This window comes from Hylobates moloch, unplaced genomic scaffold, assembly GCF_009828535.3.
Source record: "Hylobates moloch isolate HMO894 unplaced genomic scaffold, HMol_V3 SCAFFOLD_1, whole genome shotgun sequence".
Taxonomy (NCBI): Eukaryota; Metazoa; Chordata; class Mammalia; order Primates; family Hylobatidae; genus Hylobates; species Hylobates moloch.
In genome coordinates this window covers 168,283,822-168,572,179 of record NW_026652276.1, presented here as the reverse complement: position 1 = coordinate 168,572,179, position 288,358 = coordinate 168,283,822, and the positions used below count along the sequence as shown (strand labels likewise).

The 288,358-nt window shown below is 37.9% G+C and overlaps 5 protein-coding genes across 21 annotated transcripts in view; 2 read left to right on the top strand and 3 right to left on the bottom strand.

Annotated features, from left to right (window-relative positions):
* MTERF1 (mitochondrial transcription termination factor 1) overlaps positions 1-23,205 on the bottom strand; it is a 517,939-nt gene extending 494,734 nt beyond the window's left edge. For 5 of the 14 annotated variants that reach the window (XR_009208872.1, XR_009208873.1, XR_009208874.1 and 2 more), the window contains exons 1-3: positions 23,117-23,146; positions 22,535-22,593; positions 19,366-19,466 (exon numbers count right to left, since the gene is read on the bottom strand). Coding sequence is in view for 6 of the 14 variants with exons in the window: in XM_032761108.2 (XP_032616999.1) it covers positions 16,056-17,226; positions 22,535-22,593; positions 23,114-23,146 (1,263 nt within the window). In the remaining 8 variants the exon portion in view is untranslated. Of the gene's footprint in view, positions 1-9,304; positions 17,227-19,365; positions 19,467-22,534; positions 22,594-23,113 lie in introns of those variants that run through there. The other 9 variants (XM_032761114.2, XM_032761115.2, XM_032761116.2 and 6 more) reach the window with 9 other exon arrangements.
* Positions 23,206-65,554: 42,349 nt separating this feature from the next.
* Positions 65,555-235,494, top strand: AKAP9 (A-kinase anchoring protein 9). 3 transcript variants are annotated; one of them, XM_032761105.2, is made up of 51 exons: positions 65,555-65,819; positions 95,737-95,994; positions 102,653-102,697; positions 114,494-114,547; positions 115,215-115,385; positions 116,949-117,104; positions 117,929-118,126; positions 123,124-125,511; positions 134,642-134,855; positions 136,132-136,211; positions 138,010-138,145; positions 138,901-138,986; positions 142,874-142,988; positions 143,450-143,648; positions 148,552-148,648; positions 150,489-150,581; positions 156,480-156,836; positions 158,746-158,970; positions 160,350-160,490; positions 160,970-161,073; positions 161,585-161,680; positions 163,318-163,523; positions 177,194-177,426; positions 185,692-185,854; positions 186,685-186,897; positions 189,653-189,885; positions 190,839-190,958; positions 194,742-194,918; positions 195,588-195,692; positions 201,516-201,668; positions 202,373-202,552; positions 203,731-204,804; positions 207,178-207,318; positions 207,824-208,309; positions 209,302-209,365; positions 209,480-209,601; positions 210,168-210,359; positions 210,904-211,092; positions 213,993-214,137; positions 218,126-218,345; positions 220,049-220,199; positions 221,675-222,343; positions 222,572-222,780; positions 223,096-223,201; positions 224,675-224,857; positions 226,173-226,373; positions 227,902-228,134; positions 230,970-231,055; positions 232,593-232,722; positions 233,793-233,932; positions 235,413-235,494. In XM_032761105.2, the coding sequence occupies exons 1-51, from the start codon at positions 65,772-65,774 to the stop codon at positions 235,448-235,450; spliced, it is 11,823 nt and encodes a 3,940-aa protein (XP_032616996.1). In that variant the 5' UTR covers positions 65,555-65,771; the 3' UTR covers positions 235,451-235,494. The 3 variants fall into 3 exon arrangements, with proteins under 3 accessions (XP_032616996.1, XP_032616997.1, XP_058280836.1); XM_032761106.2 differs by lacking the exon at positions 161,585-161,680; XM_058424853.1 differs by lacking the exons at positions 65,555-65,819; positions 95,737-95,994; positions 102,653-102,697; ... (18 more) ...; positions 163,318-163,523; positions 177,194-177,426 and adding an exon at positions 182,509-182,851.
* Positions 235,495-239,031: 3,537 nt separating this feature from the next.
* On the bottom strand, positions 239,032-260,185 carry LOC116814118 (lanosterol 14-alpha demethylase). Its single transcript, XM_032761103.2, has 10 exons — positions 259,874-260,185; positions 257,444-257,542; positions 254,553-254,729; positions 253,200-253,326; positions 251,943-252,117; positions 249,414-249,533; positions 248,800-248,995; positions 244,199-244,294; positions 242,716-242,884; positions 239,032-239,398 (listed from the first exon to the last, which is right to left on the bottom strand). Exons 1-10 carry the CDS (start codon positions 260,063-260,065, stop codon positions 239,220-239,222), a joined length of 1,530 nt encoding a protein of 509 aa, XP_032616994.1. The 5' UTR covers positions 260,066-260,185; the 3' UTR covers positions 239,032-239,219.
* A 319-nt stretch (positions 260,186-260,504) lies between these two features.
* ANKIB1 (ankyrin repeat and IBR domain containing 1) overlaps positions 260,505-288,358 on the top strand; it is a 270,873-nt gene continuing 243,019 nt past the window's right edge. The window contains exons 1-3 of the mRNA XM_058424746.1: positions 260,505-260,781; positions 265,055-265,239; positions 266,741-266,945. The gene's annotated coding sequence lies outside the window, so the exon portion shown is untranslated. The remainder of the gene's footprint in view (positions 260,782-265,054; positions 265,240-266,740; positions 266,946-288,358) is intronic.
* The window catches only part of LRRD1 (leucine rich repeats and death domain containing 1), a 44,845-nt gene continuing 25,717 nt past the window's right edge, over positions 269,231-288,358 (bottom strand). For both annotated transcript variants that reach the window (XM_032761104.2, XM_058424764.1), the window contains exons 3-6: positions 285,491-285,689; positions 276,927-277,088; positions 272,176-272,293; positions 269,231-269,463 (exon numbers count right to left, since the gene is read on the bottom strand). In XM_032761104.2, the coding sequence (XP_032616995.1) occupies positions 269,277-269,463; positions 272,176-272,293; positions 276,927-277,088; positions 285,491-285,689 (666 nt within the window). In that variant the 3' untranslated portion in view covers positions 269,231-269,276. The remainder of the gene's footprint in view (positions 269,464-272,175; positions 272,294-276,926; positions 277,089-285,490; positions 285,690-288,358) is intronic.

Sequence of the window (288,358 nt, the reverse complement as noted above, 5' to 3'; positions counted from 1 at the left end):
CTCAAACGCAAATGCAACAGGAATAAATATAGACAAATGAGACCTAATTGAACTAAAGAGATTCTGCACAGCAAAAGAAACTATCAACAGAGAAAACAAGTAACCTACAGAATGGGAGAAAATATTCACAAACTATGCATCTGACAAAGGAAAAATACCCATAATCTGTAAGGAGCAAATCAACAAGAAAAAAACAATCCCATTAAAAGGGGGGTTAAAAGGACATGAACAGACACTTCTCAAAGAGGATATATAAGTAACCAATAAATATATGAAAAAAAAGGCTCACCATCACTAATCATCAGAGAAACACAAATTAAAACCACAATCAGATATCATCTCACATCTGTCAGAATGGCAATTATTAAAAAATCAAAAAAAAAAGCAGATATTGGCAAGGACGCACAGAAAAGGGAACGCATACACACCACTGGTGGGAATGTCAATTAGTTCAACTCCTATGAAAACAGTATGGAGATTTCTCAAAGAACTAAAAACAGAACTACCATATTGGAGCTGGAAGCCATTACCCTAACTCTGTGGTCTATCAATTTTGCTTATCCAAAACAAAGAACAAAATTTTTGTTTTCTTGATCCTTTGTATGGTTTTTTTTTGTCTCAATTTCATTTATACACATTTCTGTTAAAGTTAGGAAAAGAATGTCTATTAATAGTATAATTACATTGTTAATGCTATTGTTATAGAAGTATCAGCTGACATAATAATTAGATTAGAAAAAGGAATGGGTAAAAAACTGTAACATAAAATGAACAGTCTTCCTGTATACAAACAGCCAGTTACAAAATATAGTGGGATAAAATACCTTATTTACAATAGCAACAATAAGATAAAAATACCTAGTAATAAATTTAGCAAGAAATATGTCAGAGCTATGTAAAGAAAAGCTTTAAAATGCTACTACTGCAGGTCACACTCACACACACATACACTTGAATAAATGGAAACAATGTGGTACCACAGATAGAGTCCAGAAATAAAACAAATAGGCTGGGCATGGTGGCTCACACCTGTAATCCCAGCACTTTGGGAGGCCGAGGCAGGTGGATCACGAGGTCAGGAGTTCAAGACCAGCCTGGCCAACATGGTGAAACCCCGTCTCTACTAAAAATACAAAAATTAGCCAGGCATAGTGGTGGGCGCCTGTAATCCCAGCTACTCAGGAGGCTGAGGCAGGAGAATCACTTGAACCCGGGAGGTGGAGGTTACAGGGAGCCAAGATCGTGCCACTGCACTCCAGCCTGGGCAACAGTGCAAGACTTTGTCCCAAAAAAAAAAAAAAGAAAAGAAATAAAACAAGTATTTCTCGGTAGACAGAAAAAGATTATTTAATGTTGAGATATATCGCATTTGAATTTTTTCATCATAAAACTACTAGAAGAAAATACAGGTACATTATTTTATAACATTAGAATGGGAAAGTCTTTCCAAACCAGGAAAGAAAAGATAAATAAGTCCAATCATATGCAAATTAAAATATTCTGCATGGCCAAAAAATGCCATTAAACAAGTTAAAATTTAGGTGGAAAAGTTACAGCATTATTACAGTCAATGGGCTAATTTCCTCAAAATATAAAGAGCTCCTGCAAAAAAGACAAATAGCTCAATTAGGGGTAAAATGGGCAATAGGCATAAAAAGACAATTTAGAGATAAAAAAATATATGAGGCTTTAAACATATTTTTTAAATACTCAACCTCATTCACAGTAAATTAAATGCAAATTGAAGTTAGGAGATACTAACTTTACCTATCAGGTTGGCAAGTATCAAAAAATTTAAAATCTGCCATTGGTGAAGGAGAAAAAAGCATCTTCATACATTATTAGTAGATGTACAATTGGTATAGTATCAATGGAAGACAGTTTGGCAGTATATATCAAAACTTCAATGTACATATCTTTTGACCTATTATATTTCTAAGACTATGTCCTATAGATATTTTGTACATGTGAAAAATGATATAAAAATAAATATATTCTTGCAGGGATTATTTTAATAGCAATTTTATAATGTGTTATTTAACAATATATAATAGTAATTTAATAACAGATTAAATGCTCATCAATTAGGCCTAGTTAAATAAATTTTGGTACACTCATACAAGAGTACTATGCAGCCATTAAAAAGAATGAAGCAGCTCCTTGTGTACTGACAAAGAATGATCCCTAAACTATAAAAAAGCAAGTTAAAACAACAGTATATATTTTATGCTACAATGTAGGTTTAACAATACAGGAACATATATGTACATATGTCTTATATAAACACAGACTATTTCTGCGAGGAAAATATATTAATTTATTGTGGGGCCTCTCAGAGATAGTCTATGGAAAGATAAATTAGGTGAGTACAGGAGTGGGGGAGATTTACTTTGCATTCTAAATTTGTTTGTACCTTCAGAACTATATTCCATAAGCAGTAATTTCCTATTTTAACAGTATCAAATGCAGCAGAAAGTGCCTCAAAAAAAGGACTGAAATTTGTCCAATGGAAAGAAAAAATTTATCAATGTTGGTTTCCGTTTCAGCCACATGGCCTTCAAGGTCAGAATACCTCTAAGGAAAAGACTGCCCCTTATTTGTGAAGACACTTTACTGAGCATTTTTGGCTATTTTGGGCTATTGTGGAGATCCTCTAGGCATAATTTAGATGGGAAGTTGTTTAGGCAATGATGATTTTAAATGTTCGAGATCGACTAACAACAGGAATTTTGGCATTGTACTCTGGTGCCTTGAAGAGTGGTGAAAGACAGAAGAAAAGAAAGGAAATCAGATTCTAAGAGTCTAGATGGGCCACATGACAGCAAGCTAAAGCCTATGAAGAGGCAGACAGTGAAAAATTCCCTGTAACAGGGAAATAACTAGGCGACAGCTCACTAGGTGATTGTAATGATCTGACTGATCAGATTTTAGAACCACTGCTTCAAATAGTTCCTGAGCAGACTTTCAGATGTAAAGGACATATGTAAACTGAGCACAAAAATTTCAGGGCTGCTTTATTAATAGAATATAGAAATCTCAGGGCTACCAAGGACCTAAAAAAAAAATTAAAAAGTCTGTCATCTGCATGTGGTTATCAAGCATCAGCATGGTCCTATTGTGCCCAAACTCAAGCAATAGAGAAGCTATATTAACAGATCATGTTGTCCAAAGCTGTGCTTTCCAATACAGTAGTCACTAGCCACATGTGGTTATTTAAATTTTAATTCTAACTAATTTAGGTTTTGGTTTTTTTTTTCATTAAAATTCAGTTCCTCATTAACCACATTTCAAGTACTCAATAACCACATGAGGCTAATGGCTATCTACTGGATAGAACAGAGAGAAATTTTCACCACTGCAGAAAGTTCTGTTGGGCAGTCTAAAACATAGTATTGCCACCAAGCTGTTAATCTAATTTTGCCAATCTTTATTATTAATTTATTGTTAATTATTATTGATAAACCCCTTTAGAATTTAGATTAATAATTAGGATCCAGCAGTGAATAAATGCATTATGCTAACCACTTAGTACATGTAGCATAGATATAAGCCTTATATTCAAAATTCTTATCTTTGGACATCAAAAACATGATCGACATAGGTATCCAAATAAGTACAGCAGATGGGTGCTATACAGCAAACCAAAGAGTGGTTATTCCATATACACTACATGAAACAATTTGAGGGAAGGTTTGAAGATTTAAAAACACACACACACACACACAAAAGCACTATGTTAGAATTGGAGGTGGGGAAAAGCACAAGAAAATAGCTCAAGTTGGGGGTGGAAGCAAGAAAAACAGGTTTCGGTTTAGGGAAACAGAAACAAAAATCATAAAAAGTTTAAGGAAGGTGGTAGATGGGAGGCAGCTGGTGGAGAGCTTGCATTTCATCACAAGGGAACAGTGAAACTTCCATAGAACGCCTATTCATCTTTTCACCACAGTATCACCACAGTTGACCACTGCCTCCTTCCTGAAATACTATCCTCTCCTAGCTTCCACAACTCCATCCATTCCCAGCTTTTTTTTTCCACTCAACCTCCAAATGTTGGAGAACTTAAGGCTGGGTCCTAGACTCTCTTGTCTGTTCCTCCTCTAAAGCATTCTCAAACTTTTAATTATCATTTGTATGCCATTAATCCCAGAAGTTAATAGTTCTACCTCAAATTCTCCTCTAAACTCTACTCATATATCTAAATGGCTTCTTTGACATGTCTACTTGAATGTCCCACCTGCATCTTGTCCAGAAAAGGGATTCTGACAGATACCAGCAAGCATCACTTAGAACACAATAGAGCTAACTCACAGGCAGAAAGTCTGCAGGTTGCACGGGTCTCTTGTCCTCTAGCCATCCTGTGGAGAGGTATGGTTGGCCGGCATGCAACTGGACACACCACTGGTATATCCTCAAACAGAATGACCCTTCCTACTATTGCTGTTGGTCTTCACAGAACTTTGTGAGCAAAGAGAAACTATATTTGGGTCACCTGGTTCTCATAAAAGGTTGCTGCCAGTGCTGGGAACAGCGCTGATGATACCTGAAAATCTTTTTGAGAAGGGTAATGACGTGCAGGCCCTCACACCAAGGGAAAAAAGGCCATCAGTGATGTCTCATTGCCAGACAATCCACAGGAGGTGTCAGGGTCATCCATCATCCTTCTTGTCTCTTCATACATCCCAAGTTTAACATGTCCAAAGCTATATGCTTTATTACCTGTATCCTAAACCCTTTTCCCTCCAATTTATTACATCTCCAAAGGTACTGCCACATACTTCTTGCTTAAGCTGAAAACCAAGGAGTTATCCTTAATTCCTCCCTCTCCCAAATTCCTCACATCCAATCCATCACCAAATTCTATAAGGATGTACGGTCCAATATGGCTGTCATTAGCCATATATGGCAACTGAGCGCTTGAAAGGTGGCTGGCCCAAATTGAGGTGCGCTTTAAGCATAAAATATGCATCAGATTTGAAGATGTAGTACAAAAACAGAATGTCAAAAAGTTCAATAAATTTTATATTGATTATGCGTTTGTAAAAACATTTTTATATACTGGGTTAAATTATTAAGTTAATTTCACCTATTTCCTTTTTACTTTTTTAATGTGGTTACAAGAAAAATTAAAATATACATATGGCTTGTATTCCTGGCTCAAAATAAATCTATTGGACGCTGCTGTTGTCAAGTGTATCTATCAACTTCTTCCCAAATCTACTGTCACCACCCTAATCCAAGTCACCATCATTTCTGGCCTGAACTACTACAATGGCTTCCTTATTGATATACATGTTTCCTCACTTGTCCCATTCCAAATGATTCTTCTCACAAGTTACTGGACTCTGTTTTAAATGCAAATTCCATTATATTTTCCTATTTGCTTAACAAGTCTCAATGATTTTCTCATTGTCCTTAAAATCCAATCTTCCTTTCATGGACTTTGATGCCCTACATGTAATATAATATGATTCCAGTCCCCCACATCCCCACTCATCTTTATGACTTCATCTAAATTCTGCTTTGCCCCACCACTTACTATTCTCCAGAAGCACTGGGCATTCTTCCATTTCTAAGACATACCACACTTATACCCAGTAGGGCCTTCACACTAACCATTTCCTATGTCTGTAATGCTCTGCCTCACTCATTGGCCATCTCCTTCTTATCCTTCAAGTCTCAGCTTACATTTTAGCTTGCTAAGAGGCCATTCCTGATTGGCCAGTCTGTTTCCGCCCTTCATTCTCCAATGCAGAACTGTTTCCTTGTAACACTTTTCTCAATTTATAGTTACTTATTTGTATATTTAGCTGATAATTGCTCTATCCTCCGCTAAACTGTAAGCTCCATGATAGGAGGGACCAGGTCTGCTCAGCCTAGCAATATAGACCCAGTGTTGGTCAGAAAATTATTTTAGGGGCACTGTATAGAATATTTAGGAGTAGGGGCTGGGCGCAATGGCTCACACCTGTAATCCCAACACTTTGGGAGGCCAAGGCAGGTGGATCACCTGAGGTCAGGAGTTCAAGACCAGCCTGGCCAACATGGTGAAACCCCATCTCTACTAAAAATACAAAGGTTAGCTGGGTGTGGTGGCAAGCACCTGTAGTCCCAGCTACTTGGAAGGCTGAGGCAGGAGAATCACTTGAACCTGGGAGGCAGAAGTTGCAGTGAGCCAATATCACACCACTGTACTCCAGCCTGGGCAATAAAGCAAGACTCCGTCTCAAAAAAAAAAAAAGGAATATTTAGGAGTAGGAATTAGAAGTGAAAAGGTTAGAGGCAAAAGAAAAGAACCCAAGAAGAGCAATTAAAGTCCATTCTGATGATCTAGCAATCCCACTACTGGCTGTTTCCAAAGGAAATGAAATCAGTATATCAAAAAGAAGATGTCAGTATGTCTTCACTCTTGTGCTCATGCAGCATTATTTACAATAGCCAAGATATGGACTCAATCTAAGTGTCCATCAACAGCTGAACAGATAAAAAAAAAATGTGGTATATATACACAAGCAACTATATTCAGCCTTAAAAAGAAGGAAATTCTGTCATTTGCAACCACATGGATGAACCTGGAGGACACTATATTAAGTGAAATAAGCCAGGCATTGAAAGACAAATATATTAACTCACTTACATGTGGAATCTAAAAAATACAAACTCACAGAAGCAGAGAGTAGAATCGGGGAGGGATTGGGCAAATGTTGGCCAAAGGATACAAAATTTCAATTAGACAGAAGGAATAAGTCCAAGAGATCCACTGTACAACATGGTGACTCTAGTTAATAATAATGTGTTATATACTTGAAAATTGCTGACCAGGCATAGCGGCTCATGCCTGTAATCCCAGCACCTTGGGAGGCCAAAGCAGGCAGATCACTGGAGCCCAGAAGTTCAAGATCAGCCTGGGCAACATGGCGAAACCCTGTCTCTACAAAAAACTACAAAGAATTAGCTGGGCGTGGTGGCGCATACTTGTAGTCCCAGCTACTCGGGAGGCTGAGGTGGGAGGATCACCTGAGACAGGAAGGTCAAGCCTGCAGTGAGCTGTGATCACACCACTGCACTCCAGCTAGGCAACAGAATAAGATCCTGTCTCAAAAAAAAAAAAAAAAAACGAATGAAAGAAAAATAAAATTGCTAAGAAAGTAGATTTTAAGTGCTCTCACCACAAAAAAAGATAAGTATGTGAGACAAGGCATATTTTAGAAGCTTGATTTGGCCATTCCACAATGTATACATACATCAAAACATGTTGTACACCATAAAAAAATATAATTTTTGTCACTTAAAATAGTTATACCATGGAATACTATGCAGCCATAAAAAGGAACGAGATCATGTCCTTTGCAGGGACATAGATGCAGCTGGAAGCCATTATCCTCAGCGAACTGACACAGGAACAGAAAATCAAACACCACATGTTCTCACTTATAAGTGAGAGCTGAACAATGGGAACACATGGACACAGGGAGTGGAACAACACACACTGGAGCGTGCTGCGGCAGGGGTCGGGGAAGGAAGAGCATCAGGACAAATAGCTAATGCATGTGGGGCTTAATACCTAGGTGATGGGTTGATAGGCACACATTTGCCTATGTAACAAACCTGCACATCCTATCAGTGTTTGATAACCTTTCCAGGAAGTTCCATTATGCTACATAGAAAGAAAATGGGATTCTCTGGACAAGCTCTGAGCTCTTATTAATTCTATGTGGTAACCTCCTGAGCCCAAAGAGTCCTCCTGGAATGCCAGTCTTTCTCCTATAGGTCTCAAATGGCACATCCCTTAACCACGGTGGACCAGGCTTGCCAAGTCTCCAATTTACGTAAAGACCAGTCATAAATGATATGTGATGTGGAAGAATGCTGATCATATATTTATAAAAACAGGTTTAAAATAGTTATTACATAAGAATCCAGTGTCAAGCACAATAGTGCATAGTCAGTGCTCAACAAACATGTGTTCAATAATTTAATTAATTTTAGTCAGAAAATGGGTATTTATTTTCTACACAAAACATACATGCATGGGGGGAAAAAAACCTAGAAAGTTATATTAAATAATGTTAACAAGTACTATCTCAGGGGTATCGGAATTATAAGTACTTTTTGTGTGTGCACTCTTCTGTGTTTTCCAATGTTGGGTAATTATATGACTATTTTGCAATCAGGAAAAAAATACTATTTTTATAAACAAACCAACAAACTATCAAAGCTACTACTGAGCTCTTCCATGCTCCCAACAGCATCAATGTTGGCAGTAACTCAGAATGTGGTCTTTATATAAATAGCAGTTTGATTGGGAAAGGAGGAGAGGGTGTACTTAGGTTCTCTGAAGGTCCTAGTTGACCAAGCCATTGCCAAGGTGTCACCCTTGGTCACTGACTCTAGGGAAGAAAATAAAGGAGCACAAGGCAAAACTTACCTAAAGAAGTACTAACTTCACCCTGGGGGACAGGGAGAGGAAGAGAATTTCTCTATCTGATGACAAATCTGTTCCAGAATCTGTTATCAAATCTTCAGATGTCAGGTAGAATTTGAACCAGAATTCAACTTGATTAGGGCATGAGGCAGACGATAAAGACATAACATCATTTAACTGCAGAGATTTCAACCTCTTTTGTAGCCACCATAACATCTAGGGCATGCTTTGTACATATGGTGCTTTATACCGCATTTTACTTTTTTCGAATTCTACCATTTTCCCTCACATATCAATCCTCAGATATAGAACTGTTTACCAAATCATAGTTAAGTGGGCAAGGTCATTAAAGCAGCTATTAGATGCCATGGGAGACCCAAGAGCACATGCATTTGTTTGCAACTTTTTCTAAATGATGGAGAGATCAAGGACAGTTTATAATGTGCATATAACATTTAGTCTCGCAACAGAATCTGATTCTCTCACTTCAGATGTCACAATTAGGATCTCTATTTAAAAAAACTCCTAAACCCCCAAAAAGATGAAAATTTAAGATCAGTTGCTATCATGTGGAGAACATACCACTTTGTTGGGTTTTGTGTACAAATACACAACAAATACCACCACAGAAGTTGAAAGGTGAAAATTAGATAAGAATAGAAGATTTGGCAGTAGTAACTGAATAAGTATAAAGACATTGCTATATATTTTTAAGCATTAACATTGTGTAACAAACAAGAAGAGAGTGTTAAACTTAGATGAAAATGAAAAAAGCACCCTAATGTAATTTCAGAACTAAGACAATGAAAAATGAAAAAGTGGTACTTGAAAAAGAAAGAGACAGAGAGAGGGAGAGAAAGGAAGGAAGGAAGGAAGGAAGGAAGGAAGGAAGGAAGGAAGGAAGGAAGGAAGGAAGGAAGGAAGGAAGGAAGGAAGGAAGGAAGGAAGGAAAAAGAATAACCATTAAAAGAAAACAGTTTCAGACATTAACAGGGAAATATATATATGCAAAAGTATCTGTTTATTTTCTTACAGCTTAAGGCTGACAGAACCTACAGAAAAAATGGCACAGTGCCAACCTCTTTCGGCATTTAAAGGACGCTTTATTCAGTCTGGATTATCAGCCAGATTTAGAGCTAATTGGCTTTAGAAAACTGTACAGCAAAACCTCTATCTACAGTTCCCCCTACAGTTCATGAAGTTCTACACACAAGTAAACACACATGAAGACCTAATTTTAATCTTTTTAATCAGTTATATATAATTTATATATTTAATTGTTTTTATCATACACTAAGTTAAATTTTAATTCTGTGAATAATTTATCACATTCAGCTAAAACAGTAAGCTATAGCCAGCTGTAATGTACTTATATGAATTGCAAACATAAAGCTTCATTCAGGAGAAAGGCTTCTGAAGTAGCTGTGCAGGTCAGAGAGAGAAATTCAAACATACACAGAGGGATAATGCTGACCTAACTGCACTAATTTTGTCATAGATACTTTAGTTGATATTTAGGGTATAACATGACAATCAGTTCTCCGTAACTGCAGGAAAGCAAAAAAAAAAAAAGGATTGCCTCTAACTTGGGTGGTTGCAGTCTACTTTCCGGAGGCTATATGTAGCTGTGTGAGAGCATAAATCCAATCCATTAACTAATTAAATAAACCAGTGCTCAACAGGGCATGGGATTTCATAAGAGCCTTTGTTTTCTTGTGACAAAAAGGTCAAAATCTACTTTTTTTTTTTCTTTAAGAGATAGTGGCTTCCTATGTTGCCCAGGCTGGACTCAAACTCCTGGGCTCAAGGAATCCTCTCATCTCAGCCTCCTGAGTAGCTAGGAATACAGGCACGAGCCACCATGCCTAGCTGGAAGTTAGACTGTATCTGCATTCCTGGAATAGTAAAAGCAAAGCACGGGTCAGCTGCTTTTGGTAAATTCTAGCCCATAGCTCCCAGTCAAGTTCCAGGAAGCCCCCTATAAAAAAGATTCTGATATTAGTACCAGTGTTTAATTCATGTCATGGCCTGACTTAAGTATAGGTCGTTAAGTGTAAGGCCAAGGCAGGGGCTTGAGTGGTTTGGAGCTCATGACTGTTCCACTTGGAATTTATCCTGGTGTATGAATACGAATCTATCAATATTTTTTTTCAGGTGGCTTCCCAGGTCTCCCAACACTTTTACGGAAAAGATACTGTTTAATTATTTATATCAATATAGAAACATAAAGTCAAATATATTTGTTTAGTAGAGTTGAAGAGAGCCTAGAAACACACTCAAGAGACATGGAAACTCAGCATCAGATGAAGATGGCATTTCAAATCAGAGTTGAATGGATTTTTCAGCTTTGCTGAGGTATAACTGAAGTGTACTAAACTGCACATATTTAAAACATATAATTTGATACATTTTGACTCACAAAACCATCACCACAATCAAGATGATGAATATATACATCACTCCCAAAAGTTCCCCTGTAGTCTTTTGCAGTCCTTTCTTCATGGCCTTCTTCATCCACCCACCCCATCTCAGTAACCAGTGATCGGCTTTCTGTCACCACAAATTAGTGAGTACTGTCTAGAATTTTATGTAAATTGAATAATAAAGATTTTACTCTTTAGCTTCTTTCATTCAGCATATTTTGAGATTTGCTCATGTAATTGCATGTATCAATATTTCATTATTTTGTATTAGTGAGTAATATTCCACTGTCTGAATATATCACAATGCACTTTTCCATTCCATGTTGTTCCAATGACCATTGGGTTACTTCCAGTTTTTGGTTACTCCAAGTAAAGCTGTTTGAACAAGTACAATTATTTGAACAGACATAAAGCATGGCAATGTTAATTTCAATGTAGAATTCAAACCAAAATGTATTAACTACAATAAGAGAGAGCTTTATATTGCTGTCAGCCAAAAAGATACAGGTCAAAAGCTTTCATATAAGCCTTTACAACAACTTTCCATTGTTGTAAAAGATCTATCCTGAACAAAACACCAGGCCCACATAATTTCAAAGTTCTGCCAAACTTTAAAGAAATGATCATTTCCACAGTTTTCAAACAGTTCCAAAACATAGGGAAAAAATAGTAAGCTTCCAAATTATCTTGAGGCTAGCACAGCCCTGATCCAAAAACCTGACAAAGTGGCAATCTCCCTCCCCTATTAAAAAAAAATCAATGCACCAAAACTTTCATAATAAAAGGTAGGATCTGTAGACCAATCTCCCTTATGAATACTAATGAAAATCTAAGTAAAATATTAGTAAATTGAATAGGGCATAGGTTTTCAGTCAAAACAAAAAGTGATATGCAGAAATCCACTGTCATTTATTAAAGGATTGAGATTATTTTTAAAGGATTTTTTTTCAAAAACCATCTTTCATCCCTGATTTAAATAAATAAACCTCTTCGTGAACTAAGAATAAAAAGATATCTCTTCAACCTCATGATAAATAGGTTAGCTGAGACTTTGTTTCTTTGTATTGTTCAAAGACTTTTACAATGATTATTACCACAGAATAAATTCATTTCCACGGTAAACTTTTAAAAGAAAGAAAATTATGGTGGACAGAATTTGAAGGTACCTTGACAGCTGGTAAAAGTGGCACTGGGATATTCAAAATGGAAATGAAAGAATTAGCATATCATCATACTAAAATTGTTCATAATTAACAAATTCATGTACAAAAGTTCATTAATCTTCAGACAATATTTCTATTAAGGACAAATAAATCCCAAATACTGATCAGAAAAATAGTGAAACTGAGACAGAAAATGAAATTCCATCAGTGTATCTTCTGTTTTTTCTCAAAATCTAATAACAATACAATCCTGCTATTCTACCTCGCTTGTGCCAAACTTTTCCTGAACTGTATAACAATGGACTATTACCAAAGTTTGTGACTAGGGTTCTGCATTCTCTACTGGATCTCCACAAGATGGTAGCAAGTAAGGAGGCATTACAGACTAACAAGGAGCCAGTAGTCAGGGTTTTGTTTTTTTATAGGAAAGCTATATTGTTGGATCTTTAGCCATTGACCATGTACCTACCCAGCCTTAGAAATTATTTAAGGGGAGAAATTACTAGTTTAATAACCCAATAAACCCATCTATAAATATTCACTTTTAAAATTCCTTCCTGCTAAGTTCATCTGGAAGAAACTCATTTTTTTTCTTTTTAATCTGTGATATTATCCAAATTCTTGCAGTTATTTGAAAGTGCTCAAATTTATGGCAATAATTTAGAATGGTTTCCATTAAAAAATGAAGTTTTACAGATCCATCTGACACCTGGAGAATGGCAAAATGCAGCACTCTTAATATTTATATTTTCTAGACCAAAATTTTAAGTTATAAAATATACCAACGATTAAAAAATGGTAGTATGCATTAACAATACGGAATACTGAAATAACCTAGGTAGGATTTTCAAAAAATTGCTAATGTACTAAAATTTACTCACTCTGACCAATGGTGACAAATTATGGTTTATCCAAAGAACAGAATTTCATGCAGCCATTAAAAAATCATGTTATAGGTGAATACTTGATTCTGTAATTAGTTACTAAAGAATACTTAGTATGTTCAGGATCTATCACACTAAAAAAATTATAAAATAGTTTGTTTCAAATATATATGCCACTCATCTACTCATATTACATGCATGTATGGATGTTTCTACCAACAAAAACAATAGGAAGAGTCACCAAAATGTTAATGACCTCTGAGAGATAAGATTATAGTTATTTTCTTTTGGGGGGTTTACTTTCTATCTTTTCCCATCATAAACATGGATTTTTTTCACTCATGACAAAATATTACTGAAGATTTCTATAATTTATTTTTTGAGACAGGGTCTCATCCTTGCCCATGCTGGAGTTCAGTGGCACACTGCAATCTCAAACTTCTGAGCTCAAGTGATCCTTCCACCTCAGCCTCTGAATAGCTAGGACTAGAGGTGCGCACCACTATGGCCGGCCTTTTTTTTTTTTTCTAGTAGCAATGATGTCTTGCTAGTATTACCCAGGCTGGTCTTGAACTCCTGGGCTCAAGCAATCCTCCCACCTCAGCCTCCCAAATTGCTGGGATTACAGGCGTGAGCTGGGATTACACACCTGGCCAATATTTCTATAATTCTATTTTTAAAAAAAAGAATTGACTCTCCCTTGATCAGACTCAAAACTTAAAGTACGACATGTTAATTGTGCCTGACAGGCATTATCTGTTTGTTTCTCCAAAGTTTTCCTTCCCCCATCCCCTACTGCCCAGTGATCAAGTGCTGTACTGTATTTCAGTGCAACCCACATTCTCTCTGGCCATTTGCAACTATCGTTGCTATACCATTTCTCATCAGCCCAGCTACAATCCTATGATCTGCTGATGTCAATAAACTATTATCTCTTCTACCCACCTCCTTCAAGTCCCTTATGAGCTTGTTAGATTCCAAAGCAATACCTCAGAAAACACTCGCATACAATTCAGAAGACTTAAGAAATCAATACTTTAAGCCATAACAGTAAAATGTATTCCCAATAATACTACTGTACCCATACAATGGAATGTTACTTGCCAATAAAAATGAAATACTAATATGTGCTACATGGATGAACCTTGAAAATATGCTAAGTGAAAGAAGCCAGTCACAAAAGACCATACTGTATGATTCCATTTATATGAAATGCTCAGAATAAACAAATTTATAGACACAGAAAACATTCATTTTTGCTTAGGGCTGGGGGAACAAATGGAGGGAAATAATGGGGATTCACTAACAGGTACGAGGTTTCTGTTAGGATTGCAAACATATTCTAAAATTAGATTGTGGTGATGGTTGCTGCTATGGTTTGACTATCCATCCCCTCCAAAACTCATGTTGAAATTTAATCCCCAATGTGGCAGTATTGAGGTGGGGCCTTTAAGAGATGACTGGATCATAAGGGCTATGTCATCAGAAATTGATTAATCTATTAATGGATTAATGAATAGGTTATCACGGGAGTGGACTGGTGGCTTTATAAGTGGAAAAGAGACCTAAGTACATTCGCACTCGCCATGTGATACACTGTGCCGCCTCAGGACTCTGTTCAGTCCCCACCAGCAAGAAGGCTCTCACCAGATGTGGCCCCTCAACCTAGGACTTCTCAGCTTCCATAACTTTAAGAAATTCATCTTCTTTATAAATTTTCCAATAAATTATAAATGTATTATAAGCAATGGAAAATAAAGTTGCACAACTCTCTCTATATATATATAAATTGAACTGTGTCAGACTTTAAATAGGTAAATTGAATATGTGAATTATGTATAAAGCTGCTTTTTAAAATACTATCTTTTTATTATAGCTATCACTGATTGCATCATTACTATGTGCAAGAAACCTTAGAGGTGCATTTTCATTTGATTCCTACCAACTCTGGAAGGTCAATTTCTAGTGTTACAGATGAGAAAGACAGGTTCAGTAAATTTAAAACATTAACCCAAGTTACTCAGGAATGGTGCCCAGATACACCACTCTAAAGCTCTTGCTTTCTACATTATGCCATGCTTGCCATCAAATAGTTAACCAAAGATAATTATAATAAGAGTATTGTTGAATATATAAATGGCCTTAGAAAAGCAGACATACTGTTTTTATCAATAGTAGGAATAAGGTTTTTTGAGGCATCACTGATAGCAAATGAGGTTTAAAAGGTTGAGCACCATTATGTTATTTAATTCAAAAACCACATCTAGAAAACAAATGCCTCTGGAAAATAATTAAAATTAAGGTCATATAATTTGTCTCATGTCTTTCAGTTTATGTCAGAGCTAGACTGTATCTTGAAAATACCGACATTATCTGATTTGTCATTTTTAAGTCAATGCCTCTGAAAATTACTCTTTAATATTAGCTGAAATGCCAACAAAATGCACAGAAATGATTACCATTTCCTTAAACTATATTAGGCAAACATATTCCTTTATTTAGATTTTATTATTCACATTTAGTTTTTTATGCACACATTTAAGACTTTATAAACACTAACATTAGCGATTCCAGAAGGGTAGGTAGATTTTTTAAATATAATTACTCTTATAAAAGGAAGAAATACAGACTTAATACTAAAGGACTGTATTTTGTGACTTCACCTATAATGCAACTAATCATCTACTTAGTTGCTATGTTAATCTATTTGCTTCTTCAGCAAATTATCACTGACTCAGTGGTTTAAAACAACACAAATTTACTATCTTATGGTTCTGTGGATCAGAAGTTTGACATTGATCTCAATGGGCTAAAAAGGTGCCAGCAAGGCTGCATTCCTTTCTGGGGACTCTAAGGGAGAATCTGTTTCCTTGCCTTTTCCATTTTTTTTTACAGGCCCCTTCAATCCTTGGCTCAAGGTGTCTTCCTCCTTCAAAGCCACCTTTTAACTTCCTTCAAAAGTAGTCATCTTTCTTATACAGGATCACTCTGACCTCTTTTGCCTCCCTCTTCAACTTTTAAAGACCCCTACGATTATATTAGGCCCTCCCAAGTAATTCAGGATAATCTCCCCATCTCAAGGCCCTTAATCACTTCTGCAAATTTCTTTTGCAATGTGGCATAACATATTCACAGTTCCTAAGAATTAAAAACATTGGCATCCTTAGGCCAATCTGCTTAACTTTTTCAATTTAGCTTCATATCTTTTTTTACTCCAAGATAGAAGAGTGATGTTTAAAGTACTCAAGTTACAGCCAGCATTTACCAATTCTTTGGTTCGACTTTTTAAAGTACTTATGCTTGAATCCAAAACCCGAGGATTTTCAATTATTTGTGAAATGCTAATGTTTTCTTCCATGAGGCAGTCTATTTTATCATTAAACTTTTTCTCTGCCAAGAAGATCACATCTGGATAGCTTAAGACAAACTTCTGTACCTCTTCTTCAGTACATCCAAGAGAAAACAGCTTCTCTTTGATGTTTGCATAGCTTCTTCTGGCATAGTCATTGGAAAGGTCTAGGATTTCAGCTCCTGGACCACATATCAGAACGAGCAGTTCCTCACTGTTCAAATTGAAAGTTGACTGTAAGAATTCAATGTTAGCTTTCACCCGCTTGGTGCTCTGAATTAAGATAAAAGGGTTTTTAAAAATTATCTTCCTGACAAAATCTGTGGGATCATTGTGACCCAATGACAAACCGGCTGCCTGCAAAAATTCAACCATCTGTTTATTCAGATCAAGACTATTGGAGAAGGTACGAGGGGCATTGGTCAACAATCGACAAAGGCATTTACGGGTCAATCCAACTGAGTAGAGGAACTTTATATTATTCTCTAAGTTTAGGTTGTTACTGGACCGAAAAAAGGATTCAGGAGAACGTTCCAAAATATTTACAATTTCAAGATCTGATGTCACAATCTTTCTCCACAGATCCCACCGTTCTGAAAGATTCTCGGGAGTACGTGTTATTGCCCGTGGATATCTTGATATGATGCTAGCAATCACTTCTTTGCTAGCTCCTTTGGAAAGAAGGAACATCTTCAGGTCCTGCTCATTGGTAGTCATCCTATGAAAAACTCCAGGCTGTCGTTTCCTTGCCATGTCAATATCTACTCCCATAGTAAGTAAGTTGTTCAGTAGGTCCTCATTTTTCAAAGGCTCACTGTCTGCATTATGAAACTTCACACCAAAAAGCCTAAATGAAACTGATTTGAAGATGATTTCTGCTGAAAATCGGGTCATCCAACATCTTGAACCAAAGAGAAAGTTATTTCTCATATGCCAGAGGTTTCCTGATGCCATTATGGTTAGGTAGTTCAAACCTTTTGAAATGCTGTGTAAAACAACACATAAAATATTACACAAATGCATGTGTTAAACAACTAAATGACCATATTATGATCCTATGAGCATCATGGTCATTTCTATGAGAATATACCTTCAGCTCCAGCTCTCCAAAACTGTGTCATTAAATAAATAGTAAAACTACAATTTATATTTGTCTTAGCCTTTGAAAAATTCTTTCTACATGTTTTATAATATAAACAAAATGATTGTACTGTAAGACATACATAATCGATAAACAAATGTACATGTATCACTGTCTCTCCCTAGCTCACTGCTTCTGTTACCTGTAAGCACAGGGCTGCTTCCATTGTTAACATAAAGAAAAGCAGGATGGGGCACCATTAGTGCCCCAGAATTGTTCTTGCTTTTTTCTTGCTCTTTTTGTTTACCCTTGCCTGCCTTGGCTATCTAAAATCAGTTGACCCTCTCCATCTCTGCTTTGTCCTCCTGATTTCCAAACTTTTTTTTTTTGACACAGGGTCTCACTCTGTCCTCCAGGCTTGGAGTGCAGCAGCACAATCATGGCTCGTTGCAGCCTCACCTCCCTGGGCTCAGGTGATGCTTCCACCTCAGCCTCCCGAGTAGTTGGGACCACAGGAATGCCCCACACGCCCAGCTAATTTTTCATTTTTATTTTTTGTAGAGACAGCATTTCACTATGTCACCCAGACTGGTCTCAAACTGCTGGGCTCAAGTGATCTGCCTGCCTTGGCCTCCCAAAGTGCTGGGATTACAGGTGTGAGCCACCATGCCAGGCGTGGCTTATTTCTTATAATGACACTTTCACTTCTGCCTTATATTTCAATTTTCCAGGTCTTTGACCTTGCCCTGCCCATAGATACTAGATTTCTTTGCCTCTGGCCTCCTGGTTTTCAAACTGTAAATCTAGCCCTGAAAACCAACACCTCAGATTAATTTCCATCTTGAACATCTTTTTCTAAATTCCTGCTACCCTTTATATCCATGCTACCATTAAAGCCTTAATTTTTCTTAGCTTATATAGACCTCTAGTCAACAGCTCTTGATTACAATCTCCATCTCATTTGGTTTACCCTACCATTCCCTACGTTGTAACCCAATAATTCCAAACCAATTTTCATCTTCAAAATGATCTAGTTGTGATATTAAATCCACATGGCCCGCCACATGTGAAACTGTGCTGAAAGATGGCATGTAAACATTAAAACGCTACTTTTACCATTCTCCCCTTCTCCATCACCATATTACGCAAGACTAATTCTGGGCTGTTTGCATCTGTTGCACCACACTTTCAACTTGCAGCTTCTAGCATGTGACTAAAACCTCAATAACTCATTTTCCTGATCATTTAGAAATGGGGCTCAAAACATACAAACTTATTTATAATCATAATCATAGGTCCCTACTAAAATGAGCATCTCCATTTATTAGAAATATTTTATGAGGAAAGCAACAGAAAAAGTGTTCTGTTATTCAACCTTGAGGAAAGCAACAGAAAAAGCGTTCTGTTATTCAACCTATCTAATGATTTGTTTCTAAGCTACTTGTGCCTGAGTCATATAACAGTACATATATATTTTTTAAACTGTACTTTTGCCTTTTTAGAATATATAGCTGTAACAAGTTCGTGCTTGATTTCTAATTACTTACAATGGGCTCTTACTTAGAAAAGGCATTTCTTTTTTCTCCTTCTCCTAATTAAGCATAAAACAGAAAATAGAGATAGATGATTCCAACCCACTATTAACCTCTTTGGGCTAAAGATACTGCTTTCAAGATCAATTTCAAAGAAAGCCTCTTTGTGTCTGTCCTTTCAATTACTCCAATTTTTAACTAGAACTTGATTATGCCTACAGGCAGGGAACATTCCTGTGGCTCACATAATCTACAGATTCTCACAGAATTGGGAAAAGATTCCAAAACTATAGAATCAAGTAATGTTCAAAGCCAAATGCAAGGCACTCACAACATAAACATCAAACAACAAAAGCACATTTCAGATTGATCCATATTCTACTGAGCTCACTATTCTTCACTTCTCCATAATACCACATACTACTCTGTAATTACATACTTTTCCAAAAATGCATGAATTTAGAAACTTTAAAATATAATTATCCTTCTAACTGAAGAAGGAAGGCTCTACCTTGCATAGTTCAACAGCCTGTTCTCTCTTCCAGATGCTCGAGTGACCTCTACTGGAACAAAGGGGCAGAATGCATCAGCTGGAAATCAGACCAGTATTTTCTAGAGAGGTCCAAGACAATACAATGGGATGGAGGAAGAAAACAGTAAAACCACGATTTATATTTGTCTTAGCCTTTGAAAAATTCTTTCTACATATGTTTTATAATATAAACAATCTGATTGTACTGTAAGACATATCTAATGAATAAACAAATGTACATATATTATAGGCATATTTTTATTGACAATGTATACAATCAAAAAAGTGTGAAGACTACTACTCTAGACAGTGCACTTTCTTGAGACGATTAGCATCATGGTAAACAGGCTGAACAAGCCACAGAATGTTCAACAGAAATTCCATTAATAACAAACTAAAAATAAGTGAAAATGTATGCCAAAATTCCTAACAAAAAGTAACAAATCTATAAACGCTTCTTCTAAATCTGTCACAAGTAAATTTCATGTCTTGTGTATAACTCATCCTCCATGGAATTATCTTCCACACAAACTAACATGCCCCAAACTTGAGTATCTTTCCCAGTCCCCAAATTTGCCCTCTTCTGACTAAAGATAGCATTATCACAATCACTATCCTAAGAGTCATTTGTGATAAAAATCTAAAAGTAAGCTTTGCTTTCTTCCTCTTCCTCAACTCCAGTCATCAAATCATGTAGACTCAACTCCTTTGGCATCTCTCTGATATCCAACCTCGCTACTCTTTGTAATTCTCATTCTGTTACAAGTCTTCATTCTCTTTTACCCAGCCTGTAACAGCCACCTGATGTGCTTCTCTGACATCCATCACTCAAAACTGCCACCATATTGATATCTGTACAATGATGTGATTATGTCCCTCATTCTCTGATTAAAGACCGTCTGTAGCTCTCCCCGAAAAAACAAAATCTTCAAAGTGGTCTTTTTCTAGCTACCTTTTCAGTTAGTTCTAATTACCTTACCATCTACTTCTAACTACCTTTCCAGCTATCTCTTCTATTCTACCACCTCAATACCTAGCACTATCACCTCTCAAACCTCTGATCCCAAACATCCTTGCCCATTCCTGTCTCCCTGTCTTTGCTTAAGTTGCTCTTTCTTTTAGAAAGGCCCATCCTCCTGATGCCTATCCATAGGACAAGGTCCCATTCAAATATAATCTTCCCTCAAATCCTTAACTTACCTTAAAATACTAACCACTGAAATCAACCATTTGTTTTATGATAATTTATTACTAAGGAATCTAAAACTAAGCTTTCTACTTATAGAAAACAAGAGCTGAAATGGACTTAAAACTGGCAACTGAAATTTGGTCTTGATTACAATACTAAAATGCATAAATTTACTCTAAAAATGACGTGTAGTCTCAGCTAAATCTAGAAATGTGGTCTTGATGACAATACTAAAATGCAATAAATTTACTCTAAAAATGACATGTGTGGTCTCAGCTAAACCTAGAAACAGTAATTAATAATACTGACTGTTAATGAACATATGAGGAAACAGAGGAAATTCTCAAATATTGTTAATGGACCAGAATTTGGCACCAGCTGCCATAATTTTAAATGTTCATAGCCTTTAACTCAGCATTTCCACTTCTTGGAGATTATCCAAAGGGGAAAAAAAGGGCCAGGGGCAGTGGCTCACACCTATAATCCCAGCATTTTGGAAAGCCAAGGTGGGAGGATTGCTTAAACCCAGGAGTTTGAGACCAGCCTGGACAACAAAGTGAGACCTTTATTCTACAAAAAATCAAAACATTAGCCAACTGTAACAGCACACACCTATAGTCCCAGCTGCTCAGGAGGCTGAGGCAGGAGGACTGCTTGAGCCCAGGAGATCGAGGCTGCAGTGAGCCATAATCTAGCCACTGCACCCCAGCCTGGATGACAGAGTGAGCCCATCTCAAGAAGAAAAAAAGACAAGAATATGTGTTTGTTATGAAAAAGGATGACCAGGCCAAGCACAGTGGCTTCACCCCTATAATCTCACCACTTTGGGAGGCCAGGAGTTTGAGATCAGCCTGGCCAACATGACGAAACCCATCTCTACTAAAAATACTAAAATTAGGCATGGTGATACATGCCTCTAATCTCAGCTACTCAGGTGGCTAAGGCACAATAACTGCTTAAACCCGGCAGGCGGAGGTTGTAATGAGCTGAGATTGCACCACTGCACTCCAGTCTGGGTGATAGAGCAAGACTCTGTCTCATAAAAAAAAGAAAAGAAAAGAAAAAGAAAGAAAAAGGATAACCATCATAACATTATTTGCTATAACAAAGAAGAAGAAACCCAAATGGCCACCAATAGAATAATTAATAAATTGTGGTACATCTATGCAATATACTATAAAGGTGTCAAAAATAAAGGCCGATCTACTGCAATCAAAAGATGTCAGATATTCTACATGACAAACTGCCTAACAGTATGGATAATGCCATGTATATTAAAGGCGGGGAGGGGGATGTTAATATATACAGAGGGGGGAAGTGGAATGACAGTTATTCCCGAAAGATTATTAGAGGCTTCTTCTGAAGTATTACTTCTGAAATACTGGGACTTTAATGAACATGTGTTACTTTGCAGTCAGACGAAAAAATTTAAACCAGTAAAACTGGCCTTTGGTGTGAAAAACAATGGAAAATACAAATCATCTTTATCTATTTTTCGGTTTCTAGCACCAAAGAAGTCACACTTCAAAATTCTCCATGATGCTTTCTTTACTCTTAGCAACGGATCTCCACTCAAAATACTCATAATATATCTAGTAGGGTAAATGAACATCTAAATAGCCTAATACAAGAAAGTTAGCAACCTTCCTCATGTACAAATTTCAAAAATGGTACCTATTCAAAAATTGACTTTGATCTATTTCTCAAATAGACTTTTTAATTAACCAAAACCATTATCCAAAGGGCTAATGTTCAAACTTAACAAACACACTGAAAATCTCTATGCTTGTAGTATGAGCGGTCTGAAAAAAGATTTACGTTCGCCTCTGCCCCACAACTGGCCTGTTAAAAAGGCTGTTAATGGAAATAACTAATCACTGGCCCTAAAATACCACATTCCAGCTGGTCTTCTTTTGATACAGCAAGCTAAGTTTGGAGATCTTTACATGCATTTCTCACCTTGTTTGTCTTAAGGAAAGGCTCTGCATCCCTCCAGAAAGGCTGGAGAACAGCTGTCTCTAGAAATGACACACACACAAAAAAAAAGGCAAAATATTTCAGGCCTTCCTAATACAAAGTAAGAGTTCTATCCCAGCTAACGTTCTCGTTGCATTATGTTCTCGTGAGACGCATTACTTCTTGCAAACAACATTTCTCAGACATACAGAAAACGGCAAGTACATGCCTACATATGATGGGAAAAGGTAGCAGAATCACGAATATGTTTTGTACCAAAGCTAAGTGCTTCATATACATTGTCACGCTTTACTCCCCACAACAATTTAAAAGGTAGGCATAAGCCTTAAAATTACAAAATCTGAAACAGCGCCGAGCTCCCATACTAGCCTGCCTTCGCTAGCTGAAGCATTAGGGTTCGAACCCAGGTGGGTCTTTCTTAACTCAAAACCAAGGTAATTCCACACCGAAGGCTCTTTCCATCCCTCTTCCTCCTCCAAGGACAACTCTGCAAGGGGCTGCACTGTACAGCAGTCACCTACACCCACTTCTTAACAAAAAGAAAGGAAAGCACAGGCTCACCACCTTCCCAATCTCACCCTGAACTGCACCCATCCGCTGTAGATGGCTTTTACTTCCGCCCCTGGGGTCCGGAGCGGCTAGGAGGAGCGGAAGTGGAAAAGACTAACTTCCGGCCTCGGGTCGCGCGCAGAGGTGACGTCGTTGGTCCTGCGCCCCCTCGTGGCGGTACTTCAGCCCTTCGTAGCCGGACGCTAGGGGCCTGGCAGGGGGCAGCAAGAGACCGCGGTGAGCGCGGGGTATTGAACGCCCAAGACGGGTTTTGGAGGGCGGGGTGGGGCCTGGGACTCCCAGTCGCCTGGGCAGATGTCCGTGGGGAACTGTAAGGCATCCTATAGGGATCCTACAGGGGGCATCCACTGCCGGCCGACGACACGTAGTGGGAAAGTAGCTATTATTTACATGCATGTTGCAGTTTTTGATAATGCGGTTGCTGCTCCTAATGTGACTAACGCGATGCCGATGAACATCTCGGCGTTTTTTGGTGCAGGAAAAGCGGGTGTAGACTCTGTCTGTTTAGTCCCAGATTCTCTTCCTTTCATGAACTACCGTGGAAATCCTGGAGTGTCACTGGCTGGTCTGAATTCAGCATCCGCCTTCAGGCTGGGAATCAATTCTAGTATACTTCGATTTACTTACTTGCAGCTCGAATTCAAATATGGTTCTTTTGACATTGTGACAGGTTTGCGCTATTTAAAGAATGGAGGCAACCGAAACCTCATCTCCACAGTGGATGCGTTTTTCGCTCCCTCCTGAGGCGTTGCCTTAAGCCACGCGGTCCTGTCAGCCTCACCTGCCTAGTGATGGTGACAGTGGAGAAGATAAAGCTTCAATTCAAGGCACTTCTCCTGTGACCATCAAAAGAAAGATAATATCTACATTAATGAATTAATTGTATCTGTCGAGTTATCCTCAGGAGACGATGGTGATTTGGTCCTTAAAAAAACACAGGATCAACAGGGTTGACCCTGAATTCTACAAAGAGGAAAAATTTCAGGCATTACTAACTCCTCCATTTACGAGCCTAATGATATAATTTTCTGGCCGGGTGCGATGGCTCATGCCTGTAATCCCAGCACTTTGGGAGGCCAAGGCGGGAGGATGGCCTGAGGCCAGGAGTTCGAGACCAGCCTGGCCAACATGGTGAGACCCCATCTCTACAAAAAGTACAAAAATTAGCCAGGCGTGGTCACAGGTGTCTGTAGTCCCAGCTACTCGGGAGGCTAAGGTGGGAGAATCACCTGAGCCTGGGAGGTTGAGGCTGCAGTGAGCCGTGATTGTGCCACTACACTCTAGCCTGGGTGACACAGTGAGACCCTGTCTCGAAAAAGAAAAAGAATTTTCTTTATCCCTTTTTTTTTTTTTTTTTTTTAGACGGAGTCTCACTCTGTTGCCAGGCTGGAGTGCAATGGCGCGATCTCGACTCACTACAACCTCTGCCTCCCGGGTTCAAGCGATTCCCCTGCTTCAGCCTCCCGAGTAGCTGGGAGTACAGGGGCGTGCCACCATGCCCGGCAATTATTTTTTTTTTTTTTATTTTAGTAGAGACGGGGTTTCACCATGTTGGCCAGGATGGGTCTCGATCTCCTGACCTCATGATCCACCCACCTCGGCCTCCCAAAGTGTTGGGATTACAGGCGTGAGCTACTGCAGCCGGCCTGTTTATCCCATTTCTGTGCCAATGAACCAATTACGTTTTACCATCACTCTTCCCCTTTGACTACTCCTAGTTGGGTTGTTGTTGTGACTTTGTTTTTAATTAACTCTGTTTTGTTGGGTTAGAAGGATAAAGATTTATCTTTGGGAATTTAAAATACTAATAATCAGTCTATCTATTAAGTGAAACTACTTACTGCAATTCCTTCAGGTAAAAAGTAGTCCCAAAAGGCCGGGCGCGGTGACTCAAGCCTGTAATCCCAGCACTTTGGGAGGCCGAGATGGGCGGATCACGAGGTCAGGAGATTGAGACCATCCTGCCTAACATGGTGAAACCCCGTCTCTACTAAAAATACAAAAAAAAAAAAAAAAAATTAGCCGGGCATGGTAGCGGGCGCCTGTAGTCCCAGCTACTTGGGAGGCTGAGGCAGAAACATGGTGTGAATTCAGGAGGCGGAGCTTGCAGTGAGCCGAGATCGCGCCACTGCACTCCAGCAAAAAAAAAAAAAAAAAAAAAAAATTAGTCCCAAAAAATTGGAGATGGCTTTTAAAATGTGAATTTCTAAAATCTGTATTCCTTCTGCATGGAAGGAGCTCCTATGTCTGAATTAATATTATTATATATTATGTATATACACACACACAAACTGCTTTACAATCGGCATGTAAAATAAAATTTAGAGATTAAATGAAATAAAATAACCTTTGAGATTATTGAGCCCCAGCCCTCTCATTTTACAAATGAGAACACTGAAACCCATAGAGTAGGACTAGCAAGAGAATGCATGTCTTACATTTTCTTTACCAGTAACTCTAAGATTTATACCACATACTTTGTTGTATTGACTTAGCTATCAATAATTATTTCAGACTTACTTAGGTAACATCACCTATGTTGGTTTTTAGTGATATTTTGTCGGTAAAGGCAGATTGGTTCTTTTGAAAATAAGTTCCATATTTCCCATCAGAAATTTTCTGACTACAAATCTATTTTAAATGCATATTATAAAATACTGAAAGTATAACAATAGAAGTGTAATAATGGTTGGGTTAGGATGTTGTATAATTAATTAGGTTTCTTTCTTATTGTATTTCTTCAGTGATTTTTGAAATGTCATTACCTCCAGTAAGAGAAATGACTACTGCTTCATCAACCTTTATGATGTTTTACAATAGGACCTGTATATACTTTGCCTGTATTTCATTTGTTTATTCAATGAACATTTTTTCAGCACCTGCACATTCCAGGTCCTGTTTTCAGGTTAGGGGATATAGTGGAAACCAAGACAAAGGCCCTGCCTTCCTGGATCTTATATGTAGTCGTGGGTCTTACTCTCAGCCTGAATGTCTTCTCCTCTACATGCCTCTTCCAACGCCTTCCCCAGGACCATAGCAGACCCATGTCCCTACCAAGTTGATGTAATTAAGAAAAATAAAGTGGCTGAGTGTAGTGATTCACACCTGTAAACCCAACACGTTGGACTTAGATACTCAGAAGCTGGGCTGAAAGTCAAGTCTGAAGACAGAATCTGTGCTGTATTCAGAAGTGCCTCTGCCTTTTATAATTAAGAATTTTTTGACTGTGCCAAATGTGCCTGTTCCTCTGCCCTGGAAGTGTCCTTCTTGCTTCATGCAAATAGATTTCTGGCAAACCACAGCCACTCAATTGACCATTCATTCATGTTTGAATCTCAGCAAGCCCAATTAAGGTCAAAAATAAAGTGTCCCTTCATTCCTCCCACCCTTACCTTCAGTTAATACAACACCCGCAGACTCCTGGATTCAGTAGACAAATGCCTGCCCCACCCCCACATCAACTTCACAGGCAGAGCTGCTAGCTTCCTATGTGACTTACTTGAGGGCCCTCAGAGGAACATCAGGTCTCTACCCAGGACTCCCTTATTCCATTCTCTTGCCTGCAGCTATTTTGTTTGCATAAAGCATAAAATGTCTCCCAATTGTTCAAGGCTAATTAAAGTAGTAGATAAAGTTACCCAGAGAGTCTCGGGTTAACACTTTGTTGGCAAAAAATAAAAAACATTGCTTAATTTCCCCTCTTTTCACAATTGCTTTTTAACAATTTAAGATTTCTAAAGATTTTACTTCAGGCAACTTTATTTCTCTGAAGTATGCTTAAAGACTTCCTGAGTCAGCTTTCATGCTCCCACACTCATTACCACAAGGGTCTGTGGCAAAGAACTGGATACTTAGCCTAGCAAATTTGCTGATTCCAGACCTGGTATGAGAGCAATTCCCATGGTAGTTGGATCAGCCTGACAGAGTTGGCCAAGAGCAACACAATAATCATTTGAGATCCCATTTAGCCTCGTGAGTTTAAGTACCTTTTGGATTGTTTGATCCTACTGTACCAAACCTTCAATTAATTACCATGAAGTGATTATTAGTCATTGGTAGAAAAATTAATCTCAACAGAGAGGAGGGGAACAAACATTCACAAGATGAAATACTATTTTCACTGTCCGAAACTATTTTCCTTTCTATTTAAGGTGTTTCTTGAAATGCCTCCTTTAGAGATTTATTCCTCGGTATAAACTGTGCTGATTTAAAATTGCAAATGTATTTGAAAGGGAAAGCATATTAAGCCAAAGGTCAGCAACCTTTTCCTGTAAAGGACCAAATAGTATTTCAGGCTTTGTGGGTCACGTACTGTCTCTGTTGCAAATTCTTTTTTTTCTTTCCATCTTTCACAACCCATTAAAAGTATGAAAACCATACTTAGCTTGGGGGCTGCTGGGCCACGGGCCATAGTGTGCTAAGACCTGTGTTAAAAACTATAGTGAACTACTCGCATATAACTTAACTTCGTTTGTTGATTACTATATTAAAGACATCCAAAAACTAGGAATTTTAAGAGAAAATACATGGAAAGAAAAATAATATTTGAAAACATTTATGTAATGCTATCTGCCATGCACAATTCTAATCATTTCACCTCTATTAACTAATTTTGTTGTATAACGGAAGTAATATTATCTCCATTTTACAAATGGGGAAACTGAAATAGAGACTATGTGACTTCCCCAAGCTCACGCAGGTAGTAAGGGAGCCAGCATTGCAAGCAGACTCCAGCGTCTATGACTGTATTCACAATGCTATGCTGACACTCAGGGAGACATAATACTTTAATTTACGTTAGAAAATACAAATAAGAAAGGGGCAAAAAAATAATAATTTCACTTATAATTCCATCACCTAGAAATAACCACTATTTATATTTTATTTATATTATTTTGGTTTATATCCTTCCAGAACATATGAAAGAATATTAACCAAAAGAATACAAATAAAATATATAAACTAAGTATTTTAGGTGTTGTGGGTGACATATTGTGTAACTGTAACTGAAGCTAAGTTACAGTTGTATGTGAGTAGCTCATTATAGTTTAATGCAGGTCTTAGCAGACTATGGCCTATATACATATACCTATAGAGTATATCGAATATCTTTATTCAACCCTATGAGGCAGGTATCATAGCTTTGCAGATGAAACTGAGGCTCAGATGAATTAAATGACTGTGTGTCTTAGTCCATTTTTGTGTTGCTATAAAGGATTACCTGAAGCTGAGTAATTTATAAAGAAAAGAGGTTTAATTGGCTCACAGTTCTGCAGGCTATACAGGAAGCATGGCACTGACATCTTCTCAGCTTCTGGTGAGGGCCTCAGGAAGTTTACAATCATGGTGGAAGGCAAAGGGGGAACAAGCGTCTCGCGTGGCAAGAGGGAACAAGCGGGGGCAGGAGGTGCCATACACTTTTAAACAACAGGATCTCACAAGAGCTTACTCACTCTTACAAGGACAGCACCAAGAATATGAGGAATCTGCCCCCATGACCCAAACACTTCCCTCCAGGCCCCACCTCCAACACGGGGGATTACATCTCAACATTGGATTTGGAGGGGACATCCAAACTATATCAAGGCTGTACAAGAAACTTGGTGCCAGCATTTGCTTCTAGGGAGAGCCTCAGGCTGCTTCTACTCACAGTAAAAGGCAAAAGGGCATGCAAAGATCATGTGGCAGGAGAAGAAGTGAAGGATGGGGGATGCCATGCTCTTTTTAACAACCAGCTCTCATGGGAACCAAGAGGGACAACTCACTCATTATAGCACCAAGCCTGTATCCCTCCCATTATGCCCTACCTCCAACATCGAGGATCAAATTTCGACATGAGGTTTGGAGGCTCAAATAGCCAAACAATAGCATTATGTCAGGATCATAAAGCTAATGTTTGTGAAACCAGGATCTGAACCCAAGCTATTGCTTCTAGAACCTGTACTCTTAACCCCATGCTTATACTGCATTTGAGATTATACTTTGTTGTATAAAAAGTCCTTTTCATCTCAAGCTTATAGAGAAGTGACCTTGTTCTTAAAAGTCCTTTACACTTCAAGTCCATAAAGCTCAGGCACATATATTTTCTTCCAGTACTTTCATTATTATTTTTCTTGTTTTTCCTTTAAATCTTTGAATCATCTGGATTTTATTTTGGAATGAGCAATGAAGTAGAAATTTATTTTTGTTTCTTTTCAAAATGGCTAGTCCATTGTCCTAACATCATTTAATGAATAGTACTTTATTTCTCCTTTGCTTTGAAATACTACTTTATCATATACTAAATTATAAAGTAATCTTTTATTATCATTTTTGGATGACTGCATTCCAGTTGTGGAAGATATTACTCAAAGTCTTTTGTGATTATCTAACTTAAGTGTTGATATGAAGAAAGGAAAGTAGGTTTCAGCCTGATTTAAGAATTTTCCTTTCTAGATTATTTTTCTTTTTAAAAAAATTAAAAGGATTTGGTTAACCATATTTTGGTTCAAACTTGCTAGTTGTTATAGAAGTGTGAAAAATGCAAACTGAGCTTGAAGGAATATTGAATATCTTGTCCAACCCCCATTATTTATAGATAAGGAAACTGAGGTCCAAAATGGTAAAAATTATTATTTAACAAATAATGTTGCTAGTTAGTGGCTATTACACAGGATTCTTTCAATTGCAGGTGACAGAAATGCACCTCAAGCTAACTCAACCCAAAAGGGGAAAGAGCACAATTATTTTCTCCTATGGGAAAAAGGCAGAGATGTCCTCAGGCACGACTGAATCCAGGAATTAAATTAGATCCACCGCTCTCTCTGCATCTCATCTCAGCTTCTCTCTGTACGTAGTCCTAATTTTCTCAGGCTCTCCTGTGCAACAAGGTATGTATGGCTACCAGTATCTCTAAGGTTGCAACCTTTTAACTGGAAACATAAAAGAAAGAGAGAAATTCTAACTATTAGTCTTTGAACATCAAATCCAAAATGAATATTCTGATTAGCTTCTTTGAGTCATATGACCATCCCGTTATTTTGGAGGTGGGGTGGAGGTGGCAGGATATAATGTAGTTGACAGTTCCAGAAAAACCATCTGGAGTTGGAGAAAGGAAGTTAAGGGAAATAGGAGCTCACTATTACTAGCATGAAGGAAGGGAGGTTGGACAGACAAAAGCATCTACTGTCCACCAGGGCAGCTGGAGACCCTGAATTGGAGTTGGGGGTCTTTGATCTTTCATTCAATCATCTTTGCATGTCTCTATTTATTCATTCAACACATAGTTACTGAGCAGTCTATGAGGATTGTATTTAGCTGCAAGCAACAGAATCTCCAGTCAGTGATGGCTTGCATAGCAAAAAGTCTAGAGATAGGAGTTAATTGTTCACATTGTTTTCTAACACCATGTAGTCTCACCATTTCTCAAGCACACCCTTGCGCTTCCTTGCCTCTGGTCCTTTGTTTGCTCCTCTTCTCTCATCTCTACTTGTTAGTCACTTAACCCACAGGGCAATATCGTCTCTCCCTGAAGCCTTCCCAAATCCACTTCTTTCCCACTTTTGTATAAATCAGAATAAATATTTCCCACTTCCGTATGTATGTAACACTTTCTTCAATCATAACACTGAATTCATTCTACCATGTGTTAAAATTAATTTGTTGCATACGTATCGATCTCCACAGTTAGAAATTCCTTGAGGACACAGACTTTTATCCATTTTTGTGGAATACAGGTGTCAACATCCTCCATCCTCTGTCTCTGCCAGCTATACATGCTCCCTGCTGGAGCTAGAACCTAGGACCACTTTGAGTTCTGCTAAAGTAAACCACATCACCTATAAACATTAGTGAGCATTAGTGAGTAATATAGACTTCATTGCACGTTTGTCAAGGGGTTACATATCATACCAAACAGAAGCACAACATTGAGATCTCCTGTTAAACTCACTGGCCCACATTTTCTTCTTACTGACTGATTGGTCCTCAGGCCTCCAGACTCCCCATTATTTTGTCCCAATTCAGCTGTGCCCTGACCCCATCTTCACAGTGGCACCCCCAAACCCAGTATGAGGCTCAGCAAAATAAAGTTTCATGTAGGTAACAGGCCTTACCCTTGTTAGTGGATAGTGGGGATTTAAAATAGTAGATAATATTGTATTTAGTAATAGTTAATATTTTTTAAGGATTTATTATGTGTAAAGTACTACTTTCCCTGAAAGGCAGGTTTTATTTCCCTGCAAGGCAGGTTTTATAATTCAGAAAAGGGAGTCACAAAGAGGTTAAATAAATAGCCCCATATCACACAGCTAGGAAATAGGAACCAGAAATTGAACCCAGGCTATCTAAATCCAGAGCTTGGGCCCTAATAACTATACTCTACTAACCTTTATAGTACATAATGCAGTGCCTTCCCTAATAAGGTATCAATATGTTAGTTGGATTAAATTTACTTGCATAAGAGCATCAGAAACACTCTAACCTCTTATAACTCTAATTAACTTCTGTCATTATGTCATTTTATGTCATTCATGAATATCTAAAGCTTTCTGTTTTTACTAGTATTATAATGAATGAATGAATGAACCTACTAATTTGTTGACTCTGGAACTCAGATTCCTCATCTGAAATTTTTTTTTTTTTTGAGACGGAGTCTCGCTCTGTCGCCCAGGCTGGAGTGCAGTGGCGCAATCTCGGCTCACTGCAAGCTCCGCCTCCCAGGTTCAAGCCATTCTCCTGCCTCAGCCTCCTGAGTACCTGGGACTACAGGCGCCCACTACCATGCCCGGCTAATTTTTTTTTTTTTTGTATTTTTAGTAGAGACGGGGTTTCACTGTGTTGGCCAGGATGGTCTCAATCTCCTGGCCTCGTGATCCGCCCGCCTCGGCCTCCCAAAGTGCTGGGATTACAGGCGTGAGCCACCGCGCCCGGCCATCTGAAAATTATTTTATTGGTCATATAATATCCACCATTATATCGTTGGTTATATAATATCCTCCATGTGGGTGCCAGAGAAACCATGAAATATAAGAAGTACCTCCTGCTTTTGACAAGTCTAGTGGAGATATTTACAGTCTGAAAGAAAAAGGTGAACCAAGTGATATCAAAGGCCCCTTCCAGCTCTAAAATTCTAAGATTCTATTTAGTGAGAGATTTCCTCACATTGTACCCAAGTGGTAGATTTTTTATTACAAGAAGATGGCTTATACTTCCTCCCCTCGTAAGTGCACAAATCAATGCTAAAAGAGTAAATTCTGATACATTTTAAATGACTACTGCCCTTGCTAGGCACTTGAAGAAGAGACAAGTACTGCTTGTCATATAACCACTGAGGAGTGAATAATACAGGGCTGCCTCAAAGCAAAATAATGAAGAATAGGAAGCCTTACCTTACTGCACCGCCCCCTGCCAGCCTTCCTCATTGCACTACTAACCAATACGTACTAACCAGTTCCCTCCAGATCCCACTTTACACTAGCCACACCAGCCAAACGTGAAGCGCCCCCTTCTCCAGGACTGCCTGTACAGCTTCCTTCTTCACTTTTACCCATGAGATGGATGCTTGACTCTTTCACCTCTGTATACTTCATATCCTGTGGTTCTCAATCCTAGCTTCTATTAACATCGCCTAGGGAGCTTTGTAAACATACAGAAGCCCAGCTGTTCACCCCCAGGGATTCTGATTTAATGGGTTTTACATGAGGCCCAGATATTGGTCTGATTTTCATTGTTTTTCTTTTTAATTTCCAGCAGATTATTCTAATATATAGCCAGAATTGAGAACTACTGCACCTTTGAAACCAGAGTTGCTTAATTTTTACCTGCTGATTAAGCCCTTACTCTGGATTCTGGGGTCAGTTATGATCTCAGCCAGGGAGTATTCAAGGATTCTTAGGCCAGCAGCTCAGCGGCTCAACCCTCAGAGCTTAATCCCACAGTGGCCTGGACTCCCAGTTGCAGTTAATTACAGGCTGTCGTTGTTCATTGTGACTAAGCCTCTCGCCCAAAGGAACATGAGTGGTAAAAGGAGAAAGAGTTGTTGGGCAGACAAAACGGCAGGTGTTTAATGCCCTCCCACTTATTTCTGCCCCCATCCCCTACTCTCAACATTTTAACAAACTTGTACTGAGTAAATAGTGTCACTTAGTGACAAGCATGCATAGGAAATCATCTGACCAAACATCTCTTCAGCCATGCTTTATGTCAAGCTGCCAGATATTTCTCTTTATTTCACTACATACCTCTTTAGTGATACCTTCATAATCTCTTTCCCACAGATGACTCATCTTTAATCCCCTTCCCTTTCTTCTCCCTCTTTTAACTTGTACCTAGTTAATTCCAGAATCCTCTCCTCTCCTTTGATTCATGTTTACAAATCTCTCCCCCAATGCTGACTGTATTCATGTCTAAGCATAAGACTGGTATAAATGGTATTTTTTTCTTTTTTTTTTTTTGAACCCCATGTACGCTAGAATATCAGTGGTTTATTTAAACCAAAGAAAAAGAAAACTAAATTTTTTAAACGTGGAATTTTGATATGAAAATAAAGAACATCTAGTGTCCATAAAAGTACTACTATTTGATATTTGTTTGGCAATCTTTTTTTTTCCACTATTTTTTCTGCTTTTTTTTTTTTAACAACACTTCATTGGTGTGGGTTATTCTCAGAACATTAGCACCATCTATAACATTGTTTAAATTGGAAATTCTACTCTAAGTACCAAAGTTTTGGAACCCAGCTCATCTGTAAATTGAGGACTGCATGAATATGCCTAACAGCGTGCTGGGCACCACATTAACTAAAAAATCCACTTTGCCAGTGTCAGAGGGAATTGTTTTTAAGGTTTGCCAAAGGAGAGGAATGCATATGAAGGCAGACTTTAATAGCATATGTTTCTGTGGATAAGACTGATGACTGGCTGGGCGCAGTGGCTCATGCCTGTAATCCAAGCACTTTAGGAGGCTGAGGCGGGTGGATCATTTGAGGTCAGGAGTTCAAAACCAGCCTAGCAAATATGGTGAAACCCCATCTCTACTAAAAATGCAAAAATTAGCGGGAGAGTAATGGCACACGCCTGTAATCCCAGCTACTCGGAAGGCTGAGGCAGGAGAATCACTTGAGCCTGGGAGATGGAGGTTGTGATAAGCCAAGATCACACCACTGCACTCCAGTCTGGGCAACAGAATGAGATTCTGTCTCAAAAAAAAAAAGACTGATGACTTCCCAGCCATCAGTGAGGTATAGGGAGTTATTATCTTCTTTGCCCTAGCAGAATCTGCCATATATGATGTTCTTAGTGCCAAGCACTAAGACACAGCACCAGTGAACCCATTAATTACTATGAGAATTTGTCGAAGCAATTCCTATTATCATGCCTGGAACTATTCTCAGAAAGGTGCTTTTAAATTTTAAATATTTGTCTAATTAAAGTAAGTACTCCAAAGTATGTTCATTTTTCCTGACATTAAATATAAACCTAACCTTGATTCTGTTCTCTATTTTGACCAGGCAGTGTGATCCTCTGTGAACATTAGCAGAAGACCAAAAAAAAAAAAAAAATCAAATGTTGAAAGCACATAAACAATTTTTTTCTATTATGCAGTGAAGTGTATGTTCTATATTGCCCTTGAAAATAATGAAATCATGATTTGTGATCTGTATGTATTTTTAGTACATATTCAAATTAGCCATTGTGAATCAAGTATCCTAAAATCATTTAATTAATTGCCTGCATTATTTAAACTGCTACTTAAATTTCTTCCCTAGACATATTATTCCTACAGACTAAATTATTCATCTCACCAAACTTTCTAGACTGACAAAGCCACTTGCTTTCTAGCTAAAATGATATTGTGAAAGTGGGTATCTGCTCAACAAATACTTTTTCTTTTATTAAAAGATAAGGGTAAAGAGCCATCATGTCTAAAAATAGATACTTGGAGCTTAAAATCTGTCAGACCATATGTTGTAGGACTCCAAGATCCAGGAAACAAAGACATTCTTCTCCTGGGGGTATGTATTATTACAATCATTCTGGAAGATTAAGTGCCAGTTCACCTGTATAACTGTCCAGTCATGTAAACATCCTCAGAAGAGAAACAGATATGAATTCCTGGGGATAGTGAAGGAAAAACATTAGTGAATTGGCACTGGACTGATCTGCATGCTTTTGTGCCTGTGTTGTGAGAATCCATATGAGCATGTGATTTTTTTTGTAGTATCCTTAAGATTTATTTTCAGGAAAAAAGTTTTACTTTTCTTGTTTCTCATTGAGTGTCAATGGGATGGCCACAAAATATAGGATTTGAGATAGTCTTTGCCTATAAGCAAGATAGCATTTTACAAAGCATTATAGTGTCTTTGTAATTCTTTTTTCCACATTGAAATTTTAACATTTTTTTCTTCGTTTTTTTGTTCGCTTTTGTTTTTTGAGACAGAATCTTGCTCTGTCACCCAGGCTGGATTGCAGTGACATGATCATATCTCATTGCAACTTCAAATTCCTGAGCTCAAGAGATCCTCCTACCTCAGTCTCCTGAGTAGCTGGGACTACAGATGTACTCCATCATGCCATGATATTCCATCATGGCTACTTTTTAAAATTTTTTGTAGAGACAGGGTCTCACTTTCTTGCCCAGGCTGGTCTCAAACTCCTGGGCTCAAGCAATCCTGCTGCCTCAGCCTACCAAAGTGCTAGGATTACAGATGTGAGCCACTGCCCTAGCCCACTTGTAAAGTTTAAAAACTTATTTTAAAGCTTTGACATAGGTTCTCAAACCTATTGCCATTAATCTTTAAATATGTCTTACATATATAGTGCACATTTTATAATGTTTTACATATTTTATGTGGTGTTCACTTAATCATCTTCAGAAATTTAATTACAATATGCTATTAGATAATCATTCCGAGACTGTGTACATAGTACATTGAAGCGGTGTGGCAGTTACTCAGTTTGGACCACAAACAATTGCAACCTCCAAATGGGATTTTTTTCTACATTAGTAACTGTCAAATCTCCACTTCTCTTTAGATCAGAGAGACCCAACTATATTGGCATATTTACAAAGCCAAACATTTTTTATTTTTTTATTTTTTTTTATTTTATTATTATACTTTAGGTTTTAGGGTACATGTGCACAATGTGCAGGTTTGTTACATATGTATCCACGTGCCATGTTGGTTTGCTGCACCCATTAACTTGTCATTTAGCATTAGGTATATCTCCTAATGCTGTCCCTCCCCCCTCCCCCCACCCCACAACAGTCCCCGGAGTGTGATGTTCCCCTTCCTGTGTCCATGAGTTCTCATTGTTCAATTCCCACCTATGAGTGAGAACATGCGGTGTTTGGTTTTTTGTCCTTGCGATAGTTTACTGAGAATGATGTTTTCCAGTTTCATCCATGTCCCTACAAAGGACATGAACTCATCATTTTTTATGGCTGCATAGTATTCCATGGTGTATATGTGCCACATTTTCTTAATCCAGTCTATCGTTGTTGGACATTTGGGTTGGTTCCAAGTCTTTGCTGTTGTGAATAGTGCCGCAACAAACATACGTGTGCATGTGTCTTTATAGCAGCATGATTTATAGTCCTTTGGGTATATACCCAGTAATGGGATGGCTGGGTCAAATGGTATTTCTAGTTCGAGATCCCTGAGGAATTGCCACACTGACTTCCACAATGGTTGAACTAGTTTACAGTCCCACCAACAGTGTAAAAGTGTTCCTATTTCTCCACATCCTCTCCAGCACCTGTTGTTTCCTGACTTTTGAATGACGGCCATTCTAACTGGTGTGAGATGGTATCTCATTGTGGTTTTGATTTGCATTTCTCTGATGGCCAGTGATGATGAGCATTTTTCCCCGTTATCTCAGCCCAAAATCTCCTTAAGCTGATTAGCAACTTCAGCAAAGTCTCAGTATACAAAATCAATGTACAAAAATCACAAGCATTCTGGTACACCAATCACAGACAAACACAGAGCCAAATCATGAGTGAACTCCCATTCACAATTGCTTCAAAGAGAATAAAATACCTAGGAATCCAACTTACAAGGGATGTGAAGGACCTCTTCAAGGAGAACTACAAACCACTGCTCAATGAAATCAAAGAGGATACAAACAAATGGAAGAACATTCCATGCTCATGGGTTGGAAGAATCAATATCGTGAAAATGGCCATACTGCCCAAGGTAATTTATAGATTCAATGCCATCCCCATCAAGCTACCAATGACTTTCTTCACAGAATTGGAAAAAGCTACTTTAAACTTCATATGGAACCAAAAAAGAGCCCGCATTGCCAAGTCAATCCTAAGCCAAAAGAACAAAGCTGGATGCATCACGCTACCTGACTTCAAACTATACTACAAGGCTACAGTAACCAATACAACATGGTACTGGTACCACAACAGAGACATAGATCAATGGAACAGAACAGAGCCCTCAGAAATAATGCCGCATATCTACAACTATCTGATCTTTGACAGACCTGACAAAAACAAGCAATGGGGAAAGGATTCCCTATTTAATAAATGGTGCTGGGAAAACTGGCTAGCCATATGTAGAAAGCTGAAACTGGATCCCTTCCTTACACCTTATACAAAAATTAATTCAAGATGGATTAAAGACTTACATGTTAGACCTGAAACCATAAAACCCTAGAAGAAAACCTAGGCAATACCATTCAGGACATAGGCGTGAGCAAGGACTTCATGTCTAAAACACCAAAAGCAATGGCAACAAAAGCCAAAATTGACAAATGGGATCCAATTAAACTGAAGATCTTCTGCACAGCAAAAGAAACTACCATCAGAGTGAACAGGCAACCTACAGATTGGTAGAAAATTTTTGCAACCTACTCATCTGACAAAGGGCTAATATCCAGAATCTACAATGAACTCAAACAAATTTACAAGAAAAAAACAAACAACCCCATCAAAAAGTGGGCAAAGGACATGAACAGACACTTCTCAAAAGAAGACATTTATGCAGCCAAACACTTTTTAAATGTTGAGGTTGAGAGGTCCAAGTCTTCTCTAATTACTTGGGAATGATTGTGCAGACTAGTTGTAAAGGTAGAAATGTCTATTCTTTGTCAACTAATAAAAGAACTTAAGTCCTTTTCAAGTGATGGAGAAGGTAGGAGGAAATGAATTTCATTTCAGAGTGTTACTTCTAGGTCATGAGGCCATACTTGTTTTAGTTTTTAAAATTATATGTGTGTGTATATATATTTACATACACATGATACCAAAATACAAAAGCATGTATAATAAAAACTAAGTCTCTCTACCTTTCCTCTACTTTTTCCTCTTTTCCCAAAAAGGGAAAAAGTTACTCATTTTCCCTCTTTGGAAGCAAACACTATACCTGGTTTCTTGAAGATTCTTCCAGTGACAACCTATTCATTTGCCAACATACCTGCATAAATTTTCCCTCTTTTTCTCTTTTTCTTTCCCTCTCCCTCACCCCCGACTCTGTCCTTTCACACACAAGATAGTATATCATATATTTTGCTCTGTTCCTTGATTTTTCACTCTTGGCAATTGTTCCATATCAGTATATATTAAAGTCATTATTCAAGCTAGTAGCTGCATAGTGATCCATTGTATCAATATATTATAATTCATCTAAACAGTCTCTATGATGAGTGTTTAGATGTTTTTTCATCTTTTACTATTGCAAATACTCTGCAACAAATATTTTATTTGCATATAGTTTGGGTTGCACATATGCAAGATTATCTATACAATAAATACCTAAGAGTTGACATTATTAGATCAAAGAGTATGAGCATTTTTAATTTTGACAAATAGAACCAAATTGCCCTCCAAAAAAGTTGTACCAATTTTCATTTCCAACAGTAATGTATGAGAAGGAAGTCATATTTTTGACTCATTTTATATTTGTGTTCAAAAGAAATAAAAGAACGAAATATTCTTTTTACATGTTATAAATGTTAGCAAAATGCAGCATTTGAAAGATAGAAAATATAAAGTAAGAGATAGCAACTTGACTGCACTGTATATAGCAACCACTTCAGTTTGTTGACAAGCAAGAAAATAATCGTCCATATTATAATATGAGAAAGGGTTTTGAATTATAATTTTCAAAACCAGGAAAATTGTTATATCTATTCTATTATTATTAAAAGTAATAGTTATTACCAATAATAATGATAATAATACAGAAAATATTGTATGGGATACACAAAACTTTGACACATAAAACAAGTATACAATTAGACTGTGACTTTTTAAAAATGTGTGCTAAAATAATAGACATCATAATATTACAAGACTCTAAATTAGGCCACAAGTTGATAAATAGATATTCTGGAAGTATATCTTAAAATTTTTTTAGAAAAGAAAACACTTAAAGATTGAAAAACTTCAGTAGAGTATACAAATTTGACCAAGAGGCCAAATACTATGTTACTTCATAATATGAAAAAAGTTTTACAAACTTATAGAAATGGTAAAGAAAAATCTAAGCACATAGTTTTGGAGGTAAGAGTCTTAAGGAATATTAATGTCAAAAAAAAAAAGGATTCCTCTCTTAATAAAATTTCTAAGAGCACCAGGTGACTATTTCACTAAGGAAAATTAAAGTATGCCTTAGCTAAGCTCATATTGTCACTTCTGGATATTTGGGATGTTAACAGATAAAAATGTGTTTTTTATGAAGAATTGACAAAGTAAGATAATAGTGACCTGTTCTATAAAATTTCTGAATGATATGAATTATAATTACAAAATTAAAAACAAATCATCTCCTTTATTAAGAAAATAATTCTCAACCATCTTTTTGTCATTCACAATTCATTTTGTCAGTCAAAATTAAGGCCGAACTAAAACTCAATACCACTGTGTGGATTTTTCTTTTTACCTTACAGGGATTGGACTAGATATTCAGTGGAAAACCTCATTACTGAAACTCTGTTATTAAAAGTGGGTGAATGAATCACTTTTATTTATCCATAATATTTGTACATAGTTATGGGATATGTGTGATATTTTGCTACATGAATAGAATGTGTAATGATCAAGTCAGGATATCGTTTTTATGTGTTAGGAACATTGTAAGTCTCCTCTTCTAGCTATTTGAAATGTGCACTGTGTTCTTGTTAACTATAGTTACCCTACTCTGCTATCAAATATTAAAACTTACTCCTTCTATCTAACTCAGTGTTTGCACTGATAAAAGAAAAACTTCAGCCAAATTAAATTTAAAGGAATTTAATTGAGCTATGAACGATTCGCAAATTGAGCACCCTGCCATGCCAGAGTAGGCTCAGAGACTCCAGCGTAGTCACGTGGTGGGAGAAGATTTATGGACAGAAAAAGGAAAGTAACATACAGAAAACTGAAATGAGGTAAAGAAACAGCTGGATTGGTTACAGATTGGCACTTGCCTTATTTGAACATGGTTCCAACAGTTGGCTACATTTGATTGGCCAAAACTCAGTAATTGGCACAAGTGTAGGCTTCGGTCTGTTTACAGCTCCACTAGTTATAGTTCACGATGTACATAAAAACCCTTAAGCTGAACTTAAAATATGTAAGGAGGTAGCTTTAGGCTAATCTTGATTTAACAGTGCCCCTTAACCAACCTCTCTCATTCCCTCCTTCTGCCAGAACAAGTAGTTTAAAGACAGTCCCACACAGCTAGTTATTAAATTTATTATAAATTATGTCTACAAGATAACAAAGGAAACAATTTGGTCCAATAACTACTGGTCAAGTCAGTTAAACATCATCAGTTAACATAGGTTTGGGCATAGCCTTAGCCTCCTATGCCTGAAGATTAAATGTGAAGTGGTGCATGTGAAGTCATTAAATGTGAAGTCAGCATGGTGACCAGGGCATATTGAGCAGTCGATAAAATCCTTACTATAAAAACAAAAACATAAAACCAGTCAAACCAGTCTTTTGACATCATATAAAAGATAAACTGTCATTTGGCTGAATTTTTCATATTTCACACAAATATTTTTCATGCTATAATCTCAGCCCTAATCTCAGATGACAGAGAAAAAGGTAGCAAAAACTCTACTTTATAGTAGGTCTTTAAAATTAATCTAATTATGTAACTCTGTGGCATGTTTCACCACAACAGATGAGTCAAAAAACATGACTCCTATAACGTAGGATGCATCTCACATGAAAATTAAATAGCACTGTTCTTTAAGAATGAACAAGAAATGCACTGAAATGATTGAACACTTGTGTTTAACACTAATATTAAGTATTCTATCCTTATTGACTCATAATATCATGGTCATTATCATCATCATCATTATCATCGTCATCATTTCTAGCATCAGCATCATATGTGATACCAAAGCATTAAGTAATTTTTAAGCTTAAATGATCGATTCTCCATCCTTTTGTCTTTTCAACACTGATTTTATTTCTGCAGCTACTTGATGTTGGGCGTTTTTAGGTTATTCTGGAATTTTACACACTAGTATCTTCTCTCTGAAGAAGTTAACGTTACATACAATTCGAGAGTACAAAGAGAATTGATTATACATTTCTTCAGATAAACAAGTCTTCTTATATAAATGTAGAAGTCAACCTCTGGAGTTCTGAAATAATACATCTTGAATGTTCTCCAGATGCTGCTACCATGGTGACAGACTAACTGGTAACATTCTGGGGTGCTTTACTGTAATGGCTGGTTCTGTTATTTCTTAAAGCAGAAAAATGGTTTTAAAAAGTAAGACTAAAATGAAATATTTCCCAAGTTGTTACCCCTTTTTTCTGTTTATCTACAATGCTGTCTCAGCAAAACACAAAATCTAGATCAAATTAATATCCCACAGAAATTTCTCATGTGTAATTTCTATAATTTTCTTCCTTCTTATATTAGTCTTCTAAAAGTCATTGAATTCATTAATGAACAGGATATTTAGCTACCCTGACAACTAATATCTGTACAATCAATTAAAAATCATCCATGCTGGTGACTACATTCAGTTGTTAGTATACCCATTAAAAAAACAGGGTGAAGTATTTGTTTTCCAGATTGATTTGTTTTCCAGATTGTTTTGTTTTGTTTTTTTGTTTGTTTTTTGTTTTTGTTTTTGTTTTTTGAGACGGAGTCTCGCTCTGTCACCCAGGCTGGAGTGCAGTAGCACAATCTCAGCTCACCGCAACCTCCACCTCCCGAGTTCAAGCTATTCTCCTGCCTCAGCCTCCCCAGTAGCTGGGATTACAGGCACCCGCCACCACGCCCAACTAATTTTTGTATTTTTAGTAGAGACGGTGTTTCACCATGTCGGCCAAGCTGGTCCTAACCTCAAGTGATCACTCCTGACCTCAAGTGATCCACCCGCGTCAGCCTCACAAAGTGCTGGGATTACAGGTGTGAGTCACCGTGCTCAGCCATGTTTATTATTTATTTATTTATTTATTTATTTTTGAGACGGAGTGTTGCTCTTGTTGCCCAGGCTGGAGTGCAATGGTGGGATCTTGGCTCGCTGCAACCTCCGCCTCCCAGGTTCAAGCAATTCTCCAGCCTCAGCCTCCCCTGTAGCTGGAATTACAGGCACCCACCACCATGCCAGGCTAATTTTTTTTTTTTTTCTGAGACAGAGTCTTGCTGTGTCATCCAGGCTGGAGTGCAGAGGGCCGATCTCAGCTCACTGCAACCTCCATCTGCCAGGTTCAAGTGATTCTCCTGCCTCAGCCTCCCAAAGTGCTGGGATTACAGGCGTATGCCACAGCACCCAGCCTAATTATTTTTGAAGCAAACATTATCAAAGAAAGAAATTAGCCAGACATCTAATTAAATTTCCTTTATACTTTGCAAAAAGATTCTCACATAAGATTACAATGATTAACTTTCTATAAAAATAACTGCAGGTAATGAGTACTTTATATACATTAACTCACTTAAGCCTTATAATAACCCTGAAAATTAGAAATTATTGTCTTTTCTTTACAAATGAGAAAATTACAGGTTAGAAGAATTAAATAACTTGTCTACATTTATATAGTTAGTAGAGGCAGAGCCGGACTTGCAACTAGATCTACTCCAAATACCATGATCACTTATTTGTGAGTGAAAGCAAAGATATTTTGTAGATATTCATCTCCAGAGAAAAGAAAAAAGCCAGAAGAAATTATGTGAAGCTGGGCGCGATGGCTCACGCCTGTAATCCCAGCACTTTGGGAGGCCAAGGTGGGTGGATCACCTGAGGTCAGGAGTTCAAGATCAGCCTGACCAACATGGAGAAACCCCGTCTCTACTGAAAATACAAAATTAGCCGGGCGTGGTGGCGCATGCCTGTAGTCCCAGCTACTTGGGAGACTGAGACCCAACAATCAATGGAACCAGGAGGCAGAGGTTGTGGTGAGCCGAGATCGCGCCATTGCACTCCAGCCTGGGCAACAAAAGCAAAACTCCGTCTCAAAAAAAAAAAAAAAAAAAAAAAAAAAGAAATAGATTTGAATGATGATGGGCAGCACTGAAGTTAGCTTATAGAGAGTGCTGTTATCAATGAGGATAAGATGTGGAAAGGAAGCACTCAGGGAGATACAAAGGTACTGGTAATGCTCCCGTTATTAAATTGGGTGGTGGTTTCACTGGTGCTCATTATGTCACCACACTTTATCCCTTATGTATGGGTTACAGTCTCAGTGCATATTAAAATATTATGTAACAAAAATATTTTTAAAAATTTGTCAGAGAAATGAGTTATTGAGGAATGTTGTGAAGTCTTTGTCTAAGTATCTTAAAAAATAAAAACCAATATTCTTTTCCTCTGAGTACCGCATAATCCATGAGAGGGTTGGATGCTACCAGGCACACACAGAACTCCTGACTGTACGCTTAACTGTCATTACTGTTTCTTTGCTATTTCTGTGTTAGAACTCAAATGACTCCACTGGGTATTAGAGAAAATCTGCCCTTACAATAGGATTAGAACAAAAATCTCAAGAGGATCAGTGCTTCCAGGAAGGTCATTTTGATTCAAGTGGACAACTTGAATTTGGATTATAGCCTTTGAGTAATTCCTATTACGCCAACAGCTACCTTTCCTTGATATTAAGGTACTAGACTGAATTTTTAGAATGGCAAGCCATTGTGACATCACGTTAAAGCACAAACATGGGGCTGGGCACGGTGGCTCACGCCTGTAATCCCAGCACTTTGGGAGGCCGAGGCGGGCGGATCACGAGGTCAGGAGATCGAGACCATCCTGGCTAATACGGTGAAACCTGTCTCTACTAAACAAAATACAAAAAATTAGCTGGGCGTGGTGGCGAGCGCCTTTAGTCCCAGCTACTCGGGAGGCTGAGGCAGGAGAATGGCTTGAACCCGGGAGGCGAAGCTTGCAGTGAGCCTAGATCGCACCACTGCACTCCAGCCTGGGCGACAGAACGAGACTCCGTCTCAAAAAATAAAAATAAAGCGCAAACATGTCCATGTTCTCAAAAATAGTAGTTTCTCTCCGTTAGCTGATGTGTTCTCTCAAAGTGACCCCGATAAGAACTGATTAATTAATGATTTTGTTTTAGTTCTATCATGTTCTCACAGATATCTGATAGGCCAATTGATTTTATTCATTTATTTTTATTGTAAAAGCAGTCACGCCTATGGTCATAAAAAGTCCACCCCAAATCCCACTTTTCAGAGGTAATCATTATCTCTTACCATCCATGTTTAGTTCCTTTATTATTTCCATAACTCTAAGTGACATTTCTCTAATATTATTATTATTTAAGACAGAGTCTTGCTCTGTCGCCCAGTCTGTAGTGCAGTGGCATGATCTGAGGTCACTGCAAACTCCACCTCCCAGGTTCAAGCGATTCTCCTGCCTCAGACTCCTGAGTAGCTGGGATGACAGGCATGCACCACCATAGCCAGCTAATTTTTGTATTTTTAGTAGGGGTGGGGTTTCACCATGTTGGCTAGGCTGGTCTTGAACTCCTGGCCTCAAGTGATCCCCCGCCTCGGCTTCCCAAAGTGCTGAGATTACAGGTGTGAGCCACCACACCCAGCCTATTTCTTGATTTTAGATTAACTTTTACATTTTAAGTTTTATGTTTATCAAAATTCATTTATATAACTTAAGAAGTCAAATAGTACTATTAAACTGATAATGGACAGGAGCCTGTGAGGGTCCTATTCCTCTCAATCTCTCATGCCCAGCCTCCAGATTTAACTTATTTCAACTCTTTTATCTCTTTCTTTAGCTATTTACACTTCCATTTCTAGCTAATATGCATATAGTGCTCTTTTAATTATTCCATGTTAGATAGATATTTATCAATTTCTTATGATGAAAAATTTCGATTGGCTCCTGTACATCATTTCCTCACATTCTTATCTAACCCAACCTTACAATTTTTGGTCAACTCAGCGTTCATTTTACATATGCAAATATTGTTCATAACTAAGCCACAAAGTGTTATTTATGTATTTATTTATTTTAGAGACAGGGTCTTGCTCTGTTGCCCAACCTGGAGTGCAGTGATATGATCATAGCTCACTGCAGCCTCAAACCCATGGAATCAAGGGATCCTCCCACTCAGCCTCCTGCATAGCTAAGAAGAGTACAGGTGCACAACACCAAGCCCTGCTAATTTTTTTTTTTTTTCTAATAAAGACAGGATCTCACTCTGTTGCCCAGGCTGGCCTCAAACTCCTGGCCTCAAGCAATCCTCCTGCCTTGTCCTCTCAGAGTGTTGGGATTATAGGTGTGAGCTACCATGCCAGGCCCATCTATTACTACCTTTTTCACAAAATCTCCAGTAGAACTGCAGAAGTTCTCTCATTAAGAACAAATATATTAGGGGAGCTCTCAGTTCTGGTTCTGTTTTTTTTTTTTCCCCCTTGGAGACATCTTTTTTGGAGTCCAGATCCTCCTGCTCCTGTCTGGACTGGTTGCTCTCTAGACCTTCTGCATAGCAACAGCCTAAAGTTTTCCCTAATTGTCATCTTGGGTTTTCCTTTTGGCTTTCCTCTGTGTTGAAATCCTTGTTTCCTGGAACCTATGTCTTCCTATTTCTTGGTTTTTCTTCCTCATTTTAGTGGATATATATCATCTGAATGCTTCCTAAGTTCATGAGAACAATATGTTTGAAATCTTGCAAATCTGAAAGTGTCTTCAATTTACCTTCATGCCCTATTAAGTTTGACTGGATATATAATCCAGGGATGCTGCAAATCATTTTTCCTTATATTTTTAAGGCCTTGATCTTTTTCTTTCACCTTCCAATGTTGAGAAGCATGGTGCCATTCTGATCCCTGAGTCTGGTTTTTTGTTTCTCTATAGGAGCTTTTATAAAATATTCATTTATTTACAAATATTTATTGAACAGCCATTACTGTGCCAGGGTCTGTTTTAGACGCTGGGGATTACAGCATTGAAAAAAGAAAGGCACACCTACATTCCTACCTTTGTGGAGCTTACATTCTAGTGGGGGAGACACATAATAAATAAGATAAATAAGTAGAACATATAGTATATTAGGTAGTGATAAATACTCAAGAAGAAAAGGAGAATATGTAGTGTCAGGGGTAGAAATTTGGATAACGACCTTTTTTAAAAGAAAACTTTTAAGTAAAGACCTGAAGGTAGTAAGGTGCCAAGCCATGCTTATATCCAGGGATTTCCTTTCTGGGCAGAGAGAACACTAAGTGCACAGGCTGTGAGACAGAAGTGCGACTGGTTTGTTTGAGGAACAAGAAGCACTTGTTTGGGAAGCCATTGTGGCTGGAGCAAAGTGAACAAGATGAAAGGTAGAAGGCAATGAGGTCAGAGCAATAAGATGGGCCGGATCATGTGAGAAAATGGGTTTATACTCTACAAGAGATGAGAGGCTATTAGAGAATTTTTAGCAGAAATGGGACTAATCTGACTTTGGCATCAAGCAAAAGAATCGCCTGAGGGAAGAGGTAAGGGTGAGCACTTAGAACGCTATTGCAGTAATTCAGGTGAGTGGCAATGGTGGCTTGCACCAGAATGATGGTAGTGGAGATGTGAGAAATGGTCAAATTCTGGACATATTCCAAAGGTAGAGCTAACAGTATTTGTTGACTTAATGCATGTAGAAAGTGAGAGAAAGGAGTCGAGCATGAAAAAGTTTTGGCCTGCAAAAAGGAAGAAAGGAGTTGCCCTTGACTAAGGGTAACTAAGGATGGAGAAGCCTATGAGAAGAACAGGTTGGCAGAGGTATCTGTAGCTCAGTTCTGTTCATATTAAATCTGAGATGTCAACTGGAGATATCAGATAGACAGTTTGGGAGAAGTCCAAGCTAAGATATAAAGGTAAGACTTCTCAAAGTATCAATGGTATTTAAAGTCTTGTGATTGGATAAGATCACCCAGAGAGTGTGAGTAGGTACAAAAGTCCAAGGCACTCCAACATTTAGAGGTTGAAAAGATGAAAAGGAATCGGGAAAAAAAAAGACAGAAAAGGAGCAGCCAGAAAATTAAGACAAAAACTAAGTGTAATGAGTCCTGGAAGTCAAGTGAAGAAGTGTCTCAAGGAGGAGAGAGTGATTATCTGTGTCAAAAGCTGTTGATAAATCAAGGAAGAGGAGACCTGAGAGATAGCCATCGATTTAACATCATGGAGGTCATCAGAGACTTTAGGTAGAGCAGTTTTGATGGCATGATGGTGATGAAAACATGATTACAGTGGGTTTAAGAGAGAATGGGTGGATGGGTGGAGAGAAATTGGCAATGGCTAGAGTGTTGCTGAAAAGGGAAACAAAAATGGAGCAGAAACTGGAAACGTGAGTTTAAGAAAAGGCTGGCTTTATACACACACAGAGAGAGAGAGAAGAAAAGAAGAGAATTGCTGGAGCAACCTTGAGTAGGCAAGAGGGGATGAAATCTAATGCAAAAGTAGAGAAACTGGCCTTTGCTAGAAGAGTTCATCAAAAGTAACAGGCAAGAAGGCAGAACATGGGCCCCCGTGATGCAGGTAGAAGGATATTGTGGTGGTGGAAGTTTGTATAAGATCTCTTTTAGTTGTTTCAAAACCTTTCTTAGCAAAAGACAGCAACATTGTTAGCTTAAAGGGAGGAAGCTGGCAGAGTTGGAGTTTGATGAGAGAGGAGATGGTATAAGGTGGTCACTAGAAGCAAGAATGAACCTTGGAAATATGGCATGAGTGAAACAGCATTAGACCAGAATCTCTCATTCTAATTCTTGGGATTAGTGTCATTAATTTAAAATTATTCTAGTCAGTGTGGTTTTTCCGCAGTTTTATTCAGCCGTGGCAGGGAGTACGGACAAAAAGTAAGCTTCGAGTTGGATTTAATCCAAGTTGTGGTTTTCTCAAACAAGGACAAAGAAGGAAAAAAGGCAAGGGAGATGAAGGCACAAGATCTCTTTATACTCAGAGTTCTGTAATTTTTCAGTGATTGCCTTGGTATAGGACATTTTTCATTCATTGTGCTAGATAATCTGTGGGCGCTTTCAAAGTGGAATTTCATTCTCTTTAGTTCTGGAAAATTCTCTTGCATTATTTCTTTCATAATTTATCCCCTCCACCTTCTCTGTTGTCACTTTCTAAAACTTCTACTAGCTAGTCCTCTAATTTTCTTATTATTTCTTATCTATTTCCTTCTCTGCCTTGTTTTGTTTACTTCCTGGGTAATTTCCTAAAGGTTATCTTCCAACTCTTCTATTGATTTTTTTTTTTTTTTTTTTTTTTCACTGCTCTGTTTTATTTTCTAAGAGCTTGTTCTTGGTCATTGAATATTACTTTTTTATAGCCTATTGTTTTTGCCTCAAATGTGCAATCAATATCCTCTCTTTATCTCTAAAGACATACGTTTTATGTACTTAAAAATGTTTTTCTCCACTCTGCACTGTCTCTGTTTTCTCTAAGTTTCGGTTTCAGTTTATTTTGGTGTCTTTTTTTATATTAAAAGTTTCCTTCAAATGTCTGGTGATTCTTTTTTTAAAATCTCTCTCTCTCTCTCTCTCTCTCTCTCTCTCTGTGTGTGTGTGTGTGTGTGTGTGTGTGTGTGTGTGTGTGTGTGTGTCTCTCACAGGGTCTTGCTCTGTCACCCAGGCTAGAGTGCAATTCCATAATCATATCTCACTGCAAATTCCTCTGCCTCCTGAGCTCAAACAAGTCTCCCACCTCAGCCTCCCAAGTAGCTGGGACCACAGGTGCATGCCACCACACCCAGCTAATTTTGTAGAGTTGAGGTTTCACTATGTTTCCCAGGCTGGTCTCAAACTACTGGGCTCAAGCTGTCTTCCTGCCTAGGCCCCCCAAAGTACTGAGATTACAGGCATAAGCCATCACGGCCAGCCTCTCTGGTGGTTCTTGATTATCTGTTTGCTTGTGTGTATATTGGCACTGTTTAATAATAAGTGGGTTTCTCTAAGAGTGATGTGCCAGGACTATTGAGTCAGAGGGCCTCCAAAAAGGACCTTCTCGTCTTGTCTGAGGCTGATCCATTTCCTCAGAGAGGATTTCTGGCAACATCGCATCTGGGAGTATATGTCTAGCCTAAAAAGTTCTGGAAGCCAAGAAGGAAAACAGAGGCAGGGAGGTTTACTGACTCTTATATCAGTTTGACACCCCACCCCTAATCTCAGCTGTACCTGATGTCTCCAAGACCAGAGCCTCTCTAATTCAAAATTTCTAGATACACTCCCAGAAGACTTATGTCTTCTGCCAAAATGATTTTGCTCTTCTGCAGACAATAGGGATTTCAGGTTTATTTTTATCTACTAAATCTTTTACTGGGATCAACTTTCTATCTTCTAAAATTTTTATATCTCTGGCTTGATGTCATCTCCTCTCACATTCCTTTTATCCTTTAAGGTTTATATCTTTTTAAAGGCCAAAGCTTCTATTTATGCTTTTTGGTGAAGCAGATTCCATGCTTTTCCCTGACTCCATAGTAGAGAAGACAATATTTGAGATAATAAAAGTTAGAAGTCCCAAGAAAATGGCCATCTATATTAATCGTAGACTGGCACTGTGGATTTGTGTCCCCCCAAAAGATGTTGAAGTCCTAATACCTAGTACCTGTGAATGTGACCTAACTTAGAAATATGGACTTTACAGACAATCAAGTTAAAATGAGGTCATTAGGGTAAGCCCTAATCCATTATGACTGTGTCCTTATAAAAAGGGGAACTTTAGATACAGAGACAGAGACAGACATGAATGGAAGACAGATTATGTGAAGACACACAGGGAGAATGCCATGTGTCAATAATAGCAGAGACTGAAGTATTGCATCTGTAAGCCAAGGAATGCCAAAGACTGCCAGCAAATCATGAGAAGCTAGGAGAGAGGCATGAAACAAATTCTCACAGCCCTGAGAAGGGACCAACCCTGCTGACACCTTGATCTCACACTTCTACCCTCCTTAACTGTAAGACAATACATTTCTATTGACTAGGCCACTTGGTTTGTGGTTCTTTGTTACAGCAGCCCTAGCTGACTAATTTACTAGATGTTGGGAATGCATGAGCTCAACTCTTCCTACTCTTCTACTTTGCCTTATTTTTCCAGCACAGAGGATAGGAAATGAATGGCAAACGATCTGGGTGAACTACCAAGGCAAGATGGAGCTAGACTGAACAGAGGATACTGAAGTGAGATAATTATAATGAAACAGATTTGTGGCCTCTGAAATTCATTCTGATACCTTTGAACACTGGCTGGCACCAGAGTCCTGGTAAGAATATTAGTCTGATTAGCTGGAGTGTGGAGACACATGCCTGTGGTCCCAGCTGCTCAGGAGGCCGAGGTGGGAGAATCGCTTGAACCTGGGAGGCAGAGGTTGCAGTGAGCTGAGATCGCACTGCTGCACAGCCTGGATGACAGAGCAAGACTCTGTCTCAAAAAAAAAAAAAAAATTAGTCTGTTGTTCTCCTGTTCTTTCTGAATATTTTTCCTACCCACCTCTCTTTTCTGACCCTAGGCGCTCATTCAGTCGATGTCCAAAATTTATCCTTTTCAACCATAGACCTCTCCTCTCATGCTCAAAATTTCAATCTTTTTTCCATCAAATAACTCATCCCCTACTTCTTCAATAACACTACTACTTCCTTGAAGATAGCTGTTTTTATGGGTGGTGATCTGATTTAAAGTGAATGACTGATGGAATTTAAAAGAGAGATAGGTTTGGGCTTCAGGACCTTTCAGTGTTCTTTGCTGATTACCTTTCTTGTTTTTTTCTGAAGTAGTTGTAGCAAAGTGCTGTAGTGACTCAGAGCTTGATTTGAATTCTAGCTCTGTCAGTTATTAACCATGTGGTAAAATAGAAAACATTTCAACACTCTCAGTTTCCATTTCTTTATTTGTAAGAATTATTGGCCAATAAAGTTTTTTTCACAGGGTTTTAGTGAGGATTAAATGAATAATATAAATAAAACCCCTAGACAGTGCCCTGTGCTGTACAAGCATAAAAATGAAAGCTAGCTCTCATACCTAAGCATTTATCTTATGCAGTTTGACCCAGAAGGAGCATGAAATCAGTCCTGCCCTAACAAACTACCCCCCTCCATTCATCACTGCTTTCCATGTCTTTATAAGAAAAATTCCACAGGAAGTCTGTAAAACTAAAGAAAATGACTGAGGCCCATCTCAAACAATTTAGAGGTTTATTTTGCCAATGTTGAGGATATGCCTGGGAAAAAGAGACACAAACCATAATAGGACGTGTGGCCTATATGTTTTCCAAAGAGGATTTGAGGGCTTCAGTATTTAAAGTGGGAAAAATGGGTAAGAGGGGAAAGGGGAAAGAAAATAAAAGAGGGAGGATGTGGTCAAATGCTTGTGAGGCTTTAGTTAGAACTCACTGAATCCACATGTTGCATGTGAAAAGGGGAAAGTAGATGGAAGAGTCCATTATGAATTCCTCTAGTGCTCAGTGAATCTGCATTTTTACATGAGATAATCATAAAGTAGGGGAAGCAGTCAAATATGCATTTGTCTTAGATGAACAGAGGGATAACTTCTAGCCCTGTCTTCATCTCCTGCTTGTGAATATAAGCTGTTATTTACGTTGTCAGGGAGAAATTCAACAGAATTTGGGAATTTTTAGGGAATTGTGAGGGAGGCCTCCTGAGGAGATAGGTGGCCTTCTATTCAATGTCTTTGCAGTGACCAGGCGCGGTGGCTCACACCTGTAATCCCAGCACTTTGGGAGGCCAAGGCGGGTGGATCACAAGGTCAGGAGATCGAAACCATCCTGGCTAACACGGTGAAACCCTGTCTCTACTAAAAAAATACAAAAAACTAGCTGGGCGTGGTGGTGGGCACCTGTAGTCCCAGCTACTCAGGAGGCTGAGGCAGGAGAATGGCGTGAACCTGGGAGGCAGAGCTTGCAGTGAGCCGAGATCGAGCCACTGCACTCCAGCCTGGGCAACAGAGCGAGACTCTGTCTCAAAACAACAACAACAACAACAAAAAATGTCTTTGCAGCTATCTGTTTAGGAGCAAAAAGACAGCCTAACTTTTCTCCTTGGCATAGTGAGTTTGAGGTCCTGAGATTTAATTTTCCTTTCACATGTCATAACTTCAAGAAAGATCATGGGTGGGTCCAGGGCATTGTGGATATTCCTAAACTCCAGTTGGAGTCTTTGTGAGTAGACAGCATCCTGCTTAAGCAATATTCCAATCTTGATGAATGTAGATCTTCCTTACAATCATTTAGTGTCCTGTGTTATAGACATAGATAATATGAGACCCTTTGGGTTATTCTGTATCTCCCCAAGATGTATCTCAGCACTGAATCTTTTGAATAAATACGGGATATCAGTTTCATGTATTTTTCCTTACCTGTGTCTCATAAGGCAGAGAATGTGCATTTAGCTATGTGACTTGCTGAGCAACAAGTATATTAAGATTTTAAAATAAAATGAAGTTCGCTCCCAAGCCATTTTCTTTTCAATAATTCCTTTATGTATTTAATCCCCCTCCTTTTCTTTACATTTTAGAACTATTCAAAAGATTCAAATGCTTCAGTATCTGTGGCCACAACTTCCTTGTTATTTTAACCCACTATCTAGCTTATTTGTTCATGGAGAAGAATCATTACTATATTTTACACTTTGGGAATCATTGAGGAAATAATAGTTTTTCAGTAATCAAGCAACTTACTACATTATAAAGCTTTTTGTTGATCATTACTGTCTAGTTTTGCTGCATTCTTGAATGTTTATATGGTCTAAATAATTGAGGCATGGCCACTAAACATGTATCTACGTAAGATTTTAAGAAGAATTCAATAGAGCAACAATTCTTTACTCCTATCTCTTCCCATTCCCTGACCTGCAGAAAAGGAATGGCAAACTGTAAATGCTAATTCTATTTTTTGAGAATGAAAGAAGGACCTTACTATAATAGTGAAACTTCACGAACTGACCAAGAACTATATTCAGTTAAAATATTTTTGGGGAGTTTTCCTGAAAATTCTTCAGGCAACTGGGTGAGGAGGAGGATAAGGCTAGTCTCTATTTCTATGTCTTTACTAAATGTTTTCTCAAAGCCTCTGAATTTTTTCTTATTTGGAAGAAAGGTTATTTAATCTTTTGAAACCACTTTCTCATGGAATAGTTTTAATTAATGTTTTGGCAATTATGCTATCACTGTCTTTCAAAGAGTAAAAGGATAAAATTGCAAAACTGAAAATATTCTAGTTATCTTTAGAAAGTTTCGATGTAGATATTATACATCATCTTCTGAATTATCTGAGACTCTATAATTATCTTATAAACATTATAACTGATCATTATTCTGAGATCTTTTTTTCCAGATTTATTGAGGTATAATAGACAAATATTATTCTAATATCTTATACAAGGTTTTACCACCATTTAAATACTAAGATGAGGACAGATTATGGAATGTGTTAAGCTACAGAATTGCAGTGTAGTCCACGCAAACTGTGATTATTAGCCACAATATCTTCCTTCAGTTCAAAGTAAGATTGTCTTTTAATTTTTATGAGGAAATCTAGTATGTGACTTACAGTTTATAAGAACACCCCATGAGGTCAGAAATTGTCAAGATTCTTTTCATATATTTGTTAGGAAAAAAAATCCCTCCTTTAAACCCAATAAAATTCTCATGCATTGTCCTGTGGTGACAGGGGGAAAGTAAACATGGCCATGGTAAGGGCACTAATCTTAGCTGTCTGACAGACACAGGATCAAGGTCTGCCTCTACAAAAGTTGCTTAACCTCTCTGAAACTCAGTCTCCTCATACCAAAATGGAAATAATACATTCCTCATAGAGTTGTTAGGATTATGTATAAAAAGTTTAGCACATGACTGATAGATACTTGGAAGGCACTCAATGAGTATTCTCACAATTATTTTTATGGTATGCAATTTGAACTTTTTCAGCATGTATAATTTCTTCTTATTTTAGCAAATACTATTTTATTTTCCTTTAGAGACCAAACTTCCAGAAGCTATATAACATCTTGTTCTTTACTCATATTTGTCCTCTTGTTTACCTTTAGAACCAACACTTAACTTTTATAAGTGTACATTCTAGTTTATCATTACAAATATTTAATCAATAACAAGGTACATTTCCTTAATATGCCTATTTTCTCATGTCGATGCTTCCATGACAAACTATTTTGGGTCATTGTAGAATCCCATTGGGTGAGATGTGAGATGTAACAAATCACATAATATGAAATTATTATATCACTAGTGTCATTCAAAACTCTAAATAAAATGTATTTTTCATTTTCTTGATTAACCCAACTAGGGTAGCTAAAACAAATAGTTTATTTTTCTGACATAATGAGAAATTGAGGTGGACAATTACTGTAGTGGTTCTATGACTTAGCAAAGTTACAGTGAGTATCTCTGCATTTCTCTTGGTCTTTCTGCATAGACACAAATGAAAGTGGCAACTCCAGGAATATTGCCTAGTAAGAAAGGGGGATGGCTGAAGGGTATATGAGCTACCACTCTTCCTTTTTTTAAAATCGTGATATAATTTATATGTAATAAGATTAATATATCTTAAATATACCAATCAATGAATGTCGACAAATGTATATACACTAATGTGGTCATTACACAAATAAACATGTAGAACATTTTAATCACTCCTGAAATTCCCTTGTGCTCCTTTACAGACAGTACCCTTACCTGTTCCAGAAGCAACTATAGTTCTAATTTCTATAAGTAAAGGCGTGTTTTTTGTTGTTGTTGTTGTTTTTTTTTTTTTTTTTTGAGACGGAGTCTTGCTCTGTCGCCCAGGCTGGAGTGCAGTGGCATGATCTCAGCTCACTGCAAGCTCCGCCTCCCAGGTTCACGCCATTCTCCTGCCTCAACCTCCCGAGTAGCTGGGACTACAGGCGCCCGCCACCATGCCCGGCTAATTTTTTCTATTTTTAGTAGAGACGGGTTTTCACCGTGTTAGCTAGGATGGTCTCAATCTCCTGACCTCGTGATCCGCCCACCTCGGCCTCCCAAAGTGCTGGGATTACAGGCGTGAGCCACCGCGCCCAGCCAAAGGCGTGTTTTACCTATTTTTAAATTTCATAACAATTAAATCTTTCAGTATGTATACTTGTCTGGATTTTTTCACTCAACATAATACTTTTGAGATTTTCGTATGTGTATCCATAGCATATTAGTCTGTTTTCACACTGCTATAAAGAAATACCTGAGACTGGGTAATTTATTTAAAAAAGAGGTTTAATTGATTCACAGTTATGCATGGCTAAGGAGGCCTCAGGAAACTTATAATCATGGCCAAAGGCAAAGAATAAGCAAGTACCTTCTTCACTAGATGGTAGGAGAGAGAGTGCATGAAGGAGGAACTACCAAACACTTGTAAAACCATCAGATCCCAGCACTTTGGGAGGTCGAGGTGGACGGATTGCTTATGGCCCGGAGTTTGAGACCAGCCTGGCCAACATGGTGAAACCCCATCTCTATTAAAAATACAGAAATTAGCTAGGCGTGGTGGCACACACTTGTAATCCCAGCTATTCAGGAGGCTGAGGCAGGAGAATCACTTGAAACCTGGAGGTGGGGTTGCAGTGAGCTGAGATCGCCCCACTGTACTCCAGCCAGGACAACAGAGTAAGACTCCATCTCAAAAAAAAAAGAAAAAAAGAAAAGAAAAGAAAAGAAAAAAACCATCAGATCTCATGAGAACTCACTCATTATCATGAGAACAGCATGGGGGAAACCATCCCCATGATCCCATCACCTCCCACCAGGTCCCTCCCTCAACATGTGGGGAATATAGGATTACAATTTGAGATGAGATTTGGGTGGGGACACAGAGTCAAACCATATCAAATAGATTGTGCCTTTTTATTGTATATTCCATTGTCTGTTCCTTTCTTATCAGGATACCAAAAGCTTTCCTAGAAACTTTCCTAGTAAATGTATTCTTGGATCTCTTGAGATGGGTCATATCTGGTCACACAGTCACTCCTTGCTGCAAAGGAGGCTAGGAAAGCATTTGTGTTTCTAGCTCCTATCATGGGAGACTACAAAGGAGAATCAGACTGGGAATGACTTTTGAGTAGCCAAACAACATCCACCAAAATTAATTTCACAGTTTTCAATTATATGATGAAACTTAGGTTTTATTCTTTCTATTAAAAAGTGCTCATTATCTTATTTATATACTACTATTATTATTTGATATATGCATATGTGGTCAGGCACGGTGGCTCACGCCTGTAATCCCAGCACTTTGGGAGGCCGAGGCAGACAGATCACCTGAGGTCAGAAGTTCAAGACCACCTTGGCCAACGTGGTGAAACCCCATCTTTACTAAAAATACAAAATTAGCCTGGCATGGTGGTACATGCCTGTAGTCCCAGCTACTCAGGAGGCTGAGGCAGGAGAATCACTTGAACTTGGGAAGCAAAGGTTGCAGTGAGCTGAGATTGTGCCATTGCACTCCAGCTTGGGCAACAAGAACAAAACTCTGTCTAAAAAACAAAAAGAAAGAAATATGCATATGTATATTTTAAGGTAAATGTAAGTTTAACTTGGAAGAAACCTACTGAAAAGCAGGTTAGACAGAAAAAAACAAGGAAAATTTAAAAATGGGAATTATGAAGCTATTTTCTCCACAATTTAAGAAAACAATCATAAATACAATAAAGAAATTTAAAATAGAAGTATAAAATTATGAAATGTGGCTGGGCACGGTGGCTTACACCTGTAATCCCAGCACTTTGAGAGGCTGGGGGGGGCAGATCACGAGGTCAGGAGATCGAGACCATCCTGGCTAACACAGTGAAACCCTGTCTCTTCTAAAAATACAAAAATTAGCTGGGTGTGGTGGCGCACACCTGTAATCCCAGTGACCCGGGAGACTGAGACAGGAGAATTGCCTGAACCCTGGAGGTGGAGATTGCAGTGAGCCAAGATCGTGCCACTGCACTCCAGCCTGGCAACAGAGCAAGACTCCATCTCAAAATTAATTAATTAATTAAAATAAAATAAAATTACGAAATGTGTAATTGGAATTCTAAACCATCACATTCTATAAGACTACGCTGTCCAGTATGGTAGCCATTAGCCACATGTGTCTATTTAAGTTAAAATTAGATGAAATTAGGCCAGGTGCAGTGGCTCACGCCTGTAATCCCAGCACTTTGGGAGGCCGAGGCAGGCGGATCACAAGGTCAGGAGATCCAGACCATCCTGGCTAACACAGTGAAACCCCGGCTCTAATAAAAATACAAAAAAAATTAGCCGGGCATGGTGGTGGGCGCCTGTAGTCCCAGCTACTCGGGAAGCTGAAGCAGGAGAATGGCATGAACCTGGGAGGCAGAGCTTGCAGTGAGCCGAGATTGTGCCACTGCACTCCAGCCTGGGCGACAGCGTGAGACTCCATCTCAAAAAAAAAAAAAAAAAATTAGATGAAATTGCTGAGTAGAGTGGCTCAAGCCTATAATCTCAGTACTTTGGGAGGTCAAGGAAGGAGGATTGCTTGAGGCCAGGATTTTGAGACCAGCCTGGGCGACATAGCAAGACTGTCTCTACAAAAAAAATATTTTTTAAAAAATTAGCCGGGCATGGTATGTACACCTGTAGTCCTAGCTACTCAGGAGGCTGAGGTGGGAGGATTGCTTAAATTCAGCAGGTTGAGGCTGCAGTGAGCTATGATTGTGCCACTGCACTCCAGCCTGGGTGACAGAGTGAGACCTTGTATCTGAAAAAAAAAAAAAAAAAAAAAAAAAAAAAAACTAGGCTAGAGGTGTGGTAGCTCATGCCTGTAATTCTAACACTTTGGGAAGCCAAAGTGGGAGGATGACTTGAGCTTAGGAATTCAAGACCCGCCTGGGCAACACAGTGAGGCCTCATCTCTACAAAGAAATTTAAAAATTAGCCAGGCTCAGGAGTTTGAGACCAGCTGGGGCCACACAGTTAGACCTTGTTTCTACAAAAAATTTTAAAAGTTAGCCAAGTGTGGTGGTACACACCTGTAGTCTCATCTATTCAAGTGGCTGAGGTGGGAGGATTGCTTAAGCCCAGCAGGTCAAAGCTACATTGAGCCATGATCATGCCACTGTACCCCAGCCTGGGTGACAGAATGAAACTCTGTCTCAGAAAAAAAAGAAAAGGTAAATGAATTAAAAATTTATTTCCTTCATTTGTGCTAGCCAAATTTGAAATGTTCAATGGCCACATGTGACTAGTGACTACCATATTAGTGAGTGCAGATATAGAATATTTCTTTAATCATTGTGGAAAGCTGTATATAATAACACTTGGCTAATAAAGAGAGAGAAAAGAACAAATAAAGATCATTTCCAATCATTAGAATACCATCTTAATTGATTTGGGGAACTATCAAAGAATGCTGAGTAGTTTTACTACAAAAAGATTTAGTATATATTTAAGTGACTATCAAAAAGCAAAAGACGGCGAAAGACGGAACTAAAAGACTATTCATTCTTTCAGTAAATATTTACTGAGCACAGACCATGTGCCAAACTGGGATACAGCAATGAACAAAATAAAAAAAGTCACTGTTTCGGTGGAACTTCTGGTATGAGTTGACAGAGAAACATAAAATAAACAAATGATGTGATAAAAGAAAAACTTCAGCCGAATTAAATTTAAAGGAGTTTAATTGAGCAATGAATGATTCACGAATTGGGCAGCCCCCAGAATTACAGCAGATTCACAGAGACTCCAGTGCAGCCACATGGTGAAAGAAAATTTATAAACACAAAAAAGGGAAATAATGTACAGAAATCAGAAGTGAGGTACAGAATGGCTGGATTGGTTACAAGTTGCCATTTGCCTTATTTGAACACAGTGTGAACACTTAGCAGTGTATGAATGGTTGAAGTACAGCTGCTGGGATTAGCGAAGACTCAGCTATTGTTAAAAGCACACACTCCTAAATTAGGTTTTTAACCTTGTCTACCTATTAAGCTAGGTTGCAGTTTGTCCACAAGCACTCAAATATAGAAGTACGGAGCCCTTCTCAGGCTATATTTAGTTAGCTTTAACAGATGTCAGGTAAGTTTTTTGTGGCAAGTGCCACACAAAATAATAATGATAATAATAATAGAGCTGGAGCTGGGTGCACTTGGAATCCCAGCTACTCTGGAAGTTGAGGAGGGGGGATCACTTGAGCCTGGGAGTTCAAGGCCAACCTGGGCAACATAGTGAGACTCCATCTCTAAATAAATAAATAAACAAATAAATAACACTGGGCAAGGAACAGGAGAGAACATGTTTATAGGGTGTGTAGGAAAGGCGTTCTCTGATAAGATGATAATTACACAGAGGCCAGAAGGGATAAGGAAATGAGCCATTTGGCTATATGGAGAAAGAACATTCCAGGCAGTAGGAATAGCCAAGTGCAAAGAACCTGAAGTAGATCATATGCTTGGCTTTTTGGAGAAAAAGTAAGAAAGTCAGTGTGACTGGGTCAGAGTAGGACTAGAGGATACAGTAAGACTAAACATTTTTAGTAAGACTAAAAATACAAAATATTAGTCAGGTGTGATGGCATGTGCCTGTAGTCTCAGCTACAGATGAGGTCAGAGACCAAATCCAGAAGGCCTTATAAGGATTTTAGGTTTTACTCTGAATGATATGGAATGCCATTAAAAGATGTTTTGTTTTCTTTTGTTTTTTGTTTTGTTTTTGAGACGAAGTCTTGCTCACTCTGTCACCCAGGCTGGACTGCAGCAGCATGATCTTGGCTCACTGCGACCTCTGCTTCTGCTTCCTGGCTTGAAGCAATTCTCCTGCCTCAGCCTCCTGAGTAGCTGGTGCCCGCCACCACACCCAGCTAATTTTTGTATTTTTAGTAGAGACAGGGTTTCGCCATGTTGGCCAGGCTAGTCTTGAACTCCTGACCTCAAATGCTCCACCCATATCAACCTCCTAAAGTGCTGGGATTACAGGTGTAAGCCACCGCACCTGGCCCATTAAAGGGTTTTGAGTGGAGGAATGACATGATGTGACTTACATTTTACAAGGATTAGTCTGGTTACTGTATGAAGAATATATTACAAGGAAGCAAGGATAGAAACAAAGATATCAGTTAGGATCTTGGCAAAATTCAAGGTGAGAGATGATGGTGGCTTGGACCAGGGTAGCATTTGCAGAAGTGAGAACAAGTAACAGGGTTATGGATCTATATGAACGCAATTTACTATTAGACTGACTATGGGTTATAAGAGAAATTGAAGAGACAAGGATGACTCCAAGATTATCGACCTGAGAAACTCCTAAAGTAGGACTACCATTTACTGTGATAGGAAGGACGACTGGAAGAGCAGATTTTGGAGGGAAAACCAAAGGTTGGTTTTAAACATATTTAAATGTGTGTTACTCATTCAAGTAGAGTTGGTAACTAAGTTCATAAATAATCAGATAAACAAATTTGGAGTTCAAGGGAAAGGTCCAAGCTAGAAATACAAGTAGATAGCCTATCAGTGGAATTTTAAGCAATGGCACTATCAGGGAACGTGCCCCCAACAGTCACATAGGTTCTTTTCTATTTTCCCTAAGTGTCGGCCGGGTTGAGAAATAAAGGGACGGAGTATAAAAGAGAGAAATTTTAAAGCTGGGCGTCCGGGGGAGACATCACATATCAGTAGGTTTCGTGATGCCCCCTGAGTCGTAAAACCAGCAAGTTTTTATTCGGGATTTTCAAAAGGGGAGGGAGTGCACAAATAGGGTGTGGGTCACAGAGATCACGTGCTTTACAAGGTAATAGAATATCACAAGGCAAATGGAGGCAGGGCGAGATCACAGGACCACAGGACCAGGGCGAATGTAACCCCAATAGAAGAGACCAATTAGATTTTATTTCCCTTTTCAATTCTGGTCCATTGGACATGACTGCCAGAGGCTCTTTATTGAGAAGGATACTGAAGCAGTGCTTGCACTCATTTGGAAATAATTAATGATTGATTTATAGTGCCTTCTATGGAAGCCTCCAGTGACCTTTACCTTGCTATATCCAATGTTTATTTCTCATTCCTCATTTTACGTGACCTATTAGCAGCAGTTGTCCTGGTTCATCACTCCTTCCTCCTTCACTTTCTTCGCTTGGGTACTGATTCCTTTCACATAGCTAGCCACTGTTCTCAGTCTCATTTGCAGATTCTGCTCACCTTGCCTCCCTCTTAGAGTTGAAGTATTCCGAAACTCAGTCATTGTAACACCTTTCTATCTAAACTTGCTCCTTAAAGCAGCATAGTCCAATAGAAAAATAATGCGAGCCACAAATGCAAGCCATATATGTAATTTGAAACTTTGTAGTAACTTCATTTAAAAAAAGAAACTGGTGAAATTAATATATATCTTCTTAAACCCAATAGGTCCCAAATATAATCATTTAATAATACAAAAATAGTGCAACATTTTGTTATTTTACTTTAATATTAAGTCTTCCAAATCCAAAGTGTTACACTTACAGCACATCTCAATTCAGACTAGCTAATAGCTGTTGTATTGAATAGCATCGCCCTAGATTATCTCATCCAATTCCTTAACTTAAAATACCATCTACATCCTGAATACTGACTACTCTCACATTTTTATTTCTAGCTTGGACCTGTCTCCTGAAGTCCAGACTAACTGATGTCTAAGGGTGACATCAGTTCTTGGATGCCTAATGTGTATGTCTAAATTACCATGTCCAAAACTGAACATTTGGTCCCCAGATTTTCTCTTCTCCATTTTGGTTACTGGCAACTTCATCACTTTAGTTGCTCAAGCCAAAAATGTTGGAGTCAACCTTGACTTTTCTTTTTGTCTCAAACCTCACATCCAATCTACAACTCCTATGATACTATTGGTTCTATGTTCAAAAGATATCCAGAATCTGATTCCGTATCATTTCCTCCACTACAGTACTATGGCCCAAATTCCCATTATCTGGGATTACTGAAATAACATCCAAACTGATCCCCTTTTCTCCTCATAGCAGCCAAATGTCCATGAACAACATAAGCCAAATCATGTCATTTATCTGCTCAAAATTCTCCAATGGCTCCTAATCTTACCCAGAGTAAAAGCTGAAGTCCTTACAATGACCCTTAGAACTCTACAGGATCTGAGGCTGGGCATGGTGGCTCACCTGTAACTCCAGCACTTTGAGAGGCTGAGGCAGGCGGATTGCTTGAACTCAGGAGTTTCAGACCAGCCTGAGCAACATGGTGAAACCCTGTCTCTACCAAAAATACAAAAATAAGCTGGTCGTGGTGGAGTGCGCCTGTGGCCCCACCTACTCAGGAGGCTGAGGTGGGAGGATTGCTTGAGCCCAGGAGGTTGCAGTGAGCCAAGATCGGGCCACTGCATTCAGCCTGGGTGACACAGTGAGGCTCCGTTTAAAAAAGAAAGAAAGAAAAGAAAGAAAGAAGGAAGGAAGGAAGAAGGAAGGAAGGAAAGAAGGAAAGGAAGAAAGAGAAAGAAAGAAAGGAAGGAAGGAAAAAGAAAAAGAAAAAGAAAGAAAGAAAGAAAGAAAGAAAGAAAGAAAGAAAGAAAGAAAGAAAGAAAGAAAGAAAGAAAGAAAGAAAACTCTACAGGATCTGGCCTTTCTTTGGATTTGCTGCACCCTCAACTATCTCCATGGCTCTCTACCCCCCACCCACCACCCCCTTGTTTTTTGGGACAGTGTCACCTGTTGTCTAGGTCCTTACTCTAGAGTGCAGTGGCACAATCTGGGCTCACTGCTTTGGCCTCCCGGGCTCAAGTGATCCTCCCGCCTCAGGCTCTGGAGTAGCTAGGACTACAGGCTCCCGCCACCACACCCAGTATTATTATTATTTTTTTTTGTAAAGACAGGGTTTTGTCATGTTGCCCAGGCTGGTTTCAAACTCCTGAGCTTAAGCGATCCGCCCCCCCTCAGCCTCCCAAAGTGCTGGGATTACAGGCGTGCACCACCCCACCCAGCCTCCTCATCTCTTTCAAGTCTTTGCTGAAATATCTTCCGAAAGAAACACTTGAATAAGTGAATGACATGACATGAATTAATGATTGGTATGACGAGATATGACAGAATAGGTGCCATAAGGAAGAGTCAGAGCACTAGTGCCCAATGCTTGCCCTTCTAATAGAAGTTAACACAAATCTAACTTTCAACATTGATCGAGCACCCATTATGTAAAATAGACATGTATATGATTGGCTGCTATCAGTGAAGGAAACATTGAAATAATCTTGTTGCTTTGGAAGATATTCTTGAACATTCTCAGCACATACAAACAGCTGACTTATTTAGTCACCGAGAAAGCAGTATCCTTTAACAAACAGGAATAGCTTCAGATACCCTGGGGCTTCCCCCTCCTAGGCAATCAGCATCTACACACATAATCCCTCAATCCAGGCAGTATTTAAATCACTGCACTATTAGAACACTTAGTTCTAGTCCTTACTCTTAATTTGATGGGTAACTAAGTAAATCACTTATTGCCTCAATTCTTTTATCCCTATGATAAAATGTCTAATTTTACCTGGTTCCTAATTCAGGTTGAGATAACAGGACAATATGCACTTGGCTGTTAGACGTTGGCAGAATGTATGCATTATGGAGCTTAAGAAAAAAATCTTTTTTAAAGCTAAGATTTCTAAATGAGGGCTATTTAAAACTCATCTTCAGTTTGTGGTAGACTTAAGGTCTTTAGTCTCTCCTTTTTTGTTTTTTAACCTCAATTTTTCACTTAACAACACTTCTACGCTTGAACTCATTTCAGCCTATTTTTTGTTCACAACTGCTAGTTTTTCAGTCCAACCTACCTCAAAGCAACGGAGAAACATGATAAACCTGAGTAATCAACCAGAGACATTAAAATGTGTAGTTAACTCCAGGAATGGATGTGAGCATTGGAGGGTAGGGAGAAGAACACAAAGGATTGAGGGAGCACATGTAGGGGAAACAAGGAAAGATAGTAATGCTAAATTTACAAACACTGCTCAATTCAATCCGAAAAGCGTTTATCGAGTGCAGAGCTCTGTGCTGGTCATTTTAGTAAAGCCAAGATGAGCAAGACTCATGATGAGTCTCTGTCATCAAGGAGCTGGGGGTATGAGCTGAACTAAGACGCACACAAATTATTAAAATATGGTGCAGGGTACTTAAAGGAAGTCCAAGGAGAAATAAAGCTGACATTATTCAGGACGTTCTGATATGTCAGGGCAGTCACATATATTAACAACCCTTCCAAAAATTCCAGGTAGGCTCAGGGAGGATAGATAGGTAACTTGTCATTAAAGCTAGAAAGTTAGTGTAGTCTAGCATTGTCCCTAACCGAGGTTCTAAAGCTCAGGCTCCTTTCAGAACACTACTGTTAAAGGGAAGCCCGAAGGAGTGGGGGGAGGGGACTAAGTTTTGACTGGATGTGTCACGGTTGCCGTGGAGGGAACAGGAGGTCAGAAAAGCCATTTGGAGGCGGCGTGTGCGATGGGACTAGAAGGATGAACCGGAGATTGAGTGGGAACCAGTGGAGGAAAGAGGATGGGACTTTTCAGGCTAAGGAAGTAATAAGAGCAATTAGCTGCTTTCATAATTCCTTTAGTCAAGCAGTTAATGTAGGTAGAAAAAACCTGGCGTCCGCCCCCCGACCACCCCCCACCCCCGGAACTTTTCCGTTGGAGCTTTTAGGTGTTCGCCAATTTCACCATTAGATGTGTTAGTTTTGTAACCTGAAGGAAAAAAAAAAACAAACAAACTCATGTTTTAATAGCACTGGATTCCTCGGACGGAGGCGGGGGGGTCCGGCCAGGAGCCTCTGGCACACTCAGTCTCTCCTACCCCTCAGCTCGGCCACCACCTGGGAGCCGTTGATGTGCGGGAAGGGCGCTCCCTACGGCGGGATCCTCGCCGGTCGGAGGCAGGTCCCAGGCCTGGCAAGGGCTGACCCCTGAGGGCTGGGCCGGGGCGGGACCCCAGGCGCACCTGCCCGCGAGGCGGCTGCGCGGACAGACGTTCCAGCCCCTCCCGCCTCGCCGTGTGTTTACGTGGAGACGAAGATGGCGGCGGCGGCGGCGGTGACGGCGCTTCCCGTGCGGCTGAGGACGATCCGCCAGTGAGCGCGGAGACTGCTTCCACTTCGGGCGGGGGAGCGCCGGCCTGGCTCGGCTCTGTGGGCCGCGGAGCTTGCCGTCCCACCTCCCTCCAAACCGAGCTTTCCTTTCTATCCCCGACCACCCCTCAACCCCCATTTTCCCCTGCCTTCCTTGCAGAGGCCATGGAGGACGAGGAGAGACAGAAGAAGCTGGAGGCCGGCAAAGCCAAGGTAGGAGAGCCCGAGGCAACCGGGCCTGCGGTGGGAGGCGGTGGCTAGCACGGGGTGGGAGGGGGCCTGGGAAGCGGAGTTCGCCGCAGCCCCAGTGCACTGCCCGAGAGGGAGGTGCTGCAGGGTCTCAGGGTCTGCATCTCTCCTCGCCCTCCTCCTTTCCCCTTTTTCCAAATGGGGGACAAAACCTTGTGCTAGCTGATAATACTTCCGTGAGGATTGAATATTGTGGCTCCTTTCTCGTGAATGTCCAAATAAAACTCCCCTTTTACTGTATTGCTGTAAACTGGTGTTTAGTTGCTTCTAAACCTCCGACCTTTCATTTTTTTAAGGAGTTTTCTGGGTGGTGCAGGCATTGTGCTTTCCAGGGTGGGGATTTAGAGCTTTTCTTTATTGGGTTGGGGATTTGTGCGCTGATCATCAGCTTGTCTGCCTTAGGTGGCACGCTGGCACTCTTGGGTGTGTGTGATTGGCCTGTGACAGCTGTCTCAGCAGTGGCTTGTGTGTGCCACAAGTGCCAGCTGTGAACTTGGCTTTAGGGGCGTTTTTAGAAGCGTGTCTTTGTATGTTTGTACTTGAAGGTCTTTGTCATGGCATGCGCTTTTGTGTCGTATGGAATGTTAATGCAGTCTGTGAGTGGAACTTCTGGGGACCGAAAGGTTCCATATGCCAACACCTATAGAATTCCTGCTTTAAATAATTTAGTTGTTATATATCTCTCTGGCGAATTCTGATTGTGCGTGTGTGTATGTGTGTGTACGTGTATGGAAAAGCCTGTAAAGCAAACAATACAATACACAATTATACACAGGCATCGTTCATTGGGCTTCATGAGAAATTTAACATATACAGAATATAAGCTGCGTAGCATATTTCTTTTAAAAATTACATATTTGAGCATATATTTTGTCTGGGCTCAAAAGCCCCCTTCCTCCCGTCAATGAAATCTTCTTTTATAGATTATATTCTTTTTAGAGAAAATTGTTAGCAATCATACTTGGACAAAAAATTGTATTACAGGTAACCGTTTTTCCTCTCTTCCTTTCTCTTCTCCGCACATAAACAAAGGAAACCAGGTTAGTGATTTATTATCAATGAAGGGCCATACCGCAGAGATGCAGTGATAGAAGCTCAATACAAGTTTGTTAAATGAATATGTATGTAAAAACTAGCTTCATATTTCTAAAATATAGTTGACTTTCCTATAAGCTCCCTCTATTTAAGATCAAGGTTTAAATGCTTGTATATAGCCAGGTAAATTTTTACTTTCGAATCTATAAATGGTGGGAAAGGGCAATCAGGGTATCTTTAGAAGCCCAAAGCTTACACTTGTGCAATATGAGGGGCTGAGCAAGCTCTATACATCTAAGGAAGTAGTGGAGGTGAAGTGTGTGCCCCTCCAGAAGCATTGAAGATCTGATTAGATGTCTTATTTGTCTGTTACCTCACTATTTTTATTGCCTGCCCCCAGAAATATCTTTCCTAAATATATGTGAAGCAGTCCTACAAAACATGGTTTACTTTGGACATACACATTTCATAATAGAGGATTTAATTTAAATTGCTTGCAGTTGTAGTTGATTTGGCAAAATACAATTCTAGTTTCTTTGTGTGTTTCTTTGTCTTTCAAAATTCTACGTATGGGGTAAAAACCTGTTTAAGGTGAATTTTTGTTGTAAAAGAGTATCTTCTTTTAGAATTTAGCCCTTTTTCCAGTAAGATATAAATATATGAGACTGGTAAGGCAAGGTATGTTTGCTGCAACATTAGCTATACAATATAAAAATGCTGACATTGGGAGCCTGGGGTGAGAGGATCGCTTGACACCAGGAGTTCAAGACCAACCTGGGCAACATAGTGAGATTATACAAAAAATTTAAAAAAAAATAGCAGAGCGTGGTGGTGTGTGCCTGTATGTAGTCCTAGCTACTCGGGAGTCTGAGGTGGGAGGATCACTTGAGCCCAGGAGTTCGAGGCTGCAGTGAGCTATCATCATGTCACTGCACTCCACCCTGGGCAACAGAATGAGATCCTGTTTCAAAAAACAAACAAACAAAAACCCTGAAAATAACTTTTAAAGACAACATGAAGAGAATCGTTTTCTAAGTTATATAAATATAATGGAATATTTTAAAGCCATTACGATTATGAAAACTGATAGGAATATGAAAAATAGTGTGAAAAGGGCATTATCAAAAATAGTATATACATTATTTCATTTGTATAAACGTGTGCTTTCAGATTAGAACTGAAAAACTCTGGATTATAATGTCATTCAGCAAACCTATATTGAACCCCTATTTTATACCTAGAGGTGGTGACAGTGTCTTCTCTCAAGTTGCTCACTGTTTAGTGGGAGAGACAGACTCTGGGTGATAAGTACAAAGAGAGATGAGCTGCAGTAGGATTTGGGGGATATTTTTCCACATATTGTTAAAGTGTTTTAAATGCTACTATCTCATTTTATAGAATCACTAAGAAAGCTCTTACTATTGATATTAATGCATCATAATATAATGCCTTTCAAATAGTAGTTATTCATACATATTTGCTTAACGAATGAGCACAATGATTAATGAGTCATTAATAAGTGTTACTTTGCTAGTATGGTTGTAATTTAATAACAATAATCTAGAATTCTCTTAATGTGAAATCCATATTGCTGGCATCAGAAACAACTTTAAATGATCATTTTCCAAAGTTTATCTGAGACTTCATTATCCAAGTGTCTCATTTGTTCCCTGGACTGAAGTATTGTATTTGATAATCTAGTTTCACAAACCACAACTTACAAATCTTTTTGGGGGTAATTTGTTGGTAAACAGTTCCATTGAAAAATTCCCTTTCTGTATCTAAACCTTATAAATGATCACTTTTTAAATAGTTTGTCATGTATGCAGTATAATGTATAGTATACTGTATAAAATGTTTTATACTACCCCAAATCTGTAATAATGGGTTAATAAATTATGGTATGTAAAATAATTCTACAAAGGCTTTTGAGTGCGGAAAATGCCCACAAATAATGCCAGGTTAAAAAGAAAAAAGTTACCAGGAAAAGGTATATGTACATATTTAAATATGAAGACACCTGAAAAAAAGCACCAAGATGTAAATCGTGGCTATCTCTGGGTGGTGGCTTACAGGCAATTTTAATTTTCTTTATACTTTTAGTATTTTCCAAATTCTTGATACAATATATCTCTTTTATGACCAGAAAAGAATGTTCAAATGCCTTTTTTTTCTTTTTTTTTTTTTTTTTTTTTGAGACAGCCTGTCTCCCAGGCTAGAGTGCAGTGGCAGGATCTTGGCTCACTGCAGCCTCCACCTCCCAGGTTCAAGTGATTCTCCTGCCTCAGCCTCCCAAGTAGCTGGGATTACAGGCCCATGCCACCACGCCTGGCTAATTTTTATATTTTTAGTAGAGATGGGGTTTCACCATGTTGGCCAGGCTGGTCTCGAACTCCTGCCCTCAAGTGATATGCCCGCCTCGACCTCCCAAAGTGCTGGGATTACAGGCATGAGCCGCTGCACTCAGCCTCAAATGCCATTTTTAAAAAAATATAAAGGCTTATCAAATACAGTATATTAAACACGTATTATAGTGTATGACCATTATCCAGAACAGGAAAATGAGGCACAGAATAATTAGGTTTCCTATTTTAGCATAGGCCTGGAATTGTAATTGTTATTTCAGTGCAGAGTGTATTATATAGTTGGGATTATATTGTTAGACATTTTATAGATCTCCTGTTTTTGTTGTTCTTATTCTTTCCTTTGCTGTTAGTTCTTATTGCTATGGGCATGCTCTTACTCCTCATCTGCCTCTTTTCCTAATTTGCTGTTTTAGGTTTGCTACAACTAAGGAACCCAGAACTGAGGTTGATAGAATACTATGTAAAAAGAAAAAAAAAACAACAACAAAGACCTTAGGTGGGGTGTGATGGCTCACACCTGTAATCCCAACACTTTGGGAGGCTGAGGTGGGAGGATCGCTTAAGCCCAGAGGTTCTAGATCAGCCTGGGCAATGTAGTGAAACCCCATCTCTAAAAAGAAAAAAGTATAAAAAACAAAACCAGTGGAGCGCAGTGGCTCACACCTGTAATCCGAGCACTTTAGGAGGCTGAGGTGGGTGGATCATCTGAGGTCAGGAGTTTGAGACCAGCCTGGCCAACGTGGTAAAACCCCGTCTCTACTAAAAAATACTGAAAAATTAGTCAGGCCTGGTGGCAGGTACTAATCCCAGCTACTGGGGAGGTGGAGGCAGGAAAATCACTTGAACCTAGGAGGTGGAGATTGCAGTGAACCGACGTTGTGCCACTGCACTCCAGCCTGGGTGACAGAGCAAGACTCTGTCTCAAAAAACAAAACAAAACAAAAACACAGGCCAGTGGAGCCTCCCCAGTGGGCTTTAGGGCAATTTAGTTTTTCTGCTGCTTGTTGGTTGTTTTGGTTTACTGTTGGGTCCTCAGCTATTTCCTCAGTATTGATGTTGCAAGAAGCATGACCCTGGGAGATGTAAGACATTACTGCATTATGTATTAAGTAAATATTTTCAGAGCTGGGCTAACTCCCTCTACAGTGTTTTGACGGGGATGGCACTACATAGGTTGTCCTTGTGTTGAACCAAACTATTTTAACTCCACTTTAAATGACTTCATTTTTTTCCAAGTATAATTATTCATGTCACTTTAAGGAAGTATTGTAATTTAAGTGAACAGAATTAAATAGAGGACAGTTGTATATTTAATATAAAATTATTACTCTTGTAAATTTGCAGTAGGTATACTTTTTAAAGTTATTAAGTATTTTATATAATGGGCATTATTTGCTGAATAATTGTAAAAAACTATTGCCTGTTATATTCAGTAATTTGTAATTACATGACTTTTGTTTAACAAGCATTTTCAGTGTGAAGAGTAGTTCCAATTATGTACAAAAAAAAAGATTGGTGCTCCATGCAAGCTGTATATTGATTATTGATAGCAGGACTTTTCAGTTACTGTTTCCACTGTGATAGCCAAAGCTAGTTGTGCTGTAAAACTGTTCTTTGCATGTTTCAGATACGTTGTTCCACAGCTAAGAAAGTGTTTTCCCTTCCTGTTTTAAGCATTCTAGTTTTTCATACTTACATGTGGCAGAGCTTACTTAGCATTCAGAGTAGATTCAGCAGTTTGAAACCTTCATCAACATTTATTGCAGCAATGGTGCACTGCCTGTGACTTAAAACTAATTCATGACCTTCAGGCTTTTTTTTTTTTTTTTTGAGACGAGGTCTTGCTCTGTTGTCCAGGCTGGAGTGGCAGCCTGCCTCGACCTCCTGAGCTCAAGTGATCCTCCTGCCTCAACCTCCTGAGCACCTGGGACTACAGATGTGCACCACCACACCTGGCTAATTGTTAAAATTTTTTTGTAGAGATGGGATTTCACCATGTTGCCCAGGCTGGTCTTGAACTCCTGGGCTCAAGTGATCCTCCTGCCTTAACCTCCCAAAGTGCCGGGATTATAGGGGTGACCCACTGCACCCAGCTTAGGCTTTGTCGGAATGAAGCAAAACATGGTGTTTAGAGAGAGAATGTGGAGGAAGGAATGTGATGCCCTGTCAGTGAAACTGAAAGTTGAATGATAGCTCATGGAAAGAGGAAGTGAAAAAGATAGGATACATTCAAGTGATTGAAATATGACAAGAATGGAACAAAAATTTTTTCAAACAGAAACATCTCTTATTTTATAAATAAAAAGGTTCTTAGTAAAAGCTAAACTATTACTACAAAGTATATATTATAGGCTACTGAATATTGAAATGTAAGTGAATTTCCTCTAATATAGCTAGAAAAGGTTATAGTAAATTGTTAATAAGGGACATTATATTCATTTCTTAGTAAGATTCCACTAAAATTCAGATTAGTCACTTTGTAATTGTTTAACATCCATTTAAAAACTTTAATTTGGAAAAGCTACGGAATTTTTCAAAACTTATTTATAAAAGTGGTTTGGTGTCTGGTGAAACTTATTTATAAAAGTGGTTTGGTGTCGTGTGTGTGTGTGTGTGTGTGTGTGTGTGTGTGTGCTGGAGAGAGGGAGAAAGAGAATTTATAATGCTATCTGGCCTGGTAGAAATGGCACTAGGACTTTGGAGACATTTATTTGTTCATTTGTTCAACCAACATTTTTGAACGCCTACCACGGCAGCTATGAACTTTTACTTAGCAAGCATTTTTTTTTTTCCTCGAGACGGAGTCTTGCTCTGCCACCCAGGCTGGAGTGCAATGGCGCGATCTCGGCTCACTGCAACCTCTGCCTCCCAGGTGCTAGCTGTTCTTCTGCCTCAGCCTCCCCAGTAGCTGGGACTACAGGCACCTGCCACCACACCCAGCTAGTTTTTGTATTTTTAGTAGAGACAGGGTTTCACCATATTGGCCAGGCTGGTCTCAAACTCCTGACCTTGTGATCCGTCCACCTTGGCCTCCCAAAGTGCTGGGATTACAGGTGTGAGCAACCGCACCTGGCCGTAAACATTTATTTAAATGATCACAAATTCTGTGCCTTATTGTCTGTTGGAATAATCTTATGATGTGTATCTCAACAGGTGTTTTGAAGGATAAATGAAATAATGGTTGGGAGCTTTTTGAGTTCTCTAGGTGCTAAATATAAAGAAGCTAGAATTATTTTTTTAATTGAGGTGAAACTCATAAGAAAAATTAACCATCTTAAAGTGAACAGTTCAGTGGCTTAACACAGTGTTATGCAACTACCACTTCTATCTACTTCCCAAACATTTTTTCATCTCAAAATATAACCCTGTGCTCATTAAGCAGATATTCTTCATTGCTTCTTCCCTCTAGCCACTAACAATCACCAACGCACTCTCTGGATTTACCAGTTCTAGATATTTCATATAAATGGAATCATATGTGACCCTTTGTGTCTGGCTTCTTTCACTTAGTATGTTTTCAAGGTTCATCCATTTTGCTGCATATATCAGTACTTCATTCCTTTTTATGGCTGAATAATATTCCATTGTATGTATATACCATAATTTGTCCATTGATAGGCATTTGGGTTGTTTCTATCTTTTGGCTATTGTGAATAATGCTGCTATGAACATTTGTATGGATGTATTTGAGTACCTGTTTTCATGTCTCTTGGGTATATACCTAGTAGTAGAACTGAGCAAGGTCATATGGTACTTATATTTCAACTTTTTGAGGAACTGCCAAACTGTTTCATAGTGACTGTACCATTTTACCTTCCCATCAGCAACATATAGGACATTCCAATTTTCCCATAACCTCATTAACACTTGCGTTTTCTGGTTTTTTGTTTGTTTTGTTTTTTGTTTTTTTTATACTCATCTTTGTGGGTATTAAGTGATTTCTAATTGTGGTTTTGGTTTGTACTTTCCTAATGAATAATGATGTTGAGTATCATCTTTTAATGAGCTTTTTGGCCACTTGTAGATTTTTTTTTTTTTTTTTTTTGAGACAGAGTTTTGCTCTTGTCACCCAGGCTTGAGTGCAATGGTGCAACCTCAGCTCACTGCAACCTCCACCTCCTGGGTTCAAGTGATTCTCCTGCCTCAGCCTCCCCAGTAGCTGGGATTACAGGCACCCACCACCACGCCCGATTAATTTTTTTGTATTTTTAGCAGAGATGGGGTTTCATCATGTTGGCCAGGCTGGTCTTGAACTCCTCACCTCAGGTGATCTGCCCACCTCAGCTTCCCAAAGTGCTGGGATTACAGACCTGAGCCACTGCGCCCAGCCCATTTGTAGATCTTCTTTAGAGAAATGTCTATTAATATCCCTTGCCCATTTTTTAATTGGGTTGTTACCAACTTCTTTTATCTCATATTAATTATGTATATATAAAACATATATATATCCTTTTTGTATAAGTGGAGAGAGAGAGAGAGCGTGTGCACTCAAGCGCCAGAGAGGAATGGGTAGAAATACATATCCCCAGTGGGATTATCTTCCATATATATTTTTTTAGGCTTTTTGGGCTTTGCCAAAATTTAAATTGTTGCTTGCTTTGAGTAATAGGTTCTTGGTGAGTTGATAAGAGCATGATGCTGAAGTTTGATTTCTTTGTTGGCCAGTGAGTCATTCCATTCCATGACCAGCTGTTTTACAAGTGCATGCAGTTGGTTAAAGGGGCATCTGTTGGATTTTTGGCTTGATCATTGCCAGTCCATTTACACTGTGAGAAAAAAGTAACTTAGTGTTCAAAAATGAAAAGACCTGTCATTTTAGTATGTGAACATGGCGGGTCTGTAGCTACTTCAGTATGAGATGTCTTTGTTGTCATATTGACACCCCTTTTACTTTTTGTCTTAGTCATCACCAAAATGTAACTTACAACACTTAGTGCCCTTCTAGGTACACTGCATAAAGTTTTGGTTGATTCGTGCATGGGTTTAACAGTATTCAAAAGTGTTCAATATTCAGAGTATTCAAAAATTTAACATTATTTCAGGAGTAGTTTTGCTTAGGTTCCTTGTTTAAATTTATGGATTCTTTTGTAGTATGTAAAATTCCTTTTTCCTCCTTGTTCATTAACAATGTAGTGTTTGTTTTCAGTTACCATCAGAGTTAAGATTCTTATTGTGGTTTACTATTATCTGAGATTTTTGTGTGGTCTGAAAGTTTCTCTGTAAAAATCTCAGGCTTTTTCCCCCTTTTAAGAAATAATTTCTTAAAGCCCCCAAGATTATTGTTTTGATGATTCAGAACTATAATCAACTTTACTATACAAAGTCCTAATCTGTAAAGATTGATTTCATAGGTTCTCTGATTTATAGATCTCTGAAAAACTAATAGGATATAAAATCTAGATTCTCTCTCCTATTAGTACTGAACACACTACAAAATTCCTTGTTGTTTACTAGGATTGCTCATTGTGGGCTCTGTGATTAGGCTGTATTTATTCCTCGAGGGTCTCACTTTTTTTCTTTTTTTTTTTGAGACAGAGTCTTGCTCTGTCACCCAGGCTGGAGTGCGGTGGCGCGATATCGGCTCACTGCAAGCTCTGCCTCCCGGGTTCATGCCATTCTCCTGCCTCAGCCTCCCCAGCAGCTGGGACCACAGGTGTACGCTGCCACGCCTGGCTAATTTTTTTGTATTTTTAGTAGAGACGGGGTTTCACTGTGTTAGCCAGTATGGTCTCAGTCTCCTGACCTCGTGATCCGCCCGCCTCGGCCTCCCAAAGTGCTGGGATTACAGGCGTGAGCCACCGCATCCGGGCTAGGGTCTCACTTTTATTCAAGTTAGTATTGCCTTATTGTTTCCCCAGAGAAGATAGTGACAGGGATCAATTATAACTAAAATAGTAGTTCTCCATGTGTATCATAGATCAAATTTTGTGTGTGAAGGAGACCTTGTGGGGATTGCAGTGGGCATGGGGCAGAGATCTCAGTTAATTCTTATGCCATTTATATCCTCTACTCCATTTCTTGAGAGCCAAATAAATTAGTAGATCTTCTAAATGGCAAGGTATTAGAAAATATGTTAAAACTGCATTAGGAAATATCTACTAGGAGTTTATATATGAAATAATGAGTTTTGGCTGAAAGTTACAGAAACTCTTCTATTCATATACAACTTAAAAATACTGGAAATACTTTTGGTGTGAAATTTTTTATATTTGCCAAAATAATATTTAATTTTAATTTGTATAAATTCCTTTCACAATGAAAATTCATATCTGAGCATTTCTAATGACTCAACAAGAGAACTCTCACTTTTCCACTTTAAACAACCATTAGTAATTTTTATAATAAAGTTTGAGAAAAAGAAAAGATAATTTGAGGGTTTTTTTTAGTTGAGAAGAATATGTAATTTTTTAATAAATTCAAAGGGTGAAATAAGGTAGGCAATTTTAATAGGCCTCAGGATTTTAATTGTATGGCAGGAGAGTCTGTCTACTTTTTTTCTAGGATTTGTACTTAAATTTTTTTAATGTTCTAAGCTTTCTCTTCTTTCTCTATCTCACTCTCTTTCTATCTTCTTTTTTTTTCCTTTTTTTTCTTTTCTTTAATTTTTAAGACAGGATCTCATTCTGTTGCCCCGGCTGGAGTGTGGTGGCATGATCACGGCTCATTGCAACCTCGACCTCCTGAATTCAATTGATCCTCTCACTTCAGCCTCCCAAGTTGCTGGGGCTACGGGGGCTCACCACCATGCCTGGCTAATTTTTAAATTTTTTGTAGAGACAGGTTTTTGCCATGTTGCCCAGGCTGGTCTTGAACTCCTGGGCTTAAGCGGTTCTCCCACCTTGGCCTCCCAGTGTGCTGGGATTATAGGTGTGAGCCACCACGCCCAGCCAGTTTTCTCTTTTCTGTCTCATGTATCATCATATTTTCTAGACTCAGTAGTTTAGTTCGTACCTATTAATATATTCAGAAAGCATCTTGATTGAAAGATCCTTTGAATTATTCTGTGATTATTTTCCTTTATTCTATATACTCATAACCACATCCTACTTTTTAAATTAAAAATTTGTCTCACACGCTTGCAGTGAGCCAAGATCATACCACTGCACTCCAGCCTGGGCAACAGAGTGAGACTCCGTCTCAAAAAATAAAAATAAAAATAAAAAAATTTGTCTCCCACTTAACCTTTTTCTTTCTATTCTAATATTGCAGTCCAATAAAATCAGGCCCACATCCCCTCATCTATCTAGTTCCCTTGCCTCTATTCATCTCTGGTTCATCCTATATATTGTCACTGGGTTCATCTTAAAACACCCTTTTCATTTTGTTAATCCTCTACTCCATTCTTTTCAGTCTTTCAGATCAAATCCTAGATAACTTAATATTTACTTGAGCCTCTACTTTATGCAAGTCAGTGGGAATTCAGAGATAGTCACAAGCTTGCCTCTGATATTTGCACATTCGAGTAGAGTAGAAAGTCAATCACGATATAGTAAGTATTCAGAGTGAACTACAGGGAGCTATTTATTTACTCATTCAGTAAATATGATTGAGCACTTACTACTTGCTAGGCACTTTGCTAAGATGATAGGATATGAAAGACATGGACTCTGCCGAGCATAAGCATTGTTTAGTTAGTAGGCAGACACATAAAGAGATAATTATAAATACACAATGGGTAATATAATTCTGAGTCCATGAAAAACACAGAAGAGGGATATCTGATTCTATCTTGGCAGTTAGGGAAGGCTTTCTGGATGGATAAACACTGAATTAAGCCTTAAAGAATGGGGAGGAACTGCCCAGGTGAGAAGGGAGTGGAAGGTGAGTAGAAGCTTCCAGAAGAATGAGACAAAATGGAAAAAGCACAGAGATGTGGAATCGTTTGACTTGTTTTGGGGAAGGTGTTGTATTACCTACCTTGTTTGGTATTATTGGAGTATAAAGCTATTAGCAAGATGTGGCAAGAAATGAGACTACAGGCTAGGGCTCCATCTTGAAAATCCTTGAATCTATGTTAAGGAGATTGAATTATATCCTGTAGATTGTGGGGATCTATTATTGAGGGGTATTTTTGTGTTTTATATATTTTTTAGAGGCAGAGTCTCACTCTTTCACCCAGACTGGAGTGCAGTGGCGTGATCATAGATCATTGCAGACTTGAACTCCCAGGCTCAAGCAATCCTCCTGCCTCAGCCTCCTGACTGAGGACTACATGAGCCACCCCACCTGGCTTATTGATGAGTGTTTAAGCTGGGGAATAGTGGTTAGCTAGATTTGCATTTTAGATAGATGTATTTGACAGCTGTGTAGAGGATAGGTTCAGGAGGATAAAACCATTTACGAGGCTGTTGAAAGGACAAATGACAGACAGTGAGGCAGGAACAGAGGGGATACATCAGTAAATATTTAGAAGGTAAAATCAGCAGAACTTGGTGACTGGCTGGATCTGAAAGGTAAAGGATAGTGAGCATGAAGAGAAGGTTTCTGTTACTACTAAGAAAAATGTGGTCAAGGTTTCGGTTGTTGACCTAGGCAAGATTGTGAAATCAGTTTTGTACATTTTTTATTAGAAGTTCCTTATTAGACATCTAAATTGAATTTTTCAAAGATTTTGAATTGATAATTTTAGTGGTTACGAGGCTGGACTGGACCAGACCGTCTAGGCTCAAATCCTGACTGCCATTTCCTAGTTTTTTGACATCAGGAATTTACGTAACCTCTCTTTTCCTCTGTTCCTCCTCTGGAAAATGAGAACAATAGTAGTACCTGCCTTGGTACTTGGGGTAGTTGTGAGGATTCACTAATAAGTCTAAAACATTGAGAACACTGTCAGTCTATAAGAAGTGTTCAAGAAGTGCCAGTCATTATCATCAATTGTCATTCTGGAGCATAGAGGATTAAGCTATATAGCAGAAAATGGGATTGGAGAACTAGGGATCAGATAATGAGGAGCCACATATGACATTTAAAATGGTGTGGATGTTATCCTAACAGTAGTGGAAAACTGTTAAAGAATGTGTGTTTGTCATTGTTAACTTCTAATGTTACTTCTTTACCCGCTGCGCGCGCGCGCGCGCACACACACACACACACACACACACACACACACACACATCTCAACATAGGTATGCTGCCACCAGGTGGCAGTTATATGTTATTGCTGTACAAATGAAGTAAAAACCATTATGTGTTTCTTTTTTAATATAAAATATTTACTTGATTAAAATAGCCAAGTGTAAGCAGTCTAATTCTAGTAGGGCTCTTTTGTTCCAAAACAGAACAAAACTAGTTAAGTGAAGGAGAGAAAAGAGAGGGTTATTGTAAAGATGTGGAGATTTCAGAGGAAGGTCAGTGTATAGCTGGGCCTCGTGGAAACTGAAAAGCCATTGGAAACTGGTGCCATTCTCTCCATCATTTTTTTCTCTCACTTTCACAATGTGTTATATTCCTCTGTTTGTAGATCAGCTTCCTTGTCTACATATCAGTTTGCACATGACCAAAATTATGGGATGAGTCTCCAAATCTATTCTATCCAATGGAATTGTTTCCTACTAAATATACCCTTATTTATTTATTTTGAGACAGGGTCTCACTCTGTCACTTAGGCTGGGGTGCAGTGGCATGATCATTACTCACTGCAGCCTCAACCTCCTGGGTTCAAGTAATCCTCCCACCTCAGCCTCCAAGTAACTGGGACTACAGGTACACACCACCATGCCCAATTATTTTTTATAGCGGCAGGGTCTCACTATGTTGCATGGGTTGGTCCTGGACTCAAGTGATCCTCCCACCTCAGCCTCCTGAAGTGCTGGGGTTATGGGCGCAAGCCACTGTGCCCAGCCCCGGTAAATATACTTTAAAAAGAAAGAAGGGGAAAATAAAAATTATATAAATCATAGAAACACATCTACTCGTACAGTAATCATCTAGCCTAGAGGCTCCCAAATTTTGCTGTATATAGGAAACACCTGGGAAGCTTTACAATTTTTTTGATGCCTACATTACATCCCATACCAAAATCAGAAAATCTGGGGTGTCAGGCCTCACTATTTTTTGTAAAGATCCCCAGTGAGCAATAAACTTTAGGACCCACTAACATAGCCACTTCACTTGATTCTACAGTACTGTGATTATGTATCACGACCTCTTCTAAGCCAGCTACTTTACTTGGTGTGGAACTGAAGGAATAGGGATGATTCAATGCCAGAAGGAAAATTGACTGTGTTGAATACAAAGAGAAGTGTTTTATAGTCTGTAACATGTTTCGTAGGTTGATTATGTAAATTGTACTTTATAGATGATTTTTTTTTTTTTTTGAGACGGAGTCTTGCTCTGTCGCCCAGGCTGGAGTGCAGTGGCGCTATCTCGGCTCACTGCAAGCTCCGCCTCCCAGGTTCACGCCATTCTCCTGCCTCAGCCTCTCCGAGTAGCTGGGACTACAGGCGCCCGCCACCACGCCCGGCTAATTTTTTGATGATTTCAGGAGTATCTGTAGATTGATATGATTATTACATGACGCGCTCATTTTAGAATCCTTTATATAAGATGAATCTCCTCGTGTTATCTTTCTGGATAGCTTCTTACCTTCTTGTTCCCTCATTCTAAGAGAAGAATCTAACTGATTGACCTTTCTTTCCTTATCAAACTTAGGGTGGGAGGAGAGGCAGGGGTGTCATGGATGGGAGAAACTATGACCACTGACCAGTTCCCTCAGAAAGAAGTTCTACATACTTTAAAAATACTTAAATGTTTCTTCTAAAAAAGAATATATGTAAAATGTATGTATAAAGACTGATGATAAAAAGAACACCTCTGTACCTATCACGCTGCTGAAGAAGCATACACATACGAATATATCTGAAACCTTTCCTCATCTAATCCCAACCCCTCACCACTTGAGGTACCTATAGTTCTAAATTTATTTCCTTGCTTTTCTATACCACATATATATACACATACAACATACTAGTTTTCCTGTGCTTGAACTTAATGGTATCATATGAAGTCATCAGTGATTTGCCTTTTGTTCAGTATCATGTAGAGCATGTTCACATCTGCATAGTATTCCATTATAGGAATTTACATCAGTATCCATTGTGAGGTCAGTAAGTATTTGGGTTGTTTCCAGTTTTTGCTATTATAAATACTGCCACTGAGTGGCGCGATCTCGGCTCTCTGCAACCTCTGCCTCCCGGGTTCAAGTGATTCTCCTGCCTCAGCCTCCCGAGTGGCTGGGATTGCAGGCACCTGCCAGCATGCCCGGCTAATTTTTGTATTTTTGGTAGAAACGGGGTTTCACTGTGTTGGCCAGGCTGGTCTCGAACTCCTGACCTCAGATGATCTGCCCACCTCAGCCTCCCAAAGTCCTGGGATTGCAGGTGTGAGCCACTGCACCCAACCGCCTTGAATTTATTTCTAAGTTTACTTTTTATTTTCAAAAAATTATTATGTATTTCCTCATTTTCCATAAGAAAATTTTAGTAATGTTTCCTCATCAATAAACACAAAAAAGAGTCTTCACTATGCTATTTTCACTATCAACTTTAATTCAGTAATAAGCAAATCTTTGTTAAAAGTAGAGATGGAGGCCGGGCGCAGTGGCTCATGCCTGTGGTCCCGGCACTTTGGGAGGCCGAGGCAGGTGGATCATGAGGTCAGGAGATCGAGACCATCCTGGCTAGCACGGTGAAACCCCGTCTCTACTAAAAATGCAAAACGTTAGCCGGGTGTGGTGGTGGGCGCCTGTGGTCCCGGCTGCTCGAGAGGCTTGAGGCAGGAGAATGGCATGGACCCAGGGGGCGGAGCTTGCAGTGGGCCGAAATTGCACCACTGCACTCCAGCCTGGGCAACAGAGTGAGACTCCGTCTCAAAAAAAAAAAAAAAGTAGAGATGGGATTTCTAGCCTCCTAAATTAATTTAGCCTCCCAAATGCCAAACAATCTAACATAAAATTTACCTTGAATAAGATATATGATATTGATTCTGAGCTGCTTTTTTTTTTCTATGCATAAGTAAAACGTTAACTTAAATCTTACTCTATATATGCAGCTTTGTTCTTTTTTACCCAAGTTTATGTTGAGAGCATTTTTGCTCATTAAGATTTTTTTTGAAAACATTATTATTATTATTATTTGAGACAGGGTCTCATTCTGTCACCCAGGCTGGAATGTATTATTATTATTATTATTATTATTATTATTATTATTATTTGAGACAGGATCTCACTCTGTCACCCAGGCTGGAATGCAGTGGCATGATCTTGGCTCACTCCATTCTCCACCTCTCAGGCTCAAGTGACCCTTCCACCTCAGCCTGCCAAGTAGCTAGGACCACAGGCCTGCACCACCATGCCCGGCTAATTTTTATATTTTTTGTAGAGATGAGGTTTCACTATGTTGCCCAGGTTGGTCTCGAATTCCTGGGCTTAAGCAGTATGCCCGCCTCAGCCTCTCAAAGTGCTAGGATTACAGGCATGAGCCACCACACTGACTTGAAAACATTATTTTTGACAGCTACATGTTATTACATTGCATAGTTGTGCAATAGTGTAACCATGGACCTGATATATCACCTTGGTTTTTAAAATAATTTTAATTTTATTATTACTACTATTTTTGAGATAGGGTCTCACTCTGTTGCCCAGGCTGGAGTGGAGTGCAGTGATGTGATCCTAGCTCACTGCAGCCTCGCTCCTGGGCTCAAGCAGTCAGTCCTTCCACCTCAGCCTTTCAAGTAGCTGGGACCACAGGTGTGGGCCACCACTCCTTTCTAATTTAAAAAAAAAAATACCTTTTTAAGAGATGGAACTTGTTACGCTGTTCTGGCTGGCCTCAAACTCCTGGCCTCAAGTGATCTTCCCACTTTAGCTTCCCAAAGCACATATTCTTTTTGAAACATTATTTTCCAACAAATAAACATTGTGTCTACTATGTGGCAGGCAGTGAAATTGTGTTAAAATATGCAACATTAAGATGGTTCCTTAAGCTGAAAAATTTGTTTTCTTTTTAGACATGATGGTGGTCCAAAACCTTTATTTAAAAAAAAATTAAATGAGATTATAGGCTATAAGTAGAACTGGACTGGTCGCTCAATACTGTAAAGTCCTGTGGTCTTTTCCATTCCTGATTCCCTCAGGCCTGTTTGGCACTGTTATTTTCCAACAGTTTGTATCTTTGTGATATTTAATAATATTTTAGAGCATCCTTAAAATGTTGCCTTTGTCCTCTTTACTTTCAGTTGCCTTACTTCAGCTTCATTTACAAATGGTCTTTGGGACAATTGTTATAATCTTTTTATTTCCCTTGTTAGGCTACTGGAGTTTTGTTGTAGTTGTTTGTATTAGCATTCTTATCATTCATTAAGGAATACTAAAAACATTTAAAGGCAGCATTGACAAGTATATATAGTCATCATAATTAGAATTAATTGGTATTTCTTAACTTTTCTACAGCAAAAACAAAAAACAGCTCTATTTACCGCTATTTTTGAATACTGGAGAAACTAGGTAACACATTTAAGTAATATTTTGTACCATTCTCTCGAGTATATTTGTTTCATAATGACAGATGAATGAAAAGCAAGATGAGAATGCATGGAAAGCAAATGGTATAATGGAAAGTTGGATTTTGAGTCAGATACTGTTGTTCCATTTTATTTTGCTGCTTACTGCTTATGATCTTCGGCAGATAACCCATATTCATCTTTAAATCTTGATTTCCACATTCTTTCAACATTTCCTGACTTCTCCCCACACAACCCCATTTAAATTAAATCTTTTCTGTGTGAGGCTCTCCTAGTACCTTTTTCTTCAAAGCACTTTTTATCACTTGAGATGATATATTTCTGTGTTTATCTATATTTAATTTGTTTTTCCCACCTGTATTACAATTCATGAGAGTAGGGTTTATATCTCTTTTATTCCTCACTACATGTCTTACTTTAGCACAAAGTTGCATGCATGATGGGCAGTCAATAAATATCTGTTGAATAAATAAACTACTTACTACCTGACATATGCCAGGTTATTCTCTTCACAGGTAAAACTCTACAACCACATGTCTTTTGGAAAGCCTTCTATGAAGAAATTAGGACAAGGGAGGTTCCCATACCACCTCCTTAAATATATATAGGACTGTTGAGTTTGTGAAATTGTGTATTAACTTTTATCTCATTTATTTCTCACAACTTGATGAAATGAGAGACTGTTACTAAATAATAGTAGACTAAAGGGTCCTACTGTTAAGATCATATATTTTGACACATGTCTAGCACAGTGCCTGGCACATAATGAACAATGAACACTCAAGAAACTGAAGAGATTCCAAATAGTTGATTTTTTTGAATTAACGTTATAAAAACTTGTTTTTTTTTTTTTGTTTGAGTTGGAGTCTCACTCTGTTGCCCAGGCTGGAGTGCAGTGGTGCCATCTCGGCTCACTGTGACCTCCGCTTCCCAGGTTCAAGGGATTTTACTGCCTCAGCCTCCCGAGTAGCTGGGATTACAGGCGCCTACCACCACACCCGGCTAATTTTTGTATTTTAGTAGGGATGGGGTTTCACCACATTGGTCAGGCTGGTCTCCATCTCCTGACCTCAGGCTATCCGCCCGCCTCAGCCTCCCGAACTGCAGGGATTACAGGTGTGAGCCACCGTGCCTGGCCAAAACTTGGTATATTTTTTACAGCATTTTGAAATGCATTGTTTTATTCAGAATGATCGTCTGTTAAGTTAAAAATAGTGTGTTTGGCTGGGCACGGTGGCTCACACCTGTAATCCCAGCCCTTTGGGAGGCCTAGGCGGGTGGATCATGAGGTCAGGAGATTGAGACCATCCTAGCTAACATGGTGAAACTCCATCTCTACTAAAAATACAAAAAATTAGCCAGGCGTGGTGGCGGGCGCCTGTAGTCCCAGCTACTCCGGAGGCTGAGGCAGGAGAATGGTGTGAACCGGGGAGGCAGAGCTTGCAGTGAGCCGAGATCGCGCCACTGCACTCCAGCCTGGGCAACAGAGTGAGACTCTGTCTCAAAAAAAAAAAAAAAAAAAAAAAAAAATCTTGAGTTTAAGGAATAAGTTATTTGTATTAAGTCATTTATTCATTGTCTGGTCAGGATAAGACATTTGCTTGAGATCTGAACCAGTTTTGAAAGGCAATTATATATGGACATAATATCTTTCCAGTAAATCCTGCAACTATTTCTGTGACTACATATGTTAACATTTTTATAATTGGCTTCCAAATAACAAACACAGATGGCTGTAGTCTGAATTTTCACCATGTTTTAGAATAAATGTTTTCTCAGAAATTTAAAGTGCATCATTTCAGTATAAGATGATTACCTAATTGAGTAGAATTTTTTCCTTATCTGCTAGCTTGCCATTTTTCAGATTGAAGGTAAATAGCTTAAATATCTATTAATATAAGAAATTGGATGTATATTATCTTGTTCCCTCTCTCACATTTTTACCAAACAGAACTCTTGCTAAAAAGTTATTGTAGATATTATTTTCCTGAGAATTTAAATTTTGTTTTGCTTTTTGTCTTTTGGTGGAGGAGGGAGATTATAATTTTTGGTGTTTTAATTCATTTAATAAGTAACTAGAAATTTGTTAATTTTGAAACCATGAGTTTTTAATGTAGTAGAATTAAATATGCCCGTTAGACTGTTTTGGTTCTCAAGTCCTATGAAGTGGTGCTTGAAATCATTGCTTGGTGGTGACTTTTCTGTAAAAGATAAATTATCTTTTTTTACTCTGAATATTATTTTAGGCTTTGTATATATAGCAGAGAACAAAAGAAAAGCCCTTAACCCTCATTGAACTTACCTTCTGGTTAATCTGAAAAATAATATGACTTCATATAATCAGTAACATAGGTGTAAAACAATGCCATGGTAATTTAATGTCCTTAAAAGTAATTCATTCTAAGCACCATAATAGAAAAATTCCTATTTTTATTCCATATCTATCTATTATCTTTTCAATTTGGGTTCATTTAGTAGTGAATATTATTGTCTCAGATTTTTAATCAAACTTTTTATGATGCAGAGTTTTAGTTTTTCTTATTATGTGTTTGCACATCTGAATAAATATTAAATATAAATTATGTATACCCTAATTACAGTTGGAATCTCAAACCAAATTTTCATCTTTTCCCTGATATATTTTGCTGTCTAAATGTATTTTCTAATGCAGACAATGCGGAATTTTAAGTTTCTGAAGTTGAGCATAAATATCAAGAATGCTATTAATTTCTTTTGGTTTTGCATCCTCTCTGAGGGATCTTTTCTTTTTAAACAATGCACCTAGAATTCTGATTCCATTTACAGATAATATATTTAGCAGTATTCCAGTTGGTTTATTTTTAAGAATGAATTTGCTATCCTCCAAAGTAGTTTGAGTGCATTCCAGTTGCTTAATGTACAAATAGAGGCAACTGGTCTTGCACCTGTTCCTCAAGGAGACATGAGGTGGAATAACTGTGTAGTTGCTGAATAACTGGGAAAAAATTTAAATATAATCTATTTTTATATCCTACTAGGCTAGTGATTACCTATTTCTGATTTATAAATTAGATGTCTTTATTAAGTAAATAGTACATATACTTTCCTTCATCCACAGCAGACAAAATAAGTATAAAATATGTTGTGTGTTATTCTGTAGATAACATATTTGTCACACACACACACACACACACACACATATATGTATATTTTTTTTGAGACGGTGTCTTGCTCTGTCGCCCAGGCTAGAGTGCAGTGGCACGATCTCGGCTCACTGCAAGCCCCGCCTCCCGGATTCACGCCATTCTGCTACCTCAGCCTCCTGAGTAGCTGGGACTACAGGTGCCCGCCACCATGCCCGGCTAATTTTTTTCTATTTTTAGTAGAGACGGGGTTTCACCGTGTTAGGCAGGATGGTCTTGAACTCCTGACCTTGTGATCCGCCTGCCTCAGCCTCCCAAAGTGCTGAGATTACAGGCGTGAGCCACCGCGCCTGGCCATTTGTCACATATTTTGATAGTAATATGAGCATCATTAAAAATTGCTTTATTTTTATGATAAATTTTCTGATCATTGTTGTAATTGGTCTAATTAATAGTTATATTAATATTAGTAGTATATTTCCTTTTTTTAAAGCACAAAAAAGCTTACATCTTTTCTTATTCTTTGGTTTCTCTCCTCTCAGAATGACCAAAGAGCTCAAATTCAATTTAGGAATAGGTGGCTAATAGTTGCTTCTTAGAAAAATTAGAAAATCTATTGCACAGCAAAAGGAAATTTCACATCAGCAAAAGGAAAAATACCTGTAATCTCAAGTCCAGAGACACACCAAAGTTATCGGTTATATTCTTCCAGAGTTTCTTTATGCCTACAATACAATATTATTAAAATTCAAGCTAGATATAATTGTTGAAGGATGTGAGTTCGAGTCCTGCCTTCTCTGTTAAAAGAGGTGTACATATTTTTTCATAAAAATAGGTTATACAGCAGTAATATACCTACTACTGTGTCATGAACATCTTTGTTAGCAATAATGTTTTACATAAATATTTTAATATGGCGTCATCATAGCTAACCTAATGTTGCCTAAAGCATGTAATACATACTTCTGATGTTAGGTGGTGATATTTTAGGTCTATCCTGATCCAGTATTAAAAACATTGGATAAATGGGTACAATGTACACTATTTGGGTAATGCCTACCCTAAAAACCCAGACTTCACCACTATGTAATATATCGATGTAACAAAACTGGATTTGTACCCCCTAAATCTAAACATTAGATAGTATTGTAAGAAAGTTATTATGTTTGCCAGTTTTCTTTTAGTTCATCTGCTTGTGATAGCCAAGAGTCTGTTTGATACTCGTATATCTTTAACACCCTTTTAACACTTGCCTATTTCTCTCATACCCTTCAACAAAATCTAACAAATTTTAATAATTTTTCATTGTATTTATTTTTGTTTACTTTTCTAAAAAAGAAATGACAGTGATACTGACTTTTAATTTGTGCCAGGGATAGAAAGTCTCCTTTTAAAATAAATTTACTTTAAAATTTATATTGATATGTAATGTATATGTTTTGGGAATACATGTGATAATTTAATGCACTCACATAGTTTGTAAAGATCAAATCAGTGTAATTGGGATGTCCGTTACCTTTAAGTAGTGAAATATTCAAATATTTTTTAGAAATATTCAAATTATTTTATTCTAGCTATTTTGAAATATTTAGTAGTTTTTTGTAAACTATAGTCACCCTACCAATCTATCAAACACTAGGTTTTATTTCTTCTGTTAAACTGTTCTTTGTACCCATTGTCAGCTCCTCTTCATCTTCTCCACCCTCCTACTCTTCCCAGTCTCTGGTAACCACCAATGTACTCACTATTTTCATCTACTTTTTCAGCTCCCATATATGAATGAGAACATGTGATATTTGTCTTTCTGTGCTTAGCTTATTTCACTTAACATAATGCCCTCCAGTTGTGTCCATGATGCTGCAGATGACAATTTGTTCTTTTTTATGGCTGAATAATATTCCATTGTGTACATACCACATTTTCTTTATCCGTTTATCAATTGATGGGCACTTAAGCTAATTGGATATTTAAGCTATTGTAAATAGTACTACAAAAAAAATGGGAATGCAGATATCTCCTTTATATATTGATTTCTTTTCTTTTGAATATATACCCAGTAGGGGAATTGCTGGATCCTGTGGTAGTTCTATTTTTAGCATTTTAGAAATCCTCCATACAGTTTTCCATAGTGGCTGTGCTGATTTACATTTCTATTAACAGTATACAAGGGTTCTTCTCTCTCCACATCCTCCCTAGCATCTGTTATTCCCTGTATTTTTGATAAAAGTCAGTTTAACTTCAGTGAGATAATATATCATGGTGGTTTTGATTTGCAATTCTCTGATGATTAGTAACATTGAGCATTGTTTCATATACTTGTGGACCATTTGTATGTATTCTTTTGAGAAATGTCTGTTCAGATATTTTGCCCATGTTTTAATCAGATTATTTGCTCTTTTGCTGTCCAGCTGTTTGAACCTCTTATATATTCTGGTTGTTGTTAACTCCCTGTCAGATGAATAAGTTTGTAGCTATTTTCTCCCATTTTGTGGGTTGTCTCTTCACTTTATTGATTGTTTCCTTTGCTGTACAGAAACTTTTTAGCTTTAAAAACATTTTTTAAATATTTATTTTGTGTAGAGATAGATCTATGTCTCACTATGTTATCCAGGCCAGTCTCAAACTTTCAGGCTCAAGTGATCCTCCTGCCTCGGCCTCCCATGGTGCTGTGCTTACAGGTGTGAGCCACCACACTCTTCTGAAACGTTTTAGCCTGGTTCCATTTGTCTGTTTTTGCTTCGGTTGTCTCTGCTTTTGAGATCTTAGACCAAAAAAACTTTCCCCAGACCAATGTCCTAGAGTATTTCTCTACTGTTTTCTTTTCGTAGTTTCAGGTCTTAGATTTTTTTATCCATTTTGATATGTTTTTTTTTTTTGTATATGGTAAGAGATACTTATGTAGTTTCATTCTTCTACATATGGTTATCCAGTTTTCCCAGCATCATTTATTGAAGAGATTGTCCTTTTCTCAGAATATATGGTCTATTCTGGAGAATGTTCCATGTGCTGAGGAAAAGAATGTGTATTCTTCAGCAGTTGGATGAAATATTTTGTAAATATCAATTTAGCCTATTTAGTGTGTAGTTTAACTCTGATGTTTATTTTCTCTGTGGATGTTGTGTACTCTTGGCACCTTTGTAGAAAATGGGTTGACTGTAAATGTGTGAATTTATATCTGGGTTCTCTGTTTCGTTCCATTGGTCTGTGTGTCTGTTTTTATGCCAAGACCATGCTGATTTGTTTGTATGGCTTTGTAGTATATTTTGAAGTCAGGTAGTGTGATGTTTCCAGCTTTGTTCTTTTTGCTTTGGCTGTTTGTTATCTTTTGTGGTTCTGTCAAAATTTTAAGATTGTTTTTTCTATTTCTGTGAATAATGGCATTGGTATTTCAATAGGGATTGTATTGAATCTGTAAATTGCTTTGGGTAGTATCATTTTTACAATATTCTTCTAATCCACAAACATGGATTTCTTTCCATTTTTAATGTCCTGTTCCATTTCTTTCATCACTCTTTTATAGTTTTCCTTGTATAGATTTTTCACTTCTTTAGTTAAATTGATTTCTGGGTATTTTATATTCTTTGTAGCTATAGTAAATGTGATTACTTTCTTGATTTCTTTTTCAGATTGTTTGCTGTTGGTATATATAATTGCTACTGATTTTTGTATGTTGATTGTGTATCCTGCTATTTTACTGAATTTTTTTTATCAGTTCTAACAGTTTTTGGTGGAGTCTTTAGGTTTTTCTAAGTATAAGATCATATTGTATGCACATAAGGCTAAATTGACCTTTTCCTGTCCAATTTGGTTATCTTTTATTTTTTTTCTCTTGCTTAGCTGCTGTGGCCAGGACTTCCAATATTATGTTGCATGAAAGTGGACCTCCTTGTCTTGTTCCAGACTGAGAGGAAAGGCTTTTAATTTTTTGCTATTCAGTGTGATATTAGCTGTGGGTTTGCCATATATGGCCTTTATTATTTTGAGGTATGCTTCTTCTGTATCCAGTTTGTTGAGGGTTTCTATCCTAAAGGGATGTTGAATTTTATTAAACGTTTTTTCAGCATTAATTGAAATGGTCATAGGGTTTTGTTCTTGATTCTTTCAATGTGATGTATCATATTTATTGAGTTGCACATGTTTAACTATCCTTGTGTCTTTGGGATGAATCCCGCTTCATCATGGTGAATGATCTTTTTAATGTGTTGTTGAATTCAGTTTGCTACTATTTTGTTGAGGATTTTTGCATCTATGTTCATCAGTGATATTGGCCTGTAGTTTTCTTTTTTTGTTGTCCTTGTCTGGTTTTGGTATCAGGGTAATGTTGGTTTCATAGAATGAGTTTGGAAGTACTCCTTTCTCTTCAGTTTTTTGAAGACTTTGAGTAGAATTGTTATTCTTTCTTTAAATGTTTGGTAGAATTCAGAAGTGAAGCCATCAAGTCCTGGGCTTTGCTTTGATGGGGGACTTTTTGTGTCTGTGTGTGATTGGGTCTCATTCTGTTGCCTAGGCTGGAGTGCAGTGGTGTGTTCATAGGTCACTGCAACCTCTGCCTCCTGGGCTCAAGCCGTCTTCCCATGTCAGCCTCCCTAGTAGCTGGGACCACAGGCATGTGCCACTATGCCTGGCTAATTTTTTGTATTTTGGTAGAGATGAGATTTTGCCATGTTGCCCAGGCTGATCTCAAACTCCTGAGCTTAAGCTCAAGCAATCCGCTTGCTTCAGTCTCTGAAAGTGCTGAGATTACAGGTGTGAGCCACCACTCCCAGCTTGATGAGAGACTTTTTATTAAGGCTTTGATTTCATTATTGGTTTGTTGAGGTTTTCTATTTCTTCATGGTTTAATTTTGGTAGGTTCTATGTGTCCAGGAATTTATTTATCTTTTTCTTCTAGGTTTTTGAATTTGTTAGCATATAGTTGTTCATAATAGTCTGTAATGATTTTTATATTTCTGTGGTCTCAGTTTTTATATCTTCTTTTTCATTTCTGATTTTATTTGACCTTTCTCCTTTTATGAAACTTAGTATAGCTAAAGGTTTGTTGATTTTGTTTATGTTTTCAGAAAAGCAACTTTTTGTTTCATTGACTTCTGTATTGACTGTTTTGGCCTCAATTTCATTTGTATCTGCTCTGATTTTTGTTATTTCTTTTCTTCTACTAATTTTGGGTTTGGTTTGTCCTTGGTTTTCTAGTTCCTTGCAGTGCATTGTTTGGTTGTTGATTTGAAGTCTTTCTCATATTGTTTTATTGGTATAAACTTCCCTCTCAGTACTGCTTTTGCTTTATCACATAGATTTTGGTATGTTGTATTTCCATTTTCGTTTCTTTCAAGAAATTTAAAATTTTCTCTTTTAATTTCATCGTTGACCCATTTGTCCTGCAGGATTATGTGGGTTTTTTGTTTGTTTTGTTTTTTGAGACAGGGCCTTTCTCTGTTGCCCAGGCTGGAGTGCAGTGGTGTGAACATGGTTCATTGTAGCCTCGACCTCCTGGGCTCAAGCGATCCTCCTGCCCCAGCCTCTCAAGTAGCTGGGACCACAGGCGTGGGACACCATGCCTAGCCAATGTTTTGAATTTTTGTAGGTTTGAGACCAACCTGGGCAACAAAGTGAAATCTTGTTGCCCAGGTTGGTTTTGAACTCCTGGGCTCAAGCAATCACCCCACCTCAGCCACTCAAAGTGCTGGGATTACAGACATGAGCCACCATGCCCAGCAGGAGCATGCTTAATTATTATTTTTTTGTGTTTTCTGAGGTTCTTCTTGTGACTGATTTTTAGTTTTATTCCATTATGGTCAGAAACGATACTTGATATGATTTCTGCCTTTTGAATTTGTTGAGACTTGTTTTATGACCTAATATATGGTCTATTCTGGAGAATGTTCCATATACTGATGAAAAGAATACTCTTCAGGAGTTGGGTGAAATGTGCTGTAAATGTCAGTTTGGCCTATTTGGCGTAGTGTGTAGTTTAATTCTGATGTTTTCTTTAATTTTCTCTTTGGATGATCTGTCCAATACTGGGATTGGGGTATTTAAGTTCCCTATATTACTGTATTGCAGTCTATCTCTCCCTTTAGATCTGCTAATACTTGCTTTTTATACTTGGGACTCCGTTTGCTAAATTGACACCTTTATCATTATATAATGACCTTCTTTGTCTCTTTTTATAGTCTTGACTGGTAGCCTGTTTTATCTGATATAAGTATAGCTACTCCTGTTCTTTTTTGGTGTCCAGTTGCATGGAATATCCTTTTCCACCCCTTTACTTCCAGTCTGTGCGTGTTCTTAATAGGCGAAGTGGGTTTTTTGTGGTTAGCTTATGGTTGGGTCTTACTTCTGTATTCATTCAGCCACTCGCGCCATTTTAATTGAAGAACTGAGTGTATTTACATTCAGTATTATTAAGTGAGGAATTACTAGCGCTATTTTGTTGCTTGTTTTCTGGTTGTTTTGTAATTCCTCTCTTCTTCCTTTCTTACTGTCTTTCTTTGAAGTTAAGTGATTTTTTTTCTGGTATTATGTTTGAATTTGTTGATTTTTTATTTGTAGTGAATATATTATAGTTTTTGGCATTGTTACCATGAGACTTAAAAAGACATAGGTTCAAGCAGTTATTTTAATGAGATGACAACTTACTTTAGATCACAAAGAAAAGAATGGAAACAAAAGAAAAAAAAAACCCTCTATACTCTAACTCCATTCCCTCCACATTTTGACTATTTTGTCTCAATTTACATGTTTTTATATTGCCTATTTCTTAATAGAATGCTGTAGCTATTGTTTTTGGTAGGTTTGTCTTTTGGACTTCATCCTAGAGTTATGAGTGGGCACTACACCACAATTACAGTATTAGAGTATTGTGGGTTTGTCCACGTACTTAATTTTACTAGTGGGTTGTATACCTTTACATGTTTTGTTTTTTCACATTAGTGTTTTTTTCTTTCAGGTTGAAGAACTCTCTTTAGCTTTTCTTGTCAGACAGGTCTGTGTTAGTGAATTCTCTCAGCTTTTGTTTGTCTGTGAAAGACTTTATTCCTCTTCTTTGTATTTGAAGGATAGCTTTGCTAGATACAGTATCCTTGGGTGGCTGTTTTTTTCCTTCAGCACTTTGAACATGTTATCCCACATCCTCCTATATGGTTTCTTCCTCCTGTATGACCTGTATGGTATCTGTTGAGAAGTCTGTTGCCGGACGAATTGTAGCTCTTTTATACATTGTTTGCTTCTTTTCTTTTGCCACTCTTAGGATCCTCTCTTTGTCCTTGACCATTGAGAGTTTGATTATTACATGTTTTGGAGTAATCTTTTTTGGGTCAAATCTGCTTTGTTCTCTAACGTTCCTATACCTGGATATTTTATCTCTTTCTCAAGTTTTAGAAAGTTTTTATTATTTCTTGAATAAGATTTCTACCCCCTTGCATTATAGTTAGGCATTATATTATGTAGTGCTGAAAAACAGGCAGTGACATGGTACAAAAAAAAAGATACAAAAACAATACATAAATTGCAGAGAATCTCTAAGTGAACACATTCAGTAAAAAAACAAGCCAGACAGTGAAGACTAGAACTCCCTTTTGAACACTGATAATTCTTAGATTTGATCTTTCGAGGTAATTTTCTGTATCTTGTAGGTGATCTTTGTTCCTTTTCATTCTTTCTGTTTCTCCTCTGTGTATTTTTAAATAGCCTGTCTTTGAGCTCACTGATTTTTTTTTCTGTTTGATCCATTCTCCTGTTGAGAGCCTCTAATGATTCTTTCTGTTCAGCAAATCTTTCTCAGTTCCAAAATTTCTGTTTGATTTATAAAAAAATTTTAATCTTTGTAAAATTTTTCTAATAAATTTCTGAATTGTTTTTCTGTGTAATGGAGATCACTGTTTCCTTTAAACTGCTATTTTGAATTCTTGTTCAGAGTTCACATATTTCTGTCTTGTTAGAGTCATTCACTGGTTCTTTGCTTTGTCCATTTGACTAAGTCAAGGTTTCCCACTTGCTGTTGTTTCTTGTGGATATACGTCTATATTTTTAAAGTGAAGATTTTGTTATTTATTCTAGTCTTCTCTGTCTGGCTTGTTTTAGCTTTTACTGAATGTGTTTGCTTAGAGAGGCTTTCATGTTTTGCCTTTTTTTTTTTTTTTTTGCACTATGTCACTGCCTCTGTTTCAGTACTACATAATATAATGTATATGATGTCTTTAGCCCCAGTTTGCCTCGGTTCTAGTAGACAATCAGTGTTATCCATCCTTGATGGGTAGGGTCCCAAAGGCCCATAGTCTGGCTAGGGGCTCATGCCCAGAGGACCTGTGGCATGAACCTCTTACAGTGTGATGCTGCTGAACAGCCAGTCTGATTTGGCGTCTCCTTTGGCCAAGTTACAAAGCAGGGTTTTTCAGGGCTAGGAATGGTAGTCTCGCCTTCCCACTTGGTCTCTGGCTGTTAGGAATATTTCTCCCTTCAGATATTCCCAGTACTTCCCATGGGTTGAGCCAGGGACAGATCTCCTGTCAAGGAGCCCAAGTTGATGGGGAAGCTGGTTGTCCACCTTGATCTCACTTTTTCCAGTGTAGAAACCATGAGTCAGGGGAATATTTTCCATGTTTGGTGATGGGCAGATTAGGAGAATGGGAATCATGAAAATCAAAGTCTAATTCTTTTAACTTCTGCTCAGAGTTTTTTTCACTTCTCTGTGGTCTTGAATACTGTTTCTTCCTCATATTTGAGTTCTGGGATATTGCCAATAATAATCTAGGCTGTGTGTATTTGCTTTTGGTTTTCTGTGAGGGGAAGTGAAGGCAGCTTCCTTCTATGCCACCATTTTGGAGCTATTAGGTTGGTGCAAAAGCAATTGCAGTTTTTGTACCAACCTAATGGAAGCCTCTGTTCTTAAAATAAATTTAAATAAGAAAACTACATTGGTTAAAACATGTTAAGTAAATGATACATAAAGGTGGCTCTAAGATAGGACAAAAATCCTGATGATGATATGTAAATGATTAAGGGCTGGAAAGCACTGCTGTTTGATATTTATTTCCAGTTTTTTTCCCATTATAAATAAGGCTGCAGTGACCACTTTATATAGCTAAATCTTTTTGCATGAACTAAATCTTTTTAGTATATAGTGATAGAAGACACAGAAATTCCAGAAAGCAAATTCATTTAGTGCTCTGTGTGTGCATGTTTATATGTGTGTGTTTTCATATAATCTAAAATCCAGAGCTTGGCCAGCACCCTGGCTCACGTCTGTAATCCCAGTATTTTGGGGAGGCTGAGGCAGGCAGATTGCTTGAGCCTAGGAGTTGAAGACCAGCCTGGGCAACATGACAAAAACCTGTCTGTACAAAAAAAATACAAGAATTAAATTAGCCAGGTGGGATGACATGTTCCTGTAGTCCCAGCTACTTGGGGGCTGAGGTGGGAGGATCCGTGGAGCCCAGAAAGTTGAGGTGAGCTGTGATGGTTCTACTGCCTTCCAGCCTGGATGACAGAGTAAGACCCTGTCTCAAAAAATAAAATAAAATCTTGGTGAGATTATATTCTCACTAAGCAGTGAATGACAGTGCCTGATTTCCCTTATTCTGCCTAATTCTGGGCTAATTTTCTTTTATTTACACGTGACATTTTCAGTTCTTACCCCTCAATATTTCAGTAGGTTTATTCAGAAATGTTTCTTTGCACTCCAATAGTTACATTAAAGACTGTAATAATTGTTCTTTATTTTATCATTTTTATTTAGTGATAGTTTGATCTTTAAAAGAGAGACTCCCAAAGCTGCTTTTTTCTTGGTGGCAATAAAGAAAAATTATCTTTGACAATAACGGTAATTTTCTTTTTTCTTAGCTTGCCCAGTTTCGACAAAGAAAAGCTCAATCGGATGGGCAGAATCCTCCCAAGAAGCAGAAAAAAAAGAGAAAAACGTCAAGCAGTAAACATGATGTGTCAGCACACCATGATTTGAATATTGATCAATCACAGTGTGATGAAATGTACATAAATAGTTCTCAGAGAGTAGAATCAACTGTGACTCCTGAATCTACAATAATGAGAACTCTACATAGTGGAGAAATAAGCAGTCGTGAGCAGGTCTTCTCTGTGGAAGTAAGTATTCTCCCAGATTTTTAATCATTATGGTTCTCAATGGAAAGTAGTTGTAATAACAACAGTCATTAGCAACTATGTGCAATTTGATCATGATTTTTATGTTCTCTTGAAAGTTTTAGTAGTATGGTGACTAAACAGTCATAACTGAAAGATTTGATCACCTCAGAGAGGGAGTTTTGTGAGTTTAATTTAATATATGTTGAACAACTGCAGTACACCAAAGATTGAGCACCAGAGTTACAAAGATGGATATGACTATCTCTGCCCTTTAGGAAAATTATTCTAGTGGAGAAGGCAGACTTAAAGATATGCAGTGTGCTATGATTAGACCTTTGCTAGTATGGGAGATAGATGTCCAACTTCATTTTTTTTTGTTTGTGGCTATCCAGTTGTACCAATACCATTTGTTGAAAAGACTATTCTTTTCCCAATGAACTGTCAATGAATATAAAGGTGAGGGTTTATATTTATTCCCTCAATTATGTTCTGTAGATCTGTATGTTTAGCCTTTGCTACTATGCCCCCAAGTCTTGATTAATGTAGCTTTATAACAAGTTTTGAAATCAGTAAGTGTGAGTCTTCCAACTTTCTTCTTTTTGGGGATTGTTTTGGCTGTTGCCTTGCATTTCCGTATCAATTTTAGGGTCAGGTTTTTCTGTTTCTGCATTAAAAACACCAAGGATTTTGACAGGGATTGCATTGAATCTGTAGACGAATTTGGGGAGTTTTGTCATCTTAACAATATTAAGTTTTCAACCTATGAACACAGGATTTTTTATTTAGGTTTTTAATTTTTTTAATGTTATCTTGTTTTCAGTGTAAATGTCTTACATTTGTTTTGTTAAATATACTCTCAGGCATTTTATTTTTATTTTTATTTTTATTTATTTACTTTTTGAGATGGGTTCTCACTCTGTCACCCAGATTGGAGTGCAGTGGCACGATCTTGGCTCACTGCAACCTCTGACAGCCAGGCCCAAGCCATCCTCCCACCCCAGCCTCCTGAGTAGCTGGGACCACAGGTGCATGCTACCACACCTGGCTAATGTTTTGTATTTTTGGTAGAGATGGGATTTTGCCATGTTGCCCAGGCTGGTCTCAAACTCCTGAGCTCAGGAGATCCACCCACCTTGGCCTCCCAAAGTCCTGGGATTACAGGCATGAGCCACCGTGCTTGGCCTTGTTTTTGTTATTTTATTTTATTTTATTTTTTTGTAGAAATGTGGTCTCACTTTGTGTCCAGGCTGGTCTCGAATTCCGAGACTTAAGCGATCCTCCTGCTCTGGCTCCCAAAGTGCTTATGCCTGTAAAGTTTTATTTACAGCCATGAACCACTATGCCTGGCCACCAAGCATTTTATTGCTATTTTATTTCTAAGAATTTTACTGCTATTCTAAATATAATTGTATTCTTAACTTTATTTTCTGATTATTCATTATCCATGTATACAAATACAACTAAATTTGTATATTGATCTTGTATCCTGTACCCTTGCAGAACTAACTCGTCTGTAAGTTCCAATAGGTTTTTTGTCTTGTTTTGTTTTGTTGAATTCCTTCAATTTTCCCTGTATGCAAGACCATATTATCTGCAACTAAACTAGAAATGTTCAACTTCTTCCTTTCCAATGTCGATGTTCTTTTCTCTTTTTTCTAATTGCCATAGCTGGAAGATATAGGACAATGTTGAAAAGAAGTGGTGAAAGCAGACGTCCTTGTATTATTTCTCCTCATAAGGGGAAAGCATTCAGGTTTTTTTTTAACCACTGAGTTTTATATTAGCTGGTTTTTTTTGTTTTGTTTTGTTTTTGTAGCTATCCTTTATCAAATTGAGGTTCCCTTTTATTCCTGGTTCATTAAGTGTTTTCATTATGAAGAAATGTTGAGGCTTTTTTGTTTTGTTTTTATTTTTTATTTTATTGGTGTTTTTTTTTTTTTTTTTTTGAGACAAAGTCTCGCTTTGTCACCCAAGCTGGAGTGCAGTGGGGTGATCTCAGCTCACTGCAGTCTCCACCTCCCAGGTTCAAGTGATTCTCCTGCCTCAGCCTCCTGAGTAGTTGGGATTGTGAGCCATCACGCCCAACTAATTTTTGTATTTTTAGTAGAGATGGGGTTTCACCATGTTGGCCAGGGTGGTCTCGAACTCCTGACCCCAAGTGATATGTCCACCTCAGCCTCCCAAAGTGCTGGGACTACAGGCATTAGCCACCATGCCCATCCATTTATTTTATTGTTTTTTTGAGACAGGATCTCACTCTGTTGTCCAGGCTGGCATGCAGTGGTGCAATTATGGCTCACTGCAGCCTCAACCTCCCAGGCTTCAGTGATCCTCCCACCTCAGCCCGACAAGTAGCTGGGACTACAGGCCCATGCCACCACACCTAGCTAATTTGTGTATTTTTTTGTAGAGATGGAGTTTTGCTATGTTGCCCAGGCTGGTCTTGAACTCCTGGATTCAACTGATCTGCCTGCCTCAGCCTCCCAAAGTGCTAGGATTACAGGCATGAGCCACTCACTGCTCCCAACCTGAGTGTTGAGTTTTGTTAAATGCTTTTTTTGTGTCTATTTGCAATGACTTTAATACAAAAACCAATACTAGGGACAAAAGATGTTACAGCACACATATTATATAAATTCAGCCTTTTAAAATATTTTGGGTATTTAAATGGTCTAACATATAGTCATCTTTCTATTTTTCAGAGTGGATAATTGCAATTGATCTATCTTGAAGTTTGCTGATTCTCTCTTCTTCCTACTTAGATCTACTACTGAGTCCTTCCAGTGGCTTTTCATTTATTTTCCTTTTCAATTCCAGAATTTTTATTTGATTATTTTATAATTTCTTTGTTTTATTGATATTCTTCATTTGGTGAGATGTTGTTCTTACAATTTAAATTTTGTTTTGTTTTGTTTTTAAATTTTATTTCCTTTAGTTATTTGACTGTATTTAAAATAGCTGAGTCAAAATCTTTGTTGGCCAGGCGTGGTGGCTCATACCTGTAATCCCAGCACTTTGGGAGGTGGAGGCAAGGGGATTACTTGAGCTGAAGAGTTCGAGACCAGCCTGGGCAACAAAGGGAGATTCTGTCTTTACAAAAAGTAAAAAAAATTAGCCGGGCCTGGTTGTGCACACCTGTGGTCCCAGCTACTCCAGAGGCTAAGGTGGGAGAATCGCTTGAGCCCAAGAGGTGGAGACTGCAGCAAGCTGTGATCACACCAGTGCACTCTAGCCTGGGTGAGAGAGTGAGCTTCTGTCTCAAAATACAAGACAAGGGCCGAGCACGGTGGCTGACGCCTGTAATCCTAGCACTTTGGGAGGCCAAGGCAGGCGGATCACGAGGTCAGGAGGTCAAGACCATCCTGGCTAACATGGTGAAACCCTGTCTCTACTAAAAATACAAAAAATTAGCCAGGCGTGGTGGCGGGCACCTGTAGTCCCAGCTACTCGGGAGGCTGAGGCAGGAGAATGGCATGAACCCAGGAGGCAGAGCTTCCAGTGAGCCGAGAGCACGTCACTGCACTCCTGCCTGGGCAACAGAGCGCTACTCCAGCCCACCGAGAAGAAAACAAAAAAGACAAGACAAAACCAAAAATAACTTTGTCTATTGAGTACAATATCTGTGTTCCTCAGGGGCAGTTTCTATTGACCATTGTTTTTCTTGTGCATAGGCTATCGTTTCTTTTTTTTGTATGTCTTGTAATTTTTGTTTTATTAAAACTGGAATTTAAAAAATAATGCAGTGTGGCAACTCTACTGCTTGATTTGGCACAAAGGTGTATTACCTATTTTTTTTTTTTTTTTTTTTTTTTTTTTTTTTTTTTTTTTTTGAGACGGAGTCTTGCTCTGTCGCCCAGGCTGGAGTGCAGTGGCGCGATCTCGGCTCACTGCAAGCTCCGCCTCCCGGGTTCACGCCATTCTCCTGCCTCAGCCTCTCCGAGTAGCTGAGACTACAGGCGCCCGCCACCACGCCCGGCTAATTTTTTGTATTTTTAGTAGAGACGGGGTTTCACCGTGGTCTCGATCTCCTGACCTCATGATCCGCCCGCCTCAGCCTCCCAAAGTGCTGGGATTACAAGCGTGAGCCACCGCGCCCGGCCTGTATTACCTATTTTTTAATATAACAAACCAGTATTTGGATTCTCTATTCCATAGTTTTAGCATTTTGAATGCAACAACTGTCTTATTCACCATTTAATTCTCAGTACTACTGTTTCTAGTACACAATATGCACTTAATGAATATGAGGGATTGTGTCATGAAAGTATTTCAGATTTAAAAGATAATCTTGGCTGTGTGCAGTGGCTCATGCCTGTAATCCCAGCATTTTGGGAGGCTGAGGTGGGCAGATCGCTAGAGGTTAGGAGTTCAAGACCAGCCTGGCCAACATGGTGAAACCTTGTCTCTACTAAAAATACAAAAATTAACTGGGCATGTTGGTGCGTGCCTGTAATCCTAGCTACTCGGGAGGCTGAGGCAGGAGAATTGCTTGAACCTGGGAGGCGGAGGTTACAGTGAGCCAAGATGATGCCGCTGCACTCCAGCCTGGGCAACAGAGTGAGACTCTGTCTCAAGAAAGAAAGAGAGAATCTTATGAGTTAGGAACCACTGTTAATAGCGTTTTAGATTAAAGGCAAGCTTATTTTTGTTCTTGGCCTCAGTTACTACTTCATGGAGAAGGTAGTTTTAGAACTTAGACTTGAATGTTGAATAGAATTTCCATAGGTGTAGATGAGAAAGGAGACAGTGACAGTTAATATTTGTTGAATGAAAGGGTGAAACTCTCTGGGTCTCACCTTTCTAACCATTAAAATGAGATTCTTAGGTTAGATGACAGGGTCAACAGTGAAAATAGTACTTTTGGGGTCAGAAAATTTGGATTTGTTCCTTGACTCTTTCTACTACTACTTTTAAGGAAGCTTGAAAAAGCTGCTCACTTCATACCCAAATCCAGGGATGTGATAGTAAAACAAGAATGACTTTAAAAGTGCTTTTGTAAACTGTAAAGGTGTTATAACAACAAAAGTGGTTATTTTTTCTTTAGTTATTACTTTTTTTAGCACCAAGATGATATGATTTTTCTTTCAGAGAAATTGAGCTTTTCTTTTTTATTGATTTATTTTAATTATTATTATTATTTTTTAAAGACAGGGTCTCACTCTGTCACCCAGACCAGAGTGCAATGGCACGATCTTGGTTCACCACAAGCTCTCCCTCCCAGGCTCAAGCAGTTCTCCTGCCTCAGCCTCTCAGGTAGCTGGGATTACAGGCATGCACTACTACCGCCTGGCTAGTTTTTGTATTTTTTTTTTTTTTTTTTTTTTTTTTAGTAAAGATGAGATGTCACCATTTTGGCTAGGCTGGTCTCGAACTCCTGACCTTAAATGATCCACCCGCCTCAGCCTCCCAAAGTGCTGCGATTACAGGCATGACCCACCACACCTGGCCGAACTTTTCTAACAGTAGCATTTTAGGACTTTGTTTCATTTTAAAGAGGTACGGTAGTTCCTCCTTATTTGTGGAGAGTTGTATTATTCCATTTTCATGCTGCTGATACAGACATACCGGAGACTAGGTCATTTATAAAGAAAAAGAGCTTTAATGGACTCACAGTTCCATGTGGCTGGGGAGGCCTCACAATCATGGTAGAAGGCAAAAGGCACGTCTTACAGGGCAGCAGACGTGAGAGAAATGAGAGCCAAGGGAAAAGGGAAACGCCTTATAAAACCATCAGATCTCGTGAGACTTACTACCACAAGAACAGTATGGGTAAACTGCTCTCATGATTCAGTTATCTCCCACCAGGTCTCTCCCAAAACACATGGGAATTATGGGAGCTACAATTCAAGATGAGATTTGGATGGGGGAACTCAGCCAAACCATATCAAGAGTATAGTCCAATACCCCCAGTGGAGACCTGAAACCACAGATAGTACTGAACTCTGTATATACTGTGTTTTTTCCTATACTCATATACTTATGATAAAGTTTAATTGATAAATTAGGCACAGTGCTCTTGTGCTTTGGGGCCATTACTTGAACACAAGCACTGCAATACTGCATACTGCCATACTGTATGCCAGTGCATCTGATAATGGAGGTGGCTATCAAGTAACTGTTGGGCAGGTAGCATATACTGCGTGGATATCGTATACAAAGGAACAATTCATGTCCTGGATGGGACAGAGTAAGATTTCATCATGCCACTTAGAACAGTGCACAATTTAAAACTTATGAATTGTTTATTTTTGGAATTTTCCATTTTAATATTTTCTAACCACAGTTAACCATGGGTAACTGAAATTATAGGAAGCAATACTGTGGATAAAGAGGGTGCTACTGTATGAGGATTGGAGGAATGGTGTCTTACTTTGTGCTTTTGGCTTACAAATGATATGTATATAGGACACTGTATGAAAGTACCTCTTGATACTTCTATATTTAGAAAATGCCTACTGGTACATTTTAGTTGCATTATTTTGCCATTGTTATTTATAATTAAATGAAAATTTCAAAGATTTGAATAATTTTTACTAGTTTTTTAGTGGTATTTTATGTGACTTTTCTATCATATGTTACCAATAGTAATGGTTTAGTAAAGTATGATATTTAGCACAAAAAAAGTCATAATTATATTTGGTTTTTATTGTTGTTTTAGCTGGAAAGTGAAATTTCAACCACAGCAGATGACTACAGTTCAGAGGTAAGACTAAATTATATTGATTTCTAATATCATAAATGTATATTTTATATTATTGAAATCATTGTTGCTACTTGATTTCTTGTCACTCATGCTTCTATTATATTTTTATAAATATAATGTTAAGTGACCAGAACCTGAGGATTATGTATTACTGACTTTTTTTTTTTTTTTCTCAGATTATTAGCTAAGGTCTTAAGTCTGGTTAAATAGCTTGGTCTCTGTTTTAGTTTCTGGAAAGTATTTGATATTGGGTTTCTTAGACATGTGACAGTTACAAGGCATCCATATTTAGCACAGTAAAAATATCAAAATTTTTTTGAGACTTTGAATAGGATATTTCATTTTGAGTAATACTTTTTTATAAATGCTTGAATTCTAGTTAATCATATGAACTTGTTTATTGAAATTAATGTTTCAATAGTAGTTTAGGTGATAAAGGTAACGGCCACTTTGGGAAGTACCTTCTTTGTGTGTTGGTAAAAGTATATGTCATTTTGTTATCTTTTTCTTATTCTTTTAGATGTGATTGTCATTTCTTTACTCCAGAATTTGAGGAGACTATAAACTATTCTGTACTCTGAATGGTTTAGCAACTCAGTGTATTCAGTAAGTCTCAATTTATTGTAGGTTTCTAATAGGAAAAAAAAAAACTCCACGTTCTTAAATGAACATATTACTGTTTTAGATTGCTAATAGCAATAAAAACTGCTACTTTAGAAGTTAATGTGCTTAAAAGTTGGAACATACTTACTAGTAATCTGGCCAGGAAAATAATTAGCCAACATTAAATAAACACATTGGTGCCTGATTTAGGCTAAAGTTGCCTCTATGGGAAGTATCTTGATTTAAAATCACTGCTTACAATTCAGAGTCTGCTTTTGTGACTTTAAATTTGGGGCACATACAGTTAGCCCTCCATATTCCTGGGTTCTGCATTTGAGGATATGACCAACCACAGATAGAAAATATTCAGAAAAAAATTAAAAATAACAGTACAACAATAAAAAATATATAACATTTAAAAATATAGTATAACAACTAAGTACATAGTAATCTTAGAGATGATTTAAAGTATGTGGGCAGATGTCCACAGGTTTTATACAAATACTATGCCATTAAGGGTCTTAGGCACCTGCGATTTTAGTGTCCTTAGGGGAGGTCCTAAAGCTAATTCACTTGAAGACACCAAGGGATTATTGCATTTGAAAACTTTTTTTTTTCTCTATAATGCTCTAATTTTTGTACCTTGTATTTCTTTTTTTTTTTTTTTTTTTTCCCAAGATGGGGTCTCACTCTGTCGCCCAGGCTGGAGTGCAGTGGTGCGATGTTGGCTCACTGAAACCTCTGCCTCCTGGGTCTAAGCAATTCTCTGCCTCAGCCTCCCAAGCTGGGACTACAGGCATGCACCACCATGCCCGGCTAATTTTTGTATTTTTAGTAGAGACGGGGTTTCACCATCTTGGCCAGGCTGGTCTTGAACTCCTGACCTCGTGATCTACCCACCTCTGCCTCCCGAAGCGCTGGGATTACAGGTGTAAGCCACCGTACCTGGCTATAACTTGTATTTCTTGACCGAAAGTCATAGATGCTTTGGTGCTTAAACTGACTATATCTTTGGGGGCACCCCAGAGTTCCACAAAGTGCATTTTTCTCTTTACACTAAAGTGAATATTTTTTAATATGCTAGTGGCTGTAGGTCAGACCCTCCCATAGATGCCCATGAAATTTGGTTACAATTTGTATAGCTGTTTTCTCACATTGAGATAATAGAGCAAATTTTAATTTAATTTTTTTATCATTCTAAGTATTATTTTACGTATGTATGTATGTATGTATGTATGTATTATACTTTAAGTTCTAGGGTACCTGTGCACAACGTGCAGGTTTATTACATAGGTATACATATGCCATGCTGGTTTGCCACACCCATCAACTTGTCATTTACGTTAGGTATATCTCCTAATGCTATCCCTCCTGCAGCCCCCCACCCCTCGACAGGCCCCCATGTGTGATGTTCCCTGCCCTGTGTCCAAGTCTTCTCAATGTTCAGTTCCCACCTATGAGTGAGAACATGCAGTGTTTGGTTTTCTGTCATTGTGATAGTTTGCTCAGAATGATGGTTTCCAGCTTCATCCATGTCCCTGCAAAGGACATGAACTCATCCTTTTTTATGGCTGCATAGTATTCCATGGTATGTATGTGCCACATTTTCTTAATCCAGTCTATCATTGATGGACATTTAGGTTGGTTCCAAGTCTTTGCTGTTGTGAATAGTGCCGCAATAAACATACGTGTGCATGTCTTTATAGTAGCATGATTTATAATCCTTTGGGTATATACCCAGTAATGGGATCGCTGGGTCAGATGGTATTTCTAGTTCTAGATCCTTGAGGAATTGCCACACTGTCTTCCACAATGGTTGAACTAATTTACACTCACACCAACAGTGTAAAAGCATTCCTATTTCTCCACATCCTCTCCAGCATCTGTTGTTTCCTGACTTTTTAATGATTGCCATTCTAACTGGTATGAGCTGGTATCTCATTGTGGTTTTGATTTGCATTTCTCTGATGACCAGTGTTGATCATTTTTTCATGTGTCTTTTGGCTGCATAAATGTCTTCTTTTGAGAAGTGTCTGTTCATGTCCTTTGCCTGTTTTCTGATGGGGTTGTTTGCTTATTATTATTATTATACTTTAAGTTCTAGGGTACGTGTGCACAACACGCAGGTTTGTTACATAGGTATACATGTGCCATGTTGGTTTGCTGCACCCATTAACTCGTCATTTCATTTGGTATATCTCCTAATGATATCCCTCCTCCTGCCTGCCACCCCACAACAGGCCCCTGTGTGTGATGTTCCTCGCCCTGTATCCAAGTGTTCTCATTGTTCAATTCCCACCTGTGAGTGAGAACATGTGGTGTTTGGTTTTCTATCCTTGTGATAGTTTGCTCAGAATGATGGTTTCCAGCTTCATCCATGTCCCTGCAAAGGACATGAACTCATCCTTTTTTATGGCTACATAGTATTACATGGTGTATATGTGCCACATTTTCTTAATCCAGTCTGTCATTGATGGACATTTAGATTGGTTCCAAGTTTTTGCTATTGTGAGTAGGGCCGCAATAAACATACGTGTACATGTGTCTTTATAGTAGCATGATTTATAATCCTTTGGGTATATACCCAGTAATGGGATCACTGGGTCAAATGGTATTTCTAGTTCTAGATCCTTGAGGAATTGCTACTAAAATGTCTACTAAAAATAACAAAAATTATCTGAACATGGTGGCGCATGTATTTTTGTTAGAGATGGGGTTTCACCAACTGTCTTCCACAATGGTTGAACTAGTTTACACTCCCACCAACAGTGTAAAAGCATTCTTATTTCTCTACATCCTCTCCAGCATCTGTTATTTCCCTGACTTTTTAATGATCGCCATTCTAACTGGTGTGAGATGGTATCTCATTGTGGTTTTGATTTGCATTTCTGCAATGACCAGGGATGATGAGCATTTTTTCATGTGTCTATTGGCTGCATGAATGTCTTCTTTTGAGAAGTGTCTGTTCATATCATTTGCCCACTTTTTGTTGGGGTTGTTTTTTTCTTGTAAATTTGTTTAAGTTCTTTATAGATTCTGGATATTAGCCCTTTGTCAGATAAGTAGATTGCAAAAATTTTCTCCCATTCTGTAGGTTGCCTGTTCACTCTGATGGTAGTTTCTTTTGCTGTGCAGAAGCTCTTTAGTTTAATTACATCCCATTTGTCTATTTTGGCTTTTGTTGCTATTGGTTTTGGTGTTTTAGTCATGAAGTCCTTGCCCATGCCTGACCTAAATGTTATTGCCTAGGTTTTCTTCTAGGGTTTTTATAGTTTTATGTCTAACATTTAAGTCTTCAATCCATCTTGAATTAATTTTTGTGTAAGGTGTAAGGAAGGGGTCCAGTTTCAGCTTTCTACATATGGCTAGCCAGTTTTCCCAGCACCATGTATTAAATGGGGAAGCCTTTCGCCATTTCTTGTTTTTGTCAGGTTTGTCAAAGATCAAATGGTTGGAGATGTATAGTGTCATTTCTGAGGCCTGTGTTCTGTTCCATTGGTCTATATCTGTTTTGGTACCAGTACCATGCTGTTTTTGTTACAGTAGCATTGTAATATAGTTTGAAGTCAGGTAGTGTGATGCCCCCAGCTTTGTTCCTTTTGCTTAGGATTGTCTTGGCAATGTGGGCTCTTTTTTGGTTCCATATGAACTTTAAAGTCGTTTTTTCCAATTCTGTGAAGAACGTCATTGGTAGCTTGATGGGGATGGCATTCGATCTGTAAATTACCTTGGGCAGTATGGCCATTTTCACAATATTGATTCTTCCTATCCATGAGCATGGAATGCTTTTCCATTTGTTTGTGTCCTTTTTTATTTCATTGAGCAGTGGTTTGTAGTTCTCCTTGAAGAGGTCCTTCACATTCCTTGTAAGTTGGATTCCTAGATGTTTTATTCTCTTTGTAGCAATTGTGAATGGGAATTCACTCATAATTTGGCTCTCTGTTTGTTAATAGTGTATAGGAATGCTTGTGATTTTTGCACATTGATTTTGTATCCTGAGACTTTGCTGAAGTTGCTTATCAGCTTAAGGAGATTTTGGGCTGAGACGACGGGGTTTTCTAAATATACAACCATGTCATCTGCAAACAGGGACAATTTGACTTCCTCTTTTCCTAATTGAATACCCTTTATTTCTTTCTCTTTCCTGATTGCCCTGGCCAGAACTTCCAAGACTATGTTGAATAGGAGTGGTGACAGAGGGCATCCTTGTCTTGTGCCAGTTTTCAAAGGGAATGCTTCCAGTTTTTGCCCATTCAGTATGATATTGGCTGTGGGTTTGTCATAAATAGCTCTTATTATTTTGAGATACCTCCCATCAATACCTAGTTTATTGAGAGTTTTTAGCATGAAAGGCCATTGAATTTTGTCAAAGGCCTTTTCTGCATCTGTTAAGATAATCCTGTGGTTTTTGTCTTTGGTTCTGTTTATGTGATGGATTATGTTTATTGATTTGTATATGTTGAACCAGCCTTGCATCCCAGTGATGAAGCCAACTTGATCACGGTGGATAAGCTTTTTGATGTGCTGCTGTATTTGGTTTGCCAGTATTTTATTGAGGATTTTTGCATCAGTGTTCATCAGGGATATTGGTCTAAAATTCTTTTTTGTTGTGTCTCTGCCAGGCTTTGGTATCAGGATGATGCTGGCCTCATAAAATAAGTTAGGGAGGATTCCCCCCTCCTTTTTTTTTGTGGCGGAGTCTCGTTCGCCCAGGCTGGAGTGCAGTGGCGTGATCTCAGCTCACTGCAACCCTTGCCTGCTGGGTTCACACAATTCTCCTGCCTCAGCCTGCTGAGTACCTGGGACTACAGGTGCGTGCCACCATGCCTGGCTAATTTTTTGTATTTTTATTAGAGATGGGGTTTCACCATGCTGTTCAAGCTGGTCTCGGACTCCTGACCTCTTGATCTCCCTGCCTCGGCCTCCCAAAGTGCTGGGATTGTAGGCATGAGCCACCTCGCCCAGCTGATTCCCCCTTTTTCTAGTAATTGGAATAGTTTCAGGAGGAATGATACCAGGTCCTCTTCGTACCTCTGGTAGAATTTGGCTTTGAATCTGTCTGGTCCTGGACTGTTTTTGGTTGGTAGACTATTAATTATTGCCTCAATTTCAGAGCCTGTTATTGGTCTATTAAGAGATTCTTCCTGGTTTAGTCTGTGGAGGGTATATGTGTCCAGGAATTCATCCATTTCTTCTAGATGAAAGAAATGGGACCTGCTGAGCCAGGCACAGGAGAGAATCTCCTGGTCTGCCAGTTTCTAAGACCATTGGAAAAGCGCAGTATTGGGCGGGAGTGTCCTGTTTTTCCAGGTACAGTCTGTCACAGCTTCTCTTGGCTAGGAAAGGTAAATCCTCCAACCCCTTACCCTTCCTGGGTGAGGCAACGCCCCACCCTGCTTCGGCTCGCCCTCCGTGGGCTGCACTCACTGTCCAACCAGTCCCAATGAGATGAACCAGGTACCTCAGTTGGAAATGCAGAAATCACCCGTCTTCTGTGTTAATCACGCTGGGAGCTGCAGACCGGAGCTGTTCCTATCGGCCTTCTTGGAACAGATCCTCACAAATTTTAATTTTAAATATTGATTTGAAAAGCTAAAGAGGTCAAAAGATGGTGATTTTCAGGTTTTCTGTAGGAAAATGTGAATTAATAATATGAGAAATTCTTGTTATAATAAGACAGTCTTCAGTTAAATTTTTTAAATTAAAAAACTGGTGGAGATTATCAGGTTCCAAAAAATGTATTGAACCTATTTATCTGAGATGCCTAGTAAATATATGTTTTAAGGTAAGGTACAAATAGTATTTAAATATAAGTACTACTGATAAAACTTAGAACAGTATTTATCATACTTGTTGACCATAGCTCGTGGTGAGAAATATATTTCACATACATGTTTGTAATTTCATATATATATACATATATAGTTACATATACTTATAGTTATATACATGAATAATTATATATGAATAAATATATACATATGCTTACTTTTTTTCAAACAAGTTTTTGGAAAGATACTTATTCTTACAGTATGACATATCTTATGGTGATACTGTTCCTTGTTAATGTTGGTCAAAAAAACTAAACTGATGAGCTATCTTACCGTGTGGAATAAATAGTGACTTAGAAGATTACATTGAAAAAAGATAATTATGAGCTAGGCACATTCATGATAATTATGAGGTGGCTCATTCATGCCTGTAATCCCAGCACTTTGGGAGGCCAAAGTGGGTGGATCACCTAAGGTTAGGAGTTCGAGACCAGTTTGAACAACATGGTGAAACCCCATGTCTACTAAAAATAACAAAAATTATCTGAACATGGTGGCATATGCCTGTAATCCCAGCTACTTGGGAGGCTGAGGCTGGAAAATTGTTTGAATCCAGGAGGTGGAGGTTACAGTGAGCCAAGATAGTGCCATTGCACTCCAGCCTGGGCAACAAGGGTGAAATTCCATCTCAAAAAAAAAAAAAAAAGAAGAAAAAAGATAATTATGAAATAATTTTTGACAGATTTGACCTGGTTTGAATTATAACCCTAGTAATATTTTATGTGTTATGTATGGATTCACAATGGATTATACTTTGAGAAATTTATAGATTCACTATGTCTAGAGAAAACATAGAAATAAAGTTGATATTTGGTGAAATGTTTGATATGTGTCATCAAAATTGCTAAGATGGATACTAGTTGGATCTGTGATGCTCTAGGCTAGTTTCGAGGCTTGAATTCCTCCATTTAATGATATCAGACTGGCTTGACTGAACTAGAATTACAGGAGACTTCTAAGCCATATCCACCTATTCAGGAGGCAGAAGAATCATCAGTGGACCAAATTTATAACCCGAGAAATAAACTCATACTGTAATAGTTTTTATATTAGAACTTTTATGGAATTATCTGTCAATAACACACCTAAAAAATGAGATTTATTGGCTGGGCATAGTAGCTCACACCTGTGATCTCTGCACTTTGGGAGGCCAAGGTGGGAAGATCACTAGAGCCCAGGAGTTCGAGACCAGCCTTGGCTACATAGGGAGACGTTCATCTCTACAAATTAAAATAATAAAATAAAATTAGCAAGGCACAGTGGCAGGCACATGTAGTCCCAGCTACTTGGGAGACTGAGGTTACATTTTTCAGTGTAATCTTCTAAGTCACTGTTTATTCCACACGGTAAGATAGCTCATCAATTTAGTTTTTTTGACCAACATTAACAAGAAACAGTATCATCACAAGATATGTCATACTGTAAGAATTAAGTATCTTTCCAAAACCTTGAGCCCAGGAGTATGATCACACCACTGGCACTCCAGCCTCGGTGACAGAGCAAGACCCCATCTCCAAAAAAAAAAAAAAAAAAAAAATTAGCCAGGCGATAGTGTGTGCCTGTACTTCTAGCTGCTTGAGGCTGAAGTAGGAGGATCCCATGCACCCAGGAGTTTGAGTTTGCAGTGACCTAATGATCACACCACTGCACTCCAGCCTGTGTGACAGTGAGACCTTGTCTCAAAAAGAGAAAGAGAGAGATTTCTGGACAGCATGTAACATTATAACTTCACTGCAGTGCCATATTTGCAAAGTTTAATAATCTTGGCAGATCTAAATTGTATTTGAGTATTCTAAAATTTTGAAATCAAGTAGTTTTAATCATAGATCACATAATTATCTCGTATTTTGCCTACATATGACTATCATTTTTCTGGTAAATAGGGCAATAAGATGTAAGAAAAGAGCAGGGGGACTTTGGAGCCAGAAAGTCCTGTTTACATACTTCATCACCTTTGAGCTGTATGAACCTGGGCACATCACTTAAACTCTGAAATACAGTTTGTTTTTTTATTATTATTGTACTTTAAGTTCTAGGGTACATGTGCACAACGTTCAGGTTTGTTACATAGGTATACATGGGCCATGTTGGTTTGTTGCACCCATCAACTAGTCATTTACATTAGATGAAATACAGTTTTTTAAACTATAAAATGGAGGACGATAATATCCACCTATTTGCATACCTCACAAAGTAGTTCACAAAATAACATTGAGAATGTTTAATACGTGTTTGGCATACATTAGACGTTCAGCAAAGCGTGGTTTTTTAAATTGCTCATCACTAGAAATACACTTTTCTTTACACTATGTTTATACGAAAAGAGTGATGAAGATTCCCTTAATAAATTGTTATCAGAAGGATTTCAGGTTCTGATAATATTTGATTAGAACTTACTTCGTAAATTGTGTTTATTTAGGTATATTGTGGGTTTAATGTTCTTGACTTCTGTGACTAGTACACTCGTTGGGTTGGAAAATGGGTTCCATCTTAGAATTAGTCAAATAATTTTATTCCAAGATCTGTTTTGTAGAAATATGTATCCTGTTATGTACACTAGAGAAATCAGACTAAATGAAAAATACTCTTCTTACAAATTAAATTATATGCAATCATCTTCAATCATTAATGAAGGGACGTTTCATGTCCAGAATACCATATTTACATGAATTGTTTTTGATACCCTTTGAGCAGGGTTATTTGGAGCAAGTTGGGAATACAGGCAATATAGTCAAGACAAGTAGATAAATATACTTTGCCATGTATAGAAAGATGAAATGATAGTAATAGGGTATTCACTCTTACTATAGATTTCATCTGATTATTGAATACTTTTTAACCAAGTGCTTGTATGGTTTATGACATTTATTTTAACCTCGTTAAGTACTTGACTGCAACTCCAGAAGTCATTTAGGCACATTGAACTCTTACAATTTTCATGAACTTTTATGAGCCATCAGATTTTTATTTTTTATGAAAATATTCAATATTAATGTTTTTAATTTATATATTTCCAAATTAAGTACAAGAGTAAGATATTAATCATAAATAAGGATGAGTTGTTCTTTTATGTTTCATCAACCTAATGTTCACCACAAGGATGACTTTTTATGTGAAGGCCATTTTATAGTCACACAGTGAAAGTTACCTTTCCTGTGATTCTTTCTGAATAGCAATGTTGTTATGATGTGATGCCTCTATAAAACATTTTAAAATTTAAAATGTACCTCACTTGTACTTTCCCAGATCTTTAAGTTATCTGTACAGATAGAGTAAATTTTTCTGTGAATGCGGGAAGAATATATTAACACAGTCTGTAGGTTAAATAACTTCAACAAATGCCACAATAAAAAAGGACATTGAGAGAAGTTGAGCTTTTTTCAGTTGAAGGAGTCTGTTAATCTAATCTTCATGTTTCAAGTCATTTATTTACTTTCATATGAAGGTTTACTTAGTGTTAGAAGACTAATGTTAGAAGAGGAGATAAATACTCTACCCTTTAGGTATCAATAAAATAATTACCTAAATTTAAAAATAGAATAATTTATTGTTAACTATTAATGATCCTGATATTCCGTTAAGTGTTCCTATTCCAACTTTGGAATATAGTGTGTTTTAGTTTAGTTCTGGTGAATAATCTTTTATAACCAATTTGATGTTAAACTTTTCAAATTTATTAATATTGATAAGTTTTACATTTATTATAACATGTTTTGAAAAACAGTCATGTATTAATGGTATTTTAAGAATTCAATACATATGAGTTCAAGTATAATATTTGCTTATCTGAATTAGAGAAAAATTAAACACAGTGGCTAAATAAAGTACTAGATGAAACTATAAACATAATTATTACAAACTGGTAACTGATAACTGATTCATGTAATACTGACAATTATTACAAACCGATAACTGATTCATGTAATACTGACATAATCTCTCCTTAAAGGAATATTCATTGCTTTATATCATATGTGAAGAAGCAGTAGTCCCTCCATCCCTGTTTTTACTTTCTGTAGTCAACCATTATCTGAAAATATTAAATGGAAAATTCCAGAAATAAACAATTCATAAGTTTTAAATTGTGCCTTGTTCTGGGTAGCATGGTGAAATCTTGCTCCATCCCATTCATCCCATCCAAGATGTGGATCATCCCTTTGAACATACAGTGGATCTACACCATATACTCTGTCCATCTCATATTCATTTAGTAGCTGTCTACCTTATCAGATAAAAAAACATAGTGTATATAGGGTTCAATACTATTTATGATTTCAAGCATCCGCTGGGAGTCTTGGAACATATCCCCTGTGGATTAAGGAAGACTACTGTATTCATAAACATCCATTTCGTTACACTGATGGGCTACATTAAAATATTTTAGAGGACACATCAGAATGCTACATTTCAGGATCAAGGAAAGCTAATTGCAATTCAGAAGTATTTAATTTGAAAGTTACTGCAAATGACTTGATATTAATAATCTTTTAATTAAAATTTCTTTAGAGACATGGTTCTCAGTATGTTGCCCACAGTGGAGAGTGGTGGCAATTAATAGGTGTGCCAGTAGTGCACTATATCCTCAAACTCCTGGGCTCAAGCAGTCCTCCTTCCTTAGCCTCCCTTGTAGCTAGGAACCAGCCAAATGGGAAGATCTCTTTTTTTTTTTTTTTTTTTTTTTTTGAGACGGAGTCTTGCTCTGTCACCCAGGCTGGAGTGCAGTGGCTCGATCTCGGCTCACTGCAAGTTCTGCCTCCTGGGTTCACGCCATTCTCCTGCCTCAGCCTCCCGAGTAGCTGGGACTACAGGCACCCGCCACCACACCCAGCTAATTTTTTGTATTTTTAGTAGAGATGAGGTTTCACCGTGTTAGCCAGGATGGTCTCGATCTCCTGACTTCGTGATCTGCCCGCCTCGGCCTCCCAAAGTGCTGGGATTACAGGTGTGAGCCACTGCGCCCGGCCTAAATTTTTTTACTTGAAAATGAATAGGGCTTAATAAAAAAATAATTATTTGAACTATTTTAAGGAAGCCTTTCATAGAAGAGGTTTTATGGAGGTTTATACTTCTGAAGAGCAAACAGAAACTACACTTAGAACTTTAATTCACTTAAGTGAAAATGTGTATATGTAGTTCAGTGTCTTTTGCATTGTAAGCACTCAGATGTTTGAGGAATGAATGGCATTTGAAATGGTCATTATGTCTCTTAGATATTTTAAATTAATCTCTGTATCTGTTTTTGCAATGATGCACTTTCCTTAGGAATAAAAGACGTACACATGAATACAGTTAACAGAAATATTGTTAGCTAAATAAAATTATGTCTAAGATCATAATATATCAGGAAATTGTTTTTATACAGGTAAATGGTTGCAGTTTTGTGATGAGAACAGGAAAGCCTACAAATTTATTAAGGGTACAGTATTTAAAACTACTCGTGATACTAATGTTGGATACTATTTAAAATCATCTGGCTTACTAACAAAACTTGTTCCTGCATGTACTTCTTTCTGTGTGTGATTTCAAATTAATTTTAATGTTTACTAAAACAAAGTTATCTACCATTTATTATAAAACTCAATTGTAGGCCGGGCGTGGACTTACGTCTGTAATCCCAGCACTTTGGGAGGCCGAGGCAGGTGGATCACCTGAGATTAGGAGTTTGAGACCAGCCTGACCAACAAGGTGAAACCCCGTCTCTACTCTAAGTACAAAAATTAGCCAGGCGTGGTAGCAGCCGCCTGTAGTCCCAGCTACTTGGGAGGCTGAGACAAGAGAATTGCTTGAATCCGGGAGGCGGAGGTTGCAGTGAGCTGAGATTGCGCCACTGCACTCTAACCTGGGTGACAGAGCAAGACTCTGTTAAAAAAAAAAAAAAAACCTCAATTATAACAGAATTTGCAGGTAGCCTGTTTATGTTCTTGAGGTAAATATCATGTTAACAAAGTAGGTTGCCATACCGTAATCTTCCAGGTGGTGAGTGATGTTTTAAAGTGGACCTTGCTATGGATTTCAGTTTCTGAATCTCTCTCCCTAAGGAATATTGCTAATACTGAATTCTTTAAAATCTTGGATTGATTTAGGAAGAAGAATTTGGTGTTGATGATTCTTATTCTGAACAAGGAGCACAGTACAGTCCGACTCACCTAGAGATGATGGAAAGTGAGTTGGCTGGGAAGCAGCATGAGATTGAAGAGCTAAACAGAGAGCTGGAAGAAATGAGGGTTACCTATGGGACTGAAGGACTGCAGCAGGTATGTTTATTTTCTGTGGCTTTTGATTTGCTACTCACAAAAACAAAAACAGGAAATGTGAATAATAGTAGTCTTTAAAGGTGGGGTTTTTACATTTTTTTTTTTAACTTTTTTCTTTTCTTTTCTTCTTCTTCTTCCCCCCCCCGCCCCATACAGGGTCTTGCTCTGTTACCCAGGCTGGAGTGTAGTGGTGCAATCTCGGCCCACTGCATCCTCTGCCTCCCGGGCTCAAGCGATCCTCCCACCTCAGCCATCTGAGTAACTGGGACTACAGGCATGCACTACCACACTCAGCTAATTTTTTATAGAGACGGGGTGTCACCTCACATTCCTGGACTCTCCTTGGCCTCCCAAAGTGCTAGGATTACAGGCACGAGCTACCGTGCCTGGCCTAAAGAAGGGGGTTTTCAAATGGTAACTTAGTGGGACACAGTGGCATGCACCTGTAGTTCTAGTTATTCAGGAGGCTGAAGTGGGAGGATCACTTGAGCCCACAAGTTCAAGTTCAGCCTGGGCAACAGTGAGAGTCCCTGTCTCTTAAAAAAATCAAACAGAAAAGTAAATGGTAACAATATCACTCATAATTTTTGTCCTTATACATTGCATAAACAACCCTGTTTAAAAGTAGGATTTCATTCACAGGGTTAATATAACACAGACTCTTATTTAACTTTATGATAGCTAGCCTGAAATCACTTTAGTAAGACAGATGTTTTTGTAATCAGCCTGAGAGAAAATTATGGTGCAAACCACATCAAAATATTATAACAAGTCCATTAGGAATGTCGGCAAGTTGGGCATGGTGGCTCATGCTGGTAATCCCAGCACTTCAAGAGGCTGAGGCAAGAGGATAGCTTGAGTCTGGGAGTTTAAGACTGGCCTGGTCAAATAGCAAGACCCCGCTTCTACAAAAAATTTAAAAATTAGCCAGGCATAGTGGTGTGTGCCTGTAGTCCTAGTTACTTGGGAGGCTGAGACAGGAAGATCACTGCAGCCCAGGAGATTGAGGCTGTAGTGAGCCAAAATCACACCACTGCACTCTAGCCTGTGCAACAGAGCAAGACCCTGTCTCAAAAAAAGAACAGAAAAACAATGTTAGTGGGTCCTTGTAAGTAACCTCTTGTGGTTAGACTAACATCTGTTGTTAGACTGCCATAACTGTCTATGGCAGTCAGTTATGAAAACAAGGTGAAATAGGACATTGATGAGGATGACAAAATACATTTCAGTTTCATCCTCTTCAGAAACAAGTTAGGATTAAACATGTCTAGGGTGGTGTTGCCTGGGAACAGATTAGGGGCACCCCTAAATATAAAGGCACTTGTCCTTCTATAAGTAAATATATGGATAAGCCAGATCAATTTTTTCCTTAGTTCAGATAAATTTTTTGAAGTTAATTTGGAAGCACCAATTTCTGTAAGTTAATAGTTTTCAAATGTGGAAAATACTGATTACAAAGTGTAAGAATTCTACCAATGTGTTTTGAATTCTTATTTTGAAAAAGTTACCTGTAATAATAGTCAATTAAAAAAAATAAATCTAGCACTTACTATTTTCTTTTAGTTACAAGAATTTGAAGCTGCCATTAAACAAAGAGATGGCATTATAACCCAGCTCACTGCTAATTTACAACAAGCAAGAAGAGAAAAGGATGAGACAATGAGAGAATTTTTAGAGTTGACAGAACAGAGTCAAAAATTACAGATTCAATTTCAGCAAGTAAGTATTACTAATGCAACAAAATTCATTAGTTTTTTAGTAATGAATTTTAAAAATTCACTTTCAAGAACAAATCTAAATTTGTTAAAAGCCATTTCTTATTATATCATGTATGAAAAATAAGTGAATATGTGTTGCTATGTTAACCAGGAATTTAATTCATACTTCTTAAGTGGTTCTCTACTAATATTTTCTTTTTATTTACTCCCTGTCTCTATTTTGAAATCTTACAAATTGTATAAGGTTGATTGAGGGTATTTCTGCAGAAATTAACCTGTAGTCACATCCTACCTTTGCCAATTCTGGTATGGTTTATTTTAGTTAGGTTCTAAATGATAACACGACTAAATATATTCCATTTTCCTTGAAGTAGAGCCACAGGAATCTAACTGCATTAATCAGAATTTCTGATGGCAAGTAGCAAAACAATTTGAAATAGTTTAAGCAAAAGGGAGGTATTTAGTGTAAGGATTCAAGCTGTTTCCAGAACCCAAGGGCAGAAATACAACCAGGCCTCTGAAAGGGATTGGAACTACAAACTGGAAAGCCGTAGGGAATTCGGGAAGTACTGTCTTTGAGGTCCCACTTTTCTTCATATATCTGCCTCAGTCTTAGGAGATCTAGGTTCTCTGCTGTATCATGGAAAAGATAAGTTTATTGGCTCAGCTTGGGTATACCTATCTAGTCAGCCAAGGTAACATGTTTGCTAGGGTCTCAAGCCTGCAAAGTTCCCAGAGAGCTATTGCAGGGACACCCCAAAGGTGTCTATTCCCTAATACAGTCACTTCAGGATTTAACGTTTTGAGGTTTCTTTCTGTTTTCAGTTACAGGCTAGTGAAACTCTGAGAAACAGCACTCATAGTAGCACAGCTGCAGACTTACTACAAGCCAAACAACAGATCCTCACTCATCAACAGCAGCTTGAAGAACAAGACCACTTATTAGAAGATTATCAGAAAAAGAAAGAAGACTTCACAATGCAAATTAGTTTCTTGCAAGAGAAAATTAAAGTATATGAAATGGTATGTTTATTTTAAGGAAGTCAGCTAACTTGTAGAAGCTTACAGTTTCAAGTTTTTTATGCAGGTGGTTTTTTTTTTTGTTAGGCACATGAATCACAAAATTTTATAATTAAGCTCTTTGTGTAATTTATTTCAAAAGCAAATGGGAATCTCAGTAATGTAGTTTTTAAGATAATAGTCATTACTGAGTTCCCTAAAAGTGATCAGCCTATGTTAAACTGAATGAGCAGGAAAATACAAATTTATAACTTTTTTTTTTGTCATTTATAATTATTTCCACTTATTTTAGCCATGGTTGTGAAATTCAGAAAATATTTTCACAACAGAAAGAAATTGTATGGATTTTAATGAGAAAAAAATTGAATGTAGTCAGTTATCTTTATTTACATAAGTTGTGTTCCATAAACTTAAGTGTTTCTGGGAACGCTTATTTAGCAAATAAGTTCTCTGGTGGGGGACTGGTGGGGGGAATATGTGTCTGTGTATGGGTGCATGTATTTTACATATATGTATATCACATTGATTATAATCTTAAATCATAAAAACTACTCATCCTGGAAGATTCTGTTTATTTATTTTTTAAAAGAGAAATCAAGGTTCAGAAGTGACTTGCCTGAGGTCGCCCCACTAACAGGTGTCAGACTGGGATTCAGATCCTGTCAGTTGCCCCAGAGCTGGAGCTTCCTGTACTACACTGCACTACCTCGGGTCCTCTCCATCCCTCTGGTCCTCTCTATAAGGGATGAACAAGGCAGTGTGGTCACCTTGTTTGACCTCAGCTTGAAGCGTATGTCCAGCAACTCAAATTTTTTGTCACTCTGTGCACACCTACAAATGACTAAAAGTACCATGAGCATTGATTTGGGGGTTACAAATAAATTTTAGCAAGAACTCACAAATATGGAATCTACAAAGAATGAAGATGGATTGTACATGCAATATAATACTTCTTATAAACTTAGGAGGTTCTTCTGCAAGAGGTTGAGAAATTACCAAGACAAGAATATTGTTTGGATAATAATAACAGTAGTAGTAATTAGCATTTATTAAGTGCTTACTGTGTAACAGGCAGTATTCAAAGCATCTTATATTAACTCATTGAATCATCACCATAGGCCTGTGCAATAGAAGTACCATTATCACTCCTATTTTCTAAGTGAGGACACCAAGACAAAGCAAGATGAGGTAAATTGCTCAGGTATACACAGGTAGTAAGTTGATAGAGCCAGATTTCCAATCTAAGTTGTCTGACTCCAGAGACTGCTTTTAAATAATAGAGAATGTACAAATTGAAGACAATGAAATTATGAAAAATACATGATTTACAACTAAGGTAATTTAAAAATTATTAGGTAAATGTTTACAGAACACCTATTTTTGTAGCAGGCCCTTGCAAGAAATACAGTGAGGCTTAAAGTGTGCCCTTTTCTTAACTGGAACTCATAGATGAGTAGGAGAGCTATGGCATGTACAAAGGACACCACAAAACAAGGATAAGTGTGGGCAAAAAGTGCTTTGAAAGTTCTGAATAGGTCTGGCTTCATGAGGGAAGATTCAGGGTAGGCTTTAGTGGAAGAGTTTCTATTTGAGGTAAGTTTATAAATTGGGACAACTCCTTTTTAATTGTATTTTGTTTCCCTGACAATTGGCCTAATGCCTGGAACATAGTAGCTACTCAATACTTACTTCGTAAACAACTGGGTAAATTAAGGATCTCAACTGATAGAAATGGGGAGGACATTTTAGATAGAGTGTGGAGTAGTCATAAAGACTCAGGATGAAACATGTTAAAAATCAGTAAGGAGCAAAAAATGGTGTAATTTGTCTAGAAACAGTAGTCTTTGAAAGTTAATCTTTCCAGGAGGTAAGAGTAGAAGAATCATCTAGGACTAGGTGAGAAGAGCCTGGAGATTGGATTGTATTGTATTTACTCTGTGGGCAGTGTAAATTGAGATTATTTAAAATTCAAGTAATTCATTTTTGTAAGGGGAATAACCTTTGTTATTTGAATGTAACAAGAATACTTTTATCAATCTGTTTTTCACTATATACATTTTTTAAAATTTTTATTCTTAAGATGAATCCCCCCCAAGTAATAGTTCTATTGGCAGCTGAGACATTAGGGTCAGCTAAGGCATTAGGGTCACAAATGAAATGATCTTGGTTCCCTAGACCAGTGGTCCCCAACCTTGTTGGCACCAGGGCCAGTTTCGTGGAAGACACTTTTCCCACAGACGTGGGGGAGGAATGGTTTTGGGATGACATCGGGCATTAGTTAGATTCACATAAGGAGCTTGCAGTCTAGATCCTTCACATGCACAGTTCACAATAAGGTTCGAGCTCCTAGGAGAATCTAGTGCCGCAGCAGATCTCACAGAGGTGAGCAGTAATGCTCGCTTACCTCCTGGTGTGTGGCCCAGTCTTTAACAGGCCCCAGCCAGTACTGGGTCTGCAACCTGGAGGTTGGGGACCCCTTCCCTACACAACTGTGTCGATGATCAAAAGCTCATTCTCATTGTCCTAATCCTCCAAACTTCCCATTGGTGCCATAGCATAGTATTCCCCCCATCTCAGGTGTATTTCCAAAAGATAGTGTATTCAACCACAGGGCTTTTTTTTTTTTTTTTTAGAACACAGAATAAGTGGTTTAAAACCATGTACTTTGAAACAAGTGATACTAAGAAAAACAAACCATAAATTTGTGTTGTTTAACAGTTGAATGAAGAATTATTGTTGGTTGTTATTATATCAGGTGTTGGACAATTTTGAATTAAATGATTAAATGATACTGTTTTATGAAGTCACCCCTCCCCTATAGAAATCAGGAAACAGAAAAGTTAGATTTTATAACATTAACATTTTTCAAACTTAGTTACTTATTTAACAGTTTAACTGGAATTGACCACCATGAACTGATTTTACTTTCTCATAGGTTCCAGATGTTATAGATTTGTTTCTAGTATGTAAATATATTACACTTGTATATATTATAATAGTACAGTAAGAATAAAATGCTTTAATAGGTGATGTTTTATTTTAGCATATTCTGTGAGATAGAGGAAATAATATTATTTGTATTGTACGGATGAAAACACTGGGATTAAAGGAGATTAAACTGATTTATTAATATCCTATTGTAGTGCAGAGTTTGAAGTAAGAAAGCTCAGGACTTGGTAATAACATGGTAATATTGGGTGGGATATGTGATACCAAGACAAAAGATAATAGAATTTTGCCCAAGAGGCTGCATAGGATAACATTCATTGCCTTGGCTAATTTATATAGTACAGAATCTGGCCTTCGACTTGTAGGTTCAGAAGTCTGATTTTTTTTTCCCCTGTCAACGGAGATGAGCTACCTCAGAAGTGAACTCAGATTTTCCGAAGTTAACGAGGCTAATTTTTTTTGTTTGTTTTGAGACAGAGTCTCGCTTTGTCTCCCAGGCTGGAGTGCAATGGTGAGATCTCAGCTCACTGCAACCTCTGCCCTCTGGGTTCATGTGATTCTCCTGCCCCAGCCTCCTGAGTAGCTGGGATCACAGGTGCCCACCCCTACGCGCAGCTAGTTTTTGTATTTTTAGTAGAGACAGGGTTTCACCATGAGGCTAATGTTTAAAGTTTGAATAAGATTATTAATTTACAATGAGAAATCATTATCACAGAGACCTAAATATTTCAAGTTCATTGGATTTTATATTATTTCCATGGGCAAACGAATTTTAAAAGCCACAGAATACTTAGAAAGTTATTTAGTGACCATGAGATCAAAAGGTTTCAGAGGAATCGGATGTTCAAGGGCATTAGAATGAGATAACCTGATCTATCTCACAGTAGGAATGGTCATGCCTATAGATGGGAATTCTTAAATGCTGTTTGCTACAACCCCTGACATTTCTTTTTACATTAGGTAATGTTTTTTCTAGAGCGACCAAAATTCTCAAAGGCTGTACTTGAATGGGCACTGCCAACATTTCCCTCTGAGGCTTTTCTTTTTCTCGGCCTTGACATTTCTTCTTTAGATATGTTCATTCATTCATTCAAGGCACTTTTAAGTCCTGTTTGCCTGGGACTCCTGTCTCTTTAAAATGATTTTACTTACCTACTTATGTCCTGATCCATTCTGTAGATTTCATGTATTTATTTGTTTTTGAGACTATAGCCCTCTATTACTTACAGAGGCAAATAAGTTACTGAAGCAAAACTTTGACCTAGGGCCTCTGCTTGACTTTGTCATGCTGAAGTAATCACTATAACAGATATGCCTTGGCCTGTGTCTGGGCTTAGCCTTATCTCCATTCCAAAATAGAATCCCAAATAAGAACTGGGGGAGAGTATCTGCTTTGCTTTGAAAATTCTGTTTAAACCAAAAGTCTAGGACCAAGTTGATATGCCGTAAACGGTATAGTTGTCTTAGATGTCACTTGAGGTTCAGCCTTTTAAGCATTGCATATCTCTAAATTTCTGACTGACTTAAGACCCCAGGACTGAAGTTAAGACAGACCGTTAGGAATCTGTTTTTGTTGTTTTTCTTTTTCCATAGCCCTTGCCCATGACACACATTGAAGTTACTGGAATACATGTGAGGAACTTTTATTTATTTTTATCTTTCTGAATGTGTCTAGAGTATATGCAGTACTTTAGCTATAGAGAATACTAAATATTGTTGATCAGTTAATAAGAAAAATGGAAATATAACAGTTTGGAGACATCTAAAATCAGACTGGGTTTTTAAACTAAAAATTTTAATCACAGAAATGTTAAGAGAAATTTCTTCTAAGAAGGCCAAAACTACTGTAGTGTTTGCTCACAAGTAGTGTTGGGTACACGAGTTCTAAGTCTCATTATTGTGGAAAAAATTGAGGGGCAGAACCAACATTTACTTTTTGTAGAATTTTTTAAAAGAGAAACTTCTATCAGTCTTTTGGTAATGAGATGAAGCAGTATAATTTGCCAGAAGCTAAAAATGCCATTCTTACATTTTCATTTTTTTTCCTAAAGGAACAAGATAAAAAAGTAGAAAACTCGAATAAAGAAGAAATACAGGAAAAGGAGGCAATCATTGAAGAATTAAACACAAAAATAATAGAAGAAGAAAAGAAAGCTCTTGAGCTAAAGGATAAATTAACAACTGCTGATAAATTACTAGGAGAATTACAAGAACAGGTTGTGCAAAAGAACCAAGAAATAAAAAACATGAAATTAGAGCTGACTAATTCTAAGCAAAAAGAAAGACAATCTTCTGAAGAAATAAAACAGTTAATGGGGACAGTCGAAGAACTTCAGAAGAGAAATCATAAAGACAGCCAGTTCGAAACTGATACAGTACAACGAATGGAACAAGAAACACAAAGAAAGTTAGAGCAACTCCGGGCAGAGCTGGATGAGATGTATGGGCAGCAGATAGTGCAAATGAAACAAGAATTAATAAGACAACACATGGCACAGATGGAGGAACTTAAAACACAGCATAAGGGAGAAATGGAGAATGCTTTAAGGTCATATCCAAATATTACAGTTAATGAAGATCAAATAAAGTTAATGAATGTGGCAATAAATGAACTGAATATAAAATTGCAAGATACTAACTCTCAAAAGGAAAAACTCAAGGAAGAACTAGGACTAATTTTAGAAGAAAAGTGTGCTCTACACAGACGGCTTGAAGACCTTGTTGAAGAACTGAGCTTTTCAAGAGAACAAATTCAGAGAGCTAGACAGACAATAGCTGAACAAGAAAGTAAACTGAATGAAGCACATAAGTCCCTTAGTACAGTGGAAGATTTGAAAGCTGAGATTGTTTCTGCATCTGAATCCAGAAAGGAACTAGAATTAAAACATGAAGCAGAAGTTACAAATTACAAGATAAAACTTGAAATGTTAGAAAAAGAAAAGAATGCTGTGTTAGACAGAATGGCTGAATCACAAGAAGCTGAATTAGAGAGGCTGAGAACACAGCTTCTATTTAGTCATGAAGAAGAGCTTTCCAAACTGAAGGAAGATTTAGAAATTGAACATCGAATAAATATTGAAAAACTTAAAGATAATTTAGGCATTCACTATAAACAGCAGATAGATGGTTTACAGAATGAAATGAGTCAAAAGATAGAAACCATGCAGTTTGAAAAAGACAATTTGATAACTAAGCAGAATCAATTAATTTTGGAAATTTCAAAGCTAAAAGATTTACAGCAATCTCTTGTAAATTCAAAGTCAGAAGAAATGACTCTTCAAATCAATGAACTTCAAAAAGAAATTGAAATACTCAGACAAGAAGAAAAGGAAAAGGGTACACTTGAACAAGAAGTTCAAGAATTACAACTTAAAACAGAATTATTAGAAAAACAGATGAAGGAAAAAGAGAATAATCTTCAAGAAAAATTCGCACAACTTGAAGCAGAGAATAGCATTCTTAAAGATGAAAAGAAAGCTCTTGAAGACATGTTGAAAATACATACTCCTGTTAGCCAAGAAGAAAGATTGATTTTCATAGACTCCATTAAGTCCAAATCCAAAAACTCTGTCTGGGAAAAAGAAATAGAAATACTTACAGAGGAAAATGAGGACCTCAAACAACAATGTATTCAGCTAAATGAAGAGATTGAAAAGCAAAGGAACACTTTTTCGTTTGCTGAAAAAAACTTTGAAGTTAACTATCAAGAGTTACAAGAGGAGTATGCTTGCCTTCTCAAAGTAAAAGACGATTTAGAAGACAGTAAAAATAAACAGGAATTAGAGTATAAAAGTAAGCTTAAAGCACTTAATGAAGAGCTTCATTTGCAAAGAATAAATCCAACTACAGTGAAAATGAAAAGTTCTGTCTTTGATGAAGACAAAACTTTTGTAGCAGAAACATTGGAAATGGGTGAGGTTGTTGAGAAGGATACAACAGAACTCATGGAAAAACTTGAGGTAACCAAGCGAGAGAAATTAGAGCTGTCACAAAGACTGTCTGATCTTTCTGAACAATTGAAACAGAAACATGGTGAGATTAGTTTTCTAAATGAAGAAGTTAAATCTTTAAAGCAAGAGAAAGAACAAGTTTCATTGAGATGTAGAGAGCTAGAAATCATTATTAACCACAACAGGGCAGAAAATGTACAGTCATGTGATACTCAAGTAAGCTCTTTATTAGATGGAGTTGTGACTATGACAAGCAGGGATGCTGAAGGATCAATTTCTAAAGTAAACAAAAGTTTTGGTGAAGAATCAAAAATAATGGTGGAAGATAAAGTTTCTTTTGAAAATATGACTATTGGAAAAGAAAGTAAGCGAGAACAGTTGATTTTGGATCACTTACCATCTGTAACAAAGGAATCATCACTTAGAGCAACTCAACCAAGTGAAAATTATAAACTTCAGAAAGAACTCAATGTACTTAAATCAGAACAGGTATGTTTACTTCTTTATATATGGTAAAGCACAATGGAAAAATGTACATTTCACACTAAGGTTTCACCTTCATAAAACATAAGTTCATATCCTTACAAGAGAATGAAAGTGAACCCTCTGATGTAATTTTAACTTGAGCCTATCATTTATTTATCATTTAAGCATTTTTTTTTAACCGTTGTTGCCTTTCTTTCAGTTAATCTATCTTGTATATTCTGCTCAGGAAATAAAAGACACTAATGGATTCAGATTTTCTTTGGAAAGACGAGTTTGTATAACTTTGTGGAGAATCTCAGCATTAGGAAAGTTATTAATTTCATTTTGTAATTTTTGTTATAATCTCAAAGATTGGTTTCAGAGTTTTTATTTCATAGTAATGTTTTCAAGTCTCCACAACTGAAAATGAACTCCTAAGCTTTTTAATAGTCTTTATAGTTGTTAGGTGGTTATGAAATTATATTTTCCTGGGAGAAAAAAAAAAACCTTTGATTTAAATCCTAGAGTTTTTTCAGAAGGGGAAAAAACAGTATTGACTCTAAATATAGTTAAAGAATTATATGTATATAATAATAGATCACTCCTGATAATTTATATGTGCCAGATACTGATATTAAAATAACAGGAAAATTCTGCTATCTACAATGTAATGATCTAACTAAAGTTTTATGTGTTTCTTCATTTAGCTAACAAATATTTATTGACTCTCTTGGCAAGTACGAATATAGTGGCCAACAAGAGAGAGGTTTCTGGTCTCAAAGAGCATATATTTTAGTGAGGGAGGCAGGTGATAAATGAAACAAATAGGATAGTTAGAAATAATGATAAATTCTATGAAGAAATAAAACAGGATAATGTGATAGGGAGTGATGGAATTATTTCTGAGGGCTCTGTTGTGTTCCATTGGTCTATATCTCTGTTTTGGTACCAATACCATGCTGTTTGGTTACTGTAGCCTTGTAGTATAGTTTGAAGTCAGGTAGCGTGATGCCCCCAGCTTTGTTCTCTTGGCTTAGGATTGACTTGGCAATGCAGGCTCTTTTTTGGTTCCCTATGAATTTTAAAGTAGTTTTTTCCAATTCTGTGAAGAAAGTCATTTCTGTGAAGAAAGTCATTCCTGATGGGAATGGCATTGAATCGATAAATTACCTTGGGCAGTATGGCCATTTTTATGATATTGATTCTCCCTATCCATGAGCATGGAATGTTCTTCCATTTGTTTGTATCCTCTTTTATTTCGTTGAGCAGTGGTTTGTAGTTCTCCTTGAAGAGGTCCTTCATATCCCTTGTAAGTTGGATTCCTAGGTATTTTATTCTCTTTGAAGCAATTGTGAATGGGAGTTCACTCAAGATTTGGCTCTCTGTTTGTCTGTTGTTGATGTATAAGAATGCTTGTGATTTTTGCACATTCATTTTGTATCCTGAGACTTTGCTGAAGGTGCTTATCAGCTTAAGGAGATTTTGGGCTGAGACAATGGGGTTTTCTAGATATACAATCATGTCATCTGCAAACAGGGACAATTTGACTTCCTCTTTTCCCTTTATTTCTTTCTCCTGCCTGATTGCCCTGGCCAGAACTTCCAACACTATGTTGAATAGGAGTGGTGAGAGAGGGCATCCCTGTCTTGTGCCAGTTTTCAAAGGGAATGCTTCTGGTTTTTGCCCATTCAGTATGATATGGGCTGTGGGTTTGTCATAAATAGCTCTTATGATTTTGAGATACGTCCCATCAATACCTAATTTATTGAGAGTTTTTAGCATGAAGTGCTGTTGAATTTTGTCAAAGGCCTTTTCTGCATCTATTGAGATAATCATGTGGTTTTTGTCTTTGGTTCTGTTTATATGCTGGATTACATTTATTGATTTGCGTATGTTGAACCAGCCTTGCATCCCAGGGCTGAAGCCCACTTGATCATGGTGGATAAGCTTTTTGATGTGCTGCTGGATTCGGTTTGCCAGTATTTTATTGAGGATTTTTGCATCGATGTTCATCAGGGATATTGGGAATGATGGAGAGGGTAGTAACAACATTAAATATGGTGGTCAGGAAAGGTCTCTAGGAGGCATTGACATTTGAGCTGAGATCTGAATGACGTTGAAATTAGAGCAATTGTAACGACATGGGTAAGTTTAAAGAACAGAATGAAGGCTTGTGTAGTTGTGTTTGAGAGAGCAGGAGAGTGGAAGAAGAGTTTGAAGGAGGAAGAGACCAGACCTTGGAGAATCTTACAGACTTTGGAAGCCATTGGAAAGTTTTCTCTTTTTATTCCTAAATATATCATACTTATGATCTTATATCAAATGTCAAGATATTTTATATTTATGATTTATATCAAATGTAGAGATATTTTATATATTTAATTGCCTAGAGTCAAGAAATTCAAATTGCTTAACAATTTTTTTTTTTTTTTGAGACTGAGTCTCACTCTGTCACCCAGGCTGGAGTGCAGTGGCATGATCTCAGCTCGCTGCAACCTCCGCCTCCCGGGTTCAATCAATTCTCCTGCCTCAGCCTCCTGAGTAGCTGGGATTACAGGCGTGCACCATCACGCCTGGGTAATTTTTGTATTTTTAGTAGAGACAAGGTTTCACTATGTTGGCCAGGTTGGTCTCAAACTCCTGACCTTAGGTGATCCAACAGCCTCGACCTCCCAAAGTGCTGGGATTACAGGCGTGAGCCACCACGCCTGGCCAAATTACTTAACTATTAATGTTCTGTTAAATGTCTGGAATTGTTTTCAAAACCAAAATTTATGGCAGTTACTTGTAAAAATGTCACACATCTTTTAAAATTTTTTAGAAAGCATTTTTGGGAGAAGACCTGAATTTGACCCTCAGATGGTCAAATTTTCTTATTAAGAATTCTGATTTTCTTTTTCTTTTTTTTTTTTTTTTTTGAGACAGGCCGTCACTGCCATTCAGGCCAGAGTCTCATAGCGCAATCACAGCATCCTGCAGCCTTGACCTCCTGGACTCAGATGATCCTCTCACCTCAGCCTCCTGAGTAGCTAGTATTACAGGCATGCACCACACACCCAGCTAGTTTTTTGTATTTTTTGTAGAGACAGAGATTTGCCATGTTGCCCAGGCTGGTCTCAAACTTCTGAGCTTAAATGATCTTCTTGCCTTGGCCTCCTAAAGTGCTGGGATTACAGGCATGAGTCTTTGTCCCCAGCCAGAATTCTATTTTCTGTACTAAAGAGATACTAAAAAGATACTTTTGATGGCATTCAGATACCCTCTATTTGACATTGACTACATAAAGTAAAGCCTGTAAACTTCCTGCCCATTCTCATTACCAAGACAAACCTCTTTATTGATGGGAAGGGAAGTTCACAGAAGAAATGGAGCAGTGACTTACACAATGGTAACACCTAAGAGCAGCCTAAATATGCTTGAAATAATGTAGATGCCACAAAAATATCTCTAATACACTTAGGTAGTTTGGGCAGAAGGAGAAAAATAAAAACATCATAGAAGTCTTTTCAGTGTTGGGATGCAAGGAAGAAGGAAGAGTGGCAGGAATTTTATAGATACTGATTAATTATTGATGCTGGGAGAGGTCATAGATTGAAGTGTATGTGTTTAAAATTGAAGATGATTATTAGAATCAAAAGAGATACTGGAGCTTAGAAACTACAGGAGGAACCACTAGAATATCAGCTCCTTGAGAGCAGGGACCCAGTCTCCTGTATCTCTAGTGCCTAGAATAATGTCTGACACGTGATAGGCAGTTAATAATGTTTTTAAATGAATGAATGAATTCATGAATAAAAGGGGGGGAATAAATAAAGCCCACTTACCAAGAACCAACAGTGAAATAGCACAGGCCTTCGTGTTAGAGTCAGGAAGAAGATCAGAATAGCTTTTGTCACTTGCCATTCTGTTGTGTGGGTCCTAACCATTGCAAAGACAAAAAGATACATGGTGTGAATGGAGAGAAAGATACTTAATTGTCATAATTCACATGTATAATTAAATTAAAAATTAAGCATGAGAACTGAAATCCTTTTTTTTTTTTTTTTTTGAGACAGAGTCTCACTCTGTTGCCCAGTCTAGAGTGGATCTCAGCTCACTACAAACTCAGCCTATCAAGTAGGTGGGATTACAGGTGGCCACTACCATGCCTGGCTAATTTTTGTATTTTTAGTAGAGATGGGGTTTCACCATGTTGGCCAGGCTGGTCTTGAACTCCTGACATCAAGTGATTTATATCTTTAATGTAAAATAAATATGAATAAACCAATGTAAAAATTATAACATTTTAATGAAGGATAGGAGACTTGAATAAATGAAAAGTCTCATTTCTGAGTGGGAAAATTTGAATATTGTAAAAACCCAGGTTATCTTTAATCTATAATCCTTATGTAGTTCCATTCCAACTCACAATGAAAAGTTACTGAAATTCAACTTAGTAATTGCTTTATAGTTTATCTGGAGAAGAAATGCACCAGAAGAGTCAAGAATGTTTTTGAAAAACGCAGAATAGTAATTGGTGTGTAGTTTATCTGGAAGAAGAAATGCACAAGAAGAGTCAAGAATATTTTTGAAAAATGCAGAATGCATTTAACATGATGTGTTGAACAATTTTTAGCCTTAAATATATTGATTTTATAAATATTGAAAACGAGTTATGCTGTTAGTTCTAGAGGCTAGAATATCAGAGCATGTAGACTTAAGAAAAGTAAAAAGAAGGAAATAATAAAGTTAAGAACAAAATAAGCAAAGTTAGAATAACCAAAACAGGAGGCAAAGTTTTCAAGGATTTTGAAAGTTTATTATTTGAAAACACTAGTGGCTGGGTGTGGTGGCTCACACCTGTAATCCCAGCACTTTGGGAGGCCGAGGTGGACAGATCACAAGGTCAGGAGTTCAAGACTGACCTAATCAACATGGTAAAACCCTGTCTCTACCAAAAATGGAAAAATTAGCCGGGTGTGGGGGTGCATGCCTGTAATCCTAGCTACTCAGGAGGCTGAGGCAGGAGAATTGCTTGAACCCAGGAGGCAGAGGTTGCAGTGAGCCGAGATCGCACCACTGCACTCCAGCCTAGGTGACAGAAAAAAAAAAGAAAAGAAAAGAAAACACTAGTAAAGTATTGGACTTTCAAGAATATGGGCCAGCGGGCGTGGTGGCTCACGCCTGTAATCCCAGCACTTTGGTAGGCCGAGGTGGGTGGATCACGAGGCCAGGAGATCAAGACCGTCCTGGCTAACACGGTAAAACCCCATCTCTACTAAAAATACAAAAAATTAGCTGGGCATGGTGGCATGCACCTGTAATCCCAGCTACTCAGGGGAGCTGAGGCAGGAGAATTGCTTGAACCCAGGAGGTGGAGGTTGCAGTGAGCCGAGATCTCACCACTGCACTCCAGCCGGGGTGACAAAGCGAGACTCCATGTCAAAAAAAAAAAGAATATGGGCAAGGCACGGTGGCTCACGCCTGTGATCCCAGCACTTTGGGAGGGCGAGGCAGGCGGATCACGAGGTCAGGAGATCAAGACTATCCTGGCCAACATGGTGAAACCCTGTCTCTAGTAAAAATATGAAAAATTAGCTGGGCATGGTGGCGCACACTTGTAGTCTCAGCTACTCAGGAGGCTGAGGCAGGAGAATCGCTTGAACCCTGGAGGCTGAGGTTGCAGTGAGCTGAAATCGCACCACTCACTGCACTCCAGCCTGGCAACAGAGCAAGACTCCATCTCAAAAAAAAAAAAAAAAAAAAAGAATATGATCAGGGAAAAAAAGACTTAAACCAAATGAGTCTTGGTGCAGTTGCTCACACCTATAATCCCAGTGCTTTGGATGGCCGAGACAGGAGGATTGCTTGAGCCCAGGAGTTCAAGACCAACCTGGGCAACATAGCAAGATGCCTGTCTCCACAAAAAATTAAAAAATCAGCCAGATGTCTGCAGTGAGCTATGATTGCACCACTGTACTTCAGCCTGGGCAACAGAGTGAGACCCTGTCTCTAAAACAAACAAACAAAATCAAATGAATGAAAATCAAAACCTAAGTATAGATACATAGAGATTCATAAAAGTCATAAAAGAATACTATAAATAAACGTCCATCAACAAATGTGAAAATAGAGATAAACTGGATGGTTTTCTGGAAGAATATAAGCTACCAGAATCAACTCAAATAGAAACACAAAACCTGAATAAACCAATAACCATTAAAGAATTTGAAATCATAGAGGTTTTCCCTCTCTCCTCTCCTCCAACCAAAAATACTAGACTGAGACCATTTTACAAGTGGGTCTTACCAACTCTCAATGAATATATAATTGCTTAATAAAATAGGATTAAAGAGAGAGAACTAAGGGGAAGAAAAGAAGGAAAGAAGAAAGGTAAGCTAGACAAAAGAAAAACCCATTTATGAGACTGGTATAATATTGATACGAAGACCTGATAAGAACACTACAAACAAAATTATAGATGAATCTTACTTATGAGTGGTTGTAGAAATCCTAAATAAAATATTAGCAAATTATTCTAAGAATGGAAGAATAGTTCAACATCTGAAAATTCTATTAATGTAACCTTCACATTCATAGATAGCAGGAAAAAAATCCATATGATCAATTTTATTTTTTATTTTGTTTTTGAGATGGGGTCTTGCTCTGTCACCCAGGCTGGAGTGCAGTAGGGCAATCACATTTCACTATGGCTGCAATCTCCCAGGCTCAAGTGATCCTCCCAATTCAGCCTCCCAACTAGCTGGGACCACAAGCACATAGCACCATGCCCAGCTAAGATTTTTTTAAACATTTTTGTACAGACAGGAGGATCTCACTGTGTTGCCCAGGCTGGTCTTAAATGTAGGGGATCAGTCAGGGTGGTGGGAGATTATATAAAGATAAAGTTATAGAAAATAGACACAAACCTTCTTGGGAGGCCGGGAGGTTTGCATAGCTTCAGTGAAAGATTTGGTTGAAGGCAGCTGAATTCTCTTAAAAGCTTAGGGCATAGCTACATAGGAATGTAAGGAAGTTTATCTGAAGAGCTTGTTTACTCATGTGGTCCTAAGACCAACCTTTGATCATTCGCAGGACTGCTCTCTCTGGGGAGGGCGACCAGATTAATTACCCACAAGTGTGTTGACTCAAAGCCTTTGTCATTAAATCTATGCTGAATAAATGCCCGCAGGGCCAGCTAGTCAGGGCGTGCACTATTGCAATTCTTTCTGTGAGCGGCCCAGCCCCCTAGCCGCTCTTTCACTGAATACTGGTGTCAGAGTACATTATTCATCTGTTGTGCAGCCTGAGTCTGCAGGTCAGACCCTGGCACTTAAACTCCTGGGCTCAAGCAGTTATTCCACATTGGCTTCCCAAAGTGCCGAGATTACAGGAGTGAGCCATCATGCCTGGCCTTATTTTATGTTTTTAGAGACAAGTTCTTGCTCTTGCCAGGCTGGAGTGCAGTGGCATGATTATAGCTCACTGCAACCTTGAACTCCTGGACTCAGGCAATCTTCTCATCTCAGCCTCCTAAGTAGCTGGGACTACAGGTACATATTACCACTCCTGGCTAATTTATTATTATTTTTTTAGAGATGGGGTCTTTCTGTGTTGCCCAGGCTGGTCTTGAATTCCTAGGCTCAAGCAATACTCCCACTTGAACCTCCTGAGTAGCTGGGATTATAAGTACAAGTTACTGTTTCCAACCCACATAATCATTTTAATACATATTGGAAAATAATCCATAGAAAACTAATAACTCATAATTTTTTTTCAATGGAGAAAATCCGGAATAGAAGGGAAATTTCTTAACCGCAGTAATTGTTTTCATTAAAACATTTAGCAGATAACATTTCTAATAGTGAAATTTAGAAGCATTCCCATTAATATCAAGTATAGAATAAAATGTGATGGAAGCATTCCCATTAAAATCCAGCATAGAATCAAGTATAGGATACCCACTTTCAACATTACTATTTCAACATTGCTTTGTAGTTCCTAGCCAATGCAATTTGACAAGAATAAGAAATGAGATAAAGAATATGAAAACTTATTTATGAATAACAAAATAAACCCTACATAAGATGTTTTGAACTTTTGTCAAGAAAATTATAAAACACTGAAGCATGTAAAGACCTCACTATATGGCAATATGTACCATATTCATAGTGGAAAGATGTAAAGAAAAATGTCAGTTCTCTCCAAATTAATCTCTGTATTCAGTGTACTTCCAGTCATAATGACAAGGAAATTTTTCATGAATCTTGAAAAACTGATTGTAAAATTGATATAGACAAGTAAATACTCAAGAATAATCAAGAGCCCTAGAAAAATGTATTGCATCTGACAGCAAGATTTATTACAGAATCATAATAGACAGGATGGTTTGATGCTAGGATGGACAATTAGGTCAGTGGAGCGTAATGGAAAGCCCAGAAACACATTGAGATCTTTGTGAAATTTTAATGTGTAGGAAAGAGACCCTACAAATCAACATTTATCTAATAATACTGAGTGAGCCTCTGCTGCATTCTATGCACTGTTTTAGTCCCTGGTGATATAACAGTGAATAAAAACAAGTAGTAGGCGGGGTGTGGTAGCTCATACCTGTAATCCCAGCACTTTGGGAGGATTGCATGAGCCCAGGAGTTTCAGGCCAGCCTGGGCAGCAGAGTGAGACCCCATCTTTACCTAAAGATAAAAAGTTAGCTGGGCATGGTGGCATGCACCAGTAGTCTTAACTACTTGGGAGGCTGAGGTGGGAGGATCGCTTGAACCCAGGAGGTCAAGGCTGCAGTGAGCGATGATTGCACCACTGTACTCCAGCCTGGGTGACAGAGTGAGTATTTGTTAATTTGGGTTGTGAGTACATAAATGTTTATTACTTCATTATTTCCATTTCTGTACATTTAAAATATTTTAGAACAAAAAAGGATGAGTCATGCTAGCTATACCAAATATCACAATTTAGTACAGGTAATGAAAACATTGTGTTACTTTCCTTGAAAAAGAAAGGTAGATCAATGCAACAGCACGAAGACAGAAAAAAAAATTAGACTTCAGTTCTCAAGAATTTTTAAACTCTTGTAGTCAGTATATGAAAAAAATAGAAGTTAAATTATTTGATTTGTCATTTAAAAATATTATAATGTTTACATATGTTTACCTTAAGAATGATTTAAGGCTGCAGATGGAAGCCCAACGCATTTGCCTCTCTCTGGTTTATTCAACTCATATGGATCAGGTTCGTGAATATATGGAAAATGAAAAAGATAAAGCTCTTTGCAGTCTTAAAGAAGAGCTTATTTCTGCTCAAGAGGAAAAGATCAAGGAACTTCAGAAAATACACCAGTTAGAGCTACAGACTATGAAAACACAAGAAACAGGTAAAATGGTTTCTGACTTATAAGTACCGTGATCCAAATAAGTATTGGATAGAGCCCACCATTCTATAATTTTTTCCTTGTCATAGAACCCACAGAGGAAGGTGATTTGTTTACCAGTTGTTGATATAATCACTAGATAGTCATTTAAGCGCTTGAGAAAGCTAAAATCATTTTCTCATAGGAAGTCACAATCCATTGCGAAAGCATATATAAAATAAACAATTTCTCCAACAGAAGAATGAATAGAAAGAATGGGAGGAGAAAGGAGAAACATCTAGTGCTTCCTGGCAGGATGAGTAGGGTGAGGTGGTAGACAGAGTGGTGGGGTTGGAATTTTAAGGCAGGCTCTGGAGTCTTTAGAATTGAGGTGTAAGGGTACACCCATTTTGGAAAATTGAGAGTTCAAGGTGTGTGAGAAAGTAGTTGGGGTTACAGCTAGAGAGATTGGCAAGAGTTTGATTAGAAAAAGTTTTATTCTGAAAGAAGCATGTATAAACCTTATGCTGTTGGTGATAAGACCTACTGCAGGATTTTAAGTAGAGTAACACAATATGGTTTTTATTTTATGAAGACACCACTGGGGTGAGTTGGGGGAGGTGAGAGTAGTGATTAGAACATCAGTTAAGCAACTAAGGCTGTCATTTCCATAAACAGTAAGTATTAACTAAATGTTAATGAGGATGGAAAAGAAGTTTGCATTCAAAAGTAGAAATTTGAGAGTGGCGTAAATAACAGTACCAAACTTTAAAATTTCAGGAGTGCTTTGGGTTTGAATTTAATAAGATTTTAAGCATGTGATATTTTTAATGATGTCCTCTTCAAACAGGCTAGTGTTTTTCAAACTAGAGGCTAATTAATAGGTCCATTAATGGGTGGTGAAGTCAGTTTAGTGAGTAATGATCAACATTTTTTTTAAAAAAAAACAAAGTAGAACAGAAAACATTGGAGTACATGGCACTACAGTAGAAGAATATTGATTCTGAGATTTTTATTTCAGTTTTACATAGATGTATGTAATAGGTTATGATATATGATGCATTTTTTGTGTTGGGTTGTAGTAAAAAGAAGTCGCTGCTTTGTACCATTTTGTGGATAGAAATGGAAAATCTCACAAATTTTCTGAGACAATGTTGAGCAATGGAAAATAACTCAAAGAAATAAAGAATTTAAAATGATTCTTACTGCAGGGGAGCTTCCAGTTGAAACATAAGTTAAATATGATCATAGTTCTTAAGTATTTAAATTGAATTTCTTAATCCATTATCTGTTCCATTAGGTGATGAAGGAAAGCCTTTACATCTGCTCATTGGAAAACTTCGAAAGGCAGTGTCTGAAGAATGTTCTTATTTTTTACAGGTAAGATGTTTAAAAGTACTTTTATGGCCATGTGTGGTGGCTGACACTTATAATCCCAGCACTTTGGGAGGCTGAGGTGGGCAGATCACTTGAGTTCAAGACCAGCCTGGCCAACGTGGTGAAACCCGGTCTCTACCAAAAAATACAAAAATTAGTCCGGCGTTGTGGTGTGTGCCTATAGTCCCAGCTACTTGGGAGACTGAGGCATTGGAATCGCTTGGGCATGGGAGGCAGAGGTTGCAGTGAGTGGAGATCATGCTACTGTACTCCAGCCTGGGTAACAGAGTGGGACTCTGTCTCAAAAAAATAATAAATTTAAAAAAATAAAGATACTTTTACACAAAGAGTGCTAAATTATAAGTTGCTACTAATTTGATGATCACCCAGCCTAGTTTTCTCTGCTACCTTCAGAACTGTACTTAGAAAGTATTCCTGAGTTTTTAACTTAAAATGAGCATTAAAAATTTTCCTGATAATTGGTTTGAAACAAAAGAAATTCAGGTAAATTGTCTCGCCTGTAGAACAGACACTAATTGTTGATGTTGCCATAGATGAGTTACAAGGACAAGATGGAGACATCCTGGAAGACTGTAGAGTGAGCCAAAACACTAAGATGGCACCCATCTTTCTGGGTCCCAGTTTCTTTGTCTGTAAATTGGTGATTGTTTTAAGTTTTCTAAAATCAACTCTAATGTGAGAAAACTGCATCTTAGGGGCTATGCTGAAAATTTAATAAACTTAATTGACAGTATAGTTTAAGCAAATCTCAAGAAATCTGAAGAAATAGCAAAAAACAATTTGATTTTTAAGTCTAGAAGTTGGTGGTGGTAATTTTTTAGTTTTATGAAGAACAAAGGTAAAAGTTATTTGAGAGCTTATCAAATGATTATGGGGCATGTATTGTTTTAAATGATGATAGAAGTGTCTGTTGCTCAGGAGAAGAACCGGAACAATGTGTCAAATATTTTCAATTTTTGTGTGTGTATAGAAACTACATAAAACTATACTTGTGTGTTAGGAATCTTTTTTTTTTTTTTTTTTTTTTTTTGAGACAGAGAGTCTTGCTCTGTCGCCCAGGCTGGAGTGCAGTGGCACAATCTCGGTTCACTGTGACCTCTGCCTCCCAGGTTCAAGCTATTCTTGTGCCTTACCTCCCGAGTAGCTGGGATGACAGATGCACACCACCACGCCCAGCTAATTTTTGTATTTTTAGTAGAGATGGGGTTTTGCCATGTTGGCCAGGCTGGTCTTGAACTCCTGACCTCAGGTGATCCACCTGCCTTGACCTCCCAAAGTGCTGGGATTATAGGCGTGAGCCACCACACGTGGCCTCATGTGTTATGAATGTTATCTTAAGTATATGAATGTTACTCTTTTGCTAGATATGATTTCTTTAGAATTTATAGATTTCTTTCTGATCAACATTTCTGAACGTCCATCCTTGTCCTGTGGTGTTTTTTCAAAAGTATTTGAGATTACAGAGATACATCAGAAATAGGATCCGAGCTAGGAAGTGGTTGATTAAAGTATAAGATAAATTTTATTATAGGGAAGCAGAAAAAATTATGGTTTTGTGCAATGAAGTTTATTATCTTCCTGATATAAGATTTCATGCCAGAGAGATAGAGAGATTTAGACTTGTTTCTTTTGCAGATTGATAAGGGTATGGAGAGAATGTTTTCTTAATTATTTTTAAGTGCCATTTTGAGCGCCTTGCATCTAGGAGAATAATGTTTAATCTTTAGAAGCAGAAATCAAAATTTAAATTCCTTAAAATACACAATTTTGTTGTTAACAGACTTTATGCAGTGTCCTTAGTCAATATACTCCTGCTTTAAAATGTGAAGTGAATGCAGAAGACAGAGAGAATTCTGGTGATTACACTTCTGAAAATGAAGATCCAGAATTACAAGATTACAGATATGAAGTTCAAGGTAATAAAAGCTTACCATACTATTAAACAGTATTTAATCCTCTTAAATTAATTGATGACAGATTTTTACTTTTGATTATGATTTAATCACCCAGCCAAGTTGTTTTTCATCTTAACATTTTATCCTCCTTTCAGATTCATGAAATCTCATATTTAATATACATTTTAAATTTTTATAATGCAATAATGGTGATATGAATATAATTGGAGCTGTCCACTATTGTCTATCCTCTATTTCTCTACTCCTATCTTTTTCCTTATCCTAATTCTTTTAACTTTTTATACCATAGATCCAAATTTTTTAAAGTTATTGTATTTATTGAATAAGTTCATATCAATGGTTTTTGCTTTAAAATGAGTAAGATAAACATTAAGAAATTAGAAATACATTAGTATCTTTCTTAATATAGATCTGCTATAAGTTTGTTTTAACAAATAGCAATGTCACCACTTTTTTGATGTTCTTTCACAGATAAAATGTTTCCTAGCCCTGTCCATTTGTATAGATAATGAACAAAATGTGTATAAATTAATGACTACCAAAAGAAATTAACATATTTTAATATGAAATTTTCAAGTTATCTTCATAGCAGGCATTTCACATGAATGAGATTTCAATTTTTAGTTACCAAATATCTGAGGTTTACTTCTAGCAGGCAATTTTTTTAAATTATAAATAGGTGAATAATATTTATTGAAAAGATGCAGACTTTTACTGTGAAGTGAAATTATTGTAATTGTTTGTTTACCATCCAGACTTTCAAGAAAATATGCACACTCTTCTCAACAAAGTAACAGAAGAATACAACAAACTCTTGGTACTTCAAACACGACTAAGCAAGGTTTGTGAGATGGAAAATGTATTGTAATATTTGCATTTATTGTATTGTCTGCTTTTTTGTAAGCTGCTTTCATCAACCAAGAATTTCTAAAGTAAGAGAACATGAAAAAGGAGATTGGGAAAAGTGACATATATTTGTAGTAGATAATTTATATTGGTAAGCTGAAAGAATTTCTGCAAGTCGAATAATAACCCCTTTAGAGAGTTTTTAGAATTATGATAAGTTAAAATATATATAATATATCAACTTATAAACTGTGTGAAACAATTGCATTTAATTTTACATATAAAATTAAAGTAGTGGGCCTTCTGTCTTAGAGAAAACTGGTAATGAGTTTAGTTGCTTAGCACATAGCTAATTAGTTTCACACAGCATTATATATGTCAATTTTATTTTCAAGCAATTTTTTTAAAGTCTATAGAAAACTAGGTAAGACAGTATACGTGACACAGTGTAATTTATTAACTCTTATCAGTAAAACAACTTAAGGCATATATTGGCAAGGATAAGTGTAATTCTCATGTAGAAAGAAATCCAGAAAGATGTCTATGTCTATTTATTTGGGGTGCTTTTTGATGTTCAGTTAATATTAAAATGTTTAGGCAGATTTGAAAGATTTAATTGATAATGAAAGTTATAATGTTGATGATTTATGTTTTGGCTGAAATTCTTCCTCTCCATCTCTCTCCCCTTCTCTCTTTCCCTCCTGTTTCTTCTTCCCGACTCTGTTTCTGTGCAATTAAGTACAACCTTATCTAGCCTTTCCAAAAATCTATAAACCTACTCCAGTAGATTTATATAAGTAGAATCTCTTTTGGTTTCATCTCTTATTTTCTTGTTCATTATGGATTTATGCCTTTTAAATATTCTTTACTATCACTTTAATTGAGTAATGGAAAGGGAGGAGGTTTATGTCAGTAATCACAAATGTAAATCCCTACATTAACTTAGCTAATAAAATAAATGAAGAAGGCCAAATGAAACCTGGAGAAAACATGCCTCATCCAAAAGGGGCAGCGGCTGCCCAGCTTATGCATCTTGTCACCATTAAGTAGGAATCAGGGCCCAGTGTTTTTAATCTATTAATTTTATATGATTTTTTTCTTTTAAAAATATTAGGAAGTATAAACCAGGCATGGTGGTACATGCCTGTCGTCCCAGCTACTTGAGAAGCTGAGGTGGGAGGATCACTTGAACCTAGGAGCTTGAGGCTGCATGAGCTATGATTGTGCCACTGCACTCCTGCCTGGGCAACAGAGCTTAAGACCTCTTTTCTAAAGATTTAACACACACACACACACACACACACACACACACACACACACACAAGTATTCAAAACTAAACGTTCTATTTTAAGGTTGGGAAACAGAAAGCAGCCAGACAACAACAAAAACTGTTTTGTCCCCAAAAGAGCACTTTTATAGACTGGATTTAAAGTTCAAGCTTTCACTTTGTAACCTCAGATATAAACCCCATCTCTACTAAAAAAAATAAAAAAAAATTAGCTGGGTGTGGTGACACGGGCCTATAATCCCAGCTACTCGGGAGGCTGATGCAGGAGAATTGCTTGAACCCAGAAGGTGGAGATTGCAGTGAGCCAAGATTGTGCCACTGCACTCCAGCCTGGGCAACAGTGAGACTCCATCTCAAAAAAAAAAAAAAAAAAAGAAGAGAAATGTAGACAAATACGTTTGCTTAACAGGTAGATGAATATAGCAAACAGGTAGATGTCTTTTCTGCACAAGGGGTAATAAGAGGGTATCATATTTGAATGCAGTAAATTAGCTGCAATTACAGAGGCATTTCAGTTACTTTGAGATCAGGATCAGGACTGCAATACATCACTGCCTAACCTTTTGGCTTCATCTTCTAATCCTCCTCCTCATTTCAGCCATACTGAGATACTTAGTTTCCCAAATGCACCCTGATCTTTGGCACCCTGGGTTTTTTGGCATGCTGCCCTTTCTGCATAATACTGCCCATCCCCTCCCAGCCTTTTTAGTTTGTTCCTGCTTGTTCCAATTGGCTCAAATGTTTACTCCCTCTGTGTCATCTTCTTTACCTGTCTTTCTAGTCTTAGGCATTTCTTCCTCTGTTCCCTTAGCAACAGTACAGGCCTTGCTTATCGCATTTCTCTTTTTTCGTTACTTTAAATACTTGATTACCCTTCTATCCTTCTTCCATGTTCCTATAGCTCCTTATACACATTTGCATTTGTATCACATTACTTTTCATGTTATATAATTGTTTACCATTCTGCCTCTTTCACTATTATTCTAAACCCTTCAGAATAAGAGAATCTTCTGTTTATTTTTATTTCCTTCTCTTAACACGGTGTTAGCATACAGTAAAGGCTTAATAAATGTTTGCTGAATGAGTTAGAAAGGTTGGACTGGAAACTTAATAATTTACCTGATGATCTTTATTTTCCCTGGGAACTAAGAGGCAAGATCCTCTGTTGAAATTACTCATGGGGTAGGAGTTGGGCAGAGGATTTATAAGAGTAGTGAACAGTTAAAACAGCCTTCTTAGCAAATAGCTTTTTTTTCTTTTGCTCAGCTGCTTCTACAGTATCCTTTGTTCATCCGGTCTTGCAAGTCCAAAGTCTTTCCCCTTGCTTTTAAAGTCTTCTGTTATTTGGATCTATCTTATTTAACTAGTTTTATTTCCCCCTCCATATCCAAATTAAACCCTCCTCAAGAAGATCATTGTCAATTATGGCATATGTCATTCTTCCACAAATATTCTTACTCTTTCTTCCTTATAGCCTTCCCAAATCATTGCCAAAAATATATGAGCCTAAATCAAAATTGACTTCCATAATTATTCAGATCCACATCAGTCTTCTGTATCATTGTTGTTATAGTCAGATTTTATAGTTTAGCCGTTCTCTAATTGTTTATTTTCCCATCTGATTGATGAATTCTGTGAAGGCAGATATATTGTTATTTTTTAAACGGATTTTACATTTTTACTCTCTCTTGTCACAGTGCTGGTCACATTGATTATTAAGTATTTGATGAATAAATAAATTAGTATACACAAGTATCTGACATATTGCTGCTTAGTTTTATTTATTTATTTATATACTTACTTATTTTTTTAAGGCAGAGTCTTACTCTGTCTCCCAGGCTAGAGTGCAACGGCTCAATCTTGGCTCACTGCAACTTCCCCTTCCCAGGTTCAAGAAATTCACCTGCCTCAGCCCCCAAGTAGCTGGGATTACAGGTGTGTGCCACCACACCTGGCTAATTTTTGTGTTTTTAGTAGAGATGAGGTTTCACTACGTTGGCCAGGCTGGTCCTGAACTCCTGACCTCAGGTGATCCAGCCATCTCGGCCTCCCAAAGTGCTAGGATTACAGGCTTGCTGCTTTTTAATAGTTAAGGAAATAAGCTGAGATTTATCTATTTTCATTATTTTCTTTTCTTTTTGTTTACTGTACAGAGCAGCATACCATGTGTCAGTTACCTGGTTGTACATAGGATATATCTAGAGATAAAAACAGGCTGTATTAATCAAGTATTGGTAATATAAAGTTTATAATGTATGAATTGAAATGTCAAAGACGGGGTTATACTATAAATATTGTTATCAGCTGTCTACCAAAATTCTCAGAAGCACTTGTTTTTGTAGTAAAATGAACTTCCTTTTAGAGATCAAAGAACATTACTAATATAATTTCAGTGCTATGAAAGGTATGGAATATGAATTAGTGTTACAGAAGAGAACAGGGAATAACTTAGAAGGGAAAACACTTGTATTAGAGTGCCACAATTTTGGGTGGTTTTAAAAAAGCATCTTAAATGCAGAGTTGTTTTAATACAGCTTTCTAATTGCTGGATTACATATTTATGTTACTGCTTTTATTCTGTGGTTTTCGATAGATTTGGGGACAGCAGACAGATGGTATGAAACTTGAATTTGGAGAAGAAAACGTTCCAAAAGAGGAAATAGAGTTTTTATCAATCCATTCTCAGATGACCAATTTGGAAGACATTGGTAAATTTTGATCATATACCACAATGTGTTGTTTTTATACCAAATATTGAGTAATTTGCTTTTTTACTTTAAAATGTGAGCTAACGTAGTGACCTTTGGCATTTCACTGTAGCCTCTCTGATCTCAATTTTTTCATCCTTAAAATGAAAGATTTGGACTACTTATCTATTTGGTCCTTTCTCCCTTCTTATGTTCTGTGATTCTAAATTGTTTTAAATTTTAAAGATATAAAATGTTGGATTTAGGAGTACTACAGCATGAGGATCTAAAAGATGATCTTGAATTGTACGATTTATGTTTCTTGTTTTCATCAGAATGAGTTTAAATTGAAACCAGAGTTATTACCACTAAAAACATACTTTTTCAAAAAAGAATTAATATTTTCTGTACACAGTGATTGTGCTATTTCACTAAGAAACTTATATTGAAATGTGCATTTTTTGTCTCTTTATATAACATAGATGTCAATCATAAAAGCAAGTTATCTTCTCTGCAAGATCTTGAAAAAACTAAACAACTTGAAGAACAAGTTCAAGAATTAGAAAGCCTCATATCCTCTTTGCAGCAACAATTGAAAGAAACTGAACAAAACTATGAGGCAGAGATCCACTGTTTACAGAAGAGGCTTCAAGCTGTTAGTGAGTCCACAGTTCCGCCAAGGTATTCATCTGCTTATAGCTTCATTCAACAGTATTTGTAGCTTTGTAACAATTATAGTATCCTCCAGAATGGTTATTTTAAAAAGTAATTTAAGCAAAGTTGCTAGAAAGAGATAGGATGTAGCATTTTTTAGAAAGAAGAGCAAGAGATCATTCTATATCTTTGAAATGCCTGAAAAAATGTTGATGTAAACCAAAGACATAGGAATTTTACTTAAATTTTTACATTATAAAGATGTTGGTTGTTGTTAATCTGCTTAATTAAATTGGCAATGCGCACATATTTGCAGTTTATTCTGTACCTAGTCTTTGCTACTTTGATATGGTGAGTACTTAAGGAATATAAGATAGGATCATTCCAGTCATGGCAGGGTTTCCTCCACTTTATTGTCTCATGTTCAAATTCACCACGTCCAAAGTAGAACTCTGGATCTTCTCAAAATTTGCTCCTTCTGCAGCTATATCCCTCTGTTGTTCCTCCTCTTTCTCTTATACCTCTCTTCTAGTCTATCAAGACATCCTATTTTCTACACCTTCAAAAATATATGCAAACTGTACCACTCCTTAAAACCTTGCTGGTCTCTGCCATCCTTTTGTCTCAACTGGATTACCCTAACTCCTCCCTAAAGTCTATTCTCGACATAGTTAAAGCAGGTGCCAGAATCTTGCTTTTAAAATTTAAAATAGATGATATCATTCCAAAGCTCTTCTGTCCTACATGATGAGTACCCATTACTTTTCTTATTTTTAATCTCCTACTGACTTGTCTGTCACTGTCTTCTGACCCCAAGATATCTGTCACCAGTATCTGTGACCAGTATCTTGGGGTCCTCAAACAAGCATTATCAGTGTGCTTCTGCTTTAGGGACGTCTCGTTGGCTGTTCTTTCTACCTAGAATGGTCTTCCTCCAGATACATGCCTGGCCAACACCCTCCCCTCCTTTGGATCATTACTCAAGTGTCATGTTCTCGTGAGGCTTTTCTTAACCATTCTGTGTAAATTAAAACTGTCTTCTAGAATGCTGATTCCTATTTCTCTACTTTATTTTTTCTATGTTACTTAATATTGTCTATTTATATATATGTATACATTATGCATATTTTATATAATATATACTATATATATAACTAGGTTGGTCGTGGTGGCTCATGCCTGTAATTCCAGCATTTTGGGAGGCTGAGGCAGGCAGATTACCTGAAGTTAGGAGTTCAAGACCAGCCTGGCCAATATGGCAAAACTCCATCTCTACTAAAAATACAAAAATTAGCCAGGCATGGTGGCACGCACCTGTAATCCCAGCTACTCAGGAGGCTGAGGCACGGGAATCACTTGAACATAGGAAGCAGAGGTTGCAGTGAGCTGAATTTGCACCACTGCACTCCAGCCTGGATGACAGAGCAAGACTCTGCCTAAAAAGATATATATATATATATATATATATTGTGTGTGTGTGTGTGTATATATATATAAAATATATATAACCAAATATATGTAAATTTGGAGGGGGTAGATTCATTTTTATTTTGTTTATTGCTCGTCTCTGGTGAAAGACTTTAAGCTTTATAAGGGTGGGGCTCTTTTTCCATTTAGGTCAGTGATATATCACAAACACCTAAGATAATTCCCTGCACATAATAGGTACTCAATAAATTATTTGTTTAATGAATGAACAGTTTATAATTTAGTTGGGAAGTATGCTATAGTATATAACTAGCTCCGTAAAACCCTCAGAGATTTATTCTAACTGTGGCTGGCTCTGCTATTCTAGCACTGATGTCTTCCTAGGCACTTGCTAGTAAAACCTCCACACAGTTTTTTTGGATAGTGGACGAAATATTGAATGTCTGCTTGTTTGGAACTAGTCATTACTCTTTTTTATTTGAAACCTACATATGGGCTTTGGAATTATTTGCTTGATATTGGGCTTAGCCTTATAAAGCCTCCATTTTCTTTGAGATTGGTGGTTTCTAAACATGACCATACATCAGAAATAGTGGAGGTTTTTGAACTTTAATATAATTTTTTAAAATACTTACAATGAAAGATCACTGAATTATAATTTGGAGAGTCATACTCAATAGCTTTGAGATGGAACTTAGAAATCTGTGTTTTTAACAGTATAATTCGGAGGCACAGAACCCATAGATTGACATTTGGAAACCACTACTTCCTGATATGAAACAAAATAGGTAATTAGGAAGAACTTTGTAATAAACAGTATTTCAAGTAATCTTCCTTTAATTAGTGATGCTTTCTGTCCAAAGCATGAAGAAAAGAGAGGCTTCTGGAAACATAGGCTTACATTGTTATTCCTGCATTTGGGCTTCTGCCAGCTCACCAGCCTCTCAGAGTTTCTATAATACTCCGTGGAAATGTGTTGACAATGGCTTTGAATGAAAACCATTCGTTTGCTCCCTGCACGCCTACCAAAAAGAGTTTTACTCGCCACCGTCCTCATTCTTACTAATAGTAATGAGTCAAAATTATTTTTTGTAAATAGCATCACATATTTTGGACACAACTGTAACACATTTTGAATACAGTATACTGTTCCCTGTGGGTAGACTTGAAATAGTTAAGAAAAATAATTGAGTCATTCTTTCAACAAATATTTGGTGATTTCATACTAGAAACCTCTAAGAGAAACACTGTGAGGTTGGAAAGATCATGGGTTTTAGTCAGACAGATCTGTATTTGACCCTGATTTGACCTTTTACTGGCTATATGATCTTGGACAGATTATTTAAACATTTCTAAATAATAATAAGGATAATAATAATTACCCTTAAGATTGTGAGGATTAAATGAAACAGTAACTGAGAAGAGCCTTAGCTAGATACCCTGGAGGTAGAATTCCATGTTTATGTAAAGTGGCTGTTTCCTTCCAGGGACTTCAGTGTAATCACTGACATAATAATTACTTGCAAAATAATTTTTCGAAGGTAATGATTGGGGAATATAACATAGTGATATAACTAAAATGCTGGAATTTAAACCCATGTCTTTGTGGCATTTTTCACTGCACATCTGTAATACTGCCTATTAGAGTAATAACAGCAAAATGGAATGAAGGATGAATATTTAGACATTGCAATGGAAGGAATGTTGGAAACAAAGCAGAGGGGAAAAAACAAAGATAATTCTGTGTTGCTTGAGCCTAGGGAATATGGAAAATGAAGGTACATCATATAAATAGGAAAATCAACAGGGGTTGCAGATAGTAGGAGCTTAATTGCAAGAGGGGAACAATGAATTAAGTTTACGCCAGACTATTTTTTTCAGTTTGGAGTAAACACTTTCAAATACTGTAAAGCTTAAAGAATGAAGTCATTGTGGACTAAGTAGTACTTTTTGGAGTTTAGATCATAATGACCGGATAGATAATCAGGAGGATTTTCTAGGCTGTGAAAGTCAGATCCAAGACATAAAGCCAAGGATCAGAGGAGTATATATAAGGGACAGTGAGGAAAAGAGAGACAAAATAGTAATAAAGAAGAAGCAGGAAAGGGCAGAGAAGAAAGAGAAGGGAACGAGTTTTTAGAAGCATGGGATGGTCATAGAACATGAGAAGGCAGTTCACAGCAGGAAAAACCTAAATGGCCAATAGCATTTGAAAGAAAATGTCTTCTCAAAAATAAAGACATACATATTCTAGCAAAGTTTTACAATTGTTATGACCCCTGATTGCTGAAGTTTTAAGAAAATACTTAAATGATACTATTATGAGAACAAAATTAATAAAACTTTTTGGAATATGGCCCTGTATTAAAACATTAAATATTAAGCTTAACAATTACTTATAAGATTTTATCATATAGAAACATCCATGGAAGTGTGCCAAGATACGTTTGTGAAGATCTGTATTATAGCGTTGTTTGTAACGGTGAACAATTGGAAGCAATCAAATGGCCATCATTAGGGGTTTAGTTATATAAGTTATGAAATAGGATGATGACAACTTTGGCCAATTTTGGACAGAATTTAGGGTAGAAAAGAATAGGAGAAAGAAGGATATGTGGACAAGAGGAGGGTCAAACTAAGAAAGCAGCGTAGTTGCACATGAAAATGGGTGTGGAAAATTATATTTGCCAGAAATGAAAATTATAATTTGCTCCTTTTATTTTTTTCCCATGGTTCCTAAATGCTGATCTTAACCTTAGTTTTTATGACCTAAGTTAAGGGTTTTAAGAAAAAAAATTTTTTTTAATAATGAATGCATGTAAAAACTACACAATACAGATGTGAATACCAACAGATAAAACAAAAAAGTCCGAAAGTGAATATTTGTAAATTGAGATTCTTCTCTTTACCACCACTGCTCCTGACTGAGTTCCACTAGAGGTAAACATTGTTACTTTCGATGTGTATACATAGGAAGAAAATCAAACTTTTTGTATCCAAATATACATATGTATGTTAAAAGAAGTTTCTCATAAAAGTGAGATTTTACAAACTTTTTTAAAGGCACTAATATATCTTAGATAACTTTAAAAAAAAATGTTCGTACTGGCCAAGCACAGTGGCTCATGTCTGTAATCCCAGCACATTTGGAGGCTGAGGCAGGAGGATCACTTGAGGCCAGGAGTTTGAGATCAACCTGTGTAACATAGTGAGACCCCATCTGTCCAAAAAAACAGTTAGTACTTATAGTTCCATATCATACATTTGTAGTGTAAAATGACATAAAATTCAGTTGATCATCTGTTAAAATACTGTTATTCAGTTGTGTTCTTTTAAGTGGAAATATTAGTCAAAAATATAATGTAACTTACACTACCTGTAACCCTTGACTCATTTTTGTCTCCCATGCCCCATTACATATTTTATGTGTGGTGTAGATTTTGGATGAACACTAAAGCACATATACAACTCTAATTCTTTAACTTTTTTTATTCATATTCAGCTTACCTGTTGATTCAGTGGTAATTACAGAATCTGATGCACAGAGAACAATGTACCCTGGAAGTTGTGTGAAAAAGAATATTGATGGTACAATAGAGGTATTGTATTTTTAATTTTTATCTTTTAACTTATATACACTGATTTTTCCGCTATCATTTTTATGTCTGGTTTACTATCTAATAAATAGTTGCTGAGAAGTAAGCGTAATAAATATGAGGATAATACCTTATATAGAAAACTCAGAATACACATGTAAAGAAATTTAATCTATTTACATAGCATAGGTAAAACACAGAGGAAGTTAAGTTTGAGGGGTTATATTTCCCTTAAATATGTTATAGTTTAAGATTTATCTTGTTTTTGTAACATGTGGGCTATGTACAAACTAGTTTCAGTGCCCTAGTCAACAAAGCTTTGTCTTCCCAGCATGGGAAGTTGGACCAGGCCATCTCTAGAAAAGTGTTTAGGGGTCAGGCGCAATGGCTCACGCCTGTAATCCCAGCACTTTGGAAGGCCGAGGCGTGTGGATCATGAGGTCAGGAGATCAAGACCAGCCTGGCTAGCATGGTGAAACCCCATCTCTACTAAAAATACAAAAAATTAGCTGAGCGTGGTGGCACTCGCCTGTGGTCTCAGCTGCTCAGGAGGCTGAGGCAGGAGAATCACTTGAACCTGGGAGGCGGAGGTTGCAGTGAGCTGAGATTGCGCCACTGCACTCCAGCCTGGGTGACAGAACGAGACTCTGTCACAAAAAAAAAAAAAAAAAAAGGTTTAGGAATCCCCAGAATCCAAGACAACATGGCTGGGATAATAGATTAGGCCTATTCCAATAAGGTCCATGTGGTAGATAAAAAAGTTCCACATCTTTTAAAGTGCATGCCATCTAACTAAACCACCCCCTGCCTCTGCTCAACATTGTGTTATTCTAAATTTCTCACACCTGCAACTTTCTCAGACCTGCAGCTGCCAAACCCTGGTCTTCACTCAGTAGATTTTAGCTCTTAAGTCTTAGAAAAAATTAAAATCATCGTTCTTCCTTGCTCAGTATACAGAGGAAAGATGTTAGACACATCCTTGATTCTGCTGTACTCATCTCATATCATGATGATTGGTAAATAAATACTTTCATACTGAGAACATATTTATATTTTTTAAAAGTTTATGGTTTTTTCTGTTGATAAAAGTAATTTGTATTTGTAGAAAGTTATAGTATTAATAAGTACCAAGAAGAAAAGAAAATTTGCTTGTAATTTTATGAACAAAGATAGCCACTGTTTAACATTTTACTTAAAAGAAAATATGTACACACATATATATTTTATTAGTTGTATTTAAGTATCCTTTTCCCACTCTAGAACTGTACGTTGGCGTTTATAAATATGTAAACATATTTCTCTTTGCATCTTTATTAAGTTCACAGTAGTAAGTATAATTATTTAGTAGAATTATTTACTAGAATTTTTGTTTGTTTGTTTGTTTTGTTTTGTTTTTTTGAGACGGAGTCTCGCTCTGTCGCCCAGGCTGGAGTGCAGTGGCGCAATCTCGGCTCACTGCAAGCCCCACCTCCTGGGTTCACGCCATTCTCCTGCCTCAGCCTCTCCGAGTAGCTGGGACTACAGGCACCCGCCACCACGCCCGGCTAGTTTTTTTGTATTTTTAGTAGAGACGGGGTTTCACCGTGGTCTCGATCTCCTGACCTCGTGATCCGCCTGCCTCGGCCTCCCAAAGTGCTGGGATTACAAGCGTGAGCCACCGCGCCCGGCCAAATTGTTTACTAGAATTGTTTTTAATTGAGAGAATTAAAATTTATTTTTTGCTGAAAGTATGTAGAACTTTTCTAAAAATACTGATACTTTGGGGAGATTTTGAGGTAGAAGTTTAAAAATAAGTGGTGTATAATTAATGTAAATAAATGTCATATTTTGCTTTTAAATGTAGTTTTCTGGTGAATTTGGAGTGAAAGAGGAAACAAATACCATTAAGTTGCTTGAAAAACAATACCAAGAACAATTAGAAGAAGAAGTAGCTAAGGTAAGCTTATAGCTTATCTGGAAGATTATCTTGGTTTATATTCCCTTTGAGCCTTCAAAAATAACATAGATTTTATTGATGGTATGTACTTTATTTTTATAAGTTTCATATATAGTTCATCTTTAAGTGGTTAGATAATATCAATTATAGTTGCCTTTAAACAAAATATCTTGTGAATTTTTATTTGAGAAGAGCATTCTTCTTGATGTAGACTAGTAATTAGAAGCTTTTCAGGATGCCAAAACAAGTCTATGTATTTGTTGCCTTGTGAAGAAGTTTGGTCTTCCTTAAAAGTTGGGGAGAAGATAGGAAAAGAAAGAGAAAGTGGTTGGTCCTCTGTATATATTATCTGTATCTATTTCCAATCAGAGAAGTTTTGTTAGGTAATGACTACAGATACTAAGGGAGGATTATCACTGAGTATTAATTAGCTCCTGGCTAAGTGAAGGAGTTTACCAATGTGAGTTTTGCTCATCTCTGCTTATCCGCTGTGTCCAGAGTCATTCTTTAATATTAGCCATATACCCTAGTGTAACATTATGGTTCCATTTGTTTTGTCTTTGTATTCCTTTTCAAAACGTGTATACCTGATTGGCTTTTAATATTGGAACTGGCAGGGTGCGGTGGCTCATGCCTGTAATCCCACCACTTTGGGAGGCCGAGGCGGGCGGATCACCTGAGTTCAGGAGTTTAAGACCAGCTTGACCAACATGGAGAAACCCTGGCTCTACTAAAAATACAAAATTAGCCAGGCATGGTGGCGCATGTCTGTAATCGCAGCTGTTCAGGAGGCTGAGGCAGGAGAATCAGTTGAACCCGGGAGGCAGAGGTTGTGGTGAGCTGAGATTGCACCATTGCACTCCAGCCTGGCCAACAAAAGCGAAACTCCATCTCAAAAAAAAAAAAGAAAAAATATATATATATATGGGAACTATTGAATTATGAGTTTGCTTATTTTTTATAATATTTCAACTCTCTTAATATAACAATCCCAGTGGAATATGTGCATTTTAAAGGGGTAGGATTGATTGGTAGGATATAAAGGAAATGTATAAGGAATTAGGAAAAACATAAATTAGATGAGGAAGTCAAGACCTAAGGAAATACCTGGGCTGTAAGGACTTATTCACTTATTATGTCTAAAGTGAAAAGTGAAACACTATCATTTTTTTTAATAGCTTTCAATGTCTAGTTCTTGGAGGAATGCAAGTTTTCCCTTGCATGTAGCTCTTACACAAATTTATCAAATGGAATGGTGTATCAGGGTATAGTAATTAACATGAGGTTTGGTATTGGATATACCATACTTTAAATTCTTGTTCTTTTGGTTTACTAGATTTGTGACCTTAGGAAAGTTACTTAACTTGTGAATCTCAGCGTTTTATATGTTGAAAGAGGAAATTGGCTTAGTAGCAATTGTTATAAGGATTCAATGAGTTAATTCATATAGAACAGTTAGCAAATGAGTTGATACATAGTAAAGACTCATAAATATTATTTTAAAAGTAGTCTTATTACTGTGATAATGGTGGTAATATCATGATGTTTTATAAAGCATTACTCACTCAAGCAGATAGCAGAGCACCAAAGTACTGGTCAGTGATGTAACAGACCTGCACGTTGTGCACATGTACCCTGAAACTTAAAGTATGAAAAAAAAAAAAAGACTCTTCTAAATGCAGCCAAGATACTGTGGTCCAAGAGATTACATTTGATGGCCCAGCTTGGTCCTAGAATAATATAGATTGTTGATATTAGTCACCAGTACCGATGGGATTATGCTGTACTCTGTACCCCTCAGATATGATAGAAGAAGATGGAGAACCATTTTTCTTTTCTTTTTTTTTTGGAGACAGAGTCTGGCTCTGTCGCCCAGGCTGGAGTGCAGTGGCGCAATCTCTGCTCACTGCAACCTCCAACTCCTGGGCTCAAGCCATCCTCCCACCTGAGCCTCCCAAGTAGCTGGTACTACAGGTGTGCACCACCACCCCAGCTAATTTTTTTGTAGAGACAGGGTTTTGCCATGTTGGCCAGGCTGGTCTTGAACTCCAGGCTGGTCAAGAACTTCGCTCTTGCCCAGGCCGTAGTGCAGTGGCAAAATCTCAGCTCACTGCAACCTCTGCCTCTGGATTCAAGTGATTCTTCTGCCTCAGCCTCTCAAGTAGCTAGGATTGCAGGCACGCACCACCACACCCAGCTAATTTTTGTGGGTTTTTTTTTTTACTAGAGATGGGGTTTGATCATGTTGGCTTTAACTCCTGACCTCAAGTGATCCCCCCACCTCGGCCTCCCAAAGTACTGGGATTACAGGTGTTAGCCACCATGCCCCACCTGTAATATTCTTTTATCATTTAATGTCTGTGGAATCTGTAGTGTTATCCCTATTTCTCACCTTTTTGTCAGACTGGCTAGAGGTTATTGATTGTATTGATAATATTAAGGATTCAGCTTTTTGTTTCATTGTTGTTTTTATTGTTTTTGTTTTTATTTTCAATTGCTACCCGTATCTTTTTGATATCCTTTTTCTGCTTGCTTTGGACTTAATTTGCTCTTCTTCTGCTTTTCTAAAAGGAATTTCTTTTCTAATGTATGCATTTAATGCTATACTCAAAAGCATAGCATTACAGCTTTAAACATTATAGCTTGTAAGTATAGCAATGCTTCCTTGTAAGCAATGTTTAAAGCTGCATTCTGCAAATTTTCATTCAATCCAAATATATTATTTCCCCTGTGACTTCCTCTTTGATTCATGGGTTATTTAGAAATGTACTGATTTCCACATTTTTATGATTTTCAGATAGCTTCCCATGGTTGATTAACTTAATTAATTTTTAAGTTTCTTTGTGGTCTGGCAAAATACCTCATATAATTTCAGTTCTTTTAAATTTGCTGCCCAAAATATGGTCTTTTCTGGGTGAAAGCTCCGTGTGTACTTGAAAAGAGTATGTGTTTTGCTGTTATTTAAATTTCAGATTTCCCTCTGGTGCTATTTTTCTTTAGCCTAAAAACCTTCCTTTAGCATTTCTTTTAGAACAGGTGAGCTGACAATGAGTTCGACATAACAACGAATTTTATGTTGTCTAATTTTGAATTGTATATTAAATGTTTTGTATTTTATGTTTTATATGCTCTGGATGTCATTATAATTCTCTGAAGAATGTGAATTTTTTTTAAAAAATAGGCAGTCCGCCCAGTTAGGTTCAGACTAAAAATCCTGTTTCTTCTTTCCCATACAAATCACCTAAGTTTTGACTTCCCTCTGCAGTCTCCTAGTCATTGTTTACTCTTCAGAATTCTTTAGTTGTTTTGTATTGTGCTTAGTTTTTAGGTAATCAGTGGGAGAAGCAGGCTGTAGTGGGCTTATTTTATGTTGCCTGGAAGCACAGTCTTTGTGTTTTCTTATTCCACAATTCAGATGCGATTATTGCCTTATAGCATCAGTATTTCAATTTACCCACGTATTTTTTTAAAAAGGATGTTTATGCTCTAATCCTTTTTGCATCTTAAGCCATCCTTTTTTTTTTTATTGATTATCTATTGGGAGTAAACTATGTTTTTTAGTTGTCTTTATTTTATGTCTTTATTGTGTTTTTATCCATAACAGTTTGTTTTGTTGACTGTTTGAACCTGGTTAACAGTTATTTTTATGCCAGAATTTTGAAGGTAGCATTCCAGTGTTTTCTGATTTCTTGTTTCTGCCGACAAGGTCCTTGTCACTTTGTTGTTCCCTTGTGGGTAATACGTCTTTTTTCTTTGGAAACATTTAAGATCTTTTTGATTTTGGTGTTCTCTTTTCTCCTTTTTTTTTTTAAGAGATGGGTCTGTCAGCCAGGCTGGAGTGCAGTGGTATGATAATAGCTCACTGTAGCCTTGCACTCCTGAGCTCATGCAATCCTCTCACCTCAGTCCCTGGAGTAGCTCACCACACCCAGCTACAAATATTTTTGTAGAGATGAGGTATTTGTTTTTATTATAATTCATTGATTGTCTTGAATCTTGGCAGTGGTGTCTTCTATAAATATTCTCAGCCATTATCTCGTGAAATAGTTCCTTTCCATTGTTCTCTATTATATCCTCCTGGAACTCTAATTAGATGTTGGTTGACCATTCTCTATCCTTTGTATCTCTGTTCTTCTCTTTCACATTTTTAATCCTTTTTTTCCGTGTTACATTCTCAATATATTCAGTATGAAGAGACAGAGGGAGATCAGGTTCAAGACAGGAAATTAAAGCAAAACCCAGTCATAAGGTTTTGATCACTAGTTAGAGAAGGTTAAAGATATGTTTTGTTAAGTTGTATTGTCTAGTTAATTATTTTTAATTATCTTTATCTTTTGACATTTTGCTGTAATGGGTATATGTTCCAGATGACATTGTTGTTACCAAACCCCGGTTCTTTCTGAGCTAGCATAGGCACCCAGAGGTCCAATTTGGTAGGTGAGATATAGTACCAGGATTATCTGGGAAGAAACAGGATGACATACAATGTTTAAGGTGCTTGAGCTCTGTATAGACACATTTTGATTCAAATTTCTGCCCTAACATTTATTAAATATGTGACCTTTGATGTGGTTCCTAATGTTACAGCACTTGAATTTTCTCTGCCTTGGCTACTGGTATTATAATCATTCCTCTTAAGTCAGTTTTAGCATTATACTTCTGGACAGACTCATTTAGATGTGGAATAGTATAATGTTACCTTTTAGAAAGTGAGCTTAGGCAAGACTATAGGATTTTGAACCCCAGCTTCAATGATTTATTTGCTTTGTGTTTTTGAGTCAAATTACTCCAAAGGAGGCTAGCACAGGAATCAGGTGGGAATCAGGACCCCAGATAGGTGAATCACATTCAGGACAGGAAATTAAAACTAAAGTTCAGTTATATGACCTGGACCAGCAAGGAAAATAATGCTGCAGATCAGTAAGTACAAATATTTCTAATCCCAGGCATACTTTATTCTGGGTTTATTACAGCCAGCCTTCCTTCATTACAAATTATCTATGGAAAAAGGACTTAAAGTTATTGATACAGTTGGTTCTCAAAGGTGTAAGGACTTGTCAGAGCCAAAACTAGTAGTCAGAATTCCGAAGTACCTGTGCTGGGATGGGATGGGAGGCTAGAATAAGCAGGGATTCAGGATCATAGTTGTAGTGAAAGGTCAAATTGGATTATAATGAAATGTCTACTCATATTTACCAGTCATACAAACTAAGTGTTCCGCTTCTGGGAATTTGTTTTGAGGAAATAAGAAAAGATATGCACAATTATATAATTACAAATATTTCATCACACTGGTATTTAAAATAGTAAAAGAGTGGAATCACTCTAAATGTCCAACATAGAGAATTGATTTAATAAACTTATACTACATCTGTGTAATATGAAACTTTGAACCCATTAGAAATTACATAGAAATGTATTTATTTCTTAACTTGAAGAGATATTTACTGTAGTTAAGCTATAAAAACTGGTTACAGTATTAGAATATGATCACATTTTTATAGGAAAATGATATCTGTATCTATTCATATCTATCTCTCTAAAGAAGAATAAGAAGATTTGGGAAAGTACTAAAATGTTTACAGTGATTTTTCTTGGAAGAGAGAAATATAAGGGCTTTTATTTTCTAATTTTTACTGAACATTTATGGCTGTTATAATAAGAAAACATTTTACTTTTTATTTAAAGTGGCAGGCAGTAAAATAAATACTTTGACATTAGATTTATTGTGAAATAGAGAATCTATCTCGGTATTACTTTATTATAGGATTTCTTTTTGTTTAGAACCATGAGGCCATGCTTTTTTCTGTTCATACAATTTTGAGTAGTAACTTGCTTCTTAAATTCCTGCTGATATTTCTAAATCTAATCCTTTATTGTTTGCTTTTATTTCTTTAGGTTATTGTGTCAATGAGTATAGCATTTGCTCAACAAACTGAACTGTCTAGAATATCTGGGGGAAAAGAAAATACTACATCATCAAAGCAAGCACATGCTGTGTGTCAGCAAGAACAACAACATTATTTTAATGAAATGAAATTATCACAGGATCAAATTGGTTTTCAGACTTTTGAGACAGTGGATGTGAAATTTAAAGAAGAATTTAAACCACTTAGTAAAGAGTTAGGAGAACATGGAAAGGAAATTTTATTATCAAATAATGATCCCCATGATATACCAGAATCAAAGGACTGTGTGCTGACTATTTCAGAAGAAATGTTCTCCAAAGATAAAACATTTATAGTCAGACAGTCTGTAAGTATGCCTCCTGGAATATAAAAAACTTTTTTAAAAATTGTGAATTTTTTCACTATAAAAATATTAGCAATAGTGCTGCTTAATGTTTGGAGGAGGAAAATATCAAATTCAGTCTTATGACTCACATTGTTGTTTTGTTTTGTTTTGTTTTTGAGGCTGAGTCTCACTCTGTCACCAGGGTGGAGTGCAGTGGCACGATCTCGGCTCACTGCAACCTCCGCCTCCCAGGTTCAAGCGATTCTCCTGCCTCAGCCTCCCGAGTAACTGGGACTACATGCGCGTGCCACCACATCCAGCTAATTTTTGTATTTTTAGTAGAGATGGGATTTTACCATGTTGGCCAGGATGGTCTCGATCTCTTGACCTTGTGATCTACCCTCCTCAGCCTCCCAAAGTGCTGGGATTACAGGCATGAGCCACCGTGCCCAGCCAGTTCACACTGTTAATGTGTTTTATTAATTGTAAGATATGTGGATAAGTGACTTAATATTAGTATCAAATAAAACAAGTCTGGTTCATAGTATTCTTGTTTATCTTAAAGATGTACCTGGTAAAATCCCATTGTAAGTTGTACGTACATTAATTCTGTTTCAATCAATTCAAGATTAATTATACTACAATTTGGTAATATCTGTGAATAAAAGATTTGCTTAATTAAATATAACAATATTACAAGGAAATAGCTACCTATTTAGGAAGACTAAAAGATTTTACTATCTATATCCTAATTCTTGATTTATGTACTTATTTATTAATAGATCTATTCTGTGTCTGTGCCTCAACTGTTCACTGCCTTTAACAGAAAGTAATAAATCCTACTTCTTTTAACATTATCTGAATTAAAATTTTTTATTAATATTCAGGATAGGTTATGTTTTGTTCAGACTAATATTCAAGTAAAATTGCCAACTCCAGGCCGAGTGTGGTGGCTTATGCCTGTAATCTCAGCACTTTGGGAGGCCGAGGCAGTTGGATCACTTGAGGTCAGGAGTTCGAGACCAGCTTAGCCAACATGGTAAAACCCCCTCTCTACTAAAAATACAAAAATTAGCTGGGCATGGTGGTGCATGCCTGTAATCCCAGCTACTTGGGAGCCTGAGGCAGAGGAATCACTTGAACTGGGGAGGTGGAGGTTGCAGTGAGCCAAGATGGTGCCACTGCACTCCAGCCTGGGTGACACCAAGACTCCCTCTCAAAAATAAATAAATAGAATAAAATTGCCAACTCTTTATGGAATGCAAAACTTGTTAGGTGTTCTTCAAGACCTCTTTAATTTACCAGCAACTGTTCAAAGTAAAATTATTCGTATAAGTAACATTTCTCCAGGAAATGATGTACTCATAGAATGTATTAAGGAGTTGACTTCTTATGAGTGTGAGACTCTGGAATGTAAAGCTTTTATTTTAAAAAAAAATGTATTGAAAATTATTTTTTATCAGTAGTTCTCTGTAGTACTGTGATAACCACTGTGTAAATTAAATGGGTAGTTTCTCATGTTTTATACATTTAATTTTAAAATATAAATACTCCATGGATATTATTTTCCCTTCATAAAATGTCAAGAGGAATAATGGCATTATAGCTTCATTAAGAGTAGAAGGAATCTTAAGTGTCTTAGTTCTTTTTTTTCTATTAGAATTAGATTAAGTCTAAACTAATTGATAAATAGCTGTTTTGTTTTTGGAAAATAACATAATGATAATAAAGTAGTTTTATGTTGTTTTAGAATTGTAATTAAGAAAAACACCATTTTAAAAATTATGTTTTTGTTTAATAATAAAATATTACATGCTTTATGGGATAAGTAATAGAATTGCTTTCGTATTTGTTTAAAATATTAATGCTGACAGATTTTTACAAAATGTGTTATGGTTGAATTTTTTTTTTTTTTTTTTTACTATTAAAGATTCATGATGAGATTTCGGTGTCAAGCATGGATGCTTCTAGACAACTAATGTTGAATGAAGAACAGTTGGAAGATATGAGGCAGGAACTTGTACGACAATACCAAGAACATCAACAGGCAACAGAATTGTTAAGGCAAGCACATATGCGACAAATGGAGAGACAGCGAGAAGACCAGGAACAGCTACAAGAAGAGATTAAGAGACTTAATAGACAATTAGCCCAGGTAAGGGTCTTGTAGTCCCCTTTCTCTCCCCAGTTATTTTTTTTTTCCAAACACCATCTTGAACCAGATCCCCAATTAAAACAACAGTATTTTTTATGTAGCCATATTTTTTTTTTTTTTTTTTTGCTGAAATCTGAATAAACTACATATATTTAGCATCAGGAACACACTCTATACTAAGACAGCAGCTCTAGATCTTGTTAGGGACACCTATCTCAACCTTGGAGTGGGCGTTGTCTTTTCTGTCATTTTATTTAACTCCTTTTTCAAGCACTGGAAAAGTGGCTACACGGTTTTGTTTTTTTCTTTTAAATCATTTCATTAGCCATATATAGCAAACTCACTTTGACATTTTGGAAATAACATTGCGCTGAGGTGCTCCATTATGCAGTTACTATCGTTCAGTTTTACTATCTTCATTTATAGTTTTGTGAGTCCACCAATTAGCATCTTGAAGGTTTACCTTTATCTGTCTTTAATCCATCTTTTTAATCATGAATGGAAATCGGAAGTAGTATGCTTCTGGAACTCTTTCCAGGGAAACATCTCTTCTTGATTTGAGAAATGCAAATTTATTTAACATTCTTATCCCTTTCTTGACTAAATTTAAATACTTCTTGGTATTTGGGAGCTGGATTCTTGTCAACTGCTGTATAAAATATACTCACAAAACCATTGCAGAAAAGCAAGAGATATTTATTTAGAAGTTCTTATGAAAACAAATTTATTGAATTTAATTTTGAAAACTGAAGCTAAAAAGAGATAATAAATATCTAGAGATAACTATTAACAGTATTCTTTCAAACATAAAATAATAGGATAATTGGGAGCTGAGCATAAAACATTATTTGGAAAAATTAACTTTGCTTTTCTTCATTGCATTTTGTGAATTCAAACTTCTTAATTTTCAATGCAAAATTGACAAAAAATAATTGAACTGCACAAATTCCTGAATATATAGACTTAATTGGCTTTTAAAAAATATTTTAACCATCCTGGCTAACACGGTGAAACCCCGTCTCTACTAAAAATACAAAAAATTAGCCAGGCGTGTTGGCGGGCGCCTGTAGTCCCAGCTACTCGGGAGGCTGAGGCAGGAGAATGGCATGAACCCGGAGGCAGAGCTTGCAGTGAGCCGAGATGGTGCCACTGCACTCCAGCCTGGGGGACAGAGAAAGACTCCGTCTCAAAAAAAAAAAAAATATATTTTAAATTTTGCATTGATCTTTGTATATACTTTTAACCCCTTATGATGGAATATGAATCATAAGTAGAACCAGGGCCTGTTGGTCCTGGGGGTTAAAAGAAATCTGCTTAATATATCTGCCCTTTTTCTCTATCGCAAACAGTATTCTTTCATGACCTTTTTTCTTATTTAGAGATCCTCCATAGATAATGAAAACCTGGTTTCAGAGAGAGAGAGGGTGCTTTTAGAGGAGCTGGAAGCACTAAAGCAGCTGTCTTTAGCTGGAAGAGAGAAGCTGTGTTGTGAGCTGCGCAACAGCAGTACGCAAACACAGGTAGTATGGACTTTGCCCCACCTAGGAGCAATGGATCACCAATTCAGTAGGATTTGTTTGTCTTTGTTGTTGGTATGAGATGTATTATTTTATAGGTACTGAGCTTTAACATATTTGTGACTGCATATGTGTAAGGTAGGTGGAGTCAAAATGCCTTACATTTCACTTAAGGTAATTTGAATCTGACATTCTGTTAACAGCAAGTATTGTTTCACCAAAGAGAACCTAACAAACTTTATTGTTGCACTACAGCATGCGTAATTTGAACCCATTAAAATTTTTTATTGTGTACGAGAATGTTTTATCCTTTTGATAACACTAATCTCAAGTATAGTTAAATATTATACCAAACAGTATCAATTTTGTGCACAGAGGTTTCTATTTTATCTCATACCAATATAGAAGAATGACATGCTCTTTCCAAGATGACAGGTTTTCTTTCTGTCTTCTCCTCTCTTCCTTTACACAAACTTAAACAGAATGGAAATGAAAACCAAGGAGAAGTTGAAGAACAGACATATAAAGAAAAGGAATTAGACAGAAAACCTGAAGATGTGCCTCCTGAGATTTTGTCTAATGAAAGGTATACAAAATGTGTACTTTTTCAGTGCAAAGTAAATGAAAATGGTTGTTTCAATGTAATAGACTTTGTGCTTATTTTTATCTTGTACATTGATGCTTTGTCTTAAAAATCATCATACTCTCTGTGTATGAAACACGTCCATGTATGTGTAGTATGTAAAGGATTTTCAGTTTTTCATCATTAAATAGATAACACTTAAAAAAAATCTTTTCTATATAAATTTTGATTGGATATTAATCACATACTTAACTGTTAATTACCTGATGTTAGCAAAACTTTTCCTTACTTTGATTTTGTAGAGGTTAATATAAAAATGTAAAATATTAAGTGAGAATAGTTATCCTACGTTAGTATTAAAGACTTTTAAGCACAATATTTTAAACTTTGTTTTGTTCAAATGAAAATAATTTCTTTAATTTTAAATTAAAACTAATATTTACTTCTTAATTTCCTCCTTTTCCAATTTCTGTGACTGTCAACCCTCTTGTGTTCTCCTAACCTCCTTCCTCAGCTTGCATGGAGGAATTTGGCCCCTAAGATTTTGGCTTCCCCATTGGATCATCAGTATGGAATGCAGTCAGTATGGAACTCAAACAAGAAAGACTGTGTATGAAAATTAGAGTTACCATGGCAATATAAAATAAACACTTTGTTTATTTTATATTATTTATCTCTAATTGGTAAATTTTGAAAACTATGCAGTACTTAATTTTTAGGAATTTTTATAGTAAGTGCCAATTAAATGAGTATTCTTTTTTTTAAACCATGATATTAATTTTAATCATTTCTCTTAAGTAGAAATATTTTCACATTATTCTAGTCCTGGGGTTTGGGGCTTAAACAAAACCTCAGAACAAGTTAAGGAAATAAAACCCTTGGCTTCCTACTAAATTAGTTTAGTTTTATTTTTAGTATTCTTGATTATATAAGCAGAGAACTTGATCTAGGTGCAAAAATAGAACTGTCTCTTTCACTTGACAAATACTAACGGAAAACTTCTCCATTTATTATCTTGTCTTAAAATAGATATGTCATGTGCCTGTGAAACAGGTATCCTTTAGCCTGATTTTTGGCAAGCTCCTACGGTGTGAAGCTAAAAGATAAAACTGTCTTAAGGCAGAAGACCTTTACCATGAAAATCTTTTATTTTGTCTGCATGTAGAAAGTGTGCCTTTGTTGAACTGAGTTGCTAGGACAAGAAAGTTGTTTAATTTTTAAGAAAATTAATCAGGCAATCTTCTGAATCACCATTTATGGAAGTACCTTTCTTTGCGTGCTAGAATGTTCATGTTAAGCAAAAAAGAGAGTGTACAAAAACAGTTTGTTCAGGGTGATCTCATTTTTGTTTTTAAAATATGTGTATATTTATAAGAGAAGCAGGAGGAAAAGTAGAAATACAGGCATTAAAATTGTAATAGTGATTGCTGAGGTTTTTTGGTGAGTGGTTAGCAGTATTTTCCAAATTTTTTTAAATAAGGATTACTTTTTAAAAAGAGAGACACACCAAATTCATTCTATTTAGTTGAAAACAGGTTTCTTCTACTGACTTAAATGAGTGTGGTGAGTGTAACTTGAGAAATTTCTGTCTCTGGAGCAGATGTAATAAAAACGGCCTATGATCCTCCCTCTGGTGTTGACAGATAGTGGAATTTCATTACAGACCTTTTTAAAAACAGATCTCTGCCTAACTATTACTTTTTGTAATTTAAACATTCAGCTCATTACCATTAACTTGTACAGATACTACCACATAATTTTTTCTGGTGTGATTTTAAAATTATGTTTTAAAATATGTTTTTATGTTTAACATATAGAAAGATTAAATGTACAAAATACATATGTATAACCATGGGCAGCAAGCTCAATAACTTGCATATGCTTTGGCACTACCATACTTTTTAAAACTTAAATTTTGTCTCCCAAAATTTTCTCTTAACCTAGTTACTAGCTTAAGACTTTAGTTATTTTTTTCAAGTCAATTAAATACTGTACATTTTAAAAAATGGTATGATTAAGCTAACTGGCCAAAATTTTTCAGACAAAAACAAATCATTTTATAATATAGTTACAAATAAAAAACAAGAAGCGCTTTATTGTTGATGCTATTGGGTATTATTTTAATAAAATGGATCATCTGTTATTTTTCAAATCAAATATTTTGCAGTGTACTTTTTAGTGGACATAAGCAAAGTGTTTGCTTCAAAAATATTAAACATTTTAATCAATGCTTCTTTATCTATACAGGTATGCACTCCAGAAAGCTAATAATAGACTTTTGAAGATCCTCTTAGAAGTTGTAAAGACAACAGCAGCTGTTGAAGAAACGATTGGTCGCCATGTCCTTGGGATTCTAGATAGATCTGGTAAAAGCCAGTCATCTGCCAGCCTAATTTGGAGGTCAGAAGCAGAGGCATCTGTAAAGTCATGTGTCCATGAGGAACATACAAGAGGTACTAGTTTTCTATGTTGTGGAAACAATCATTTCAACAAATCTTGCTGAGTTCAAGGCATTTTGCCATGTGTTGAAAATATAGAAGAGAAAATAAGTATTTTCCAGCAAATGGACCTTCAAACAGAAATACATTAGAGCAACTCTTCTCAAACACCATTATTGTATAGCATTTGCCAAGTGGGTATCATAGAGTTGTCATTATATTTACCCAGGGTTGCCACAGTGCCTACATAAACCAGAATGCTGTTACATTTCTCCACTGATAAAATTTATACATCAGCACTCAGGACTCTTACCAGTATCTGTGAGGTATGGATGACATCCTGAAACCATCCTATAGATTAAGGAAAGATTAGAAATAAAGACTTTTTAGGAACCCAGCACCGGTTTCACGTACCTGTTGAAATGGTTAGAAGAAAGTCTTGATAAGAAACCCAAGATTTGGTCTTATCTTTGGACTGTCCTCTGCTAGATTCTTTCTTCCTTTTGAAAAAGTGAGTTGAAATATTACACAATGTATATGGATCAAGACATTAGGTCCTGATATGCCAGAGCTGTCTTCGTAACTCTGTCTTCCTTCAGCTGTGTGGATTCGGCTCTTCTTTCCGTTTCTTTCTTTTTTTTTTTTTTTTTTTTGAGACAAAGTCTCGCTGTGTCTCCCAGGCTGGAGTGCAGTGGCGCAGTCTAGGCTCACTGCAACTTCTGCCTCCCGGGTTCAAGCAATTCTCCTGCCTCAACCTCTCAAGTAGCTGGGACTACAGGTGCATGCCACCACACCCAGCTAATTTTTGTATTTTTAGTAGAGACAGGATTTTACTATATTAGCCAGGCTGGTCTTGAATTCCTGACCTCAGGTGATCTCCCCAGCTTCGCCTCCCAAAGTGCTGGGATTACAGGCGTGAGCCACCACGCCTGGCCTCTTCTTTCTATTTCTTCCCATCATATTGCTGAACTCCGTTGTCTCTTGTTTTTTCAATTTCTTTTTCCTTGCAGGAGAGGGAAATGAGGAAATCAAAAGGGGGGAAAAGTTTTGTGAGATGGAGGAACATAGGATCTGGACTCCTGGCTTAGAAGATCAAGCCCGCAGTTCACTACCATTCCACACTCAAGCACTTCTCCCATAGAGGCAGACCTAAAATGCCAGTTTTTGTAATTTTTGAGAGCATTCTGTTTGTTAAATTTCATGTGGAGAAATGAGAAGAAATTATCCCATTTATGGCAGGTTTGCCTAATTATAAGTTGGCCAGTAGTGTGTTTCTAAGTACAGAGAAAAGCTTGATTTGCAATTGCAAATAAAACTGATTTTTAAACACCTCAGCTGAGTTCAAAGATAGTTTTAAAAATTGCTTTTAGTAAATTAAGAGCTGAAATAATACTGAATTTTAAACCTTGCTTTCAAATTCACTCTTTTCAAACTTGGTAGAAGGATTTTTAAAATTAACTTCACTCTTGGTTAAGCTCTCAGTCACGGCTATTTTATTTCTGCATATGGATCTTTATAGAGAAGAATTAGGTAACATTTTCTTGGTCTGGTAGAAGTGTTTATCAAATCATGCTTTTTAAAAAACAATTATTTCACAAGCTTGTTTCACTTAACCATTTAGGGAGGGATTTTGCTGTTCTACTGGTAAGACCTAGACCAGGTTGACTGCCATATTCAGAAGACACTCTGAGAATGTTCTGTGCATTACAGATGTATTTCGTGCTTTTGTTGTTGTTGGCACTTCTCTTAGATACTTCTCAACATGGCTGCCAAAGTATTCAGCAGACAAAATACCTTGAAAGACAGTGAACTTACTTCCAGAGCACTGTCTCCATAAAAAGGAATAAATTGATAATTTAACTCAAGCACAGAGGATTATATTTGTGTTCATTTTCCATGAGAAAGCAGACCTAAAAAGACTTCTGATCCACTAGCCTATTTTCTTGCATAAGTGTATCTAAATCTTCCAACACAGATGAAATATGTATATCCTATTTTAAGATACAGTAATGGTTTTCTTTTTTTTTTTTTCCTTTTGAGTCTTACTCTGTCGCGTAGGCTGGGGAGCAGTGGCGCAATCTCTGCTCACTGCAACCTCCACCTCCCGAGTTCAAGCGATTCTCCTGCCGCAGCCTCCCAAGCAGCTGGGACTACAGGTGTCTGCCACCATGCCTGGCTAACATTTTTGTATTTTTAGTAGAGACAGGGTTTCACTATGTTAGCCAGGCTGGTTTCGAACTCCTGACCTCAAGTGATCCACCAGCCTTGGCCTCCTAAAGTGCTAGAATTACAGGCGTAAGCCACTGCGACTGACCATAGTTTTCATTTATAAGCAATTTTATGAGTTTAATTCTACAGACATTTACTGAGCTATTTCTCTATGCTCTCAGCTTTACAGCAATTCACAGTCTAATGAAGAAGTCATTGCTATTCTGATTCAAAGCAAAATAGAGTCATAATACTTAATATTTTGCCTAAAACCACTACGTATATTTGAATCAACTAATAAACCCTTTAAAATTTTAGTTATTTAACTGTTGACCGATTCTGAGAATAATAGTGAGATAAGAGAAAAAGCTAAATCCACAGTTAAGAAATATAGCATATAGAATATTGTAGCAGAGATAATTTTGCTAGGATTAGTATCATTGGTTATATTTACTTTCCATTTAGTTAACTCCATCTTACTGTTTTTATGTTTAGCAGCGGTGTGATCGTCTTACTAACAAAATTGGAGCAACCACTAATATTACTGGGGGACACTTAATGGATCCATCTTGCATCTTTAAGGATATATTGAGTTAATAGAATTTATAATTTAAAATTTTTAATTTTTATGTAAACTTGAAAGAAAATACTGGCTTTAAAATATTAACACTGTGTTCCATGTGTAAGAATTTTTTCTGACATTCCTTCATAAATATAATGGAAGCATTATTTTTAAAAATGAAATAAACTTTTGACAGATTTATGTTTTTTAGTGTAACAAAAAAATTAAATCAGTCTAATTGCAAAGCAACTTTTGCTTTTCAGTTTTCATATATGACTTTTTGTTTTAACACTTGTGATGTATTTTCAGCCTTCAGGTCTGAACTTGTTTCAATTTTAAACATGTATGGACTTGTTAACACTCAAAAAGTAAAGAATAAAGTTGCTAATATTTGCTTCCTCATAAGAGTAACCTAGTTTATGAAACTGAAGGGAAAATTTGAGCTAACATAAAATTACTTAAACCTGAATGAATATTAGATCAGTTCATAAAAGTGAATTCCCCAGGTTATGTTAAAAAAAAAATTTCCTTTAGGTCTTCACTGTGATGATTCAGTGGTTTTATGCTCACCTCTCCCATAGGCCAGGGATGGAATCTTGTTTGCTGCTGCCTCCTTTTGGAGAAATGCGATCTTACAGAAGGAATGCTCTAGGGGCTGAGAGTCATGGCTCATGCCTGTAATCCCAACACTTTGGGAGGCCAAGGCGGGCAGATCACCTGAAGTCAGGAGTTCAAGACCAGCCTGGCCAACATGGTGAAACCCCGTCTCTACTAAAAATATGAAAATTAGCCAGGTGTGGTGGCGCATACCTGTAATGCCAGCTATTCGTGAGGCTGAGGCAGGAGAATGCTTGAACCTGGGAGGTGGAGGTTGCAGTAAGCCGAGATCCCACCACTGCACTAATCAGAAGGCTTTTTTTTTTTTTCTAGCCCACCGTGATATTGGGCAAACCTCTTAAGTCTCCCAGGGCTTCAGTACAGTTTTCTCAACTGTCAGATACCAGGGTCAGACTAAAGCCTAGTGGTTTCCACTGGAGCCATAGAGATTCAGAGAGCCTTTGGGGCAGAGAAGGCTTTATCATATTGCCTATCTTGCTTTAACCTGAGAAGTTTATCGTTATCTGTCAGGGAATGAACATGTTATAATCCATAAAGTTAATAACTAAAGGACTTGAATAATCATCATTTACTATGTTTTAAGACATAAATCCAAGAGGTTCACCAATTTGAAATGATTATATTTACCAAACTGGACATTCTAAGATTATTATTGGCATCTTGTGAAGTTCCCCTGCTAATCTATATTATCCTCTGAATTTTTCCCTCCAAAACTAGTTATTAAAAATAAAGTTTAGGGGCGGGCACAGTGGCTCACGCCTGTAATCCCAGCACTTTGGGAGGCTGAGGCGGGTGGATCATGAGGTCAGGAGATCGAGACCGTCCTGGCTAACATAGTGAAACCCCATCTCTACTAAAAATACAAAAAATTAGCCAGGCATGGTGGTGGGTGCCTATAGTCCCAGCTACTTGGGAGGCTAAGGCAGGAGAATGACGTGAACCCCGGAGGCGCAGCTTGCAGTGAGCGGAGATCCAGCTACTGCACTCCAGCCTGGGTGACAGAGTGAGACTCCGTCTCAAAAAATAAAAATAAATAAATAAATAAATAAAGCTTAAGCTTGATGTCTTTCTCATATTTCTATTTTATAGGATTTTTTTAAATTCGGTTTTTTCTTGGAACATAGATTATTTCAGATTGTTTATACCTTCAAAATGTTATTAAGAAAATACCTTAAGCTAGTTGACGTCTTCACCTTTTCTAGGTACTTTAATGTCTATTTTTAAAAATTAGCCATTTGGCTTTAAAAAGCCAGAGGCCTTTTATAAGTCACTTTCACGCACCCTCTGTATTTTGTGCTTGAGATTTGCTCCCATCTAATACACCATACCTTCAGTCTTTTCTTCATGTTGATTCCTTCTCTATAGCCCAAAACATTAGACTATCTTCATACTGCCTTAAAAATTTAAGAAGTGTTGAATTTTCTCACCTTTGTTCCCTGCTCAAGGTAAATTTCAGCAAACTTTTTTTTATTTTTTTTTTTTTGAGACGGAGTTTCGCTCTATCGCCCAGGCGGGAGTGCAGTGGTACAATCTTGGCTTACTGCAACCTCCACCTCCTGGGTTCCAGTGATTCTCCTGCCTCAGCCTCCCAAGTAGCTGGGACTACAGGCACGTGCCACCATGCCCGGCTAATTTTTGTGTTTTTGTAATTTTTTTTTGTATTTTTGTATTTTTTAGTAGAGATGGAGTTTCACCATATTGGCCAGGCTGGTCTTGAACTCCTGACCTCGTGATCCGCCTGCCTCGGCCTCCCAAAGTGCTGGGATTACAGGCATGAGCCACCGTGCCCAGCTGATTTGACAACTGGGAGGTCAGTGTTGTCCTCTGAGAGAGCAGCTTTGGTACTGCAGGAATAGAAATCAAGGCTGGTAAACACAGGAGTCTCCATAGCATCTTCCCAGTCGTTGTCTTGTTTGTTTTTCTAGACAAATAACATTACTAAAGTGTCTTGAAGCCGTCTCTTTTTGTCTGCTGGAACATCTCTCTCCTGCCTCTCTCTCATATTTTTTAACACAGGTTCTTTTGTTAGATTGTGATACACAGAGGCTTCAACTTTGTCTTCCTTCTCTCACTAAATATTACTCCTAGGACAAATGTATCTACTTCAAGGTTTCAACTCTCACCTTTCTACAAGTAACTCCTAAGTCATTGCAGACCCAAAATTCCAACAGTTGACTCATTCACAAATCCTATTAACACTTAAGACTAATCATTTTTCATCCCTACTCTGTATACTTTTTCCTGATTTTTTAGTATTTTTCTTAATGATTTCTCTGTCACCCAAGAATTATCTCAGCTGGAAGCCCAGACTCATCTTATGCATATCTTCTTTCCTTGTCTTCTTCTACATTGTCTTCTCCAACCTGTGCTCTTTCTCAATTTTTTCTCCTTTAACTTACCTCTGCATTGCTACAATTTGCTTCCTGATTCACATATTTGATATTATCTTCTTGTTCAACATATGATTTACTCTTTCCATTTGTTTATAGCAAAACCCCTAAGGTTCCTATAAAGTTTATGACCATTTACAACTTGAATCCAGCTTACTTTCCAGCTACCTTCTTTTAGCTCTCTCACCTACCTCACCACTACTTCTCCATGTCCCTTTGCCCTAAAAAGCCTAGCGTTCCCATCATATCACACCGTTCCTTTGCCTCACATTTCTGTACCCATGAGAAAGAAAATGTTACTAGAATGCATTTAATTTCTCACATAAAGACGCTATAAATTCCAAGATTATCTTGCACTTCTAAATATTTTCAAGGCATTCAATTTTGAGCACATGGAGTAATATAAATAAGTACCAGTGTAGCTGATGTGTTTTTTACTTTGGGGAATAAAAATACAAAGTGAAAGTTGTATTTACTGTTACCTTAAGAATTAGATAAACCTGTATATAATGGCAAACATTTAAAATCATGCCCTAAAATGCAGTTTTGGGCTCTACAGCCAGTGACTTACAAAGAGGACATGTTTAGTGAATATGGAATTGTGCTGAATTCAGATCTTGCGTCTGAAGCTGTATCTGATGTCATTACTACATAGATTAAGAAAACTCAATATGGCACCAGCTACTTTAGCAAGACAAGTTCTAATAAGCAGCTCGTATTTTGAGTGAATGTGTCAAACTGAATGCTTATTCCAAGCACTTGATACATGAAGATTTCCTCTGCTTTAATTGGTTAACTTTGTACAGTTACTGATAACAAATATGTACTACATGTAATAAAAGAATAGGTAATGCCTCTTCAGGAAACTTCACTGTTGAGTTGTAACATCTGCCACAAATGAGTATTTAATGGCAGTGGTGAACAGCCTGTGCTTTTATTACAGCCTAGAGAAAGTACTTGGAAAGCTTATCTTCTACCCATGCAAACTCATTTTTTTTACATAAGAAATAAGAATAGTGTGGGTAATGTGGATAACAATGTCCAAAGTTAAATTAGACCTGCTCATCAGTCTAATCTTATCCCAGCATTCCTCTTAAAACAGTAGCAAGCAACAAAATGATCTCAGTTCCTTTTATTGTGTAGCCAGAGCAGATGATATTGCCCAGTGTTGGCCCAAAAGTTAGTCATCACCAAACAAATTCAAGCACTTATTTCTATCCTGTACTCCCAATGCAGGCTCAAAAGTCAGTCTGCTCCCAACAAATTCAAGCACTTATTTCTATCCCTCTGTACACTTGAAATGGCCTACTGCACAATGCCTTTCTTTTCTTGTGAGTTTATGTGTTTCCTCATTACATTGTAAAGTCGTCGAGGATTGGAGCCATATCTTGTCACCTATATGTCCCTATTACTTAGCAAACTACACATGGTGGGCATGTAGTAAATTTCTGTTGAAAGGTGTCTTAGAAGTTTTTATCAAAGAAAAAAATACTGAATTACCCAAATGATCAATTTCTGCAAATTCCTATAAGCATAACATTTCTCATTCATTTTTTTATTATTGTACTTTAAGTTTTAGGGTACATGTGCACAATGTACAGGTTTGTTACACATGTATCTATGTGCCATGTTGGTGTGCTGCACCCATTAACTCGTCATTTAGCATTAGGTATATCTCCTCATGCTATCCCTCCCCCTTCTCCCCACCCCACAACAGTCCCCAGAGTGTGATGTTCCCCTTCCTGTGTCCGTGAGTTCTCATTGTTCAATTCCCACCTGTGAGTGAGAACATGCGGTGTTTGGTTTTTTGTCCTTGCAGTAGTTTACTGAGAATGATGATTTCCAGTTTCATCCATGTCCCTACAAAGGACATGAACTCATCATTTTTTATGGCTGCATAGTATTCCATGGTGTATATGTGCCACATTTTCTTAATCCAGTCTATCGTTGTTGGACATTTGGGTTGGTTCCAAGTCTTTGCTGTTGTGAATAGTGCCGCAGTAAACATACGTGTGCATGTGTCTTTATAGCAGCATGATTTATAGTCCTTTGGGTATATACCCAGTAATGGGATGGCTGGGTCAAATGGTATTTCTAGTTCTAGGTCCCTGAGGAATCACCACACTGACTTCCACAATGGTTGAACTAGTTTACAGTCCCACCAACAGTGTAAAAGTGTTCCTATTTCTCCACATCCTCTCCAGCACCTGTTGTTTCCTGACTTTTTAATGATGGCCATTCTAACTGGTGTGAGATGGTATCTCCTTGTGGTTTTGATTTGCATTTCTCTGATGGCCAGTGATGATGAACATTTTTTCATGTGTTTTTTGGCTGCATAAATGTCTTCTTTTGAGAAGTGTCTGTTCATATCCTTCACCCACTTTTTGATGGGGTTGTTTTTTTTCTTGTAAATTTGAGTTCATTGTAGATTCTGGATATTAGCCCTTTGACAGAGGAGTAGGTTGCGAAAATTTTCTCCCATTTTGTAGGTTGCCTGTTCACTCTGATGGTAGTTTCTTTTGCTGTGCAGAAGCTCTTTAGTTTAATTAGATCCCGTTCGTCAATTTTGGCTTTTGTTGCCATTGCTTTTGGTGTTTTAGACATGAAGTCCTTCCCCACGCCTATGTCCTGAATGGTAATGCCTAGGTTTTCTTCTAGGGTTTTAATGGTTTTAGATCTAACATGTAAGTCTTTAATCCATCTTGAATTAATTTTTGTATAAGGTGTAAGGAAGGGATCCAGTTTCAGCTTTCTACATATGGCTAGCCAGTTTTCCCAGCACCATTTATTAAATAGGGAATCCTTTCCCCATTTCTTGTTTTTGTCAGGTTTCTCAAAGATCAGATAGTTGTCGATATGCAGCATTATTTCTGAGGGCTCTGTTCTGTTCCATTGATCTATGTCTGTGTTTTGGTACCAGTACCATGCTGTTTTGGTTACTGTAGCCTTGTAGTACAGTTTGAAGTCAGGTAGCGTGATGCCTCCAGCTTTGTTCTTTTGGCTTAGGATTGACTTGGCGATGCGGGCTCTTTTTTGCTTCCATATGAACTTGAAAGTAGTTTTTTCCAATTCTGTGAAGAAAGTCATTGGTAGCTTGATGGGGATGGCATTGAATCTATAAATGACCTTGGGCAGTATGGCCATTTTCACGATATTGATTCTTCCAACCCGTGAGCATGGAATGTTCTTCCATTTGTTTGTATCCTCTTTTATTTCATTGAGCAGTGGTTTGTAGTTCTCCTTGAAGAGGTCCTTCACATCCCTTGTAAGTTGGATTCCTAGGTATTTTATTCTCTTTGAAACAATTGTGAATGGGAGTTTACTCATGATTTGGCTCTCTGTCTGTTACTGGTGTAAAAGGATGCTTGTGATTTTTGCACGTTGATTTTGTATCCTGAGACTTTGCTGAAGTTGCTTATCAGCTTAAGGAGATTTGGGGCTGAGACAATGGGGTTTTCTAGATATACAATCATGTCATCTGCAAACAGAGACAATTTGACTTCCTCTTTTCCTAATTGAATACCCTTTATTTCTTTCTCCTGCCTGATTGCCCTGGCCAGAACTTCCAACACTGTGTTGAATAGGAGTGGTGAGAGAGGGCATCCTTATCTTGTGCCAGTTTTCAAAGGGAATGCTTCCAGTTTTTGCCCGTTCAGTATGATATTGGCTGTGGGTTTGTCATAGATAGCTCTTATGATTTTGAGATACGTCCCATCAATACCTAATTTATTGAGAGTTTTTAGCATGAAGGGTTGTTGAATTTTGTCAAAGGCCTTTTCTGCATCTATGGAGATAATCATGTGGTTTTTGTCTTTGGTTCTGTTTATATGCTGGATTACATTTATTGATTTGCGTATGTTGAACCAGCCTTGCATCCCAGGGATGAAGCCCACTTGATCATGGTGGATAAACTTTTTGATGTGCTGCTGGATTTGGTTTGTCAGTATTTTATTGAGGATTTTTGCATCAATGTTCATCAAGGATATTGGTCTAAAATTCTCTTTTTTGGTTGTGTCTCTGTCCGGCTTTGGTATCAGGATGATGCTGACCTCATAAAATGAATTAGGGAGGATTCCCTCTTTTTCTATTGATTGGAATAGTTTCAGAAGGAATGGTACCAGTTCCTCCTTGTACCTCTGGTAGAATTCGGCTGTGAATCCATCTGGTCCTGGACTCTTTTTGGTTGGTAAGCTATTACTTATTGCCACAATTTCAGAGCCTGTTATTGGTCTATTCAGAGATTCAACTTCTTCCTGGTTTAGTCTTGGGAGGGTGTATTTGTCAAGGAATTTATCCATTTCTTCTAGATTTTCTAGTTTATTTGCATTAGAGGTGTTTGTAGTATTCTTTGATGGTAGATTGTATATCTGTGGGATTGGTGGTGATATCCCCTTTGTCATTTTTTATTGCATCTATTTGATTCTTCTCTCTTTTCTTCTTTATTAGTCTTGCTAATGGTCTATCAATTTTGTTGATCTTTTCAAAAAAAAAAACCAGCTCCTGGATTCATTAATTTTTTGAAGGGTTTTTTGTGTCTCTATTTCCTTCAGTTCTGCTCTGATTTTAGTTATTTCATGCCTTCTGCTAGCTTTTGAATGTGTTTGCTCTTGCTCTTCTAGTTCTTTTAATTGTGATGTTAGGGTGTCAATTTTGGATCTTTCCTGCTTTCTCTTGTGGGCATTTAGTGCTATAAATTTCCCTCTACACACTGCTTTGAATGTGTCCCAGAGATTCTGGTATGTTGTGTCTTTGTTCTCGTTGGCTTCAAAGAACATCTTTATTTCCGCCTTCATTTTGTTATGTATCCAGTAGTCATTCAGGAGCAGGTTGTTCAGTTTCCATGTAGTTGAGCGGTTTTGAGTGAGTTTCTTAATCCTGAATTCTTGTTTGATTGCACTGTGGTCTGAGAGACAGTTTGATATAATTTCTGTTCTTTTCCATTTGCTGAGGAGAGCTTTACTTCCAACTATGTGGTCAATTTTGGAATAGGTGTGGTGTGGTGCTGAAAAAAATGTATATTGTGTTGATTTGGGGTGGAGAGTTCTGTAGATGTCTATTAGGTCCGCTTGGTGCAGAGCTGAGTTCAATTCCTGGGTATCTTTGTTAATTTTCTGTCTCATTGATCTGTCTAATGTTGACAGTGGGGTGTTAAAGTCTCCCATTATTATTGTGTGGGAGTCTAAGTCTCTCTGTAGGTCACTCAGGACTTGCTTTATGAATCTGGGTGCTCCTGTATTGGGTGCATATATATTTAGGATAGTTATTTCTTCTTGTTGAATTGATCCCTTTACCATTATGTAATGGCCTTCTTTTTCTCTTTTGATCTTTGTTGGTTTAAAGTCTGTTTTATCAGAGACTAGGATTGCAACCCCTGCCTTTTTTTGTTTTCCATTTGCTTGGTAGATCTTCCTCCATCCTTTTATTTTGAGCCTATGTGTGTCTCTGCATGTGAGATGGGTTTCCTGAATACAGCACACTGATGGGTCTTGACTCTTTATCCAGTTTGCCAGTCTGTGTCTTTTAATTGGAACATTTAGTCCATTTACATTTAAAGTTAATATTGTTATGTGTGAATTTGATTCTGTCATTATGATGTTAGCTGGTTATTTTGCTCGTTAGTTGATGCAGTTTCTTCCTAGCCTTGATGGTCTTTACAATTTGGCATGATTTTGCAGTATCTGGTACCGGTTGTTCCTTTCCGTGTTTAGTGCTTCCTTCAGGAGCTCTTTTAGGGCAGTCCTGGTGGTGACAAAATCTCTCAGCATTTGCTTGTCTGTAAAGTATTTTATTTCTCCTTCACTTATGAAGCTTAATTTGGCTGGATATGAAATTCTGGATTGAAAATTCTTTTCTTTAAGAATGTTGAATATCGGCCCCCACTCTCTTCTGGCTTGTAGAGTTTCTGCCGAGAGATCAGCTGTTAGTCTGATGGGCTTCCCTTTGTGGGTAACCCGACCTTTCTCTCTGGCTGCTCTTAACATGTTTTCCTTCATTTCAGCTTTGGTGAATCTGACAATTACGTGTCTTGGAGTTGCTCTTCTCGAGGAGTATCTTTGTGGCGTTCTCTGTATTTCCTGAATCTGAATGTTGGCCTGCCTTGCTTGGTTGGGGAAGGTCTCCTGGATAATATCCTGCAGAGTGTTTTCCACCTTGGTTCCATTCTCCCCGTACTTTCAGGTACACCAATCAGACGTAGATTTGGTCTTTTCACATAGTCCCAAATTTCTTGGAGGCTTTGTTCGTTTCTTTTTGTTCTTTTTTCTCTAAACTTCCCTTCTCGCTTCATTTCATTCATTTCATTCATTTCATCTTCCATCACTGATACCCTTTCTTCCAGTTGATCGCATTGGCTCCTGAGGCTTCTGCATTCTTCACATAGTTCTCGAGCCTTGGCTTTCAGCTCCTTTAAGCACTTCTCTGTATTGGTTATTCTAGTTATACATTCATCTAATTCTTTTTCAAAGTTTTTAACTTCTTTGCCTTTGGCTTGAATTTCCTCCTGTAGCTCGGAGTAGTTTGATCGTCTGAAGCCTTCTTCTCTCAACTCGTCAAAGTCATTCTCCGTCTAGCTTTGTTCCGTTGCTGGTGAGGAACTGCGTTCCTTTGGAGGAGGAGAGGCGCTCTGCTTTTTAGAGTTTCCAGTTTTTCTGCTCTGTTTTTTCCCCATCTTTGTGGTTTTATCTCCTTTTGGTCTTTGATGATGGTGATGTACAGATGGGTTTTTGGTGTGGATGTCCTTTCTGTTTGTTAGTTTTCCTTCTACCAGACAGGACCCTCAGCTGCAGGTCTGTTGGAGTTTGCTAGAGGTCCAATCCAGACCCTATTTGCCTGGGTGTCAGCAGCGGTGGCTGCAGAAGAGCAGATTTTCATGAACTGCGAGTGCTGCCGCCTGATCGTTCCTCTGGAAGTTTTGTCTCAGAGGAGTACCCGGCCGTGTGAGATGTCACTCTGCCCCTCCTGGGGGTTGCCTCCCAGTTAGGTTGCTCGGGGGTCAGGGACCCACTTGAGGAGGCAGTCTGCCCGTTCTCAGCTCTCCAGCTGTGTGCTGGGAGAACCACTACTCTCTTCAAAGCTGTCAGACAGGGACATTTAAGCCTGCAGAGGTTACTGCTGTCTTTTTGTTTGTCTGTGCCCTGCCCCCAGAGGTGGAGCCTACAGAGGCAGGCAGGCCTCCTTGAGCTGTGGTGGGCTCCCCCAGTTTGAGCTTCCCGGCTGCTTTGTTTACCTAAGCAAGCCTGGGCAGTGGTGGGCGCCCCTCCCCCAGCCTCGCTGCCACCTTGCAGTTTAATCTCAGACTGCTGTCCTAGCAATCCGTGAGACTCTGTGGGCGTAGGACCCTCCAAGCCAGATGCGGGATATAATCTCCTGGTGTGCCGTTTTTTAAGCCCATCAGAAAAGCGCAGTATTTGGGTGGGAGTGACCCGATTTTCCAGGTGCCATCTGTCACCCCTTTCTTTGACTAGGAAAGGGAACTCCCTGACCCCTTGCCCTTCCGCTTCCTGAGTGAGGCAATGCCTCGCTCTGCTTTGGCTCACGCACGGTGCGCTGCACCCACTGTCCTGCGCCCACTGTCTGGCACTCCCTAGTGAGATGAACCCAGTACCTCAGATGGAAATGCAGAAATCACCCATCTTCTGCATCGCTCACGCTGGGAGCTGTAGACCAGAGCTGTTCCTATTCAGCCATCTTGGCTCCACCCCTCCCCCCCGCCCCCGTTTCTCATTCTTTTGCTTGGTTATTGAATAATATTATATCCTATATTTGCATATTTTATTTGTTTGGTTGCAATATTGTTTTAAAATACCTTACAATTTCCTTGATTTCCAGTTTAGTTTGATGTTGTTTTATAACTTTAAAAAATTATGATTATTATAATTACTTTATGCTTTAAAACACTGTTATTCTAGTTACAGATGAATCCATTCCCTCTTATTCTGGAAGTGATATGCCAAGAAATGACATTAACATGTGGTCAAAAGTAACTGAGGAAGGAACAGAGCTGTCACAACGACTCGTGAGGAGTGGTTTTGCTGGAACTGAAATAGACCCTGAAAATGAAGAACTTATGCTGAACATTAGCTCTCGACTACAAGCAGCAGTTGAAAAACTCCTAGAAGCCATAAGTGAAACTAGCAGTCAGGTAACCTCCTTATATTGCTAATATGTACTGAGTTTGAAGTACAATATACTATCCCACTCTCTCGACTGAGCTAATTTCAATATTTTCATGGATATCTGTTTGGCATTTTCAAAGCTTGAATGCATATGCATCTTAATTATCCCTTTGGTTGTATGAAAGTTGTATAGTAGAAGTGATTCTATACTGAATTCCTACATGATCCTGCTTTTGTTTTGTTTTGGTTTTTGCTTATTTCGGGTATATTAGTATTTAATTTTGTGATTTGTACTTTCATATATGAAAGCAACTGTTAATACTTTTTGTTTCTTAACTGCTATTAAGTACTTTTGACCTGGATCTCAGCCAGTGTTAATGCTGTTGCTACTACTTGATACCATTGTAAATTATGAGCAGTTTAGTTAATGCAACATAGTATTTGTCTTTTGATAAGCAACGTGAAAAATGTTAAATAAATCGGAAGTGGTCAGTGGTTCCAATAGGCTACTTGTTCTTAACAGGCTACTAGAGAGAAACTTCTCCAAAATTTGTTAATGCTGCCAATAGTCAAGCGTGTGGGCTTCCCCTGAAACATTCACTTCCCCAGGCCAAGACCACGGCTCATAGCAGCTGTCTGCTTATGTGACCAGGTAGTGAAGTACAGTAGGAGTCTGACCATGGCATTTTCCAGATTTTTCCCAATTTGTTGAATACTAAATCCACACTGTGTTATTTAGCTTCTTCTGTATTGTGGTAATTTAAATATCACTGAATGGGTCACAAAAGCTTTGTGTAGAGCAGTAACCCTACAGCAGAGACTTCTCAAAGTGCAGCCCATAACCAGCAATATCAGCATCACCTGGTGATGTGTTCAATATATAAATTCTTAGGCCCCACCCAGACCTACTGAAATTGAGGGCCCAGCAACCTGTGTTTTTAATAAGTCCTTTATATGATTCTGGTTCACACTAAAGTTTGAGAACCACTAATCTGTGGATTATTAGTATAATGTTCACATTGTTCTCTGGCTTAATTTTGAAGCACTCTACTAACATCTTTTATATAAAATGTTAAACTAGTTGTTGGCATTAGGTATAAAAAGTTATAAAAATGGAGGTATTTCTTAAGTGAATAATATTTTTCAGCATTGGGAGTAGGCGTTTTTAAAAACTTTCTTTTAAATGAATTCAAATCTTCCATGGATAGATGTTTAAAGCCATTAGTTTCTTCAGAATAGTCTTATTAATTAATAACTAAAACTATCTTGAACCTGGATGAATATTTTTAACAGATTGACACAGAATAATGTGTGATATCTTTGTGAAATAACTTATATTCCACTTTCCTCTTCAACGTGTCATTATTTGGTCCTACTTTGTAATAGTATACTTCCCTTTAACCTTCATTTTTTTTTCACTTATTATAACAAAATGTAAAACAGCTGGGAGGCATGCTGTACTATCTTTGCGTTTTCAGTGAAAGAGAAATTCAGGAAAATAGCTTTGTACAGGATACTCTGAGACCAGAGAAGAGAGCAGCATCTGACATATTAGAGTATGGTGGGGACCAAGTAAAGTTTACTATAGGACTTGATGCTTAAGATGCTTAAGATGAGTCATTCACGGGCAAAATTTTTGAATATCAGGGCACTGGACAAGTATCTGCCTTATAGGCTGATTGGGTGATTTCATAACCTCTATTATAGGAGTTATTTACTTTAGATATTTGATTTGAGGGGTAACTTGCCCAGTGGTATGTCCAAGTCTATATTATAATACGTTTATTACAATGGTTTTACCTCTCTTTTGCTTCGACAGGCTATCGTACAATCAGGCCTGTGTTCACTTTATTGTTAGGTTCCTACTGGTTGGGATAGCTTTCATGATAGTTTGAAAAAGAATGCTTAAGAGACTGTCATAAGGCCCTTAGAGAGGTAATCTCTTTAACAGAATCCTTATTCAGTAGTCTCTTTGTGGTTCTGCAGAAATGTTATCTTTGAGAGTATGGTTTCACAGATTCTAGACTCCTGGATCAGGTAGAAATCAAAACCATCCTCTTCTTTAGGAATGTTTTTCAGCAATTAAAGTTTTCCAGAATCCAGAAGTATTATTTAGAGCCATAGGAGGTTATTTACCAAGAGATTCCCCTAGGCCTTGGGATAAATTAATGTAATTTATTCCCATGGAATTATTTTCACTGTAAGAAATTTTTATGGGCTTCCTAATACTTGTTTTTAAGAATTACAACATCAAAGCTACATGCTTCTATATTTTCTCAAAAAAAGGAATCTGAGGATGAAACAGTAGTGTAAGTTAAGATTTTGTTTTGTCATTGTTGTGTTTGAAATATAACTGTAATCAAAACACTGAAACACATTTTGCCTTCAAGTATTGTCCCCAGTATGCTTAGCATTGGTCTAGGCTCTGTCAGGGTAAAGTTTGCAGGTTATAGGCCCTCTGTGAAATAACTTCAAGAAATAGGTGAACAAATCAAAGTCCAAAAGAGAGCAACAAAAGTGTTTTACAGTTTGAAGAAATAATTTATGAAGAAAGGTGGTTAAATGGTTTGACATTATTTGATTTAAGTAAAGCTATTTTGTTTAGGAAACAACTCTATGCTGCAAATTAATAGCCTTCAAATATACATTAAAATCTTGATTATCTGAAACCTGACGATAATAAGCTAGTCTGGATAATTAAAAGTGTGTTCTTCTAAGTCATTTTATTATAACTATTTTTGATTGCAAGAAGTTTTATATGCTTTCTAAAATAGAGGGGGAAGCAAGATAGAATATAATTTGAATTATTCTAATTCAGTCACCTTTCTGAACATCAATTAATATATCATCAGTTAATATTACTGTTGTTACAAGGGCTGTATGCCACTATCCTGAATCATCTTTATTTAATACTGCTTTTTTGAGTCTTTTTTGCCCTAATTTTACTTAATTTTCTTTGTGTAAGCTTCTTACCTTGACCTGTGCTCCTAGTATAACTACTTACTTACAGGTTTTTGTTTTACATGGATGGAAGCAAGTTTTACATGCTTCCGAAAATGGGTGAAACAATAGACAATAATTTCAGTTATTTTAATTCATGGTCATCTTTCTGAACATGAATTAATATAATACTCCATCAGTTAATATACTGTTATGAGGGCTGTTTGCCCTGTTCTGAATCATCTTAATCTGTTACTTTTTTGAGTCCATTTTTCTCAGTAATTTTTCTCTCTTTGTAGTTAGTTCTTATCCTGACCTAAATGTTACTGTTTATAAAGGGCTATTTCTTCTTACAGATTTTGTTTTTGCTCCAAATAAGAGAAATTGGATATCAGATTATCAAAACAAACTGTAGTTTGCAGAGGGAGCAGGGAAAGAGTATTTTAAGAGGTATTTGATAGGCTAAGCATGGGTCCCCACAGTTCATAAAGCTGAGCATCTGGGATATTGACAACTTCTATCTGCCAGAGCCCCACTAAAGTCACATTTAGCTGCAGCAGTGATAAGATTAGGCCTCTATCTTGTATAGGTGTTTATTAGGGTTTCTTATGCAACCCTCCAATTAATCTGTGAATGTGCTTTGTTAAGACACCTTCACAGACTAACTGGAGGGTTGCATAAGAAACCCTAATAAACAAAAAATTTTTATTGCCTAGTCCAGACTTGTAAGAGGCAACTGCCCCTCCACAGCTACAAGCCATCTCCCTGTAGATTCTGGCTTTCTGTAGAAAATGTCATTTTCTCTGCCCTAATTATTATTCTACCTACTGTGAAATGGTTTGAGTACTGGTTTAAACAACTTTATAGTGTGAGTAGCTGTAGAATGGATTTGTGTTGGTATTACCTGCCTTCTTTAGTATGGGTTTTTCCATTTAAATAAAGGCTTTGTGGATTTAGGATATTTAGTTACTGGATAGAATAATACCAAAATGAGGGCTTTTTCCTTTCTTTAAAACAACTTTCATTATTGAAAATCTTTTAATATTAAAAAATAAGTTGTTTATCTTCTAAAATTCTGAGTGGCTTATTTATTCACTATTGCCCGGGTTTCTGGAGCTACCCAGAAGGCTATTATATATAACTTGGGCTTTTAAAGTTTAGTCAGGGTTCATAAGATACCTTAAGTGGTATAGTTTTCAGCTATTACATACAGTGTAGCTTTAAAAAGAATTTTTTCCTCAACATGTACTCCATAAACAATATGAAAATAGGTTATAACTGAAATGTCTATATTTAGTTTTAGTGGCTGCTTGAAAGATGAGTAATATTTCTAAGGAAACAGCAAAAGTAAGTTTTAATTTTCCAAAAATAATTATGGTTATTTTATATACTTGAATAACTTGTTACTAATGTGGACTCAAACATAATTAATTTCACATTTTTAAATTAAAGCAATTTTTTAATGGAATGGAAAAATACCAGCTTATCTTACAAACATTATAAACTTGTCTAAATGCCCTTTCAAAGCCCTGACGTGGAACTTGGATCCTGTCTGGCAGGCTTTTTTGTGGGCGTATTAATTCACATTCCACCTGTCAGTGTACCTATAGGTAAAGACATTAAACCACACCCTCTGTTCTGACCTTTTCCTCAGGGGACACTGACTAGAATCCTTTGGCTCAGCATGAGAGGCTATTTGAATAGCTCAGTTCAGAAGAGCTTTTCCTTTTGATTAGAGTGAAGCAGCAAGAGCAAGAGAAATAATGTTGCAACTGCATTTCTCAAGACTGCTACTATGGAGATTTCAAACTTGACCTTCCCTGCCAGGTTCTGCTTTGAAGGCTTACTTATTACTACAGACATCGTTGATATTAAAAGCAATTTTATTGCTCGTCTAATTAGATGTTTTTTATTCTTCTCTTCAAGGACTTAATTATGCTAGTTTAAAAGGTGTTTTTGTTTGTTTGCTTGCTTTTATTTTTGTTTTTTGATGGTTTTTGGTTGTTGTTTTGGTTTGGGTTTTTTTGAGGGGGGATCAAGATTGATAGAGACCTAAGTTTTTTTAGATTTGTAGTTTTTTTCCTGGACTTTCCCCCTCCTTTTATTGTGCAGTTATATGAATTGATTTTATAACATTTATTTGATAGTGCTAAAAAAGAAATTTTTATACTGCTATGGTAGATCTTGATAAACTAAGAAGAAATTTTTAATGTATTAGAAAACTGATAAAGCAAATTAGGAAGTTCAGCAGCTATATCTTCTGGGATGGATTCTTATAGCACCTATTTGGCAACTGTCAAACTCAGTGGCTCGTGGTTAGAAGAGCAAGATGAAGACATTTATGAGGTTGAATCTCGTGTGCCTTTACCACATCCTTTTCCTCTATGTGAACATTTGGATGAAAATAACTCAGTAATTGTTAATACTTCTATTTTCCATTTTATTCATAAAAGAAACGGGCATATATTAAAGCTTATTTCTAAAATTTCACTGCCTACCCCTCCTTATTCAGTAAGTATAAAAATATTCATTTAGTTAAACACTATAATGAGAAATTAAATTTTGAGTGCCTATATTAAGGCTAAATGGGATAGAACCTTGTTTGATGTGTTACTACTCATTCATCCTAGATGTATTTAAGGGCTAAATTTGGTCTGAGTTCCAACTTGGCTATGTTTTCAATTACAGAAAGCAGAATGAGATAATATTACATTTCTCCAATGCCAGGCAGGTTGTTTAAAAAGATCCTGCTTTTCCTTAATATTCTTGCTTTTGTATGTTTATGATGCCAATCCTGAATAAAAATGGAATAATTATTATATTTGAGAGACTAGGTATTATGATACTTATAAAGCAGCTAAGTGAATTGTCATTGAGCAATTAGGAAATGTTTACAATCATATGATATATTGGCTGTTCCAGTCCAGGAAAAAAGGAAGCTTGGGTTCTAATTTTAATATTCTTAACAACCTAAGAAACTTACTTTTTGTTTTTAATATGCCTCGTAATCTTGTGGAACAAGACCGTTTTCTGCTTTTTATATGAAATATATTTTATAAACATTGTTAAGGATAAGTGTTTAGCATAAAGAGGCTTGAATATTTAGTATTTCAGGTTCACTACAAGTTATTCAGTATAACTAAAAGTTATTCAGCACTTTTTATGACTTTCATAGCTTTATCCTTTACTAGCTAATATTTAACAAGCCAGATGGTTTTCAGAATAGTTTTGTTACCTCTTCTGCAACTTTTAATTAAAGTGACAGAATATTAACTGATACTTTACATGTACTTTTAATGTAATAGGTTTCTTAAATACTTTGGAAATATTGAATATTAAATCTTATATACTTCATATTGTTATAGATATTAGGAATAAACATACTCTAACTGAATGGAAGAAGATTCTTTAAATATTAAGTATTTAATGAACATTTATTTGAAGGGTGTCTCTTATCTCCTGATGAAGTGTGGATCTCATCTGCTATAATAAATCAAATTTTTTTTTGCTAGATTTACTGTGTTTGATTGTTCCAACTTTTTCATTTTATTTTATAAAACAAGTTTTTTTCTTGTGGTTTTATGATAAATATTTAAATGGATTATAAGGCTGGTTAAATCTTGTCAAGAAGTAGAACATAGAAGCAAAGACTTATTTAATTTACTTACCTAAAACAAGCATTTATTTTGTTGTAAATCCTTTGTTGTATCCTTATAGTAAATTTGAAAAAGACAAAAAGAAAGCATATCCTTTTTAGTTATATGTATTTACTAGATAGTCATTATGTAATGAACAGAAAAAAATGACAAACGTGTAAAAGCAATTGATATGTTTTTAAAATATGGATTGTGACTAAATTCCCATGTAGTTGTATATAAATTAGTTCATAATTTATTGTTATGTTTCTTTATAATAAAAATTAATGATATTAGTTATCCAGACTTAAAGGAAAAACGCTTGCCAGTTAAAAGTAAAAATATTCCTTTTGAGATAACAACATATTATCATGGGTATTTTAGGAAATAATTTATAATTTAAAATGTATGATTAATTTTCTATTATGAATCTTATACGTGTATTCATCTTAATCTCAAATAAGTTATAAGTGATATTTGAAATATCTTATTAAAACAAGAATAATCGCATACTGGATATTTTGGAAATTGATTTAGAGTAGCCATCAAAAGCTATAGTTACTCTAAAATCCATTTGCTATGACAAATACCGCTCAGATGTGAAAAGCGGAAGTCTTTAACAATAAAGTATTCTTTAATATTATCATGATTTTGTAATACATTTTCAATATGTGACTATAAATTAGAAACCACTACATTTGATCATATTTTAAGCTTAAAATGTAATATCTTTTTAATGCACAAAGTACTTTATATATAAATTTACAAATTCTTATGACTTTACTGTGAGCCTGTTATTAATATATGTGATGATTTCTTCTTAAAATTTTTAGACTAAATACTAGAAACATTTGAGTTCAATTTTTTCCCATGCCATTGTTTCAGTAATAACAGATAAGCAGGTACTGAGAGTCAAAAGCTCAGAAAACTAAGGCAGAGACAGTACTTTTCTGCAGTTTCACACAGCTCATTTAGTAGCAGTGATCAAGAGAGCTTTGGCCTTAAGCTTCCTGTCATCTTAGAAAATTGTTTAAGAATGTAGTCAGTATGTGCTATTGGTAGTATTTTAAGGAATCTGTGTTTATGGTTAATGTCTCTGTATTCTGCGGTTTTGAAAATAATCTGAATATTCATAGGAGCTTTAGGTGTTTCACAAATGGACAGAAATATAAAGTTTTTAGTTAAGTACGTGGATTATAAATATAATTTCATTTTGTTGTGCTACTATCGTTTTGTTAATTGATGCCATTATATTAATCATGTATTATTGGTCCCCCACAGTATACAGCAGATACTATAGGAGTCACAATCCATAAATACTAAATGTAAAAGAAAGTTTATCATAGACCGTATAGTTACATAAAATTCTTTGGCAAATACAATAAATGCCTGTGCTTCGTTAACTTTATATCTTCTTTTATATGATAAACTACACAGCCATTGATTTAAAGTGGTTTATATCCAAAAGAAGCATATTCTTTTGTTCAGTAAAGCTAGAATGCATCACTTTACGGAAAGTTGTGCACAGCCAATATACATGTCTCCTCTCATTTCTCCTACCTACTAATCTTAGCATGCACTGGCAATATCTAAATGACTACAATTCAGTAGTATATCTTTATTTTAAAATCCTCCTTTTTTCCAGCTTTAATGGGGAATGAAACTAGTATTTCCACACTTTATTTTCGTTTATGTATTGTTTCCCTCTTTGTTTAGCTTGAACATGCGAAAGTTACACAGACAGAGTTGATGCGTGAGTCATTTAGACAGAAACAAGAAGCAACAGAGTCCCTTAAGTGCCAAGAGGAACTTCGAGAGCGCCTTCATGAGGAGTCCAGGGCCAGAGAACAGCTAGCTGTGGAGCTCAGTAAGGCTGAGGGTGAGCAATTTGCCATTGACAACTAAGGGTAGAGAAATTTCAGTCTTAAAATAGAGATTTTTGATGCACAGCCAGGTTTGGAAGCCGTCAATCCAATTTAGAATGACCATTAAAAAGTACTTGTGGTTTATCTTCAGAGTTCCTCCAAGCAATTTTTAAAACTATATATATATTTAATTATAAAAAGAATTTATAGAGTTACAGAAAATATTAATAATTTCAGAAAATACCAAAAAGGATGGTGGTGACTCGTTACCATAATCACACCATCTTAAGACAACCATTGTAATTTAAAGATGAGGAAACTGAAGCTAAAAGATGTTATTAAATTGTTAAAGGGCACCAATACCATTAAATGGTGATTCCAGGCTTTGAATCTCTAAAGCCCTATGCTCTTTTTAATTCTCCTCTGCTGTTACGGGTGTTGGCCTTCTAAAATTACTTAAAATATCAATCTTCTAATTTTCAAAATGTGATTCACTTCACAAGCATCTAATTTGTATTAAGCTTTTGAGAAACTTACTGTTTATATCTGTTTAATAAAGTGAGTTACACCTACATAATGTGGTACTTTGGTATGGCAAAGTATTAGAAAATTCAGAGAAATTTCATGTTTATGCACAATGGTAAACAAGGAAATGTCTGCATTGACCATACCCTATTAAAGGTTGATAGTTGCTGTGATGAGCAGCAAATTCATTCAAGACTTTTAATAGGTTGGAATGATGGAAAGTTTTGCTAACAGTACACCTTTTGTTGTTTATATTAAAACCTAGTGGTTGAATTTGAAATGAATAATAGTTCTATTTTCTGTTAATTTTGTATTATAGGTGTCATTGATGGCTATGCAGATGAAAAAACTCTTTTTGAAAGGCAAATTCAGGAAAAAACTGATACAATAGATCGTCTTGAGCAGGAGTTGTTATGTGCAAGTAACAGATTGCAAGAATTGGAGGCAGAGCAACAGCAGATCCAAGAAGAAAGAGAATTACTGTCCAGACAAAAGGAAGCTATGAAAGCAGAGGCAGGCCCAGTTGAACAACGTATGTATTTTCAGAATTTGTATGAAACAGTCCTCTAATTTTATTTGTATTCTTCAAAGGCTTAAGGTGGCTTTTTTTCCTCTTTCAGTGCCATTATTCATATATTTTATAGAGAGATTTGAAAAATTATAAGAAAATCTACCTTACAGATAAATGTCTTATTAGCCAATCATATGGAATCAGGTTTTTTTTTTTCTTTTTCCTTAGGCAGATGTTAACAGGAAAAGATAGTTCTTCATTTATCCTCAAACTTCTGCTTCAAGAGAAAGCTGCAAATAGTGAGGCAGGATATTTTAAAAATTGTGTAAGGTTTAGTTCTAATAGCAGAGAGGCAGCAAAAAATGTATATTTGGATTAAATATCTAAAAGCACTGATCTGGCACTAGTAATGAGCAGGTGGAGGGGATTTTTGACTTGCAAGCAGAGTAGATTTAAAAAGGTCAGTGGCTGGTAGGCTGACATCTAGTTTAATGTAGTAGGAATTCAAATAATATGTAAATGTATAAGTAACCTTTCATTTTTCATTAAATAAGAAATTAAGTAATATCTTGAAGTGAAAGTTTGTTTAGCAGTAAATGTCAGTCCTTGTAACGATGGAACTTTAAATCCTGTTTACCATGTCCTCTCACTTTTATATTACACATGCAGTTGGATTTTTAAATATGCAATTTCACCAGTTTCATTTTATCAGTTTAGAAATACAGCATACATTTTTGTAATATAGTTAAGTTTCTTCCGGCTGCTCAAATTAATTAAACAGGTTTAGTTTGGGATTTTTAATATGGAAAGTATATGCCATATATGCAAAATATTCAAAAAATACTGGAACTTCTCAAAATGTTACCAGTGATAATCAGTGTCTTCAACTCTTGCTTTTGATACATGTGTGTGCCTGTGCATTATCCCATTTTAGGAAGTAGAAGACATATAAATTATACTTTTGTTGTGTCTTTTTTTGTTGTTTTTCTCTATTTTCCTAGGACTAGTAGATGCTGCAGTCGATGCAGCACCAGGAGCAGGTGTGTGTATGCAATTGCATGGCCAATGTTTCGGTGGTAGACTTTAAACTCCAAAATGTGGGTGACCTCTGGATTTTCAGCCAACTAACATCTCTAGTTTTGCAGTGTTGCTGTTGTTCCATACTTACAGTTTTTCTCTTTAACAACAACAAATAAACTTTTCTTACAATAAAAGTACAAATTTTCATTTGAAATTAACATCTGAGATTCATACTGACCATCATCTTATGATGTCGATTTTTGCATAGAGCTTAAAACCATTTTGATTTTTGTTTGTTTGTTTGTCTGTTTGTTTTTTGAGATGGAGTCTTGCTCAGTCGCCCAGGCTAGAGTGTAGTGGTGTGATCTCGGCTCACTGCAACCTCCGCCTCCTGGGTTCAAGCGATTCTTCCACCTCAGCCTCCTGAGTAACTGAGACTACAGGCGGGAGCCACCATGCCTGGCTAATTTTTTGTACTTTTAGTAGAGACGGGGTTTCACCATGTTGGCCAGGCTGGTCTCAATCTCCTGGCCTCAGGTGATCCGCCCACTTCTGCCTCCCAAAGTGCTGGGATTACAGGCGTAAGCCACCATACCCAGCCATTTTGAGTTTTTTAAGAAACCATTTAACAAATATATTAAACTCTTTCAATCTATGAGTTTTTTAAATACTCCTTCTAAATGAGGAAGTATGTAAGATGATGGTAGCAAAAGGATCAGTGAAATTTAATAAGAGGCTTTCTGGTTGATTTATTTTTATATTAACATCTAATATTGTTTTAAAAGGAAAGCTGTTTTCTAGAGATCCCTAGTCCTGAGTACAATGTTGGCATACTAGTTAGTTTAAAGACCCTAGGGATATGTTCTTTCCATTTTCTTCATTAGAAGATTGTTTTATTTTTACTGTATACACTTTGTTATATTAATAATATTAATAGCTAACACATAGTGCTTACCATACCTCAGACACTTTTCTTTACATATATTAACTCATTTAATGCCAAAATAACTCTGAGAGATCAGTAATAATATTATCCTCAGTTTACATATAAGGAAACTAAAGGACATCATCATAATTGTCACATGGGAGATAAGGTGCTGAGCTAGGTTGAGCCTATGGTCTGTTCTTAAGCACTACACCACACTGCCTCTCATACATGTCAGTTTTCCCTTGATTCACATATGTGTGACCATGCAAAAGCAACTCAGGAATATAGATCTAATAAGGAGTAAGACTAACAGGAAATTTCAATTATAGCTGTATTTATATTTCTGTAACTCTTAGACTTGCCTTGGTTAAAGATTTACACTGTTTGATCTTCACGTTTATTGTGTATGCAAATAAAATTGACTTTATGGGTTTGGAATGAATTGCTTTTTGCCTGAGGTGAAGAAAACGCTGAGTTTTTTTCTGTGCTTGAATTTAATTGGACTTTGTTCTTTGCCCAATAGTAAAAATAGACTTTTTTTGGTCATTTGCTGTGTTCTTTTCACAAGAATATTATTTTTAGTGACAGGACATATTTTTTGTTAATAATTCTGTATAATTTTATTAATAATGGCTTGTTTACTTATATAGAAATATTTTAATATAATTTTGATATTTTCATAAGAGAATATTTACTTTCATGTGTATTTAAAATAATTCTCAGCCTTTTATTTCATGAACGTAAAATTTGGAAATAGTTATCAGGGATTTCATTATCATAACATCATTAATTGTGATTTAATTCAGTATATTTTGTATTAATAAACAGAATTACTACAGGAGACAGAAAAATTAATGAAGGAAAAACTAGAAGTACAATGTCAAGCTGAAAAAGTACGTGATGACCTTCAAAAACAAGTGAAAGCTCTAGAAATAGATGTGGAAGAACAAGTCAGTAGGTTTATAGAGCTGGAACAAGAAAAAAATACTGAACTAATGGATTTAAGACAGCAAAACCAAGCATTGGAAAAGCAGTTAGAAAAAATGAGAAAATTTTTAGATGTAAGTATTCTCAAGTTGAATATTGATTTTTCTTAGTGGAATGTTCTTTGCTAGTATACTAGGCTATGAATTTTAAATTATGAAAAGACTGTTGAATTAGTTTTTCCGTGTTTTATTAGGTGTCGATTCTACTAATCGATCAAAAAGTACTATTCCAATTTAAGATTCCAATAATTTTTATTGTGCAGCACTCAGAATTAAAATCAGTACATTTTATTATGTATTGAGTTATACATAATAAAAATTATGAATAAGCCCCACTAGTTTACCTTTCCAAATTCAAACCAGAAGCTTATTCTAGTTTTTTATTTAGGTAGGCAAAGAGATAATGGGCCACCACTGCTTCACCTGTAAAAGATACACATAGGTAACAGTGTGGCCATTGGAAATGGGCCTGGAACAGTGGTCATGCTGTCATTACTCTCTTCCAAAAAGATGTTAAATCTCTAATTTCACATTTTTTTTTCTTTTGAGATTTCACTTAAGCCTGATATTCTCTTCATAGATCAGAGAATCAGATTCTTACTCATTTTATAACTTTAGATGTAAAACCTAGATTAGGATTCAAGAAATTGATTTACCAAACAATTTGTTTTATTTGTTTAATGGCTAAACTAACATGGAATTCCTCCTTTGTTCCAGAAAAGTAAATTCATTTTAAGGTGAATATTTTTTCATCCTGCATTTAATATTACTTGAATAAAAAAAGAAATGTACTTCAAATAATATTTTAATATTAATACTTGAATTTTTGTTGAGGAGGCCAAATAGGCTATATGGCATATAAAAAATAAAATGTTATCTTTTAAAACTTTTGTGGTTTGGGATATTCCATGATCATCAGTCCTTTGTCTTCAAACAAAACTAACATATATCTAAAGGAGAAGTAAGAAATAATAGCTTCACTAAATACTGTTTCTTCAGCTGCTATCATTATTATCATTAAACTTTAGGAGCAAGCCATTGACAGAGAACATGAGAGAGATGTATTCCAACAGGAAATACAGAAACTAGAACAGCAACTTAAGGTTGTTCCTCGATTCCAGCCTATCAGTGAACATCAAACTAGAGAGGTAAGGACTTCACTGATATTGCCCAACTTACAGTAATTTGTATCAAGTGTAAAATAAGATGCATATCATTAAAAACTTAAAAGTGGATTCTTTCCGTTGTATGTAAATCTTCAAAATCAGAAAACTTAATATTACTTAAGCATGAGAAGGTAATTAACCGTAAAAATTGTTGGTATTGAAATTTGGAATCATTTCCATCTGCATATGTCTTCTAGTATTTCCCAATTGAATAAACTCTGTTTATTTCTTTATTCCCATTCCTAACAAAAGTGATCAAGAGAGTTATCTGTGTTCACACTTTACTTTCCTATTTCCTATTCTCTTATTAGTCCGCTCCAGTGAAGTATCCAACCCTTGTTTCTCAGTAGGGTTATACCTTCTACTCCATTTAAATTGTTCTTGTGAAGCTGACCCAGAGCCTCATGGCTATGGCTAATATCCACCTCTGTCTCCATCCTACTCAACCATTTACAGGCATTTATTGCAGCCTTCTCCCAGAAATACTTCCTTCTCTTGTTTCTGTGACACACCTACTCCACTGGTCTCTCTCCTCTAGTCTTTGTTTCTCCTTTTCCTACCCAGCATAAATGATGGAGTGCCCCAAAACTTACTCTTGGGCCCCTTTTTATTTCCTATGTATAGCCTCTTCCCAGGCAGTCGTATATAAATGACTCCACATTTGTATTTCCATCTGTGACATTTCTGTTAAGCTCCAGAATTGGATATCCAGTGCCTACTCTGTCTCTGCTTAGATGTCTCAAAATTAACATGTCCAAAAGAGAGGTCTTGATTCCCGATTAGCCACTACCAGAGAAAGACAAGCATAAAACATTTTCCTTCTTCATCTCAGTAAATTCTGTACCTTCTAACCTGCCCCATTGCTGAGAACTAGAATCAGCCTTGATTCTCCTCTTTTTCTCAACCCCTACTTCCAACCCACTGATGGGTCGGACTGCACTGCCTCTTTCTGTTCTTTGCACTTTTGTTCATCTTCCTAAATCCCAGTTGTCACTTGTTTGCCTGGATCACTGTGGTAGCCTCTTAACCAGTCTCCCTGTAGCCTCTTAACCAGTCTCCCTGCTTCTCCTTTTTCACCCCAACTGCCCATTTTCCTCATAGAAACATAGTCAAAACTCTATTTACCAAATGAATGCTACATAAATGAGAGAGGATTCACTGTATGAATACCTAAAGATGGCTTGTCATGGTGATAAAGACATTGTGCTTTGGGTAAGGCAATCCCAGTTTGTATCATGGCCCTGCCATTTACTAGGTAATGACAATAACTAAGTCAGTTAACCTCTCAAATCTCTGTTAATTCATTTCTAAAATAGAGATTGTAATAGCACCCAGATCATAGGAGTGTTGACCTGGCACATAGTGAACACTTTAACTAGTATTATTTCTGAAACAATTTTTATTTCGAATGTAATTTCTAAACAGTTTAGTGGACTTCATTTCTCTTAAAGCTGAAGAAATACAGAGTGCTAATAAATTCCTTATAATAAAATGTTGTATACTAGAGTAGTACAAAAGTTATCAGTCTCCAGGGCCGGGCGTGGTGGCTCAAGCCTGTAATCCCAGCACTTTGGGAGGCCGAGGTGGGCAGATCACGAGGTCAGGAGATCGAGACCATCCTGGCTAACACAGTGAAACCCTATCTCTACTAACAATACAAAAAAAAAAAAATTAGCTAGGCGTGGTGGCAGGCACCTGTAGTCCCAGCTACTTGGGAGGCTGAGACAGGAGAATGGCACGAACCCGGGAGGCAGAGCTTGCAGTGAGCCGAGATCGCGCCACTGCACTCCAGCCTGGGCAACAGAGCAAGACGCCGTCTCAAAAAAAAGAAAAAAAGTTATCCACAGTTTCTAGTTATTGCCCCATTTCTGACAAACATATTTTTGGCTTTAAAAAAGTAGTCATTTGTTGTACTTCAAAGAATATTTAAGCTCTAGAACCTAGGCTGTCATTTCCTATTATGTAGTTTTCTTTTATTTGAAAAGGTTGGCCTGCTTTGCTCATGAAACTTTAAGAAACTAACAAAGATGTGCATGTTTGATTTTTTTTTTCTAACTGTTGCACCATTTTATTGTACCTACATTGTTGCCTTTTTTCTTAACCTTACTCCAAATCTTAGTCAACTTATTAAAGTTTCTCCTCAGCAGCTTTTTTTTCCCCATTTTTTTCTTTTTCTCTTTAAAACTGACTGCACATATCAGTGGCTTTATTGCTATCATCCTTGAACCTGAAATTATAGTTAAGCTTGCATTCTTTTAATGTTCTGAGAAATAACTGTCATTTTTTAGATAATTTCCTCAGAATATTTCACTGAAAAGAAAAGGTAGAATTACTTTCTTAACGTCACATGTTGCTTTTTTTAAAGTAAGCTTTCCTTCCTCACTTTCCGTACAGTACTACTAATCCTTCCTGTCACAGAACCATTCACTGGAAGGGATCTCCATATCATTCTTAGGGAATAGGTCTTGGCACACATCATTATTTTGGTTAAAGGAGAAACCAAGACTAGAGACATTTAGGGAAACCTTCAAGGTGCACAGATCCCTCTCACACCCCTTCATCCTTATCTCTTTCCTGGGCTGATGGAATGTATAGATTGAAAAAGCTTTCCCAATGACTGTTTCCAAAATATAGTCCATAAAAGATTTGTTTAGGTCATTTTATCTCATACAAGAGTAAATCAGTACCTGCAAATTTGTCATCTTTATTAGGATTTAGTGTGGTTGTGCCATTAGATAATTCAGCCTTATGAAAAATGCATTTTTTTCCCCTCTTCCTAGGTGGAGAAAGTCTTAGTCTTAAGAGAAAGATTTTTTAAAGGATTACGTGAAAGCAATATTATTTGTGGTCTACTAGTGTTGCTTAATTTTTTCAACTTGTAAAATGTTACCTTTGTTGGAGACAGCAGTTGCTATCTTTATACAAAGTTATATTAGCATAACATTTAAAAATACTTTTTAGAAAAAAATTTTTGAAATGAAGATTGTTTTATATGCATTGAGTATTCTTTAAAATGCTTGAGAGAAGTGTTTCAGATTTCAGATATTTTGAATTTTGTAATATTTGCATTATACTTACCTATTCAACATCCTAATTTGAAATGTGAAATGCTCCAATGAGCATTTCCTTTGAGCATGATGTCAGTGCTCAAAAAGTTTCAGATTTTGACCTGGGCTTGTTGGTGTGCATCTGTAGTCCCAGCTACTCAGGAGGCTGATGCAGGAGAATTGCTTCAGCCCAGGAGTTTGAGGCTGTAGTGCATGACGATCGTGCCTGTAAATAGCCACTGCATTCCAGCCTGGGTAACATAATGAGACTCCATTTCTTTTTTTGTTTGTTTTTTGAGATGGAGTCTCACTCTGTTGCCCAGGCTGGAGTGCAGTGGCACAATCTCGGCTCACTGCAAGCTCTGCCTCCCGGGTTCACGCCATTCTCCTGCCTCAGCCTCCCGAGTAGCTGGGACTACAGGCACCCGCCACCACGCCCAGCTAATTTTTTGTATTTTTTAGTAGAGACAAGGTTTCACCGTGTTAGCCAGGATGGTCTGGATCTCCTGACCTCGTGATCCACCCGTCTCGGCCTCCCAAAGTGCTGGGATTACAAGCGTGAGCCACCGTGCCCAGCCCCATTTCTTAAACAGACAAAAAAGTTTCAGATTTTGGAGGATTTTGGATTGTAGATATCCAAAATGAGGGATAACTCAACCTTTACTAACTAGCTTGCTGAAATTTTTTTAAATTAAATTTTTTGCCTCTTATATTTCAGGTTGAACAGTTAGCAAATCATCTGAAAGAAAAAACAGACAAATGCAGTGAGCTTTTGCTCTCTAAAGAGCAGCTTCAAAGGGATATACAAGAAAGGAATGAAGAAATAGAGAAACTGGAATTCAGAGTAAGAGAACTGGAGCAGGCACTACTTGTGAGTGCAGATACTTTTCAAAAGGTGTGTCATTTTATTTGGGCTAACTTTATTAAGTGTTTTAATGAAGAATACTCTTAAATTGTCAACTTCTTGTAGGTATTATTACATAATATGTTTATGTCTCTGTTGACATCATAACCATTTCTGTTTGTTCTTATTTCCAAATGTTGCTTGCATGTCTTAGTCCTGAGAAGGGAAGAGTTTTTGTTGTTGTTGTTTTGTTTTGTTTTGCTTTGTTGAGACGTAGTTTTGCTCTTGTTGCCCAGGCTGGAGCGCAATGGTGCGACCTTGGCTCACCACAACCTCCGCCTCCTGAGTTCAAGTGATTCTTCTGCCTCAGCCTCCCAAGTAGCTGGGATTATAGGCATGAGCCACCACACCCAGCTGATTTTTGTATTTTTAGTAGAGACGGGGTGTCTCCATGTTGATCAGGCTGGTCTCAAACTCCCAACCTCAGGTGATCCACCTGCCTCAGCCTCCCAAAGTGCTGGGATTACAGGCGTGAGCCACCGTGCCCGGCCAACTTTTTTATTATTCATTAATTAGAAGTAGACTTTCTACTTCTAATTGGAGAAACAGAATTGCTGCTTCTCAAAAAAAAAAAAAAAAAAAAAACAGGCAAACAAAAAAAAAACTGGATAATCAGGATTTAATTTATCAAATTTTGAGAAAATTTTTATATATTTAAAGGTAGAGGACCGAAAACACTTTGGAGCTGTAGAAGCTAAACCAGAATTGTCCCTAGAAGTACAATTGCAGGCTGAACGAGATGCCATAGACAGAAAGGAAAAAGAGGTAAGGAGTTTATTTTTAAATGACACAGTGTGGTTTGAATTATTTTAAATCAGTTACCTTGAAAATATTATTTGAACTCAATGGAGTTTATAATCTAAAACCAAAGTCGAGGCTGTTTCTCAGCTCAGTGCCAAAACTGACCTTGAAGGCAGTAAACATATGAGTAATTAAGCTGACGGGAGAGAAGAGTGCTCCAGATAGAATAGCCAGCGTAAAGGCCTTGAAGCAGGACGAAGTTTGGAGGAACAGGAAGAAGGCCAATTTAGCAGGAGTGTAGAGGGTGGAGACATATAGTAGTGTTAGGACAAAAGGCAATATCCCTTTTCTCCTAACCGTAGAATACATACTGAATTATTGCTGCTTTGCTGTGTTTTTTTTTTTTTATTGTATTGCCCTGGGAGATTATAGTCCTATTTTACAATATATAGAATATGTTCCTAAAACAAAAGATTAATAGTAAATTGCTTTAATAGTAAAGCAATTATATAAAGTTCTCCTTTGTTTCTCTGCCCCTTCTTCCAAAAAACTAAAAATCTACTTTCAGAACAATGGTAACCTCAACTTCCTAATTTATAACTTATTTAAGCCTTTGTCTACTAAGTTTTTAAAAAACATAGCCTACTCTATATTGTCTAGCTATATCTTATCATTTAAAATGTTTAAAATTTTTTAAATTACATTTTTGTCTCTAATATTCTCAGAAGACTTACTATATTTTAACAAATAGTTATGAACTTAAGCTGCTTTGAAAAATATAAGAATGATTTAGATATCAGCTAAAACTATAGTTCAGAAAACCTGTAGATTAGAGGAGAAAAAAGGCATCTATGTAAGTGACTATAGTTGAAATCATTTCCATGAGGATTATTTTCTCACTATCACATAGTACTGAGTAATGTTTATCTGAGAGGCTCTTATTTATTTTGACTTTTGATTTTTTTGTGGGAGGTGGGGAGCACTTTTGTTTATATGTAACTATTTCTGTGTTTCAAAGAGTTAACATTTAAAGATTTCCCTTAAACTGAGTAAAGTAATTATATGTTACCTAAAAAGACAGACCTTCTAAACTGGACCCAAAGCAGTGATAGTTGACTGTAGATAATTGATTAACCTTACTGATTTTATATTTTTATTATCTTTTGAATATAATATAGCACTGTATCTTGAATTAAGTATCTGATAACTGTCTACCTTTTACTCAGAATCATAGTTGTTCAAAACTATGAGAAACTTTAGAGGGCATCTGTCAACTGACTGATGTTTTTTACAGATAAGGAGAGAAACGGTAAATGAGTAAGAGGTTAAACTGACAGCTGACCCTAATAACAGTAACAAGTACTTTATCAAAACCCATTCACCTACCATAACTGGAGACTGAGAGGCAGGAACATAGAATTAAAATGTATTTTATTGAAAATAACTTCTTAAGCTTTTCCCCAGAAACTAGGTAAATGCTTTCAGATATCTGATGGAGTATAAATATAAGATGTCCCTATGTATCATGGTATTTGAGATACTTTACTCTCAGAGCCTAAATTTGTATAAAACATTTTTTAAGTTTATTAGAAATTTAGAAATGCAGGATGAATAAAAAGAGAACTACCAAAGAAAGGAGTTTTAGAATTATAGGAGGAGGTAGAAAATGGGGAAAGGAATAGAAGGATTTTAGAAAAAGATACATTCGATAGGTTTTAGCTCTCTGTAGAGCTAACGAGATCTAGCTTACAGTTAGCAATAATAAATAATAGTTTTGTTGAGGCCTATGTAATTAGACAGTACTAAGTATTTAAATGCCCTTTTACCATTAACACTTTCTTCCTGAGGACAGACTGTTATCCCCATTTTACAGATGTGTAAACTGAGCCTTAAGAGAAGTTAAATAACTTGATCATGGTCACACTTTAAGTGGTTGAAAAGGAGTTCCCCTTAGATTTCTGTGAGTTTGAAGCCCTTGTGATACTATACTCTCAAAGCATTGGGGCCCATTTTGTCTTGTTGGTGAGAAGTATTAAAGACTGCCATTCAACATTTAGTGAGCTCTTAATGCACCTGTAGCACCAGTACCCAATTGTAAAACCAGCAGTGGACGTCTAGGAATCTACTGTGTAATTAAGGAGACATATGTACATTTGAAAGGGATAAAAACGCTTTTTAAAAAAGAAAACAGGCCAGGCATGGTGGCTCATGCCTGTAATCCCAGCACTTTGGGAGGCTGAGGCGGATGGATTACTAGGTCAGGAGATCGAGACCATTCTGGCTAACATGGTGAAACCCCATCTCTACTAAAAATACAAAAAAAAAGAAAATTAGCCAGCCGTGGTGGTGGGCACCTGTAGTCCCAGCTACTCGGGAGGCTGAGGCAGGAGAATGCTGTGAACCCGGGAGGTGGAGCTTGCAGTGAGCCAAGATCGTACCACTGCACTCCAGCCTGGGCAACAGAGTTGAGACTCCGTCTCAAAAAAAAAAAGAAAAAGAAAAAAAACAAAAATAGATGCAAATTAATCCAAACATGAATTTCAATTATTAGATAAATTAAGCAAGATTAAAACAAATATTTACCAGCCTTTGTTTTTAAATCTTAATAATGTTCTTCTGGTTGTGGGTGGTTACAGGCTCAACAATAAGAGAGCCTAGTACTAAACTAGAGCCTGACTGAATAGAGGAAAGAATGTCTCATAGTGTCATTTGGGGGAATTGAAGTGTCTGATATGATGCCTGAACTTCAGCTACTTAGAATAGGAAAGTTAGTGCTTTAGACCAGTGCATTTCAAACTTTAATACACACGCGAATCACCCAGGGATCTTGTTAAAACACAAGTCTTATACAAATATTAACTCAAGATGGATTAAAGACTAAGACCTAAAACCATAAAAACCCTAGAAGAAAACCTAGGCAATACCATTCAGGACATAGGCATGGGCAAAGACTTCATGACTGAAAAACAAAAAACAATGGCAACAAAAGCCAAAATTGACAAATGGTATCTAATTAAATGAAAGAGCTTCTGCACAGCAAAAGAAACTGTCATCAGAAACAGCAGGCAACCTACAGAATGGGAGAAAATTTTTACAATCTATCCATCTGACAAAGGGCTAATATCCAGAATCTACAAAGAACTTAAACAAATTTACAAGAAAAAAAAACCCCATCAAAAAGTGGGCAAAAGATATTAACAGACACTTCTCAAAAGAAGACATTTATGTGGCCAACAAACGTATGAAGAAAAGCTCATCATCACTGGTCATCAGAGAAGTGCAAATCAAAACCACAGTGAGATACCATCTCATGCCAGTTAGAAAGGTAATCATTAAAGAGGAAACAACAGATGCTGGAGAGGATGTGGAGAAATAGGAACGCCTTTACACTGTTGGTGAGAGTGTAAATTAGTTCAACCATTGTGGAAGACTGTGTGGCGATTCCTCAAGGATCTAGAGCCAGAAATACCTTTTGACCCAGCAATCCCATTACTGGGTATATACCCAAAGGATTATGAATCATTCTACCATAAAGACACATGCACACATAGGTTTATTGCAGCACTATTCACAATAGCAAAGACTTGGAACCAACCCAAATGTCCGTTAATAATAGACTGGATAAAGAAAATATGGTACATAGACACCATGGAATACTATGCAGCCATAAAAACAGATGAGTTCATGTCCTTTGCAGGGACATGGATGGAGCTGGAAACCATCATTCTCAGCAAACTATCACAAGGATAGAAAACCAAACACCACATGTTCTCACTCATAAGTGGAAGCTGAACAATGAGAATACATGGACACAGGGAGGGAAACATCACACACCGGGGCCTTTCAGGGGGTGAGGAGCTAAGGGAGGGATAGCATTGGGAGAAATACCTAATGTAGATGATGGATTGATGGGTGCAGCAAACCACGATGGCACATGTGTACCTGTGTAGTAAACCTACGCATTCTGCACATGTATCCCAGAACTTAAAAGTATAATTTTTTTAAAAAGATTAAAAAGGAATATATAATAGAGTTCATTTCCTATGTGATTACTGTAAAACAATAAAATGAGTCAAAAATTTAAAAAAAAAAAAACACAAGTCTGGGGTGTGACATGGCATTTTGCACACCTAACATGCTCCCACATGATGCCAACTCTACTACTGCTCTTGAGACCACACTGAATAGCAAGGCTTCATGTCACAAAGTTAAGAAATTGGTCATAAACTATTGTATAAAAAAAGGAAATTTCATATGAGATAGGGCAGCAATTTGAACTTAAATAACTATTTATATGTTGATTTTAAAATAATACCTTGTCATCAAAGTAGTTACAGAAATGTAGGGATAGTTGTAAATACTATGTTAGATCACTTTGAAGAAGATATAATCATTACAGTTTTCAACAACCTGGTAATTATTTATGTTCAGTCATTAAATGTATTTCAGTGTCTACTGAGTTTAATAACCAGTGTTACAGAAAAAATTTTAAGTGTAAGTCTTAGACATTAGTTATTAGAAGCAGGATAAATGATAGTTTAGAGTGGAAGATTCAGAGATAAACTCCTCAGGTTCAAAAGCTGGCTTCTCCACATACTTGCCATGTGGCCTCAAAGCAAATTACTCCTCTCTCTGACGTCCATCCTCATCTCTAAAATGGGGATACTCAGAACAGATCTCATAAAGTTGTAACAGGGTTTTAAGAAATAATACATGTAAAGCACTTTGTACAGTGCTTAGTGGTAAACTGTTACAAGTGATGGCTATTACTACTAGTATTGATACTGTTTAGGAAATACTAAGTTAACTGGTTTTTAAGGATTTGCCAGTGTTCAGATATGGTTCTCAGTATGTGATGTGTTAGTGTGTAATCAGCGATTCCCTCTTTCAGTTTCTAAGGCAGTAAATGATTTATAAGCTGCTTTCTGAGCCACTTGTCACTAAGTGTTGCTGAGGATAGGCTCTGTTGCCTTAAATAACAGAGATGCTCCTGCATCTTAGTTTGCTTTTTGATCAGCAGTTTTGATCATGAGGTAAATACACATTTGGAAATCATTCATTCACTTTGTATTAAGTAGCAACAAACCAGTGAGCTAAATGAATGTTACTGTCCTCAGTCAAAACCAGTTTTTAAATATAAAAATAATTCTTAATATTCACCATTCGTTTCAGTCTCTAACCATCAAAAAGCAGTTGCTTTACCATTATTGATAATCCATCCTCAAAATGATTAAATAAATTTCTGTTGTCCTACCTATAGGAGCTATCTAATTTTCTCCTGAATTGTATAATTCACTTACTCTGAGGTTTTTGTAATTCAGACCTAAGGATCTCTTGGTCTTAGTTTCTATCTCAGCTTCCTTCTGCTTAACAAGCCACATGGCAGCCAGGCCTTTTAGTAAGTTAATTAGATATTTTTGGACTAAATTGAGTTGGTCTTATATGGTGGCTAACAAAACAAACAATTCTACGACTTTTCTAGGCCTTTTGATAGCAACTAAATGTAACATAAACTAAGATTTAATATGTGGACTCTTTCCCTTCCTCCTATGACTCTTTTCTGCTTCAGGAAAAGATACTTAGATAGGAAATGGCTCCTTTTATCCTTCCTCAGGAGGTTTGCTCTGTGCTTTGTGTAGGATAGTTTAAGGGTGGCCAGTTTGAGCATGTCTAGGAACCACACAGGTAACACAGGTTATACCTGGCTTAGAAAAACCACATTCTTTTATTCTTATGACTCATGTTTTAAGCATGCATACTTTGTAAAACTAATATAGCACTCTTCATTTTATCTTCATAAATGTTTGTATAAACATTTTTTCTCTTTTGATAATTTTGATATTAAAGATTACAAACTTAGAAGAGCAATTAGAACAGTTTAGAGAAGAACTGGAAAATAAGAATGAAGAAGTTCAGCAATTACATATGCAATTAGAAATACAGAAAAAGGAATCTACTACCCGCCTACAAGAACTTGAACAGGAAAACAAATTATTTAAGGTAATTAGTTGAGAAAAACATTTATCTGTAAATAAGTCATAGTTTTAGTCCTATATTGCTTTATTATTATTATTATTATTATTATTATTATTTCTTTTTTTTTTTTTTAATTTTTTTTGAGACTTAGTCTCATGCTGTCGCCCAGGCTGGAGTGCAATGGTGTGATCTTGGCTCATTGCAAGCTCTGCCTCCCCAGTTCAAGCAATTCTCCTGCCTCAGCCTCCCGAGTAGCTGGGACTACAGGCGCGTGCCGCCGTGCCTGGCTAATTTTTGTATTTTTAGTAGAGATGGGGTTTCACCATGTTAGCCAGGATGCTCTCGATCTCCTGACCTTGTGATCTGCCTTCCTTGGCCTCCCAAAGTGTTGGGATTACAGGCATGAGCCACCACACCCGGCCCCTATATTGCTTTATTAAGCATTCGATAAATCCAGCTGTTAAATAATACTCAACAGAGGGACATTAACAGGCAGACACATTTGCATAGAACTTATTTTCAGCCCAACCTGAACATTTGAATTCATCACGAATGAAAATTTTGGGATCATTTATCAAAATATTTTAAGAATTATTGATTTACAATACCCATATGGTATCTCTGATTTTATTCATTTGTATGTTATAGGCTCTGATTTCTTTTGTAATTATGTTCTGAAAATGATATGTAATGATACATCCAACAGTGATAATTATTTTTGTTCCTAGGATGACATGGAGAAATTGGGACTTGCCATAAAGGAATCTGATGCCATGTCTACTCAAGACCAACATGTGCTATTTGGGAAATTTGCTCAAATAATACAGGAAAAAGAGGTAGAAATTGACCAATTAAATGAACAAATTATGAAACTCCAGCAGCAACTTAAAATTACAACAGATAACAAGGTATACTCATTTAAAATTTATTATGAAATTAATATGAGCCAGAGTTTTAAAGGGCAAAATGGTTATAAAGTTGCTCCCCATTGAATTTAAAAAACAAACCAATTCTATTTTATTTTATTTTATTTATTTTGAGACGGAATCTCTCTCTGTCACCCAGGCTGGAGTCCAGTGGCGCAACCTCAGCTCACTGCAACCTCCGCCTCCTAGGTTCAAGTGATTCTTCTGCCTCAGCATCCCGAGTAGCTGGGATTACAGGCACCTGCCATCACACTCGGCTAATTTTTTGTATTTTTAATAGAGATGGGGTTTCACCATGTTGACCAGGCTGGTCTCTATCTCCTGATGTCAGGTGATCCACCCACCTCAGCCTCCCAAAGTGCTGGTGTTACAGGCATGAGCCACCACGCCTGGCCCAATTCTCTTTTAATTTATTAAGACACATTGGTGGCCAGGCACAGTGGCTCACACCTGTAATCCTTATACTTTAGGAAGCCTAGGTGGGCGGATTGCTTGGGCCCGGGAGTTCAAGACCAGCCTGGGCAACATGGTGAAACTTCGTCTCTACAAAAAATATAAAAAATTAACTGAACGTGGTGGTATACCACCTGTAGTCGCAGCTGCAGTGAGCCATCATCATACCACTGCACTCCAGCCTGGGTGACAGAGACCCTGTCTCAAAAAGAAAAAAAAAAAGCAAAGACACATTGGCTTAATAATTTATATGTATTTTTCTCCCCTACTAGTATTGTCATAGGATTTTAATGTTTTTCAGAAAGGCTCTGTGACTTAGAGTTTATCATATTATTCTAACCAAATGTATTATAAATTCTAATATTTAATATGAGTTAAATAAGGTAATTACCTTTAGTGCCATCAGTTGTAGACTTTATTTCCGTACTTCATCCTTTTCCATTAAGAAGTATTGATATTGACTATTTTCCTAATAGGGAATCAGCAACTAAAAGCTTAAATTACTTTATACTTAACAGAACTTTCTGAGCCTTGTTTGATATGATGGGGGAGATACTGGTCTATAAAGAAATTAAGGTAGTATGTCTGAGAAGTAGTGTATTATTTTTGTGTGTGATCATCTCTTTGAGGTACTGCCCTAAAGTAAAGTAAAATTTTCAAAATGTAAATACATATATATATGTGTTACCTTTTTCATTAATTATTAGGTTATTGAAGAAAAAAATGAACTGATAAGGGATCTTGAAACCCAAATAGAATGTTTGATGAGTGATCAAGAATGTGTGAAGAGAAATAGAGAAGAAGAAATAGAGCAGCTCAATGAAGTGATTGAAAAACTTCAACAGGAATTGGCAAATATTGGACAGAAGACATCAATGGATGCTCATTCCCTCCCAGAAGAAGCAGACAGTTTAAAACATCAATTGGATATGGTTATAGCTGAAAAGCTGGCCTTGGAACAGCAAGTGGAAACCACTAATGAAGAAATGACTTTCACGAAAAATGTACTTAAAGAAACCAATTTTAAAATGAATCAGCTAACAGAGGAATTATTCAGCTTAAAGAGAGAACGTGAAAGTATGGAAAAGATTCAGAGTATACCAGAGAAAAGTGTTAATGTGGCTATAGATGATCTGAGCAAAGACAAACCTGAACTAGAAGTAGTCCTTAAAGAGGATGCTCTTAAATCCCTAGAAAATCAGACATACTTCAAATCTTTTGAAGAAAATGGCAAAGGTTCCATAATTAATTTGGAAACAAGGTTGCTACAACTTGAGAACACTGTTAGTGCAAAGGACTTAGAACTTACCCAGTGTTATAAACAAATAAAAGACATGCAAGAACAAGGCCAGTCTGAAATAGAAATGCTTCAAAGGAAGATTGTAAACCTACAGAAAATACTTGAAGAAAAAGTGGCTGCTGCTCTTGTCAGTCAAATCCAACTTGAGGCAGTTCAAGAATATGCAAAGTTCCGTCAAGATAATCAAACAATTTCATCAGAACCTGAAAGAACAAATATTCAGAATTTAAATCAACTAAGAGAAGACGAGTCAGGGTCAAATATATCAGCATTAACATTGAGAATATCAGAATTAGAAAGCCAGGTTGTTGATATGCATACTAGTTTGATTTTAGAAAAAGAACAAGTAGAAATTGCAGAAAAAAATGTGTTAGAAAAAGAAAGGAAGCTGCTAGAACTACAGAAGCTATTGGAGGGCAATGAGGAAAAACAGGGAGAGAAAGAAAAGAAAAGAAGCCCTCAAGATGTTGAAGTTCTCAAGGTTAGTTTTGTATTTTATTAGTTTCATTTAAATACTCCAAGAAACTAAGCTGATTGCTAATTTAGTAAATATGGTGTTCTGTTTACATCTAGCAATTTATACAAGAGGGTTTTTATAAAAATATACCACTTATAAAAAATAAACTCTTGTTAAAAGAAAAACTAGGATGGGCACGGTGGCTCACACCTGTAATCCCAGCACTTTGGGAGGCCAAGGCGGGTGGATCTCGAGGTCAGGAGATCGAGACCATCCTGGCTAACACGGTGAAACCTTGTCTCTACTAAAAATACAAAAAATTAGCCAGGCGTGGTGGTGGGCGCCTGTAGTCCCAGCTACTCGGGAGGCTGAGGCAGGAGAATGCTGTGAACCTGGGAGGTGGAGCTTGCAGTGAGCCAAGATGGCGCCACTGCACACTCCAGCCTGGGCGACAGAGGGAGACTCTGTCTCAAAAAAGAAAAGAAGAAACACTAGACAAACTAAATTTACGAGAGTTTATTTGAACAAAAAAGGATTCATGTATTGGGTAGCACTCAGAACCAGAGGAGTTTCACAAATCTCTTGTGCAACAGTGGCCAGTGAATATTTATAGACAGAACTACCAAATAAAATACAGAAATAGCTTGATTAGTTACAGTTACGTGTTTGCCTTATTTGGACCCGGTCTGCTCAGTTGACTGCTTGTCATTAGCTAAGAATTGGCTGTTTATTATACTCCTAAGATACGTTTTCAGTTTGCTTACGTACTCCTAAGTTAGATCGCAGTTCCTTACCTAGGAACTCAAGATACAGAGACAGCCTCAGGCCAAATTTAACTTAACACTGTGTAGTCATATTACTATCACTAAAATAATGGATACAGACTGTATTTTGTGGTCTTTAAATATGTTTATTTCATTAATATCATCATTAAATGGAGCAGTCAGAAGAAACTCAGAAACATTAACTTTAGCAAATGTCCTCTAGGATTTTTGGGGATTTTTTTCTTAATTTCCTTCTAATATGCATGTTACGTTATCATTCCTTTTAAGTAATAATAAGTATGAAAATATATTAGGATTGACAAAGAATGCAGACTTTACAGAAAGAAATCTATTATTTAATAGCATCTACTGAATTAATTAATGTGTGGGTGACATATTTTACAATTTTTTTTTTTTCTTGAGACAGAGTCTCGCTCTGTTGCCCAGGCTGGAAGTTCAGTGGTGTGATCTCAGCTCACTGCAGCCTCCACCTCCTGGGTTTCCAGCGATTCTCCTGCCTCAGCCTCCCAGGTGGCTGGGATTACAGACACGCGCCACCACACCCGGCTAATTTATACATAGATATATATATATTTTTTAGTAGAGACGAGGTTTCTCCGTGTTAGCCAGGCTGGTCTCAAACTCCTGACCTCAAGTGATCTGCCCGCTTCGGCCTCCCAAAGTGCTAGGATTGCAGGTGTTAGCCACTGTGCCTGGCCAGCTTTTACAAATTTTATACCTGATAATAGATTTCATCTGTTTTAAATAAAAATGCGTCGTTGACCTCTGTAAGTTTACTTATGAGAAGATCTGAATTCGCAGTTATTTCTTAGCATATGACAGATAGGACAAGAGCTTTTTTTCCCTCCAAATTCTCACCTTATAAATTTATAACTTTGAGTAGCTGAACTTCAGTCTTCTCCAAACACCAGAAGATTAACTGATAAATCACAATTCTATAATTATATAATATATTTTGCAAAGAATAATAATTCCCTGGCTTTTTCCTCCTTCATTGGAACTAAGTTACTGTTAAGTTATAGATAATTAAAATAGTAATACAACTTTCTTTTTTTCCTGGAGACAGAGTCTTGCTTTGTTGCCCAGGCTGAAGTGTAGTGGTGCAGCCTTGGCTCACTGCAACCTCGGCTCACTGCAACCTCTCCCTCCTGAGCAGCTCGGACTACAGGTGTGCACCACAACACCTGGCTAATTTTTGTATTTTTTGTAGAGACAGGGTTTCGCCATGTTGCCCAGACTGGCCTCAAACTCCTGGCCTCAAGTGATCTACCTGTCTCAGCCTCTCAAAGTGCTGGGATTACAGGCGTGAGCCACCGTGCCTGGCCTAAAATAGTAATATAACTTTCCATTTTAGGCTGTATATGAATGACATTACTTACTTTTATTCCCAGAAAATCATTCTTTTCTCAAGAAGAAAATCATTGTCTCAAGAATATAAGATGATGGTTCTGAAAAAGCTTCTCTGTTTTTGGAAAGAGCATTGATTTGTTCCACCTCCTTATATCTGTAGGCAATCATTCCTTGGATAGTTTTATTAGAATGTATAAGATCCTTGAATTTAGCTATATTTTTTTAAAATTATGTGTTTCTTGTGTTTTCCACTGTCATTCAGACAACTACTGAGCTATTTCATAGCAATGAAGAAAGTGGATTTTTTAATGAACTCGAGGCTCTTAGAGCTGAATCAGTGGCTACCAAAGCAGAAGTTGCCAGTTATAAAGAAAAGGCTGAAAAACTTCAAGAAGAGCTTTTGGTAAGATAAGTAACATAGCTTCTAATTCACTCATTTCTACCTGTCTTAATTGCGTTTCAAAGTATATACTCTTTTGTAACAAATGAGCTCCATAACTTAAAAGCTAGGTAAAAAGTACTTTGTGGATTTGATGAAAACTTTCATTGTTACAAATTTCTTTACCAACATCTTCTTGCTTGGTTTTCCTGGAAATCTTTGTTAGGAGGATACTTTTTATTTCCATTCTGTTAATGAAGGAGTAGAAAGTTATTAAAGAGAACTGTATATCCCATGAGAACCAAAAATAGAAGCCGATAGATTTCATTTCTATAGTAATCTATGACCATACGTACATACAAATATATATATATGTAAACTGTGAGTGTTTCTGAAATGTTTTTCCTACTACTCTGAGGAAAATGAATGTATAATCATGAATTACATTCCTCCCACCCCCTTTAAATTCTACATTTAATATGGAAAGATTTTAACTGAATGCCTTACTGTTCTATTCATTACGTTTTAGGTAAAAGAAACAAATATGACATCTCTTCAGAAAGACTTAAGCCAAGTTAGGGATCACCTCGCAGAGGCAAAAGAGAAATTGTCCATTTTAGAAAAAGAAGATAAGACCGAGGTACAAGAAAGCAAAAAGGCCTGCATGTTCGAGCCACTTCCTATAAAACTAAGTAAGAGCATTGCATCCCAGACAGATGGGACTCTGAAGATCAATAGCAGCAATCAGACTCCACAAATTCTTGTTAAAAATGCAGGAATACAAATTAATTTACAGAGTGAATGTTCCTCAGAAGAAGTTACTGAAATAATCAGTCAGTTTACTGAAAAAATTGAGAAGATGCAAGAACTACATGCTGCTGAAATTTTGGATATGGAATCCAGACATATTTCAGAAACTGAAACCTTAAAGAGGGAACACTATGTTGCTGTTCAGTTACTGAAAGAGGAATGTGGTACCTTGAAGGCAGTGATACAGTGTCTGAGAAGTAAAGAGGTATTTGGTTTTTATAATACGTGTTTTTCAACATTGTGTGCTTTTTTAAAAAAAAAAATCAGTTTAAATTAATTCATTTTGTAGATGACAAACCAAAATGCAACTCATTAAGGCACTTGATCTTTCTAAGTAGGTGTATTATCAAGGCAAGTTTTAAACTCCTAGTACAATATTCCTTTTTTTCTTTTATTATACTTTAAGTTCTGGGATACATGTGCAGGAGGTGCAGGTTTGTTACATAGGTATACACGTGCCATGGTGGTTTGCTGCACCCATCAACCCATCATCTACATTAGGTATTTCTCCTAACGCTATCCCTCCCCTAGCCCCTCACCCGCTGACAGGCCCCAGTGTGTGATGTTCCCCTCCCTGTGTCCATGTGTTCTCATTGTTTAACTCCCACTTATGAGTGAGAACATGCGGTGTTTGGTTTTCTGTTCTTGTGTTAGTCCACTGAGAATGATGGTTTCCAGCTTCATCTATGTCCCTGCAAATGACATGAACGCATCCTTTTTATGGCTGCATAGTATTCCATGGTGTATATGTGCCACATTTTCTTTATCCAGTTTATCATTGATGGGCATTTGGGTTGGTTCCAACACTGTGTCCTTTTAAGAGAAAATAAAAAAAAATCGGGAGACAGTCTCTTCCTTATGAACACAATTTAAATAGTTTTGAACTTTTTTAAATTTAAAGAGTTTTTAGTTTTAAATTTCTTTAAATCTTTCCATTGTGTAGAATTAAATAATATATGATGTTCCTGTATGGATTTGGAACATGTTATCATTCCTTAATTCATGAATATCTCTTCTTATGGTGATATTCATGAAGAAACAGACTTGTTAAAAAAAAAAATCCAAGAATAGTTTCATTTATTATGAAAGGTGTGACAGATTTGATTGATTACAGCATGAGAAACCAGCAAAATAATTCATTGTATTCTATTTTTATTAAAGCAAAAAATATATGTATTTTTTGTTTTCTCTAATTAGGGATCCTCAGTTCCTGAGTTAGCACATTCTGATGCTTACCAGACTAGAGAAATATGCTCCAGTGGTAAGTTATATAAACATCTGTAATGTTTGTAGTATTTGTTTAGGAAGCATTAGTTTTTTGGGGACTGGGGTTTGATTTTTTTTTTTTAACAGCAAATGATTTTCTTTATTTTAGATTCTGGATCAGACTGGGGTCAGGGAATTTATCTTACGCACAGTCAGGGATTTGGCATAGCATCAGAAGGCCGAGGAGAAGAAAGTGAAAGTGCAACAGATTCCTTTCCAAAGAAAATAAAGGTACTAAAAGATAGATACCTTTTATTAACTCAGCCAGTGTTGTTTCTATGTTGAACATAGCAGTTCATTAGAAGTTATATGGTGGGATCGTTTCTGAAGAGAGAATTGCTTAGCTAGAAGGAATGTGAGAGATCTATTTTATTTCCATATTTCACAGATAATAAAGAAATTAATGATGATATGTATGAAGACTTTTTTTCTTTAATTCTTATTCCTGATGTATTCGTTTGCCAGAATTTTTAAAGTAGTCTCAAAGAGGAGAAGTTATAGCCCATGTATTTATTTTGGTCAAATCAGTAGCTTATCAGTAAACCTAGGAAGAGTACATTAGCCAAACAGAAGGAACTTAGAGATGAGAGTTATGGAAAGTCATAGGCCATCTGCTGGGATTGGCTTACCCCTCCACAGGAAGAAGGCATTCAGTAATGTTGGGCTGGAGTTTTCTCTCTGCAAGCTATCTTGCTGAAAACTTATTTCTCTTTGTATTTCTCTTTGTATAAAATTTATATCTCTTTCAGTCTGTGAAGAAGTTGTCATAATTCTGGCTTTTGGGTTTTGGTTTCTAGGGATTACTGAGAGCTGTCCATAATGAAGGCATGCAGGTGCTTTCTCTCACTGAGTCTCCCTATAGTGATGGAGAGGACCATTCTATTCAGCAGATTTCAGAATCTTGGCTAGAAGAGAGAAAAGCTTACATTGATACAATCTCATCTCTAAAGGATTTAATTACTAAGATGCAACTGCAAAGAGAAGCTGAGGTACCCAAAGAATACTATGCATTTAAATCATTTTATATATTATTTGAACAATAATAATACATTATAAATTAAATTTTATACATATTTTTGCATGAATAACCGTATATATATATTTTCACACTTGAAACTCAGCCAGAAGCAGTGCCTCACGCCTGTAATCCCAGCACTTTGGGAGGCCGAGGTGGGCGGATCACCTGAGGTCAGGAGTTTGAGACCAGCCTGGCCAACATGTTGAAACCCGTCTCTACTAAAAATACAAAAATTAGCCAGGCGTGGTGGTGGGTGCCTGTAATCCCAGCTACTCAGGAGACTGAGGCAGGAGAATCGCTTGAACCTGGGAGGTGGAGGTTGCAGTGAGCCGAGATCACACCACTGCACTCCAGCCTGAGCAACAGAGTGAGACTCTGTCTCAAAAAGAAAAAAAATAATAAAATAAAAGAAGTACACATGCTCCTAGGCTTTTTTCTTTGTAGATTAATATTTTTAGAATGTTTTTAAAACATGCTTATCTGAAAACTAACTATCGTTGTATGTACTTTGCTAGGTTTATGATAGTTCTCAATCTCATGAGAGCTTCTCAGACTGGCGAGGTGAACTACTGCTTGCCCTTCAACAAGTTTTCTTAGAAGAGCGTAGTGTTTTACTAGCAGCATTTCGGACGGAGCTGACAGCTTTAGGCACTACAGATGCAGTTGGTTTACTGAACTGTTTGGAACAGAGAATACAAGAACAGGTATAATGAAACTTCATTTTAAACAACACTTTAATAGAAATAAGGAAATGACTATTGATTTTAGAGTCTTAATTTAAGTATGAAGGTTAAGATTTTAATAGGAGCCACTATGAATATTAAAAAAAATTATTGTAACTATTTTAACATATTATGTTAGAAAGTAAGAAAGACTGAAAGTTAATGAGCTTATTTTCTAACCTAGGAAATCAGAAAAAGAGCAACAGAATAATCCCAAACAAATTTGAGAGAGTAAATTCTCATTATTTGCACTGGTTACGTTCCATAAAGTTGCTCTGAACATTGAGCGGTCATTGCTCCTAAGGGAAATACAAGGTTAGGTTCCTGTAAGCCTTTGGTCACAACATTTTCATCAATCAGTACATAACCTTGTCTATATGTGATTCTATTTTAAGACACCTTATTTACTATGTATTACTGATTGATTAACCTTGAACACCACCAACAGCACTATAACTCATGCCTGAAAAAAACTTGTCTGACACACATATTTTCTCCTTAAGGCACATCACAGCCTTCTCGTACTTAGGAACAGCATAAAGCACTTCAGCACTACTTTTGGGGTCCATTCTAAACAGTGAAATCACAAAAGGCACAAAAATTTGAGAAGTCACTAAATACTTTGTAAAAAGGACATTTGACTTCAGATGGGGACACCCACATTGGACCATTTAAATTTTTTGCTGCTGTATGCATTTCTGTGAAAGACAGTGAAAGCAACACAACAATGGATTTGGGAGTTACAAATACATTTTAGTGAGAAGGCAAATCTGCAAATATGGAATCAGAATAATGAGGATTCCCTTTACTGAAGAAGAAGACGTCAATAGACACACTGGTACAATAGGATAAAATGTTAAAAGTTGGACATTTGAACTTTTCTGGAGAATTGGTTAAGCAAAATGATAAAGCACACATTTTTAAAGTTAGGAATGAACTAAAGATATACCTGAGATATAAAAATAATAGAATATTATGAATAATTTCATGAGAGTAAACTTAAACACTTGGGTGAAATGGACAGATTTCCTATAAAAAGATCACTTATGAAAACTCTTTCAGTAAGAAATAGAAAACCTCCAAAGACCTATCACTAGTAACAGAATCAAATCAATAGTTAAAAATCTACTCATAATACTTAACACTCAGATCTTGTTTTTTAATATATTCTCCACTGAAAAGAACTAGGACTTCTTGCAGAACTGATGATTCTAGGGATGGATCAGGGAAAGTACAAGGTGAGTCTGGAACATCTTGTTTTGCTGGCAAGTAAGGAATTGTTCAAAGAATGAAGGGAACATGTTGAAAGGTCACAGAAGCCAGCTTGAAGGTGCTCCAATTGGCCAAATTCTAGAAAAATTTAAACATTATATTAAATAATAGTGACAAATTATAAGCCAAAGAGTGAAATAAGAACTCATGAGACCATACTGATATAAATAAATAAATATATAAATAAATAAATAGTATTACCATGGAATGACAGCTAGTAAATGTAGAAGGAACAATGAAATTAGGAAATCACCCTTTATTAAACACTGTAATGTTAAATCACCCTTTATTAAACACTATTCAGGCAATAGTTCGCAACGGATGCTAAAACTAGTGTGAAAAGGTTTGTTAAGAAAGTATATTTACATAGTCTCAAAGTAAATCCCCAGAAAATCTTCTTTAATTACCAAGGAAAAGCAGTAACTTTACGGTGGAGAAACCTTGCAGATACCACCTTAACCAAGTGATCAGAATTACTATTACCAGTAATGGAATAGACATCATACAGTTCCTAATGTGAAGGGCACAATGCCACTTTTGTAGTGTTTTTGTCAAATGAATATTCGGAGTCTACTCTTGGGGAAATATCAGACCAAAACAAATTGAGAACACTACATCTATCAAAATAAAAAATAGTGACACTAAGTACTGGAGAGGATGAAAAGAAACTGTCTTATAGATTGCTGGTAGGAATATGAAATGGGAGGGCAACAGCCAAAAACGAATGTTCCTTGACAGGGGAATGGGTGGACAAAATGTGGTACATCCATACAATGAAATATTACTCAGCAATTAAAAAGAAACAAACTATTTATGCCTACAACCACTTGTATGCTATATAATGCTCTTAAAATGACAAAATTATAGTAATAGAGAACAGATCAGTGGTTGACAGGGGTTAGGGTTAGGGAGAGAGTTTGACTACAGAGGAGTTTCTTTGTGTTGAGAAAAGAGTTGGTACCCTGATGGTAGTGGTGGTTACATGAACCTATCTATACATGTGATCAAATTTTGTAGGACTACACACCAAGAAAACTAATGAAATCTGAATAAGCCCTATAGTTTAGTTTAGTATTGTACTAATACCATTTTCCTGGTTTTGATAATATACTATGGTAATGCAAGATGGTATCATTGGGAAAAGCTGGCTAACAGAAACATGGGAACTTTAGCTTTAATTAATTCAAAATAAAAAGTTTTTTAAAATTGAGGAACGTACAACAAAATAGCCTGTAGTCTTCAAAAATTCAAGGTCATGAAAGACAAAGAAAGACTTAGGAATATCACTTTTTTTCTTTTTGCTGTGAAGTACATTTCACAAAATTTGAATAGGCTCTGTATATCACATAATAGTATTGTAGTAATGTTAATTCCACTTTCGCTAATTGTGTTATGTAAAAAGAATGTTCTTGTTTTAAGGAAATACACTCTGGTATTTAGAGGTAAAGGAGCATTTGTCTACAGCATATCCTCATATATTTTGGAAAGGAAAAATAAGAAAATTTTTTGAAAAAGAAAATTTTAGTATGTGTTCCATTCAGATTTCTTGGTTGTTAATTGTATTGCCTTTACATTGCTCTTCACTTGATTTTTACCTTCCTTTGTTACAGGGTGTTGAATATCAAGCAGCTATGGAATGCCTGCAGAAAGCAGATAGAAGGAGTTTGCTATCTGAAATTCAGGCACTGCATGCACAAATGAATGGTAGGAAAATTACTCTGAAAAGAGAACAAGAGAGTGAGAAACCAAGCCAAGGTATGTTGTATGACAAGCTCATATGGTTACACAAATAGGTGAAAAGATTTCACTTTGTTTTCTTTCTTATTAAGTTAAAACATATTTTCTCGGTCACATTTTCTTCTCATTCTCATAATGTTAAGGATACAATCTATATTAATTACTCTAGGGGTTAGAGGATTGTCTAATTGGTTTTAAACAGCTACGTTGACTTCAAAATAAACTGCCATTCCCCTGATCAGGTTAAGCCCATTGGGTTCATTCTTTTTCTTTATTTTAGAGCTGTATGTTAAAAAAACAGTCTTTCCAATCATAAAACAGAAAATACTCTTTAGAGGAAAATCCACAATGCATGTAACTAGTTCTTTTTTAATCCTTTTTAAAAAAAATTGTGAGCCATAGGCCGGGCACGGTGGCTCATGCCTGTAATCCCAGCACTTTGGGAGGCCGAGGCGGGCGGATCACAAGGTCAGGAGATCGAGACCATCCTTGCTAACACAGTGAAACCCCGTCTCTACTAAAAATACAAAAAATTAGCCGGGCGAGGTGGCGGGCGCCTGTAGTCCCAGTTACTCGGGAGGCTGAGGCAGGAGAATGGCGTGAACCCAGGGGGCGGACCCTGCAGTGAGCCGAGATCGCGCCACTGCACTCCAGCCTGGGCGACAGCGAGACTCCGTCTCAAAAAAAAAAAAATTGTGAGCCATAACATACAGAAAATTACAAATTGCAAATATGCAGTATGACACATTTTTAAATGAGTATCTATGGAAACATCACCCATGTGAATATAGCCAGTATCCTGAAAGCCCTTTCTCCCAAGCACATGCTCCTCTGAGTAACTTAGAGGTAGTTATTGTTCTGATTTTTCTTTAGTTTTACTATCTATTTATATATTCCTAAAACATATAAGTTTCAAGTTTTTTTCTGTTTTTGAACTTTGTCAATCTGTATGTATTTTTTATCTTGTTTCTTTCACCTCTCTGTAACATTCTTCCAACATTCTTTAAAGTTACTGCATTCTTCCAAATTAGTAGTAGAACATTCTTCCAAGTTACTGCATTTATCTCTAGTTCATTCATTCTTGTTACTCTGTAACTCTATAACCCTGTGTAGGGCCGGGTGCGGTAGTTCACACCTGTAATCCCAGCACTTTGGGAGGCTGATGTGGGTGGATCACGAGGTCAGAAGTTCAAGACGAGCCTAGCCAAAATGGTGAAACCCAATCTCTACTAAAAATACAAAAATTAGCCAGGCATGGTGGCGGGTACCTGTAATGCCAGCCACTCGGGAGACTGAGGCAGAGAATTGCTTGAACCCAGAAGGTGGAGGTTGCAGTGAGCTGAAATCACGCCACTGCACTCCAGCCTGGGTGACAGAGCAAGACTCCGTCTCAAAAAAAAAAAAAAAAAAAGAATTCCCTGTATAGATATTCCAAAATGTATATATCCATTCTATTAATATGATTGAGCATTTGGGTTGTTTCTACTTTTTAGCTGTTTAGCTATCAATGTTATTATAAACATTGTTGTATAGTGTTTCTGCTACATATGTGCATGCATCTTCTGAGTATATAACTAAGAGCAGAATTGCTGTGTCATGGAATGCCTATCTTAGATAACATCAAATGATTTTCCCACATAGTCATATTAGTTTATACACTTAGTAGCAGTATATGAGAGTAACGTTGCTTCACATCTTTGCCAACAGTTGGTATAGTCAGACTTCTGTTGCCAATCTGATGAGTGTGCAGTGGATTCTTACTGTGGTTTTAATTGGCTGTTCTCTAGTTCCTGAAGTGTTTAGTCCTTTTTCATATGGTAATTGGCTAGTTGGATTTTTATTTTTGTGATATGCTTGTTTAGGTACTTTTTGATAACAGTATCTGGTCTTTTAAATTGAGCTACAGATGGAAATCATTAGAAAGTAAAGTGAAATCTAATTTTCATCATCTCCACTGAGGACACATACCTGTGTGTTCAGTAATTTTGTTTCATGTACTGGTAGAAACATGTATCCTTTTGAAAATTTTGAAAGTCACAGCATGGTCTCACATTGGTCATTAAAAAGCTGAAGCAGGCCGGGTCCTGTGGTTCACTCCTGTAGTCCCAGCACTTTGGGAGGCCGAGGCAGGAGGATCACGAGATCAGGAGTATGAGACCAGCCTGGCCAACATGGTGAAACCCCATCTCTACTAAAAATACAAAAATTAGCTTGGCATGGTGGTGGGTGCCTGTAATCCCAGCTTCTTGGGAGGCTGAGGCAGGAGAATCGTTTGAACTTAGGAGGCAGAGGTTGCAGTGAGTCGGGATCATGCCATTGTACTCCAGCTTGGGTGACAGGGCAAGACTCTCAAAAAAAAAACAAAACAAAACAAAACAAACTGAAGCATTCTTACCACTGAGTTTAAGAAGGAAAAAAAAACCAAAGCAGGTTAAAATTACTTCAGAAAAGAGAATCATAATGAGATAAACATACCACTTTAAACATAGGCTTAATTGAAGATGCCTTTTAGAGATAGATTAATATTGTTTTACTTAGGTTAAATAGAACACCATTGAAAGCTTAATGTCACAGATTCACATTTATGTAAATCCTTAACCTCTAAAGTTTTTAGAAGCCTAAATTAAACATGATTGATTATCATCTAAAGCTAATGTTATTTCTGTCTCCTGACATCACTAATATGAATTGTAATGTGAATTGTTGAACTTTGATAGTATTTTTTAAGTTAAAAATGCTTTTCTTATTTGAGTAGTATAGTATTATATATTTATGGTAGAATACAGAAAAGAATAGAGTGAAAATCATCCCTTGAATCACCTAAATCCTAAAATAATGACTACCTAACACCTGGGTAAATATGTCTCCAGACCTTTTCAATGTGCATGTGTACATAAGCTTATATTTTTCATAAAAAAGGAATCCTGATACATATTTTATAACATGCTTTTTTTCATTTAACATACTGAGGCATTTAAAATTTTCAGTTTGTTTTTATTGCAGCAAACATGTAGCAAGGGTTTTGTTGGCTTTCAATGGATAAAAGGACAGTATCCAAAGGGGGGTTTGAATTTCCCACTTCTGGGATCAGAGTCCTATTAAAGTTCCAAGGGACTATCTGCAAAGGGGTGCTGAACAACAGATATCAGCAGTGCTCATCATTGTAGTCAGTTACTTTGGTAACTCCTGCAGGTACTTTGTGTGGCTATCAAAAATCTTTGGGATTTTTTAATGTACGTTCTTGAAATTCTGAATGTACAAATATGAGTTCCATTTAAAGTTTTTTTTTAAATGTTAAGTCTTGCATCCATTAATGTATTCTCTTAAACTTTTTTTTTTTGACGGAGTCTCGCTCTGTCGCCCAGGCTGGAGTGCAGTGGCGCAATCTCGGCTCACTGCAAGCTCCGCCTCCCGGGTTCACGCCATTCTCCTGCCTCAGCAAGCGTGAGCCACCGCGCCTGGCCTTAAACTTTTATCCTTATATATTTATAGTTCTGAAATCTTGGCCACTAGCACTGTGAGGAAAACATGCCTGAAATTTATTTTTATACATTACCAACCCTTTTTGTTTGTTTTTTTGAGACAGGGTCTCACTGTCACCGAGGCTGGAGTACAGTGGCATGGTCTCAGCTCATTGCAACCTCCACCTCCCGGGCTCAAGCAATCCTCCCACCTCAGCCTCCTGAGTCGATGGGACTACAGGCACATGCCAGCATGCCCAGCTAATTTTTGTATTTTTAGTAGAGACAGAGTTTCACCATGTTGCCCAGGCTGGTCTTGAACTCCTGGCCTTAAGCAGTCCTCCCTCCCACCTCAGCCTCCCAAAGTGCTGGGATCACAGGTGTGAGCCACCATGCCTAGACTGCATTACCAACTCTTGGGACTATAATTTTTCATGTTTCCTTTGAAGTAATCTCCTAACCTACAAATCAGTTCTTAACAAATATTTATAAGCCAAATATGAGTTGCTTGATTATGTTTTAAATATTAATCATGTTCTATGTAGAACTCTTGGAATATAATATACAGCAGAAGCAGTCTCAAATGCTGGAGTTGCAAGTGGAGCTCAGCAGTATGAAAGACAGAGCAACGGAACTGCAGGAGCAGCTGAGTTCTGAGAAAATGATGGTTGCTGAACTGAAGAGTGAGCTTGCACAAACTAAATTGGAACTAGAAACAACACTCAAGGCACAGCATAAACACCTAAAGGAACTGGAGGCTTTCAGGTGTGCCAGGCTTCCTTATTATAAACATGTAACAAGGAATGGGAGTAATTTTGTCATAAACACTGTGCAAATATAGAAAAATATAACATGCATGATGTTTAAATAGCATGCAACTGTTTTTTTTTTAGGAAAAACTGTAATAGAAAAAACTCTAAATGCTTCCAAATGATGAACTTATGATCATGATTATAGCATATTCTCTACTGTGACTTCAGTTCTGTGTGAGACTTGTATGAAATATAATTTTGACTTTGACCTTTATTTTACCATCAACCAATTTGAAGTGATATTTATGAATGCAGTAGAATTCATGATTGAGTGAGCTAAAATATGCAAAATATTTGAAGAGACAATGCTTGTTAAAAGAATATATTTCTTGGTATAAATACTGAGATATTCTGTTGCCAGACACATTACAACTAGTCGTTTTTATATTGAACATTAGCTTCACACACAAATAGACATGGTGATTCCCATGTTCAGTAAAACTCAAAAATTTTTACTTTTTATTTATTTATTTTATTTTATTTTTATTTAATTGTTTTGAGACGGAATCTCGTTCTGTTGCCCAGACTGGAGTGCAGTGGCATGATATCAGCTCACTGCAACCTCCACCACCCAGGTTCAAACAATTCTCCTGCCTCAGCCTTCTGAGTAGCTGGGATTATAGGCACCCGCCACCATGCCCAGCTAATTTTTGTATTTTCAATAGAGACAGACTTTCACTATGTTGACCATGCTGGTCTTGAACTCCTGACCTCAGGTGACCCACCCACCTCAGCCTCCCAAAGTGCCAGGATTACAGGTGTGAGCCACCATGCCCAGCCAAAATTTTTATTAATACTATTTTGTAACAATAAATTGCATAGTTGTTTGCACTGATAATTAATAACTAATAATTGTACTACTAGAAACAGTTAATTTGAAGCCAGGTGTGGTGAATAACGCCTGTAATCCCAGCACTTTGGGAGGCCAAGGCAGGTGGATCACCTGAGGTCAGGAGTTCCAGACCAGCTTGACCAACATGGTGAAACCCCATCTCTACTAAAAATACAAAAAATTAGCTGGGCGTGCTGGCGTTCACCTGTAATCCCAGCTACTCGGGAGGGTGAGGCAGGAGAATCGCTTGAACCCGGGAGGCGGAGGTTACAGTGAGCCAAGATCACGCTATTGCACTCCATCCTGGGTGACAAGAGGGAAACTCCATCTCAAAAAAAAAGAAAAAAGAGGGCCAGGCGCGGTGGCTCACGCCTGTAATCTGAGCACTTTGGGAGGCCGAGGCAGGCGGATCATGGGGTCAAGAGATTGAAACCATCCTGGCCAAAATGGTGAAACTCCATCTCTACTGAAAATACAAAAATTAGCTGGGTGTAGTTGCGGGCGCCTGTAGTCCCAGCTACTCGGGAGGCTGAGGCAGGAGAATTGCTTTAACCCGGGAGGTGGAGGTTGCAGTGAGCCAAGATGGCGCTACTACACTCCAGCCTGGCAACAGAGCGAGACTCCGTCTTGAAACAAAACAACAAAAAAAAGAAAGAGTTAATTTGAAATGAACCCCAGTCAAGAATCTTTAATAGTTTATATTTTCCTCTTAGCTAGTTTATTATATGCCTCAACTTATCAGTGGAAGCTGTTTTTCTCTCTCTCTTTCATTATATGCTTCGTCAACATAGCTTTATGGAAGTTCATTTGTCTTTCTGACTTAGGTTGGAAGTTAAAGATAAGACAGATGAAGTACATTTGCTTAATGACACATTAGCAAGTGAACAGAAAAAATCAAGAGAGCTCCAATGGGCTTTGGAGAAAGAGAAAGCCAAGTTGGGACGCAGTGAAGAACGGGATAAAGAAGAACTTGAGGTACTGTTATCTTTGTCTTTAAATGTCTGGAAAATCCAGAATGATAGAAGAGAGTCTTGAGACTTTCCTCCATCTAAAATGTCAACCTTAGACTTCTTAATAAGATATGGTAAGTTGTTCACTGTGCGTTGAATACTACATAATGTTATCTAAACCGTATTATGAAGAAATGCTAATGGAGTGGTGATTGGTTTTTTTTGTTTGTTTTGCTACATCCAAGGATGCATATAGACTGCTCTGCTGCAACATGTTTTGGGCATGTGAATTGGTACACACAGATAAATATGGCAATCCTGTCAGTTTAATACAGAGGTAGTTTTGGTTCCTGTTTTCTCCTAGAGAAAAGGAACAGGGATACTTTTCTGGAGCCCTCACTGCTTAAGAACATTTAAAGTGAACATTGGCCCTTTTCAGAGAGACACATCCTTGCTTTGCAAGGATCTCAGCTCAAGGCAGGCTGTACTACTACATGCAGTATCTGCTTTTAATAGAGGTGGAGTTGTCTCACTGGCTCAGAGCTCTCCTAGCCATGTAATCCTAATTCTCACTAACTCTATGCTGAAAAACAATGTGTTGCCAGCATTTTTGCCCAATTTTTTATTTTTAATGTCCACTGTGTTAGCCTCCAGGCAAAGAGAACTCTCTGCCCGGCAGGGACATGATATCTCCCTAGGTACCAATTATAGTTTTTTGACCATTAAAAGTTTATGTATATTTTGAGTTATTTGCCCCTAACCTTACTTTCCTTATAAGCCCTATTATTTTTAGCATGTGATACTGCAAAACATAAGGTTTTTCAGGAACTCCTGTCACATTATGTCAGGAACATTTATTTTTTATACAAATTTATTAATGTGCACAGGAATCTTATCAAAACGTAAGATCTCCAGGAACAGTTATATTTTTAAAGGTTGTTATTCTTATAAGAAATGTACCCTGCTTCATATTACCTAGATTAAGATTTTTTGAGAAAAGTATTATCTTACCCTTCTTTTATTTATATTTCATGATTATGCACTAACTACTGAACATTTAAGTTAATAAACTAAATAATCAGTTCTATTTTCTAATACAGATACTACCAACATAGTATTAATAAACACATGGTTGTATACTTATAAAATTTTTTTTTTTTTTTTTGAGTCAAAGTCTCGCTCTGTTGCCCATGCTGGAGGGCAGTGGTGCAATCTAGGCTCACTGCAACCTCCACCTTCCAGATTCAAGCAATTCACCTGCCTCAGCCTCCCAAGTAGCTGGGACTACAAGCACGTGCCATTGCACCCAGCTAATTTTTTGTATTTTTAGTAGAGTCAGGGTTTCACCATGTTGGCCAGGCTGGTCTTGAACTCTTGACCTCAGGTGATCTGCCCGCCTCGGCCTCTCAAAGTGCTGGGATTACAGGCTTGAGCCACCACGCCTGGCCAAGTATTTTTAATAATATTAACAAGTTCTTAAATTTGATTTTCTCATACCAGGATCTGAAGTTTTCACTTGAAAGTCAGAAACAAAGGAATCTTCAGCTAAATCTACTTTTGGAACAACAGAAACAACTACTGAATGAATCCCAGCAAAAAATAGAATCACAGAGAATGCTATATGATGCCCAGTTGTCAGAAGAACAAGGTCGAAACTTAGAGCTTCAAGTACTTCTTGAATCTGAGAAAGTTCGAATTCTGGAAATGAGTAGTACCCTAGATAGGGAGCGGGAATTGCACGCACAGCTGCAGAGCAGTGATGGTACTGGGCAGTCTCGGCCACCCTTGCCCTCAGAGGACCTACTGAAAGAGCTGCAGAAACAGCTAGAGGAAAAACACAGTCGCATAGTAGAATTGTTAAATGAGACTGAAAAATATAAACTGGATTCTTTGCAAACACGACAGCAAATGGAAAAAGATAGGCAGGTTCATAGGAAAACACTGCAGACAGAACAAGAGGCCAACACTGAGGGACAGAAAAAAATGCATGAGCTCCAGTCCAAAGTGGAAGATCTTCAGCGCCAGCTGGAAGAGAAAAGACAACAAGTTTATAAGTTAGACCTTGAAGGACAGCGACTACAAGGAATCATGCAGGAATTCCAGAAGCAAGAACTAGAACGAGAAGAAAAACGAGAAAGTAGAAGAATTCTGTATCAGAACCTTAATGAGGTAAACTGACAGTTTCTTTTTAGATATTTTTAAGGAAAGTACTGCAGCCCTTTGATCATTAAATTTTGATATTGGATTAAATTACTTAAATAGCTGTATGTAAATCACTTAAAAATGAAATCTATAGAAGTTTATTGGATATAAACAATAATTGTGTTCCCTTAAGATAGACTGTGATATGCTGTTCACTTATAATTATTGTTTTCTTATTCTGTCCAAAATTGCCAGCCAACCACATGGAGCTTAACCAGTGATCGAACTAGAAATTGGGTTCTTCAACAGAAAATAGAAGGAGAAACAAAAGAATCAAACTACGCTAAATTGATTGAAATGAATGGAGGAGGAACCGGCTGTAATCATGAATTAGAAATGATCAGACAAAAGCTTCAATGTGTAGCTTCAAAACTACAGATTCTAGCCCAGAAAGCCTCTAAGAGGTTAGACTTTTCTGCCTGATCTTTGGGAAAGTAGTATTCTTAGGCTGGGTAGACCCCCATGCCTCTTTGACAGCTAGCCAAGGGTGGGGAATTGAAATTTTAAAGGTAATGCATGTTTACATTAGGAGGTGATATTCTTTAACGTAACTCAAATGTCTGAAAACAACCATCTAACACTTTGACCCAGGGAAGAGAGCACGGGATATAAGGGAGAAGTGATAGGTGAAGTAGAACGTTGCCTGCTCTGTAATGTTTGTGGTAGTAAACACCCCTAATTGAGAAGGTATATTTTGACTTTTTGTCTTTTTCTTGAAGACTACAGTTTGAAACAGCAGATGATGAAGATTTCATTTGGGTTCAGGAAAATATTGATGAAATTATTTTACAACTACAGAAATTAACTGGCCAGCAAGGTGAAGAGGTAATACTTTTTAAAAGTTATTTCTAAAGCATTGAGAGCAAAGATTTAATAGAAACTGAATCATTTGAAACTTGCAGCATATTCTTTATACTCTTTATGTAGAGTTTTATTTGTATCTTTTCATTTATTTTAAATATGAATAATAATGCTTGCTTTCCCCCAAGAGAAGATAATGAAAGCTTAGGGGGGAAATTAGCTTTCATTATTGTTATTGAATAATTATGTTGACCTTTTACTGTATGGAGACAAGCTTCCGTAAAGAGTGATCTGGCTTCTATCCTCTCTACTCCATGAAACACCCTTAGACTCCTACCAGTGTCTAAACAATTGACTAATCTGGTGAATCTTTTCAGTTGATTTCTTGACTTCTTTGTAGCATTTGATACTTTTGACCTCTTTTATTTTCTTAAAACCCTCTCTTTCCTTGCCTGTCATGTCAGTACTCTAGCTTTTCTTCTGCTTCTTTCATCAGTTGCCTTATGGTTCCTCTTCCTACCCTCTTCTTCTTTTCTCTAACCTGTAACTATGAAAGCTCACACAGTCCAACACCCTGAGCTCTCACTAGACTTATTTATTAAACAAATACTTACATTGAACACTTATTCTGTGCCAGATAGGTTCTGGAGATACAGTGAACAAATCTGACTAAAACCTCACCCTTATGGAACTTATCTTTAGTGGACTGTGGTTCTAGTCTAGACCTCTGTCCTGTGTTCCATGTTTATATTTTCAATTAGATACTAGACATTTTTCCTTGGGGAAATGTACCCCATAGTGACCCCTTAGGAAACTCACAGGCACATTCCAAACTGAACACCATCTTCCCTTTCTACTTCCTGCTGCAGACCCTCATTTCTAGTCATGATATCACCCAGTTTAGAAAGCTGAAAGTCACCATAGACCACTTTCCTTCACCCTTATCTGCACGTCTAGACAGTCACTAAGTCCTGTCCCTCTTACCTTCTAAATACCTCTCCCACACACCCTTTACTTTCTGTCCCTTAGTCATTGCCTCCATTCAGGCTTTCAGCATTTCTTACCTGGCTGTTGAAAGAACTTCCTGATAGGTCTACCTGACTTGAAGATTGTATCTTCCCTAATTTCCCCTGCTTTGTACGTTACTACCAAAGGAATTTTCCCAACACATAAATTTTGTGTCATATTTTTACATCAAGCCTTTCATGACTCTCCATTGCCTGCATTTAGGTCTGTTATTCATAAAGTGAAGCAATCTAGACTTACCAGGCAACCTACAACACCCCAAAAACAATACACACTCGCTCAAGCCTTTGTGCCTTTTGCTTAATATGCCCTTCCTTATCTTTTCTGCCTGGTAAATATCTACCTATTACTGAAGACTCAACTCAGGCACCAATTCATGAATTCTGTTGCTCTCGGTGCCTATTCACACTTTATATGCATTATTCACATCCATTTGTGCTTAAGTGACCTTACACCATTTTATTTTTCCAGCCCAGCTTGGTGTCCCCAAGTACTTCCTGTGGCTCACTGACTGAAAGACTACTGAGACAAAATGCTGAGCTGACAGGGCATATCAGTCAACTGACTGAAGAGAAGAATGACTTAAGGAACATGGTTATGAAGCTGGAAGAGCAGATCAGGTGGTATCGACAGACAGGAGCTGGTAGAGATAATGTATGTCCATTTTTAGCATCTCCATATATGAGAATTAGTGCATGCTTATCATTTCTGCTATCTAGTTCAAGTTTTAATCCTGTTAATATAAAACTGTCACACACCTGATTCTTAGTAGGATCTGTAGAAGATTTTATAGGGATGACAATAATAATATTATTACTAAGTTACTAATAATTACGTTATTTATTGGAAACCATCTCTGTACTCGACTCTGGGTTGTATACATGTAGAATCTCTAATCCACATCCACCTTATACCTGAGAAAACTGAATTGAAGTCATAGTCAAACCAAGATACATGTATCTCCAAAGCCAGATACTTTGCTACCTAGGGACCAATAACAGATACACGAGATATTCAGTGTGAATCCTGACTGTTTTCTTCAGTTACTTTATCAGTTATTGTGTTCATGACTCAAGTAAAAGTTTCTGTTAAATTATGTCTTTCAGTCTAATAAATTACTCTGAGAATTTACTTTAAAGTTTTCCATTTAAAAACAGGTATAAAATTAATTGCTAGTTTCCATAATCACCCAATATAAAGATAGACGAGACCTGTGAGACAACTGTATGGTTAAATACATAATAACACATTTACGTGCCTTTTATAGAAATCCAATTATTATGTACATACTGGCTTGTTTTTTTCCCACTTCTCCAGTACACTATTTCAGGCACAGGCTCAAAATTTGGACCCAAATGGTCTGTTAGGTCTCTTGACTTTTTTAGTTCAAAGCTCTGCTAATCTGCTAAACCTTCCCTGTGGCCAGGCTTTCTCAAGGACTTTTAGTTGTAAAGCTAATGTACTTAGCAAAGGACCATGTACTTAAGAGTTAGTATATATGGGCTGGGCTCAGTGGCTCATGCCTGTAATCCCAGCACTTGGGGAGGCCGAGGCGGGTGGATCACGAGGTCAGGAGATAGAGACCATCCTGGCTAACATGGTGAAACCCCGTCTCTACTAAAAATACAAAAAATTAGCCAGGCGTAGTGGCGGGCGCCTGTAGTCCCAGCTACTCGGGAGGCTGAGGCAGGAGAATGGCATGAACCCGGGAGGCAGAGCTTGCTGTGAGCAGAGATCGCGCCACTGCACTCTGGCCTGGGGGACAGAGCGAGACTCTGTCTCAAAAAAAAAAAAAAAAGGAGTTAGTGTATATACTTAATGTCAATTGAGATTGGCTTTGAACTTTGTCTGGGTGGGGTTAGAAAGTTGAGACTGCATCATCATGCAGATATCTTTAATATGTTTAGCTCAGACTTTTCTTCAGAGACTTGTTCTTAAAAATCATGTAAGTAGGCTGTGGTCTTTGTAGTCTTCCAGGTTTTCATTGAATGGCAGTGCCAACATTGAAGCCATCATTGCCTCTGAAAAAGAAGTATGGAACAGAGAAAAATTGGCTCTCCAGAAATCTTTGAAAAGGGCAGAAGCTGAAGTATACAAACTGAAAGCTGAACTAAGAAATGACTCTTTACTTCAAACTCTGAGCCCTGATTCTGAACATGTCACTTTAAAGGTAGGAGACATCTCCCATCTAAACATCACAGCTGGTTCTATGTTTTTGCCTTCTTTCATCTCTCACTGACCTTAAATAAACAGTCTAAAGAAATTTAGGGCCGGGCATGGTGGCTCACGCCTATAATCCCAGCACTTTGGGAAGCCGAGATGGGCAGATTACGAGGTCAGGAGATCAAGACCATCCTGGCTAACATGGTGAAACCCCGTCACTACTAAAAATACAAAAAAAAAAAAAAAAATTAGCCGGGCGTGGTGGCGGGTGCCTATAGTCTCAGCTACTCTCCCAGGCAGGAGAATCGCTTGAACCCAGGAGGTGGAGGTTGCAGTGAGCCTAGATCGCACCACTGCACTCCAGCCTGGGCCACAGAGTGAGACTCTGTTTCAAAAAAAAAAAAAAAAAATTTAGATAGTATTCAGGTTTTGCCTCTAGGTCTTTTTATTCCGTCTTTGTCATGAATGCAGGTCACAGAGGTTTGTGGAAAGGCATGCCCAGGATTGGGACCAAATTAACCTCTATTAATGGTCACAGTGACAGCATCCTGGGCTCACGGTTCCACTTCCCCTGGTTTCATCCCTAATAGACCAAAAGAATGTTATCTTTTCAACTCCTAACAAAAGCTCTACTATTGTCAATGTAAGAGCATCATACTCTGTAAAATGGTAAGCCCTCTGAAAAGCCTCTCTAGTAACTAATAATGAATGTTGTTAAAACTACCTTAATCAGTCAACAAGAAAAACTTTTGGAACATTTATTCCAGTTTATGACTCTGAAGGGATAGAAAACATTAACATTTAAAAAGTTAGATTAGGCCAGGCACTGGTGGCTCACACTTGTAATCCCAGCACTTCGGGAGGCCGAGGTGGGTGGATCACTGAGGTCAGGAGTTCGAGATCAGCCTGGCCAACATGGTGAAATCCCATCTCTACTAGAAATACAAAAATTAGCCAGGCATGGTGGTGGGCACCTGTGATCCCAGCTACTTGGGAGGCTGAGGCAGGAGAATTGCTTGAATCCGGGAGACGGAGGTTGCAGTGAACTGAGATCACGCCACTAAACTCCAGTCTGGGTGACAGAGTTTAGTCACCCATATGACTAAACTCTGACATATGACACTCCGTCTCATAAATAAATAAATAAATAGATTAGTGGCCCTAATAAAAATAGCTCTGTACAATTAAAAAAAATTGGGATGATAGAAATATTTGCAATTAATATGATTGATAAGGGCTAAAACCCAAAAGAAACAAGAAGCCTAACTATAATATTAGTATTCAGACTCCATTGACTCATAGAGGCAAAAGTGTAAAGGTTAGTTTATCTTAAATTTCAACTTTGCTGATAAAGTAGAAAACAGTGATAGGATACCTGCCATTTTACTACTACTACTACTACTACTACTACTACTACTACTACTACTACTACCACCTCTACTACTACTACTTCTTAAAATCTAGGTTATTTTCCCCTAGAGAGCAGGTTGAATGTTTTCTTAATGTCTTTACATTCTTCTCTTCCTTAAATATAGAGAATTTATGGTAAATACTTGAGGGCAGAAAGTTTTCGAAAGGCTCTCATTTACCAGAAGAAATACCTGCTGCTGTTACTGGGTGGGTTCCAGGAATGTGAAGATGCCACCTTGGCCCTGCTTGCCCGGATGGGGGGGCAGCCGGCTTTCACGGATCTAGAGGTGATCACCAATCGCCCAAAGGGCTTCACCAGGTTTCGGTCGGCCGTCAGAGTATCCATTGCAATTTCCAGGTAAAGACTCGAAGGAAAATGCATTTTACTAGTAGACTCTCTAAAAGGATTAGTTCTTTTTAATTCTCCCTCTATTCTTTGCTAGTTATACTCTACATTTGTATAGTAGGAGGTATGTGCCATCACTGAAGCATGTCTGCTTTTTTTTTCTAGGTTTTCATTCATTTAGCAGGAATACTGGCACGGTATGTGTAGACTATGAAAAGGGCCTTCCTAGGTCCAGGCAGCTGGTGACTCAAGAGCTGGCCTATCCAGTCACGGCTGCCTTTTAGGAAACAATCTGGGTCGGGCATGGTGCCTCATGCCTGTAATCCCAGCACTTTGGGAGGCCAAGGCAGGCGAATCACAAGGTCAGGAGATCGAGACCAGCCTGGCCAACATGGTGAAACCCTATCTCTACTTAAAAAAAAAAAAAAAATTAGCTGGGCATAGTGGCAGGTGCCTGTAGTCCCAGCTACTCGGGAGTCTGAGGCAGGAGAATCACTTGAACCTGGGAGGCAGAGGTTGCAGTGAGCCAAGATCGGCGCCACTACACTCCAGCCATGTGACAGAGTGAGACTCTGTCAAAAAAAAAAAAAAAGGCCGGGAGTGGTGGCTCACACCTGTAATCAGAGCACTTTGGGAGGCCAAGGCCGGCGGATCATGAGGTCAGGAGATCCAGACCATCCTGGCCACGCTGAAACCCCGTCTCTACTAAAAATGCAAAAAAAAATTAGCCAGGTGTGGTGGTGGGCGCCTGTAGTCCCAGCTACTTGGGAGGCTGAGGCAGGACAATGGCATGAACCTGAGAGGCAGAGCTTGCAGTAAGCTGAGATTGCGCTACTGCACTCCAGCCTGGGTGACAGAGCAAGACTCTGTCTCAAAAAAAAAAAAAAAAATCTGAAAAAGCCCATGAACAAGCTCACACATGTAAATAAATAAAAGATTATAAAATTTAAAAATGTGGTTGACAAATTACTTCTTAGGCTGGCATACATTCATTTTCTTCATTGCTAAGATAACCCACTTTTGGTGCCCAGCTATGGAAAGTCCTTTCCTAACTGTATTCAAGTCAGAGGTTAGCCTTTAGAGCATTGGATTTTTGCTAGTGCTTTTATTGTTCTTTCTCTAGTAATTCCAAGCAAAGAACTCTGGTATTCATTCTGTGATTGACATGGAGCCAAGACTCAAGCTACTTTGAGGACCTGGCCCACTCTACAGTCTTCTGACCTGGTTATATGTGCATACAAGCACCAAGGCTTCTCCATGCATCCCCCTCCCTTTTAGGAGGCAGACAGAATCTTAAAGGAATTTTGCTTTTTAAAGTTCTTTCTGTCAGGTCACATCTGATGCTTCTTTTTTTTTATTTATTTTATTTTTTTATTTTTTTTGAGACAGAGTCTCGCTCTGTTGCCCAGGCTGGAGTGCAGTGGCGTGATCTCAGCTCACTGCAAGCTCCGCCTCCCGGGTTCACGCCATTCTCCTGCCTCAGCCTCCCCAGTAGTTGGGGCTACAGGTGCCCACCACCACGCCCGGCTAATTGTTTGTATTTTTAGTAGAGACGGGGTTTCACCGTCTTAGCCAGGATGGTCTCAATCTCCTGACCTCATGATCTGCCCACCTCGGCCTCCCAAAGTGCTGGGATTACAGGCGTGAGCCACCGCACCCGGCCTATTTTCCTCTAAAAATATGGCACAGTTTTTTAATTGGAAGCTGTCTGAGATCACCTAGTCCAGAATCTCCTTTCACACTCGAGGAAACTGAGGCAGGGAGAGGTTACAAAGCCAGTAGTGATAGAGCTAGAACAACCAGCCCAGTCTCCCAAGTCTCATTCATGCTGGCTCTGGAAACGGGAGCACAAGCTGTATCTTACTGTGGGCCTTAGACCCTCCTTGCTTCTGATATTCCATATTGTAGTCTCCTGGTTTCATTTACTCTTCATCACCTTTCATTTTCTTCATCACCTTGTATAGAGTAAACCAGGGTACGTGCTAGTAGATGCATTGATGAGAAAATATATAATCCTGCCTAAATACCTAAAGGCAGCTCACTTTCTAGTGGGGAAGACTAATATGCACAGAACTTAGAATATAATAAATAAATGGGAGGTCTCAGGAGTTAGCTAGTAATTTTGATTAGAGGGATCTAGAGAGGCTTCATGAGAGCAATGTAGAAGTTGTTATTGACATACTTCACTCTGCCCCGCTTTTTCTTATCCAAGATTACGTTTATCATATTTTGACCCTCCTAAGACGGAGCCTTGGAACTGATTCAAAGTAAATCAAAAGTGGTGCTCCAGAAGCTCCTTGGGCCAAGATGGGGCAGGTGGTAACTTGCTGCACCTGGTTCATGAAGCTAACACTCCCGTTCCTTTTGAAACCAACAGTTTTTTGTCCCTGATCAAAGGGACAAGAGCCTCACCCACCTTGCAGCATTCCCAGCACATTCTTATTGCCAATTTAAGGGTCTTTTTGTTCTCTTCTTATCTCATCTGCCCTTTATTCTCTATTCTTTTCTCTTTTCATTACTTCTCACCCTTTCTTTGCCTATCTGCTTTTCCCATCTACTTTTGCCTTCCATCTCCTTATACCCAATTTATCCCTCAAGCTGCAGCCTGATGCTGACAATATAAGAGACCTCTAATGCTTCTTGGGAAGGGGATGAGGGGATCTTGAATCCCTATTCTTCTGTTCCAGTTGATTTTGTCACAACAGGCATTGACGTAATTTAATTGGGCAATTGTGAAATTTGACATTTGTTCTATGTTCATATTTAAATATGTGATGTGATTTTTGTAGGAAGTGTATATACTGTTTATAGATGGGCTGTGAAATTTTATCTTGGAATCTTTTTTAGAATGAAATTTTTGGTTCGACGGTGGCATCGAGTCACAGGTTCTGGTTCCATCAATATTAACAGAGATGGCTTTGGACTGAATCAAGGTGAAGTCAAAATAGCATATTTTCTTATGTTTATGACTCTCTAAATCAGAAGTCCCCCACCCCCAGACTATGGACCATACTTGTCTGTGGCCTGTTAGGAACCAGGCCGCACAGCAGCAGGTGAGCGGCAGGCATTACTGCCCAAGCTCCACCTCCTGTCAGATCAGCCGTGGCATTAGATTCTCATAGGAGCACAAATCCTATTGTGAACTGCACGTGAGGAATCTAGGTTGCGTGCTCCTTATGAGAATCTAACTAATGCCTGATGATCTGGGGTGGAACGGTTTCATCCAGAAACCATTCTGGCCCCTTTGGGTCCATGGAAAAATTGTCTTCCATGAAATGTGTCCCTGGTGCCAAAAAGGTTGGGGACTGCTGCTCTGAATTACTGCATGTGTAATACTTAACCAAGTAATGAATTCTGGAAGCAATGTTTTCCAAAGACAAAGCCCTTATAACTGCCAAAACTAGGTAACGTCACTGTTTTAAAGAGGGTAATAATAGCTGATTTTCATGGAGAACTTAGTCTGCACCAGGCCGTGCTCTTTTCATGTATTCTCCCAATCCTATGATATAAGTACAATTGTTACTATTCTCACTTTTAGATGAAAAATCGAGGCATGGAAAACACATGTCATTTGCCCCAGAATGGCCAGTAGGGAAGTGATGGAACCAGGACCAAACACTGGCAGTCTGGCTCCACAGCCCACACTCTTCATAACTGCATTTAAGGCACTGGTTCAAGACAGCATTGCTATTAGTCATATGGAAGAATTAGGATGTTTTCATAATTTAACAATATTCAAACAGGTTTCTGAGTTTACCAAGAGGTTGTATAATAATGGTAACAGCTAAAATTCCTTCTTTCTACAACTAGAAGTGGAAACAAACTAGGGCTTGAACATTTCTGGCAATAAAGATGAGGTCCAAATCTGGGGAGCACACAGAGGTACAGAGGACACAGCATTCCTGTGCTGTGTGTTCATAGTAAACCACCTTTACATACTCTGCCAGGAGCTGAGCATCCGAGAGAGGGGAAATAGATTTGATACCCTACACAAAGTATTTTGAAATATCATTACACTGAAACAGCTGAAATTTGTATCATAATGAGTTGTGTTTTATTAAAAGTTAGCAAATCTTGGTTTCAAGTCAGTAGAGTGGAATGGTTACATTAGTCTAATATTTTTTATCCACATCATTTCCCACAAACCACACCCACTCTAGACACCCCTCCTCTCATCTACTTAGAGCTAAGGTCTTTAAAGAAGAAAATATGCCAATTAAATAATTTTCTTTGAGACATAATTCCAGATATCAGAAATACTCATATTCAAAAGTAAACAAAATAACATTTGAAAGCCAAATTTTTGTTTGTACTGTTTTCTCCTTTAGCAAGAATAATAGAAAATGACTATAAATAGGAGATGGTATAATATAGTATAATAGTCTTTTGAGCAGTTACCTATTTTGTAGAAATTTTTTAAGGACTTGGGATTTTATTTTTCTTTACAAGGAATATTTTGGGTTACTTTAGGTACAGAAAAGACTGACTCATTTTATCATTCTTCTGGTGGGCTGGAGCTATATGGCGAACCAAGACATACTACGTATCGCTCAAGATCAGATCTGGACTATATTAGGTCCCCTTTACCGTTTCAGAATAGGTAAGAATTTGAGAAAATCTGCTTGGAATTGTTAAATGTATTAATATTTAACAGAAAAATGGACATTTTTAGGGCTTTGACTTCTTTGTATTGAGATAGACATCTTTGTTATATATAATTTACATAATCTAACCAGGTGCGGTGGCTCACACCTATAATCCCAGCACTTTGGGAGGCTGAGGTGGGCAGGTCATGAGGTCAGGAGTTCAAGACCAGCTAGTTTGAGACCAGCTTGGCCAACATGGTGGAACCCTGTCTCTACTAAAAATAAAAAAAAATTAGCCGGGCATGGTGGCAGGCGCCTGTGGTCCCAGCTACTTGGGAGGCTGAGGCAGGAGAATGGTGTGAACCTGGGAGGCAGAGCTGGCAGTGAGCTGAGATTGCACCACTGCACTCTAGCCTGGGCGACACAGCGAGACTCCGTCTCAAAAAAATATATATATATATATACAAAAAAATTAGCCGGGCATGGTGGTGGGTGCCTGCAATCCCAGCTACTCAGGAGGCTGAGGCAGGAGAATCGCTTGAACTCAGGAGGCAGAGGTTGCAATGAGCTGAGATCGCGCCACTGCACTCTAGCCTGGGCAACAAAGCAAGACTTAGTCTCCAAAAAATAAAAAGTACATAATCTAAGGCTTAATGTAAAAATGTAAAAACCAGTGTTTAAATTTGTAACTGATTTCCAAGGGTATAGCAAACAAAGCTGACCAAGTGTTATTTAGTATATGCTATGGTTAGATATTGGGAAAAGTATTGACTAAAATTGATACTCTGACCATTATGAAAAGCTTAACAATCTTCATGACAAGATACATTTATACATACCCAATTTATTGAGACCTCTGCCACAAGCATTGTATTGGACATTCTTATGTTGACGTAGTAGCATCTTTTAATTCATTGGAGAGTTGTCTCTTTCTCATCCCAAGCTCCAAAGCTGAAGCTTGGGGGATATACATTATGTGTGTACAAGTGACCCACCTTTTTGGGGAAGGGAGTGGAGGCAGGTTGGTAACTTATATGCATATTTCTGGATAACTTGATTCATGTACATATTTTTAATCCTTTAGGTACCCAGGCACTCCAGCTGATTTCAATCCTGGTTCTTTAGCATGTTCTCAGCTTCAGAATTATGATCCTGACAGAGCCCTAACAGATTATATCACGCGGCTAGAGGCACTGCAAAGACGACTTGGAACTGTACAGTCAGGTGCTCTAAGTTTAACCACATCTTGGCAGCACCACAGTGCTAGACCCACAGCTCCCCTTTCTTTGAAGTTCTTTCACACTCATCATTAGGATGATCAAAGCTTCCAGTTTAGTACATGAGCTATTAAGTTAGCTAAAGCTTAAACTCTTGTAACCAGCAGAGAAACTGACTTTAAATAATTTAAGTGAAAATATGATTTATCACCCCAGATCCCACTCCTCCCAAAAATGATTTCCTACTATGTTCATTCAGCAGACTGATGACACAAAATGCACAGTGAGCACCAGTGTGCAAGGTACTCTGAGTCTACAGAGCCTAACTGGAGAACGTATTCCTAAGTAGTGCATGGCAGAAAGTGGTAAGGCCGTGCCGCGGCACTCCAGCCTGGGCAGCAGAGCGAGACCCTGTCTCAAAGAAAAAAAAAAAAGAAAGTGGTAAGGCATGCAAATCGGGTGGAGTTAAGGAGGTAGCACTTACTTTAAGCACTTAATGTAACCATTATCCCTGCTACTATATTGTGCTTTTATGTATCATCGAAAAAAACTGTCCCATTTAAAATACTTTGTAAGGATTCTTTTTCTTTGTTCAAAAACAAAAAACAATTCATACTTTAAAATGAAGGTGGATTCCCTGTTCATGGAAGGAAAACCTCTTTTCCCTATCTCACTTCAGATCACTCCTGATTCAGAGACTTTGAATCACTGAGTAGTTTATCTCTTCCTTCAAGAAATCATTTGTTTAAACCCAAGCATCTTGTAGTAGTAGTAAACTTTTATTATAGCTGAGTTTGTTTGTTGGTTTGCCTTGGCTTGTTTTGTTTTGAGCATCCAAATTTCACAAGACCCAGATTTTGAAGACCAAAAGATTTTTCAAAAATGTATGAGGTATAGAACATTCCATTTTGAGAGCACTTGAAAAAAACTCTAAATATTAGTCTCACCTACTTTGCTATAGAGCCAGTCATGGTGATTTTTACATATATATTCAAAATCTCTTAAAAATCAGCTTAAGTATATGGGCTGGGCGCGGTGGCTCATGCCCGTAATCCCAGCACTTTGGGCGGCCGAGGCGGGCAGATCACTAGGGCAGGAGTTCAAGACCAACCAGTTCAAGACTAGCCTGGCCAACATGGTGAAACCCCGTCTCTACTAAAAATACAAAAATTTGCTGGACGTGGTGGCACGTGTGGGTAGTCCCAGCTACTCGGGACGCTGAGGCAGGAGAATTGCTTGAACCCAGGAGGCAGGGGTTGCAGTGAGCCAAGATCACACCACTGAATTCCAGCCTGGGCAACAGAGTAACACTCCATCTTGGGGGTAGAGGGGAGAGACTCAGTTTAAGTATGAAGAGGACATTTTAAGGAAAAAAAGGGCTTTTAAAAAAATGGAGAATAATAATTTCCTTTGTGTGAACTCTGGTGGGTCTGATACAGGTAAAATGTAATTTGAAATCAATTGAATTTCCTGTTTTTCTCTCATAGGTTCAACTACTCAATTTCATGCTGGCATGAGAAGATAATCCTTTGAAACATCATTAATTGAAGTGATTTTTTTTTTTTTTTTGGGGACGGAGCTCGCCTCCTGCCCCCAGGCGGGGGTGCCGGTGGACGGTCTCAGCTCACTGCAAGCTCCGCCTCCTGGGTTCACGCCATTCTCCTGCCTCAGCCTCTCCGAGTAGCTGGGACTACAGGCGCCCGCCACCACGCCCGGCTAATATTTTTGTATTTTTAGTAGAGATGGGGTTTCACCGTGGTCTCAATCTCCTGACCTCGTGATCCGCCCGCCTCGGCCTCCCAAAGTGCTGGGATTACAAGCGTGAGCCACCGCGCCGGGCCGATTGAAGTGATTTTAAACAGATTTCCTTTTGTAAATCAGTGGTTCTTTTGTGCTTTTGTATTGTGAATATTCAATGGGACCAATATGAACACAGCTTATGATTGTATACAAATCCCTTGCCAGCACATGAAAACAAATGGAATTTGTATATATAAGCATTGTGTATGTATTCATGCACAATAATTATTGAATTACCTGTATATTTGTGGAATGCTAATTTAAAACATTAAATTATAAACCTTGTGTATTTATCAAATGGGTGAAAAGATTAAACTTTTACGCATTACAATACTGCTGAATGTGTAGCTCGAGGTGTCCTGCACTTTTCTTATAAGGCTACTGAAGTTACATGTTTTGCCTAATATATTCTACTGGTGATGAAGACAGATAATATCACTTGTAGAGACCTATTTTTGTATAATGGTAGAAGTTTTGAATTTTATGGGGTATTTTGTCAAGTACTGAAATAAAAATGACTTCACCATTTTCACCACACTGTATTTGAACCTTCTTCATTTTTAACTGAGCCATAGTTCTTGGTACATAGCATCTCGTTACTTATGTCAAATATGTAGGAGTGAGAGATTCAGAGAAAGCTGTCCTAATCTTAGAGTTAATACTGTTGAAAGTTTTCCATGTGTCTTTGTATCAACTTTACATCTACTTAGTGTTTTTTAAAAGCTTATATTGGTATTTCATGATTAATCAATATTTACTGTTTACAGTTAGTGTTAATTGTTTCCAAAGATGTGTTCTCACAAATCCACGGCCCACTAAAAAGATGAAGAAATCATTAACTCAAAAGATCTTAATCACATTGCAGCCTAATTAAACAGTATCCCTATTGTCCAAGCCACATTCAGACTGGGAGGCTCTCACAGAGATAATACAAATCGCAATGTTATTTCTCATCTGGAGTCCTCCCCAATAACATGGCAACTCACTAAAACAGCAAGAGGACTAGCATTTGATGCTTACATCTGGAGGATTTTGTCTTATTTGATGTTCCATGATTTATACCAACACAAACAGACATGGTAGAAAGTTGTACATTCTTGAACATTTCTAATTTCAGTCATCCCGCAGCATGTGTGGGGGATTAGTTCCAGGATCCCCCTTGGATACTACAGTCTGAGAATGCTTAAGTAAGTCTCTTATAAAACAATGTGCTATTTGCAAATAATCTACACACATCCTCCTGTGTACTTCAAATCATCTCATCTCCAGATTATTTGATACCTAATACAATGTGAACATTATGTAAATAGTTGCTAATACTGTATTTTTTTATTGTTGTGGGGTTTTATTTTTAATATTTTGGACCTGCAGTTGGTTGAATACAGAACCCACAAATACAAGGAGCCAACTATACTTAAATTTTCCACATTAGAAGCTGGGTTCCAATAAGAGGAATTCTAGAAATAAATAGCAAATGTACTCTAAAGCAGTTAGTTGAAGGGGCAGGTTGTGGGTAAAAACCTTTTTCAGCTAGCATGGCTTGCCATTCAAGGCCATTCTGCTCTAGGAGACAGTGGAGAAAAAAAACAGATGGACAAATGATCTGATCAAGCTGAGTTCACTGCCATTGTTTGACCACCACGCCTCCTTATATTAGGCCTCTGCAATCACACTTGTTTATGCACCTCAACAATTAGTCTGTGATTAAAAACGAAATCTGTTAGGTCTAAAACTATTCGCTAAACATTAGACTAGCCTTATCTCGGGGTCGTAACTAGATACTTCAAGAAATCTGTAACATCTGTAATACAAAAATATCTGACAGACATTTCTATTGACAAAATCATGGATACTGCTAATGCTGCCCAAAGTCATAAATGAAATAAATACTAAATTCCAGTTAGAAATTAGGGCAAATAAAGATGTAATTTTTCCCACCCAAGTTCCTGGATTCCCTAACTCTGCTCACTGAAGCACATACTTTACAATTCATGAATACAGACTGTATTTTTTCAAAGAGAATTTTAATGTGAAAAATTAGCAGAGATTCTGCCTTCACAATTAGAGTTTAACATGAGTCTTCCAGTGTTTTAAAAAGAACTGTAATATACATAAAGCAAAATATTTTGGCATCATCTGGTGAAAACAGATGATGTGGCATTTTTTCAGCCATCTCATATAGTTAGGCCCCGAGTTATAATTATTTGAGATAAGTTGATTCCTAAACAGAATGTGCTTCACAGAATGTGACCAATTTTATTACTCCCAAGGACCTTGTTTCAGATTATCTTAAAACCAGAGTTCACTGATCTCACATTTTAAAAAGAAAAAAGTTTGTTTACTGTTTTAATCAACATAAGTAGTAACAAACATCCCTAATTGGATTCTAGAGAGGAAGCAGGGAAGGCCAGGCACGGTGGCTCATGCCTGTAATCCCAGCACTTCGGGAGGCCAAGGTGGGTGGATCACAAGGTCAGGAGTTCAAGACCAGCCTAGCCAACACAGTGAAACCCCATTTCTACTGAAAATACAAAAAACTAGCCAGGCATGGTGGCAGGTGCCTGTAATCCCAACTACTCGGGAGGCTGAGGTAGAGAATTGCTTGAACCCGGGAGGCGGAGGATGCAGTGAGCTGAGATCGTGCCACTGCACTCCAGCCTGGGTGACAGTGTGAGACTCCATCTCAAAAAAAAAAAAGCAGGGAACAACTGAGCCAAAACAAAATTATCCCCTAAGGACTTGACTTTGGATTTCCACATAAATGTGACCTTGTAGAACTAGATACATATTTATCAGGTAAATATGTAATTATTTAGTAATTAGATCAAGATACCTGAGCAGTCTTTAGCATTAATAATTACATTATTTTTAGGAAATATTATCAAATATGGGCCTGGCTCTCTTAATTTCCCATATGCCGTGATTTTAGTTAAAATTCCAAAGGATTTCTTTTTTCTATAATATCTCCATTTCTGAGTATCATCATACCAAAACAATCAGTATTCTCTTATTCAAGGCTTTAGATGTTCGATTATTCCCTACCCTTCCATCCTCACACACACAATAATTGCCCAGATAAATAATAACGTGTGGTTTCCAAGTATCTCACTGGGATTTTTATTCTTTATACCTTGCAGGACTAGTCCAAGATTTGAATACCCTGAACTTATTTGGCAAGAGCAATGAGTACTCTTAAAATTACTACCTGGAAATTATATTATTTAGAATCTGCCAATTACCTAGATCCCCCCTGAACAACTGTTTACTAATGAACTTCCTAAAAGCATAAGTATCATAACTATTAGAAAATGTTTCAAATGCTATTATATTTGAGAGAACCATTCAATTAACAAAATACTAAATCATAAACTGGCTTTTAGAATTACACACAAAAAAACAGTACACTACAAGAGTTGTTTTGTACACTTCATTCTCTTCGAATGCCTTTGTGGTTTGCAGTGATGATCACATATATTAGTTCCTTGCAACCTTTTTCATTTTGATCTTCGTTTGTAACGGATAACTGGATTTTCAGGGGTGTGAATCATAGTTGTATAATTCACAGTGGGAAAGTATCCATCAATGAGATCAAATTCATATAAACGAAGCATAGTGGACCAAATTGTCTTAATTTGAACATAGGCAAAATTTTCCCCAATACAACGATGACGCCCTAAAAAAAAAAAAAAAGTTATAAGAATCAGTTTAACTTCTTTCTCATCCTTTTTAGCCTGGGGTGATATTTTTTATCTACATTTTTAGATGAACAGCAAATGTACGGATAGTATAATAAAAAGATGACATTCTTTTCACATAAAACAATGTGAATTATTAAAAATTCCAGGAGATTTTCAATATCACATTTTAGGAAAACAGTACTTGACTAACCACATAACTTTTCCAATTTTTCTGAAAATATATATCTGGGTTAAATATGTGGAAAGTTTGAATCATAAGATGGTAATCTAGTTTGGGAATATAGTAGAATATTCTGTTTGTCCCAAGAAAGCCCTAGTTAAAAGTCAATATGAAAACCTTCCAGTCAAAACCTCAAATGTCATTATAAATGATTATGGAAGAAAATGAGATTTACTGAACCCAAAATAATACATATACTAAAAAGTCACACCTATGTAGAAACTGACAAGCTGATTCTAAGATGCATATAAAAATGCAAAGGACCTAGGATATCCAAAGCAATCTTGGAAAAAGAACTGAGTTGGAGGACATAAAACTGATTTCAAATCTGACTTCAAGACTAAAGGTAAAACAGAGTGGTACTAGGTAAGGATCAACAAATAGATCAATGGAACAGAGCAGAGAGCCTCGAACAGAATATTTTTATGGTTATTTTATTATCAATAAAGACACCAAAGCAAGCCAATGAGGAAGTCTTTTCAACATAAGGTCCAGGAATAACTAGATATTACATGGGGGAAAAATGAAATTCAACTCCTATGTCACACCATAATCAAATATTAATTCAAGAAGGGTCACAAACCATGATGCTAACAGCATTAATTTCAGTAGAGAAGAAGAGGAGAATATCTTTATGACTCAGGGGCTAAGCAAAAATTTTAAGACAGGGCCAGAAAGCAATAACCATTTAAAAGATTGATAAATCAGACTAAACTAAAGGTTATTCATTTGTCAAAACTCAGTGAATGTTGACCTAAGATTTGGGCATTTCATTTCAAGATTTTTCATCAAAAGAAAAAACCTAAACTGACAGTGCTTAGCACAGTGCTTGCTTGGCCCATAACTGTACTTATTTCTAGGAGTGACATTTAAGATGAGCATTTACAAATTGGTCCATATTTCAAATATAACAACTAAAGAGAAGCTTGGCTTACAGGAATAATAGTCAAAGGACTTAATCGCAACAAGCAAGAAGTATCCTAACTGAATCAACATAAGAGTAGATAAATTCTGATGATTCACAAAATGTAATATGAAAATGAATGAACTATATGCACCAACATAAATAAACAGCACAATTACGAGGTAAAAGAATGAGTAAAGAAATTAGAGACATGTAACGTGATATTTAACAAGATTAACGTAAGATCATCTATCCCCCCACAAATTCAAGTCCATCCAGAACCTTATAATGTGATCTTAATTGGGAAATAGGATCTTTATATATGCAATCATTTAAGATGAGATGACCCTGACTTAGGGTAGGCCTTAGATCCAATAGACTGGTGTCCTTATAAGAATGCCATGTTAAGATACAGAGAGATGAACAAGAAGAAAGCCTGTTGAAAACAGGGGTAGTAATTGGAACGATGTAGTTACAAGCCAAGGGTTGCCAAGAGCCACCAGAAGCTAGGAAGATGCAAGGAAGGATTCTCCTGTAGAACCTTAAGGAGGAGCACGGTCCTGCCAATACCTTGATTTCACACTTCCAGCCTCCAAAACTGAGAGAATAAATTTCTATTGTTTTAAGCCACCCATATTGTGGTAATTAGTTACAGAAGCCCTAGGAAACTAACACAAAGATTGAAAAAAGATTGAGACATTATATCTGTACTCAAATACCTCATACAATATTAAGTTCAGAGACTATGGTTAGGACCAACTATAAATGGGATGTTAAAAGGAAACAGATTTCAGCTTTAACATAAGGCTCTAAAAATGACAGCTGTCCAAACATGGAATGAGCTATCATAAAAGGTAACTGAACAACCCACAACCTATTTCTAGTAAAGTTCAAGCGGAAACCAGATAATTACTAGTTTAGAAACGATTCCTCTTTGGGGCAGAATTTGGGCTACAGAACTAATGCTCTTCCCATCTGTTAACAATCTGATTCTTTGGCCAGGTGGCATGGCTCACACCTGTAATCCCAGCACTGTGGGAGGCCGAGGTGGGCAAATCGCTTCAGGCCTGGAATTCCAGACCAGCCTGGCCACCATGGCAAAACCCAGTCTCTACTAAAAGTACAAAAATTAGCTGAGCGTGTACCTGTACCTGTAATCCCAACTACTCAGGAGGCTGAGTACCTGTAATCCCAGCTACTCAGGAGGCTGAGTACCTGTAATCCCAGCTACTCAGGAGGCTGAGTACCTGTAATCCCAGCTACTCAGGAGGCTAAGGCACGAGAATTACTTGAACCCAGAGGTGGAGGTTGCAGTGAGCTGAGAGATTGTGCCACTGCACTCCAGACTGGGTGACAGAGCAAGACTCTCTCAAAAAAAAAAAACTATGATTCTTTTATATATTGTGTTATAAACCACAGTATTAAATTTATTACATAAAGTTAAGATCTGAAGTTCCCAAAGGACTTTATACTTTCCTTTATATGTGGAAAAAGTGTGACCAATGACAAGTCATCTGTCATTTAAATGATCCCTTTGGAAAGACTAAAGTCACAGAATATAGTTTAATCAGTACAGAGAACCAATGGACAGAGAAATTACTGGAGAAACACGGGCATAGCTAAATTATTTTAGGATCTTACTGGAAATGAAATTTGCAAGCCTACAAAGAACTGCCCAAATTTAAAGAACATTTTCTCATAAGGATATTCACAGAGAGCAAAAATGTTGACTAACAATCCAGAAAAGCTTTAATTTTAAAAGACTGCCTTTGCTTTTTTGTGAAATGCTAGTAATCTGTTATGATATTTAACCTAAATTAATTCCCTGAATGGTGTGCTGACTCCAGTGGTTCTTTAAAAGAGAATCCACAAAGAGCTTTAAATACTATTGTAAGGGAAAACAAGGATGTTCTATAAAAATTAGACCTAATAAAACCAGACAGGTTGGGAAGTAGTGAAGCATTATATAAGAGTTTATGGAACAATTCCATTTAGTACAAAGGAAATATTTTTCTCCAACTTATAAAGATTCTTCTCCTAAAAAAGTTTGCAAAAATGTCCCTATGAGAAAAGGGAGAGATAATTTGTAAACACAATTCGGAATATTTTGACAGAGACAAATATGTTATCAGAACAAACATTTCCAATCTAAAATATAATCATCTTACCAGCTCCAAATGGCACATAGGCAAACTTTTCCCCTGATGCTGGGTTATCCTGTAAGTAGCGATCAGGATTAAAGTCCAGGCGTTCTACCCATGAGTCTTTAAGTCTTTGATTGACAGTGGGAGAAACACACACCTGATGTCCTGGAGGAATGGTATACCCTGCCACAGTCTATAAACAAAAGCCACACATTTCATTAGAGAATTTTAAAATGTGCTGCCAAATAATCAGATAATTGTGTAATAAAGCACGAATATACATGGGATACTCAGATGCTCCTTGACTTATGATAGGTTTACATCCTGATAAATCCATCATAAAGTCACAAAATTGTAAGTTGAATCACCAGAAATCAAGAACCATCTGTACATATATTTAAAAACTGGCTAGATAGTAGGCCAACTAAAAATTATTTTAACTCAAGATGATTTCCAGTGAGCCAGCGTTGGGTTGGAAGTACACAGTACACAAATCAAACCCATAATGCCTTGGAGGTAGGATTGGAATTTCAGAGAGGCTTTCACTATCAATTTGTACACTTCATATTAACAATTTTTTACAACAAAATGTTATTTTTAAAACCAAGAAAAATATGTACTTTGATTTTTAAAACCCCAATTGTTAAAGAAAAATGCAGAGCATGATTAGCATTAAAGATTAGCATGTAGGCCGGGCGCGGTGGCTCACGCCTGTAATCCCAGCACTTTGGGAGGCCAAGGCGGGTAGATCACCTGAGGTCGGGAGTTCGAGATCAGCCTGACCAACATGGATAAACCCCATCTCTACTAAAAATACAAAAAATTAGCCAGGCGTGGTGGCATGCCCCTGGTAATCCCAGCTACTCAGGAGGCTGAGGCAGGAGAATTGCTTGAACCCGGGAGGCAGAGGTTGCGGTGAGCTGAGATTGCGCCATTACACTCCAGCCTGGGCAACAAGAGCGAAACGCTGTCTCAAAAAAAAAAAAAAAAAGATTAGTATGTATACTATCTACAATTAGGTAAAAATATGTTTTCAGAATATATAAAACTGAAGATTAGGTAGAAGTGATTATTCTACTTTTTTAATTTAAAAAAAATCTCTTTTATGCTACTCTACTTCCTCTTTTCTTTTTCTTTTTTTTTTTTTTTTTTTTTGAGACAGGGTCTTGCTCTGTTGCCCGGGCAGCAATGCAGTGGTGTGATCATGGATTACTGCAGTTTCAACCTCCCAGGCTCAAGCAATCTACCCACATCAGCCTCCCAAGCAGCTGGGACCACAGGCATGTGCCATTATGGCCAGCTAATTTTTAGAAAAAATTTTGTAGAGATGAGGTCGGTTTCACTATGTTGCCCAGGCTGGTCTCAAATTCTGGCCTCAAGTGATCCTCCTACCTCAGCCTCCCAAAGTGTTGAGATTACAGGTGTGAACCATCACACCCAGCTATTTCTTCTTTTTGATAAATAAAAACTGGGGGTATAGAGGGGAAGATGTAGCCAAGATACTCACCTGAGGAGTTCTGGCCATTCTCATCATGATCATTATAGGAGGTCTAAGTCTTAATGTTTCTTTTATACAGCGATCAAGTAAATTTAGATCCTTGAGCTAAAATGAGAAAGCATTTCCTGATTGTTATAAATAACATACTTCAACAGTACAAAAAATTAGTTTAACCTCTTAGTACAAGACTGGTTGCATTCCAGCTAAAAGTACAGAGGTAACTGGTTCAGGGTGGCTGGGGTTATCATGCTCTACCACTGTCCATGGTGAAAAAGGAGGGCAAGGGTAACAGAAAGAGACAATCGCCCTGAAGAATGAAGTAAGAACCTACAAAAATTCACTCCTCTAAAAAATGAAAACAGTAGCAACAATCTCAATGTCAACTTTTTCAAAATTCTGGAATATTAACCAAAGGCTTGCAACAATCTAAGGAGAGTTAATTCAAGAAAAAGAAATCTGAATCTTGGTAAGAAGAGTAAGCTTTGTGGTAGTGTAAGTTGTATTTCTTTCATCCTCCTCTCCCCAAATCCATGGTAGCCCCGGAAACCAACAGCATGACAACTATAGCAGCTGTGAAAGCCAGAAGCCTAATAACTATTAGAGGAACCAGAGCAAATTTTCCAAAAATAATTAGCAAAAATTGTTTAACACTGAAGGCACCTGAGATGGTGATATTAGTTGGTGCTAAGAGACAGAACAAGAAGTTTAAACGGGAAAACTGGGGAGTAAGATGTCCACAGGAGACTTTGAAAAGTTCCAACATAAGAGAATCTTGAAGGCCACACATATGTATAAGACCATGCATATGCCCAGGTAAGATCTAAGAGGCTGTAATCTTCTACCTCTGGCTGACCTGTACACACAGGTAGCGAAGGCAGACTTGTAACTCCCTGTTGGAGTGTTAATAACATCCCCTAACACACACACACAGAGCCTTTCAGCAAAAGCTAGGAGACTGGCTGTTCAAAGCACTTCAGTAAATCTCTGTCCAAATATTAGATGCCCACTAAAGTAAGTAAGCAGAGATTTCAGTGACCTCACTGAACAAGGAATGACATAATTAATCTAGGAAAGGCAGTAAACAAACAGCAGCAGCAACAACAACAAAAAGCCAGCAACAATAGACCTAGAGAGGAGGGCATCTGATTTCCACAGTTGCCACATTATTTTAAATGTACAGTTTTCAACAAAAAAAATTACAAAAAACACACCAAAACAGGAAAGTATGGCCAGTACATAGAAAAAGCAAGCAGTTTAATAGAAACTATCCATGAAGGAGCCCAGACATTGGACTTACTAGATAATGAATTTAAATCAGCTATTATAAATAGGTTCGAAGAACTACAGTAAAATATGCCTAGCTATCTCTAGTAAAATGGAGAATATCAATATATTTTTTTTTTTAGAGAACCAAATAGAAATCCAAGAACTGAGAAGTATGAGAACTGAAATGAAAAATTCACCCGAGGGGATCAACAGCCGATTTGAACTGGCAGAAGAAAGAATAACATCAAAAAATAATAATAACAAAATACTTAAGAATACATTTAACAAGAGAAGTTTAAACATTGTGCACCAAAAACTATAAAACATTGTTGAAAGAAATTAAAGAACTAAAATAACAGAAAGACATCCCATGTTCATGGATTTAAAGACTAAAATTGTGCTCCCAAATTAATATGGTGATACAATGCAATCATTGTCAAAAATCTCAGCTAGCTTCTTTGCAGAAATTGACACACAGACCCCAAAAGTCATATGGAAACTAAAGGGACTAGAAGTAGATAAACAGCCTTGAAAAGGACAAAGTCAGAGGACTCACACTCCCGAATTCAAAACTTATTACAAAACTACTGTAATGGCATCAGACTAAACATATCAATGGAATAGAACTGAGTCCAGAAATAAAGCCTTAAATTCATGGTCAAGAGGCTTTTTAAAATGTATTTATTTTTTCAGAGACAGGGTTTTGCTATGTTGCCCAGGCTGGACCCCAAGTCCTGAGCTCAAGCGACCTTCCCATCTCAGCTTCTCAGTAGCTGAGAATACAGGCACGTGCCACTGCGTCTGGCTATAACAGATTTTTTTACAAAGACAATTCAACATGGAAAAAATAGTCTTTTCAACAAACAGTGTGGGACAACTGGATAAACACATGCAAAAGAATGATGACCTCACACCATATACACAAATTAATTCAAAATGGATCAAACACCTAAATGTAAGATATGAAACTACAAAACACTAAGAAGAATACACAGAAATAAATCTTCATACACTTTGATTAGGCATTGGTTTCTCTGACACCAAAAGCACATTAAAAAAAAAAATAGATGAACTCTTACAACTCAATAATAAAAAGACAACTCATTTTAAAAATGGGAACAGGATGTGAGCAGACATTTCTCCAAAGAAGATATACCAAAGCCAAAGAACACATCATAAGACACTCAACATCACTAGTCACCAGGGAAATGCAAAATCAAAACAAAATACCAACTGGGCACGGTGGCTCACACCTGTAATCCCAGCACTTTGGGAGGCCAAGGTGGGCAGATGACTTGAGGTCAGCAGTTTGAGACCAGCCTGGCCAATATGGTGCAACCTCGTCTCTACCAAAAATTAAAAAATTAGCCAGGCGTGGTGGTGTGTATCCAGCTACTTGGGAGGCTGAGGCAGGAGAATAGCTTGAACCCGGGAAGCTGAGATTGCAGTGAGCCAAGGTCACGCCATTGCACTCGAGCCTAGGCATCGCACCAAGACTCTGTCTCAAAAAAAAAAAAAAAAAAAGTACCACTTCACACCTATTATAATAAAAAAATCAAGTAACAAGTTTGGTGAGGGGGTGCAGTCAGGACCAACATATACTGTTTAGTGAGATTTGAAAGTGGTGCAGCCACATTTAAAAACAGTCTGGCAGTTCTTCTAAGTTACCTTATGACCCAGCAATTCTACTCCTAGGTATGACCCCCCAAAATTGAAAACACATGTCCACATAAAATCAGTACACAAATGTTTAGAGCGGCATTATTCATAATAGTTTAAAAGGTGGAAACAACTCAAATGTCCATCAACTGATGAACAGATAAACAAAATGTGGTATATCCATATAATGGAATATTATTGGTGATAACAAAGACTGAAGTACTGATACATGCTACAACATGGATGAACCCTGATACCATGCTAAGTGAAACAAGCTAGTCACAAAAGACTACATATTGTATGATCCCATTTATATGAAATATCCAGAATAGGCAAACTCATAGAGGCAAAAGGAGATTAATGGTTGCCAGGGGCAGCGGTCAGGGAGAATGAAGCATGACTGCTAATGGATACCAGCTCTCTTTTGGGAGTGATGTAAATGTTCTAAAATTAAATTATGATGATGGTTTCCCAACTCTTAATATGCTAAAAACCACAAAGTGTACATTTTAAATGGATGGGTTTATGCTATGTAAATGTATCAGTTAAGCTGTTATTTTAAAAGTTACTAAAAACAAGAATGAGTGTTGAGACATCACTACTGAGCTTACAGAAATAAAAAGAACTATGAGAATACTATGAACAATTGCATGCCAACAAATTAGGTAACCTAGATGAAATGGACAAATTCCTAGAGAGATATAAACTACTGAAACTGACATAAGAAGAAATGGAATATCTGAATAAACCTGTAACAAATAAATTGAATTAGTAAGTAAAGTCTTCCCAGAAAGAAAAGCACAGATCTAGATGATTTCACTGTTGAATTTTCGCAAATATGTAAAAAAGGATTAACACCAATCATCCACAAACTCTTCCAAAAATTAGAAGAAAAAAAGAATACTTCCAAATTCATTCTATGAGATCAGTATGATCCTGATATCAAAACCAGCCAAAGACATCACAGTGAAACTAGAGATCAATATCCCTTACGAATATAGACGCAAAAATCCTCAACAAAACACCAGCAAGTTTATATGCAGTAACATATAAAAACAACTATGTACCATGACAAAGTAGGATTTATCCCAGGAATACAATTAACATCTGAAAATCAGTGTAATGTGCCATATTAATATAGGACCAAAAACACAAAAGATAACAGGAAGATGATATCACCAAGGTTTGCTTCCAAGATGGAATGTCAGGTTGTGCAGTGAGTTGTCCTCTCTTCCTTTCCACCCAGCAAGATGCATGTAGTATTTGTAAATGTCTAGTCCTCATTACTACTACTACTACTTTTAGAAGTCTCTGCTCATGCACAGGCCACTCTGGACATATAGAATTCTAAGTAACTCAGAGGCTTCTACACTTCATAAGACACACAACATGCACATAATATCCTCTACGTACAGAAGCCAGACTTTGAAGCAGAGGAAGTAAGTACCAAAGAAACATCCCCAAGGATCTCTAAGCCATCAACCCAAAACATATCTGATAAAGCTTAATGGCAAGAAGCAATAACATTAAGATATTTTAGGTAAGGTTATAGGGAATTGCTAAAAATAGAGAAGCTGATCAATTTAAGCTATAGTATATAGAAAATCTCAAATTGTCCCTTTTAAAAACAAGCCACAGATCCTCAAAGTCATAAGGCAGCAATGAAACTGAAAAATCCAACAAACCTGGTCATAAGTTAAAGGAGGCAGATTCTCTCCACAGACTGTTTTCTGTTCTAAATAACATTTTTCTTGAAGTGTTTTGTCTCTGGCCAAAAAGAAGCCCATCCAAGCACTCGTAGTTGAGGATGTATGCTGCCCTGCCAAGAGTAATCCAATAAGCATCCCTGCTACTTCATCATCAGTCAAAGGACGCCCATCCCTAAGGAATGAACCAAACACACAAATTTAACATTTTGGCAGATACATTTCATGCCGCAACCTTTAAATAAAGTGTCATAAAGAATACATTTTTCAGGTATAATAGTCTCTTATATTTGACTATCACAAGTCAAGAGTTTTTTTTGTCTTAGGGAAGAGACAGACCAGCACAAAACGATTTTGATTACAAAAGACTCCATTACAGTTCATTAGCAAACTTTTACCATACCCAGTTACTGGGATTACAGTAAGATACAAGATGCCAATAGTTTATGTCTCAACAATTTAAAAAGTCCAAAGATCACAGCTACCAACTTATTTTGCCAGCATCACTGTTTTTTAACTGGAAATATTATTTAACTGTGTTTTAATGTGTAATTTCCTGCTTCAGCTTAATATGTTATCTGAATAGCTCTTACTTGTATGTAGCATCTAGTAAAGTTTGGAGAATGTCATCAATTTTTTCTTCAGCCTGTCTGCGTTTCTGGATTGCCTTATAGAAAATATCCTTGATTTCCCGATGAGCTCTGTCCCTGCGTCTGTAATTAAAAGATGAAGATGATTTTCTTAAATAAAGAAATAACCTTCTAGGATCAAATTCATTTTGAGAACCAGGACCGAGCATAAAGCATCTTATTTAACCAACTTTAATGACTCTAAAACAATTGACAAAAAAATCAGAACCAGGAACATGCTGGAAGTCATGAAAATCTTACATTGTTAAAAATGTCCATAGTCCCTAAGGGCAAGAACTGTGCTTTATTTAACATCTATATCCCAGATTCCTAACACATTACCTGTGTTCAAACTAAAGGCCTAAAACAAGCAAGAAATTCCTTTAGAAGTATTTTCTAGTTCAACAGAAAGTAGAATACTCTTTTAAATTAACATAAAATTCCAATTTTAATACCAAATCAAGTCTTAAAGCAGAAGAGTCACTCTGGTTCGTCTATGGAATCTGATTCTACTTTTCGCTTTCTAATACAATAGTTTTTTGTAGGGGGTGAAAATACTAGCAGATTCAGAAAACAAGCTTCAACTCCTAAACTTCACCTTTAAATAGTATGTTCACTATGTAGCAGGTACATTAAGTGTTTTACATGAATTACTCACTTTTATCTTCCTGTGAGATACATACTATTAACCTCAAGTTATAGCTAGCTGCATAAGATCACACGGAAAGCAAACATTGGAGCTGGAATTTAAAACTAGGCAATCTGACTCCCAAGCCCCCTCTTAAATCAAGCCTTCTAATAAAAACTCCTACCCTGTTTCATTTACAAGACTGTTAATCTGTTATTGAGGATCAACTGAAACCATGTGTACAGAAGAGAAGATGTTGGGGCTTAACTGTATGAATACAGTCAAACCAGGAAAACATAGGCCTGTTTAAGAAAGTGAATTGAATAATCTGGTTAAATTAGTTGGTATGAGTAGAAAAAAGAAAGACCGGGCCAGAATGTGAAGGGCCTAACATAGCAAGCTCTGACTTCATCCAAGAGACAGAGCAGGTAGAAACAGGCAGGTAGAAATGCACATTTATGGGCCAGGCACAGTGGCTCACGCCTGTAATCCCAGCACTTTGGGAGGCCGAGGCGGGCAGATCACAAGGTCGGGAGATCAAGACCATCCTGGCTAACACAGTGAAACGCCACCTCTACTAAAAGTACAAAACAATTAGCCAGGCGTGGTGGTGGGTGTCTGTAGTCCCAGCTACTTGGGAGGCTGAGGCAGGAGAATGGCGTGAACCTGGGAGGCAGAGCTTGCAGTGAGCCAAGATCACACCACTGCACTCCAGCCTGGGCGAGAGAGCGAGACTCCGTCTCAAAAAAAAAAAAAAAAAAAAAAAAAGAAATGCACATTTATGGAGAACCCACTATCCCACTATGGGTCCAGGGCTGTGCTGGGTGTTCTAATATAAGATATATTAAAACATTTTGAAACTGCAAAGCTCCTTGCAAATATAAGGTCTGATGAGTTCCAGAGAACTTTAGGGAATCTCTCCTGGCTCTTCCTTTTACTCCCACCCCTCTTCTAATCTATAACTAGATAGAGGGGGCAGAAATAGAAGAAAAGGGACTAGCAATCTATCTCCTCCCCATCTGTCACCTAAACACAAATAAATCAACAAAAGTATAGAAAGCCTACTAATACACAAAACACAAAGCACTATGCTATAGATCAAGTCCTAAGAGCAATATTTCTTTATATCAGAGGCAGTCCTTGTCCTTAAGAAACAGAAAATTAAATAAAGGCACAAATATTCAAAACAAAGAAACTTCACAATACAATAAAAAGCCACCAAAGATTTCAAACAAGTGCTAGAGAAGAGCTATATCACTTTTAGGTATAGTTCAGAGACTTTCCTGAGGATAAGGAATACATGAGGTAAGCAGGCTTTTAAACTAGGCCGGGCTCAGCGGCTCATGCCTGTAATCCTAACATTTTGAGAGGCTGAGGCAGGTGGATCACCTGAGGTCAGGAGTTCGAAACCAGCCTGGCCAACATGATGAAACCCTGTCTCTACTAAAAATACAAAAATTAGTTGGGCATGGTGGCACGTGCCTGTAGTCCCAGCTACTCAGGAGGATGAGGCAGGAGAATTGCTTGAACACAGGAGGCAGAGACTGCAGTGAACCGAGATCACACCACTGCACTACAGCTGGGGCAACAGAGCAAGACTCCATCTCAAAAACAAAAACATAAATAAAATATTAGACTAGACAGACAACAAATCACCTTTTTAATAAACTGAAACTTACTTTAAATGAGCTCACTATATAAAGAAAATTTGTCTTGAATTCTTATAGAAGAAAGGGGATTCATAATCTTACCTATTTTGTATGTTTTACTTGTTTAATTTTTATCTTTGTTAAGGCAAAGCATACCAACACTACAATAATTATACAAAGTTAAATAACCAAGTGTAATATCTTCTTTATCCATACCTGAAACTAGGCAAAGGCAGCCAACCTGGTAAGAGCCAGGCTGCATGGCTGAAACCTCCATCCAAATCTGCATACAGCTGTGCTACCTTTTCATTGAGTTGACTTCTGATTTCCTTTCCATGCAAACAATGGCTAGCTGTTAAAATTATGAGCTCAGAAAGAGCTTCAAACACATCTAGGGAGAAAAAAAGATTATTCTCATTACTATTTCCAAAAAGTGAAAGAAAATTGAGAATTAAAAACAGAACTCAAACAAACAAGATCCTATTCATATCATCGAAAAAAGTCTGTAGACAGACATGTGACTATGTACAACAACAAAGAAAGAGGGGCAATAAACCAAACAATGGGAAGTACCCTGTCCCTCTGAACAGCCAAAACAGATCCCAGAAACACATCTCAAAACCCCACTCATGAGCACTTCATCATGAAAAGAATAAATGTGGTTATTTGATTTCCAGGTCACAATAACAAAAGCAGAAAAAAGGTTATTTATAGTGCATATGACAATAATAAGGTACTTCCCAAGTAATAGTAGCCAAAGATCAGATTATTTCCCAGGTTAAAAGTAGGAAGATCAGGGACAAAATGGAATTACTGGCCATATATAAAAGAAAACTATAATCACCAATTAGTATATCCCAACACTGGAAACAAATGCACCAGGCAAGCATAATTTGATGGCACTCAACTAATAAAAATTATCCAATTAATTTCCTGTTAATTCCACGTTCACTAAATGAACTTCCAATGATCATTTGGCTTTCCAATTATATTTGTCAATAAAAAGAATCATCAGTAAATATTCTGGATTTCTTGGTGCTGTAATTATATGTCTCACATGCATTATTACACTGGCATTCTAATTTATATATCAGTTTCTTGTATGGTTAGAAAATATATCATATCAACTTAAGTATACCAAAAACAAAGATTCTGGACCTCTTACAAAGGCCAAAGGCCAGACCCAGAATATAGTGACCTGCTGACCTGGGTCCTGCTGCCCTGTGGGCAGATGTTGCTTCCTACTATGGGCACAGCAATTGCTTCTGAAGGCAATACTTAACTTGCAGCCCAGCATAAAAACTGGATTCTCAGTTACAACTTTACGGCAACCATTACATAACCCTCCCATAAATCCAAGGCAGTTTTACATACACTGTAATTTGTTTTTTATATACTACACACATATATACTCTACTTTTCTATTCACAGAGAAGTAGAAATGTTAGGACAAACATCAAACATTTTGCTTACTTTTTTCTCCACTTTCTCCCCAACTCTCAAAGTATTCCTTTGTTTCTTTTTCAATTATAGAAACATGCTGTTTAAAGTGGGCTATGTTAAGGCCACTTTTTAACATTTTCTTCTGCTCCAAGAAAACCTTCAAAAAAATTCAAAAAGGCGATACAGCATTAAAACACATTTTTGTTTTATCATAAAATCCATTTAGGTTATTATAACTATGTAACACTAACACAACTAATGGTTTTAACCCTTTAGGCATTTACATTTTAAGAGTCTAAATGAATAGATCTATCTGACTCTAAATGAATAGAGTCTAAATGAATAGATATATCTGAGCAGAGGGATTTTCCAGGGCCCCCTTTTTTGGTCTTAAGGAGAGCCATTCATTCCCTCATTCCCCATCACTAGAAACAAGATTTAATGTTAACTCTTAACTGCTATACGAGGGTACTGGCTAATGTGTGTTACATTCACAGCCAGAGCCCATACCAAGCATTGGGGCCAATTGTCTGATTTGTGTTCTATATCAACTTAAAACAATTTCGTATTTGGCTTTTGAGGGTAAAACATACACATAGATGTACCCCACACCTGAAGTAGTTGCATTAAAAGAGGACTTCTAAAGTCAGCAATCTCTAAACAGCTCTTATGTTAGAATTTCAGGGAGGAATGGGTAGGTAGGAAGTCCTTTTGATGAAGTAACAGGATTGTCTTATAACCCTTTCAAATTAAATCCCAATATGCTAAGTTATCATTGATTCCATTATTTGTACAGGAAGCCCTTTAATATTGTTTAGCCATGACAGCAAATATAAAACTAAATACCCATTACTTATCAGTTATCCACAGCCTTCCTTCTCATGATTCTTCAGACTTTTGAACCAAGGAATAAACTGGTTCTATATTTTATTACATTTTTTTTGTTTGGTTGGTTTCGTGTGTGTGTGTGTGTGTGTGTGTGTGTGTGTGGTTTTTTGTTTCTGTTTTTGAGACAGTCTCACTCTGTTGCCAAGGCTAAAGTGCAGTGTTGTGATCTCGGCTCACTGCAACCTCCATCTCCCGGGTTCAAGCGATTCTCATGCCTCAGCCTCCCAAGTAGCTGGGATTACAGGTGTGCACCACCAGCCCCACCCAGCTGTTTTTGTATTTTTAGTAGAGGCAGGGTTTCGCCATGTTGGCCAGGCTGGTCTCAAACTCCTGACCTCAAGTGATCCACCCACCTTGGCCTCCCAAAGTGCTGGGATTACAGGCATGAGCCACCATGCCTGGCTGTTTCTACATTTTAAATGTATAATGTCTCACTATTAGCTATAACTACTGAGGTATAGATTTGTCTTTATTCATAGTAACAGTGTCACCTACTGGATTAGGCACATCGTATGCAACTCCCTTCCCAAACACAGGTGTTGTCAGGCGACTGTAGACATCTTCTGCATTCAGGTCTTCATTTTTACTATTAAAAAGCAGTGCGGCAGCATCACTCCCCAGAAGGTAAGTAAATGTCTTGCCTACCATGGTAAAACTAAATACAGGTCCATACTAAAAAGAGAAAAGTACATATAGCGATGTTACAAAAAATATGCAACACTAAGACAGTAACTTTTTAAAATCACAAAACAATGCATTATTGAAAAAATAAAAACATATATAAACCTTAAAGCAATTCTTTTCATCTTGCCATACTCCTCCTTCCTGTCTTTGTCCAAATTTATAATTATGTTTAGTTGCAAATGTAGTATAAATATAACTGATTATGCTTTTTTCAGTTTATATTGACAATATTTTCTATTGTCTATATAAACATCACGATGTTAATTTACTGACTACTCTTTCATTATTGGACATATGGGTGATATGTCAGGGTTTTCTTTAGTTATTACAGCTAATTCTGTGATGAACACCTCTGAAAATATAGACTTCTTCCCCCTTTGGTTAAAAACAAATTTTACAAGACTAGCCAAAGAATTTGACCTTTTCTATAGTACCTGTTATGTGAAGACACTACAAGTTTATTTATCTATTTTAGCACTATCTCACCTACACTAAATGACTTCATTTTTTATTTTATATTAATTTAGTTAGATGTTAAATGCTTTCCCTTGCAGTTTTCTGGTTATTATTGAAGACTAGACTCTAGGGGTATAATCATGAAAAAAAAATACTGTCCCAACTCACCAAGCTTAGTCTATTGGAAAAAATACAAATTAATCAAATAATCACATTAACAAATATAAAACTGCAAATGTGACAAGTATTACAGAAAGGAAAGCAACTCTGTGATGAGAGAATCTAAAAAAAGGAGACCTAACAGAGGAAAAGACAACTGGGTTGAGACCAGAAGAATGAGGAGTTAGTTTGGTAGCTAAACATACACAAAGGCCCTAAAGGTAAGAGAAAGAGAAAGGAGGAGATGAGAGTTGAGCATTAGGCAGCACTAGACCATACAGAGCCTCATAAGCCATTTTAAGGAAGTTTTTAAATGGGTGACAAGAATTTTTCAGAGAAAAAGGAAAGATGCCATTGAAAAAGAAATCAACAATACACTGAGAAAACAAATAAAAGTAAAAAGTTCCTGAGACAAAAGAGGGATGGAGAGTTCAGCCCCCGATAAGAGGCAAAATATAGTTGTAATAAAATCAAAGTGGTAGAACACAGTGAGCCAGACTGTCTGTGTTCAAATCCCAGCTCCTCCACCTATTTGCTGTATGACTTTGGTCCTATAGTCAGAGAACTTAACCTCTCTGTGTTTCGTTTCTCTCACTTGTAAAATGGTAATAATAATACTAGCAGTTCTTCACAAAGCTGCTGCCAAATTTTATATACAGGGCAGAGAAGAGTACCTTGGCTTACTTAGCATCTTAATGACTTGTTTTCCATTATTGTTATCATTAATAAAAGTATAGGCTCAGAAATCAGACCATGTGTAAATCCTGGCTTGGCCACTGTCTAGCAGTGAGTCCAAGAAGAAATTATATATCCTCTCTGCTTCTCAGTTTTGTCATCTATAGAACAAATATACCTGAAAGGGTTTTTGTGGAGCTTCAGTGAGATGATCTTTGTAAAGCACTAAGTACTGGCATAAAGTAAGTGTTTTATAATTATTACTATGATAGGAAGAAAAGAGAATAGGATTACTATATAAATACAAGTAGGTTTGCATATTTGAAATTGAGAAAATGAAGAAGTTTTCTTTGAATGGTTTTTAATAATTGTCTCCTAAATCAATGTTTTTAATCATTGTCTCCTAAACAGGAGAAAAAATCATCTGCTTTGATGGAGAGGTAGAAAGATTCAGAAGTTTAGAAAAGTGAAGGTTTGAATTAGTCACTGTAATGAGCAGAAAAGTAGGCCCAATCACAAGAACATAATAGGACTGTGGAGCAGTGTTCAAATATCATTAAGGTAGGCCATCATAAAATCAGGAAGAAACTAATCTGGTGCAGAAGAGGACAATAACTGGCTGCCTCCAAGGGTGACTTCTGCCAGCTGAATACAATGAAAAGATGCAGGGTCAAGGAAATTTAAAGTACTGTATTGCCAAAAGTGTAACAGAAGAGACATGCCATGGACCCAAAGTGGAAAAAGGAAAGTGAAGAATTAAGGCTGATGGCTCAGGAGAAAGTAAATGGAATGCAAGATCCAATGAGGTCAAAGAATAGTTATAATTTAAGGAGTTGCACAAGCAAACCAGGAGACGGTATAGTCTACGAATAGGATATCTAAATAAATATCGTGGAAGTTAAACAGTTAAGAGTGACAAGTCCAAAGTGAGACTGTGAAGTAAATGGCTTAACTGGCACAGGGAAGCTCATTAGAGAGAAGACGGGCAAAGAATTGAGTAGCTATGGTGTCATTTGGGTCATTCAAGTGACAGTGAAATCACATAAGATGTATAGAGCAGGTTAGAAAATCCCACAGATGCATGGTAAACAAAAATGAGGGTTAATTAATATCAATTTTAATGACAATAAGTGAATAGAAAACTCAGAACAGTGGCTTTTAAACAGTAGTTGCCAGAACTACAGGTTTCCTCAATGGTGTCTCAAAGACGACCCCAGGACATGGGAAAAGCTAAAAGGATAGATATCTATAAGACATCATCTCTTAAACCAGAGCAGTTTCCATTTTGTTTCCTATACTGAGGATATGTATATGATTACAATGTTTGTAAATGTTCTGCCACTTTTAAAAAAAAGTTTAAAAAGCACTTCTCTAGTTTTTTTTTTTTTCCTCTAATTATTTGGAAGACTTACCTTCTCATATGCATTTTCTAAAAATTCAATTGGACTTTTCCCAAATGCTATGGCATGCCCAAGGAATGGAATTGGAGAGAAAATGTATGGAGGACTTTTCTACAAGAGAAAAAAATAATAAATTCAGTTCTCGTTTCATTTCAAGAGAGAAACCCAGTTTCGCTTCATGACCAAACAATTAAACAAAATAGCTATTAAGACTTCAAAAAAAAAAGTTACCAAAAAAAACAGGAAGCATCAGAAGTAACTTGAGAACAGCCAAATTGCAAATACCTTAAGAGAGTAGCTATTGTAGAAAAGAACAGAAACTCAAAACACGGTATAAGATAAACGACCAGATAAACACTAAGGCACTGTAAATTTAAATGATGGACACTGTTCAGAATATGTCCAATTATTATTGGCGTCTCCAGGCAACTTTTCTAACCATTAGTAGCAAAAAACCAAAAAGGTCAAACTACACTTGTCCCTTGGCATTTGTGGGGGACTGGTCCCAGGACCCCCTCACAGATTTGTATCCAGGGATCCTCAAGTCCCTTATATAAAATGGCAAGGTATTTGCGTATAACCTATGTACATCCTCTCATATACCTTAAACCATTTCTATATTACTTACAATACCCAATACAATGTAAAGGCTATGTAAATTGTTATTAAACTATGTTTTTTTATTTGTATTATTTCTTATTGTTGTGTTATTTTGCATTGGGTTTTTTTTCCCCGGGTATTTTAGATCTACACTTGGTTGAATTCCCAAATGTGGAATTCGTGTCCCCAGAGGGCCCACTATATTGTTTCTTCACTACTTACTTCTACTACTACTCACAATTTTAGTTCTAGATACTTGCTTAAAGAAGGTAGAGAAAAAGACAAGCAGTAACTTGTGGTATAGAAAGAAGGGAAATGTTTAAGAAGCTATATTTATTTCTCAGTAAACAATCAATCTCATGCTTCTCTCACTGCAAGTGAACTAGAGCCACTGATTTTAGAGTTTTTAAGAGAGTAGATCAGCTCTAACAAGAACTCTAGCATTCTTCATAAAAGTTTCTTCAGATGCCACAAAATGAGACCTGCAGATTACAACATTAAATATCCTGAAAATCAAACAAAATAATGAAAAAGGGTAATACTCCTCAATTCTCTGGTGGTCTCAAATAGAAAAGAGCACCACAACCTCACAGTACTCCTTAGCTAATAGAACTATCTTTAAACACTAAAAGTAACTTTGTCTTCCCAGAGACAAATATCATTTCCTTAAAAATCCCATGTGTAGGAAAAAAGTAAATAAATAAATAACTCTGTCTTATGCCTGGTATGGTTCAAACAAAAATTATTTTAAAAGCTACTTGGTCAAAAGTTTGTACATTGCATTGTCAGTAAAAGGGTAGTTTTCAAAAGCTACTTATTGCTGACTGTAAAGGGCACATCCATCAAATAACATTTGGGAGATTAAAAGCTACGTTAATAAGGCTGTTAAATTGAAGAAAATGACTTTTCCTTTTTTTTTTTTTTTTTTTTGACACGGAGTCTCACTGTCGCCCAGGCTGGGGTCCAGTGGCGCGATCTCGGCTTACTGCAACCTCCGCCTCCTAGGTTCAAGCGATTCTCGGGCCTCAGCTTCCCATGCAGCTGGGACTACAGGCGTGCACCACCACACCCAGCTAATTTTTGTTTTGTTTTGTTTTTTGTATTTTAGTAGAGATGGGGTTTCTCCATGTTGGTCAGGCTGGTCTGGAACTCCTGACCTCAGGTGACTGGCCCGCTTCGACCTCCCGAAGTGCTGGGATTACAGGCGTGAGCCACCGCTCCCAGTCGAGAAACTGTTACATTATTAGCATCAGAGGAAGGCCCTTACCACACTCCAGCCACTCCCACTACCACACTCTACACATCCTCCTTAATATGGGTATAAACCGCCATTAGAGGCACTGCTACAGCCCACAGAACCCTGAACCAGACAGGGCAGCCTCCAGGATGACGGGCCAGCTGCCAACAGCATCTCCATCAGGACCCCCACCAAGGATCCCAACGACCACCGGGTCGTTCAAACCCACAGCCGCCAATCCAGCCACCGCCACTAGGGGCACCACTGCCGCGGTCAGTACAGCCATCGCTACAACCACAAATGCCGCAACCACGACCCCGTCCAGGATCAGATACACAGCCGGGGAGGCCAGCACCGCCCCCCAGCACAAGGCAACGGCGGGTGCTACAGCTAGCGCCACCAGCAGCAGTGCCGCCGCCGCAGCCACTACTCCAGCCCCCAGCGCGCCTGCCACCAAAGCCACGCCAAGCATGGCCGCAGTCCCCCCGCCCTTGCCATCCAGCCAGAGCACTGAGCCGGTCCGGGCCACGGAGACGCCCACGCCAGCCCTTCTGCCGCCTCAGCTGCAGCGCGCGCCCCACTCGGACCCTAAAGAATGTACGTACCGCCCGTGAGGGCAGCTGGACCAGGTGGCCGGCGGCGAGACGGAACAGGTAAACCAGGCTGAGGGTGAAGGCGCAGGCGATCAGCAGCATAGACAAGAGGTTGCCACCTGTCACCTTCTCCATCGCCTGGCCCAGCACCGACCCACCCGCCTGCAGCAAGCCCAGCAGCATCATCCCGGCCGCAGCCGCCATTTCACTCTGTCGGAGACACTGAAGGCCGAGGTCGCCACCGGTCCTAATCGACAGAGCGAGAGAAGCTGGCAGATGGTCCTCTGCAGGCGGCCCCGGCCCCCAGGTCTCCTACTAAACCCAGCCCCACCCCTCGGGTCCCGCGCGCACCACCCCGTGCGTCACAGAATGGGGCGGGATGTTCCGCTGGCCACGCCCCTTAAATAACACTCTGTGCAGCCGTGGTCTTCTTGCGCGGGATAGGGCACCTGAGGAAGCAGGCTGCGCCTGTGGCACAGTGGTACGGGGCCAGAAGATAACTTAGCTGAAGAGGCGATCAATCCTTGAGAATCGCGGGCGACCCGTTTTTGTGTGCCCGGGTGCGGGGTGCCGGGACACGGCGTTGAAGGCGCTGAGCGGAGGGATCTCAGGGTGAGCTCGAGCGGCGACGGCGCGCTCTGTGATTGCACCGCGAGCGCCTGAGGTGATCTCGGCCTACATCGCGTCAGCGGGGCCTAGGGCGTGAGCACCGCCCCCTGTCCGGGCGCGGGGTACTGGGGCACCTCGAACTGTGGCACCTCACCCTGCTCCGGGGCCACGTCCTGGGGACTCCGACAGCCCCAAATAAGCCCTCAGGGACTGGGGTTGTGAAAAGCGAGGTCGTGAAGACGCCGGCCTCATACCGAGGGATGGACGGTGAGGTCAGCCCCGTCCCACTCCAACTAAAATCAACCTGACAGGTATTAATATGCCACCATGAAGTTAACAAATGTTGGTGATTAAGTATGCTAGGTTTTACGAAAACAGATTTTCCAAAATAAATGTAGATGTTGTAGGACGTCGCAAGCCATTTGTGGCAGCATTCCCCAAGGACGCCACTTAGTCTGAAGGTTTAGCGGCCAGAAAGATTCTGAAGCTGAGTTCAGTCCTGCTGCCACAATCAACCTTCGCTCCTATGGCTTCACAGAAACGTCTCCCATGACTACCAAATTTAACTCCTTCCAGATCACCCACGGGAGTACCTGACCGGATTCATTTATTTAATCAATGTTAAGAACTAGGTTTTGTGCTAAGCTAGGGGATAGAGCAGCGAATGAGACAAAACTGCAAGGCCCTGGGGGAATTAGTAGGAATATCCAGTGAAAGGGAAATTAATGAATTTTATAAGTATATTAATCAAGAAGTATATTCTTTTCCTTTGAGGTAGAATGTAATATAGCACCTCCCCTACCCGAGGCCTGGGTTAAGAGTATATTAACTGCTTATTTCTCCTCTATGCACGGAGAGGCTTATCTGTGTTCCATCGTTTCACATTCCTTGAAGCACAGCGAGTTCTTGCTTCCCTCCCTAGCGCTGCTGTAAAGTCACAAAACTGATTAGCAAGTGTTACAAAAGCATGTATTCCCAAGGACGTAAGACAGGTGGTGTAACAAATGTTAAGAGTAATTAACTGCCTTTGTTCTTGCTTCTGCAAGTACGCTTCGTGCAACACGTAACTCCCACCACAAACTGCTTAAAAGGTGATTGATCCCTTTGTTCGGGGCTCAGACTTTCTGGACCCTAGTCCAACTGAGCCGGTGATCACCTTAATAATAAAGGCTCTCCTGAACTCAGCTCGGTTTCTCCCGTCTATGATTTGTCCCGCAACACCAGTTGCCTGCAGAACACCTCTACCTAGAGAGCTAACACTCATCCCCGGTCAGTAAATCCAAAACTAAACCCGTTGCCTCCTCCTACTAACCTGTCCCTCCTATAATGCCTGTGAAGAAAAGGCATCACTGTGCACACTGTTGCCCTCTCCATGCTTCATCTAATCAGTCATCAGATCCTATAATTCTACCACCTTAACAGTTTCACCCTTCCTTCCGGCCAGTCGCCATGGCTCACCCCTGTAATCCCTGCACTTTGGGAGGCCGAGGTGGGAGGATCACCTGAGGTCAGGAGTTTGAGACCAGCCTCGCCAACATGATGAAACCTCGTCTCTACTAAAAATTCAAAATATTAGCTGGGTGTGGTGGCAGACACCTTTAATCCCAGCTATTCTGGAGGCCGAGGCAGGAGAATCGCTTGAACCCAGGAGGCAAAGGTTGCAGTGAGCTGAGATCGCGTCACTGTACTCTAGCCTGGGCAACAAGAGCAAAACTCTGTCTCAAAAAACAAGAAGAAACTGTGATATATATAAATATATATATATATTTATATATGGAATGGAATGCTACACGGTCACAAAAAGGAATGAATTAATGGCATTTTCAGCAACCTGGATGGGACTGAAGACTATTATTCTAAGTGAAGTAACTCAGGAATGGAAAACAAAACATCATATGTTCTCACTCATAAGTAGGAGCTAAGCTATGAGGATGCAAAGGCACAAGAATGGCACAATGGACTATGGGGACTCAGGGAAAGGGTGGAAGGGGGTGAGGGATAAAAGACTACAAATTGGGTTCAGTGTATACTACTCGGCGATGGTTGCACCAAAATCTCACAAATCACCACTAAAGAACTTACTCATGTAACCAAATACCACGTTTCCTAAAACCCTATGGAAATAAAAAATTTAAAAAAAAAAAAAAGAGCTGGGCGTGGTGGCTCACGCCTGTAATCCCAGCACTTTGGGAGGCTGAGGTGGGCAGATCACGAGGTCAGGAGTTTGAGACCAGCCTGGCCAATATGGTGAAACCCCATCTCTACTATAAATACAAAAATTAGCCAGGCGTGGTGGCGCATGCCTGTAGTCCCAGCTACTCAGGAGGCTGAAGCAGGAGAATCACTTGAACCCGGGAGGCAGAGATTGCAGTGAGCCAAGATCGCACCACTGTACTCTATCCAGGGCAACAGAGTGAGACGCTGTCTCAAAAAAAAAAAAAAAAAAAACTCAACAGTCGTCTATTAAGCCAGGTGTAAAAGAGATTTACAAAAATCTAAAACTATGCCATTCTTCTCACTAATCTTTTATTTTTGAAAATATAGCTATAGGCCGGGTGCGGTGGCTCACTCCTGTAATCCCACCACTTTGGGAGGCCCTGGTGGGTAGATCACAAGTTCAGGAGTTTGAGACCAGCCTGACCAACATGGTGAAACCCCATCTCTACTAAAAATACAAAAATTAGCCAGGCGTGGTGGCGCGTGCCTGTAATCCCCGCTACTCAGGAGGCTGAGGCAGAATCACCTGAACTCAAGTGGTGGAGGTTGCAGTGAGCCGAGATTGTGCCACTGCACTCCAGCCTGAGCGACAGAGCAAGACTCCGTCTCAAAAAAGAAAAAAGAAAATATAGCTATATTCATGAAATGACATTATTTATGTAAATAATTGTTATTTTCAATAAGTTTATATTTTCATTTAATTTGTAATACTGTAAGTATTGATAGATATAATCCATTAAAAAATGACTCTCTAGGGTTCTTAATAATTTATTATTTTAAGTCCTAATGTAGGCTGGGCGCGGTGGCTCACGCTTGTAATCCCAGCACTTTGGGAGGCCGAGGCGGGCAGATCACGAGGTCAGGAGATCGAGACCACGGTGAAACCCCGTCTCTACTAAAAATACAAAAAATTAGCCGGGCGTGGTGGCGGGCGCCTGTAGTCCCAGCTACTCAGAGAGGCTGAGGCAGAAGAATGGCGTGAACCCGGGAGGCGGAGCTAGCAGTGAGCCGAGATCGCGCCACTGCACTCCAGCCTGGGTGACAGAGCGAGACTCCGTCTCAAAAAAAAAAAAAAAAAAAAAAAGTCCTAATGTAACCACCAAAGGGGTTCACCTTGCCTGCTGCCTAGACAGAGCCGATTCATCAAGGCAGGGGAATCCAATAAAGTAATTCATGCAGAGCCAGCTGTGCGGGAGACTGGAGTTTTATTATTACTCAAATCAGTCTCCCTGAGCATTCGGAGAGCAGAGTTTTTAGGGATAACTTGGTGGGTGGGGGTGGGGGGGTAGCCAGTGAGCCAGGTGTGGTGACCGGTCAGGGGTGAAATCATAGGGAGTTGAAGCTGTCTTCTTGCCCTCAGTCAGTTCCTGAGTGGAGGCCACAAGATCAGATAAGCCAGTTTATTAGTCGGTGGTGCCAGCTGATCCATCAAGTGCAGGGTCTGCAAAATATCTCAAACACTGATCTTAAGAGCAGTTTAGGGAGGGTCAGAATCTTACAGCCTCCAGCTGCATGACTCCTAAATCATAATTTTTAATCCTGTGGCTAATGTTAGTATAGTTCCCAGGCAAGAAGGAGGTCTGTTTTGAGGAAGGGCTGTTAACGTCTTTATTTAAACTGTAAACTACAAACTAAGTTAGTTTCTCCCAAAGTTCGTTTAGCCTACACCCAGGAATGAACAAAGACAGCTTGGAGGTTAGAAGCAAGATGGAGTCTGGCTGGGCATGGTGGCTCACGCCTGTAATCTCAACATTTTGGGAGGCTGAGGTGGGTGGATCATCTGAGGTCAGGAGTTTGAAACCAGCCTGGCCAACATGGGGAAACCCCATCTCTTCTAAAAATACAAAAATTAGCCAGGCATGGTGGTGGGCGCCTGTAATCCCAGCTACTGAGGAGGCTGAGGCAGGAGAATCACTTGAACCTGGGAGGCAGAGGTTGCAGTGAGCCAAGGTAGCACCAGTGCACTCCAGCCTGGGCAACAGAATGAGACTCTATCTCAATAAAAATAAAAATAAAAAATAAGCAAGATGGAGTTGGTTAAGTTAAATCTCTTTCACTGTCTCAGTCATAATTTTGCAAAGGCGGTTTCAGGTTCCCTTCATAGACACAGAGCAGAGCAGTTGTCCTGTCTGAAGTTTACCTCTCTGCTGCTCCTCAGTGAATGGGCTTTGTTTAATCCCTCACCATTAAAAAAAAAAAAATCCCATTCCCTTTTAGGAAAACTAATGCCTACCCACAGGGATTGGTCTACCTCTGGCATCCACAGCCCACCCCACAACACTCCAAACCCCAACTCTACCTTTCACCAGCAGAACAATTCATAAGACACAATTATGCAAAACATAATAAATCTGATTTTTTCCGTAGGAGGTGGTTCAGGAAAATTGTCCCATTTGGCACCTCAAGTTTAGGTCCCTCAAGTCTCTACAACAGTATGCAAAGAAAATGCTCATCTTCATTCTTCTTATAGTTTTCTGGTAACTTACTGAACCAAGCACACACACACTCTCCAAGGACAAACATTTTTCAGTGCTGGGACAATGCAAATTCAGGTAAGGGAAGACAAACATTTCCCTAAGCGCAGATAAATCTACATAGATTTTCCTACTCTTAACAGAATGGGTTGGGCGTGGCGGCTCATGCCTTTAATCCCAGCATTTTGGGAGGCCAAGGCAGGTGCATCACCAGGAGAGGAGTAGGAATGTACAGTGTGGTTTGGGTGAGTCTATGGGCTAGGATATTCGTTAAAAGGTGTAGAATTGTAGCAATTTAGCAAAAGTTGATAAGAACTGACACTTTTGTGGTTCTGATGTTACCCAGCTTTCTTCTTTTCTCTCTGTCTCTCTTACTTCATACCAAAGCTTCACCTAGAACATTTTCTAGTCTTTATAACTTCATTTCTGAAGGAAGAGTAGAGAAACCAGTTCATATCACTTAAATTTTTTTAGGTCTTAAGTTTGTTCATTTGTTAAATGAGAAGATAGACTTCACTAGACAATTTCCAAGGTCCTTCACACTTTAACATTCTATGGAAGTACCTTGCCTCCAGTGGAAAACATTAACAACAACCATCATTAAGCCAATATAAACCCACAGGTTCTTATCCCTACCACAAGAAGTTTTAAAATAGGGAAGGATTAGAGACACAGGCTGTATAGTTGTTAAACCAATATTAACCTGTTGCACTTCCAGAATGGCAACAAAATATGCACTTTAAATTTTAACCTGCAAAATAAATTTCTTTTTTTTTTTGAGACGGAGTCTCGCTCTGTCACCCAGGCTGGAGTGCAGTGGCGCGATCTCGGCTCACTGCTAGCTCCGCCTCCCGGGTTCACGCCATTCTCCTGCCTCAGCCTCTCTGAGTAGCTGGGACTACAGGCGCCCGCCACCACGCCCGGCTAATTTTTTGTATTTTTAGTAGAGACGGGGTTTCACAGTGGTCTCGATCTCCTGACCTCGTGATCTGCCCGCCTCGGCCTCCCAAAGTGCTGGGATTACAAGCGTGAGCCACTGCGCCTGGCCTATAAATTTCTTTCTTTAATATGGTCTCACATAGAAAATTATTTTTTAAGGTAACAAAAACTGCACTATGTCCACAATATTTTTTTTTTTGAGACAGAGTCTCCCTCTGTTGCCCAGGCTGGAGTGCAGTGGCGCCATCTCGGCTCACTGCAAGCTCTGCCTCCTGGGTTCACGCCATTCTCCTGCCTCAGCCTCCCAAGTAGCTGGGACTACAGGCGCCCACCACCACACCCGGCTATTTTTTTGTATTTTTAGTAGAGACGGGGTTTCACTGTGTTAGCCAGGATGGTCTCGATCTCCCGACCTCGTGATCCACCCATCTCAGCCTCCCAAAGTGCTGGGATTACAGGCATGAGCCACCATGCCTGGCCTCCACAATATTCTTAACCACTTGTATTAGGTCTCTTTCCATTTAAAGTTATGGAAACCCAGGTCACACTCCTTAAGTGGGTTAAAAGTAAAAAGTGCAGAAGTATGGGGATTGAGGATCAGACAATATAAACAAGATTCTGTCTCTCTCTTGCCATCCAGCTCTCGGCAGACTACTACACACTGTGCATGATATACGAAGACTCCAAGACTCATAACCTACCTGCAGGAAGAGTGCATCTTCCCTAGTAACTCTGTAAAAAGATCCAAGAGAAACTGTTAATGGCCTGGCTTGAGTCAAATTGTTTCCGGAATTGGTGGGTTCTTGGTCTCACTGACTTCAAGAATGAAGCAAGCGACCCTCGCAGTGAGTGTTCCAGCTCTTAAGGTGGCGCGTCTGGAGTTTGTTCCTTCTGATGTTCGGATGTGTTCGGAGTTTCTTCCTTCTGGTAGGTTGGTGGTCTCGCTTGCTCAGGAGTGAAGCTGCGGACCTTCGCGGTGAGTGTTACAGCTCTTAAGGCGGCAAGTCTGGAGTTATTCGTTCCTCCCGGTGGGTTCGTGGTCTCTCTGGCTTCAGAAGTGAAGCTGCAGATCTTCGCAGTGAGTGTTACAGCTCATAAATGCAGTGTGGATCCAAAAGCTGAGCAGCAACAAGATTTATTGCAAAGAGCGAAAGAACAAAGCCCCCACAGTGTGGAAAGGGACGTGAGTGGGTTGCCACAGCTGGCTTAGGCAGCCTGTTTTTATTCTCTTATCTGGCCCCACCCACATCCTGCTGATTGGTCTATTTTAGAGAGACGAGTAGTATGTTTTGACAGGGCTCTGATTGGTGCGTTTGCAATCCCTGAGCTAGACACAAAGGTTCTTCACCTCCCCACTAGATTAGCTAGATACAGAGTGTTGACACAAAGGTTCTCCAAGTCTCCACCAGAGTAGCTAGATACAGAGTGTTGATTGGTGCATTCACAAACCCTGAGCTAGACACAGGGTGCTTGCTGATTGGTGAGTTTAAAACCTTGAGCTAGATAAAGAGTGCCCATTGGTGTGTTTACAATCCCTTAGCTAGACATAAAGGCACTCCAAGTCCCCACCAGACTCAGGAGCCCAGCTGACTTCACCCAGTGGATCCCGCACCCCACTGGGGCCGCAGGTGGAGCTGCCTGCCAGTCCCGCACCGTGCGCCCGCACTCCTTAGCCCTTGGGTGGTCGATGGGACTGGGCGCCCTGCAGCAGGGGGCGGCGCTTGTCGGGAAGGCTCGGGCCACACAGGAGCCCACGGAGTGGGGGAAGGCTCAGGCGTGGTGGGCTGCAGGTCCCGAGCCCTGCCCGGCAGGAAGGCAGCTAAGGCCCGGCAAGAAACTGAGCACAGCAGCTGCTGGCCCAGGTGCTAAGCCCCTCACTGCCCGGGGCCGTCGGGGACCGCCGGCTGCTCCCAGTGTGGGGCCCGCCAAGCCCACGCCCACCCGGAACTCACGCTGGCCTGCAAGCACCGCGCCCAGCCCTGGTTCCCGCCCGCGCCTCTCCCTCCACACCTCCCCGCAAGCTGAGGGAGCCGGCTCCGGCCTTGGCCACCCCAGAAAGGGGCTCCCACAGTGCAGCGGCGGGCTGAAGGGCTCCTCAAGTGCCGCCAAAGTGGGAGCCCAGGCAGAGGAGGCGCCGAGAGTGAGTGAGGGCTGTGAGGACTGCCAGCACGCTGTCACCTCTCAAAAGGGCTTTCCCTGAGTCAGAAACAATCATTATGGTTAAATGAGTAGAAGATATTGATGTTAGTGCTGGAGTGGGGGAAGAGACTTACACAACAAGGTCACCTCCACATTGAAATATGTGCAATGCATTCCCCCTATGAAAGGTTTTCTGATAGTGGAAGAAGGGGAGAGAGTCTCACATGACCAACAAGACAACAGATGGCCACTCTATCAATCCTGTCTGGACGCTCAACTGAAGGATTACTGGCCCTGGCCCTAGTTTATGTTTAACAAAGCTATCCCATTCCTAATAGAGAAAAAGTAGGAATGGTATATTTATTTCTTTTTTTAAGCTAGCATCTAAAAAGAAACTGTTCTGCTTTCTAACTCCAGTGAAAATCGCTAGTAATGTTGCTACTTATAAATCGGGGGTTGTATAAAAGCATTATATAACAGGAAAATTTTAATAGAATTATTTTCAAGCTGGGCGTGGTGGCTCACGCCTGTAATCCTAGCACTTTGGGAGGCCCAGGTGGGCAGATCACAAGGTCAGAAGATGGAGACCATCCTGCCCAACATGGTGAAACCCCATCTCTACTAAAAATACAAAAATTAGCCTGGCGTGGTGGTGGGTGCCTGTAGTCCCAGCTACTCAGGAGGCTGAGGCAGAAGAATCACTTGAACCCAGAAGGCAGAGGTTGCAGTGAGCCAAGATCACACCACTGCACTCCAGCCTGGGCAACAAGAGCAAAAACTCCATCTCAAAAAAAAAAAAAAGGAATTATTTTCAAATTCAACATCACTATAATAAGACACCAGAACAAACACACAAAACTGTCTGTAATATTTTATTATAACATTAGAGTGGTAGTTATAAGTTGCCATCGTCTCTTAAGAATGCAAGAAAAAAGATGCAATTCTCTTGTATGATAAAGTGAAGTGAAATGGTTCACAAACACAGTTTCAATTATAAGTGCATCAAAAGTTTTCAGCTTTTATTATTGATCCACTGGTTAGAATTTAATTGCACGTGTAAAAAGATTTAAAGCTGTTATTTTGTCCATAATTTCATATGCTCCTATCATAGTTAGTGCTCGAATTAGTTGATCTCTTAAAGCAGCAGTGGTTAGTGATAACTTGTTGCTTTGTGTTTTCCATATAACAAGTGTTTGCTGGGCTCTCTCACTTAATGAAACAGTGCTGAAAAACATTATTAATAATATTAATAGTTAAATATTTATTAACATTTAATATATTTAAATTACTAATAATTATTTGAATTGTCAATTAAGAACATTGCTTTAAACTCCTGTAATATTGTATATCTAGGTTTTCAAACCAATTTTACCAGCCTGAAGTGAGGATGAAATTAATTGGTGAAGAGAATCGCTACAAAAATTTGGCATGGACCTTGGGACATAGAAAGTAAATGTTAGCTCCAGCCCATCCCTTGTCCCCTTATAGAAAATCAACAATTCAATTTACGTTCAGTTCTCAAGACCTCAAAATCATAATTGTGGATTATTTCCTTTTTTAATTTTTTTATTTTATTATTATTATACTTTAAGTTTTAGGGTACATGTGCACAATGTGCAGGTTTGTTACATATGTATCCATGTGCCATGTTGGTGTGCTGCACCCATTAACTCGTCATTTAACATTAGGTATATCTCCTAATGCTATCTCTCCCCCCTCCCTCCACCCCACAACAGCCCCCAGAGTGTGATGTTCCCCTTCCTGGGTCCATGTGTTCTCATTGTTCAGTTCCCACCTATGAGTGAGAACATGCGATGTTTGGTTTTTTGTCCTTGTGATAGTTTGCTCAGAATGATGGTTTCCAGTTTCATCCATGTCCCTACAAAGGACATGAACTCATCATTTTTTATGGCTGCATAGTATTCCATGGTGTATATGTGCCACATTTTCTTAATCCAGTCTATCGTTGTTGGACATTTGGGTTGGTTCCAAGTCTTTGCTATTGTGAATAGTGCCGCAATAAACGTACGTGTTCTTGTGTCTTTATAGCAGCATGATTTATAATCCTTTGGGTATATACCCAGTAATGGGATGGCTGGGTCAAATGGTATTTCTAGTTTGAGATCCCTGAGGAATCGCCACACTGACTTCCACAATGGTTGAACTAGTTTACAGTCTCACCAACAGTGTAAAAGTGTTCCTATTTCTCCACATCCTCTCCGGCACCTGTTGTTTCCTGACTTTTTAATGACGGCCATTCTAACTGGTGTGAGATGGTATCTCATTGTGGTTTTGATTTGCATTTCTCTGATGGCCAGTGATGGTGAGCATTTTTTCATGTGTTTTTTGGCTGCATAAATGTCTTCTTTTGAGAAGTGTCTGTTCATATCCTTCACCCACTTTTTGATGGGGTTGTTTGTTTTTTTCGTGTAAATTTGTTTGAGTTCATTGTAAATCCTGGATATTAGCCCTTTGTCAGATGAGTAGGTTGCGAAAATTTTCTCCCATTTTGTAGGTTGCCTGTTCACTCTGATGGTAGTTTCTTTTGCCGTGCAGAAGCTCTTTAGTTTAATTAGATCTCATTTGTCAATTTTGGCTTTTGTTGCCATTGCTTTTGGTGTTTTAGACATGAAGTCCTTGCCCATGCCTATGTCCTGAATGGTATTGCCTAGGCTTTCTTCTAGGGTTTTTATGGTTTTAGGTCTAACATGTAAGTCTTTAATCCATCTTGAATTAATTTTTGTATAAGGTGTGAGGAAGGGATCCAGTTTCAGCTTTCTACATATGGCTAGCCAGTTTTCCCAGCACCATTTATTAAATAGGGAATCCTTTCCCCATTGCTTGTTTTTGTCAGGTTTGTCAAAGATCAGATAGTTGTAGATATACAGCATTATTTCTGAGGGCTCTATTCTGTTCCATTGATCTATATCTCTGTTTTGGTAACAGTACCATGCTGTTTTGGTTACTGTAGCCTTGTAGTATAGTTTGAAGTCAGGTAGCGTGATGCCTCCAGCTTTGTTCTTTTGGCTTAGGATTGACTTGGCGATGTGGACTCTTTTTTGGTTCCATATGAACTTTAAAGTAGTTTTTTCCAATTCTGTGAAGAAAGTCATTGGTAGCTTATTGGGGATGGCATTGAATCTATAAATTACCTTGGGCAGTATGGCCATTTTCATGATATTGATTCTTCTTACCCATGAGCATGGAATGTTCTTCCATTTATTTGTATCCTCTTTTAGTTCATTGAGCAAGGTTATTTCTAATAAACCAGTATATTACTGCTACTATACTATATGCTTTTTTTTTTTTTTTTTGAGACAGAGTCTCACTGCCTCCCAGGCTGGAGTGCAATCGCGCGATCTCGGCTCATTGCAAGCTCCGCCTCCCGGGTTCATGCCATTCTCCTGCCTCAGCCTCCCGAGTAGCTGGGACTACAGGTGCCCGCCACCATGCCCGGCTAATTTTTTGTATTTTTAGTAGAGACAGGTTTCACCATGTTAGCCAGGCTGGTCTCGATCTCCTAACCTTGTGACCCGCCCACCTCGGCCTCCCTAAATGCTGGGATTACAGGTGTGAGCCACTGCGCCCAGCTACTATATGCTTTATAGCTTGATCTCACTTGATTCTCATGACAATTCTCTTACATGAGTATATCCATTTTACCAGTGAAGAAACCAAGTCATCAAGAAGTTCAAGGACTTGCCCAAGGTCACAAAGCCAGTTGTGAGTAAAAGTCAGTCTGTCCTCATAGCCTTTGTTCTTTATTATGTTATATGGCCTTCCAACATGGATCACAAACATGTAATAAACTTAAATCAGCTTTCTACAGCAAAGTAGAGATTGTGTTAATATGAATGTTTCAAAACCATGCAATATCAACATGATATACATCAGAATGAGAATAAATTTGTACTAAATGCTGTCATTTATACATACCTCTTTGTAGGCATATCAGTTTCTGAGTTTGCCAGGTTTAGTTTTTGACATAAAAATTCAAAATTGGTTTCAGTGATGTTGTTGGCAACTATCTTGATTATCTTCTCTAAGATTTTCTCTACGTTTGAACATAAAAGAAAATGTATATCTTTTGAAAAAGATAATCTATTTTGAGTTCGTATTATATCTAGTTTTCTTATTTCTATGCTTCTATGAAATGTATATGTTAAGTAAAACTGAAAATTACAATGCTGGCTGGGCGCAGTGGCTCACGCCTGTAATCCCAGCACTTTGGGAGGCTGAGACAGGTGGATCACCTGAGATCAGGAGTTCAAGACCAGCCTGGCCAACATGGCAAAACCCCATCTCTAATAAAAATATAAAAATTAGCCGGGCATGGTTGTGTGTTCTTGTAGTCCCAGCTACTCGGGAGGCTGAGGCAGAAGACTCACTTGAACCAGGGAGGCGGAGGTTGCAGTGAGCTGAGTCCACACCACTGTACTCTAGCCTGGGCAACAGGGCAAGACTGTCTCAAAAAAAAAAAAAAAAAAAAGACAATGACGGCCAGGTGTGGTGGCTCATGCCTGTAATCCCGGCACTTTGGGAGGCCAAGGCGGGTGGATCACCTGAGGTCGGGAGTTCGAGATCAGCCTGACCAACATGGAGAAACCCCGTCTCTACTAAAAATACAAAAAATTAGCCGGGCGTGGTGGCACATGCCTGTAATCCCAGCTACTCGGGAGGCTAAGGCAGGAGAATCACTTGAACCCAGGAGGCAGAGGTTGCAGTGAGCCAAGATCACGCCATTGCACTCCAGCCTGGGCAACAAGAGTGAAACTCCGTCTCACAAAAAAAAAAAAAAAAATGACAATGACAATGCAGATCTAAAATATGAACTGAAATTTGAAACATTTGACATTTGTTCCATTTTTTTCTAAAATCTGAAAAATCCAACACTTAAAATGGCTGTTGAAAAGAATATTTATAAGCAACTTTTTTTTTTTTTTTGAGACAGAGTTTCACTCTTGCCCAGGCTGGAGTGCAATGGGGTGTGATCTGGTCTCACCACAACCTCTGCCTCCCCGGTTCAAGTGATTCTCCTGCCTCAGCCTCCCGAGTAGCTGGGATTACAGGCATGCATCACCACACCCGGCTAATTTTTTGTATTTTTAATAGGGATGGGGTTTCTCCATGTTGGTCAGGCTGGTCTCGAACTCCTGACCTCAAGTGATCCGCCCACCTCGGCCTCCCAAAGTGCCAGGATTACAGGCATGAGTCACTGCACCCAGCCTATTTATAAGCAACTTTGACCTCCAAGCTCTTTAATTCCTCCAGGATTTGAAATGCATTTGACTGCTTCCTTCAGTTCTGGCTTTTTTATGTGTATGGGTGTGTTTTGTTTTGTTTTATTTTGTTTGGTGGAGAATATGGGCAAAAATTGTATGTGCTTCTTTATGTACCAACTTGAGAAACTAAGTTCACGTCTACTATAAATATGGTGTATAAGTGCATATTTTATATTCAAGTCAATTATTTAATAAGTTGGCTGAGCAATTAGTGATTTTAGTTTTTTTAGTTAAAACTTCCAACTAATTTGAACAAGATCCATTTTTTCTTGACAAAGGTACTGTGAGTTTTTTCTTTTCTTTTTTTTAGACAGGGTCTCACTCTGTTGCTCAGACTGGAGTGCAGTAGCATAATCACAGGTCACCGCAGCCTTGACCTCCCAGGCTCAAGCGACTCTCCCACTTCACCCCCACAAGTAGCTGGGACCACAAGCATGTGCCACCATGCCTGGCTAATTCATTATTTTTAATTTTTATCTATTTACTTATTTTGAGACACAGTCTGGCTCTGTCACCCAGGCTAGAGTACAGTAGCGGGATCTTGTCTCACTGCAATCTCCGCCTCCCGATTAGCTGGAACTACAGGCGCCTCCAGATTAGCGATTCTCCTGCCTCAGCCTCCCAGGTAGCTGGAACTACAGGCACGTGCCACCATGCCCAGCTAATTTTTGTATTTTTAGTAGAGATGGGTTTTTGGCATGTTGGCCAGGCCAGTCTCAAACTCTTGGCCTCAAGTTATCTGCCCACCTCAGTTTTAAAAATTTTTTGTAGAGACAGGGTCTCACTATACTTGATCTTAGCCAAAAGGCCAAGAAGCAATAGAGTCTCACTATATTGCCCAAGCTGGTCTCGAACTCCTGGGCTCAAGCAATCCTCCTGCCTTGGCCTCCCAAAGTCCTGGTACTACAGGCGTGAGCCACTACCCCCAGCCTGTGGGAATTTCCAGAACTCGAGATGTACCATCCCGCATGATCAAATATGTTCTGTTTTAAAAAGTTTTATATATACTCTCTCAGGCTATATTTCATGCTATGATATATATAAAATTCCAATCTTCTAAGTAAAAGTTTAAGAAAAAGGCTCCATTTGTTAATTGCAGAATAAATACATCTCCCATGCTGATTTCTCTCTGCCCTCACTGGATGCCAAGCCTGCAATATGAAGGTTCCTTGGGCGTAGGGAAAGGAGATAAATGGATGAGATTCTAAGCCCTTCTCTAAACTACTGTACCTAACAGAAATACTTTATGGATCCGGCTGGGCGCAGTGGCTCACGCTTGTAATCCCAGCACTTTGGGAGGCCGAGGCGGGCGAATCACGAGGTCAGGAGATCGAGACCACGGTGAAACCCCGTCTCTACTAAAAACACAAAAAATTAGCCGGACGTGGTGGTGGGCGCCTGTAGTCCCAGCTACTCGGAGAGGTTGAGGCAGGAGAATGGTGTGAACCCGGGAGGCGGAGCTTGCAGTGAGCCGAGATCGCGCCACTGCACTCCAGCCTGGGTGACAGAGCGAGACTCCGTCTCAAAAAAAAAAAAAAAGAAATAGTTTATGGATCCTAGAAAACCCCTAAAATCTTTATTCTATAGAAATAGAATTACTATAAAAGATCCTTTCATTTTTTTAGACGGAGTCTCGCACTGTCACCCGGGCTGGAGTGCAGTGGCGCGATCTCGGCACACTGCAACCTCTGCCTCCCGGGTTCAAGCGATTCTCCTGCTTCAGCCTCCTCAGTAACTAGGATTACAGGTGCCCGCCACCACGCCCAGCTAATTTTTTGTATTTCTAGTAGAGATGGGGTTTCACCATGTTGGCCAGGCTGCTCTCGAACTCGTGACCTCATGATTCACCCGCCTTGGCCTCCCAAAGTGCTCGGATTACAGGCACGAGCCACCACACCTGGCCAAAAGATCCCTTTTTATAGTAACAATTAAGACAACTTGCACAGTAAGTTAAAGAAGACAGCTACTGTGGCTTTTAATTTTATATTTTAGGTTCCTTTATCAATAAAGCCCAAGTCTTGCAAAAGCCTCTAAATGATAGCCATGTATGTGGATGTATATTGTGACTTTAAGGACTAAGCAATTTTTCGTGACTGTCTCACTATGAAATTACGTTAGTACAAGCTCCTGATTATGTAGACAAGATACATGATAGAATGATCTGAGGGGATATTTTTTGGTATTCCATTTCCCCAAATCTGGATCATAACTGATTGTTCTCTTGCATTAAATTAGAGGACCAAAATCTGTATTCATTCTGACTAGTGATGAAAAGTGGCAAATCAGAGTCCTAGGGAAAAGCCTAACTGTTGGGAACCCAGCCCTAGGGAAAGAATTGGACAGTGAAGATTCCCTCCCAGACACTTGAAACCAGTCTTCCTCTAGTCCATTTTAAAGAAAATGGGCCTGTTCTCAGAAATAATCAGACACACAACAGAGAGCTCAAGGACAGATGGGATAAAGACTGTCAAAATATTTCAGACAGATGGTCATAGTGGGACTGACTGCCATCAGTGGAATGGCTCCATGGACTTCCCTCAAGGCCAAATGTATTTTATTTATTTATTTATTTATTTATTTATTTATTTATTTATTTATTTTTCTTAAAAATAGAGACAAGGTCACACACTATGTTGCCCAGGCTGGTTCTCGAACTTCTGAGCTCAAGTGATTCTCCTGCCTTGGCCTCCCAAAGTTTTAGGATTACAGGCCTGAGCCACCACACCCAACTCCAAATGTCTTTTAGAACAACTACATTTGGTAGAACAGATTGGAACTGACAGATTTATGTGTGGATTTTGAGTCTGGCCACAATCTCAATGAAATACCTATTGAAGGGCATTAAGGTCAACAGGGTAGGAAACAGCCCACCCCTCCTCCACTTGGATTTGCCTATTTTCAGTGCCTCAATTTGTATGGACCTGGATTACATAATCTGAATTATCAAAACGAAATCCTAACTTTAAGAAAAGAAAGATGATCAATATTTTCATATCTCTGCCAGATCGAAAGCCTCCAATTAAAGCAAACCATCTTTTAATTCATATCAGATTGTGTCTTGTGGCTGGGTGTGGTGGCTCACACCTGTAATCCCAACACCGGGAGGCCAAGACAGGAGGATTGCTTGAGCTCAGGAGTTCAAGACTAGCCTGGGCAACATAGTGAGACCCTGTCTCTACTAAAAGATTAAAAAATTAGCCAGGCACGGTGACACACGCCTGCAGTCCCTGCTACCCAGGAGGCTGAGGTGGGAGGATCACTTGAGCTCAGGAATCTGAGGCTGCAGTGAGTCGTGATCATGCCACTGCAGTCCAGCCTTGGTGTCAGAGTGAGACCCTGTTTCCAAACATATTAAAATAAAATAAAAAAAAGAAATGACTTGTTAGTCAATCACTCTTCACCTACCATCTCTTTCATCTGCCCTCTGTAGATAGCGTGCAATAGTATACAACTGTTTTCCTTTACAGATTTCCATTGGAGGTCTCAGCAAAGGGTTGTCATCAAAATTTATCTCCTTCAGTGAAAAAAGATTGTAGATAGCACTAGGTAGAGCTATCAGATTATTTCCTAGTGGAAAAAAATTAGAATTGAATTACATCTTTCTATAAAAGAAAACTATGGAGACAAATAACATCTATTATGTCTTGCTGGCAAAGTACCAGAGGACCCTCACAATGCAGCAGGTCATAAATTATTTCTGATGTCCACATGCTAAGAGCAAAAAAGGATGTTTATAGAAAGACAGCTGTGGTTCCTTTCTCTCCTAGGGGTGGCAAAATGAGACAGAGACTATCCTCTTTTAATACAGCAAAGAACTTTATAGAGTGGATGTGATGGTAATTTTTAAACTAAACTGTTTATTTAGCATGATTTTAGCTTCATAGAAATGTTGCAGAGATTGTAGCAAGTTCTTCTGCATTCCTCATCTAGCTTTAGTTTCACCTAATGTTATCTCACATTATCGTATTACATTTGTTTAATCTAAGAAACCAGTATTGGTATGTTACTACTAAATACACTTCAGATTTTTTTGGATTCATTAGTTTTTCCATCAGTGTCCTTTTTCTGTTTCAGGAAATCTCATTGCATACATTTATGTCTCATTAGTCGCCTCTGGTTTGTGATAGTTTCTCAGTCTTTCCTTGTTTTTCATGACCTTGACAGTTTTAAGAAGTACTGGTTATGAATTTTGTAGAATGTACCATAACTTGAATTTGTCTGATATGTTCTCATTATTAGACTGGGGTTATGTGTTTTTGGAAAGAATACCACAGAGGTGAAGTGCACTTATCACATTATATCAGAGATACCTCATATCCACATGACATCACTAATGATGTTAAATTTTATCTCTTGGATAGCACAGTCTCTGCTAGCATTCTCCAAGATAATGTTATAATTTTTTTCCTTTCCATACTCTATTCTTTGGAAGTAAGTCACTAAATCTAGGCTACCCTCAAGGGGGAGTGGGAATTAAACTCTACCTTCCTGAATGTAATTTTTTCAATGCCATCCTAATCCAATGTAAACCTAACATAAAAAGTAAAACCGGGCCGGGCACGGTGGTTCATGCCTGTAATCCCATCACTTTGGGAGGCTGAGGTAGGTGGATCACCTGAGGTCAGGAGTTCAAGACCAGCCTGGCCAACATGGCAAAACCCCATCTCTACTAAACATACAAAAATTAGCTGGGCGTGGTGGTGGGCACCTGTAATCCCAGCTACTCAGGAGGCTGAGACAGGAGAATTGCTTGAACCCGGGAGGCAGAGGTTGCAGGGATAAGAAAATATAACTTTACACCACTTTTGGGGAAAAAAAAGGGGAACTTTTTCTAAAAAAAAAAAAAAAAAGAAGTAAAACTGTGGTAAAAATGAATTTGTAGTCATTTAGAGAGGCCTAAAATTTGCCTTTATATTATTTATATATTTTATAGTTACATTATTTATAAATACAGATAAAGGAACTTGGTTCCTTTTAGTGAATAATTGTATTTAGAAACCAAGATCTGGATACAGTGTTTCTGGGAGTGTGTGTGTGTGTGTGTGTGTGTGTGTGTGTGTGTGTGTGTGTAAAATATATTTATTATAAACCTAGAATTTTATATATGTATATATACACACATACATGTATAACATATATGTTATAAATCACAGCATATAGTCTTTAGGGTCTGACTTCTTTCACTTAGCATTACAACAATATCAGTGTTGTGTGTATCAATAGTTTTTTTCTTTTTAATGAGAAGTATTCCATTATATAGATGTAAATAATTTATCCATTTAAAACATAAATGACATTTGAAGAGCTTCCAGTTTTGGCAATTACAAAGGAAGCTTCTCTATACATTTGTACTCAGTTGTTTATTGAATACGTTTTCATTTCATGTAAAAGAGTAGTTGAAGTGAGATTGATGGCTTGTATGGTTAAGTGTATGTACAACTATATAAGAAACTACCAAACTTTTCTAAAGGATTGTACCATTTTGTATTTCTTTCATCAGTGTATCAGAGTTTCAGTTACTTGTATTTTGATAGCTTTTGGTATTATCAGATTTTAATTTTAACTATTCTTTTTTTTTTTTGGATGGAATCTCGCTCTGTCGCCCACGCTGGAGTGCAGTGGCGTTACCTCGGCTCACTGCAACCTCCACCTCCCGGGTTCAAGCAATTCTTCTGCCTCAGTCTCCTGAGTAGCTGGGACTATAGGCACGTGCCACCACACCAGCTAATTTTTGTATTTTTAGTAGAGACGAGGTTTCCCCATATTGGTCAGGCTGGTCTCAAACTCCTGACCTCATGATCTGCCCGCCTGGGCCTCCCAAAGTGCTGGGATTACAGGCGTGAGCCACTGCGCCCAGCCTAATTTTAACTATTCTAATAGCAATATTTCATTGTATAGTTAATTTGCGTTTCTCTAATATGACTAATAAGCATAATATTTTCATATGCTTCTTTTTTTTCTTCTTTCTTTTTTATTTTGAGACAGAGTCTAGCTCTGTCACCCAGGTTGTAGGGTAGTGGTGTGATTTCAGCTCACCTCAGCCTCTGCCTCCAGGGTTCATGCAATTCTTGTGCCTCAGTCTCCCGAGTAGCTGGGACCATAGGCACAAGCCACCATGCCCAGCTAATTTTTGTATTTTTAGTAGAAATGGGGTTTCACTATGTTGGCTAGGCTGGTCTTGAACTACTGACCTCAAGCGACCCACCTGCCTCAACCTCCCAAAGTGCTGGGATTATAGGCGTGAGCCACCACGCCCAGCCTTTTATGCTTATTTTTCATTCATATAGCTTCTTAGTAAATTATCTGTTCAAAATTTATACCAATTTTTATTAAGTTGTTTGACTTCTTAATTTTGTTTTTAGTTTTTTTTTTTTTTTTTAAGTATTAAGCAAATATTTTCTTCCAATCCATGGCTTTGCTTTGCATTCTTTTAAAAAATGTCTTTCGAGCCGGGCGCAGTGGCTCATGCCTATAATCTCAGCACTTTGGGAGGCCGAGGCAGGTGGATAACTTGAGGTCAGGAATTTGAGACAAGCCTGGGCAACATAGTGAATCCCCATCTCTACTAAAAGTATACAAAAATTAGCTGGGCATGGTGGCAGGCGCCTGTAATCCCAGCTACTCAGGAGGCTGAGGCAGGAAACCCCGGAGGCAGAAGCTGCAGTGAACCTAGATCGTGCCACTGCACTCAAGGCTGGGTGACACAGCAAGACTCTGTCATAAAAAAAAATAAAAAAATTTAAAAAGCCTTTATTTAGTCTTGCTCTTGTCGGCCAAGCTGGAGTGCAGTGGCAACATCTTGGCTCGCTGTAACCTCTGCTTCCTGGGTTCAAGCGATTCTTCTGCCTCAGCCTCCCAAGTAGCTGGGATTACAGGCGCCTGCCAGCAGGCCTGGCTAATCGTTTTGTATTTTTAGTAGAGACGGGGTTTCACCATGTTGGCCAGGCTGGTCTCGAACTCCTGACCTCAGGAGATCCACCTGCCTCAGCTTTCCAAAGTGCTGGGATTACAGGCATGAGCCACCAGGCCCAGCCGAGAAGCTTCCAATTTTGATGAAAACCAACTTATCAATTAGGTTTATTTGTGGATTGTAATTTCAGTGTTGTATATAAGAAATCTTTGCCAAGTTTTCAATTTTTTTCACCTTTTTTTTTTGAGACAGGGTCTGGCTTTGTCACCCAGGCTGGAGTGCAGTGGCACGATCTTGGCTTATTGCAGCCTCAGCCTCATGGGTTCAAGTGATCCTCCCACCTCAGCCTCTCAAGCAGCTGGGACTACAGGAGTGCACCACCATGCCCAGCTAATTTTTTTGTATTTTGTTTGTAGAGATGGGGTTTCCCCATGTTGCCCAGGCTGGTCCCAAACTCCTGAGTCTCAAGCAATCCTCACATCTCAGCCTCCCAAAGTTCTGGGACTGTAGGCATGAGCCATGACACCCAGACTTTTAATATTTTTTCACTTTTTTTTTTGAAAAACAATATTTTTCTATGTTCTTATCTAGAAGTTTTGTAGTTTTAGCTTTTACATTTAGGTCTGTGATTCATTTTGAGGTAATATTTTTATATAGTGTGTAGGATCAAAATTATATTATGGTTATTTATTTGTTTTTGTTTTATTTTGTTTTGTTTTGGCTTTTGGACATCCAGTTGATCCAGCAATATTTGTTGAAAATAATGTTCTTTCTCTGTTGGATTACAGTAGTTCCTCCTTATCAATGGGAGATACCTTCCAAGACCCCCCAGCTGATGCCTACAAACTGAATACAGTATCAAACATGATTGCTGTCAATCAGAACACATCTGTTCATGTCTTTCACCCACAAATTTAATGCCTTTTCCTTCTTAACTAAGCACTTATCATGCACTGTGGCTGTAATTTTGTAGTTTGAGGTGCAACAGCCAAATTAGCACAAATTTCTTTTTCCATCTTCACAAATTCATCGATAGAATATTCTTCCTTAGCGCAGATCTTAGCAACCTCATCATATGATTCTTTTCTTTCCAAGTTGAGAACTTTCACCTTTTCACTTAAAGGAAGCACTTTAAGGCTTCTCTTTGGTGTATCCAAATTGCCAGCATCACTACTCTTGTGCTTTAGGGCCATTAATAAGTAACATAAGGGTTACACAAACACAAGCACTGTGATACTGTGACAGTGGATCTGATAACTGAGACTGCTACTAAGTGACTGACAGGCAGGGAGCACATGCAGTAAATGGATTCACATCCCAAGTAGGACAGTGTGAGATTTCATCACGCTGCTCAGAAAAGTGCACAATTTTAAACTTATGAATTGTTTATTTCTGGAATTTGCCAGTTAACATTTTCAGACCACTGTTGACCATGAGTAAAACCATGGAAAGTGAAACTGTGGATAAGGGGGAACTACCATGGCAAAAATCGGATGACCACATAGTGGGTATATCATTCAGGGTTCTCTAGAGGGATAGGACTACCATATAGTGGGTGTATTAGTCAGAGTTCTCCAGAGGGACAGGACTAATAGGATAGACATATATATAAAAGGGAGTTTATTAAGGAGTATTGACTCACACAACCACAAGGTGAAGTCCTGCAATGGGCCATCTGCAAGCTGAGGCACAAGGAAGCAAGTCCAAGTCCCGAAACCTCTAAAGTAGGGAATCCAATAGTGCAGCCTTCAGTCTGTGGCCAAAGGCCCTAGAGCCCCTGGCAAACCAGTGGTGTAAGTTCAAGAGCGCAAAAGCTGAAGAACTTGGAGTCCAGTGTTTGAGGGCAGGAAGCATCCAGCATGGGAGAAAGATGGAGGCCAGAAGACAAAGCCAGTCTAGTCCTTCCACATTTTTCTGCCTGCTTTATTCTAGTGGAGCTGGCAGCTGATTAGATTGTGCCCACCCAGATTGAGGGTGGGTCTGCCTCTCCCAGTCCACTGACTCAGATGTTAATCTCCTTTGGGAACACCCTTACAGACACACCCAGGAACAATACTTTGCATCCTGCAATCCAATCAAGTTGACACTCAATATTAACCATCATAGGTGGATCTATTTCTAGACTCTCTATTCTGTCCCATTGATCCTTATGTCTGTTGTTTTGCCAATACTATCACTGTCTTCATGACTACAGTTTTGCATAAGTCTTGAAATCAGGTTGTGTGAATCATCCAGCTTTGTTTTTCTTCTTCAAAATTGTTTCAGCTATTCTAGTTCCTTTGACTTTTTATATACATTTTAGAATTACCTCATTGTTTTCTGAAACAAAAAACTCTGCTAGGATTTTATTGAAATTGAGTTGAATTTAAAGATAAGTTTTGGGAAAACCGACATATTAACAATATTGCCTTCCAATTTATAAACACTATATATCTCTCTACTTTAGGTTTATTTAGTTTTATCTATGTTACAGTTTTCAGCATATAGATCTTATATGTAATTTGTTAGATTTATTTATGGTTTGGGTACCATTTTAAATTGTACTTTTAAAGAAATCAATTTCCAATCATTTCTTGCTAGTCTGTAGAAATATGATTGATTTTTGTATATTAACTCTGTATATGGCAATCTTGCTAAGCTTACTTGTTCTGTAGATCCTTTGGGATTTTTGACCTAGACAATGTGTCTCTATTATCAGAAATAGTTTTTTCTTCTTCCTTCACAATCTGTTTACTTTTTGTTTCTTTTTCTTGTGTTGTTGTGCTAGTTAGGATTCCAGTTATAATGTCAAAAAGAAGTGGTGAGAAAGGAGAACTTTACTTTAATCCTGATCATAGTGGAAAATAAATCGTTTACCATGGAGTGTGATATTAGCTATAGGAGTTTTGCAGATGCACTTTTTCAAGTTGAGAAATCTCTTCTATTTCTAGCTTGCTGAGAGTTTTTGTTGTTTGTTTTTGAAAATCTTGAATGGAAATTGCATTTTTTCATATGATAATTGCTTTTTTTTTTTTTTTTTTTTGAGATGAGGTCTTGTTCTGTTGCCCAGGCTGGAATGCAGTGGCACAATCATAACTTACTGCAGCCTCAAACTCCTGAGCTCAAGCAATCCTCCTGCCTATGTCTGCCAAGTAGCTGGGATTACAGGCATGAACCACCACATCTGCTTGCTTTGCTTTTTATACTTACAGTGAGAAGTTCATATGGCTTTTCGTAAGCCTGTTCAGATGGTGAATTATATGCATTAGTTTTTGAATATTGACTCAACCTTGCATTCCCAGGATAAATCCCACTTGGTCACAACATGATATCATTTTTTATATTGATGGATTTGATTTGCTTTAATTCATTAAGGAATTTTGCATCGATGTTCAAGCAGGATATTATTCTGTAAGTTTCCAAGTAATGTCTTTGTCTTATTATGGTATTAGGATAATGCTGGCCTCATAGAATGAACTGAGACATGTTTTATCCTCAATTTTATGACAGAATTTTTTAAATTGGCATTGTTTCTCCTTCTTTCCTTCCTTCCTTCCTTCGTTCCTTCCTTCCTTCTTCCTTCCTTCCTTCGTTCCTTCCTTCCTTCCTTCCTTCTTTCTTTTCTTTCCTTGATTCTTTCAGACAGAGTCTCACTCTGTCACCCAGGCTGGAGTGCAGTGGCACAATCTCAGCTCATTGCAACCCCCGCCTCCTGGGTCTAAGCGATTCTCCTGCCTCAGCTTCCTGAGTAGTTTTGATTTTGATTACAGGTGTGCCCCACCACACCCGACTAATTTTTTTTTTTTTCTTTAAGTAGAGCCGGGGTTTCACCATATTGGCCAGGCTGGCATCGAACTCCTGACCTCAAGCGATCCGCCCCCCTCGGCCTCCCAAAGTGCTGGAATTACAGGCATGAGCCCCCATGCCCGGCCTAATTTAATGATTTCTTCTGTAAAATACTTGAAAGAATTCACCAGTGAATCCTTTTTGAAATTGGCATTGTTTCTTCTGTAAAATACTTCATAGAATTCACCAGTGAAGTTATCTGAGCTAGAAATTTTCTTTGTATGAGAGCTTTTAACTACAAATTCAATTACTCAAATAGAATTAGGGCTATCTGTTAGCCCACAATGATATCTACCTCCTGTTACCCCCTTGTGTAGTCCCCTTCCACATTATACCAAGGTTGGTCTGTGTGATCAATAGAATAGAGCAGAAGTGATGTTATGTCACTTCCAAAATTAGGCTTTTAAAGACACTGCTGGCTGGGCATGGTGGCTCATGCCTATAATCCCAGCACTTTGGGAGGCTGAGGCAGGTGGATCACCTGAGCCTAGAGAGGTCAAGTCTGCAGTGAGACATGATCCTGCCACTGTGCTCCAGCTTGGGCAACAGAGTGAGACCCTGTCTCAAAATAAATAAATAAATAAACAAACAAACAAATAAATAAATATATGTGTGTATATATATGTACATATATATGTGTATATATGTATATATGTGTACATATATGTGCGTATATATATGTGTGTATGTGTATCTATATATATATAATCAACGCAGTATTTGTTGTACTTTAGGAAATCTTTTCTGATATCTTTAGAGTGGTTTATTTTCTTTTCTACAATGTCATTTTTATTTTGTTTTGGTTATTGTGATGCTTTACCTTGTAAATGACTCCACGTAAGGTATTAGAGTATTATAGGGTATAGGGGAAGTATCAGGGGAGCCAACAGAGAAGGAAACGCAGAAAAAATGCTGACCTGAGGTTGTGTAGGTGTGTGTAGAGGAAGAGGTGAGGTTGGGTTCAGAAAGGGAAGAAATACTAAATGACTGGGTATAGGCAGAGAAGAGAGAAAATAAATGAAAATAGGTTCAGCCTCTCCTACTCTTTCAAGGCAAGAACTGGACCTTATACTTTGCTTTCATTTTCTGTACCTAGGACAGTCATTTCCTTCTAATGGTGACTTAATACCTTATGTTGACTCTTTGCCATTCTGTATCTGGTCAGCAAAATTTGCAACTCAGACGTTAATACTCTACTTATTGATTATGCTTACTGATTATGCTTGACACTCACCGCTCAGGTTTAGTTGCTGCAGATTATTTAAAGATAGCAAAGATGGTGGAAGATAACTTATTTGATTATTGTATGCATGTAAACTAACCAAATTTCTCAGTTCTCCTATATTTCTTGGAATCTCTCTGATTGCATTATTTGAGATATCAAGTTCTTTAAGTTGAGTCATATTAGATAGCTCTCCTGGAAGTCTTGTTAACTGTAACAAAGATTACACAATTATACATTTATAAATACATACATATTTGCATGACTAAAATTTTTTCTAATATCAAATGAAAGAGTTTTGTCTGTTTTTGTTTTTGTCTTAAAAAGGAGATATTTTTATTATGTCACAAATTCTTTGTGACTGACTGTCCCTTCTGACTAAAACCCACAAGATATTGTGTGACATCCAAGTACCTTCCCAATCTGACCAATGCTTCTAATTCAACCCTGTGGCTTGCTACCCACTTTGCTCACATTCCCATCACTCAGTGTTCATTACCTCTTTATCCCATTCTCTTCTCCCTAAATCTGACCCTGTTTTGGCTTCTTTCCCGCCCCCCTCCTGGAAATCTTTTCCAACTACTCCATCCCACATTTGATCTCCTTATTCCTAGTCCTATCAACATTGCTTTTTTTTTTTTTTTTTTTTGAGACGGGGATCTTGATCTGTCACCCAGGCTGGAGGGCAATGGCGTGATCTCAGCTCACTGCAACCTCCGCCTCCCGGGTTCAAGCAATTCTCCTGCCTCAGCCTCTCGAGTACCTGGGATCACAGGTGCCCATACCATGCCCAGCTAATTTTTGTATTTTTAGTAGAACGGGGTTTTGCCATGTTGGCCAAGCTAGTTTCGAACTCCTGTCCTCAGGTGATCCTCCCACCCCGGCCTCCCAAAGTGCTGGGATTAAGGGCATGAGCTACCTCGCCAGGCCCCATTGCTTTTTATTCATCTTTTGTGTGCGTTTTTTTAGATTTTCTGAATGACATGATACACATGTTTTATACTTTTTTATGTGTTCCTAGGCACAAAATGCATTTTGACCAAATGTTTAATAATGGAGTCACAGTTTGGCAATGTGACCTTAAATAAAAATTCCTACTATAAAAAGTGTTGCAAAATTGCAGGAATTAAAATATTCTGTTAAAATGAAGAAGAAATATGCATATTTAGAGAAAATAGGGCCATTATGAGTGGCTTTTGAAATAAAGGAAGCTCTATGAACAAAACAATTTTGAATGTATAGGCACCTCTGAAATAGCTAAACAACAAGGTACATTCTGGATGTTGTGCTATATGTTCTTCCAGGTATAAAGGAAGCATAAGAGATAGTCTCCAACTTCACGGAGATTAAAATTTATTTTAGGGAACACAATATATCCATATGAAAAAATCAGGAAATGGAATGAAGCAATAGGTAATCCAATGCCAAAATAATACAATTAATAACTGATTAATGAAAGTTTAGAAAAGGTACATTACTACAAATCAGAGAACTAAAGTAAAGCTTCACGTAAAAAGTAGAACTTGAATAGCCTCTTAAGAATGAATAGGTGGCTGGGCTCGGTGGCTCACACCTGCAATCCCAGCACTTTGGGAGGCCAAGGTGGGTGGATCACAGGAATTCGAGACCAGCCTGGGCAACATGGTGAAACCCCATCTCTACTAAAAATACAAAAATTAGCTGGACGTGGAGGTGAGTGCCTGTAATCCCAGCTACTCAGGAGCCTGAGGCAGGGGAATCACTTGAATCCGGGAGGCGGAGGTTGCAATGAGCTGAGATCTCACCACTGTCCTCCAGCCTGAGCGACAGAGTGAGACTCTGTCTCAAAAAAACAAAACAAAACAAAAACAAAAACAAAGAATGAATAGAATTAGAAAAAAGTTACAGGACACTTAAGGCAAGATAAATATCATGCATAATAATGGCCAGTGAGAAGCTGACCAGCGAAAAAAGGTGATGCAAAGCAGAGGGAGATTTGTTTGGATAAGGAGCATGGAACCAGGCTATGGCAAGACTTGAGAGCCTGGCCTATGAAGTAGGAGTCAGATCAAAACAGGTAGGTGGGTTCATTATTTGACATTCATTGAAACAAATATTCTTTAATTACCTTCTCAGCATTTACTAGAGGTGGTGTCTGAGAGCTGTATGATGATAGAATTCATATAGAAGGAAGGTTTCTGTTGGACATCCTTCCTTTAGTAAAATAAAAGCCCTGTGATTAATCTGACTTTTCTTCAGATAAGTGACCATCTGCTATTATATAAGTTAATTATTTGGGCATTTCATTTCCACCCCAAGGGGGTTATCAAGTGATATTTTCAACTACATGGGATATTCTTTTTGACAGGAGTTCTTGTAAATCATTTTTTCCATTTGATGACCTTTGTAATGATGTTGCAAATATGTGGACTGTTGCCTTGGGCAGCTACTCACTTTGAAAAGGCAACAGATATGCAATTTGGATTCCTGACAGGCAAGTATGATACATGGAGAATAGTCCTCTGCAATGAAGTCTGACAGCTTTGATAAGGCTTGCTAAAAGGGAGGAGGCTCCTGGCATAAATCTATGCATGAAGTGAGTGATAACCAAGGACCAGGTTGTAGACAGTGACACTGGAAAATGAGGGAGATAATCCAACAGCTTTTTCAGAGGAAAAATGATACAATTTTGGTGTAAGATGAGGTATAACAAATGATGGAAAAGGAACAAGAATGATTTCATGAGTTTAACCTGGCAGGTTTAAAAAAAAAACTGGCATCACAAACAGAAATGGAGAAGTTTTGAAAGGAGATGGAAGAAAAATCAGCTGACTTTGAAGTTATATTGAGTGTGTGACAACAAAAGAATAGAAAATGTATAATTTCCAGGAAAAAAATGGG

What these genes read in the sequence shown, in the direction of transcription:
- AKAP9 (XM_032761105.2), top strand. Translation starts at nt 65,772, where the DNA reads ATGGAGGACGAGGAGAGACAGAAGAAGCTGGAGGCCGGCAAAGCCAAG. An exon ending in AAATTAAAGTATATGAAATG is followed by an intron (nt 118,127 to 123,123) that starts GTATGTTTATTT and finishes TTTTTCCTAAAG; the next exon opens with GAACAAGATAAAAAAGTAGA. An exon ending in AAGATGTTGAAGTTCTCAAG is followed by an intron (nt 204,805 to 207,177) that starts GTTAGTTTTGTA and finishes ACTGTCATTCAG; the next exon opens with ACAACTACTGAGCTATTTCA.
- LOC116814118 (XM_032761103.2), bottom strand. Translation starts at nt 260,065, where the DNA reads ATGGCGGCTGCGGCCGGGATGATGCTGCTGGGCTTGCTGCAGGCGGGT. An exon ending in TCCAGCTGCCCTCACGGGCG is followed by an intron (nt 257,543 to 259,873) that starts GTACGTACATTC and finishes TTTCTCTTGTAG; the next exon opens with AAAAGTCCTCCATACATTTT. An exon ending in GAATGGCCAGAACTCCTCAG is followed by an intron (nt 242,885 to 244,198) that starts GTGAGTATCTTG and finishes TTTTGTTTATAG; the next exon opens with ACTGTGGCAGGGTATACCAT.